The following is a 288358-nucleotide window of genomic DNA, read 5'->3' as shown; positions in this document are numbered from 1 at the left end:
TAGGATAATGACAGCCCACACGGCATACCCTGCACAGGACAATAGACTGCACTACACCAGACTGACTTCCTGGCTTCTCCGTACATCTTTACCAGGTATAGGGAGGTAGAACTGTCCCAATTGATCTGATAGATGGGACTCTCACTATCCTCTTGATGGCGTAGTAGTAACAGATAGGAGTGTAGAAAGAAAATAACATTACCATGGTTGAACTGTTCATATTTTTTACCATCTTCGTAATGTGTTTACCATGCTTTGTCTTGTTTGCCTAATAATCGCAGCTCATGTGTTTTATGCAAACATAAAATTGTTTTCAAAGACATTTCCGCATCTTTCTTGTGTCTTGTCTTTGGTACCCAGAGTGACGATGAGAGGGTAGATATGTTTCCATAATTTCCCTGGAAATCTGAGTAGTCATGTTTCAGTTTGCAAAAAACAACTAGTACTCTAATGTGTTCAGAGGTTCATATGGAGAACTGTGAGCTAACTAGGAACTGTGTCAACATGTCCTGATGCTATATGGGAACTGAGTCCTTATATGTTGACATTTATGTTGACCAGATACACAGTCCTACTTTATTCATTGGAACCATATAAAAGTAGTGTTGTTTCACTAATCTGCCACTAGGTAGACCAAAGATATTTTAGCAGTGTGAAACATAAGTGAACATCTTTGAGAATTTCAGAAAACTTCCATGTCACTTTTCACACATCTAAATTTGCTTGGTAGCCTGGATGATGATGCCTTACTAAAGAGTTGCAGTATACTCTAATCTACAATTTTCGTTTATATTGAGGAATTGTAAATATATTCACAGGGCTGAAATATCAGCTGAGGTACAAAATGTATTACAAATAAACATGACTTTTGTCATTTCAGCAGAGTGCAGCTGAAAACAAAATCCCTAAAAACCTTCTGAATGGCACACCCTGCTTTATCCATGTGCGTGTATTAGCATTTTCCTCTTAAGATTTGTAATAAATATATTTGTCAGTTTTGTTTTGGAATCATATGCTATTTGTGCATTTTTTATTTTTGAACTGTATATGTTTTTTCCTGCATCAACAAGACATTTTGCATGACCAGTCCTGCAAAATGTGGGCCACCATTATCATTGAGATACAATGGGATACGCCTCAATGGACAGTGTCATAAAACAAAATTATGTCTCCCCTGAAAAATATGATGGGGGGCACTTAGCCTCCCATGTGTCGCAGATATACACTGTCCTTTGAGTGAATGGGTGCCCCCCAAAGGGTTGGAGGCCCTTGCATGGTTGGAGGCCTCCTTTTGCTGCATGTAGCACTGAGGGCCTCTGTTACACCCCTGCACATGGGAAATCACTGTGCCTAGGTGTTTCGTAAATTCAGGTTAGTTTAAGTAAGACTTTGCTCTCTCATCCACCTCCTCCAGCTCAGTGAGTTCCTGTAGACCTGACAGCCTTAGGGTGGTCTTCTCCCAACTTTTTGCCTAATTTTTCATTTTTCTGACATTATATTTGCTAATATTAGGACTCTGAACATCTTACCATAGCTAACCAGTGCTGAAGGGTTTGTGCTCTCCCCTCTAAACAAAGTAATTTTGGCTTATCCCCAATCGGCATATTAAATTTACTTATAAGTCCTTTGTAAAGTGCAGTACATGTACCTGGGGCCTGTAAATTAAAAGGTACTTCTGGGCCTAGAGCACTGAGTGTGCCACTGTTAGAAATGGGGTTTCTGGTTGGCTAGAGAACACACCTAAGCCAGGCAGAACCCACCCATTCTAGTCAGGGCAAGGGAATTACACGTCCAAGATAACCCCTGCTCAGCCCCTTGGAAGCTTGGCACGAGTAGTCAGGCACATCCCAGAGGCAATGTGTAAAGCATTTGCACAACACACACAACGCACTGGACGCACTATCCCCATCACACAACACCAAGTTATATAAAAATAAACTGTATTGTACACAACGCAATAATGTGAGTGTCCCCTCTCTCCTTCAGCACAGGCTCTAAGCATCAGTTGGGGTAAACAACCTGTTTGTGTGAGGACAGGGCACAGCCTTTACTGATGCATGTGTGCCCGCATCGCCCTTATCTCAGTCCAGGAAGACTATTCAAAATGCAAATGCACCTCTGTGACACTTCCATCCTCCCTGTGTACAGGTTGCCTGCCTAGACGTGGATTAGAGTCAAGCTGCAAAATCCAGAGTCAACAGCACAGAGAAATGCTCACTTTCCAGAAGCGGCATTTCTGTAACAGTAAAAAAAAATCCACTCACACCAGTAAGCAGCATTTCGCACTACTATTACAACCATACCAAACATGCCTACGCTACCCCTCATAAATCTGACAATACCCCCTAGACATGAGGAAGGACATTTCCAATGCAATCTTATGAGAAGGCAGCACTCACAGCAGTGAGAAACCAAATAGGCTGTTTGTCACTACAAGGACAGGCCACGCTACTAGGCACATTTCCTGCCTTCGGCAGACATAGCATCCTGCACATAGGGCTACCTAGGGCCTATCTTAGGGGTGACTTACATGTAGTTCTGGGCCTGGCAAGTAAATTTAGATGCCAGGTCCTTGTGACAGAAACCTGAGCATTCAGGTCATGCGCTAGCAGGCCTGAGCCAGGTTTGAAAGGTCACTTAAGTGGTTGGTGTAAGCAGCGCTGCAGCCCACTAGTAGCATTTAATTTTAGTCACTCCTTTCCAGAGCCCGTAGGTCATCCCTCACCTCCTCAGGAATATAGATCCCTAGGCCAGTCCCACAATCCTTCAAAGGGATCCTGCGCTGTACTAGAGTCCTCTCATATTCCTTTAATGACTGATGTATGTCACCCCCTCTTGGAACCTAGGTATAAGAACTGTGTTATGTGAGGAACATCTTTGCTACAGCTTTCTACATTGCTGCCACCACTGGGCTTCGCATGCAGCGCTAGTGAGTCCTGAGCCTTCAGACTGCGCTCAACAGAGAGTCCCTCTCTGGCAAAGGCCCTCTCCACCTCAGCCCTTCTCTCCTCCACAGCTAGGCACGCTAACTGTAACTTAAGGTCCTTCTCTTTTTGCCTACCTCTGTGAGCATCAGGCATCAAGGAATGAGAGGTAGCCCTGCTTCTTAAACTGGACCCAGCAAGGGACTCCCTATCACTGGGTCCTTCCCTGTCAACTGGCGTCCCAGCCTGGTCATTCTCACCATCCTGATCAGTCTCTCCACGCTCTCTAGGGATGAGGTCTGGGAGCCCTCCCATTGGCAATCCTCACCACACTCAGGATCCTCTGAGTCCCCCCTAAGCACAATCCTCCCCTGGGCATATGTCAGAAACCTTTCAAAGAAACTCGGAGATCTCCTGAGGTCCTTGTCCACTGGCAGTCCTCTCTCTCTACAGAACCCCTCGAATTCCTCCTGCGTGTAAAATGGCAGGTCCTCTAAATTAAAGGTTGGCCCCAGGAAAAATGACCAATAAGAGAAACTTAGGAAAAGCAAATCATGTGATGGTCTAAACTAAATTTTTATGGTGCAGTAATGAGTCACAATGGTATTCTGCAAGCGCAAGTCCTATCCTCACCGCTGCCAACCAGTGTTAAAAATGGGATGTCTGGTTGGCTAGGGAATGCACCTAAGCCAGGCAGAACCCAACCACTCTAGTCAGGGCTTGGGAATTACATGTCCAAGATAACCCCTGCTCATCCCCTTGGTAGCTTGGCACGAGCAGTCAGGCCTATCCCAGAAGCAATGTGTAAAGCGTTTGCACAACACACTCAACACATGTGATGCACTTTCCCCACTACAAAAATGAACGGTATTGTACACAACTCAATTATTAGACCAAACACAACATGTCAGTAATATCCTGCAACCCAAGCAGTTGTCAGAAAGTTACACAATAGTTTATCTGCAGAACCAGCAGTAGTCACACATAACACACAGGTTACTTATTATTCTGCAACATAAGCAGTAGTCAGGAATCACATTACTAAATAAATGTGCTTGTCATAGAAATATCATAAATGCCCATATCAGGAACATTATAAAACATATGCTAAGCCATGAAAAGATATCAGCGTAGAATGCTCATAAAAGGAACATTAGTAAACATATACGGCACATCATTAGAAGACACAGGAAAATGTATTAATCTAAAATGTCCATATCAGGATCATTCAGAAATCAAGTATCTTCAAAAAGAGTACCCGTTTACTGATGTGAGGACACCTCTAGAGCCAAAAATAGAACAAAGGGGGCCCCCGGCGCTCCACTGTGCAAGTTAATTTGAGGGGAGGGTGGCGACACGAACCCCCTCCTGCTTTTACAACAGGCCCTTCCTGAGCCTGCGATCTCTGGGAGCCCCCCTGGACCACAACTGGCCCTCCAGAGGAGGGGGGGCAAAGCCAGCATGATGATATAGGGCCCAAATTGGGAGGGGCTCACCCAACTCTCATGGGGGCCTGACCGGTGAGCCCTTGCGGTGCAGGGGGCCTCCGGCGCGGCTTCCTCCCCACGCGCAGTCTCAAGAAATAAATCAGAGAGTACAGTGGGGTGGGGGATCCTCTGATGAAGCTTCCTTCCCCCCGCCCATCCGGCATCAGCAAAGGGGGCCAGGTGAGGTGGGGAACCTTCAATGAGACTTGCTTCCCCACCCGGCTTCAAACAACAGGCTGCGGCTCTCCCGGGCCGTAGCAGACATCAGGCACCAGAGTGGGTGCCTGCTTGTGCCCTGGGGATGATCCTCGAAGCTTACTCCACCCGAGGGCACGTTAGGAGCGCACTTGCTCCGTTCCTTACTTCCTGTGGTGCCCCGGAGAGCCCAGGGCCAGCGTGACTACAGCACACTTGTAAACAAACCTAGGTTGTGGCAGTGAGATCGGGAAGAACAACAGGCTTCTCAAAGGGCACAACGGTTTACCACCACATCGCTTCCAAGCTCTAAACCACAAGAAAGAAAGCGCTCTGAAGGCGCTTAAGTTAATTTCTGCAGAGTGTTCCCAGACGCTCAACATAAGCACTGCAAAGCACTCTCCAGGTGCTAGGTGATGAAATGAAGCACTCATTGTGCTTTAGGCAGTTGCAGGGGGTCAGGGGCCATGGCACACTGCACCTGGGGAACAAATTTCTGAGGAAACACAGGGTGCCAGGGCCCAGCAGCAGGCCAGCACACGGTAAATGCAGGCAGTTGGCAGTTCCTGCACATGACCAAGATGGTAACAGGTCGGTACAGCAGCAGAAGTCACAGGCAGTTCCTGGTGAGTCCCTCCAGAAGCATTCTGTGTCTATTTCCAAAATGCCACCACATTGTGGGGAAAAATCCCCTGTACTTATACTCAGTTTTGCAGTGTGTTAACAAAGAAGGGGTGAGGAGGGTCAAGACAGTTAGAGCTGATTCTGGGAGTGCCTCCTCTCTCCTACAGCACAGGCTGCAAACATCAGTTAGGGGTAAACAACCCTTTTGTGTGAGGCCAGGGCACAACCTTTACAGCCTCTCCCTTCTCTTAGCCCAGGAAGACTATTCAAAATGCAAATGCACCTCTGTGACACCTTCACCTTCTTTGTGTACAGGCTGTCTAAAAAGTATGCACAAAGCCCAACTGTCGCTCTGCCCAGACATGGATTGGAGTCAAGCTGTAAAACAGCAGAGTTGTGAGCACAGAGAAATGCTCACTTTCTAGAAGTGGCATTTCTGTAATAGTAATAAAAAATCCACTATCATCAGTAAGCAGCATTTCTTACTACCATTACAACCATACCAAACATGCCTACACTACCCCTCATAAGTCAGACAATACCCCCTAGACATAAGGCAGGGCACTTCCAATGCAATCCTATGAGAAGACAGCACTCACAGCAATGAGAAACCAAATAGGCTGTTTGTCACTACCAGGACAGGCCACGCTACCAGACACATGTCCTGCCTTCTAGACACATAGCATCCTCCTCATAGGGCTACCAAGGGCCTACCTTAGGGGTGACTTACATGTAGTAAAAGGGCAGTTCTGGGCCTGGCAAGTAATTTAGATGCCAGGTCCCTGTGGCAGAAAACTGCACATGTAGGCCCTGCGTTAGTAGGCCTTAGAGAGGTTTGAAAGGCTACTTTAGTGGTTAGTGCAAGCAGCACTGAAGGCCCACTAGTAGCATTAACTGGCCTTGGGTTCAGAGATACCACTGTACAAGGGACTTACTGGTAAATTAAATATGCCAATTAGGTATAGGTCAATCATACCAACTTTAGAAGGGAGAGAACCTGCACTTTAGCAATGATCAGCAGTGGTAAAGTGCTCAGAGTCCTAGAGCCACCATTGAGTGGTCAGAAACAATAGGAGGGAGGAGGCAAAAAGTCAGGGGTTGAACCTGTCAAAAGGGCCGGGTCCAACAGCCACCAATTAAGAAGCCATTTAACCATGTCTCAGGGATGTCACTGCAGACCCTGTGTGTGCAGTTTTGCACTGCCATGTAACCTGGCAAAAAATAACCTTTTTGTTGGACCGGACCCTTTTACAGGGTTATTCCCCAGACTTTTTGCTTTTTGCCTCCCCATTTTTCTGACCTTTGTTGGCTGACGTTTTTGACTCTGAGCAATTTTTCACTGCTAACCAGTGCTAAAGTGCATGTGCTCTCTCTTACAAATTTGGTATGATTGGATTATACCTGATTGGCATATTTAATTTACCTATAAGTCCCTTGTAAAGTGGTATCCCTATACCCAGGGCCTGTAAATTAAATGCTACTAGTGGGCCTGCAGTGCTCTTTGCGCCACCCACTGAAGTAACCTGTCAAACCTATCTAGGGCCTGCTAGCGCAGAGCCTGGGTGCGCAGTTTCCTGCCACAGGGACCTGGCATCTAAATTTACTTGCCAGGCCCAGAACTCCACTTTTACTACATGTAAGTCACCCCTAAGATACGCCCTAGCTAGCCTTTTGGGCAGGGTGCCATGTATGTAGAAGGAAGGACATGTGCCATGTAGCGTTGCCTGTCCTGGTAGTGACAAACAGCCTAACTTGGGGTCTCACTGCTGTGGGTGCTGCCTCCTCATAGGATTGCATTGGAGATGCCCTGCCCTATGTGTAAGGGGTATTGTCTGATTTATGAGGGGTAGCGTAGGCATGTTTGGTATGGTTGTGATAGTGGTGAGAAATGCTGTGTACTGGTGTAGGTGTATTTTTTATTACTATCACAGAAATGCCACTTCTAGAAAGTGCTCAGTTATCGGTGCTTATAACTTTGGTATTTTGCAGCTTGTCTCCAATCAACGTCTGGGCAGACTGACAGTTGGGGCTTTGTGCATACTTCTCAGACAGGCTGAACACAGGGAGGGTGGAGGTGTCACAGAGGTGCATCTACATATTATAAAGCCTTCCTGGGCTGAGAGAAGGGAGAGGCGGGGCACACCTGCATTTGTAAAGGCTGTGCCCTGGCCTCACACAATAGGGTCGTTAACCCCCCACAGATGTTAGGAGCCTGTGCTAAAAGGAGAGAGGGGGCACCCCCAGAACCAGTTGTAACTGTCTGGAACCTCCTCTCCCTACCATTGGAAAACACACTGTAAACCCAGTATAAGTACAGGGGAATTTTCCCCATATTTTGAACATTCTTGGACCTTGAACCTGGACACAGAACGCTGATGAATGGACTCACCAGGAAACCACCTACGACTGCTGCTGCTGTGCTGATCTGTGACCTGCCTGGTCACTAGAAGGAACTGCCACCATCTGCAACCCTTGTGCTGGCCTGTAGCTGGGCCCACCAGCCCTGGGCTTCCTTGTGTCCTGCTTGCTCTCAGGGGCAGGGTGCTGTGGCCCCTGACCCCTGCACCGATCTCTGCAGATTCTGGCAAAGCACTTGGGAACAATGCTCTTTCTTGACTTACTGCAGGAAGATCACCGCCGCAGCCCGGGCATTAGCTTTGCCCTAGCGCATTGAAAAGCGCTTTACTTTTGCCAAAAGGTCACTGCCGCAGCCCGGGTTTATGAACGAGCCCCTCTGCGCCTCTCCCTGGTTTTAATTACCACTGCAGCCCGGGCGCCGCATCTCGACTGCAGCGCGAGGGTCGCGCTGACTATAGTGCCCCCGGGGCACTTCACAAAGGTAAAGGAAGGAGCTTGCACACTCCTACCATGTCCCCGGGTGACGCGCCCCTTTTCAGAGCGCCTCCGGGGCACACCTCGGCTCCCATTCTTGACGCTGCTTCACTCGCGGACGAGGGAAGGCAGAAATGAGGCTCGCGCACCGGACCGGGTGCGGCCGCCTAGGGAAACAGGTGAAGAGCCTCATCGGAGGCCCCTGCTTCCCCCGCTTCCTCATTAGGCAGCCGCACCGCGGACAAGGGCGGCTGCCTCCCTGCTAGCAGGACGCATGGGAGAAAGGGATTTCCCTTTCCCCCGGTTACTGTGCTAGGGGCACGATCGCCCTGGTTACTCTAAATCTTTGGATCATGGGTCCCCAGATGGGCCCGGTCTTTTTATTGTAGAGGGGTTGCAGATCGCCCCTTTCTACCAGGAACCGTCAGAGGCCCCCGTTTTGCGCATAGGAGCGCCGGGGACTCAGTGCTTGTCTTTTAAGCACGAGGAGTGCCTCTTCCTCGGAAACAGGTACTCTCTTGGCCTACATGTGTTACCAGTGTTCTTGTTACCGGCATTAGGGATGTGTATTCACATGACCTTTCATATATGTGCTAATGTTCCTATATGGGCATGTCTAGCTGATATGTATTTTATGTGATTTGCTCTCTAATGTTCCTTCTATGAGTATCTAGGAAATATTCATGACAGGTGCATATGTCTTTTACTGTAATTCCTGACTACTGCTTATGTTGTAGAATCCTGAGTACTTACGTGTTCTAATGTGACAACTGCATATTCTTGCAGAGTATTAGTAACTTGTGTAACATTCTGACAACTGCTAAGGTAGCAGGGTATTACTTACGTGTAATGTTGGTCTAATTATGTTTTGTGCAACACAGATTATTTTTACATAGCTCAGTGTTGTGTTTACTTTGTGGTGTACGTTTTGCGTCACGTGTGTTGTGTGTGTTGTGCAAACGCTTTACACATTGCCTCTGGGATAGGCCTGACTGCTAGTTCCAAGCTACCAAGGGGGTGATTAGGGGTTATCTTGGATTTGTAACTGCCTTGCCCTAACGAGAGTGGGTAGGTTCTGCCTGGCTGAGGTGCATACCCTAGCCAACCAGAAACCCCATTTCTAACACGTTTGCCTGTCCCAAACCATCCCTTTTTACACATATGTCACTTGTGAGGTAGTCCCTGGACAGACAACCCAGAAGACAGGGTGCAGTGTATTTATTAGGCAGGATATGTACTTATACGTTTTACATGTCCTGGTGGTAAAAAACTCCCAAAGTTGTTTTTCAATACAGCAAAGGCTATCCCTTCCTTAGGATAGCATTGGGATTATGCTAATACATTTTAGAAGTGTAATTGACAATCGGGAAGAGATAAACATTTTGAGTTTGGTGTCCATGGAATCACAATTTAGCTGGGCTTTGTGTATTCCCTTTAGACAGACACACACAATGGGAGCTTAGGTGTGATTTGATGGGCCATCCTGGCAGGATGGGAGGGAGGAACTGGACCCAGCTTTACTTAAACCTTAATAGGCTGTGTCCTGTCCCCACTCTAAGAGCTGCACTCCACTCCACACTGTAGTGAGTCGGGAGCCAAAGCAGGAATGGCAGGACCTTTGTGCACTTCAATGGCCTGTCTCTGAAGACTCCCCCACTTCAAAGGCACAACTTAGTATAAGTACTGGAACTCGAATGCCACAACTTCAGTACACTTCTGGAACTGTGGATACTCTGCCAGGAAGAAGGACTGCTGTGCTGCTGAAGGGACTGCCACTCTGCTGGAATGTCTCTCTGAAGGAGTTGCTGCCTTGCTATGCTGACCTGCTGCCTGCTTCCCTCTTGACCGGGAAAGAACAGGACCAGAAACCCAATCTTGAACCCAGGACCCTAGAGTGACTCAAAGAGCTAATCTGCTGGCCTCCTGATCTGAGCTTCAGGGACATAACAGGCACCCCATTGCTTCCTGACCTGTTTTCAAGGAGCTCCTGACCCCCTCAAGTGTCTCTCAGGTCCTGGGACTTTGGAAGAGGTTTTTCTAATCTTTAAGTTAAGCTTTTGGGCTCTTTGGGAACACAACTTGCCCGTTCCCTCTGGAAACTCTACTCTCGCCCTGAAATCTAGCGCAAGCAGCCGCAACTTTGTCTCTTTGACACATCAAGTATCACCACTCGCAAATTCGCGGCCACAGCTTGTCCGTCCGTGACACCCAGTAGGTAGCTGCAGTTGGTGCTTTATGCTTTTAGGTGCTATATCACAGTTTATTCTTTCAAAATTCTTAACTCCGGTTCTACTTATTGGACTTTTATCATTTTAATCTTGTTTTATTGTATAAATGTTGCTCTATTTTTATAACTTGGTGTGACATTTTTTGTGTGTGGTGTTTTCACTGTTTTGCTGCTTCAAGTGTCGCACAAATACTTGACACACTGACTCTACATTAAGCCTGACTGCTCTGTGCCAAGCTACGAAAGTGTAAGCACAGGTTAATTTAGAGGTTGCCTGACACTTACCCTAACTACTGTATTGTGAAATGGTCATCGGTTTGTTTATACATAGGAGGCTATTTTTCTCGATGGGTTCTGTGGAGGCAGGAACTGAAATGCTAGCTACTAGGCCAACTGGCCTAACTGCTCTGTTGTTTAATTACTATTGTTGTAAAGTCTTCGTGTACAGACACTTCAGTTTGATTATTGAAGAATATGCTATTTTTATGTTTACATACTTCATGACGTCTAACTAATGAGTTAGAGACGTTTAACATGTGAAATTTCGGAATGCTTGAAATGGGCTGTGTATTCTGTTGCATATAGTTCATACAAGTCCGTTGAGCCTTAAATTAGAGGAAGAGGAGGGCTTGTTATCAAAATGTAACTTTAAATCATGCCCCGTTGTGATAATTCTACCCTGCAAATTACAAAGCAACACGCAAGTTGGAAATATGGCATTTCTTAACTATGTGATTTTGTTTTTCTTGTTCTAGCCTGGTTCCCAGCCAGGAGAAAATAATCCTTTTGGTGCTGAAAGCTGGCACATGAATGATTTTTTAGTCTAATGAAGGTATCAATGTGTTGTTTTTCTTCACATGAGTACTATATATCCTTTAAGCTTCTTCCCACGAGTAACGGCTTTAAGTGTTCTTTTACTCAACAAAAAATAGAAACCCAAAGGAACATACTCAATCAACAAGTTAAAGTTCCCCTTCCCAGACGCATTCGTGTCACACAAAAATACTGCAGTCTATTGATAACTGCAATACATAACACTCTAATGTTTATTCGTTAAACAACTTGCTGGCTGCTGCTTGATAAATGTCATTATATGACGTAAATACAGAATTATGAAATGAATGTGATTTGGAAACATTTGCACATCTTCAGAACTATAGCGCGATTAGTGCAACTCACACACACACACGCAAACGTACACACCCACGCACACATACGCACACCAGACTCTAAAGTACATAACATAGAGCTAAACTTTCACCAAGACATTTTTTTCTCCGCAAAGTATGCCGGGACTGTAACAATTATCTGTCTGCACTCATATACCTTCAGACACAGCTTCCCAGACTGGGTATTATTGATCCCAATCTATAATCGTTTTACAGTTCATAACAGCAGCCCTTGTTCCCTTTATGTCAGGGGAAGAATTGGCGAAAAGTACCAAAGTCACCAACAAATTCTTCTTTTTGTTAGTTTAATTGGGCAATATATCTTATATATCTTTCTATGTTCAACCTAAGCACCCATCACAGTGTCTGCTGTTTGCTAGCACCTTCATGTGAACTATTTTCGAAGTTCATGCTCCTCTATTCCTGATACAATCTGCCCTGTGGAACTGGATTAAGACAAATGATTGTATGGTCTTCTCTTTTTATTACTGCCTTCTTTAGTATCACATCCAGTTGTGTGGTTGTCTGTGCTGTGATGCATGAAAATGAATGCGTAAAACAACTTCTTGATTAAACATTATTGGGGTACATCTGAGAGGGAATTTGTACAATATGTCCTCACTTATTAGCATACTGCAAATAATTCCCTTTGTCATTGACTTGCAGCCAGTGTTGTTAATCCTGGTGTGCTAACCTTACCTGTGTAAGGTATCCTGAAATCACTGCCCCGGAGAAGTGGTTAAATATAAGATTGCAGTTCTTCTGAAAGGCATTGTGTGACCACTAATTTCCCCACGTTCAGGAGAACATTTTCAGGCCTGGTGGAAGACACATAGACTAATTCCATTTAGGAAAATACCCATACATGAGTACCAACAGTTGCTGGGCATTAGGCAAACAACAGAAATTGGCACAGCCCAACTGACATGATCTGTAACACCTGTTTGGATCCATGCGGGCTTGGACCTATATGTCGCCTTTGCTTCCTTACCTGGTAGACAGGTCATCACAACTGTTATTGTTCACTGTTCTACCTATCCTTGACAACCACAACGTCTCCTTCAGTTAAAACTATGGACCTGATTAAGACCTTGGAGGATGGGATACTCCATCACAAACGTGACGGATATCCTGCCCGCCATTTTACTAGTTCCACATTATAAAAAGGCCAAGGTTGTAATCAGGCCCTATATTCTGAATATCCCGTGAAGTCCCAAACCAACTATATACTAAGGCTGCCTCGTCTTGAATCCACATCACTCTTCGATTTTCCACTACATTGGACTTCCTGTCTTTTTATATTTTTCTTTCAGATTATTTTCATCCCTCGTTTCCCCCTATTTCAGTTTATCCCTATCTTTCTCTTCCTCCTCTTGTCTCCTTTATCCGCCTTTCTTGCTCTGAGTCAAAGTCTTATGATAACAAATAAGATCTTGTCCCTAAAACTCTGCACACATACCCACCACCTACAATTACCAGCACAAATTAAGCAATGGGCTAAGTGTACTCCACTCTGCCGGTAGTGACCTTTATTCTTTTGGCTGAAATAGCCGGACAATAAAAACAAACATTCTAAGTTTTAAAGTGCAAATAGTTATAAAAGTTGTCATGATGCAAATGTATAAATTCTATTCAATACATCTAGTAAATCAGTCCTAATTTAAAAATCCAAGTTTACATTGAGACCTCACTGCAGAAAAAACACATTAGTGTAAAATTAATTATTTATAATTTAGCTATAGCATTCATACTTTTTACCGGGAAGCCACATTATGGAAAAACTGTTTGTACCCTGCAGCAGCCAGGTAATCCTGGCTCATGTCAGATGCGATTTTGTTATTTTCCATGCTGAGTAAATGTATGCTGCTACTGAAAGGTGTATTCCCCTTGAGCCCATCCTTCATGGGCTTCCTTGCAGCTCCGTGCATTATATTTTAAAAACAAAGGCCCATATTTATACTAAATGACATGTTTTGTGTCATTTTGTTTATCGTGGGCTAGCACCATTCCATAGTGCCAGCCGTGCGCCATATTTAAGGTATGTAAGGAAGTCTCCTGAAGTGTGTGGCCCCATGTACGTCTACAACAGCACCACCATTGGCACACGAGGCACTACACACATCAATGGATGAAGATGTGGAAGAAATAAGTTTCAGTAGGAAAAGTATCCAGTTTGTGACACATGGACAATTTCTCCTTAGTTCTGGGCTTAAGATCATGCCAGTGTTGTGACAGTAGGAAATGTGCTCTCTTCACCCACCCACGTTGGCTTGTTTGTTATGTATTGTCATTGTCTCTGACATAAAAATTGGCAATTTGTGTTCCTCTTCACTGATGTGCATTACTCCTAAGCATGTCTCAAGACATGTCCCTCAACCCTGGACTCTGATTGTGTCACATATTTAGGACTTTCACTAATAGGTCTCAGACCTGGACATTGTAAATAATTCACATTAACACTTCCACCTGTAAATAAACACCTTGTACAAATTTAGCATGTCTACGTTGTCTGTGACCCATCTACTCAGCTAAATGATTGTATTGTGCAAATCCATGTCAATGATTACAGGATAGTATACATGAGTGCAGGACTGTGGAACACAAAGCTACACACAAGGATCATAACATGAGCAAGGTGTATGATGGTGTTGTCTGATATAACCAATTCACTGAGTATAAAAACAAGAATAGGTACATATATAATTTCCTTTTGATATACAGCAGCTATGGCTGAGAACCAAGTCAATGGCAAAATAACCAGCTGGGAGTACCAGAACAACTCATTTGTGTGGTACAGAGGTAGCTAACCTTATCGGTGATGGGCACCTGTCAGTGTTGCAGTTCCAATTGTGCCTGTTGTCAGCTGTGTCACAGTTTCCAACATTGTAACTACAGGACCCCACCAATGACAGCTGACGTACCAGGCTTACCTGTCTAAGACAAAGTGTACATCGACATTGCGAATGGCAGGTACACTGGAATGCAAATGCATGGACCAGTAGACGTGATGTTGCAGCCAATGTGACAGCTCTTTCCTCAAAAGGGGAAGCACATGGTAATTCAAGGATATCAAGACAGTAAGGATTCCATAACCCACTCCCCCAATCTGTCCAGTGCACTCAGGAGAAGACCCAGATTCTTAAGCAACTTGCACACAATGTATGCAATTATAAACAGCATTTAATATAAAACCGTTAGCCCATATATTAACTAAAACCTACCCTATCCTAAACTAACCTATACTTACTATACTTATCAAGCAACTACATCTATCTAACCTATTCTAAACTAATCTTACACAGGGAACACCGCACTCTAAACATTGCCCCCACCCCCTTTAAGAAACAAGATACAAGTAGCACAACAATTACTATAACTACACATGTACTAACTTATCCTATGACCTAAACAAATACTTATTTTTTTCATATATTGTTTATTATTTTACAATGTTTTAAAATATTTTTTATAAACACAAATACCCAAACATGACCCCCCCACCCAGCCCCCACCAATAACAACATAATAAGAAAAAACTACCCTCCCACTATACTTAACCTAACTTATGCCTGCCCTACAATAACCTAAAACTAACTATCTAAAACCCAACTTAAAACTTATCAAAACTTTAAAAAGCAGGGGAAGGAACTGGGACGTAGTCCACAAGTTTAATTGTTCATTTCTTCCCCTTCTTGAAATTTTTATATGTATTTCAACATCCTTCTGTTGTCTGCTTATTCCTCCTCCAATTTTGTCCAGTCTCTTGAGGATGTTTTTTAGGTCCCTTCTGAGGTCTAGCTCAAAATGTGTAGGACCTCTGGCAGCTGGTGGCAGTACCTGTGGCTGTGCAGAGACAGGTGAAGCTGATGTGGAGGGCATAGATTCAGCTGTGACCCCCTGCATCCCTGAGGAGCTTGCTCCTGTGTCTTTTGGTGCCTGCGTTCTTGTTCCCCATGTGCAAAGCACACCATTCCCCCGAATCTTTCTCATGACGGAATCGCAGGCCGATCTTGCGGTATCACGCTTCCACCTCAAGAATGTGGCAGCAACGTTCTGCCATCTCAAAAAAATTCCGTCATGTTGGCAAGCATCAATATCAACATTGGGTGGAGTTTGTACAGAAATGTAAAGTACACTGCAACAGCAAATAGCACATACAGATACTATACACATTCCTCAACAATGACTTCCTCCTCATCTATGACTATTTCCAACCAGACATCATGTACATGTTAGTGGGATGGCGGTAATCCATTGTTAATCAAAAGGGCCTAGAGCTGATAGAAACAAATATAAACCTGATCAACATTTGTCATCTGACTTGTGACGTTCACATGCCTATACAAGACTTTATTTCCTGTCTCCCTGGGCATAAGTGGGGCTGGGCAAGCAATCCATCACCTCAACACCCCTGGTGATACATCAAAGACTGACCACTCATTATGGAGTCAAGGTGTGGCCCATATGATAGTGGGGCTGCTACCTACCAACCTGCTATTCTGAGGTTGGTAAATCTACATTCATGTGTCCTGGTGTAAGACCTTGCCTGAGCATAGATTACAAGAGGCCACACCATGGCCCATGATGCGCCCACATGGACTACTAATGCAATGTTGGCAGAAGAAAGGTTGAGTAAAGCCTGAGCTGCACATCACAGTTGTCAACACATTACAGAACTGAAGCCCCCTACCCTGTGCTATGAAGTCCTACATGTGTTAAATGGCACACACATGGTGGTTGGATGGATGCCCTTAAGCCCACAGTGATTGTGGCTATATCCTGAAACGTGTTACATCATTAGCACATGCATGTCAAACGTCATCAAAGTACCAGGTACACAGACACAATTCACATCATATGCATATGTGATGTGACCTACATCAGTCACAATCATCATGGTGGTGGGACCATGTTGTGAAAACTGCAGACATCAGGTGTGGGAGAATTATAGACTTTTCCTACAACTATCTGGAGGGGAGTTGTCCACAAACTGTGTACATCACTGACTGTTGTGAAGCACATTATGGGCCTGATTCAGACCTTGGCGGATGGCGGAGGCCGTCCGCCAAGGTCCCGCCGACAAATGACCGCACCGCGGTCAAAAGACCGCGGCGGCCATTCAAACATTTCCGCTGGGCCGGCGGGCGCTCTCCAAAAGAGCACCCGCCGGCCCAGCGGAAATGCCCCTGCAACGTGGACGCCGGCTCAGAATTGAGCCGGCGTAGTTGCAGGGGTGCGACGGGTGCAGTTGCACCTGTCGCGTATTTCAGTGTCTGCAAAGCAGACACTGAAATACTTTGTGGGGCCCTCTTACGGGGGCCCGCGGCACCCCCTACCGCCATCCTGTTCATGGCGGGTTTCCCGCCATGAACAGGATGGCGGTAGGGGGTGTCTGAATCCCCATGGCGGCGGAGCGCGCTCCGCCGCCATGGAGGATTCAATTGGGCAGCGGTAAACCGGCGGGAGACCGCCGGTTTACCCTTTCTGACCGCGGCTGAACCGCTGCGGTCAGAATGCCCTTGGGAGCACCGCCAGCCTGTTGGCGGTGCTCCCGTGGTCGGTGACCCTGGTGGTCACCGGCCGCCAGGGTCAGAATGACCCCCTATGGCTCCTTGCAGTACTACAAACTCATTAGATATCAAGGTTACTGAGGCACCTGTGGTGAGTGTGTCTCCTACATAATCCCCCTAGAGACATCTGCAGATAGAACCCACATCTGCACCATCTTGTCAATAACTTTATGCTATGTGTGGCACACAGTGCTGAAAATGGTGCTATGACAAAGTGTTTTTAAACAGGCATGCTATGTATATATACAGCTCCCCTGTGACCTATATTGTAGACAGGAATGAATATGTGGTCAGCCATTACTATTCCCATTACACACAACTCCATGCCAGCACACATTGGCCCTTGAACTACATGCAAGCCATTCTCATTGCACAACATTCCAACATGCATGATGTCACAATCCATTTTCCTATGATATCAGATCATTGGTCCGGCAAAAACTTCTATCATTGCATTCCACACTTCTGACTCACACCAAACCCTGTATTTGCTCACAGTACGCACAATATGACACTTACTCGATGCATCAGGGTCTTGAAAACGTGCCACCTCTCCTATGAAGTAGGGCGCTGGTCCACCTGCAAGACATGAATGGAAAACATTGCTCAGTGTAATGCTTAGTTTCAATAAATGGACAACATTGTTTGGTGTAAACCTGTTAGGCTGAGTGAGAAAATCATCCTAGCAGTAGATCATAATAACTGACAAACATCTATGATCACTCAATCACACATACTCTCTGATAAGGTAGACCCACACACCTACAAACCATCACTGTCCCTGACACTCCTGTGGTGCTTCCCACTGCACCATTTAAACATGGAATTGTCATGCAGCTGTCTATTAGCGCGACACCTCCATTACCATATGGACTGCTTGATAATATATATTCCATCTGAAGGGCATGCGATGGTTGTTGCAGTGCCTGGCCCATTGTAACACCCACATGTTGCATACATCTACATTATTGTCACAACAAACTGACAAACTACTACCCTGGGTTTGTGTGGGTATTCCAAATTGTTGAGGAACGGCATTATACACCCTTCAATGAAGTAAGTAATCACAAGGCACACATACTTTCAAAATTGCTTTGGGAGTGTACTCATGTGAAGTTGGTGTACCTACCTGCACATTGACTGAATAAAGTCAGGGATGTAGTGCCAGTAGTGTGTGGCCTGCCATTATTGCCATGGTATACCATTGTTAGTCCAGTGAGGGATGAGAACATGGGCATAGAAATACGGCTCAACACAGAAACACTTTCTCAGTGGTCAAAAGAAGGCATCGGTGATGCAGGTTAGTGAGTGATGAGCTAGTGATGGAGCTGATGCAGGGCAGGCCCATACTGTCAGTGAGAAGCGGTAGGACTGTGGAACTGACTCTGCACATGTGTCTGGTTATAGACATCGTATAGGCTGCTGTGATGCATAATAAACTAGAACAGGGAACTGCCAGTAGTCTGGACCAGTGCATGATCAAGCACCCTTACACAGCCTGAGCTAATGACACAAAGGGGCTGATAGAACTACAGTGATGCAGCACCAATTGCATCTATATTGTCCTTGTGGCCCTCAGTGCACCCCTTACTCACAGCCATGTGTGTGCATAGTCAGAAATAAGTCACAGCATGTTGCAGGTGTGGTCTAACATCATCTAATCCTGTGAAGGTCAATAATGCACTCAGCAGTAGATGCAACAGAGCATCACAACTTCTGCTGAGTACATGGGGGCCCTTCTCATACATTTATATGCTCACATATCCCACCTTCTCTCAACAGCCATTCTGAGTGCTTGAAAATTATACATAGTGTTAGAAACGGGGTCTTTGGTTGTCAGTCAGGTTACCCCCTGTCCAAGCAAGGACCCTCACTCTAATCAGGGTAAGTCACACACAATCCAAATTATCCTGTACCCACCCTCTGGTAGCTTGGCACTGAGCAGTCAGGCTTAACTTAGAAGGCAATGTGTAAAGTATTTGTGCAATAATTCATACAATAACACAATATAGCACCACAAAAATACACCACACAGTGTTTAGAAAAATATATAATCTTTATCTGGGTATTTGCCGGTCAAAACGACAAAAGATGCAATATGAAATTGTAGCGATATCACTGAAAAGTGATATAAAGTGTCTTAAGTCTTTAAAAAGCAAACAAATTCTCTTTCAAGCACAAAGTACCTGGTTTGGAGTGGAAAATCTCCGCACAGGGCTGCAGAGTAGAAGATGCGTGGAAAAATGTTGTGTGCGTCGGTTTCGCCCCTTCACACACGGACTTGCGTCGTTATTTCCACGCGGGGAAGACGTTGCGTCGATTTCTGGCGCGCGGACAGTCTCCTCTGTGGGTCGCGGGATTACCAGATGTCCCGTGGTCTGTGCGTGGAATCCTGGGCTTGTTATCCGGCTGCCTGTCGTTCCGGTGGGCTGTGTGTGGAATTTTCTCCCTCACGGCAGGCGTTGCGTCGATTTCCTCTCTGGAAGTCGGGCGGCGTTGTCCAGGCGGGCCGTGCATCGAAGTTCCGGTCGCACTGCAGGCGTCGCGTCGATCTTTTCCTTGCTGGGTCGAGCGGCGTCTTTCCGGATCGGCGTGCGGTGAATTTTTCACCGCAGAGCAAACTGTGCGTCAAAGTTTTCGACGCACAAGGAGTCCAGTTGAAAGATGGAAGTCTTTTTTGTCCTGAGACTTCAGGGAACAGGAGGCAAGCTCTATCCAAGCCCGTGGAGAGCACTTCTGCAGCAAGGCAAGAGTTCAGCAAGGAAGCAGGCCAACAGCAAGGCAGCAGTCCTTTGTAGAAAGCAGTCAGGTGAGTCCTTTGAGCAGCCAGGCTGTTCTTCTTGGCAGGATGCAGGTTCTGGGTCAGGTTTCTTCTCCAGCAAGTGTCTCAGGTGGTAGGGCAGAGGCCCTGTTTTATACCCAAATGTGTCTTTGAAGTGGAGGAGACTTCAAAGAGTGGCTTAGAAGTGCACTAGGTCCCCTTTAAGTTCAATCCTGTCTGCTAGGATCAGAGTAGGGGGTGTGGCAGTCCTTTGTGTCAGAGCTGGCCCTCCACCCTCCCAGCCCATTGAGACCCATTCAAAATGCAGAAGTATGCAAGTGAGGCTGAGTACCCTGTGTTTGGGGTGTGTCTGAGTGAATGCACAAGGAGCTGTCAACTAAACCTAGCCAGACGTGGATTGTAAGGCACAGAAAGATTTAAGTGCAGAGAAATGCTCACTTTCTAAAAGTGGCATTTCTAAAATAGTAATATTAAATCCAACTTCACCAGTCAGCAGGATTTTGTATTACCATTCTGGCCATACTAAATATGACCTTCCTACTCCCTTCGGATCAGCAGCTACCACTTCAACAATGTAGGAGGGCAGCCCCAATGTTAGCCTATGAAGGGAGCAGGCCTCACAGTAGTGTAAAAACGAATTTAGGAGTTTTACACTATCAGGACATGTCAACTACACAGGTACATGTCCTGCCTTTTACCCACACCACACACTGCTCTAGGGGTAACCTAGGGCACACATTAGAGGTGACTTATGTGTAGAAAAAGGGGAGTTTTAGGCTTGGCAAGTACTTTTAAATGCCAAGTCGAATTGGCAGTGAAACTGCACACACAGGCCTTGTAATGGCAGGCCTGAGACAAGGTAAAGGGGCTACTGGAGTGGGTGGCACAATCAGTGCTGCAGGCCCACTAGTAGCATTTAATCTGCAGGCCCAAGGCACAGACAGTGCACATTACTAGGGACTTATAAGTAAATTAAATAGTCCAATTGGGTATGATCCAAAGTTACCATGTTTAAAGGGAGAGAGCATATGCACTTTAGCACTGGTTAACAGTGGTAAAGTCCGCAGAGTCTAAAAGCCAGCAAAAACAGTCCAAAAAGTGGAGGGAGGCAGGCAAAAAGTTAGGGGTGACCACCCTAAGGCATGTCAGGTCTAACACATAGGGAATATCCTTTTGAGTCAGAGGATAATACCTTGAGATCGCATTAATGTTTTAGGACCCCCTTTCATGCATGGTGCATGGCGCAAGACTTATTTGTAGCTGCTCATTACAGAGTTACACTATGCATGCATCACAAAACTTTGTGATGGTTGTGCAGGAGAAATGATGCATCTGTCCTGCATTTGCATCATTGTTGTACAGTTGAAATGCAGCCCTAACCTGGCGCAGGGACTCTGCATACAGGTCACATACGACATGCCACAACCATTGCATGCAGCACTCAAGCGTATCTGCAACTGTCATGCACATGCAAAAAAAGGAGATTGTATGGTAATGGGAGACTTACCAACTGTTCCACCAATCTGAATTCCCAAATGGTCAATCAGATCCTGCTCCATTGACACCATATCCACCCAACGATGCTTTATTTGGTGGCCGTACCTTCCAGTAACAAATATCCGGGTAAAGTGGTGGAGCACCTTGCCCCACTACAGCTGCCTTGCCTCCATGAGGTAGCCAAGTATCACTCAGCCATCCAGTTGCAGCATCATTGGGAGGTAGTGTCCCACAAGCCAGATGAAACCCTCCAGATCATCTGCAGACATCCAGCCCATCCTCCCTTTGCCAGACATTCCCTGTGGTGAATGGAGTAAACCAAAAAAACAAATAAAACTTAACTTTTACACCTAACCCAACAACTAAACTACTCCAGATGAACACCCCACAATACAGAGATAAAAACAGCACACTTACCATATGAAATACAAGTTATAAGACAATTTATATACAAAAAACACAGGGCACAGCACTATGAACACTACACACACAACAAACACTCCACAAGTCAACCAGCACCTAAACTACACAAACTCACACAGTCACAGAGAAACAGACTGTGAAGTCAAAATGAAACTACACTCACTGTAGCATGTTTGCAGGCAGGATGTCCTGGTACATCACCTCCTGGGTGTGTGTGTCACGTTTTTCAGTCATGCATCGTTTTTTGGGTGCATGACGGTAATGTGTCATAATTTCCCACCATTAGCGTGAAAAGGCCTGTGGACGTGCGTTAGACGCACAGGGGTTAAGTGACTATTAGCTTAGGGGTATTGAATGGCATATGCATGTGCATAAAAAAGAAATCACGCATGATGACATTGTGTGGATTGTTGCATTGTGTGCCTTGAGTGAACCCTGAGTGACTTCCATGTTACATGGGGTGTGCAACAATGGTGTATATGTGGTATGGCAATATGTGGGTAAATGTCCACTACTGTCATTATGGTGTCAATGGTATGTTGGGCTTGTTTGTGAATCTGCTGCATGCAATTACTCAATACGTCATCCACATGTGCATGTGTAGCTACACTGAGTCCACAGCCATGTTGGCACATGTGTGCTATGTGTGTATACATGTGTACATAAACTAATTTGGGGGTGGACTCCATTGTTATGTCTGAGATACATATGTACACATTCCTACAACACCAAACATGTTTGGTGGCCTATATCCAACACATGGTAATGCAGGTGACAACCATGAAAGTTTCTACACACAGTACTCAGTGGACTCAGACTGCATTGACATCACGTCAAACCTGCCAATTTGCCTGTGTATGTGTGTCCACTCTGTGGTGTGTAATTGGATTTCCCTTCATGTTGCTCTGCTACACGTGTGCCATTTGTGCCCCCATGCACCGTAGTTGCAGGAGATGTCATGTACAGATGTGTTGGGGAAGATTGGTATCTGATGTGTGTGTATGTGGACATGTGTTTTGTGATTTCTGCCACATATGACAACAGTGGTGTGTTCATGGGATGTGAAACCTCACATTACTATCTTACTGCATGGATACATGTTGCCATTTGACAAATGCATATGTTGTCACATCAGTGCCACTTGTGTTTCTGTATATCGGAACACATGTGAAGCTCATTTCTGATAGTCACTGATTTAGTGATACCTATGCCCTTACGTTTGTGCTAGGTTGCCTTTTGCTCTCAATCCTTACACATTTTCATGTCTGAGCCAATACAGTGGTCAGTGGTACATGTGTGCTGAAATATGTGGCATATGTGTGCATGCCATAAACTAGGAACCCATATTTGTCCACATCATGTTTGTATTGACTGTCACAGACAATGGCATACCACTGTGTTACAGTGTTGCAGTCTGGCATAGCTGCCAGCCTACTCATTATCACAACAGTGTGAGTTTCTATAGCAGCACAAACCCATGGTTGCATGTGAAGGGGAAAGTCAATAGAGCCCCAGATTAATCACCCCCCTTGCGCACATGCATCGGGCCCCTGACAATGTGATATGATCATGTAGCTGGAGCAGTGGTCTGTGGGTTCATTGAGCAGGGACCTAGCCTCTTCATGTTTGCTACTCAGCAGTACTATGCACACTTACCAGCAGACAGACACATGCACAAATGTGGTCATACAGTCCAGGATCCCACTTTTACCTCTGCTGTACTTGATGTCAGCTTTCCCCTCTCATGTACTACACTCAGGTCTTACAGATTTGGGACATGTGACATGGTTTGATGTCCTTAGCAGTTTTCTTGGGCATCTTTTTGGGCTTGTATCTCTGTTGTGACTTCAATATTGGAAACATGCCAGGGCACAGATGGTGTTGTCTGTCACAGCCTCCTGTCATGGTGGCACGCGACAGGCAAATACCATAGTATATTAGTAGCCAACATGACTGGGTTATGTACTGATCCCGCCAACCTCTCTGTACATATGTGAAATGTTGACTTGTAGACATTGATGTGTTTTACAGTCAGAAGTGGTCTATGTGTGTCCCTTCTCCATGTATTCCTGCACTACTGGTGAGGCATGTATTGTCACCTACATTGCTTCCATTCTTTAGTCTGTTTGCACTTTGTGCACATCTTCCACCACACCATTTTCTATTCATGCATGGACATCATGCAACATGTGACTTGTGCACATGGAAGATGTTTACATCTTCTTCTCCTACCTACTTGATAGCTATGGTTCCATTGACGGTATTCGTGAGTTGTCATGAGTTTCACACCCACATGACATCACTCCTGCCACACCACTTGTGTTGTCTCCATTTCACTTCCCATGTTGTATTGCAAGTATCTGTGGGTGTCTGGAAGCAGTCCATCCAGAATGTCCATAGTACATGTGTTTACATTTATTCCAGCATGGCACAATCTAGGTAACTTTTACTATGACTGACTGATATTGAGGTGCCACATCATCTCAGTGCTGGAGAGTTAATTTGCCAATTGCAACACATATGGGTAGGTCTACTCCCACTCAGTTTGGCATTGTGTCTCAGACATATTTCAACAATGCTGGACAGAGTAGCACATCCCACACCTGATTGCAATGTTGGAGGCCACAACATATATGGGACTATTTGTTAATGTTGGTATCATGCACTTGTTCTGTCATGTGGCTGACAATGGGTGGTGTGTATTGCTTTGTGCTTTGTGATGTAGTTGTACACAGCATACTAGATATACATGCTGACAAGTCAGTCATTGTTGATCCTAACAAACCCGTTGCTACCTAGAAGATACATGCATACATCAGTCTGCACATGTTTGCCTAGATCTACTATAGCCATGGGTCAAGACAGCAGATGTGTGTGACAAGTGTGCACCTTATGTACATAGTGATTATTTGCAACTCTGCCTACATTCAACCAAGTTGAATATGTGGTGGTGCATTGTCCCAAAAAATCCATGGACGGTGATTATGGGTCATGTGTTTAGAAAGTGATTCTGCACTCATAGCTGATTATGTAGTCAAGGCAACCCATCAAGCACTCCACAGCCAATGTGTGTGTGCCATACGTGTGGTACAATCTACCATCTGCCAGGGTTGTGCATATTGGGAGTGCCAGGACACAATGCCATGGATACACTGTGCAGGCTCAGCATCGGACATTGGTTACAATCCCTGGCCATTTACTGAGGGACCACAGTTCACAATGATGTTCCACCGTTGTCACACATGTACCATGCAGGCAATGTTACTGTCACCATGAGGTGTGACAGTGTTCTGTTTCTACATAACTTGATATCCATTTGTTGACTACCTCATGTTTACCCACCCTTGCATTCATCCTGTTATGTATGGTGTTGTTGTGCTGGTTGGGTTACCACACTTGACGGGACAATATGGGGCAGATTTATACTTTTCCCCGCAAAACTGCATTAGCGCAGCTTTGCGTGAAAAAGTATATCGCCGGCTAGCGCCATTCCAAGACGCCGGCCGGGCGCCGAATTTATGGAATGGCACTAGCCGGCGCCAATGCCCTGTCAGCGTCCTAGGAAAGGATGCTAACAGGGCTGGGGCGGCGTAGGGGGTGATAACGCATCCCAATCTAGATAATTTATGCACTCTGGGACTCGTTTTAGGCCGATGAATCTTTTGACCCTGATTGAAGACACCTTAAGACGAGATAACTGATCAACATGTCAATCAATAAGTCAATAACGTCATCAATGTTCACCATAACAAATCAATTCAATGGCATTAATGAGAATCAGGACACACCATGACCTTTCAGTCATGAATAACCACACCGAATTTGTAAGGATTTGATTTTTATTCCCTATTCATTACAATCTACTAGCAAGTTTATTAGTCTCAAAACCATAAAACACAGCAACACCGTTATAATATGGCAACTCGAATAAGATTTAACCGCTTCTATGCCTTGGATGAGATGATCTCGTCCAAGGCTACAGTTCCCCTGTGCCTTGGACGAGATCATCTCGTCCTAGGCACAGGGGAACTTGGGGGAGCGCTAGCGCGCCCCCGTGCATCCCCTTCCCGCCCCCAGGCGGGGATGGAAGGGGAAGACCTTCCCCTTCCACCCCCCATGGCAATCCGATGACGTCAGCGCGCACAGAGCGCGCTGACGTCATCTAGTGTTGCCGGGCGCGCTGGAAGCCATTTGCTTCCAGCGCGTCTTCGGAGAAGGACCCAAAAGGTGAGTCCTTTCCGTTTTTGAGGGGTGGGGGGTGGGGAAAACAGACACGGGGGGAAAGGAAAGGGTTTTTCCTTTCCCCCTGTGCCCTGTGCCGGAATTCACAAGATTCCTGCTCCACGATCGCGGGATAGTGGGATATCATTGGTGATTGCTGTGTCTGTGCAGAGTAGTTGCTTGGTGAGTAGCTATTTCAGGAAACTGAGTGGTATAGTTTTTTGTAGTACATAACTCTTTGTGATAAAGCTACAATTTGTTTACTACTTATTTTAGTGCTAGTTGTTGTTGGCAATCCATTTGTTGTTAGGATCATGGCTAGCCGCAAAGTGACCGCTCAGCAGGTTGTTCGCATGCTCTTTGAGTCGTCTTCAGACCATGATTACGACACTGACTCTGCATCTGAGGAGGAAGCAGGAGATTCTGGAAGTGAGTTTTCTGTCCGAGAGTATTCTTCTGATGAGGAAGCTACTCTCAGTGCAGATGAAGGGCCTGTGTTAGAGGAGGACATTGATGTGCCAAGAGTGCAGCAGCCTGGGGCTGAAGGGTTTCCCATTGGAAGACCTGACACCTGGATTGCCACAAACATGGAGCATCCACAGTTACCTGCATTTACTGGTCTCCCAGGGTGTAGAGTTAATACGGAAAACTTTTTGCCTGTCCATTTCTTTCACTTGTTTATGGACGATGTATTTTTGGAAGAGATTGTGGAGCAGACAAATGTGTATGCAGAGCAATATTTGCGGGACAACGCTGCCAGACTTAAGCCTCAGTCTAGAGCTACTCAGTGGGTTCCCACATATCTGGAAGAGATGAAAAGGTTTTTAGGTTTGTCTTTTTTGATGGGGTTGATCAGGAAGCCGTCACTGGCTTCTTATTGGTCTACTAGTCCCTTGATGGCAACTGCTATATTTCCTGCAACTATGACACGTAATCGGTATTTGCTTCTTCTTCGTATGCTGCATTTTGTAGACAATGCTTTAGCCTTGCCACGAGATCACCCTGATTGTGACCGCCTTTTTAAGATTAGGCCTGTCCTTGATCATTTTGTGGATCGGTTTTCAGAGGTCTATGTTCCAGGCAAAGAGATAAGTGTGGACGAGTCTTTGGTCCTTTTCAAGGGGCGTTTAGTTTTTAAGCAGTACATTCCTAGTAAGAGGGCACGGTATGGGATTAAATTGTATCTGCTGTCAGAAAGCAGTACAGGATATGTGTATAATTTCCGGGTCTACACTGGTAGGGATTCCAGTATTGACCCTCCTGGTTGTCCGGCCACTTTTGGAGTTAGCGAAAAAATTGTGTGGGAACTTGCTAGACGGCTGTTTAACAAAGGTCACCATTTGTACGTAGATAATTTCTACACTGGAGTGCAGTTGTTCAAGGAGTTGTTTAGGGTGGACACTGTTGCTTGTGGCACAATCCGTTCTAACCGGAAAGGCTATCCAAGGGAGCTTGTCTGTAAAAAACTTGAGAGGGGACAGTGCAGTGCCTTGCGGAATAATGAGCTGCTAGCTCTGAAATTTTCAGACAGGAGGGATGTGTACATGCTATCGACCATCCATGATGAGAGTACTTCCCCTGTGGCTGTTTGGGGTCAGGTTGCGGAAGTGCGCACACCTGCGTGCATTTTGGACTACAATAGGCACATGGGTGGTGTTGATAGAGTAGATCAGAGGTTAGAACCTTACACTGCTCTTCGTAAGTCCTATGTGTGGTATAAAAAGTTGGCCCTACATTTATTTCATTTGGCAACTTTTAATGCCTTTATTGTATACAAGGATTGTTCACCTGAGTCAAGGATGACCTTTGTTAAATTTCAGGAGTCGGTGATAGAAAGCCTTATTGTGGTGCCCTTCAAAGCCTGGGCTGTGTGTGCCCGGCTGTTACAGAAGTTACCATACCAAAAAAGAATTCTGGGAAATACCTTGAGCGTAAGCTGTCTGTTTTATATTTTCATATGTTTCACGGTTGGCATCTCTGTCATGTATTTAGTTAGAGCTTTTGTGTTTGTAGTTTTGTGCTTATTTTATAATTAGTGGTTTCTTTGTTGTTTATAAACAAAAAAAGTGATGGTGGTGTGCTTGGGGTGGCGCTTGGCTGGCTGTGTGCTTGGGGTGGCGATTGGCTGGCGGTGTGCGTGGGGTGGCGCTTGGCTGGCGGTGTGCTTGGGGTGGCGCTTGGCTGGCGGTGTGCGTGCGGTGGCGCTTGGCTGGCGGTGTGCTTGGGGTGGCGCTTGACTGGCGGTGTGCGTGGGGTGGCGCTTGGCTGCCAGTGTGCGTGGGGTGGCGCTAGCTGGCAGTGCCAGCCAAACGGCAGTCCACACTCCCATCAGCTGGTGTGATTCTTGTATCAGGCATGTGGGCGTATGTAAGTGATGGGCCCTTGAGTGGCACGGTCTGTTGATGTGAGTGTTGTAATGTGCTGGGCCCGTGGCTGGCGGTGTGAATGGTCTTGTGCGTGTCATGTATGAAAGGTGTGTGAATGGACTGTAAAGTGGTTGGTGCCTTGTAGCGGCTTTACAGCTCACGAGCTGTGAGTCATTGGTTCAGTTTTTTGCCTTTCAGTTATTAGCAGTGCATTTCATTTTTGTGAAATCTCTTGTTAATAAAATTTGATCTACTGAACCATCACTCACCCTCGTGCCAAATCCAACCAGTATGTGTGGTAAAAATGACAAAACCTGCTCCGCTGTAATCAGGCGTCGCAGCACACCTGTGACACGCTAGGTGCCTCTGGTGGGACCCCGATGATGAAGCATGCCACCAACTTGGTTGGTGGGTGAGGGGTCTTCTTCACATAACCTAAGTGTGTTTCTTTTCACAATTTTAGTGTTTGGCACATTATGGACGTATTTGCACACATCAATATGATATATTACAAAAATACCTGTTTTGGGGGGGGAGGGCCCACCTATGTTTTTGGTCCTGGGTGCGGCCTTCATCTAGGGAAACCTACAAAACCCAGACATTTTTTAAAACTAGACACCCAAAGGAGTCCAGGGAGGTGTGGCTTGCGTGGCTCCCCCAACATTTTCTTACACAGACTCCTCTGTAAACCTCAAAATTTGCATAAAAAGGTATATTTTCCTGACTTTTTTTAGTAGGATCACCGCTCCAGCACAAAATTCCTACTCCCCAGTTTTCCCCTCGGTCTCCCAAGTAAAATGACACCACACTTATGTGGGTCCCCAAAGCAGAGTCCGTCTAAAGATGTATAAAAGAATATGCCCTTATAAACTTGCTGTGCTATCCCTTCTATCTCTTCAAGTTTTGGGCCTTATTCTGTTGCAGGCACCTGGCCCACCCACACAAGTGAGGTATCATTTTTATCGGGAGACTTGGGGGAACGCAGGGTGGAAGGAGATTTGTGGCTCCTCTCAGATTCCAGAACTTTCTGTCACCGAAATGAGAGGAAAGGGTGTTTTTTTAGCCAAACTTTGAGGTTTGCAAAGGATTCTGGGTAACAGAACCTGGTCCGAGCCCCACAAGTCACCCCATCTTGGATTCCCCTAGGTCTCTAGTTTTCAAACATGCACAGGGTTGGTAGGTTTCCCTAGGTGCCGGCTGAGCTACAGGCCAAATTCCACAGGTAGGCACTGTTTTCTTTCAAAAAATGGGATGTGTCCACGTTGCGCTTTGGGGCGTTTCCTGTCACGGGCGCTAGGCCTACCCACACAAGTGAGGTATCATTTTTATCGAGAGACTTGGGGGAACGCTGGGTGGAAGGAAATTTGTGGCTCCTCTCAGATTCCAGAACTTTCTGCCACAGAAATATGAGGAACATGTGTTTTTTTTGCCAAATTTTGAGGTTTGCAAAGAATTCTGGGTAACAGAACCTGGTCCGAGCACCGCAAGTCACTCCTCCTTGGATTCCCCTAGGTCTCTAGTTTTCAGAAATGCACAGGTTTGGTAGGTTTCCCTAGGTGCCGGCTGAGCTAGAGGCCAAAATCAACAGGTAGGCACTTCGCAAAAAACACCTCTGTTTTCTTCCAAAAATTTGGATGTGTCCACGTTGCGCTTTGGGGCGTTTCCTGTCGCGGGCGCTAGGCCTACCCACACAAGTGAGGTATCATTTTTATCGGGAGACTTGGGGGAACGCTGGGTGGAAGGAAATTTGTGGCTCCTCTCAGATTCCAGAACTTTCTGCCACAGAAATGTGAGGAACATGTGTTTTTTTAGCCAAATTTTGAGGTTTGCAAAGGATTCTGGGTAACAGAACCTGGTCCGAGCCCCGCAAGTCACCCCTCCTTGGATTCCCCTAGGTCTGTAGTTTGCAGAAATGCACAGGTTTGGTAGGTTTCCCTAGGTGCAGGCTGAGCTAGAGGCCAAAATCTACAGGTAGGCACTTCGCAAAAAACACCTCTGTTTTCTTCTAAAAATTTGGATGTGTCCACGTTGCGCTTTGGGGCGTTTCCTGTCGCGGGCGCTAGGCCTACCCACACAAGTGAGGTATCATTTTTATCGGGAGACTTGGGGGAACGCTGGGTGGAAGGAAATTTGTGGCTCCTCTCAGATTCCAGAACTTTCTGCCACAGAAATGTGAGGAACATGTGTTTGTTTAGCCAAATTTTGAGGTTTGCAAAGGATTCTGGGTAACAGAACCTGGTCTGAGCTCCGCAAGTCACCCCTCCTTGGATTCCCCTACGTCTCTAGTTTTCAGAAATGCACAGGTTTGGTAGGTTTCCCTAGGTGCCGGCTGAGCTAGAGGCCAAAATCTACAGGTAGGCACTTCGCAAAAAAACACCTCTGTTTTCATCTAAAAATTTGGATGTGTCCACGTTGCGCTTTGGGGCGTTTCCTGTCGCGGGCGCTAGGCCTACCCACACAAGTGAGGTATCATTTTTATCGGGAGACTTGGGGGAATGCTGGGTGGAAGGAAATTTGTGGCTCCTCTCAGATTCCAGAACTTTCTGCCACAGAAATGTGAGGAACATGTGTTTGTTTAACCAAATTTTGAGGTTTGCAAAGGATTCTGGGTAACAGAACCTGGTCCGAGCCCCGCAAGACACCCCTCCTTGGATTCCCCTAGGTCTCTAGTTTTCAGAAATGCACAGGTTTGGTAGGTGTCCCTAGGTCCCGGCTGAGCTAGAGGCCAAAATCTACAGGTAGGCACTTTGCAAAAAACACCTCTGTTTTCTTCCAAAAATTTGGATGTGTCCACGTTGCGCTTTGGGGCGTTTCCTGTCGCGGGCGCTAGGCCTACCCACACAAGTGAGGTATCATTTTTATCGGGAGACTTGGGGGAACGCTGGGTGGAAGGAAATTTGTGGCTCCTCTCAGATTCCAGAACTTTCTGCCACAGAAATGTGAGGAACATGTGTTTTTTAGCCACATTTTGAGGTTTGCAGAGGATTCTGGGTAACAGAACCTGGTCCGAGCCCCGCAAGTCACCCCTCCTTGGATTCCCCTAGGTCTCTAGTTTTAAGAAATGCACAGGTTTGGTAGGTTTCCCTAGGTGCCGGCTGAGTTAGAGGCCAAAATCTACAGGTGGCCAGGGCCAGCAGGTGACGTCAGAGACTCCTTCTGATAGGCTCTTACCTTTCTTACTAGCCTATCCTCCTTCCTAGGTAGCTAAACCTCCTTTTCTGGCTATTTAGGGTCTCTGCTTTGGGGAATTCTTCAGATACCGAATGCAAGAGCTCACCAGAGTTCCTCTGCATCTCCCTCTTCACCTTCTGCCAAAGGATCGACCGCTGACTGCTCAGGACGCCTGCAAAACCGCAACAAAGTAGCAAAGACGACTACTGCAACCTTGTATCGCTTCATCCTGCCGGCTTTCTCGCCTGTTTCCTGGTGGTGCATGCTCTGGGGGTAGCCTGTCCCCTTCTTGCACCAGGAGCTCTGAAGAAATCTCCTGTGGGTCGACGGAATCTTCCCCCTGCAACTGCAGGCAACAAAAGACTGCATCACCATTCCTCTGGGTCCCCTTTCAGCACAGCGAGCGTGGTCCCTGGAACTCAGCAACTCTGTCCAAGTGACTCCCACAGTCCAGTGACTCTTCAGTCCAAGTTTGGTGGAGGTAAGTCCTTGCCTCCCCATGCTAGACTGCATTGCTGGGTACTGCATGATTTGCAGCTGCTCCGGCTCCTGTGCACTCTTCCAGGATTTCCTTCGTGCACAGCCAAGCCTGGGTCCCCAACACTCTAACCTGCAGTGCACAACCTTCTGAGTTTTCCTCCGGCATCGTGGGACTCCCTTTTGTGACTTTGGGTGGACTCCGGTTCACTCCTCTTCTAAGTGCCTGTTCCAGTACTTCTGCGGGTGCTGCCTGCTCCTGTGAGGGCTCCCTGACTTGCTGGGTGCCCCCTCTGTCTCCTCATCCAAATGGCAACATCCTGGTCCCTCCTGGGCCACAGCAGCATCCAAAAACCCTAACCACGACCCTTGCAGCTAGCAAGGCTTGTTTGCGGTCTTTCTGCGCGGGAACACCTCTGCAAGCTTCTTCACAACGTGGGACATCCATCCTCCAAAGGGGAAGTTCCTAGTCCTCTTCGTTCTTGCAGAACAGCATGCTTCTTCCAACAGGTTGCAGCTTCCTTGCGCCCTCAGCTGGCCTTTCTTGGGCATGTGCCCACTCTCGACACTGTCGCGACTCTTGGACTTGGTCCCCGTGTCTTACAGGTACTCAGGTCTGGAAATCCACTGTTGTTGCTTTGCTGGTGTTGGTTTTCCTTGCAGAATCCCCCTATCACGACTTCTGTGCTCTCTGGGGGTTGTAGGTGCACTTTACACCTACCTTACAGGGTCTTGGGGTGGGCTAGTTTTCTAACCCTCGCTGTTTTCTTACAGTCCCAGCGACCCTCAACAAGCTCACATAGGTTTGGGGTCCATTTGTGGCTCGCATTCCACTTTTGGAGTATATGGTTTGTGTTGCCCCTATACCTATGTGCTCCTATTGCAATCTATTGTAACTTTACACTGCTTGCATTACTTCCTTTTGCTATTACTGCATATTTTTGGTATTGTGTACATATATCTTGTGTATATTTGGCATCCTCATACTGAGGGTACTCACTGAGATACTTTTGACATATTGTCATAAAAATAAAGTACCTTTATTTTTAGTATATCTGTGTATTTTGTTTTCTTATGATATTGTGCATATCACACCAGTGGTATAGTAGGAGCTTTGCGTGTCTCTTAGTTCAGCCTAAGCTGCTCTGCTATAGCTACCTTCTATCAGCCTAAGCTGCTAGAAACACCTCTTCTACACCATTAAGGGATAACTGGACCTGGTACAGAGTGTAAGTACCCCTTGGTACCCACTACAAGCCAGGCCAGCCTCCTACATTGGTTGTGCAGCTGTGGGATAAGTACTTGTAACTACTTACCACTTTGTCATATTGTACTTTTCATAGGAGGAAAATATACAAAACAAGTTCAGTGTATGTACACCTAACCAAACAGTTTTGCTTTTCTTCTCTTACACTATCTGCTAAGTGCTGAAAAGTACACCTAAACTTTCAAAAAGTTTCAAAAGTTTGAAAAAGTTTTTATTTTTTGTTCTTTAAAAAGTCCTGAAACTTTTTCTTTCTTCTTACTGTCTCTAAACCTTCTTCTATCATGTCTGATGTAGGAACTTCTCTTAAAATGGTCAATACAACATATGACAATCTTAACTTTAAGAGCCTAAGGAGTCTCTGCATTGATAGAGGTTTAGTGGTAGGAAAGAACCCTTCTAGAGAATTTCTGTCTAACATGCTCATTGAGAATGATAAGTCCCAGGGTGGCACTTCAATTGAGAAGTTAGCAGATAGCTCACACTCTGACTCAGGGGAGCCCCTTGAGGGAGGTGTACATGGTTCTCTTCCTAATCTGCCCCTTAGCAGACCACCTAGCAATACTGGTAGTAATAGGAGCTCCCATCATAGTAGGGATGGTTTTGTTCCTGAAGGCCAGGTTGTTAGAGTGCAATCTGTTAGAGGCAGGTCTCCCTCTGTCGAATCCAATATTTCTTCTGTGTCCAAGCATTCCCAACCCAAAGACCTTCAAGACAAATTGTTAGAAAGGGAACTCAATAAGTTGAGAGTGGAAGAGACCAGGCTGAAGCTTAAACAGCAACAGCTGGCTGTAGACAAGGAATCCCTAGACCTTGAGAAGGAGAGACAGAGGTTGGGGTTTGGACCCCATGGTGGCAGCAGCAGTATTCCTGATAGCAATCCTGTGCGAGAGCATGATTTCAGGAATCTGCACAAGATAGTTCCCCCTTACAAGGAGGGGGATGACATTAACAAGTGGTTTGCTGCACTTGAGAGGGCCTGTATGGTACAAGGGGTCCCTCAAAGGCAGTGGGCTACTATCCTATGGCTATCTTTCAATGGAAAGGGTAGGGATAGGCTCCTTACTGTTAGAGAAAGTGATGCCAATACTTTTGCAGTTTTGAAGGATGCACTCTTGGATGGATTTGGCTTAACCACTGAACAATGCAGGATTAAGTTCAGAGAAACCAGAAAAGAGTCCTCACAAGACTGGGTAGACTTTGTTGACTATTCGGTGAAGGCCTTGGAGGGGTGGTTACATGGCAGTAAAGTTTCTGACTATGAAAGCCTGTACAATCTAATCCTGAGAGAGCATATTCTGAATAACTGTGTGTCTGATTTGTTACACCAATATCTAGTGGACTCAGATCTGACCTCTCCCCAAGAACTGGGAAAGAAGGCAGACAAATGGGTCAGAACAAGAGTGAACAGAAAAGTTCATACAGGGGGTGACAAGGATGGCAAGAAGAAGGATGGTAAGTCTCCAGACAAGGGTGGGGACAAATCTAAAAATGAGTCTTCATCAGGCCCACAAAAACACTTTGGTGGGGGTGGTGGGTCCAAATCCTCTTCTAATCAAGTAAAAAAAACCTTGGTGCTATTTATGTAAAGTAAAAGGCCATTGGACAACTGATGCCAGTTGTCCAAAGAAAAGCACCAAACCTCCCACTACCACAATCCCTACTACAACCTCTAGTGCCCCTAGTAATAGCAGTGGTGGTGGGAGCAAACCTACTAATAGCCAATCCAAGGGAGTAGCTGGGCTCATTTTTGGTAATTTAGTTGGGGTTGGTCTTGTTAGGGAGACCACAGAGGCTGTGCTAGTCTCTGAAGGTGCCATTGATTTGGCCACCTTGGTTGCTTGTCCCTTAATATGAATAAGTACAAGCAACTTCCCCTAATCAATGGTGTTGAGGTTCAGGCCTACAGGGACACAGGTGCCAGTGTTACCATGGTAATAGAGAAACTGGTACACCCTGAACAACACCTACTTGGTCACCAGTACCAAGTGACAGACGCTCATAACAACACTCTTAGCCACCCCATGGCTGTTGTGAATCTCAACTGGGGCGGGGGGTTACTAGTCCAAAGAAAGTTGTGGTTGCCTCAGATTTACCTGTAGACTGTCTACTAGGGAATGATTTAGAGACATCAGCTTGGGCAGAAGTGGAGTTGGAGGCTCATGCAACAATGCTGGGCATTCCTGGGCATATTTTTGCTTTGACAAGGGCTCAGGCCAAAAAGCAAAAAGGACAGGGTGACTTGGATCCTGGAACAATGGACCAAGTACTCCCTAAAGCTAGGGGTAGCAAGGGTAAATCCCTACCCACGATCCCTCCCTCTACAGATGATTCAACTTCTGAGGAAGAAGAATTTCGACCCTGTGCAGAACCTTCACCAGAGGAGCTGGCAGCAGACACTGCTGAGCTTTTGGGTGGAGGGGGGCCTGCCAGGGAGGAGCTGAGTGTGGCACAGCAATCCTGTACCACATTAGAGGGTCTCAGACAGCAAGCTGTCAAACAGCAAAATGGGGATGTCAGTGACTCACATAGAGTTTACTGGGAGGACAACCTCTTGTACACAGAGGCAAGGGACCCAAAACCTGGAGCAGCCAGGAGATTGGTCATTCCCCTGCAGTACAGAGAGTTCCTCCTAACTCTGGCACATGACATTCCTTTGGCTGGACATTTGGGTCAGATTAAAAGATGGGAAAGGCTTGTCCCCCTGTTTCACTGGCCTAGGATGTCAGAGGACACAAAAGATTTATGTAAGTCTTGCGTGACCTGCCAAGCCAGTGGCAAGACTGGTGGCACTCCAAAGGCTCCCCTTATTCCACTACCTGTGGTTGGGGTTCCCTTTGAAAGGGTAGGGGTTGACATAGTTGGCCCCCTTGACCCTCCTACTGCTTCAGGCAATAGGTTTATCTTGGTGGTAGTGGACAATGCCACAAGATATCCTGAAGCTATTCCTCTAAGGACCACTACAGCACCTGCAGTGGCAAAAGCCCTCCTGGGAATCTTTTCCATGGTGGGTTTTCCAAAAGAGGTGGTATCAGACAGGGGTAGCAACTTTATGTCTGCATACTTGAAGGCCATGTGGAAGGAATGTGGTGACATACAAATTCACCACACCTTATCATCCACAAACAAATGGACTGGTAGAGAGGTTTAATACAACTCTCAAAGGAATGATAATGGGACTCCCTGAAAAACTCAGGAGGAGATGGGATGTCCTGTTACCTTGCCTCCTTTTTGCTTACAGGGAGGTACCCCAGAAAGGAGTGGGCTTCAGCCCCTTTGAACTCCTATTTGGGCACCCTGTAAGAGGTCCTCTAACACTTGTAAAGGAGGGTTGGGAACAACCTTTAAAAGCTCCTAAGCAAGATATAGTGGACTATGTACTTGGCCTAAGATCCAGAATGGCGGAGTACATGAAAAAGGCCAGTAAAAACCTTCAGGCCAGCCAAGAGCTCCAAAAGCAATGGCATGACCAGAAGGCTGTTCTGATTCAGTACCAACCAGGACAGAAGGTGTGGGTATTGGAGCCTGTGGCCCCAAGAGCACTCCAAGACAAATGGAGTGGACCCCATCTCATTGTTGAAAAGAAGCGCGAGGTCACCTACTTGGTTGACCTGGGCACTGCCAGGAGTCCCCTTAGGGTGCTCCATGTCAATTGCCTAAAACCGTACTATGACAGGGCTGATCTCACCCTGCTCATGGCAACAGATGAAGGACAGGAAGAATAGAGTGACCCTCTCCCTGATCTCTTCTCTTCCACAGAAGATGATGCTCTAGTGGAAGGTGTAGTTTTGGCAGATTGTCTTACTGCTGAGCAGAAAGACAACTGCATAAGTCTCCTAGGTCAGTTTTCTGAACTCTTTTCAACTGTGCCAGGCACCACCTCTTGGTGTGAACACACAATTGATACTGGAGACAGCATGCCTGTCAAAAGTAAAATCTATAGGCAGCCTGACCATGTCGGGGACTGCATAAAGCAAGAAGTTCAGAAAATGCTTGACTTAGGAGTGGTTGAACATTCTGAAAGCCCATGGGCCTCTCCTGTGGTGCTGGTTCCAAAGCCTCACTCAAAAGATGGAAAAAGGGAGATGAGGTTTTGAGTAGATTACAGAGGTCTCAACCAGGTAACAAAAACTGATGCTCACCCTATACCCAGGGCAGATGAGCTCATAGTTACACTGGCATCTGCCAAGTATCTAAGCACCTTTGATTTGACTGCAGGGTATTGGCAGATCAAGTTATCAGAGGATGCTAAAGCAAAAACTGCATTTTCAACTATTGGAGGGCACTACCAATTCACAGTAATGCCCTTTGGTTTGAAAAATGCACCTGGCACTTTTCAGAGGTTGGTGAATACAGTCCTGCAAGGGTTGGAGGCATTTAGTGCAGCATATCTGGACGATATAGCTGTCTTTAGCTCCACCTGGGATGATCACCTGGTCCACCTGAGGAAAGTTTTGGAGGCCCCGCAGAAGGCAGGCCTCACTATCAAGGCTTCAAAGTGCCAGATAGGGCAGGGGAAAGTGGTTTATCTGGGACAGCTGGTAGGTGGAGAACAGATTGCACCACTTCAGGGGAAAATCCAAACAATCATAGATTGGGTTCCCCCCTACAACTCAGACCCAGGTGAGAGCCTTCTTAGGCCTCACTGGGTATTACAGGAGATTCATTAAAAACTATGGCTCCATTGCAGCCCCACTTAATGATCTAACTTCCAAGAAGATGCCTAAAAAGATATTGTGGACAGCTAGCTGTCAGAAAGCTTTTGAGGAGCTCAAACAGGCCATGTGCACTGCACCTGTCCTAAAAAGCCCATGTTACTCCAAGAAATTAATTGTTAAAACTGATGCATCTGAATTAGGGGTAGGGGCAGTCTTTTCACAACTCAATTCTGAGGGCCAGGATCAACCTGTTGCTTTTATCAGCAGGAGGTTGACCCCTGGAGAAAAGCGTTGGTCTGCCATAGAGAGGGAGGCCTTTGCTGTGGTCTGGGCACTGAAGAAGTTGAGGCCATACCTGTTTGGCACTCACTTCATTGTTCAGATAGACCACAAACCTCTACTTTGGCTAAAACAAATGAAAGGTGAAAACCCTACATTGTTGAGGTGGTCCATATCTCTACAGGGAATGGACTATACAGTGGAACATAGACCTGGGAGTACCCACTCCAATGCAGATGGACTTTCCAGATATTTCCACTTAGACAATGAAGACTCATCAGGTCATGGCTAGTCTTATTGTCCTTCGTTTGGGGGGGGGGTTGTGTAGGAAAGCACCATCTTGCCTGGCATGTTACCCCATATTTCACTGTATATATGTTGTTTTAGTGTATGTGTCACTGGGACCCTGCCAGCCAGGGCCCCAGTGCTCATAAGTGTGCCCTATACGTGTTCCCTGTGTGATGACTAACTGTCTCACTGAGGCTCTGCTAACCAGAACCTCAGTGGTTATGCTCTCTCTGCTTTCCAAATTGTCACTAACAGGCTAGTGACCAATTTCACCAATTCACATTGGCATACTGGAACACCCTTATAATTCCCTAGTATAGGGTACTGAGGTCCCCAGGGTATTGGGGTTCCAGGAGATCCCTATGGGCTGCAGCATTTCTTTTGCCACCAATAGGGAGCTCTGACAATTCTTACACAGGTCTGCCACTGCAGCCTGAGTGAAATAACGTCCACGTTATTTCACAGCCATTTACCACTGCACTTAATAAACTTATAAGTCACCTATATGTCTAACCTTCACCTGGTGAAGGTTGGGTGCAAAGTTACTTAGTGTGTGGGCACCCTGGCAACTGCCACGGTGCCCCCACATCGTTCAGGGCAAATTCCCCAGACTTTGTGAGTGCGGGGACACCATTTCACGCGTGCACTATACACAGGTCACTACCTATGTGTAGCGTCACAATGGTAACTCCGAACATGGCCATGTAACATGTGAAAGATCATGGAATTGTCATCCCAGTGCCATTGTGGCATTGGGGAGACAATTCCATGATCCCCCGGGTCTCTAGCACAGAACCCGGGTACTGCCAAACTGCCTTTCCCGGGGTTTCACTGGAGCTGCTGCTGCTGCCAACCCCTCAGACAGGTTTCTGCCCTCCTGGGGTCCATCCAGGCCTGGCCCAGGAAGGCAGAACAAAGGACTTCCTCAGAGAGAGGGTGTTACACCCTCTCCCTTTGGAAAAAGGTGTCAGGGATGGGGAGGAGTAGCCTCCCCCAGCCTCTGGAAATGCTTTGATGGGCACAGATGGTGCCCATCTCTGCATAAGCCAGTCTACACCGGTTCAGGGATCCCCCAGCCCTGCTCTGGTGCGAAACTGGACAAAGGAAAGGGGAGTGACCACTCCCCTGACCTGCACCTCCCAGGGGAGGTGCCCAGAGCTCCTCCAGCGTGCCCCAGACCTCTGCCATCTTGGATTCAGAGGTGTGCTGGCACACTGGACTGCTCTGAGTGGCCAGGGCCAGCAGGTGACATCAGAGACTCCTTCTGATAGGCTCTTACCTTTCTTACTAGCCTATCCTCCTTCCTAGGTAGCCAAACCTCCTTTTCTGGCTATTTAGGGTTTCTGCTTTGGGGAATTCTTCAGATACCGAATGCAAGAGCTCACCAGAGTTCCTCTGCATCTCCCTCTTCACCTTCTGCCAAAGGATCGACCGCTGACTGCTCAGGACGCCTGCAAAACTGCAACAAAGTAGCAAAGACGACTACTGCAACCTTGTATCGCTTCATCCTGCGGCTTTCTCGCCTGTTTCGTGGTTGTGCATGCTCTGGGGGTAGCCTGTCCCCTTCTTGCACCAGGAGCTCTGAAGAAATCTCCTGTGGGTCGACGGAATCTTCCCCCTGCAACCGCAGGCAACAAAAGACTGCATCACCGGTCCTCTGGGTCCCCTCTCAGCACGATGAGCGTGGTCCCTGGAACTCAGCAACTCTGTCCAAGTGACTCCCACAGTCCAGTGACTCTTCAGTCCAAGTTTGGTGGAGGTAAGTCCTTGCCTCCCCACGCTAGACTGCATTTCTGGGTACTGCATGATTTGCAGCTGCTCCGGCTCCTGTGCACTCTTCCAGGATTTCCTTCATGCACAGCCAAGCCTGGGTCCCTGACACTCTAACCTGCAGTGCACAACCTTCTGAGCTGTCCTCCGGCGTCGTGGGACTCCCTTTTGTGACTTCGGGTGGACTCTGGTTCACTCCTCTTCCAAGTGCCTGTTCCGGTACTTCTGTGGGTGCTGCCTGCTCCTGTGAGGGCTCCCAGACTTGCTGGGCACCCCCTCTGTCTCCTTATCCAAGTCGCGACATCCTGGTCCCTCCTGGGCCACAGCAGCATCCAAAAACCCTAACCACGACCCTTGCAGCTAGCAAGGCTTGTTTGCGGTCTTTCTGCATGGGAACACCCCTGCAAGCTTCTTCACGACGTGGGACATCCATCCTCCAAAGGGGAAGTTCCTAATCCTCTTCGTTCTTGCAGAACAGCAAGCTTCTTCCAACAGGTGGCAGCTTCCTTGCACCCTCAGCTGGCATTTCTTGGGCATGTGCCCACTCTCGACACTGTCGTGACTCTTGGACTTGGTCCCCTTGTCTTACAGGAAATCCACTGTTGTTGCTTTGCTGGTGTTGGTTTTCCTTGCAGAATCCCCCTATCACGACTTCTGTGCTCTCTGGGGGTTGTAGGTGCACTTTACAACTAGCTTACAGGGTCTTGGGGTGGGCTAGTTTTCTAACCCTCACAGTTTTCTTACAGTCCCAGCGACCCTCTACAAGCTCATATAGGTTTGGGGTCCATTCGTGGTTCGCATTCCACTTTTGGAGTATATGTTTTGTGTTGCCCCTATACCTATGTGCTCCTATTGCAATCTATTGTAACTTTACACTGCTTGCATTACTTCCTTTTGCTATTACTGCATATTTTTGGTATTGTGTACATATATCTTGTGTATATTTGGCATCCTCATACTGAGGGTACTCACTGAGATACTTTTGGCATATTGTCATAAAAATAAAGTACCTTTATTTTTAGTATATCTGTGTATTGTGTTCTCTTATGATATTGTGCATATGACACCAGTGGTATAGTAGGAGCTTTGCATGTCTCCTAGTTCAGTCTAAGCTGCTCTGCTATAGCTACCTTCTATCAGCCTAAGCTGCTAGAAACACCTCTTCTACACTAATAAGGGATAACTGGACCTGGTACAGAGTGTAAGTACCCCTTGGTACCCACTACAAGCCAGGCCAGCCTCCTACAGGCAGAAACAACAGTCACCACGGCGGTAGCTGCCTACAGCCAGGCGGAAGACAAACCATATTTTGACACACGATTCCACCACCTTTTCTGGGGCTGTACCAATGCCATCAAAAGCCTGGCGGAAACACATCATAGAAGAGAAAGGACTCACCATTGGAGCCACAGGGAAGAACCACGCCACCAAGGGAACCTGAACTGCAAGTCTCTCCGATGATCTTCTACGTTATGCTCCACTTGGAACACCAAAGCCGGCGAAGACAACGACAGTGAGTACAGATGCCTAGCTCACAAGGGAGGGTGGGAGGAAAAAGAGAGATAACACACACGCACCACACCCATCCGACATACACACGCCATACACACAACCATGCATTACAAAAACAATTTGACCACAAAAATCTGCAGAATAATGCAAAGGCAACAGGAGTTTACTAAAATGATTGTAATCAGTCCAACAATAAAATGAAAAATTCGATTTGGCCATGAAACAGATCTGTACACATGTATAAAAAAGGGACATTGCCCAGTTCATAGTTCAAAGGGCCCACAGGGCACAGTCCAAGGCCCCACTCAAATCCTTCACCAATCTGGATAGAACACTGCGGGGGCATCAGTTGTTAAAATAGCAAGGCACCTCAGCCCGATGCAGGAACAAGCCCACTGGTTCTGGAGGGGGCAACATGCCCATTGCTGTTTGTCCTGGGGAGCGCAAGGCCACAGTCTCTCAAGTGGGTGTCTTATCCACTGGTTCTGAAGGGGGCAACATGCCCTGTACTCTTTGCCCAAGGGAGTGCAAGGCCACAGTCTCTCAAGTGGGTGTCTTTCCCACTGGTTCTGGAAGGGGCAGGCCGCACAGCAGTCGTTGGAGGCTGGACTATATGGCATCCACTGGTGGTGATGGTTGCACTGTGGTGGTGGTTGTGGGAGGCTCCTGCTCAGCCCCTGCACCCTCCGATGGCTGCACTGTGTTGGTGGTTGTGGGAGGCTCCTTCTCAGCCCCTGCACACTCTGATGGCTACACAGTGGTGGTAGTTGTGGGAGGCTCCTCCTCAGCCCCTGCACCCTCTGATGGCTGCACTGTGGTGGTGGTTGTGGGAGCTTCCTGCTTAGCCCCTGCACTCTCTGATGACTGCACAACCATGGCTGGTGGTGGAGGCCCTGTGACAGCTGCTGGTGGTGGCGGTGTTTGGCTGTCAGCTTCTGCTGGTGTAGATTGCCTCCTCTCCTCTTGCTCATGGGTTGGGGATCCCTTACCCTTCCTGACACTGGTGGATGGGCTTTTCCCCCCTCTGCCTGCTGGTGCAGGCTCCTTCCCCTTCGTTGCAGCTGGTGCAGGCCTTCCCCTTCTTTGCAGCTGGTACAGGCTCCTTCCCCTTCTTTGCAGCTGGTGCAGGCGCCTTCCCCTTCTTAGCAGCTGGTGCAGACTCCTTCCCCTTCTTTGCAGCTGCTGCAGGTTCCTTACCCTTCTTAGCAGCTGGTGCAGGCTCCTTCGCCTTCTTTGCAGCTGCTGCAGACTCCTTCCCCATCAGTATTGTTGGCCTGAAACCCTTACCACCACGGGTAGGTGGTACTACCACTGGGCCCGTGGACTGTTTGGCTGAGGTGCTTGGCTGGGTCCTTGCTTCCCTGTCCATACCTGCAGGACGGGGGAGGGGTAGGGAAGAGATCAATCTGGGAAAGGAATAGCTTTTTAAGGACGCTGGGGCGGGAAGAAGGAGGAGTAATGGGAGTGGAGGATGAGGGAGTGGTTGTTGGAGGTGTTTGTCTGCTGGATTTGGGTGCAGGTGCATGAGCTGTATGCTATTGTGAGGTGGATGGCTGTTGGGTGTCTGAGTGCTTGCGTTTGTGTACTTTAGGAGGGGGGGACAGACACGGTGGGAGAGGACACAGGGGAAGTGTGCATGGATGTTGTGGAGGTGTCTGCCAGTTAGGTGTGTGTTCTGCTTGGTGTGGTGATGCTGATAGTGGATGTTGATGTAGTGCATGCAGGTGTGAGTGTAGGCCCAACTGGGTCGGAGGTGGTGGGGGAGGAGGAGGAGGGGGAGAAAGTGGAGATAGAGGATGTTGTCATGTCTGCAAATGAATGGTGTTTGTGTGAGTGCCTATGGGATGTAATGTGGTACTTGTGTTTGTCTGTGACACTCTTGGGTGTTGTCTTGTGTGCATGCTCATCTGCCTGTGTGCTTGGGATGGGCTGGGCTTGAGGAGAATGGGACTGGGAAGTTGGAGGGAGGACAATTGAAACAGGGACAATGGCAGTTAAGTTATCAGAGAGGAGGCCAGAGCCTCAATCAATCTCTGTTGGGCCACCAATCCAAAGTGAATGCCCTCAAGGAATGCATTGGATTGCTGCATCTGGGCTTCCAGCCCCTGGATGGCATTCACAATGGTTGTTTGCCCTACAGAGATGGATCTCAGATGGTCAATAGCCTCCTCACTCAGAGCAGCAGAGCTCACTGGGGCAGAGCCTGAGGTGCCTGGGCTGAAGGAGATGCCCACCCTCCTGGGTGAGTGGGCATGGGCAACTCGCTGAGGGGCTACTGGGAGGGCGGTGCTGGTACAGGGGATGGTGGCTGTACCTGTAGCTGGGGTGGTCACAGAGGTGTCCACCACCACCAGGGAACTCCCATCGGAGGAGGTATCAAAGTCTGTATTGTCCACTCCAGTCTCTGGCGTGGTGCTCCCCTTGCCCTCCATCCCACTGGTGCCCTCAGCGTCGGTGGACTCTGCCCCAGGGTCCTGGGCGATGCAGCTCCCTCTGTCGCCAGTGCCTCTGCTCCTCCGCCAGATAATGCTAATCCACATAAGGACAGGATGACAAAACAAGAAAGGGGGGTAGAGAGACAAAAGATACACAGGGTCAATGACTGCACCAACACTACCATTGGCGTACAGAGCACCCTCACACACAGGGAACAGGCCTACACACTATGCATGGCACTACCAGTGAAATGGCTAGTCACCTAGGAATGAGGAGGGGCACACACCGCCAACTGCAGCACACCTGGGACCCATGCAGCCCTGCCCAGGAGTGAATACTAACAAGATAGGAAAGTAGTATTACCCATTCAAACCCTTATCCACAAGAGGACCTACACTGCTATGTCGGGCCTGGCCTAGGGGCTCCCAAGGGCACAAAACCACCACCCGAATACCACCCCACCAGCCGTAAGTTGTAATGATAGCCACTTTACTCACCCCCTTGTGGCTGCTGTGATGCGCTCAAGTGCCCATCCAGCTCAGTGTAGGCCACTGCCAGTATGTAGGCCATCAGGGGATCAGGGTCCCACTGGCATCCCTTCCTCATTGGGAGGCCATCCTCAGCTGGGCTTCCGCAGCCTTTCGTGCCCAGCATCTCAGGTCCTCCCAACATTTGCGACAGTGGGCGCTCTGCCTGCCATAGACCCCCAGGGTCCGAAGTCCTTGGCGATGGCACGCCATATTCCCTTTTGATGGGCGCTGACCTGCAGAGGCAATACAGACAGGAGAACACCATTAGACAAACAGTCCAGCCTGTCACACAAATGGCCTACCATACACATTTGCATCACCATTGGCACACACATAGAACAGCCCACAACATGTACACCGCCAAGAGGACATCCACCCATCCCCTTACACGAGGCCTTCACACACAACTCCATGTATTCATGCCACATGCATCATACCCACAGTGTACTCACCTGTTGGTCTGGCGGCCCATATAGCAGTCCGTACTGGGGTAGGACCCCATCCTCCAGTCGTTCCAACTCCTCTGAAGTGAAGGCTGGGGTCATTTCTCCAGTCACATGGGCCATGGTAGGTTCCAGACACAGGTCACAGCAGCATATACAGTGTAGGTCCTATCCTATGGAAGGTCAGGAAACAAGTGAGGAATCAGATAGAAAATGGCAGTCATGTCCGCGGCGGTGCATACCATCACCGCCGGCGTAGATCACCATTCGCCACTGTAGCCCATTGGGCCCAATATTAACCAATGAGGAATTGCACCGCGGTTCACGACCGCCTACCGCCACGGCGCACAACGTCAGCGGCATTACCTCACTTCCACCTGTCCCTACACATAGGACAAGTGGTCGCTATTTCATACGGGGTGAACAGGCCTATCGACTATTGGTGCGTCACAGGATAAATCGGCACATACTTCACTATAGTGTCCCATAACATGTTTGCACATTGCCGACTGCTGTTGTGGCTCCGTTGTTCAGTTTGTGACAGCTTACTTACTCTTATGTCCCTTAGATTCCAACCGCTGCGGATGAATAGGAGATGGAGACATACACCTGTGTACAGACCCTTGGTGGTTTTGGCTATACTGGAGGACAGGCACATTATACTCACCTATAGACTGGACAGGGCCACAATCAAAGAGCTGTGTGCCCAATTGGAACCTGACCTGATATCTGCTATCCGTCACCCCACTGGGATCCCCCCTCTTGTGCAAGTGCTATAAGTGCTCCATTTCCTGGCCACTGGTTCTTTCCAAGTGAAAGTGTGCTTGACAGCAGGAATGTCACAGCCAATGTTCTCAAATGTGCTAACAAGAGTGTTGTCTGCCCTGATAAAACACATGTGCAGCTACATTGCTTTCCCCCAGGTTGAGGATTTGGCAACTGTGAAGGCCAGATTCTATGCAATGGGACATATCCCCAATATACTTGGTGCGATTGATGGAACACATATTGCATTTGTGCCCCCTGTCAGAATGAACAGGTGTTCAGGAATCGTAGGAGTTTACACTCCATGAATGTGTAGATGGTCTGTTTGGCGGGCCAGTTCATCTCCCATGTCAATGCTAAGTATCCTGGGTCAGTGCATGATGCCTTTGTCCTGAGAAATTGCATCATCCCATATGCGATGGCCCAACTACAGAGGCACTTGGTGAGGCAAATATGAGAGCCCTGGTTTCCACCCAGTATATGTTGGTGTATGCCTCTGGTGTTGGCCATATAGGATAGTTTGTGGCTAAATGTTGTCCCTCAATATTAGTGGGTGACTTTGGTTACCCAAACCTATAATGGTTGCTAACCCCTGTGAGGGATGCTAGGACAAGGGCAGAAGAGCGTTATAATGAGGCACATGGGTGAACCAGAGGGATTGTTGAAAGGACCTTTGGCCTCCTGAAGGCCAGATTCCGGTGCCTCCATCTAACAGGTGGATCCCTGTGCTACTTACTCAAGAAGGTCTGCCAGATAGTAGTGGCATGCTGCGTGTTGCACAACCTGGTCTTCAGACACCATGTACCTTTTCTGCAGGAGGAGGAGACTGGAGATGCCCCTGTGGCAGCAGTGGACCCTGAGGACAGTGAGGATGAGGAGGCAGAGGATGAAGATGTGGACAACATAACATCTGTGATACATAAGTACTTCCAATGGCACACAGGTGAGACAGTGAAACTTTACATTTCTATGACTATTGTTGTATTCTGTGGCATTGCCATGCTGGCATTTCCCACTTAATTGCCCTACTTACTGTTACCTCTGGATATTCATTTTGCAGATGTTGGTGATGACACATTCTCCTGGTGTGATCACAACAGCCAGCTACAGGTCATTAATTCTATGCTCATTCCATGTACAGTTCATTTGCAACAGTTGTAGTTGTTTAAATCATTACAAATATGCAATATGTGAAATACTAGTAGTCGAGTTTTGTCCAAGGGTGTTTATTATAGTGCTAAAATATAGAGGGGAAAGTGCAATGCAATGGGGTGATGATGGAGGAAAGTCCAGGGTATTGTTCCAGTCTGTAGCACAGGTGCATTGTCCATGGGGAGATAGGAAGGGGAGCAATGGCAGTTCAAGGTGGACAAAGTGACTGAATGGGACACAAGGGGGACAATAAGGAGAGTCTCATTTTGTGATGGTGATCTTGGCAAGTGTCTCTGGCTTCTGTCTGGTTCGCAGGGAATGTTTGCAGGGTGGTTCAGATGACCGGCTAGTGGTATGGTCCCGGTGGCGTGACCCTGCCTCCCTTATGATGTTGGCCATGTCTGCCAGCACCCCTGCTATGGAGACCAGGGTGGTGTTAATGGCCTGGAAGTCCTCCCTGATCCCCTGATACTGTACCTCCTGCAGCCGCCTGTTCTCCTGCACGTTGCCTAGGATCTGGCCCATCGTGTCCTGGGAATGTTGGTAGGCTCCCAGGATCTCGGAGAGTGCCTCTTTGAGAGTCGGTTCCCTGGTCCTGTCCTCCCCCGGCACACAGCAGTCCTCCCAGTGTCCCTGTTGGCCTGTGCCTTTGTCCCCTGAACGGTGCACCCACTGCCCCCAGGCCCCAGATTGTCTTTTGAGCGAGGTGTGGCATGGGTTCCCTGTACAGGTGGGCACACTGCTGATTGATGTGTCCTGGGGACAGAGGTGTGGGTATGCTGGGTGGGTGCTGTGATGTTGGTTCCTGATGGGGGAGGCTCTGTGATGGTCTGTGACTGGGCTTGGGAGACCGTCTGTCCAGTGGTCCCTGATGAGCCAGGTAGAGTGTCCAGATCCAGATGTCCACAGTTACTGTCATCACTGTGAGCCTCTTCTGTTGGGGGACTGGATAATGGTGGCACCTCCTCTCCTGTAGCATTGGCTGGGATACCTGTGGTAATGGAAATGATGTATTATGCTTCAGGTGTCTGACATTTGTACTTCTGTAGCTTCCTCTCTATGGTAGTTGTTCCCTTGCCAGCTTTTGCTTGTGTATGTTGGTGTATAGTGGTTCTGATAGTTTCCCTATGCTGTGCATGCTTTGGTGATGAGTGTCTATGCAGGGCTGGGAGGGGTGTCCATGCATTGGCACAGACTGCAGGGCTTGGCATTGGATTATTGTGATATGATGGTGGAGTATGTGGGATGGAGTGGAGTGATGGGAGTGAGGGTGTGGGTGTGTGATGACATGCAGGTATGGGGGTGATAATTGTTAAAAGTTGACTTACCAGTGTCCAGTCCTCCTCTAACTCCGGTGAGTCCCTCAGGATGCAGTATTGCCAAGACTTGCTCCTCCCATGCTGTGAGTTGTGGGGGAGGAGGTGGGGGTCCACCTCCAGTCCCCTGTATAACGAGCTGGCGTCTTGCTGCTATGGAACGTACCTTCCCCCGTAGGTTGTTCCACCTCTTTCTGGTGTCATCCCTTGTTCTTGCAGGCTGTCCCACGGTGTTGACCCTGTACACCATTCTCCGCCATAGCTCCATCTTCCTTGGTATTGATATCTGCTGCACCTGTGCTCCAAATAGCTGTGGCTCTACCCTGACGATTTCTTCGACCATGACCTTTAACTCCTCCACAGTGAAACAGGGGTGTCTTTGTAGGTCCATGGGTGTTATGTGATGTGTGTTGGTGAGGTTGGGTTGGGTAATGTGTTGGGGTGCGTGATGTGGAGTGTGTGTCTAGTTGTCGCAATGGTCTTGGTGTCATTCTTGTGGCAATTAATTGTATCTGTAAACGGTTGTGGGTACTGTGGGTGTGTGTTTTATAGTGGTGTGGGTGTGGTGTGTGAATGGGTGTCAGGCGTGTGTTGTTTGAATTGGCCAATGTGGTGTTGTTTTGTCTGTGGGTGTCCATTGTGAGCGCAGCAGTGTGTACCGCCAACGGTTTACCGCCGTAGAATGTCCACCATGATTATTCGCGGGTCATAATGTGATGGGCACTGTTCTGTTGGCGTAACAGTGTGGGTTTTGTGACTGCCACTTTTGCACTGACCTTTAGTCTGGTGGATTTGTGTATGTGGCTGTATTCTGTCAGATTGGTGTGTGTGTGATAATATGGTGAACAGATATTTGCCCCCCCCCCGGCAGTCAGTTGGCGGGCGTCAGCATGGCGGTAAGTGGCATTTACCGCCAATGTCATAGTGAGGGCCTGTGTATAGAAGTTCTCCACAAAGTGGAGTCCCCTACGAACTCCTGCAGCAGTGTTCATTTGTTCCCCCTCCACATTATCTAATCCTTTGTCATCCTCGTCCTCGCTGGGTACATCATCCTGTTCATCCCAGGGAATATTTGTCCGGACACAAACGTTGTGCAGGATTGCACATTCCAGGATGATCATGCAAGCAAGTGGTGAAGCATACAAGAGGCTTCCTCCTGTCAGGGCCAGGCACCTGAACCTGGATTTCAGGAATTCAAATGTCCTCTCCACCACATTATGAGTTTTCCTGTGTCCCTCATTGTAGGCCTGCTGTTCCACCATTGTGGGATTGACAAATGGGGTTATCACCCACGGCTGTGTGCCGTACACTTGGTCAGCTGGAAAGGATAGAGAGGAGATGTGTTGGTAAGTGTTGATAGGGGTTTAGAATATCCCATCGCAGTTGTACTTTTCAGTTGGAGTGGTGACACAGACTCTGTGTAGTGTATGTTCATGTTCTTGTGAAATGGTTTCTTTGGACTGTGTTGATGGACATGACAAACTTGGGTAGTGTCTCAAGGGCCCGGGAAGTTTTTATGTTGTTCCCAAAAGTGATGGTCATGATTTAGGTACATGTGTTTTGTAGTCCATATTTGAAGCAGTGTTCTCTTCTTACATGGCACATACCATTTCCTAACAGCACAATAGTGTCAGAAGTTGATAAAGCATAGTTGCCCTACAAAGCCAGACTGTGCCGTCCATATTCCAATGTGGCACTACACATGCAGTGTAACACTTAGTGACCCTTTGTGGCAGATGATGGCTGTGCCAGCCATTAAGTGTGCGGAGTGTGTGTCCCACATTGGTAGGGTGATGTAATTTGGTGAAGTAGTATCTCCTAGCTTCTACTACATGATTTCTAACAGACACTTTCTACACATGCACGGTGCAGGCTTTTGGGGGCAGGCACGGCTATTTTTCACATGGGACCCTTAGTACGGTGCATGTAAGGTCAGATATCTCCACCATACTCATACCACATTCTACTATGTCATCCATGAATGTTAGTGTTTTTTTAGAGCCTCAACACCTTGGACCATTTCTGGTAGTTGGAACAGGCATGGTGTTCTCAGGGGGCATTAGGGGTACCTGTGAGGTGGCACTTGAGTAGGTGCTGGCCCATTTCTCATGATTCAGCCCCACGGTCTTCAATGGCAGCTGTTTTTTTGTACACATGTGTGGAACACAATGCAGCAGACAGGTGTTTGTGCACACTATAGTTATGTCAGATATGTGTAGCTGATATATACTTGGTTATGGCACCACTTGGGAGGCATTAGATTTAGGTTCTGCCCGAGGCTTGCATACCATGGTTTACGTGAGACTGTGCCTACGTGTGACTTTCTCATCATGACCATAGCCTATGCTATTTACATGCCTGTGTGCTTCTTTGTTTGGTGTAATGTGTGTTTGTGTGATCTGTATCTAGTTGTCAACCTATGGAAACTTGTAGTGGTTGTGAGCAGCTTCTGTATGCAAAGGAGACTTTGTTCCACCTGTCCACACATGGTTTGCCAGTCAGGGTGTTGCTGTGTTATGTAGAATTGAGTGCATGTGTTTGTGACACGCAATGTGTTAATTGTAGTGTGACAAGTGGCTTATGTGTTGTTGTCCGTATATCTCTGTGGACCTGCCCATGTGCATTTATTGTGGTGTTTGTCCTCGATGGTTGGTGTGTTGTGTGGTATGATTGGTATGGTGGCTTACCTATGAGTACCCCATTGCCATATTCGCCATCCTGGGACTGCTGGTTGATGGTGCAGTGGCGAAAGATGTATGCATCATGGCTCTGCCTAGATATTATGGCAGGATGTTACTGAAGAACCCACTGTGGTCCACAATGGCCTGCACATTGATGGAATGTGTGTGCTTGCAGTTCCTTTACAGGTGTACTGTTACTGCAGGTGGCACCAGTGGGACATGGGTGCAATCTATTGCACCCAGCACATGCGGAGACCCAGCAATCTGATAAAAACCTTGCTTGGTCTCCTGCTGCAGCTGCTGGCTGTTTGAGAAGCAGATGTGTTGGGGCGTGAGGCGTAGGAATGCGTCCAGGACCATTGGTAGGCAGATGGAGAAGGATGACTGGGAGATACCAGCAGCTAGTGCACCTGTTGTCTGGAATGATCCAGACGCCATCACGTGGAGGACATCGAGGAGTTTTGTCATGCGCGGAATGTTATGGGGAGTTTGCAACCTTGCCATGATGTGTGGTGCAATCTGATGCAGCAGGCCTACGATGGACTCCCGGTTGAGTCTGTACATCCAGAACACATCTTGTTCCCTCATTCCAAAGATGGTTATGCCCTGTCTCAAGATCCTCCCCCTCCTTCTGCGCTGCCTCTGTGGCTGTTGTGGTGGGGTTTGAGCTTGCTGCGGCAATAGTGGTTGGACCTGCTGTCTTCACAGACATCTGCGGTGTGTGCCAAGCTGGAGCAGTAGAACTTCCATTTTGTCCAGGCAGTTTCCAAGGCTCCTTCTGTGTTTTTCCCTTGAGTGGTGGTGTGTGAGCCTCTTTTTAATGCCTGTTTCTGACGAGGCATTACAATTTGATGCTAATCGAACTGTGCACCATTTTTTTAGTCCGCTTCCTTGATTGTTTTTGCGTCTGGATAAATGTGGTGCTGGGGGTTAGCGTTGTGTTTAGGACTGAAATGCCTACCTTGCATCTCATTGATGCAAGGTGGTTTCATGCATCCTAAACATGGCCCTAACTCCAATATATTGACGCTAGACGAGTCTAACATCAAAATATAAATATGGATTTAGCTACACGCTGTCTTAACGTCAAAGTTTTTGATGCTAAAATGGTGCAAGCCAAGTATAAATATGCGCCCAATGGCATAAAAAATAACTTCTGTGCTGCACGCTATTGGTACAAAAAAAAGCATGAAATGAGCTCTTGTCTCCATACCTCCCAGGGCACAACTACAGGTGTCTGAAATGATGTTCACAGTCTGTTAGAAAATGTCCCTCTATTAAGGGTCACTTCAAACTTTTTTCCTTCCTCCTCCTCTTTTTCTGACCTCGTTTTTGTTGGCTTTAGGACTCTGGATATTTTATCACTGCTTTTCAGTGCTAAAGTGCATGTTCTCTCTCCCTAAGATATGGTGACATTTGTTCATACCCAATTGGCATATTTAATTTACTCTTAAATCCTTAGTGAAGTTCACTATATTTACCCTGGGCCTACATGCTACTAGTGGGAGTGCAGCACTGATTGTGCCACCCACATAAGGAGCCCTTAACCATATCTTAGGCCTGCCATTGCAAGTCCTGTGTGTGAAGTTTCACTGGCAATTCAACTTGGCATTTAAAACTAGTCGTCAATCCCTAATCTCCTGTTTTATTACATATAATGCACCCCTGAGGTAGGCCCTTGGTAGCCCATAGGGCAGGGTGTTATGTAATTAAAAGGCACTACATGTACTTGTAGGTTTGCATGTCCTGGTAGTGGAAAACTCCCAAAGTAATTTTTTACTACTGTGAAGCCTGCCTCTCTCATAGGCCAGCATTGGAATTTCCCTTTTATAATTTTAAGTGGTAATTTCTGATCTGAAAAGAGTGGCATTGTCATGTTTGGTATGTTGAAGTGATAGTAAAAAAAACCTGCTTACCAGTGAAGTTGGATTTAACATTACTATTTCAGAAACACCACTTTTAGAAAGTAGGTATTTCTCTGCACCTGTTGCTCTCTGTGCCTTACAGCCTGTCTCAAGTGCACATTTGGTCCGTGCTGGTTGACAGCTCCCCTTGTGGATTATACAAAGACAGCCATAAACACAGGACACTCAGCTGCATCTGGATTCATCTGCATACTGAAGAGTTTTCCTGGGAAGGAAGGGTGAAGGGACTCTCACTTACACTCCAAAGGCTAGTGGTCCGACTCCACACAAAGGACTGATAACCCCCCACAGATCTCCTGGCAGACAGGAATGGATTGAAAGGGTAACTGGTGCACTTCAAAACCACTCATTGAAGTCTCCTCACTTTAAAGGCACATTTGAGTAAATATACTGGGTCTGTGACCCTCTCAAATCAGACACATCTGATACTACAACTGGACTCTATCAGAAGGACTGCAGTGCTGCCCAAAGGACTTAATTGTACTGCTTTTCTGGATGGACTGCTCTCCATCTTGCTGCCCTGCTGCCTGCTGCTCTTTGACTCTGCTGGAAGGATTTTGCCTTTCCCCAAAAGTGTTCTCCAAGGGCTTGTCAGCTTGCCAACTGTTAAAAAGTCTTAGGGCCAACAGAGACTTCACCTGAGGGAGAAAATACACAGCGCTGGAAATATCTATGCAATGCCTGCTGAATGAACACAGCGGCTGTCTTGTGGCTGAAAAACTGATGCAGTGCCTGTCGAATGGGCACAGCACCTGTTTCATCATCACAGCACCTTCGGATTTTCCAGGCACCATCCCTGGACATCAATTTGTTACTGCAGTAAGGAACTGAGGTTGCATGACTGGGAATCAAAGCATGGCCCTTCCTACGAGGAACAAATCGATGCATCATCTCCGTCGTATTGTTAAAATCAACACATCGCTTTATTTTTTGATACCTCACCCCCTCTGTGCCTCTGCAGCATCGTTATTTTTGACACATACCACATACTTTGTGCTAGAGATACATCCATTGATTCCTGTGGATTAGGACTAATTAAACCTCTAAAAAGTGATATCTTGACTTGTGCATATTGGATTTTTGCTGTTTTGGTCTTATTTTATTCAGATAAATAATATATATTTTCCTAATTTGGTGTGGAGTGCTTTTTGTGGTGTTTTCACTGTGCTACTGTATGAGTTATTGCACAAACACTTTATCTTCCAAGTTAAGTCTACCTTCTCTGTGCCAAGCTGCCAGAGGGTGAGCACAGGATAATTTAGGTTATGTTATGACTTATCCTAAGTAGGATTGTGATCCTTACTTGGACAGGGTGCATAGCTCTGCCAATTAGAGACCCAGACCCACATTACGTGTTTGGCGGTCCGAGGCCCAAAGGAACACAGCCAATACACCGTCAGTACCGCCAGTGCGGATGGACCGCCATGGTCGGCAGCAGGCATATTCAGTCCAGTGTGGAACATGTTCCAGCTGAGCATATTACGAGGTTGCACACCGCAAGGATTTTCGGGGCGGTCGAACCGCCACAAAAAACCTGGCGGAAACAAACACTCACCTTCAAGAACACAGAAACGTCTGGGCCGCCATGGAACATGAACTTGAAGTCTTCCCACTGCTCCTGATGGCACAACGACTCCAGATCCAGTGACGGCGACCAGGAAAATGACCATAAATACACCCCCCTAGCATACACTGGAGGGAAATGCATAAGTACACACCCACACACAACACACACATCGGTACGTCTAGCGACACCCAAACACACACAAACAAACACCTGTACCAATACACATACACACCAGCATACACACACGCACACACAACAACCACACAATGCCACACAACACCATCACAACACATCTCACCAAGTATAATGCACAAGAAAACCACACAACACATGCTGCAACATAATCACATCACATACAAAAAATACAAAAAAACACACACAAACCAAATGGCACTAACACAACACATCCATCACGAAGGAAAGGCAGGACAAGTATTTCTCCATCGAGACCAACAGGCGGTTGGCCCATATATATTAGGCATGTATAAATATAAGTATTGAATAAGTATAGAATGGGCTAACTGGCCAGTCCAAATAGTTCAAGTGCCACCAGGCCCATATGGCACTTGTGAATGCCCCAACTTGACTCCTGACTGCAATGTGGCCTCCACATTGTAGGGGCATCAAGGGGGCAGGCAGGCACCTTAGGGGTGATGGGGTGGTGGTCGGGGGTTGGGTTTGGGAGGGGGTCCATGTGTTTACCCTTGGGTTTCCGTTGGGGGTTTGGGCTTGGCTTTCACCTTAGTTTCTGTTGTCTTCAGTTTGTCCTTGGAAGGGGGGAGCTTGGGATTGGGGGAGTTGATTTTTTGGCAGGGGGATTGGATTGAGCAACATCGTGGGGCAAGGGAGGACTGGGAAGTGGAAGGGCTGGGGTAGGGGAGGGATAGAGTGCGCTTTGTGGCATCACAGGGTTGGAAACAAGGGTGGTCATTGGTAAAGCGTTTGGGAGTGGAGGGAGAGGGAGTGGGTGTGAGGTGTGTTCATGTAGGTGTCTTGGGTGCAGGTGCGTGGGTCGAAGGCATGTGTGTGCTGGGAGTCTATTGGGTGTGTGACTGCGGGCATGTAGGTGTCTTGGGTGGAGGGGCGAGGAGGTGCAGGGAGATTCCATGGTGGACGGGTGACTGTCTGTTGGGGTGGTGCATTGAGGTAAGGTGGATGTGCTGCATGTGGGGATGTTGGTATTTGTGGTGAGTGTGCATAGGGTGAATGGTGTGGATGAATGCAGGTCTGAAAGTGTGGTGACTGTGGGTATGATGGAACTGTGCTGGATCAGGGAGTGTTGGTGTTGTGGCAGCTGGTGTGAGTGGTGTAGTGTCCATGAAGGAGGGGGTGGTATCGGGGTCAGTGTAGGGAGTGGATGCTGTTGTGTGTGCAGGTGGGTGTTGCTTGTGTGCATGCCGGTGGCGTGTCTTGTGGTGCTTGTGTTTGTCACTGCGAACCGTGTCTGTTGAGGTGGATGAATGGCAGTCTGACTGTGTGCTCTGGATGGGTGTGGGAGGAGGGGAATGGGATTGAGCAGAGTTTGCTGGAGGGGTAAAAAGGGACACTGGCTGCTGTCAGCGAGGAGGCCAGTGCCTGAAAGGGCAGGCAGAACACCGTACCTGAGCTGCCAGTCCCTGGATGGCATTCACCATTGTTGTCTGACCCACAGAGATGGACCTCAGGAGGTCATTAGCCTCCTCACTGACTGGGGCAGGGGCAAAGGTGCCTGCAGCGAAGGAGACATTCACCCCCCCTGGGCGAGCGGGCATGGGCAATTGGGTGGGGAGCAACAGGGAGGGTGGTGCTGGTAAGAGGATTGGGAGACGGGGATGGTGCTGGGCTAGTTCCAGATGGGTCCGCCTTCCAGGGAGCTTCCATTGGAGGAGGAATCCATAGATGGCGCTGATGATCCCGTCTCCCCCGTGGCTCTCCCCTAGCCCTCCGTCCCACCGGTCCCTTCGGCTTTGCTGGTGTCAGCCTCCTGGGTTCCGTTGGCTGCTGCTTCCCGACTCACCGGTGCCCCTTCTCCTTCACCTGATGATGCTGATGCACTCAAAGACAGAGCATGATAGGGAGGGAGAGATAGAAAAATAGAGTTGAATAGTATCAAGACCTACCAACCAACAACACAGATCAACATGTATATCTCATCAATTACCCAATGGAACACCACACCATTACAATGACAGTGCATTTCAGAAAATACACATTGTGAATTGAAAGATGCTATGCACATAATCCAGCTATTGTGGGAACATCTTGACATCGTGACTAGGCAAGGGTGAAACACTGCATAGCAGCATTGTGATTACCAGAGCGATGCCACACATGACATTTATACAATAGGGTTAGACTTCAGGGACCTCCCAGGGGACTTACCACATCTACTGCCATACCATAGTTGGTAAGGCTACACCACAGAATGTACACGTAGAGTCACATGTAGCAGAATGCAATGGTTGTTTTCCTACACATGTCCTACACTCTTTGAACAACATATGTCAGCATGGTAAGGTGTCATGTCCTGAATACTATCCCATTTAGGTCTTCCTTGATTAAGACCCTGATGCCACACCCACAATCAGTCCATGGCAGCTACTGTGCAAGATAGAAATATCCTCAGTCATTGTGGGAGACACATACTGATGTGATAGAATCTACACCTCAGGTACATTGATGCAGATGGAAGAAGCTGGTCTGACACAATGCGTACGGTGTCCATGCTCACCCAACCATAAGAATTGTCTATTGGATGTACACTGACAGCAGTGTATAGCCGCACATGACTGATTAAGACCCTGGCAGGGTGAGGGATACCTATTGCGGATGTCCATCAACCACTGATCACAATCACATGTGCCCACATGTAACCCACCCTATCCCAAACAAGGCCAATCATGTGGGAGGTGGGAGCCTGCACTCTTGTGGCTGCTGTGCTGCCCTCAAGTTCCCACCTACCTCAGGGTAGGCCACTGCCAAACTGTGGGACATTAGGGGGGTCAGGGTCTGACGGCACCCCTCTATTGTTGGGAGGACGTCCCTAGGTAGGCCTCAGCTGTATTCAGGGCCAGCGTCTCAAGTCCTCCAACTGCTTTCTGCAGTGGGTACTCTGACGGTTATGGACCCCCACGGTCCACACTTGCTTGGAGATGGCACACTATATCCCCTTCTTCTGATGGGCGCTAACCTGCGTAGGTGCCACAGACAGAAGGAAAACGTCATGTAGAGGGGCAACAAATCAGCAACAGTGGACTACTCACACCATACACATCACATGCACATACAAATGTGTCTACACAGCAGAAACGCATGTACTTTATGGCCCCTCTATGCATCCACTCCCTGTGTGGCATGGCTACGCCTTATAGCCTCATATACCCCTATCACACAGGCCAATAGAATTGGGCTCATCTGCTCCTCTGGTGCCCCATCCTGCTGTCCATAGAGGTGTAGGACCCCATTCACAGGCTTCTCCAGCTCCTCCTTGGTGAAGGCTAGGGACCTAGCACCTTCAGGACGTGGCATGGTTTCTCCCAGAGACAGCACACAGCAGCTCATGTAGTGTAGGTCTTACTTGCACAAGTGTTAGGAGTCAAGTGAGCTAGGCGACACAAAATGGCAGTCACTGCTGCTGCGTACATGACTGTCAACGCCGGCGGTGATTATCATTGGCCCCAGTCCCCCCATAGGCAGCAATGTGATCCAATGAGAAGTTGCACTGTGGCTGATACCCTACCACCATGATGACATACTCCGGCGGAATTAGATCACTTCTATTTATCCAGTGCTTGCAGGACAGGCGGCTGCCATTTTAGGCACATATGATAGTTTCTAAAGTAATAATAAGTGGGTCATGCTAGACATATGTACCAAATGCACTGTAGGCCTATGTTCAGCCATAAAGGCTGGGACAATGCATGTGATTATCATACCACAGTGGTGTAGGATATGCGGGTCTCAAATCCAGGGCATGACCAGTGGCTCGGTACCTCATAGGCGTGGTGTAACCATATGATGCAGTGGCATTTGTACATGCATAGGACATGCTGGACTAATATGCAGCCTTTACATGGACCATTGGACATGCGATGTGTGTCACATGTTGTTGTCCAGGCCTTGTAACGGATAGATAGATTGGTCTACATGGGCCCTGTACCTGACCATAATGGTATGTGGCGACTTTTGGGGCCTGTCACACGTATTTGTTGTGTGCAAAAAGGATATTGTCACCTAGCATATGTAGAGTGCTCAACAAATTGTACATTCTTTCCTCTATATCCTAGATACCCTGTCCTGAGGAGAATAAGACTTACAACAGTATACAATTCGCTAGAAGACCCTGCAACCCTGGAGGAGAGGCACATCATTCAGACCTATCATCTGAATTGTAACACCATAATGGAACTATGTACCCCGTTGTAGCCAGATCTATTGCCGGCAATACGTAAGCCCTATGCCACCCCTCTCACAGTACAGGGATCGTTTGTGCTACTTTTCCGTTCCTCTGGCCCTTTTCAGATTACAGGTAGGTTTAGCAGCAGGGATGTCACAGCCCATGTTCAGTCGTGTGTTGACAGGTGTACTGTCTGCTTTACTGAAACATGTGGACAGCTACATAAGCATAAGGTTCCCGCAATGTTTGTATTTGCCTACTGTTAAGGCGGACTACTATCATATTGGATGCATCCCTCATGTTTGGGGTCATAGATGGCAGCCACATTGCTTTGGTGCCTCCCAGGGCCAATGAACAGGTCTATAGAAACCGATAAAACTACTACTCCATCAATGTACAAGTTGTGTGTTTCGCGGACAAGTACATCTACCAAGTGATGGCCAAGCATCCAGGATCTGTGCATGACTCCTTCGTTCTGAGGAACAGCAATATCCCACACATGATGGCACAACTACAGAGAGAAAGAGCTTGGCTTATAGGTATGTTTTGCAATAGGATGTTGTTAGTGTAATTTCAACTTTCATCCATTCTGTCCTGTACCTTTAACGGTATTGTCACAGGTCCTACTTTTGTGCACACAGGTGACTCTGGCTATCCCAATCTTCCCTGGCTGCTGCCACCAGTGAGGTATCCTACAACGGATAGGGAAAACCATTACAATGAGGCCCACAGCACGACGAGGCGGGTTATTGAAAGAACATTTGGGCTCCTGATGGCCAGATTTAGGTGCCTCCACGTCTCGAGAGGTGCCCTCCTCTACAGTCTCCTCAAGGTCTACCAGATCATTGTTTCCTGCTGCGTGTTACACAATCCGGCTCTGAGATGACAGATTCCATTACTGGCTAATGAGGCGGCTGGACCAGTGGCTGATGCTGGGGACATTGACAGTGATGAGAAGGCTGATAAGGAAGGTGCATCTGAATGTAGGACTAAGCTGATCAACCATTACTTCCAGTAACATACAGGTATGTTGTGTGTGTATTGTCAGGTGTATTAATTACAAATTGCCTCATGACAGTGCTGCTCATGGTCTGGTCCATGATTGGAGATGTTTTGTGTACCTATTCCTCGGTGTGACATGTGCTGGGATACGACCTATCAGGAGCTGTGTTACTCATGAAAACTCACTGACTTGTGATGAATGCAGATTGGTAGGTTGACAATACCTATATATAGACATGTGATGTGTCATTTGTCCTGCAAGGTCCTGTGCAGATCTTTTCCCAAATGAAGAATGTATAGTGTGTCTCACTCCCCATCAAAACTGTCGGCAGTAGCATTCATGAACATTGTCCTTTCCTAACAGTAGTAAGTATTGTATTTCAACCATGTCAGCTTTGATCTACTGTGTATTAGTCTTGTGAACGTTTGATCTTGTGGGTCTGACATTGTCTTCTGTTGCCCCCTGTGTAGTTCCAAATCCACAATGTGCACTGCAGCAATGTATTAAATATGTGCTGTGGCTCTCACCATGCCTAATATCCCAATGTGAATCCCTGTCTTGATCTATTTGCAGGTTGGAATTGTGGATCTACTCCTGTATGTGTCTGGGCTAGTCACTTCCTTGCAACTGAAATTTGGACCCTATCTGGTGTAGGGTGTCACCTGCAGGGAACGGCTCCCACTCCTGTCCATGTGGCATACTTTTGTGAAGAGGAATTACCACACATTATAGTTAACTAAGGGGTATATTTGTACTCCATTTGCACTCCATTTGCATAATTTTTTTACACAAAGTCAGTGCAAACCTAACTCCATATTTATTTTTTGACGTTAGACAAGTCTAACGTCAAAATATTGGAGTTTGCACCATTTTTTGGATGCATTTACCTACCTTGTATTATTGAGATACAAGGTAGGCGTTCCCATCTTAAAAATGATGTTATCCCTTGCTAAAATGATGCACGGGTGGGAGGAAGGGCCGAATTTGCACCATTATTTAACACCTGGGTCAGAACAGGCATTAGGGAACACCATGGAATGGGTCCACAGGTGCCCTCCCCAGCAACCAGAAACACCCAACCCCCACCGGAGATTCTTCCTCAGTGCTCATTTGCTACTATACTCTCAGGTTTTGCTTGCTTTCGACCCTCCAACTCCTCTGCAACATTCTCATCCATTGTAGTGAGTTCAGTGTTTTTTTGGTACATGACAGAAAAGTGCTGGACCCATATCCCAGGACTTATATTTGCTTTGCTGCCCCATTTTTTCATTTCCCTATTTTTTTTTGGGCATTTTTCCCATCAACTGCTGTTTGTAGAGCATCATGCCCCATGGCAATGGTTCCTTTATTTATTTTGACAAGATGTGTTTGGGCTTTTCTGGTTTTCCACATGTAGGCTTCCCTGCTCACTCCTACATGTATGTTTATAAAGGCAGCAGCCAAGTCTCATTTAAGTTTGCTGCAAGCCTCATAATGCCAAACCATGCATGAGGGATGAGCTTTATTACCTGCACTCCCTTTCTGTTTTCTTGAGATAGAGCTGGTAACTGCAAGCAGATTTCCAAAGGCTGATGACATCATAGGTCTGGTCCCTTTATTAGAGGTTGCCAAAATCAATTGAAGAATTTTCCATTTTGGGTTCAATGGAAAGTCAAGTAAATTCCATTATACCTTTATTATATGTATGTTTTTCCTATTTATATCCAGACATATCTTACACCAGTACGGACTACTGTTGTCTAAATTAGGAGTCTGGGATTCCTTTGCTAGTAATAACTAGAGATCTTGATTGCCAATCTTTCCAACACCTTTATAATGATTATTTGATGCCAGGCTTCCAAGCTCAGTATTGCATAGTCAATAATGCTTTCCTGGTTCTTCACTCTAAATGTGGGTTTTGGGGGAACGTCTGATTTTATAAGTCCATTCAATTGTCTGAGTAGTGTGTTAACTAAAATGTTACATAAATACGTCAGCTTTGTCATTGGTTTGTAAGTTAGCTGCGCTGTTAGTGGTAGACCCCATCCATTACCTTAATCTAACACTGACTCTTCTAGCAAGAGCAGGTGCAGACTGGTATTCAAGTCTCTGCAAAGCATGATGGCTCTGTTGGAAAGGTTTAAAGGTTTCCTTCAGCTCTGAATCTTTTCTGTTTCTACTTTGATGTTCTTCTATGCTATTTCAAGATTCTTAAGAGACAGGAGAGTCTCTTTTTAGGTTCTCGGGGGTAAGTAGACAGCGAAAAGGTCCAGTTTCCAGTTTTGTTCTCTCAGCTTTAAGTGCTGGATATTGTTGCTTAAGTTTTTTATAGTAGATTCTGCTTGATCTGGAAAATTGCTTCTGACCTAACTTAATAGCCCACCCTTGGGCCTGCCTTTGGGCTGTCTCTCAGCAGGTGGTGTAAATGGTGTACAGCTATCCAGATTGATATTATTTAAAGGTCGTGCCTCCTGAAAACAGCAGATATCATATGTTTTTATATATGCTAGCCAGTCTTCGTCTTAATGCTTTTTCCCCAGGCCTGTTACATTATAACTTATTAATGTCAGTTGTTCCAGAGGAGAGCGATAGGTTAGGATCCTATCTTATGGATGGTTTGCGTGGACTTCACTGCAGTTTCTCCTCCATCTCCTAATTTGAGTTTTAGATCCATTTTCAACAATGTTTAGCAGACGCTGTTTGGCTATATGTAGGTTTGTGGAGTATTTGAAAAGTCCTGGTGCAACTATGCGCCTATAGTTGGCAAGAACTCCTTGAGCTGGGAGATGAGATTCAGGACGCACATTGTTTTTGAAAACAAGGCATCTGATTTTAGGCCATTGTTTGGAATTAGCAGAGTTACTCCCCATTGATCTTTCAAGGAAGATCACAGAGTATGGTTCTGGGCTGGTCGCTTCAACATTATTCCTCAAGATACTAGAATCTTTACATGATTAAGGTTTTGACATCACAGATTGCTGTTGCACAAAGATGTGATGTTTTTCTCTTTTCCCTGAGAGTACCTCAGTGGGACAACGTTTACAGTGCATCGGGCAATCGATGCTATGTAATGGAGGCCAGAGAGACAGTTAACCAATTTTAGAATGTTCCTCCTGTTTAGTATATCATAGGTCCTCTTAGATTAGTAAACTGGTGTAAAAGAAAATATGTTCTCCTTGCTTGAGGTTACTTTGGGTTTTTGAGGTTCATTGAATTTCATAAGGCCTTTCACTGCATATGCTTCACTTTCAGGTATATATTGAATATCCATTCCTGGGTTGGAATTTATTATTATGATTGGGTGATGTGCTTTTTCTAGGCTCAGTCTGGGTTCCGAATTGGCCCTGAAGTCAAGGGACCACCGATAGACCTGATTACCCTCTGGCCTTGCATGAGCGGTAATAAACCACACGTCAGAAAGGTAGTCACAATGGGCCAAATTCCCCCTCTCATCCTCCATCACATGCAGGATTTTAGGCTAGGCTCCAATTCAAGCATTAATTCTCCCATGGTCGCTAGAGCCAGCTAGCTCTGGCATCATTGGTATCATTGCTATAGCTAGAGTATAATCAGGTTTGATTCTTCCTTGCCATATGCCTCTGGGTTGGAAGTGCAGGTTTAATTTTATCTGGATCTTGTTCTGAATCTGAATGTAGATGCACCTTTGTCCCCTGGTTAATTACTTTAAGGTTTACTGTTGATTGGATTACATTGTCAGATATTTATTTCTCAATTTCTAAGCCCGTATGTTTCTCTCTCAGTTTTTCCATTGTAAATATTGTATGTTGCAGTCTGTGCTGTTCTTATGGAATACTTCTTAACTACTATTAGACCAAGTTCAGAAGCAGTATTATACACTAATTACTCAACTTCTCAATCAGATCCATCTTGCTTCCGAGATAAGCTATTGGTATACATATTTTTTCCTTTTAGGATTGAGTTTAATATTTCAAGTACATCCTTAAGTTTATTTAATATAGGTCAGCAGATGCAAGGGCAGGTGTACTTTTGTGTCATAGATTGACTTATTTTGTCTTTCACTACTTCTTCTACTATAGTCATTCTGCAATCAATATTGCTTATTGATACTTAAGATTACTGGGTGATCCCTGTTTGAACATCTAATTTTTGTGACTGGAGAGTTAAAGCTCCAACTATTGAATCTAAAGTTCTACACATTACTTCAATGATTCCTAAAACTGGTTGCAGTGGGGGGGTTTCAAGTTCTTCGGGCCATCTATTGGTTCCTTCTTAATCTGACCCTTCAGTGATAACTTCTAGTCCCAGAGAAATCATTACCAAACTATCTTTTGATGCATGTAAAGTGTTGAGGCATCAATGTCACCATATGTCCTCATATCTTTAAAGTCATCTTCGTCTAATGGGAAGCAATCGGAGAACAACCTTTACCTAGAGCTGTTTTGCTCATTCAATGTTACAGAGCGTTTGGACAAAATACTGAGTTTTAAATATCATGTTGCAGAAATATCGTCACACAGAGATATTGCTGCCAAGAATATTGATTTTTTGGTAAGTGATGTTATTTTTAAGAATATCTTTGTTGTTAGTATCATTTTCAATAATATAGTCATCAAAAATATATTTTTTAATTGTCTATTGTTAGTTCATATTTTAATGTTAAGTGTTAATATTGTGTATATAATTGTTAATACTATTTTTAAATATAGTTTGTAATTTTAAGTAATTTGTAATGTTTCATTTAATTGCTAATAGTAATTTATAGTGTTGTAGCAGGTTACTGGGGTTTTAGGGGCATGGGGTGGAAAGTTAATTAAGTAATCCTTAATTAACAATTAACTATTAATTTATTTTAATTAACTGATTTTTAATTATGTAAATTCCATACTAATTATATTTTAAGTTATATGTTAAGTGTGGGTTTTTGGATTTGTAGGGATATATAAGGTGGGAAGTTAATTAACACTTAATTACTTATTAATTATTATTTTTGAATAACTATTTAGTTGATTATTATTGTCGTAAATTGTATAATAATTATATTTTTAAGGTCTATCTTAGATGTGGGTTGTTGAGTTTGTAGGGGTATAGGGTGGGAAGTTAAATATTTAATAATTAATTAAAAATGAATTATTTTTGAAAATATTTAATGGATTATTAATTATGTAAGTTGTATAATAATTATATGTTTTAGTTATATATGATGTGCATGATGCAGGCTTTGTAGGGGTGTCGGGTGGTAAAGTATTTAGGTGATAATTATTACTTAATTGTTAATTTATCAATAATTATTGAATTCATTAGTACTGATGTAAATTGTGGAATAATTCGTTTTTAAGTTCTGTATTGGGTGCGCCCTGCTGGGTTTGTAGGGGCATAGGGCAGGAAATTATGAATTTGTAATTAATGTATTATTAATTATTTAATTGGTTATTAATTATGTTAGTTGTGTCATACTTGGGTTAAATTGTATTTTAAGTTTGGGTTGCTAGGTTTGTGGTGGTATGGTGTGAGAAGGTAATTTAGTAGAACATATTGTTTTATTGCTAATTATTAAATTGTTTACTAATCATGTACATTGCTTAATTATTTTTAATGTTTATATTATTTATTGGTTAGTTATTTGTTCTTACTAAGCTATATATTTTTGTTGTTAAGGAATAGGGTTATTTAGATATGTTTTTTGTTTAAAGTGAAGTGCTTTCCTTACTGTTGCATAAACTGGAGTGGGAATAGTACATTTGACCTCTCTGAAATCCAACACATTCTCTACAGTTGCACAAACTGGAGTCGGAATAAAACATTTTACCACTCTAAAGTTTAACTCTTTCCCTACTGTAGCACAGACTGGAGTGGGAATAGTAAATTTTATCCCTCAATGTCTAACACTTTCCCGAATGTTGCATAGACTGGAGTGGGAATAGTAAATTTCACCCCTCTGAAGTCCAATGGTTTCCCTAGTGTTGCATAGACTGTAGTAGGAATAGTAAATCTTGTCCCTCTCAAGTCCAACGCTTTTCTTACTGTTGCACATACAGGATTGGGAATAGTAAATTATACCCCTCCAAGGTCCAACGCTTTCCCTATGGTTGCACAGATTGGAGTGTGAATAGTAAATGTTGCCCCTCTATAGTCCAATGCTTTCCCTACTGTAGTACTGATAGGAGTGGGAATAGTAAAATTGTATCCCTCTAAAGTCCAATGCCTTTCTTACTGTTGCACAGACTGAAGTGGGAATAGTAAAAGTTGCCCCTCTAAAGTCTAACGCTTTTCCTACTGCTGCACCGACTCGAGTAGGAATAGTACATTTTACCCTTCCAAGGTCCAATGCTTTCCTTACCATTGCAGAGACTGGGGACGGAATAGTAAATCTTGCCCCCCACATGCAGTCCAATGCTTTTCCTGCTGTTGCACAGACTGGAGTGTGAGTAGTAAATTTAACCCCTCCAAAATCCAATCCTTTCCCTACTGTTGCATAGACAGGAGTGGTAATAGTGAATCTTACTCATCTGAAGTTCAATGCTTTCCCATATGTTGCACAGTGTAGAGTAAAAATAGTATATCCATCATTGTTAGACTTTTCCTAATATAATTTAAATACATTTATTATTTGTCTTTGTAAACTTTTTACTTTTGAATTCTATATATAGATATCTATATATATATAGATCTATATAGATATATATAGATATATATATCGATATGTTATTTTTATAATCTTTAAAGTAAATACTTTTTTCTAGATTGCAATTGATTCATTGTTTTTTATAGGTTTTAATGGGTACCCTGGACACCATTGAATATATGGCTGGGCCCCAGGGGACGGGGTCGTTGAGGTGGAAATTGACCTAGGAAGGGGAGCCACATGGCTCCCTCCCTTTTGAAACAAGTAACAAACAACAAGAGGCACTCTTTTATATCTACAATGTTAAACAAAAAGTACAAATTCATCTGTCACAGTCATTGAAATGTCCGAAATTGTAGAACAACATCCCATGTATCTCTGGAAACGTGTCACGAGAACGTACAAAGTAAGATGCAAAATAAACTTTAGTGTAATTTCAAGTTTCTGGTGCTTTAATGCCAACGTCCAAATTTAGTTCAGTTCATATTGATGAAAGTTGTCGTACGTAATATTCCAATCCATTCCATGGCCAAACATCAATGTCCCAAATCGTTCAAGCCATTGATCTGCGGTGCTTGCCAAACGTAATATTCCATTTAAACTCCACAACCACAGCAAACACGTGTTTCATCCGGGGCATACCCCATTGACTTCGTCAGGGCTGCAATATCTTTGGGATTAAACATATTAAGTGAGAATAAATAATCAGCATATTCCAAGATAATACGTAAACCCGTCACCAGTACTCCAAGGGTGAGATGGATAGTTGTGAGTTTCTAGAAAGAGCATGCTCAACAGGAAATGCAAACTTGATGTGACAAACCATAAGTAATATCCACATATTGAATCTATGAATGGAAATTAGTACTAGAATATTGTACAAATGTGCAAGCCCAATTGTGAATAATTCCAAGATTCTTCATCCATGGAAAGTAAAATTATTGCATCCAACCCAATTCGAAGAGTGAACTCACATGCAACATGCAGTCCACTGCTATAAGTGCGAGCTATTACAGAAACTAGTACTGAGGTTACCTGTAAATAAGTCTACCGTATGTAATGGAATCTGGAGTGCTGCAAATGCAAGCCGTCTTCTACTTAGCGCCAATACGTTCTGCTTCCTAGACGCCTCTATTTAAGATTACTGTCCATCTGCCAAGTAGTGTGTGAACATTAAAGGTTCAATGGCAATGCTACTTCAATACACCATGTTCCTATCATTAGTGTACGAATATACAAAACAACCTTAGTTGCCAGGTAACAACCTTTATAACCCAATCATACGTGTATGAGAGCAGACTCATTGGCAGTAACAAAATAAACTCACATTAGCTCAATCGATAGTAAATAAGATGCTACAAACATTTCCACATCAGGAATTAACTGATGGAAATGGCAAATCAAATGCCCCCGTTATGTTTTCTAGCGTATCTTACCTGAGTACGGAAATATATGTAGTAAACGTTCCATTATCTACGATCCGGACGCGAATACGCGTCGGAACCTTCCCGTCTTGATCGTGTCTCTGCGATCCATCATAAAAAAAAGAAGAGACTAAAAAACTCTGTCCTATCGGGTGCAGTTACCGCGCGAATACGGACTCATCTACCATTAACATAGAGAGAGGACTAATTCAAAGAAGTGCGGCCATCTTGGGTGGCAAAGAATACAACTATCTAACTCGAAATAAATCCTAACTGTGTTGATATCCGATTTGTTAGTCATACGAAGATAGAAATAAAACGCTCGCACCTACTAAAGGTAAAGACATTGCCAGAGATGCGCCGATTTCTGAGAGAGAAAATGAGAAAATAAGAATGAATTTCCCTCGTAACGATAGGTGTTAGATGATAATGTTATCATGCTTGGAAAGTTAGTGGTGATAGTGATGATTAAGAACCCACATAATAAAAATATATCATCAATGTGATTGCAAAACAAATTCTGATCTCATACATAAACATAATAATATATATATTATGACTCCAAAGCTTGACTGGAGCACCAGGATTGTCCTGTATAACATATATCAGTTACCATTGGTAGTTAGTAACAAATACCAAATATTTGCATATATCAAGCATTTGTTAACAAAGATTGTAATGTATCTCAGACTACAACTGTTCACATGGCATATATTGAAGTGTCGGAAACAAAAAAAGCACTTATATGCGCGTCCAGACCAATATATCTGTCTAATCAAACTATAACAATCACCAAGTATATCCACTGATCCCCATTGTTTATGCATTATATATATTAAATACCTACTATCATATTTAGCTCATCCTAGTCCCCTAAAAAATATTCCAGTTCTCTATCCATGTTAAGACCTGTTTCTACCGCTCTGAGGCGTAAAATCCATAAAGCCTCCTTTTGAAACAAGCATTCGTCCCCAAGGGTGTGGTGGTTCCCAGGGCCTTCCTATTAATATTTTTCAAATAGCCCCATGGAGGTTGTGGTCTCTGGGGCCCGGACAGTCTATGTGACCCCCTACATAGTATTGAAATGTAGCCTATGGCCGGTAAGCGGTGGGTGGGACAAATGCTGGGGACAACATGGCGGTCCTGGAGCTGCTCACACAGTCCCCTGGAGGGCCGGATGGAAAGATTCTCACCAGGAAGTCTTAGTGGCTTCCAGGAGGGGACGGGCAGAAAGAAGGATGATGGAGATGTGTGAGGGAGGCCGGGAGAGTGGAAAGAGCCAGAGAGAGGAGAGCACGGGAAGACTGAGGAGGCGGGGAGCAAGAGTAGTGAAACTGTTACTGAGAGGAGTCAGGACGATGAAGACGACGCAAAAGAAACTAGTGAGGGGAGCCTGGAAGGAGAAAGCAGAGGGAGGAAAGACAAGGAGGCAGCCTCAAGGGGACCACCGGCATATACACCCAGTCACGTTCCAGGAGGAACATGGATAAACAAGGTACAGTTCCTCTTAGGGAGTGGAAAGGGGGAGCAACAGAAACTAGAAAAAGGGGGACAGAGAGGGAAACAGGACCACAAAGGAGTGCATGTGCAGCCACCCACCAACACTCATTGGATAAAGTCTTAGGCATCGGGGAGCACATAAGAAGTTACAAACTCTATTAGGGCACTGTAATTGTTCCTGTCTGGTGGTCCCTCACTACCCAACCATCTTATATACAAGACAAACATAAAGAAACTCACCTGACACCTTGTATATTTTTTTCTGTTCCCTAGGTGAAGACCTCCGGCACAGCCCTGGATAGAAAAGATGGCGGAAAATCCCAGTTACCCCAAGGAAGCACTAAAGAAGAATCAAAAATAATAACCTAGCCACCTCTTCCGATATTACAAATCATAATTGTAAAATAAAAATGATTACAAAAGCGGAGAGAGCAAGAGTGTAATTTACTAAGTAATAATAAGAAAAAACACTGGGACCAGTTACATAGGCTTGGAAAGGTGGTGGTCCCAAGTGTCTGGGGGTCCATGCAGCCCCCCATATATTTTTTAAATGTTGTCCTGAGAAGGTGGTGGTTCCTGAGACCTGGGGGATCTGCATGGCCTCCCTAATTTTATTAGTATGAAGCACCAGAGAGGTGGTGGCTTCCGGGTCCCAGGGGGTACTTGCAGCCCCTCTATATATTTTTTTGTGACATCTGCGGGAGGTAGTGGTCCCTGGGACTAGAGGGGTATCTGTGAACCCCCTCTTTGTTTTTTTTTATTATGTAGCCCTGAGGAGGTGGTGGTCCCTGGGCCCCATGGGTCTGTGCGGCCCTCCATATATTTTTAATGTTTTCCCGGGGAGGTGGTGGTCCCCAGGTGGGGGTCTGCCTGGCCCGCATATGTTTTTTTATTATGTATCCCCTGAGAGGTAGTGGTCCCTGGGGCTCACAAGGGTCCGTTGCAGACCCCTAAATATATATATTTAGTGTTGCCGGCTTTAAGCTCCAAACCCCTCTGGCCGTGTGTGGCACAGTAATTTGTAACTTAAAAGGCTGACCCCTGCCACTCATGGCATGGGGTTGGGTGATGATAGGGGGTTGACCACAGGACCTGCAGCCAATCTCCACCATGCACATCTGAAGGCTATGTGTTGCGCGTGGTTGAGTGGTTATAGGGGGTTTGCCACAGGGCCTGGCCACAGGCCAGGTCTTGTGGCCACCACCCGCCAAGCAAAGAACTTTACTGCTGATAGGGGTGTTATAGTTAGGAAATAGAAAAAAAACAAATATATATACATATATATATATATACAATTCCATATATATATATATATATATATATATATATATATATATATATATATATATATATAAACATTTATGCACACATGTATGTATTTGCACACATTGTATGTATTTGTGTGTTTATATAACTATATTTATTTAAATTGTGTTTAATATTAGTTAGATTTATTTAATTTACATTATATTAATAGTATATATTAAGATTTACTATTTTAAGCTATATATATATATATATATATATATGTATATTTTATAAATTATATTTTTTATGTTTTCTAAATTATATTAGAGCAAACATTATATTTTTGTTTCAATATTCTGGTACTTACCATTCTAAGTATAGGAAAACAATATTTTCATAATCTTTTTCTCTCTCTCCACCTTTGTTAATTTCTCTAGGCTGCTTTTCGGAATGTGACTACCAGTGCCCTTGTGAATCTATATGGTTTGCTGGTTTCAGATGAACTTCAAAAGTATATATAATTTTGGCTCTACTCATTATGTGTGTAGTTGCCTTTACCTTTAAATCCTGCACAGGCAGCAGGCTTTGCAGTGTTTCAAGTTTTCTCGCTTTAGGCAAGGATTTCCCCGCAAGTTAAGGCACAAGCGTATGCATCGAAAATTTCCCTTTCGTTATCATCTCAGGGTTTATAGGACATGGAGGATCTCATGGCATCTGCTATAGGAGTAATCCTGTTCCTTTGCTTTATTAATGCCATGGTAGTTTATTATTATAATAACCTGTGATTGATATTTTTTAATTTAGCGGTGCTGAAAGTGGTTATACAGTTTGATTTGCCTGCTTACTTCCCCTAAACCGCAACTGGTCCTTTATATTACTGTCAACCATGCATTTTTTTTACCTATGGAGCAAGTTTTGGCAGAAGCTAGCATGGTATTAGCTGTGGGTTGATATGGAGATTCAGAACTGCAGGGTTTGCATGATTAGTTTAAACTGCCTTCCAGTGTTTCAAGCTTTTGGTAGATGTATCATTCATTGGTAATTTATTAGCTTTCTTCCCTATTATGAGTGGCACCTCAGTAAATTGGAGATTTACCTCTGTGTGAGAGCTCGTGCACAACAGTCTCTCTTAATCCCTTTCAATGGATGGAATCTCAAGAATGTCCTTCTCCATTGTCGATGGTTAGTAGTGATGGCAGTAATATGTGGAATATTGTGGAAATCCCACACCTGATCATATGCCTGTTACTGTTCACACATATCAAACTGCTCCCAGTACAGTGTAACAACAATTGTGAGTGAGGAAAACAGGCCACTAAGGTCTAGGTTAGACCCTGCTCTCAGTTAGGATGCCTGCCATAATTGAACTGTTAGTTGAAATAAATAGATAAAAAAACTGTGGGGACTTACTTGGTCCTTACTTGTTACTCTTGGAAGGGGTTAAAGTTTTGCCATGGACCAATGCACCATGGGGGTGGAGCAAAATTGCATACTTTTCCTTAAACTCCTCGTTAGGGGAGTGGTGAAGTGATGGGAGAGCATAAACGGCAAGCAAGTCGCACCGGCACCACAACTGGCCATCTCATCGCACCATAGTTCAATCCAGCGCCACAGCACCAAGCACACTGAGGCTCATCCTCTCTCCCATACTCTGCCTCTTCTTCTCCCCACTGCTGCTACAACTGCTGCACAGACTTTACAGTGGCTGTCAGTGCACTCCCCACCCTACTGCACCACGCCACTCACACAGCAGCAGCTGTGGTCACATGCAGGAGAGTCCAAGTCTCTTTGCCCTCCAGCCACCTCAGGGGGCATGAAAGCAAAAAGGAGTGACATGTAAATGAGATAGATTAAGGGTGCCTAACTGCCAACACTGGGTCAAGTTCCCCAAGACCAGTGTGGGCTGATTCAGGATCTGAACAGAGGAGCCAGAGAACCAGAACTCCAGCAGGGTTGGGAGCAATGCAGCACAAACAACAAGAACAAGGCTGCGAGGCAGAAACAACCGGAACAATTCTATGGAGTCTCAGAGCCTCCTGTTAATGCTGCCTCTCCCTATGGACATTTGTCAGCACTGACAGATACCCATCGGATTTATAGGCACTGGACCAGGCAAACCAACAGAACCAACAGAAAATGGGTATGTTACTTCTATATACATTGCTGGGGATTCCTTAATTGGAGAGTTCTACATGTATGTGCATATGTTAAAATATCCCGGTGTGTCACTATGTGCTTCTATCAGTTATTTTTAAATTCATATCATATAGCCCTGCAAACAGATTCTTTGATTCACTGAAAAACAGTTTTTCTTTTTAAGGATTGTGTGTATAAAACCTCCCCCGGGGACCACCTCCTCCTGGGGCAGAATGCTTTTCAAATATGGGAGAGGCCCGAAGGCCTCCACTACAGCCCTGGTGACCATCACCTCCCCAGGGCTATAATTAATTAGGAGGGGGTGGGGGCTACACTTTGGAGTCCTTAATCCCAAAGGCAAAAATGTTTTTCATATATGTGGGAGGCCGAATGGCCTCTCCTGCTGCCCTGGGGACCACCACCTCCCTGTGGCAAAGAGTAAATAATATAAAGGGGGTCTGTTTGGGGCCCCCATTAGCCTAGAGGACCACCACCTCCATGGGGCTATGACCACATTGGAGGGGGGCTGCACAGCTCCCTTGAGGGGCCACTGATGGTTGACTGCCATCCCCCAAGGTCCAGCTCCTGCTAGGTCCCGGGGTGCCCACCCCTGGGACATTCCTGTTTGCTGTGGCTTGGTTGCAGCTTCCCTTTTATTAAGTACAAATTATGTTAATTTAAAAAAATGACAGATACATTTTTTATTTTAAATTGTGCAGAAACATATCATTCTAAATATATCATACATCAAAGCCTAAAAACTCACTGTCACTCTCCCTCTCACTTTCTCTCTCTCTCTCTCGCTCTCTTCTTTCAATCAGTTTCTCCCACTCACATATGCACTGAGACTCTTACGCACTCACTCACAGACCCACTGAGACACTCACGCACTCCCTCACAGGCCAACCCAGACCCATGTACACCCACTCACTGCCCCAGTTAGACCCTCACACACCCACTCACAGACCAACTCAGATAGTTGTGCACCCACCCACAGTCCCACTCAGACTCTTACACACCCACTTATAGACCCGGTGACAGCCTCATGCACCCACTCACAGACCTGAACACACACACTGACGCACCCACTAAAACACTGATGTATGCCAGTCAGACACTCTCTCCTGCAAATACACCCTCTCACACCTGTTCTCACACCCAGAGAGGCTGCAGCTAACTCCCAATTGCATGCCCAAAAGACCGTGCACAGCATGGGGTTGGGTGGCTAGGGGGCTTGGGCACAGGGTCTGGCTGCAGGCCAGGTCTTGCGGGCAAACTTTGCTGTGCATGGGTGAAGGCCATGCACAGTGCAAGGTTGGGTGCTCACTACCAAGAGACTCTACGTCACCCAGAATGCAGTAGCAGGACTCACTCAAACCCCACCCTGCATCAACATATCCACATATGTCACAGAATTTGACTGGCTACCCATTCACAAGCACATCAGAATCCCTACCCCCACTTGACATTTTTTCTCTACTAGCCTACTGCTTGTCCATGGCCCTGCTTTAATGACCTCATCCCTCCCATCAAAGCCACCAGCTCAGTGCTAGACCTTTGAACAAAACTAAAAATATGGTTGTTTTAATAGACACTATTAGAGCAGCTTCCCCTTATCTATGTGCCAGGATATCCTGCCCGGTGATATGAATCCAGTACAATTGCATATAACATAGCGCAGCATATGGTGAAAAAACAGGCACAGAATCCTGCTGCACTGCAAGCCCAAATTCCTGCTCTTCTCCTACCACAGGAAAATCAGGGTTACCAAACTCATGTTCCTGTTTGGTTTGTTGAGACGATTATGTTCACTGAGACACTTCCACTTTGGACTCAGTGACCTAAGGGATGACTGGAGTCACTGCAATGGAGCAACATTTGCTTTGGTTTTGGTGGTGGGGATACAGTTGATTCAAGGTAATCCTGTCCCACAGAGGGTGGTGCAAGTGCATCATGTTGTGAACCTTGGTGGATAAAAGAAGAGGGTTTGATGAAAATGCTCTTTGCAGTAGTAGCAACAGGCTTTTCCTTACTGACCACTTTCTTGGCAACAACATATTTCTTCACTGATATATTATTGACTTCTCTTTGGTTAGAAACTTAACAACGAGGTCTCTAGACTCCAATGTGAGCTAATTCATAGGCTTACCTTCATCTCTGTTTCTTCCACCTGCTGGTAATAAACAAATTAGTAGAAATGTAATACAAATCATCATTACGTATAATAATAATACCCATGTTAAACTAATTTGTATACCAGTCAGAAGGTAGACAAAAATCAATTAAAAGCTGATACTGAAAAAATATTAAGAGAATTTTTTTTTCAAAACTAAACTCTGTCTTCATATTAACAAAATGATGAAGTGAGTCTCCCATAACACCATCACACCATCCAGAGAGGCATATGAGAGAAAGAGAGAATAGATATATGGTAACACTCCAGTGCCCAAGGATAAAAGTAGAAAAATTACTCAGGTATACTCATTAAGGTCCTCAAGACGAGAAGTCTGTCTGAAATTGCAGCACTCACACAAAGTAGTTCTCACAAGGCTTTGATACTCCATTAGTTCACTCTTCCATCCAAGAGAGATAAGAAATTCCTTGTATTTAAGAACTTCTATCTGAGAACTCTAATCATTGGAATTAACAAGTCCCACTTCATCCAGTCTCTTTAAAGTATATTTTAATGCAACATAATCATAAAAGCTATATTTACTATAAAGTTATCATACCTGTTTTAGACCACCAGGTTGTTTTTCATCAGTTACCATCACAGAGTATAACAGAAGATTTTCCAATGTATGTCACCTTTTTTTAAGGGGATTAAAATTTCAATAGACCTTTATGCACATGCCTAATTTTGTGGTGTTGCCCATTCCCCTATGAAAATGATTACTTCTTTGATGAAAGTTTTAAAATCAAATCAAAACGTATTCTTCTGTTATTTAAAGTAAACATTCTCTTTAGCTTTCTTGCAGGTTAGTTTCAATATTAGTTGGAATTAACTACTGCAACTAAGTCGAGAAAGAGAGTAAATGAGGAATATTATTTCTTAACATCGGAAAAGGTGAGTAGCAAAATGTGATCCTGGTGATAGGAACATAGGCCCTCATTATGACTTCAGTGGTCTATTTCGTAGACGGCCGAAGTCATGCCTGCCACATGACCACCAGTGTTGGCGGTCTTAAGATCGCCATATTATGGCTGCTGGCTGCTCTCCGCCACTATTTGGTGGGGAAGCCACCAGCAGCCATACTGGCGGTCAGCAGTCTAGTGGAACTTGCTCCGTCGCCACCGTCGTTTCACTACAACACCACCCACTGTATCACAACATTGTAAATGGCATGGCGGTGTTGTGTTGGTGCGGCGCTGGCAGCAGAGCAAGCGCCATGGACCCCGTTCCCTTCTGAACGACCACTAGGTAAGGTGATTGACCGACGGGGGGTGTTGAGTGCATGAATGGAGGTGTGTGAGTGTGAATGGAGGGGGTGGGAGGTATTAGGTGTGTTTGTGTGCATGTGTGTGCAAGTGCCTGTGTGCGTGTGTGAATGCGTGTATGCAGGGGGTGGGGGGAGTATGTGTGCATGTATGCAGAGTTTGGGAGGGTGTTATGGACATATGTGCATGTGTGTGTGAATGAGTGAGCGTGGATGTGTGCATGTATGAAGCAAGTGTGGTGTGTGTGTGTGCAGGGATGGGGTGAGGGGCTCAGAATGGGGACGGGGGAAGGTGGTTCAGAACAGGCATGGGGGTTCTGAAAGGGGACCGGGGAGGGATGTTCAGAACAGGGGGAGGTGGGGCATCACTGCTTGGGGGGTGGGGGGCTTCTGATGGGGTCGGTGGAGGGGGCTCCTATATGAGGGGGGTTGGGGAGCCCAGTTGTGACGAGAGGAATGAGTATTACTGTCACTCGTATCCTTACCGCCAGGGATTTTGGGGCGGGGATGCTGCCATGGAATCCCTGGCGGTGAGGATACTCAAAATACTGCGGGAGGTGTTAGGTGGACTCAGTTCACTAGCAATGTCATAATTTGGAGGTCCTCCACTGCCACGCTGTTTGAGGTATCACTGCGACCACAGGCATGGTGGGGAGCAGGACCTCCATGGTCCTGCATGACCACCATAGTCTTGTTAAATGTTAGCTTTGATACAACAGTCATATGAAAAGCTTCAGGTAAGACCATAATAATTATTCAGGACAACTATTGTTGAGTGAAATCAAGGAGGTGATAGACTTGACAAAACCTTTAAAGACACATTACATCAAAAAGTATAACTAAAGACGAAAGTTGCAGGCTTCAACAGTAAATGTACATTCTTACTCTCAACAAATTAAAGCAAAGGACGAGCTTTGATTATCTTTGATCTCAATTTTTTCAAAATGCATCTCACTTGCTCTGTCCCACTGACTTTCATAGTCTTTTCATAAGAACTTCCATGGAACAAGTTTGTATGGAAAACCCACCAACAAAATGAGATTAGTATTTAGAAAGACTCAAAAATGGAGCTAGTGCATCCCTATTTTCGGGTCTAAGAGCTCCTTTTATGGCTTTAATTAATGAATCCTTGGATTTATCCCAGTATCTGAAATACTGTGATACAAATAATCAGTTTCCTTGTACAGAAATGTCTATTTGTCCTTTGCAATGTTGTACCAATCACTTTTAATATTTCAAGTATTTTACTCATGCTGTGCTGTTGGATTGATGAAGTACAAATTAGTATACCATCCTGAAATACAGATACCACTTCCATGTTCCCAAACAGGTTATCCATCAATTTATGGAAAACAGAAGTGACATGGGCCATAACTAATGACATACATAGATCACAGAATGTCTCATTAGGTATTACAAATGTTGTCATGTGATTATAGTCTTCAGATTAATGTGATAGCATAGCATACAGCTCTCAGGTCAAGAGTACAAAATAGCATGTTTTCCTAACTAAACCCAGGGAGCCCCATTCTGAAGACTCAATGGCTGACTAATGCTTTCTGAGCACATATCTTTCAACATTCCTGACAATTCTTTTCTTATACTCAGTGGAATAGCTGTAAGCTTTCACTTTACACCATTATCGGCCCTTTAATTTTGATTTGGTGATTGAACCTTTTGACACATCCTACTTTTTTTTAAATGCAGTTGAATCATTCTAAAATTTCTCAAATATCTTCATCTTGGGTAGAATCTGAAATGCAATGCATTGGAAAAGTACTTCTGTACTACAAGGTCATACATAGATTACCTTGATGATGTCATCCCAAAAAATGTTGCCCTTATTTTACTACATAAACTGTGTCTAATGATTTTCTATAATTGAATTGAACAGAATAAATTCTATACTGTATCAAGGATGTTGACACCATATAAACAGTTTTGACATTAGCCTTCTCTATTGATTTGTTACACTAAGAATGAATTAGAAATGATAAAATGTGAATCAGAATCACCAAAGATCTTGGTGTCAATGACATTGATAACAAAGTCACCTTCAGCCAGTACTAATGGTTCTTCCTCAATGTCTCAATCTGCACACCACTGCGTGTCTGGTGTCCTACACTGAGAAACATATCAATCCTTATATCTGATTACATTTTTTCAACATATCAAACAACATTAATTCTCATGTTTCTGAATGTATTAGATTTGATGTACACCTTGGTACCGTTACCTATCTTTTTGCATTTAAAAGATCCTTTGGCACCAGCATGACAGTTCTTAAAACTGGCCAAAGTATTTCTGGCACCTTAACCATAGCATCTAGATCTATTGGAGTAATTACTCAAAATGTGTCCTTGGCCTTGAATCTTACATCACTCTTATTGAGTCACAATTTCCTCACTAGAGACCAAACATCAGCAAAAGTTTGCATCTATTTCTTTTGCAGATCACATGGAAACCGCAACACTCTTCATGATGGCAGTGGTTTCTTTGAGAGAAGGATAGCTATGCTTTAAAAATTATTCTTCACTTTTCTTGTTATGTAAATGGGCACCCACCTGGTCTTGAATGTTTAGATGTGATAGTGCCATCAAGTGTACACTGAGAGGCTCAAAGTTTGAAGGTTTCAACCAATTATTCAATTGTTTTTTAAGGAAGTTGAAATCTGGAATCAAATTACTCTTTGTTGAACATCTTTGAAATAAATGTTAAGGCAACTTCAATAAAAACATGATACTCTCCTGCTGAGGTGCCTAGAAAAGGAGAACATCACACATTGTACACCTATGCGCTAAGTACGTTCAGTAAAAAAATCTTTTTTACTTCCTATATTCTATGAATTGCTGTGTACTGCAATTAAGTAATAGTTGAATAGGTTAAATAAAATCTCAAGTGTCATATTTGATTCTCCTGGACTCTCAGGAAGAATTGTGGTTGATTAAAGAACTGCATAATGGGTCAGATGAAATTGGGAAGAAAGGAAGTATGAATAGGACAGTGGTAGAGAACTGATGAGTAAGCACTGAAGTGGAAGTACTTAAAAAGCTAGATTCTAAAAAGAAATATTATTTGATGACTAAAGTAAGTAAAACAATAAATATAATAACAGTATGGAATGGTACAGAGTGTATGCTTTATTCAGAAGGTGTTGTGAGGCCTTTATTGGTGTTTATTCAGGAGACTGCACAATTAAGTTTGTTTCAGCAACGTTAGGGCAGGTTGAAAGAAAACTTTGGCATGATTCAGAAGCTGAAGTCAGTCAGGTTAAATTTGAAGCAATGAAGTGGAGTTTTCTGTATCTCAATCGTCAGTGTTATCAAGAAATAATCCCTACCACTGTTTTATGAACCTTTGATGGTCAACAGAGAGAAATGAGGAGCAATCATCTACCTAATCAATACATCATTAAATTCTTTAAATTCAATCAATAAAGACAGATAATGAGAGTAAAAAGGGTTTATTTTTCAAATCTTTTAGTTGTTCATCTCTATCAAACTTTTACTTGTTCATCTATATATTCATTAGATATTAGTCTTAAAATGTCAGCATCAAAAGAAAATATAACCCATCAGTTGATATTTGCTTATAAAATAGAATAAAATATTCATTAAAATCACAGTGAATATAGTGATAATACAAAAGGTGTGTTATGTAAAGGAAAATTAGAGGAAAGATGTCAGCTCAGATACTCATAAAGGGAACCGATGAGAGAATCAGTGCACCAGCATAAAGCCTTTGTGCTATAAGCTGGAAAGTAGTCTCAGCTCAAACATAACAGTAGACAATTCAGGGAAAATCTAAGAAAGCAGCCTCTCACAAAGAAAGTCATCAGAAACTTAAAAGATGAGCCTCCGGTGAGGGAGTCAGGGAAGGAATCCATCACATCTGCCTATTGGGGGTCTGACCTCTGTCTAGGAACACACACTAATATAAACTCACAAATTCTATGTTGCACCATTAGTGTATTTTGTTTTCTTCATTCATCAATAGATTATCAGCAGACTCTGGGGTACAGGATCACTCCCAATGCTCACACCAGAGCATAGTAGACATTCAATCATTAGTCCTTGAAAGGTTACAAAGTTGTTTTCTTTGTGTTCGAAAATGTCTTCCCATGAAGTAGCCTTCCAGTCATTTTCATCTCCTCCCAGTGAGAATCTCACTATGAGTTGTCCAGTAAAAAACAAGGCCCATATTCATACTTATTTAGCGCCGCATTTGCACCGATTTCTGACGCAAAAAAGGGCACAAACTCACAAAATACAATTGTATTTTGCAAGTTTGCGCCGTTTTTGCGTCACAAAATGATGCAAATGCGGCGCTAAAAAAGTATAAATATGGACCCAAGTGTCTATTCACTAGCTAGTAGGAGGCTTTTGAGGTTGCAACTTCTGCAGCAGACAGAAGAAGAACATTTTCCATTCACAAATTATTCTATGTGAAAAACAGTTTATTTAAATTCAGATGTTTGCACAGTACTAATATGAGCATTTTCAAATAGCAGATAAAATTTGCTTCAGCAGTAGGGCACCTTGATCAAAGCATAGCAAATTGCTATAGTAAAGTAAATGTGCAATGGTATGACTCTTGTGCGATTAGATCTTCTGTGACAGTGAGTGACCCTTCAGAAGTGGTCCAGGATGTAAATGCAGTCCACAATCCTTGGCGTGTGTCCTTAAAGAATAATATCAATAGCCCACCAGTGCTGTGGTACAGGGCATTCCCTACTCACCACCATTTATTGAAACTTAACAAAACAACATATTACACCTTAATTAGGGTAATGTCAAACATGCAACAAAATAATATTTTGTGAACTGAAATCATCAAAGAGATTTGAATGTGCATCAAAATTGGCAGCGCCGCACTCTGTCATTTTCACAATGTTGGGATGTGCCGTATTTGATCGAATAAGGCGCGCCCCTATGTTGTCCCCTGCGCCGGCGCTAAATTTGCAGCTGAGTTTTAACGCAGCCATCCTTGTGCCATTGTGCAAGAATGACTGCATGGAGGGGGAGATTGTTCTTGAGCAGAAGGGACACCTTCCTACACAAAAACAATCTTAAATGGCGATTTGCTCTTCCTATGTGTGCTACAGAAGGCAGCACATATGGAAAGAGCAAAAAATAAGGAGAATCCTTGTTGCACCCTGCTAATGCCACCCCTGGGGTGGCGTTAGATTTTGGCCCTGCCTCAGGTTTACGAAAACCTATAAATATGGGGTAGCATCAAAAAGCATTGGGTGTTGCTGTGGCATACCCACAGCAACATCCATTGCATGCCCCTTCCAAAGTGCTGCGTGTGAATGGGCCGTATTTAGAAGGTGGCGTTAAGCCACAAAATGTGGCTTAACGCCACCTTGTAAATACGGTGCAGGGCATAGCACCACCGGAGCGTCACTAAAAGCGATGCTCTGGTGGCGCTAGGGGCTCCTAAATATCCCCCTTTGTTTCTAGGACAAATCTGCATTGAGCACGAGGTAAAAAACATTTTGCACTTTCTGTCTAGCATTCACAAAATCACAGGCTTTGCAACAGCAACAAATAGTTGCAGTCTCTGACCATTTGAAGGACATCAGCTGTATTATAGCAACAACAAAAAATTGCTATTCTTTGAATTTGAATGCAAGGGTGAAGGATTGCTTTCCTTGTGGCCTTAACCAAAGCATTCACCCCCCTATTCAGTGGAATTTGCCTAAGGTATCCTATATCATTAAGAATACTGCGTGGCCTGTTGCACTGCAACAAATTTGCATATCAGTCAGTGAACGGAAAAATAAGCAGCATTTCAGCAGATTATTCAAAGACAATTCTAGATATTTGTCAGTACTCAGCGGCGGCTCCTCCACCAGAAGCAGCAGCTGCAAATTGAAAAATAAAAACGATAATAAACAATGTTTAATTTACAAGGTGCAGGACTGTGAGGGATGAGAGGGATGGAGGGGAGTGGTGTGCACTCCCCTCAGTGCCCAAGTGGGTTTGGCTGCCCATCTCACAATGGCCAACACAAATGCGCACTGAGCTCTCTCCAACCTGACACTGTGTTGTCAGGTTGAAGACAGAAGGCCCAGACTCCCAGTCTGCTGGAAGTGCCAAGTCAGGAGTCTCGGGTTATCCTAATGCTGCTCCCATGCTGCCAGCAGCATGAGAGCAACATTAGAATTGGCCACAAGGCAGGCTGGGAGCCTGTGCCTGCAGTGCAGACGGAAGACGGGAGATGTGGTGGAAACTGAAGAGTCAGGCAAGTTTGTTTTTTAAATTTAATTTTATTGTTTATTTTGTTGGTCATCCTCTTCCGCTGCGCACCGCCCTGCCCCTTCACCGCACAGCCCCTGGCTCATGTTAAATGGTTCAAGAAACAATAATGCTTCTTTAGTGCTAATTTTATATCTAGCCTCATTCAAGGTCATCTGTTGGTACCCCTCGTTCCAACAGCACAGCCTGAGGGTTGTTCAAGAAAAATGTGTGGAGTTAAAACTAGGGCAGATGGAACTCCCTAGTACTGAGTACTTAACTGTTGTGCTTTTGGGCAGTAAAAAATTGCTGTTTTAGTTCTTCTGTAGACTTCAAATGTGAAAGAGTAAAGATAGTACTTTTATTTTGTTCAGCTTTTCTGGTGATTCTCTGAGGGCATTGAAAATTTTCGTGGCATCAAAAAGGTGACTTCTTGCATTTAATGAATATGTTATTTAAAAAAATAGTGTTAGTGTTTCAGATTTGTGATATACAATAAATCTTCATATTCATGAAGCATTGGAGAAGTTAATTCGAGAGAACAGTCAGATCTAATAATAGGCAGCAGATAATGATGTAGTTTAGCATGCATCTATGAATTTTAGATTTGTTTTACCTGCCACTGCAGAGAATTGACTCATTAAATAATCTCTCATTCAAGTAAATCATTCATGTGATCACTATACACATGCACTATATAACGTTATTCGGGTAATAACTTGCTTAATAATACGAATTCAGCATAAGTAGAACCAAGAACGTTTCTATTTATGATTTCAAAGTATATCTTTATGTAGCATTCTTCTTTCTGATTAAACCACAAACAAAAGATTGTGGATTTATCAAATAACAGAGGAAACTGACTTCTTAGTTATTCTAAGTAAATAGCAAATGCACCTCAATCCTGGCATTGATAAATGATGGCTTACCACTTCTATACTTAGCATTTCCATGAAAGATGCTGTGTCTTAGGGGATCATAGAAAAGGAAGTCAATGATTATGCTACTCAAGGTCACCAATGGGTTGTGATATCGATTTTAATATAACTCCACCGGATGCTATAGAATGGAATTATTTTGCACTCTTTCACACCCATTAGGGGTTTGATAAATTATAAATAGTAGTATTCAAAATGAAGTCTGTGAGTCATATACCATGCTCACTCGATGGTGCAAAATGGGCCATTCCAATGTCACTGGTGACATTTTGAACTTAAAATAAATTAAAAACACATCACTGTTCTGTGTTCAGAATTCTAAGTTGCCTCGGAAGTCCTGATGAGGGCTTATTTGAAGTTTCAATCCCAGTCAGAGCTTCAAGAGGTCAGATACATTCTTTTGAATGTCCCCCCTTTGTCTCTCGGTGTGCACAGACTATAAGAATGAGTAGTGGACTTCCTGCATATATTTTTAGAGGAAGGCTGTGGATGACCTGCTGTCCACATGGTTGATCTCTCTGGATTGTGGAAAGGTCCTGCAAGCACCAAAAGGTTACCAGATGGGCGGTCTATGCTGTAGGTGGGGTGTAAAACTCAGTCAGTGTCCAAGCAGGAGCTTGGATGAGTCTTGCCTGGTGTTCATGTGCTTTACCCCCATGTTGCAGTGTGGCTGGGAAGGACTCCTCCAATTTGCTAGACTGAAATGACTCGGTCAGAGTTCTGTCAGGTCTTGGGAGAGGATTCCCAGGACATTGGGTCCATGTGTTGATCTGCTGTGTTTCTTAGTGCCCAGGATGGTCTTCCACAGGACTGAGGAGGGCTCACCTTCTTTGCCAGGATAGGAAACTCTGACTAAGCCCTGGGTTAGAGCTCTGGCTGAACTGGGAGTACAATCCCTTGGTCCTAGGCTTCATTCTCTGACCTGCAATGTGGTCCTGCAAGCCCAAGAAGGGCTTATCCACTTCCCTGGCTTTACAAGTTATATCTGGTCCCAGGGTCAGAGCTCCAAATGGTCCAGATATGCAAGCCATTGCCCTGGTGTTCATTCTCCGGCTCACAGTGGCACAGCATGCCAGGGACGGGGTTCTAGGGGCCCGGGAAAAACTCCCCTGCTTCACCAGGATAAGAAATCCTGACTGGGTCCTGGGTCAGAAATCTGGTTGGCCTGAGCTGAAAGCCCCAGCTCAAGACTCCTTTTTTTCTGCCTGACATGTCACAACGTGCCGAGGATGGGGTTGTCAGGCCTGGAGAGGACTTCACTACATTGCCCGCTTATGAAGCTTAGATAGGTCCCCAGATCAGAGCTCTGGCTGACCTGGCATAAGTGTCCCAGGGAGGTGCATCCATGCATTGGTCTGCCATGTCTCAGAGTGCCAAAAACAGGTTTCCTCTTGGCCAGGAAGGGTTCATCTGCTTCTGTGGGATAACAAGCTCTGACTGCGTTGAATCTTTAAGATCCAACTGGTCTGGGGCTGTAAATCTCAAGCACTGGACTCTATTTTCCAGCCTGTCATGTTGAAAATGCTTTGGACATGATCCTATAGGCCTGAAGGGTTCTCTCCTGTTTCTCTGAAGTAAGAAGCTATCACTGGTCCAATGTCAGAGCTCAGGTTGGGCCCGGGGGTGCAAATCCTAGGCCCTGGGCTCCATTTACTAGCCACCATGTTGTGTAGTGCCAGGGACTGGTACCTCAGGCCAAGGGAGGGCTACAAACCATCATCAGCTTAAGAAGCTCTGACCAGGCCCCTAGTCAGAGTTCTGGTGATCACTAGATGAGGACCCCCAGGTCTTGGGTGCATTCAGCCTACTGCCCTGTTTCAAAGTGCCCAGGAATGGCTTCTGCAGGCCCAGGGCTGTGAATGCATTGAGAAGTAGGGGAAGCCATAGCTGCGCCTGGGAAGCATGTTTCCCACAAGACAGGGCTCCAGCCACCATGCAGAGAAACTTAGGGCCTGATTTGGATCTTGACGGTATTACAGCCAAGTTGTATGGCAGTCTTCTGCCCGACATATTCAGATGTATTGGGGCTAAGCCAAAGACAGCGCGACGGAGTGTCACCGTGGCACCAGCAACATCTCACAGCTGACATGGTGGACTCCAAGGCAGACGAGTAGATCCTCCATTGACATTGTGACGGTGGCATCCAGCCAAGCCTATTTATATCACACAGTTGTGCTGGCGGTGTTTCAGCAGTGGGCCCATGATGGCGGGAGTCCATTGCTGGACCCATGCAGCATAGTACTATGGCTTTGGCCATTGGTTGGATGCAAGTAACCCACACATGTTGTATATTGGCCAATTGTGAACACCTGCAAAACACACTATAAAACACTCCATTCCGGACCATGTTCCTTTGCCAATCCACTGTTGCAGGCCATTCAGGCACTGGACATTTCAAGCCAGGATACAGATTTTTGTTTTGTTATGTTTTCCTCTCCCTCTGTGTACGTTTTTGTTCAATTTGACTTAATTTCATTATTGTTATGATTTTTTTGGAGGAAAATCACAATAGCAGGGAGGAGAAGTCCCCTTTTCACAGAGAGAGAGCTGACTGTCATGGTGATTGAAATAATTGGAGCAGAGCCACAATTGTGTGAAGCATAAGTACAAAATACTATCATTTCCCAGAAAAGGCAAATGTGGTCCAAAATAGTGGACAGAGTGAATGCTGTATCTAATAATCTGCGCACGCAGGAGAAAATTAGGAACATTTAGAGCAGCCTATGAAGGAGTCCATTTTCTGGCCTCCAAATTTCACCTTGAGGCCCAGAGGACTGGTGGTGGTTGTCCCAGACCCCCTTGTAACTATTTTCCTGGGAGGAAAATGTCTTGCAGATCCTGCATTGTGAAGGCTTTACTGGAATCTCCTGTGAAGTGGAGTCTGGTAAGTTGTACTTAGCAACCCCAACAATGACAAATGGAGTTCTGTCCTTTAGCTAAACACTTAGGGCCAGATGTAAGAAACCACAATTTTGCAACTTGCAAATTGCGAGTCTGACCGACTCGCAATTTGCAACTCGCAAAATTATATGCAGAAAGGTGTCTCAGACACCTTCTGCGACTCGCTATGGGGTCGCAAAGACCCACCTCATCAATATTCATGAGGTGGGTCGCAGTTTGCGACCCCATAGCGAGTCCCTGCACTCACAGGGATGGTGGCCTGCTGTAGTCAGCAGACCTCCATGTCTGTGACTGCTTTGTAAATAAAGCAGTTTTTTTTTTCTTCATTTTGCAGCCCGTTTTCCTTAAAGAATTCAGGCAATTCAGGCATGTGTTCTGCACCCTGACCCCCCTAATGGCCGGCATCTTTACCCAGAAGTTGATGGGCAGTTGAGGGCTCAAAAGCAGAATCAAGGGGAGAAGTCATTATCTGTAGATATTTTTGTTGTCTAACCTTTTTCATTTCTAGCAATGTTGTATGCCATTAACAATAACTCTGACATACAGCCAAAGCCCTTAAGAATCTCTCTAGGTGTAAGTTAGTCAGACACAATCTGATGCATTGTGGGATGTATTTGTTTGTGCAGAATTTTGCCCACAGATTCCAAATCACAAGGCAAGGACTATTGTGAGCAGACACTTGGCTGCTCGCATTAGTACTTGCATGCAACCAAAGGGGTACCTGCATTTTCTCAATGTAATATGTGACAGTTGCACTGAACATGTGCCTTTTCATGAAAGGGTCAGGTGAAATGCTCCATCACAAGTGTGAGTAGGTGATGGAGACCCCATTACTGGTGTCTATGGCAAACTGTGCAATTATGATGCAGTTGATATATCAGACTTGACATTGGTATGTTTGTGGTGCTATGACAATATGAGAATGTGCATCTGCACCAAATGGACTGAAATTATCTGTACAGCGGCATAATTCATAGCATGAAACATGTTTGAAACCAGTTTGCCAGCAAACCTCTAGCCAGTTAATGTTGGCAGTGGCAGGATGAACTGAGACCTTCGTACTTTACAAATGTACATGTAAACCAGCATGTGTCAGATAACATGACATTGTATGTGAAACTCTATTGATTACAACAAAAAGGTATGGTTCCACGTTGGTGAGAGAGTCACATGTCCCCCACACAACAATTTGTTGTCCTTATTTCTGTTTAGAGGAGAAATAAATGATGGAGAGCAATGTGATACTTAAAGGGACATTTGCAGATGGAAGGTTCAATCATGTAGATGTTGTAATGTTCCATCTTGAGAAGTCAAATTCCAGCTCTACACCTGGCACTTAGGTAATGTAAATACATTTTAGCTCTGTACTGCAGTGGTTCAGATTTGCCTCAAGGCCTATGTGTTCATTCATGCTGTCAAAACCGTTTTCATGGAGGGACCTGAAAGTGGAAACAGGACACTGGGAATCAGCTGTGGACATCACCGACACTGATGGACCCAGTGGCATGGAGGATGAGGAGACTGGCACAGAGACCACAACTGACTCATCATCTTATTCGGAGGACTCCAACGAAGACCAATCCCTAGTGATGGTGGAGACTGGAGCGACTGTGGCAGTTTTGTTGTCGTCTGTCACCCACATTCCACGCTTCACCATCACTATTGCTCCCCCAAGTTGGCCATATCTGCCCGTCTAAAAGGGGCGGCATCACCTTCGTTGCAGGCATCTCTACCCCTTCCTTATGTCCCAGGCTTCACTCACTGAGGCAGCTATAGACCTATTATGGACGATCACTGTAGGCCAGACTGCACTTCTGAATGCCATCAATGGGCTGGCTGGCCAGAACACACGGATGCTGACTTACTTGGATGGCATTGACGGTGCCCTGTCTAGCCTACAGCAGTCATTCCCGGGTCTGACCTCCAATTTGGGGATAGGCTTCCACCCACCCTACCTTGCGCTCAGACTCCCACCTCTTCCCCATCTAAAATCCCTAAACTCAGCCCTGTACCCATCACACACAAACATTTGCATGTACCCACAAAAACCACAAGCAGAACATCCCAACATCGACACAGCAAAAAACACAGACACACACATGCAGACACCATACATTCTGCCACCACCACCACAAGCATACCCATCGGCATCACACCCACCACAACACAGACCCACACACCCACTACCAGCACACCTACAGACACATCACCCACGACTACACCAACACCTCCACACACCCCAAGCACATACACATTCAGTACCCCCAGCCAGCGCACCCACCACCACACAAGCATGCATCAGAACACCCACAGAACCCACACCAACATACACCACATCTACAGCAGACACCTCCACACACACACTGAACGGAAATGCCCACACTCAGCCACTGAACAGACAATCAGTGAGAAACACAAATCTAAACATACAGCACATACACCAGACCCTCAAGCATCCACACCTTCCACATACATGCACACAACATACACTCCATCTAACTCTAAAAACCCTAATCCCTTCTGAACACCCTATTTTCCCAAGGAAGACATCATGTTTGCCCTAGCCCTGACCCCTTCTGTATCCCAGGCCACCCCACCCAAACATTTTAGAATCCCCTTCACACCACAACACAGCCCTTTCACATCCCAAAACACTCCTTCCAAATACCAAACCACCCCTTCCAAATCTAAACTCACCCATGCCAAATCAGAACTCACCCCTCCCAAATATAAACCCAAACCCATCCTTCCCAAACCCAAGGACTGCAGGATCATTGAGGTGGCTGCTGTCTGCCCCAATGATGCCCCTTCCAGAGGAGGTTTATTTTGGCAGTGACATTAGGAGGCAAGTTGTGGGCAAACACCCATATGATGGACTGATGGCCTAGTCCCCTTGTTTGTTTATTTGTTATTTCCTTGATTTAACTCATGAGCAAGGTAGCTCATTTAGGTAAATCATTTTTATTTTGAAATCCCTTTGTTCTGGCCTTACTTTTTTGATTGTTACTAATTGTTAGCTGATTAGGTTCTTTCTGCTAATGTGCGTGCCATGCACTTACATCCATTTGTGAGAGTGACAAGCACAGGTTGTACATTTTAGATTATTTTTCAAGACATAAATGAATGTTGTACATTAGTGACAGACATATTAATGTTGGTGCAAGAATTCATGGTGTTACTGGACACTTACACCAAAATGATATGTGTTTCTGTTTTTGTGACGAGACAATGCATGTGTGTTCATTTTGACATGATGTGCCAATGATATGCACAATGGCATTATTCATTTATTTATGTAGTTATTTATTTATTTATTTATTTAAGGAGTTTTAAATAGTTTAAACTTGACCCAAGGAGGTATCGGAGCAATGTACATATAGAAATCATAACATGCATGTAGGGAAAAAAAAAGAGCAAATGACAATCAGACAAGGACTAAGCAGTGTTTCATTCAGCATGGCAGTTCCAAAATCCAAGGGAGTCCACCAGCTGCTAGATAAGCTGAGACTGTTGAGGCCTCTTAGAGAAGGTATCGATCGATCAGAAGCGTTTTTACTTCTTTTTCGAAGGAAGTAGTTGAGGGCCTAATCCTGGTTTCAGGTGGTAATGCATTCCGAATTCTTGGGGCAAGGCTGTAAAAGGAATGGTTGTATGTTTTCTTTTTGTTGAACTTCGTGGTTTCAACAGTATGGAATTAGCACTTCTTAGCACGACTACCCCCGGATTACTAGAGCTTTCTGGCCAGGTAGACAGGAGTGTTAAGGGGAAGGGCCTTGTACATCAAGCATGCAATCTTCAATTGGATATATAGCTTCAAACAGGAGCCTTTTTAGATGTTTTAGATCAGGAGTAAAGTGGTTGAGTCTTCTTGTTCCTGTTATGAGTTTGACAGCTGAGTTCAATGTAGCCTATAATGGAGCCAGCTTTACTTTGGGTAAGCCAGCAAGAGTAGCTCTCCTGTAATCTAATCAGGAGATGACTAGAGATAGTACTGGTAAAGGAAAGTCGTCAGAGGGCAGAAAGGGCTTGATTTTCCTTAAAATGTTCAATTGGTAATTGGCTTCCTTGATGGTCCTGATATGGGCTTGCATATTTATATGTTTGTCCAATGTTATGAGGGAAGCAGTTCAGATCTGTGAATTGTTTGAGCCATTCTACTATGGGGACATAGAGATTGTGAGGGGAAATCAAAAGGAATTCTGTTTTGATGGTGTTAAGCATGAGGTGATTACAGGTTATCCATTGTTGGGTCTTCAAAAGGTTGCAGTTGAGTGTGTTGATGTCTTCAGGTGATGACATTTTCAAATACAATTGAGTACCATTAGCATACTTGTGGTAATGAATGTTTGAGAGCTTCAAAATTTCAGTTAGAGGTTTCATTTACAAGTTGAATAACATAGGTGAGAAAGTGGAACCTTGGGGTACTCCAATTATTACAGGTGTGGTGTCAGATAGGGATTGATTGTCTTTGATTCTCTGAGTTCTATTATGAAGGAATGAAACAAACCAGTTTAGGACTGGATCTGATATCCCCGAGAAGGTGAATCATGCTGTGTTATGTGATCATATCAAATGAAGAAGGAAGATCAAGGAGTATAAGTATACTTGAGTCATTCTGATCAAGCGATCTCAGGAAATCGTCAACTATATATGTCTCAGAGCCATTTCAGTGCTATGTCTTGTTCTGAAACCAGATGGGCAATGGTCAAGAAGTTGGAATTGTTCAATGTGGTAGCAGAGTTGCAGGTGTACACATTTTTCAAATAGCTTTGTTAAAGTTCGGATGTTGGAAATTGGGCAGAAATTGTTGAGGTCTGACTGATTAGTTTTTTAAAATTGTTTGACCTGTCCAGTCTTTAGACAAACAGGAACCATGCCCTGCGAGAGAGAGGCATTAACAATCTTCATCCATAAAGGGAGTATGGAAGATCTAAGCTCTTTGAAAAACTTAGCAGGCAGACAATAATTAAAATGGTTAGAGGGTTTTCTTGATGTCATTATTGTGAATGTATTGACTTCATCAGGTATTTTGAAGGAAGACCAGGTAGCCCTATTTTTTTGTAGTATATCCATTATGAGGGGAACTGTCCAGGAGCTGCACTGGAAGTAGTCTGGGCTGATCATGGTTGAGCAGACACTAGGAAGCAAGTTGAAAATCCAATTCGATCCTTCTTGGCTTATCGATGAAGTAGGCGGAGCACTGATCGTCGTTTGGAAGTGTCTGAGTGTCTACTGAGTGGTGTTTCAAATGGAAGGTTGCTTGTTGTTTGTTGATTTTGAATAGTTGTTTTGGGTCTGTTTTTTGCATTATCTAGTTCCACCCTAAAGTATTTTGCTTTACACCTATGGGTGTGTTTGCTGTTGGAACTTCTTAACGACCTCAGTTGCTTGAGGTTGGAGCCCAAAGGAGAGATTCTCCATGATCTCTCAGTAAGCCTTAGCTTGCACCGTTCCTCATTTAGGATGCCATTGAACCAGGGTTTGGACCGTCTACTGGGTATTCTTTTAAATTGTTTCAGAGCGATCGTATTCACTATGTCTGACATGGATTGGATGTAATGTTCAGTAAGATCATTCACATTCATCATGTTAGTGGGAGGAGGTGGAATGTTATTGCTAATAACAGATAGAATTGTAGGATTAATATTTCTTAGGTCTCTAGACCATTGTTTAAGAGTTTGACCCTTTATAGACAACACCTTTTCCAGGATAAGGGAGGAGATTAGGTAGTGGTCAGACCAGTCACAGAGTGTTATGGATTCAAGTTGTATAACACTATCCTTAGCAATGATTAGTTCAAGGGTAGAGCTTTTTTTGTATGTTGGGCCATTGCATGTCTGGGTGAGGTTGAGGTCCAAAAGGAAGGCCTTGAAGGTGTTCAGAATGGGGTCATTTAAGTCATTCCAACGAATGTTGAAATCCCCACTGAAGAACTGGTTGGGGTGTTGGTCTGGGTTGGAGGTGATAATCTCCATCATCTGTTTGATGGAAGGTAGGTTATCACCCGGGGTGGTAAATTGTATAAGTTTGCACAGAAGCTTGTCATTGCTCCATATTTTGATACCTAGGTATTCACATCATGGCATTGGAATAATTTGTGATTGTTTTAGGGTGAGCATTGAGTGTTAAAAGCATGCTATGCCACCTCCCTCTCCACCGGATCTATCTAATCTGATGATGTCATAGTTGGGTGGTCCTAGAATGTCAAGAATGTGTGGGAAGGAACCATTGAGCCATGCTTCAGTTAAGATAAGGAGGTCGAGGTCTTAGGCAATAATACACAGGGAACATGGCACTTTACAGTTAAATGTGATCTTATGTTTGTGATATATTGCACACACCAAGGGGACATGTGACCTTCATATATCTCTGCCATGCTTGCAGTTTAGAGTTAAGCTTGGTACTACATTCTGTGTACACCCACCTGTAGCATGTTGTAGTGCAATTGCTAGATTATCATGGGATGGTTTGATTCAGATTGGGTATAGTTGATACTTTTGATATTTTGGGACATTGTTGCACACACCTGTGTGGACACATTTCTATTTGGGATTGCTAAGAATTTTTGTATAGGTGTCCATTGTCATGAAGGCAGTTGATATTAGATAGGTGGGTGCTATTTATATCTCGAGGTCTGTTCTGATACATTTTCTGATTACAGCAGTACACACTTAAGAATTATTCAGCATTATGCAGTTGTTTTCTAAAAGTATTGACCCATGCATGAGTACGGTACTACTGTGAAGCAACAACTCCAAGGATAAAAGGAATGACCGTTACTTACCTTCTGTTCCGGCAACAGCAGAGTAAATTTCCATCTTGGACCTGACCCAGGAGCATTGGTAGAACTGGTATGATTGGGTTCATGGCGGCAGGAAATGTGGAAAGCGCTATAAACTTGAGTTACCTGGTTACATAGCTCCCGATCCACCAACTCAGGTGTGGAGGTTTTGCCGCCACAGTTCCATCGGCAGGAATGCACATTGTGATTGGCTCAATAGTAAAAGGGGCAGTCTTCCCACCACCAGCCGCTTTTGCCTATGGTGCTGCCAATGAAGGTGAAGATTTCTGCTAATGATGGTGAACTATCGGGGGTTTTCCGCCTATACTCCAGACGACATCTAAATAGGATGGGCGACTGTCTTGGCGGTGGACGGGCTTTCAGGCAAAAGGTCAACAGCAGGACTATTACCACCAACATCTAATTCAGGCCCTATGTCTTCTGAGGCAAAGTAGCTCCTCACCCACATGGGTTTGCCAAGTTTCAAAACATCCATGCAACAGCTTTTTGGCTTCAAAATCACTTTTTGCTAACACATCCCCAATAATGTTTAATTCTGAAGGTTGATCAAGTCAATGAACAAGTATGAATGAGCAAACTTAGGTCCTCATTGCAACCCTGGCGGTTGGTGTTAAAGTGGCGGTAATACCGCCAACAGGCTGGCAGTAACTACCGCCAAATTATGACCATGGCGTTGTCATCTCCAATAGACAGCCAATGTACAACACCGACCGTCTGCGTGCAAACAACAGGCACCACAGCGGTAGCCGCCTACAGCCAGGCAGAAGTCAATGTTTCGCCCAGCATATTGAGATACATCAAACTGCCACCTTTTCCGGGGCGGTACCAACAACATCAAAAGCCTGGCAGAAACTGAGCTCAGAAGGGAATGGACTAACTATTGGAGTCACAGGGAACAACCACGCAGCCATGGGGCCCGAGCTGCATGTCTTCCCATGATATTCCACATGCTGCTCCACCACGAACACCAATGCCAGCGAAGACAACGATGGGGAGTACAACCGCCTAGCACACATGGGAGAGTGGTAGGAAAACAACAGTGACAAAGACACATCCACAACACACACCCCACACACACACCATACACACAACCAGATGCATTACTAAAACATTTGACCCCGCAACTCGAATGAATAATGCAATGACTAAATGCTTCTGAAAAAGTGAATGTAATGAGAGCAACCCATCAAGAAAAATTATTTAGGCACGAGAATAGATGTATACATATTGTAGGAAGTTTGCTCTGTATGTACTATTTCAAAGTAAGAAATAGCATGCACAGAGTCCAAGGGTTCCCCTTAGAGGTAAGATAGTGGCAAAAAGAGATAATTCTAATGCTCTATTTTGTGGTAGTGTGGTCGAGCAGTGGGCTTATCAGAGAGTAGTGTTAAGCATTTGTTGTACACACACAGGCAATAAATGAGGAACACACACTCAAAGACAATTCCAGGCCAATAGGTTTTTATATAGAAAAATATATTTTCTTAGTTTATTTTAAGAACCACAGGTTCAAGATTTACAAACAATACTTCAAATGAAAGGTATTTCACTTAGGAACTTTAGGAACTTTGAATTAGCAAAATAGCATATACAATTTTCACACAAAGGGCAATAAGCTATTTTAAAACTGGACACAGTGCAATTTTCAACAGTTCCTGGGGGAGGTAAGTGTTTGTTAGTTTTGCAGGTAAGTAAACCACCTACAGGGTTCAAAGTTGGGTCCAAGGTAGCCCACCATTGGGGGTTCAGAGCAACCCCAAAGTTAGCACACCAGCAGCTCAGGGCCGGTCAGGTGCAGAGGTCAAAGTGGTGCCCAAAACACATAGGCTTCAATGGAGAAGGGGGTGCCCCGGTTCCAGTCTGCCAGCAGGTAAGTACCCGCGTCTTCGGAGTGCAGACCAGGGGGGTTTTGTAGGGCACCGGGGGGGACACAAGTCAGCACAAAAAGTACACCCTCAGCGGCACGGAGGCGGGCGGGTGCAGTGTGCAAACAAACATCGGGTTTGCAATGTAGTTCAATGGGAGAGCCAGGGGTCTCTTCAGCGATTCAGGCAGGCAAGGGGGGGGGCTCCTCAGGGTAGCCACCACCTGGGCAAGGGAGAGGGCCACCTGGGGGTCGCTCCTGCACTGGAGGTCGGATCCTTCAGGTCCTGGGGCTGCAGGTGCAGTGTCCTTACCAGGCGTCGGGTTCTTAGAAGCAGGCAGTCGCGGTCAGGGGGAGCCTCTGGATTCCCTATGCAGGCGTCGCTGTGGGGGCTCAGGGGGGTTCAACTCTGGCTACTCACGGGCTCGCAGTCACCGGGGAGTCCTCCCTGTAGTGTTGGTTCCCCACAAGTCGAGCCGGGGGCATTTGGTGCAGAGTGCAAAATCTCACGCTTCCGGCGGGAAACGTGTATTCTTTCAAAGTTGCTTCTTTGTTGCAAAGATGCTTCTTCTTTGGAGCAGAGCCGCTGTCCTCGGGAGTTCTTGGTCCTTTTAGATGCAGGGTAGTCCTCTGAGGCTTCAGAGGTCGCTGGACCCTTTGGAACGTGTCGCTGTTGCAGTTCTCTTGAAGTGGGGAGACAGGCCGGTAGAGCTGGGGCCAAAGAAGTTGGTGTCTCCGTCTTCTCTGCAGGTTTTTCAGTTCAGCAGTCCTTCTTCGTCTTAGGTTGCAGGAATCTAGTTACCTAGGTTCTGGGAGCCGCTAAATACTCGATTTAGGGGTGTGTTTAGGTCTGGGGGTTAGTAGCCAATGGCTACTAGACCTGAGGGTGGCTACACCCTCTTTGTGCCTCCTCCCTGATGGGAGGGGGGCACATCCCTAATCCTATTGGGGGAATCCTCCATCTGCAAGATGGAGGATTTCTAAAAGTCAGAGTCACCTCAGCTCAGGACACCTTAGGGGCTGTCCTGACTGGCCAGTGACTCCTCCTTGTTTTTCTCATCATCTCTTCCGGCCTTGCCGCCAAATGTGGGGCCGTGGCCGGAGGGGGCGGGCAACTTCACTAGCTGGAGTGCCCTGGGGTGCAAAACAAAAGGGGTGAGCCTTTGAGGCTCACCGCCAGGTGTTACAGTTCCTGCAGGGGGAGGTGAGAAGCACCTCCACACAGTACAGGCTTTGTTACTAGCCACAGAGTGACAAAGGCACTCTCCCCATGTGGCCAGCAACATGTCTGTAAGTCGGGTATGGTTTCAGGGGGCATCTCTAAGATGCCCTCTGGGGTGTATTTTACAATAAAAATGTACACTGGCATCAGTGTGCATTTATTGTGCTGAGAAGTTTGATACCAAACTTCCCAGTTTTCAGTGTAGCCATTATGGTGCTGTGGAGTTCGTGTTTGACAGACTCCCAGACCATATACTCTTATGGCTACCCTGCACTTACAATGTCTAAGGTTTTGCTTAGACACTGTAGGGGCATAGTGCTCATGCACCTATGCCCTCACCTATGGTATAGTGCACCCGGCCTTAGGGCTGTAAGGCCTGCTAGAGGGGTGACTTATCTATGTCATAGGCAGTGTGAGGTTGGCATGGCACCCAGAGGGAAGTGCCATGCCGACTTAGTCATTTTCTCCCCACCAGCACACACAAGCTGGCAAGCAGTGTGTCTGTGCTGAGCGAGGGGTCCCCAGGGTGGCATAAGACATGCTGCAGCCCTTAGAGACCTTCCCTGGCATCAGGGCCCTTGGTACCAGGGGTACCAGTTACAAGGGACTTACCTGTATGCCAGGGTGTGCCAATTCTGTAAACAAAGGTACATGTTAGGGAAACAACACTGGTGCTGAGGCCTGGTTAGCTAACTTGGCATCAGCAAAGGCAAAAAGTCAGGGGGGTAACCATGCCAAGGAGGCATTTCCTTACACAACCCCCCCCCCCAAATGAAAGAGGATGAGACTAACCTTTCCCAAGAGAGTCTTCATTTTCTAAGTGGAAGAACCTGGAAAGGCCATCTGCATTGGCATGGGCAGTCCCGGGTCTGTGTTCCACTATAAAGTCCATTCCCTGTAGGGAGATGAACCACCTCAACAGTTTTGGATTTTCACCTTTTATTTGCATTAGCCATCTGAGAGGTCTGTGGTCAGTCTGAACTACAAAGTGAATACCAAAGAGGTATGGCCTCAGCTTCTTCAGGGACCAAACCACAGCAAAGGCCTCCCTCTCAATAGCACTCCAACGCTGCTCCCTGGGGAGTAACCTCCTGCTAATGAAAGCAACAGGCTGGTCAAGGCCATCATCATTTGTTTGGGACAAAACTGCCCCTTTACCATGTTCAGAGTCATCAGTCTCCACAATGAACTGCTTGGAGTAATCTGGAGCTTTGAGAACCGGTGCTGTGCACATTGCTTGTTTCAGGGTGTCAAAGGCCTGTTGGCATTCTACAGTCCAGTTTACCTTCTTGGGCATTTTCTTGGAGGTAAGTTCTGTGAGGGGTGTCTCTATAGATCCATATCCCTTCACAAACCTCCTGTAGTACCCAGTCAAGCAAAGAAATGCCCTGACTTGAGTCTGGGTTTTTGGAGCTGCCCAGTTCAGAATAGTCTGGATCTTGGGCTGGAGTGGCTGAACTTGGCCTCCACTTACAAAGTGTCCCAAGTAAACCACAGTTCCCTGCCCTATCTGACATTTGGATGCCTTGATAGAGAGGCCTGCTGCTTGCAGGGCCTTCAAAACCTTCTTCAAGTGGACCAGGTGATCCTGCCAGCTGGAGCTAAAGACAGCAATATCGTCAAGATAAGCTGCACTAAAGGACTCCAAGCCAGCAAGGACTTGATTCACCAACCTTTGGAAGGTGGCAGGGGCATTCTTTAAACCAAAGGGCATAACAGTGAACTGATAATGCCCATCAGGTGTGGAGAATGCTGTCTTTTCTTTTGCTCCTGGTGCCATTTTGATTTGCCAGTACCCTGCTGTCAAGTCAAAGGTACTTAAGTATCTGGCAGCACCTAGTTTATCAATCAATTCATCTGCCCTTGGAACGGGATGGGCATCTGTCTTGGTGACAGAATTAAGTCCTCTGTAGTCCACACAAAACTTCATCTCTCTCTTTCCATCTTTGGTGTGAGGTTTGGGGACTAAGACCACTGGGCTAGCCCAGAGGCTGTCAGAGTGCTCAATGACTCCCAATTCCAGCATCTTGTGGACTTCCACCTTGATGCTTTCCTTAACTTGGTCAGGCTGTCTGAAAATGTTGTTTTTGACAGGCATGCTGTCTCCTGTGTCCACATCATGGGTACACAGGTGTGTCTGACCAGGGGTTAGGGAAAAGAGCTCAGCAAACTGTTGCAGGACCTTCCTACAGTCAGATTGCTCCACTGGTTCTGGAGGGGACCTCGTGCCCTGTGCTCTTGATCCTGGGGAGTCTGGGTATGTGGGTGTCTTACCCACTAGTTCTGGAGGGGGCCTCGTGCCATGTGCTCTTGATCCTGGGGAGTGCAAGGTCACAGTCTCTCAGGTGGGTGTCATACCCACTGGATTTGCAGGGGCCAAGCCGCACAGCAACCCATGGAGGCAGGATTACATACTGTCCGCCGGTGGTGACGGCTGCTCACTGGAGGTGGTGGTGCTGCTGGTGAGGGGAGGCTCCTGCCCATCCCCAGCAGCCTCAGATGGTTGCCCACTGGAGGTGGTGGTGCTGCTGGCGGGGGGAGGCTCCTGCCCATCCCCTGCAGCCTCAGAAGGCTGCACAAACATGGTTGCCGGTAGGGGCTCTGTCACAGTTCCTCGCCAAGGGCCCTTGGTCATCCGGATTGCTCGTGCATGCTCCTTGCTCTTCCTGGCAGCTGGAGCAGGCTCCTTTACCTTCTTGTCTGCTGGGGCAGGCTCCTTGCTCTTTCTTGCAGCAGGGGAAGGCCCCTTTACCTTTTTGCCTGCTGGGGCAGGCTCCTTGCTCTTTCTTGCAGCAGGGGAAGGCTCCTTTTCCTTCTTGCCTGCTGGGGCAGGCTCCCTCGACTTTCTGGCAGATGGGGCAGGCTCCTTTCCCTTGAGGCTGCCTGGTGTAGGCTCCTTCACCTTCTTCCTTTTCCACCACACGTGGGTGTGGTGACAACTGGGCCCGTGGACTTTGTGGCTGAGGTGCTTGGCTGGGTTCTTCCCACCCTGGCCATACGTGCAGGATGGGGAGGGAGGGGTAGGGAAGAGGTCAATGGTGGATAGGAACAGTTTTTTAGGGACATTGGGGCGGGAAGAGGGAGGAGGAGAAATGGGAGTGGAGGAAGAGAGAGTGGTTGTAGGAGGTGTTCGTCTGCTGATTTTGGGTGCAGGTGCATGGGCTGGATGTTGTTGTGAGGTGGATGGCTGCTGGGTGTCTGAGTGCTTGTGTTTGTCTGCCTTAGAAGGGATGGAACAGACCCAGTGGGAGAGGACACAGGGGATGTGTGCATGGCTGTTGTGGAGGTGTCTGCCATTGAGGTGTGTGTTCTACTTGGTGTGGTGATGATGCTGATAGTGGATGATGATGATGCAGTGCATGCAGGTGTGAGTGTAGATGGAACTGGGAGGGAGGTGGAGGAGGAGGAGGAGGGGGAGACAGTGGAAATAGTGGATGTTGCTGTGTTTGCATCTGGGTGGTGTTTGTGTGAGTGCCTATGGGATGAAGTGTAGTACTTGTGTTTGCCTGTGCCACTCTTGTGTTTTGTCTTTGTGTGCATGCTCATCTGTCTGTCTGCTTGGGATGGGTTGGGGTTGAGGAGAATGGGACTGGGAAGAGAAAGTTGGGGGGGAGAGTAGAAACAGGGACAGTGGTTGCCATCAGAGAGGAGGCCAGAGCCTGGATCGATCTATGTTGGGCTGCCAATCCACTGTGGATGCCCTCCAGAAATGCATTAGTCTGTTGCATCTGGGCTGCTAGCCCCGGGATGGCATTCACAATAGTTGACTGCCCTACAGAGATGGATCTCAGGGGGTCAATAGCCTCCTCACTCAGGGCAGCAGGGCTCACTGGGGTAGGGGCTGAGGTGCCTGGGGTGAAGGAGATGCCCACCCTCCTGGGTGAGCAGGCACGGGCAACTCGCTGAGAGGCTGCTGGGAGGGCGGTGCTGGTACAGGCGGTGGCGCTGTACCTGTAGCTGGGTTGGTCACAGAGGTTTCCTCCACCACTAGGGATATTCCATCAGAGGAGGTATCTGTGTCAGAACTGTCCCCTCCAGCCTCCGCCGTGGTGCTCCCCTCGCCCTGCAGCCCACTGGTGCCCTCAGCATCGGTGGACTCCGCCTCCTGGGTCCTGTGGGATGCAGCTCCCTCCCTCTGCTTCTCTGTCAGATGATGCTAATGCACATAGAAACAGGATATCAAAACAAAAACGGGGGAGAGAGAAAGGATACACTTGGTCAATGGCTGCACCAACACCATCATTGGCGTACACAGCACCATCACACACAGGGAACAGCACCACACTATATGCCAGAGCACTACCAGAGAAACAGTTAGCAGCCAAGGCATGGGGAGGGGCACATACCGCCAAATGTGGCACACCTGGGACCCACCCAGCCCTGACCAGTAGTGGATGCCTACGAGCTAGATAGCAAGATTTTCCCTTCTGAACCCCAGCCACCAGGGGACCTATGCTGCAATGTCATGCCTGGCCTAGGGGCACCCACTGGCACACATCCCCCACCTGGGTACCACCCTACCATGTGTAAGTAATAATGATGGGCACTGTACTCACCCCCCTGTGGCTGCTGTGATGCCCTCAAGCGCCCATCCAGCTCAGGATAGGCCACCACCAGTATGCATGCCATTGGGATCAGGGTTCGATGGGCACCCCTTCCTCGTTGGGAGGCCATCCCTAGCTGGGCCTCCACCGTCTTCCGTGCCCAGCATCTCAGGTCCTCCCAACATTTCCGACAGTGGGTGCTCGACCTGCCGTAGACCCCCAGAGTCCGCACATCCTTGGCGATAACATGCCATATACCCTTCTCTTGATGGGCGCTGACCTGCAGAGGAAATACATACAGGAAAATGACATTAGTCAAAACAGTCCTGCCTGTTACAGTTATGGCCCGCCATGCCCCTTCACATCACCATTTACACACATGGCCCAGCACACAACCTGTACGCCACCCAGAGGACATCCTCCCACCCTCCTTACACGAGGCTTTCACACACACCACTCCATGCATTCATGCCACATGCATCATACCCAAGGTGTACTCACCTGTTGGTCTGGAGGCCCATACAGCAGAATGTACTGGGGTAGGACCCCATCCACCAGTCTCTTTAACTCCGACGAGGTGAAGGCAGGGGCCCTTTCCCCAGTTGCACGGACCATGGTAGGATCCAGACACAGGTCACAGCAGCACATGCAGTGTAGGTCCTCTCCTGTTGAAGATCAGCTAACAAGTGAGGAATCCGATAGAAAATGGCAGTCACGTCCGCGGCAGTGCATACCATCACCACTGGCATAGATCACCATTGGCCACCTAAACTCATACGGCCCAATGTTATCCAATGACGAGTTGCACAGCGGTTCCCAACCGCCTCCCGCAACAGCGCACAACGTCAGTGGGATTACCTCTTTTCCACCTGTCCCGCCACACAGGACAGGTAGACGCCATTTCGGGGGGGCAGGCCCTGGATATTTGCTGCGTCACTGGTGATTTGAGCACACTGTACAAATCACACTTACCCATTACAAGTTAACTGCATGCAATGTTCTGTTGTAGCCCCATTGTTCCATTTGTGACTGGGTCCTCACTCTTTTGCCTCATAGCTTGCTACCACTGCGGATGAATAGGAGATGGAGACATACCACTGTATACAGAACCCTAGTGGACTTTGCAACAACGGAGGACAGGCACATTATCCTCCCCTGCAGACTCAACAGGGCCACAATCACAGAGCTGTGTGCCCATCTGGAGCCTGACCTGATATCTGCTATCCGTCACCCCACCGGGATCCCCCCTCTTGTGCAAGTTCTATCAGTGCTCCATTTCCTGGCAACTGGTTCTTTCCAAGTGACAGTGGGATTGGTGGCAGGAATGTCACAGCCAATGTTCTCAATAGTGTTAACAAGAGTGTTGTCTGCCCTGATTAAACACATGTGCAGCTACATTGTATTTCGCCAGGTTGAAGATTTGGCCACAGTGAAGGCCAAGTTCTATGCAATGGGACATATCCCCAACATAATTGGGGGAATTGATGGAACACATATTGCATTTGTCCCCCCCGTCAGAATGAACCGGTGTTCAGAAATCGTAAGAGTTTCCACTCAATGAATGTTCAGATGGTGTGCTTGGCGGACCAGTACATCTTCCACATCAATGCAAAGTATCCTGGGTCAGTGCATGATGCCTTTGTCCTGAGGAATAGCAGCATCCCAAATGTGATGTGCCAACTACAAAGGCACAGGGTGTGGCTAATAGGTGTGCCTTGGTTCCCACCCAGTATATGTTGGTGTATGGGTATGGTGTGGGCCATATGGGATAGTGTGTGGCTAAATGTTGTCCCTCAATATTTGCAGGTGACTGGTTACCCTGAGCTATCATGGCTGCTGACCCCTGTGAGGAATGCCAGGACAAGGGCAGAGGAACATTATAATGAGGCTCATGGGTGAACCAGAAGGATAATAGAAAGGACCTTTGGCCTCCTGAAGGCTCGGTTCAGATGCCTCCATTCGTAGTCCCTGTGCTACTCACCTAAGAAGGTCTGCCAGATAGTAGTGGCATGCTGCATGTTGCACAACCTAGCCCTGAGACGCTATGTACCTTTTCTGCAGGAGGAGGAGGCTGGGGATGCCCGTGTGGCGGCAGTGGACCCTGTGGACAGTGAGGATGAGGAGGCAGAGGATGAGGATGAGGACAACAGAACATCAGTGATCGGACAATATTTCCAATGACACACAAGTAAGATAGTGTTACTTCACAATTCTATTGATTTTGTTGAAATGTCTGTGACACAGGCATGCTGCTATTTCCCACTTCCATGCCCACTTACTGTACCCTTTGGTAATTAATTTTACAGATGTTGCTGACCTCACTTATGCTCCTGGTGTGATCACTGCAACAAGCTACACGTCATTAATCTATGCTCATTTTCTGTACAGTTGAATTGCAATGTTTGTACTTGTTTAAATGAATACATACTTGAATATTTTACATACTCCAAAGTCTTTTTTGTGCAAGGGTGTTTATTGAAGTGCTAAGATTTTGAGGGGCAAGTGCAATGGGATGGGGTCATGCTGGAGGCAAGTCCAGGGTATTGTTCCAGTCTATTTGTCGCACAAATGCATTGTCCAAGGGGACATAGGAAGGGGATCAATGGCAGTTCAAGGTAGACAGGGTGACAGAGTGGGACACAAGGGTGACAATCAGGAGAGTCTTGTTTCCTGGCAGGGTTTTGGCAATAGTCTGCAGCTTTTGTCTGGATTACAGGGAATGTTTGCGGGGTGGTTCTCCTTCTGCAGGGGCGGGGCCTCCTGTCCACTACGGGCAATGGTGGTGGAAGGCTGTTTCACACAAAGGGCAATAAGCTATTTTAAAACTGGACACAGTGCAATTTTCAACAGTTCCTGGGGGAGGTAAGTGTTTGTTAGTTTTGCAGGTAAGTAAACCACCTACAGGGTTCAAAGTTGGGTCCAAGGTAGCCCACCATTGGGGGTTCAGAGCAACCCCAAAGTTAGCACACCAGCAGCTCAGGGCCGGTCAGGTGCAGAGGTCAAATTGGTGCCCAAAACACATAGGCTTCAATGGAGAAGGGGGTGCCCCGGTTCCAGTCTGCCAGCAGGTAAGTACCCGCGTCTTCGGAGTGCAGACCAGGGGGGTTTTGTAGGGCACCGGGGGGGACACAAGTCAGCACAAAAAGTACACCCTCAGCGGCACGGAGGCGGGCGGGTGCAGTGTGCAAACAAACATCGGGTTTGCAATGTAGTTCAATGGGAGAGCCAGGGGTCTCTTCAGCGATTCAGGCAGGCAAGGGGGGGGGCTCCTCAGGGTAGCCACCACCTGGGCAAGGGAGAGGGCCACCTGGGGGTCGCTCCTGCCCTGGAGGTCGGATCCTTCAGGTCCTGGGGCTGCAGGTGCAGTGTCCTTACCAGGCGTCGGGTTCTTAGAAGCAGGCAGTCGCGGTCAGGGGGAGCCTCTGGATTCCCTATGCAGGCGTCGCTGTGGGGGCTCAGGGGGGTTCAACTCTGGCTACTCACGGGCTCGCAGTCGCCGGGGAGTCCTCCCTGTAGTGTTGGTTCCCCACAAGTCGAGCCGGGGGCATTGGGTGCAGAGTGCAAAATCTCACGCTTCCGGCGGGAAACGTGTATTCTTTCAAAGTTGCTTCTTTGTTGCAAAGATGCTTCTTCTTTGGAGCAGAGCCGCTGTCCTCGGGAGTTCTTGGTCCTTTTAGATGCAGGGTAGTCCTCTGAGGCTTCAGAGGTCGCTGGACCCTTTGGAACGTGTCGCTGTTGCAGTTCTCTTGAAGTGGGGAGACAGGCCGGTAGAGCTGGGGCCAAAGAAGTTGGTGTCTCCGTCTTCTCTGCAGGTTTTTCAGTTCAGCAGTCCTTCTTCGTCTTAGGTTGCAGGAATCTAGTTACCTAGGTTCTGGGAGCCGCTAAATACTCGATTTAGGGGTGTGTTTAGGTCTGGGGGTTAGTAGCCAATGGCTACTAGACCTGAGGGTGGCTACACCCTCTTTGTGCCTCCTCCCTGATGGGAGGGGGGCACATCCCTAATCCTATTGGGGGAATCCTCCATCTGCAAGATGGAGGATTTCTAAAAGTCAGAGTCACCTCAGCTCAGGACACCTTAGGGGCTGTCCTGACTGGCCAGTGACTCCTCCTTGTTTTTCTCATCATCTCTTCCGGCCTTGCCGCCAAATGTGGGGCCGTGGCCGGAGGGGGCGGGCAACTTCACTAGCTGGAGTGCCCTGGGGTGCAAAACAAAAGGGGTGAGCCTTTGAGGCTCACCGCCAGGTGTTACAGTTCCTGCAGGGGGAGGTGAGAAGCACCTCCACACAGTACAGGCTTTGTTACTAGCCACAGAGTGACAAAGGCACTCTCCCCATGTGGCCAGCAACATGTCTGTAAGTCGGGTATGGTTTCAGGGGGCATCTCTAAGATGCCCTCTGGGGTGTATTTTACAATAAAAATGTACACTGGCATCAGTGTGCATTTATTGTGCTGAGAAGTTTGATACCAAACTTCCCAGTTTTCAGTGTAGCCATTATGGTGCTGTGGAGTTCGTGTTTGACAGACTCCCAGACCATATACTCTTATGGCTACCCTGCACTTACAATGTCTAAGGTTTTGCTTAGACACTGTAGGGGCATAGTGCTCATGCACCTATGCCCTCACCTATGGTATAGTGCACCCGGCCTTAGGGCTGTAAGGCCTGCTAGAGGGGTGACTTATCTATGTCATAGGCAGTGTGAGGTTGGCATGGCACCCAGAGGGAAGTGCCATGCCGACTTAGTCATTTTCTCCCCACCAGCACACACAAGCTGGCAAGCAGTGTGTCTGTGCTGAGCGAGGGGTCCCCAGGGTGGCATAAGACATGCTGCAGCCCTTAGAGACCTTCCCTGGCATCAGGGCCCTTGGTACCAGGGGTACCAGTTACAAGGGACTTACCTGTATGCCAGGGTGTGCCAATTCTGTAAACAAAGGTACATGTTAGGGAAACAACACTGGTGCTGAGGCCTGGTTAGCTAACTTGGCATCAGCAAAGGCAAAAAGTCAGGGGGGTAACCATGCCAAGGAGGCATTTCCTTACACAACCCCCCCCCCCAAATGAAAGAGGATGAGACTAACCTTTCCCAAGAGAGTCTTCATTTTCTAAGTGGAAGAACCTGGAAAGGCCATCTGCATTGGCATGGGCAGTCCCGGGTCTGTGTTCCACTATAAAGTCCATTCCCTGTAGGGAGATGAACCACCTCAACAGTTTTGGATTTTCACCTTTTATTTGCATTAGCCATCTGAGAGGTCTGTGGTCAGTCTGAACTACAAAGTGAATACCAAAGAGGTATGGCCTCAGCTTCTTCAGGGACCAAACCACAGCAAAGGCCTCCCTCTCAATAGCACTCCAACGCTGCTCCCTGGGGAGTAACCTCCTGCTAATGAAAGCAACAGGCTGGTCAAGGCCATCATCATTTGTTTGGGACAAAACTGCCCCTTTACCATGTTCAGAGTCATCAGTCTCCACAATGAACTACTTGGAGTAATCTGGAGCTTTGAGAACCGGTGCTGTGCACATTGCTTGTTTCAGGGTGTCAAAGGCCTGTTGGCATTCTACAGTCCAGTTTACCTTCTTGGGCATTTTCTTGGAGGTAAGTTCTGTGAGGGGTATCTCTATAGATCCATATCCCTTCACAAACCTCCTGTAGTACCCAGTCAAGCAAAGGAATGCCCTGACTTGAGTCTGGGTTTTTGGAGCTGCCCAGTTCAGAATAGTCTGGATCCTGGGCTGGAGTGGCTGAACTTGGCCTCCACTTACAAGGTGTCCCAAGTAAACCACAGTTCCCTGCCCTATCTGACATTTGGATGCCTTGATAGAGAGGCCTGCTGCTTGCAGGGCCTTCAAAACCTTCTTCAGGTGGACCAGGTGATCCTGCCAGCTGGAGCTAAAGACAGCAATATCGTCAAGATAAGCTGCACTAAAGGACTCCAAGCCAGCAAGGACTTGATTCACCAACCTTTGGAAGGTGGCAGGGGCATTCTTTAAACCAAAGGGCATAACAGTGAACTGATAATGCCCATCAGGTGTGGAGAATGCTGTCTTTTCTTTTGCTCCTGGTGCCATTTTGATTTGCCAGTACCCTGCTGTCAAGTCAAAGGTACTTAAGTATCTGGCAGCACCTAGTTTATCAATCAATTCATCTGCCCTTGGAACGGGATGGGCATCTGTCTTGGTGACAGAATTAAGTCCTCTGTAGTCCACACAAAACTTCATCTCTCTCTTTCCATCTTTGGTGTGAGGTTTGGGGACTAAGACCACTGGGCTAGCCCAGAGGCTGTCAGAGTGCTCAATGACTCCCAATTCCAGCATCTTGTGGACTTCCACCTTGATGCTTTCCTTAACTTGGTCAGACTGTCTGAAAATGTTGTTTTTGACAGGCATGCTGTCTCCTGTGTCCACATCATGGGTACACAGGTGTGTCTGACCAGGGGTTAGGGAAAAGAGCTCAGCAAACTGTTGCAGGACCTTCCTACAGTCAGATTGCTCCACTGGTTCTGGAGGGGACCTCGTGCCCTGTGCTCTTGATCCTGGGGAGTCTGGGTATGTGGGTGTCTTACCCACTAGTTCTGGAGGGGGCCTCGTGCCATGTGCTCTTGATCCTGGGGAGTGCAAGGTCACAGTCTCTCAGGTGGGTGTCATACCCACTGGATTTGCAGGGGCCAAGCCGCACAGCAACCCATGGAGGCAGGATTACATACTGTCCGCCGGTGGTGACGGCTGCTCACTGGAGGTGGTGGTGCTGCTGGTGAGGGGAGGCTCCTGCCCATCCCCAGCAGCCTCAGATGGTTGCCCACTGGAGGTGGTGGTGCTGCTGGCGGGGGGAGGCTCCTGCCCATCCCCTGCAGCCTCAGAAGGCTGCACAAACATGGTTGCCGGTAGGGGCTCTGTCACAGTTCCTCGCCAAGGGCCCTTGGTCATCCGGATTGCTCGTGCATGCTCCTTGCTCTTCCTGGCAGCTGGAGCAGGCTCCTTTACCTTCTTGTCTGCTGGGGCAGGCTCCTTGCTCTTTCTTGCAGCAGGGGAAGGCCCCTTTACCTTTTTGCCTGCTGGGGCAGGCTCCTTGCTCTTTCTTGCAGCAGGGGAAGGCTCCTTTTCCTTCTTGCCTGCTGGGGCAGGCTCCCTCGACTTTCTGGCAGATGGGGCAGGCTCCTTTCCCTTGAGGCTGCCTGGTGTAGGCTCCTTCACCTTCTTCCTTTTCCACCACACGTGGGTGTGGTGACAACTGGGCCCGTGGACTTTGTGGCTGAGGTGCTTGGCTGGGTTCTTCCCACCCTGGCCATACGTGCAGGATGGGGAGGGAGGGGTAGGGAAGAGGTCAATGGTGGATAGGAACAGTTTTTTAGGGACATTGGGGCGGGAAGAGGGAGGAGGAGAAATGGGAGTGGAGGAAGAGAGAGTGGTTGTAGGAGGTGTTCGTCTGCTGATTTTGGGTGCAGGTGCATGGGCTGGATGTTGTTGTGAGGTGGATGGCTGCTGGGTGTCTGAGTGCTTGTGTTTGTCTGCCTTAGAAGGGATGGAACAGACCCAGTGGGAGAGGACACAGGGGATGTGTGCATGGCTGTTGTGGAGGTGTCTGCCATTGAGGTGTGTGTTCTACTTGGTGTGGTGATGATGCTGATAGTGGATGATGATGATGCAGTGCATGCAGGTGTGAGTGTAGATGGAACTGGGAGGGAGGTGGAGGAGGAGGAGGAGGGGGAGACAGTGGAAATAGTGGATGTTGCTGTGTTTGCATCTGGGTGGTGTTTGTGTGAGTGCCTATGGGATGAAGTGTAGTACTTGTGTTTGCCTGTGCCACTCTTGTGTTTTGTCTTTGTGTGCATGCTCATCTGTCTGTCTGCTTGGGATGGGTTGGGGTTGAGGAGAATGGGACTGGGAAGAGAAAGTTGGGGGGGAGAGTAGAAACAGGGACAGTGGTTGCCATCAGAGAGGAGGCCAGAGCCTGGATCGATCTATGTTGGGCTGCCAATCCACTGTGGATGCCCTCCAGAAATGCATTAGTCTGTTGCATCTGGGCTGCTAGCCCCGGGATGGCATTCACAATAGTTGACTGCCCTACAGAGATGGATCTCAGGGGGTCAATAGCCTCCTCACTCAGGGCAGCAGGGCTCACTGGGGTAGGGGCTGAGGTGCCTGGGGTGAAGGAGATGCCCACCCTCCTGGGTGAGCAGGCACGGGCAACTCGCTGAGAGGCTGCTGGGAGGGCGGTGCTGGTACAGGCGGTGGCGCTGTACCTGTAGCTGGGTTGGTCACAGAGGTTTCCTCCACCACTAGGGATATTCCATCAGAGGAGGTATCTGTGTCAGAACTGTCCCCTCCAGCCTCCGCCGTGGTGCTCCCCTCGCCCTGCAGCCCACTGGTGCCCTCAGCATCGGTGGACTCCGCCTCCTGGGTCCTGTGGGATGCAGCTCCCTCCCTCTGCTTCTCTGTCAGATGATGCTAATGCACATAGAAACAGGATATCAAAACAAAAACGGGGGAGAGAGAAAGGATACACTTGGTCAATGGCTGCACCAACACCATCATTGGCGTACACAGCACCATCACACACAGGGAACAGCACCACACTATATGCCAGAGCACTACCAGAGAAACAGTTAGCAGCCAAGGCATGGGGAGGGGCACATACCGCCAAATGTGGCACACCTGGGACCCACCCAGCCCTGACCAGTAGTGGATGCCTACGAGCTAGATAGCAAGATTTTCCCTTCTGAACCCCAGCCACCAGGGGACCTATGCTGCAATGTCATGCCTGGCCTAGGGGCACCCACTGGCACACATCCCCCACCTGGGTACCACCCTACCATGTGTAAGTAATAATGATGGGCACTGTACTCACCCCCCTGTGGCTGCTGTGATGCCCTCAAGCGCCCATCCAGCTCAGGATAGGCCACCACCAGTATGCATGCCATTGGGATCAGGGTTCGATGGGCACCCCTTCCTCGTTGGGAGGCCATCCCTAGCTGGGCCTCCACCGTCTTCCGTGCCCAGCATCTCAGGTCCTCCCAACATTTCCGACAGTGGGTGCTCGACCTGCCGTAGACCCCCAGAGTCCGCACATCCTTGGCGATAACATGCCATATACCCTTCTCTTGATGGGCGCTGACCTGCAGAGGAAATACATACAGGAAAATGACATTAGTCAAAACAGTCCTGCCTGTTACAGTTATGGCCCGCCATGCCCCTTCACATCACCATTTACACACACATGGCCCAGCACACAACCTGTACGCCACCCAGAGGACATCCTCCCACCCTCCTTACACGAGGCTTTCACACACACCACTCCATGCATTCATGCCACATGCATCATACCCAAGGTGTACTCACCTGTTGGTCTGGAGGCCCATACAGCAGAATGTACTGGGGTAGGACCCCATCCACCAGTCTCTTTAACTCCGACGAGGTGAAGGCAGGGGCCCTTTCCCCAGTTGCACGGACCATGGTAGGATCCAGACACAGGTCACAGCAGCACATGCAGTGTAGGTCCTCTCCTGTTGAAGATCAGCTAACAAGTGAGGAATCCGATAGAAAATGGCAGTCACGTCCGCGGCAGTGCATACCATCACCACTGGCATAGATCACCATTGGCCACCTAAACTCATACGGCCCAATGTTATCCAATGACGAGTTGCACAGCGGTTCCCAACCGCCTCCCGCAACAGCGCACAACGTCAGTGGGATTACCTCTTTTCCACCTGTCCCGCCACACAGGACAGGTAGACGCCATTTCGGGGGGGCAGGCCCTGGATATTTGCTGCGTCACTGGTGATTTGAGCACACTGTACAAATCACACTTACCCATTACAAGTTAACTGCATGCAATGTTCTGTTGTAGCCCCATTGTTCCATTTGTGACTGGGTCCTCACTCTTTTGCCTCATAGCTTGCTACCACTGCGGATGAATAGGAGATGGAGACATACCACTGTATACAGAACCCTAGTGGACTTTGCAACAACGGAGGACAGGCACATTATCCTCCCCTGCAGACTCAACAGGGCCACAATCACAGAGCTGTGTGCCCATCTGGAGCCTGACCTGATATCTGCTATCCGTCACCCCACCGGGATCCCCCCTCTTGTGCAAGTTCTATCAGTGCTCCATTTCCTGGCAACTGGTTCTTTCCAAGTGACAGTGGGATTGGTGGCAGGAATGTCACAGCCAATGTTCTCAATAGTGTTAACAAGAGTGTTGTCTGCCCTGATTAAACACATGTGCAGCTACATTGTATTTCGCCAGGTTGAAGATTTGGCCACAGTGAAGGCCAAGTTCTATGCAATGGGACATATCCCCAACATAATTGGGGGAATTGATGGAACACATATTGCATTTGTCCCCCCCGTCAGAATGAACCGGTGTTCAGAAATCGTAAGAGTTTCCACTCAATGAATGTTCAGATGGTGTGCTTGGCGGACCAGTACATCTTCCACATCAATGCAAAGTATCCTGGGTCAGTGCATGATGCCTTTGTCCTGAGGAATAGCAGCATCCCAAATGTGATGTGCCAACTACAAAGGCACAGGGTGTGGCTAATAGGTGTGCCTTGGTTCCCACCCAGTATATGTTGGTGTATGGGTATGGTGTGGGCCATATGGGATAGTGTGTGGCTAAATGTTGTCCCTCAATATTTGCAGGTGACTGGGTACCCTGAGCTATCATGGCTGCTGACCCCTGTGAGGAATGCCAGGACAAGGGCAGAGGAACATTATAATGAGGCTCATGGGTGAACCAGAAGGATAATAGAAAGGACCTTTGGCCTCCTGAAGGCTCGGTTCAGATGCCTCCATTCGTAGTCCCTGTGCTACTCACCTAAGAAGGTCTGCCAGATAGTAGTGGCATGCTGCATGTTGCACAACCTAGCCCTGAGACGCTATGTACCTTTTCTGCAGGAGGAGGAGGCTGGGGATGCCCGTGTGGCGGCAGTGGACCCTGTGGACAGTGAGGATGAGGAGGCAGAGGATGAGGATGAGGACAACAGAACATCAGTGATCGGACAATATTTCCAATGACACACAAGTAAGATAGTGTTACTTCACAATTCTATTGATTTTGTTGAAATGTCTGTGACACAGGCATGCTGCTATTTCCCACTTCCATGCCCACTTACTGTACCCTTTGGTAATTAATTTTACAGATGTTGCTGACCTCACTTATGCTCCTGGTGTGATCACTGCAACAAGCTACACGTCATTAATCTATGCTCATTTTCTGTACAGTTGAATTGCAATGTTTGTACTTGTTTAAATGAATACATACTTGAATATTTTACATACTCCAAAGTCTTTTTTGTGCAAGGGTGTTTATTGAAGTGCTAAGATTTTGAGGGGCAAGTGCAATGGGATGGGGTCATGCTGGAGGAAAGTCCAGGGTATTGTTCCAGTCTATTTGTCGCACAAATGCATTGTCCAAGGGGACATAGGAAGGGGATCAATGGCAGTTCAAGGTAGACAGGGTGACAGAGTGGGACACAAGGGTGACAATCAGGAGAGTCTTGTTTCCTGGCAGGGTTTTGGCAATAGTCTGCAGCTTTTGTCTGGATTACAGGGAATGTTTGCGGGGTGGTTCTCCTTCTGCAGGGGCGGGGCCTCCTGTCCACTACGGGCAATGGTGGTGGAAGGCTGTTCAGATGTCTGGCTAGTGGCAGGGGCCCACTGGTGTTAGACTGCCTCCCTCATAATATTGGCCATGTCTACCAGCACCCCTGCTATGGAGATCAGGGTGTTGTTGATGGCCTGCAAGTCCTCCCTGATCCCCTGGTACTGTCCCTCCTGCAGCCACCTGTTCTCCTGCACATTGTCCAGGATCTGAGTCATCGTGTCCTGGGAATGTTGATATGCTCCCAGGATCTCTGCAAGTGCCTCCTGGAGTGTCGGTTCCCTTGGCCTGTCCTCCCCCTGGCACACAACAGTCCTCCCAGTGTCCCTGGTGGCCTCTGCCTCTGTCTCCTGAACGGTGTGCCCACTGCCACGGACCCCAGGTCCCTGTTTGTCATGGGTTTGAGGTGTGCCCTGGGGTCCCTGTAGAGGTGGACACACTACTGATTGAAGTGTCCTGGGGACAGAGGTGTGGGGATGCTGGGTGGGTGCTGTGGTGGTGTTTCCTGATGGGGGAAGCTCTGTGGTGACGTGTGACTGGGCCTGGGTAACTGACTGTCCGGAGGTCCCTGATGGGCCAGGTTGGTCATCCAGATCCTGAAGACCAGGATTGCTGTCATCATTGTGGGCCTCTTCTGTTGGGGGACTGGATATTGCTGGTACCTCCTCTCCGGTGACATTGGCTGGGGTACCTGTGGAGATGCAAATGATGTGTTATTGTTTCTGTGTCCGACATATTGTGCATCCGTAACTTGCCCTCTTTAGTTGTATTAGTCCTGGCAGCTTTCACTTGTGTACGTTGGTGTATGGTGGGGTGATTAGTCCTCTATAGTGTGCACGCTTTAGTGATGAGTGTCTATGGAGGGCTGTGAGGGGTGTCCATGCATTGGTGAAGCATGCAGGGCTTGGTATTGGGGTGAGTGAGATGTGATGGTGGGATGTGTGGGTAGTGGTGGAGTAATGGGAGTGAGGGTGAGGGTGAGGGAGGGGGTCTGTGATGGCATGCAGGTAGGGGGGTAGCAGTAGTAGAGAGTTGACATACCAGAGTCAAGTCCTCCTCCTACTCTGGCCAGGCCCTCAGGATGCATGATTGCCAAAACTTGCTCCTACCATGCTGTGAGTTGTGGGGGAGTAGGTGGGGGTCCACTGCTAGTCCTCTGTAGAGCGAGCTGGTGTCTTGCTGCATTGGAAAGTTCCTTCCCTTGCAGGTCATTCCACCTCTTCCTGATGTCATCCCTTGTTCTTGGGTGCTGTACCACGGTGTTGACCCTGTCCACGATTCTCTGCCATAGCTCTAACTTCCTAGCTATTGATATCTGCTGCACCTGTGCTCCAAATATTTGAGGCTTTACCCTGATGATCTCCTTTACCATGACCCTTAGCTCCTCCTCTGTGAATCGGGGGTGTCTTTGTGGTGCCATGGGTGTTGTTTGAAGTGTGTTGGTGAGGGTGTGTTGTGTAATGTGTTGGGGTGTGTGATGTGGGATGCGTGAGTGGTGTATAGGTGTGAGTGGTGTGTGGCTCTGGTTGTATCTGTGGTCTTGCTGCCTCTCTCTTGTGGCAATTGTTTGTAATGGTAAACGGTTGTGGGTAATGTGGATGTGTGTTTTATAGTGGTGTGGGTGTGTGGGTGTGGTGTGTGTATTGGTGCCAGGTATGTGTTGTTTGAATTGTCCAATGTGGTGGTGTTTTGTTTGTGTGTGTGTATTTTGAGTGCAGCGGTATGTACTGCCAATGGTTTACCGCCGTTGAATGTCCGCCGTGGTGATTCGTGGGTCATACTGTGGTGGGCGTTGTTCTGTTGGCGTAATGGTTTGATTTTTCATACCACCAGTTTATCACTGACCTTTGGTGTGGCAGATTTGTGTATGTGGCTGAATACTGTCGGATTACTGTGTGTGTCATAATATGGTGAACAGAAATCCACTGTGGCTGCGGTAAGTTGGCGGCAGACAGCATGGCGGTAAGTGGGATTTACCGGCAATGTCAAAATGAGGGCCTAAGTGTCTCACCCAGCCCTAATATTCAGTAGGAATGTGCTCTTCGGCTATTGGTAATGTTGCCAAAATTCTCTGACATTAAAAAAGTGCTTTTCTGATAGTCCAGAAGCAGCACATTACTCCATTTACAAATTGCATTGGAATGGTGCTCGCCAACTGGATTTTAACAAGTGCTAACTGCTGTCATTTTTATCCAAATAACCTGTACTATAATATGATGATCTAAGCATTGAAATGGAACTAAACTCTGAGACTTTAAAACATATTTAAATGTATAGTTCCAAGAAAAATATAAAATGTTGAAAAGAAAATTGAAAGTATGATATATATATAATAAACATGATCTCAGGCATCAGAGCACTTTACACTTCCAAAAACACACATACCACATATAGAAAACACCTATAACACATAAAACATTATAAAGCATTATGACATCAATTAAAAATTATAATTAATATAATTAATGACAAGTTAATTGCAACATGCTTTTAATAAGTAGACGAAAATAAGATGCTAGGTTCCAAGAGAACTCAAAACATAGAGGATTTATACATTTACAATGGATCTTTTTAGAACAAAATACCTGGTCATTGCCTTATTTCAGGCAGTTGTTTTAGTCAAGATGTAAGCAAAATTAAGGGTGAATGCTGATCAATCGCTCCTATTCTGGGATGAAACGTCTGACACCATGCAAATATCTCAAATAATGGAATTTGAGCATTTGGGCCTGACCTAGAGTTTAACAGACAGGTTATTCCATCACTAATGTGACGTATAAACCATCTGCAGTATTACGATGTCCGTAGGCTATAATGGAATCATAATACGGCAGACGGTATCTCTGTCGCATTTCTGACAGAGTAACCCCATCTGCCAATCTCTAAATTAGGCCCTTAGTCTTCTGTGGAGAGTGGTGAAAGTGATTGTATGCAGCACTAATTACAGATTTACAGCCAAGAATATTGCATGAGGCAATCCAGGATGGTCTCTAATGTTTAGTTCTGATGTAAAAGTCTTTTCACTGCTGTAGGTGTGTCACGTAGGCTCTCATTATTCTAATGAGACTACTGGATTTTGAGCAGCAAGATCGTCCACAGTGTGGGAGACTGAGTCTGACCTACAGTGGGTGACACCTGTTGCTCTAAATCAGGGTTTTGCTCCAGCTAACTAGCAGTGCCTCGTCTCTCCCAAAAGGTAGAGATAATTGGGCAGCCGAGCGCATGACATATCATACTTCTCAAGGAAGTCGTGGTCACTCAGGTCACATCCGGTTCTCTCATCCACAATTCGGTCTCATATATAAATGACAATAAAAGCAGAATGAGATTTAAAGACTGGTTTAATAAAACAACTGCATTTTAGATAGCAAAGCGTGAGCTGCAATAACCAGAACTACACATGATAATATTAAAATGGTGACGATGAGAGTGAAGCATACGAATAACACTATCATATTGCCACTAGAATCTATGGACTATTTTCTATCTGAGTCTTAATTTGAGCACAGCATGTTAAGCTCTAATTCTGCCTTTCAGGTTCCCCCAGGAGGACATCGACCCTCATGCCTGAGCAAAGGCCTGTAGTCTGCTTTAGCATCTGCAGCAAAGCATTCAGCATACAGTCGTGGTTCCATGGCTGGAAACTCCCTCTTGACGTGTAATGGGACTAGGAAGTGTTTTCATAATAACACAGCTAATGTTCTAAGAAAATGTCCCTATGTAAGGATGTCTATTTTCTATGAATGTTGGAGACTAAACTTAAACTTCTACCACGTTCACTGGCAATGTACCAAACTGTAGCCTTGACTGAAGCACAAAGTGATCAAGAATGTCTTCTTTGAGAACACAGTGTTGGGCTAAGCAAAACAGTTGGATAGAAGAAATTAAAACAAGACCGTAAAACTGGTTATTGTAAAAATAACAATGCAAAGCCGAATAAAATATATCCAGGTCATAGTGCACAGCGGCCTAGTGTATTAAACTAACGTGCATGGAGCTATAACTAAAATGGCTACACAACAGGTGGGAGGGATAAATAAAGGCAGGTAAAAAAGTAAAGGTGGGGAAGTTAGGATGCATACAAGTAAAGGTAGCATAAGTAAATACATACAACCTCTAGGATTGAACAGGGATGTTGAAATTCATTCGGGATTAAGAGTCATTCCGTTTACTTTAAAGAGTTTACTTTCAAGTAGTGGAGAGACATTCAATCTTGCATGGTCTCAAGGAGCCATTGTGCTTCTAAACTTCTCTAATTCCCCTAAATTATATCTTGGCAGGTTTATTTTGTGGCCTCCAGGTTGAACAAAGTTGGAAACCTTCAACTGCCTTCTCCTTGCTGTAGTACAAAGGATAAGAGTTTGAATACTTCTTAAGTGAGTATATGGAAGATCACTCAAGGAAAGGCATTGTGTTTGATACTAGAGCATCAATCTATTTTTAGGGGTTTAACAACAAAGTTATTTGCCATATAGTGGTCAAGTGTGAGAATGCAGGTGTTGTTGCTTGTGGATGTGGTGATTCTTGAAGACTTGAAGAATTAGGTTGTGGTGTCTTATGTAAAGTTTTGCAACATATTACATTTTTTAAATCAAGTTATATTTGATTGCAATATTATACCAGACAGCCTTAGGGTGGTCCTTCCCCAAACTTTTTGCCTACCTTGTCTAATTTTTTATGATCTGTTTCTGTTTGCCTTCGGACTCTGGACACTTCACCACTGCAGACTAGAAGCCAGATGTATCAAGGTTTTTTGCATTCTCAAATGGTGCAAATGCATGTTTGCGAATGCAAAAAGCCAGTTCAGAACGTATGAAAGACATTCTGAACGCAATTTTAAGGAATCGCAAAAATAGCGATTCCTTAAAATTGCGACCCTGTTTAGAGAGTCGCAAATTGCGACTCTCTAAATAAGAAATCGCAAATAAGGATTCCTTATTTGCGATTTCTTAGCACATGTATGAAGCCATTCCTAAATGCGATTTGGGCATTTAGGAATCGCTATTTACCACCAAGTTGAACCAGGTGGTAACCATGTGCAAAATTTAAAAATGCATTTAAAATGCATTTTTTAAAAGTACATGTAAAGCACACATGCTCTTTTGGCATGTGTGCACTTACATGACCCAAAAATAATTTTTGGGGTGCAGCAGAGGGGGCTTTAGGCACCCAGCACCCTGGGGTTTTGCATTTCCAAAATTGCGATTTCTGGTTAACAAATCGCAATTTTGGAAATGCAAAAAATTTGCAGATATGGGCCAACAGGCCCATAGGTGCGAATGGGGTCATATTCTCTATTTGCGATTCGGTGATAGCATTTGCGATTTTTAAGAAATCCCTACTACTGAATCGCAAAAATCATACATACCTTTTTTGCATTTCTGAAATAGCGATTTCTTAAAAATCGCTATTTGAGAATCGCAAAACGGTTGTATGATACATCTGGCCCTAGATCCAAAGTACATGTGCTTGCAACCTTAAAACATGGTAACATTGGTGTCTCCACAATTGCCACATTTAATTTACCTGTAAATCCCTAGTGAAGTGCACTATTCTTGCCCAGGGCCTATAAATTAAATGCTACTACTAGGCCTGCAGCACTGATTCTACCTCCCACTTTAGTAATCCTCTCAACATGTCTGAGGCCTATCACTACAGAGCCTGTATGTGCAGCTTCACTGCCATGTTGACTTGCCATTTAAAATCTCTTGCCAAGCCTTAAACTCCCCTGTTATTACACAGAAGACGCCCTTAAGGTGGGCTCTAGGTAACCCATAGGTCAGGGTGCGGTGTAAGTAAAAGCCAGGAGATATGAGTCTTCGTTTTTCCCGTCATGGTACTGAAAAACTCCCAAATTTGTTTTTCACTACTGTGAGGCCTACCCCTCACATACAATAGCATTGTGGATTCCTTAATATCTTTATTATATATAATTCTGGATTGAGAAGGAGTGGGAGTGTCATTTTTGGTACCTATAGACTTGTAATAATAAATCCTTTTTCATTGTAAAATTGGATATGTAATTACATCTGTAAAAATGTCTCTTTTAGAAAGTTGGCATTTGTCTGCTTCTAAGTTCTGTGTGACTGCCTCCAATACACATCTGGATTGGGTTTCAGCTGGACTTTGTGCATTCTCTCTAAACAGTCACACTCAAAGGGAGCTGAGGTGTCCCATTTACATCCTGATGGCTCATAACCAGGATGATGGGCCTTCCTGAGCTAGATGGGAGAGAGGAGCTGACACTTGCACCTGCATTGGGCTGTGCCTATCCCTACACAAAGAGCTGCATAACCTCCTGTAGTGTGTCTGGAGACAGGAAAGACAGTAACTGTGTGCACCTAAAAGCCATTCTTTGAACTGGACTTCTGACTCTGCCGAATTAGTACACTTCTGAATCTGAGGATATTCTAACAGGAAGACAGATTACTGTGCTGCTGAAAGAATACGAATAAATCTGAATTCTGCTGGACATTGCAGAACTCTAGCTTTGCTGTGCCTTCCCGGCTGTCAGTCACCCTCCTATCCTGGCAGCAAGAGAAACTGGACCTGCATCTCTTCATCCCCAGAACCATGTGGCTCCAAGGGCTTGCTGGCTTGCCTCCTGTTCTGAAGTCTCAGGGCCATCAAAGAATTCCTTTAACTCTGCTTTAGCTGCTGGACTCTGTCAACTGTGAGTCATGTCCTGCCCAGAGGTGCCAATCCAGTCCTGGGCCTTGTAAGAGAACACTGCAGCTATTCTTCTGTAAAAGCTGACACATCAGTGCTGTTGCACCAATCAGAACCACTGCATTCTCCCTCAATGCCAATGCATCGCCGCTGCCTCTGAGGTCAAGGACTTTGTATTGCTGACTGCGCAACTCAGGATCGATGGATCACCACTAACTCCAGCACATCACTTTTGGTGTGTGACTCAATAACAATGCATCGAAAGGGGTCTGACACTGCACTTCGAGGACAATGTTTCAACAATGCCACAGCTCGACAACAACGTATCCACTGGACTGCATGGATCAGAAATGACACATCACTTTTGCGTTGCCTCCTTGATGTCTGCACAACCCTCCATCCATGGTACTTTTTAGCGTACCCAGTGTGGGTCCTAAGCCAGCCTGCCATCCATTGCAGTTGGCCTGAAGGTTGGATTTACCCCAGTCTAGTGCGACCTCAACTAATATTTTAGCGCTATTGATTTCTAAGCTCTGTATTGAGTCGTATTCTTCACAAATTCATATTTTAAGTTGTATTTATTGTTTTTTGTTGTTGTTTGGGTCTTGTTATACACAGATAAATATCCTCTATTTTTCTAAACTGGTGTGGAGTCTTTCTGTGGTTTTGGTACTGTAATTTAAGTGTTACACAAATATTCTACACATTTCCTCTTAGGTTAATCCTGATTGCTTGGTTCCCGGCTACTACAGTGTGAGCACAGGTAAACGTTGGGAGTGTAACTATCTTGCCCTGACTAAGATTGTGCTCCCTACTTGACACCAACTGCCAGGCCCACTAACATCCCTCTGCAGGTGGGATCTGGTTCCTTCCAGGTCACAGTAGCCAGAGTGACAGGAATATCACAGCCATCATTTTCTGCATTCCTACACTCTGTCCTGGATGTCATCATCCACCTCCCACCCCAGTACCTCATCTTCCCCAAGATACAACAACAGCAGCCGGAGACCAGGCAAGGTTTTCATACCATTGAGGGATTTCCCAATGTGCTAGGTGCCATGGATTGCACACATGTGCAACTGGTTCCTCCTACATCAGTATCACATTTGTACAGGAACCAGAAGCACAAATACTCCATCAACTTCCAGGCCATCGTGGACCACCTGGGGATGTTCACCAATGTGCTGTCCTACTGTCGCATAGGCTCTCATTATTCTAATCAGAACCTGCGGTGTGGGTGACTGAGTCTAACCCACTACAGGTGACACCTGTCGCCCCAATCCGGGTTTTGCTCCGGCTAAGTAGCAGTGCCTCATCGCTACCCAAGAGCAGGGATGATTGGGCATCCAAGTGCATGACACAATTGACTCATCAAGGAAATCATGGTCACTCAGATCTCATCCGTTTCTCTCAGTTACATTAGTCTCACAAAAACAATGACAAGCAGAGGCAGTATATATTTCAATAAGGATTTAAAGGAGCAACTGCATCTTAGATAATAAAGCATGCACTGCAATAACCAGGATGATAAAGAATGACAGTATTAAAATTGTGACAAGGAGAGTAAAGCATAGAAAGAATGCTACCATATTGTCACTAGAGTCAATAGACTAATTCCTACATTCCTACGTAGGCTATATTAGAGCGCAGTGTGTGAAGCTCTAGTTCTGCCCTTCAGGTTACCTGGGGAAGACATCATCCCCCATACCTGAGCAAGAGCCTGAAGTCTGCATAAGCAGCTGTAGCGAAGCGTTCAGCAATCAGCATGCAGTCGTGGTCTTCTGACTGGAATCTCCCTCTAACATGTATGGGGCATGGCAGTGTTTTTATAATAAAACAGCTGATGTTCTGGGAAAATGTCCCTTCGAAAAGATGTGTATGTTTCTAGGAATACCAGACACAATACGTTACCACGTTCACCGGCAACCTATCTTACTGTAGCCTTGAGAGAAGCACAGAGTGCTTGTTTAAGAACACATTGCTGGCCTAAGCAAAGAAAAGCTAGATAGAAATAAATAAATCAAGACCGCAAATGTGGCTATTGTTAAAACAATAAACAAAGCTGAATAAAATATATCTAGGTTAAAGTGTACAGCGGCAGGCCTAGTGAGCAAAAACAACGTGCATTGAGCTATAACTAAAATGGCTACACAACACTATTACCCTGGAAGTGCTCATGATGCCTACATCTTCCTCCACAGACTCATCAATAAGCGCTTCCAGAATGACTGATATGAGAATAGCCTACTTTTTGGTAACTAAATCTGAAGTACATAAGAGATATGAACAAATTAGAAATATCTGCCATAATAGCCATCACATTGTCGATAAAGCTAGGGCCATATGTATGAGGGGTATGCCTCATACTTGAACCATGCATCATAGTACATGTGTAATGCAAATCCCAAATGATAAGACACACAAAGCCACCTTGTTTGCCTTTGAACGATGTAAAAAACTGGAGTAATTCAATGCTGCACAAAATGCAGTGTTGCTTCACTGTGTGCAAGGGAGGGCCTCTAAGAGCATTGTGTGGATGTCTCCATGCAATCCAAAAGTCCATGAGGAATGTCATGTATAGCACGCAGCTAAACCTGGAAATGCATTCAATCAATACGTCTCCCAGGTGATTTGTAACAAGGATAAATAACTTAAGTCATCCAAGTCACTCCTGCTTTCTATGTGTGCTGCATAGTGTGTCACACATACCTAGACAATCATGCTTTTAAGGATTCATTATGTGCAAGATGGTGCCCCCTCCCGCACAAAGACAATCCTGCATGCAATGCAGGCACCATAGCACCATTGTGCAAGTGTGCCTGTGTATGTGCTAGGCAGCCCATTGTGTGCTGGTGCAGGGTGAAAGGACAGGAATGCACTGTATTGCCTAAATACTGGGCACAATTGACCATTCTCAATTACGCAGTGCAGCACAGAAAGATGACATTCTGCACTCCACAGTGCTGCTTTCCCAAATCTCTTGGCCCTTGTGTCATATGCACATAGTGGGAACAGCATAATCCAATATGTAGCCAATGATTTACCACATTGACATGCTTTCACTAATCTGTCGATGGCAGCAGCCACAGAACATCAGAGAGTATTAACATGTCATTTCATTCTGTGTGAATGGATGGAACCACATCATCTGCACTGGTTAATGAATAACACTAAAAATCATGTGGCATGCCAGACAAGCTAATATGAGTACAATGGCAACACAAGAGATAATTGTGAGATGAGTGTCTCCTCAATGCCATATCTCCTATCTGTATCAGTAAAAGGTCAACATTTTCAATGATGTGATAACTAGTACCATAGAAATAAATAAGTGTGTTCCACATGGCAGTAGACTTTTATGTGGACCTAACTTTCAGAATTAACACAGGAAGAAGTATTTGGAAAGGTAATTTATGGCATGCTATGTCAGTGCAGGCACCTGATGTGTGTAAATGTTAATACTGTATAAAAGTGTAACACCAAAAGTACAAAACAGACATATGTCTCAGCGGGACTGACAGTCAACGTACACACATAGACTGATATACATAAGCTGCATTGGCATATGTATCCAATGTGAAGCCTCACCTTTTCTGTGGTGTAAGTTGCTGGAAAGAAACGCATATGAATCCTGCAATGTGAAACTCACAAAGTCTAACACAATGCTGTTGAACATGTCATACATCAGTCATGAACATAGATTTAATTGTAACCTGGACATGGCAACACAGTGTACTGTAGATACCAATATCAACATACAGTCACCACAGCAGTGCTGAAAGAATGAAGGCATAGAAGTATACAATTACCTACAAGTTACAGTCATACACATATATGTGAAAACCAAAGTATTGTGTCTAAGTCTGTGGCAGACAGATACCTGTAACAACATCATTGTGTCCTACAGAGAGATGCTTCACATACCAATATCTATGTGTCAATCCATGTGCACCATGACAAACTGTCTGTAAAGCAACATCTGAAGGCTGACAATACATTTTACAACTATCCATGTAACATGTCAGAAACACACCACATGTAAGCACAAAATTCAAATGCTAATGAAAGTGACAATTAAAAGGGTGTGTCACTGTCATATAGGGAAGCAACAATATCATTAGTTCCACAAGGACATATGTATCTATGAGTGTCAAACATCACTGTCACAGCCTACCTAGGAATGACCAAAAGGACAAAAATAAGATCAATATGCTGTCACTTTGCACATGTGGTGAATGCACATAACATAAGGTGGTCATGACCCTCTCAAAAGATCTAGCACAGTAAGATACTGGTCAAACATGAATGTCTGCGTGTAGAAGTGTCCAAAGTCTCAGGGCATGCTCATCTTTTTCTATGACACAGACAACTGGAACAGACATGTGTAAAACAAAGGCCAAATTTGCTTGTAACAAATATTGTCAAATACTGTGAGAAATGTGTATGAGTCATTCAGTACACATAACACACATGGACAAAAATCTGGCTGTAAAAATCAGCATTATCATTCACTGTATTATTTTCTGTTTCAGCTGACCAAGGATACGGTCAGTAGCCATAGGTCATGACCCTATTTGCACATCCCCATATGGAGACAGGACAGCAGTACAATCAGGCACTGTTCAAGACCAGGAACATTATGGAAAAGACATTTGGGGTGCTGAAGTCCTGATTCCACTGCTTGGACATATCCGGTGGGAGAATACTGCGCCAGATGTAGAACGCGTTTTGCATGGCATCGCGATGCACAATCCCATTTTGCGAGTCGGTACCGACTCGCAAAATGGGAATGCGACTCGCAAATAGGAAGGGGTGTTCCCTTCCTATTTGCGACTCGCATCACGATGCAGAATTGCTTTGTGACCGCGAACGTGGTCGCAAAGCAATTCGCAGTTACCACCAGTGTCACACTGGTGGTAACCCATTCACAAAAGGGAAGGGCTCCCCATGGGACCCCTTTCCCTTTGTGAATGTCGCTATTAATGTTTTTTCAGAGCAGGAAGTGGTCCAAAGGAATTTGATGCCGCCTTCAAAAGCATGCACCTTCCACCATGTTGCAAGTTAGCATGCTTTTTGGCTACTCAGCACTCTATGCACCAGTGACATTAATATCAGATATTGTCCTAACTATGTAACATGGCATATATCTGTCTTCTTCTAGTCCAGCTCTACTTTGCCATGCTTAGTGCCAATGGTTTTCACCCTTGTGTCATGGGTGCAACCTGGCATATGATGAAGCTGCCCTGCAGTACACAAATCATCACATGCCTGATGCATGCTTCAGGCATATGATGTGAGATATCACTGAATGTCAACATCCGGCCACCTCTGCCATGTATGGTGTCTATCTACATCATATGTATTCAGAAAATGTATACAGATGTGTGTACAGAGTGTTGATTATACCAATTAATTGGGATGTCATAGTACTGTGCATGCTATGTACACGGAGTGTCTTTGTAATATTCACAAAGTAATGTTCAAAATATTGTCTTTTAGGTGGACAAGCACCATAAACCTGGGGCAAAGTGGCAGCCATCATGGATTCAAATCCTACCAGTAAGTGTAAATACTACATGGTTGTAGCTCTGCAAGGATTGTGTGTGATGATTTGATAGTTGTAACATTATGATGTGTATGGGGTTGTATCATTCATCTGTAACCAATTTACAGTAAGTGTACGAACACAGTACAATGTTAAATGGTCAAGGACGGATGGCAATGTGCATGTAGGGGCAATGTATTCAGGCCCAAATGAATCATGCTTCTTTACCTGTGGTGGTGTTGTTTGCCTACTGTTTGTATACTTATGACACATGTACTATCATCTGGCACTGAATCTACATATGACCAAACTTATATTGTCTTACACCCATAACATGGCACAAATAACAACAAATGGTTCACCACATGTTGCAGCAAAGTGTAATGAGCTAGGCTGAACTTGTCTGGACACATTATGGTTGCCATATTTGAGCATGAGACAGGTGCCGGTGATGAAGAACACACAACCCTGACAGATTTACTGGTAGTCACCATTACAGTCTCATGTAATCAGAATTACAGTAAATGTATTTTCCAAATGTAACTTATACTATTGTTGTTTAGCACCACACTGTGCTCATACATGCTGCATATTTTTATCCTCACTAGTAAAATGAGTTCAGTATGAAAGACTGTAGGCGTTTTCAGATAATTATGCAAATCAACAACTAAAATGTTTTGTGACCCCTACCTGTACCAGTAGTTTTGTGTGAAAACAAATTTGCTAATTTTACAAACTTGTGTGACAGTGTTAGCAGACTAGTCATCACCAACCAACAATTCTTCCTATGATAGACACTGCAAATGTTGTTGTGTGGCAAAGTTTATTCCTTATCATTGATTAGTGTCATCACAGCGCACATATGGTATCTCAACATGTGTTGCTGTAAGGATGTTAGTACATTGCCAGAAAGAATCATTTACTTTGTTGCAACATTTTTCCAACTAATAATCTGAGTTGTGGAAGAATTAATCCAGTATCAGGGGTACCTGGGCATCTCTCAGAGTAGTCCATATCATACATATGTGAGATAGGGGTGACAGAGGAATGATTATGCTGATGACATGGAGGATGTAAGATTGTAGTGCACCAAATCTATTTTACCATGGTGTTGGACAGTTCCTCATTAGATTGCCTGATTGATGCACATTGCAAGTGTAGATGTCCAAATGGCAGGGTATGGACATATGGCTTGGCAGGTCACAACAGGATACAAGGAATCCTAGTTTAGTGCAGACACAATTTGTTGGAGTACATTTTGCACATCACCAGTCTGCACATGGAAATGCTGTTAAATGCATTATTCATGGCCTCATACTCCCGATATCCCATTTCTGGGAGACATTCATACCTTGGCAAGGAATTGTTGATATTGATGACATAAGCTATACGTTAAGGTTCATGTTATTTTCCAGACTCTATATTGGTGAAGTGCTCAGCAACTCTGTTTTATGGGCGGTAGCTACCCATCCTCCATCTATGTTCTGACTACCTAGCACAGAGTCAGTCAGTACAGCAATGTGTGTTGCCTTGTGTATTTCCAAATGAGTAAACCAATGCAGAGGCACACTACCTGTACTTGCTTGACGTAACTAATTTCACCAATTAATGACCTAAAACAAACCCAGTTGCATGCTGCAATCTAAACACCAAAGTATCCAAATATGGAGCCATGGGTCCAAATCCATGTGGAGAAAACATCATGCTTGAAACTCAGTCTCAAAAATGATATGGCTACAAGTAAATTTGTTTTGACACTGCCATATCGTATACCTACACTGTTAGCACTTGAGTATGTTTGCCTTGTTTGATTAGGAATAGTGTATGCTTAGAAGGTATCTTGTCCATATCTCTTTCCCAATCTGTGGTTTTGGGCTGGCCTGCTACATGTAATGGTCTGAAAATGTGAGCCTATTTTTGCAGACATCATGTACATTGTCAACGTTAGCTGATACATATTTCCTTTACCTTCCCAGAAAAAAAGATAGCAGAGGAGGCAAAGCAGCACTACATCAGATTAGAGCGCTACCACCACATTCGCCACATAGGTAAGGCATACAAGGAAACAGTCACCTTGTACAAACAACAGGGACATTGAAAGGCCAAGCCACAACAGGAGGGTTACCAACAGCTGGAGGTTACGACTCAGGCCATTCGTGGAACATCAACTGACCAACAGGTGCAAGCCACACAGACCCTTCACACAACCCTGGCTGGAGGATCCTCGTTTGAGGCACACATCCTGAAAGACCTCCAGGAACTCAAAATGTGGATGACAGCCTTTCAGGGTGAGGTGTCAAGCCTGTAGCACATCATGTTGACATTACAGAAACCAATGGAGAGCATCAGTGCGCAGATTTGACTCTCCTGCAGGCTTTTCCCTTTCCCTATTCGTTGAAATGTTGTTTATTAGTGTTAGTTATTTTATGCGTAATATAGAATAGTATTTAGGATAGGTGTAGTGTAGGTTAGTGTAAGTGTGTTAATATTTTCTTAGGTATTCATTTTGAGGTGTGTTTTTAGATAGGTATATTGTTGTGGGAGGGGGTTGGTGGTTAGTGTGTGTTTTAGCTCAAAAAATAAAATAGTTTTTTAAAAATGCAAAAATATATATGATTAGGTTAAAATATATGTTTAGGATATGGTTGTCGTCTGCATTGTGCTGATGTATGTGTATTAAGGGGGTGGGGGTAGATGTTTAAGCTGTCATTTGTGTTTAATGGGTATAATAGTTTTGGATAATTTAGGATGGTGTAGGGTAGACCTAAGGTTGGCTAGGATACACTATGTAGATGTGGGTATTTTTTAAATACTTAGTATAGTGTAATGTATTGTTAAACTAGATTAGTTTAGCCTAAATAGGTGTAGTTAGACTAGATTTGTGGGATATATAAAAGAAAATCTACTTTAAGTACTTCATCATCATTTCTCATTTATGATTTTCTGGCATGGACTAAGTTGATTTAAATAGATGATGTAGCTATTCTCTGCAGTGTTTGTAGAAATGTATTACTTTGTCAGGGTCCTATGGACAAGCGTCAGTCTACCTCACAATTGAGTCAATTAAGAACTCTTCATCATTATTTGGGCACTATAAGTGGTCGTCTTCATGTGAATTGATGCACAGCCCAACATAGATTGTCAACTACTCTAGCACTGTGTATAAGAGATGCTACAAGTAGAGTAGGGATGGTTGTGTCACTGTGTACCCATTCCTGGCTGTGCTGGGACACACAGTGGTGCCTGTCACTTACTCACTCACCCTTCCACCATTATACTAGTGGGTCTTTGTACTTAGCTGGTTCGTAATCATGAATGTGGACCCCAACTGCCTGGAGAACTACAAATATCCTTGACATTGAGTATTTGCTAAGTGTGACACTTCATGCATATAACTTTGTGAAACTAATTTCTAAGTTAGGAACACATAAGTCTCACGTTTCCTCTTACCCTAGGGATGTGTAGCTTTGTTCCTGGATCTGTGTTCTGGCTCCTAATCAGTGATGTGTGTATATTGTAAAATTTATGTCACATGTGGTTACACTCACACTCAATGCAGGTGAGGTCTCTCAGGGGCAGAGGACCAAATAGACCACACATATCTAAGTGTGCCTTCCAACCCAATTTCTCTGTTGATACAGGATCACACATGCTTATTAATTGCATTACATTAATACTGACATCCACGGCATTGCACACAGCTTATACATCTTTTAGTGGCATAGGTATGATGCTAAATCATAGGGAGCCTGGCATGAGTATCTGCATATTGTCAGTGCAAAACTGTAGTGCTTATAGGACATCCTACATATAAGTATTGAGTGTATCATATGTGCTTGCTTACATGCTCATAATCACTGAGCAAGATATATGTGGCTGTGCAAAACTGCGTTAGTGGCTCACAGGACACATTTGGTGCAGGTGGCCATTAGTGTGATTATTGGGGGTTTTCACTGTGTGCCACTGAAATCACTGATGCTTAATGTCACACCATGTCATTCAATAGATAGATGAGGCTTTATACATAATGCCATGGTAGTGGATGTACATGGTACTTGGGCATGTCCAAAAATATCAGGTGATAGTGACTGTAGTGCTATTTCCTTGAGATTTTAGGAAGTGGCTACTGTAGGAACACATCCACCATCGTCTAGTTAGTCCTATCTGCAGCAGATATACCACACGCTGGTTAACGGGAGTACCTTTATTTACAGGTTCGCACATAGGTATTCAAAAATGTGCAGTTCTTGCGGCAACAACACCAAAAAAAAATTAAATCAAAGGATGTCCAGACAGAGGCATACGGGATACGTGTCATGTGACATGTTGAAGTGGTGATAAATCCAGTGAGGAGGAGGCCCAAATTGGCATTAGGGAAGGTAGGCCTCATCAACAGTCCACAAATGTATCAGATGAGAAACTGGCCTAGAGGTACAGACAAATGTTAATGGGCAGTTCACTACTGGAAATTGGTGAAGTCCATATCTCCTCTTCTGCGTGCCTTCGATGCTTCCTGCAGACCTGTGGGGAGGCACAACACACATCAGGGGCAGAAGATGTGGCTACTCTGTCCATGACCTCATTTGCCTTTGTCAGCAAGAAAGACAGCACACAGCAGATAACAGCCTGATGGCTTGTCAACAAGGCAACAATGTTGCAGTGGAAGGCACTCATAGTGGCAATATAGGAGTACTGCTTGCACTCCCTAGTTTGGGGGATAGTGTGGATGGCCCCCAGCAGGGTGGCTACCTCACTGATGCCACATTGGCAGGGCTGTTGTTGTTGCCTCTGCTCATGACACCAGCAATGCCAGCGAGGAACTGTTCAATTCTATGGAGCGAAGGGTAGGTGCTTTTGATTGCCTCAGAGGTGTCCTTATTTGGACTGGGGCACCTACGGACTCCCTCTTGGGTGTCTGAAATAGTCTCTATCTTCCCTGCCCCTTATCCGTCAGGTACCGCTGGGCTTCTACTTCTTGCTATTGGAAGACAACTTGGAGGTCCTCAGAGTCCAGAGCTGGGCTTGGGTTGGCCGATGTGGCATGTTCTGTGGCAGGCAGATCCTCTGGAGACCCAGCAATACTGTTACCCACTTTCCATGATTGGAGAAGGTGTTCGAATGGAGTCCAGGAGTTGCTGGAAGGTGTCATCGTCCCAGAGGGGCCAACAGGTTAGTCATCCAGGTTAGGCTGCTGGTCAGGAGGTGTTATTTCTCCCTTAATAATAGCAATATTCTACTGGTAATCTATGCTAGATGTTGACATGAGTAATTTTGCTGACATACAGACTATAATATTGCTACTTTCATTTCATTTCAAAATTGAGGTGTAGCACATGTTACTTGTAGGAAACAAGGCAAAGTTGCACTGTAGTTACCTTTCAAAAAGCAATACCATTACATTGTTAACACAACCACTGTGTGACAAGGGTGACTTTTCGTACAATACTACCCATTGTAACACAATTACACAGCTTGTTGGTCTGCCCTGACTCTGAGGGTACATTGAGGTAAGTTCCCCCACTGCCTTGTTGATTATCTTTATTTTCCATGATGGCTAAACTCATTAGTGATTAACATATTGCCATCACTACTGTGCACATTGCACAGGAGAGTACCTGGATTCCCTCTAGCCACTACTCAGCCCACAGCTCCTGGGAAAGTGATGTAGGTTTGGTCTTGTATTAGATTTGATCCTGCAGTCTGCCGTCCACACTGTACACTGTAATGGTCAGCCATGTTGTGCTGTCTTGCATGCACAGTGTGAACTCATGTGGACAAGAGCTCATATTTAACACACATCCGTATAACTCTACACAGTTAGCAACCTTGTGCAGGAATTTGTTAGGGCATGTACTTACCATGGATTTATCTATTGTGTGTACCCATGTAAATTCATTAAACACACAGTTGTCTCCACACTTCAGAAAAGTAAGCACTGTGTCACAACTATAAGGGGTTAGGCCCAGTCAAACTAGGAAAATTCCAAACACTAACGCTCACACCATTTCATCATTGCCAGAGTTGGTTATTGGCAGAGTATCACACATCTCTAAACTCAGCCCTGCTCACTTGCACTTGTACATGAGTCCTCTGGCAATCCTCATTTAGATGCAGGGACTCAACTTACTGTCACACACTGATAGCACCTTAATCATACATTGACTTTCTTGTGACCCCAACACCTTCAATATAACTTACCTTATGCAAAAGACCGACATGGCTGAATGTATTTGAGAACTATGGCTTAATCTGTACCCCACATGCTAGTAGTCATGATATTCTGTGACACCTATCTACCCAGTTGGCCACAAAACTAAGCCTATGCACCTCACCCTCCACTCATCCCCAAAACTTGCCCATCCTGAGGGAAAGTTGTCTCATCCTGTCAGTTCACTATTCCCTGTTTAGCGTCCTCCCACTTTGACATATGTGGCATAGTCATATGTTTTTTCCTGGATTCCACACTTGCTACTTCTTCACCCGGGTCCACATTCCATGTAGGATGTAGTACATCAGTGCTCTTTTCTATGGCATCCCTTCACAGCTGCAACACAAGTATGACACCATCAGACCCAGCAGTGCGTGAGTATCACTTAGGTTACCTTGCGCTACACACCTCACAACTCACTTCATTGTTATGCAATGTCTCCCTACTCAGTACACGTTCAAGGTGCTCAGCGACACCTACATTGCACTACAGTACCAGGGGCACACCAGGCTCATGCACCATCTATTCTTCCAAAGAAATGCTCATAGTCCTCTGGGGTGCAACACTTGCATTCATTTGTACATAACAGGAGGTACTGCAGTCTCTACCATGGCAGTCGACATCTATGTGCTCTCATCCTGCACATCATGACAACTGTGTTCTATGTAGGTTCATGCTAGTGGCTGTACATGTGGCTGTTCATATGATCCTACATGCTGATCAGTGGTGGGATGAATTGGAGAAATTGTTTAATACCACATTACTTCTGTGATGCAGAACTACTAAATAAATTCTGCCGCTCTGCCTGAGAAATCAATTAATAAGCACAATTTTGTACTCTGATCATCATGGCTGTTCGTAAATCCAATCTGTCTCTGTGTGACTACTAGAGCTCACAAACAAGACCTTATATCCACAATACACTATAGTCCTTCTTTAGTTTTTGTAAGGACACTGCTGCATTCTGGGAGCACTCCATCCTGGAAGGACTTGAAGTCTGTGCTGGCTGCACATATGCACTATGTAACCAGCGCTTTGAGGCAGGTAGCTAGTGTTTCAGGAAGGCAGCTAAGTGCAGGGGACCCTGGAGGGAACCAGCGGCCTGGAAACACTACAGACAAAGTGTAGAGCCTTTTCAGTGAAACATCCTGAAAGAATTTCCTGAGAAGAGCAAGCATGCATTTGTTCCTCTCCCCAAGGAATGGTGCATTCTGCTTTTCGTGAAATACTTGGAGGGCAGCATGGCTAACAGACAGGGCAGTTTTCCTCCTTAGCCAAGCACTTGGGGCGAGGGTGGGGTGGGTTGCGGTAGTGTCTGGTAGAATGTGTCTGTAACAAGCATGGCTGGAGATCAGTCAATGGCTGTCTAGCTTGTTGACAATTCATGACGAGCAATATATAAAGGGGTGTGCATGTCAAATGTACTGTTGTAAATTACACTGCATTACAGTACTCTAAATAAGGATCACTAGTTTCCTGCTGCTGCCTATTTCTGACATAGTGTACTCATGCCGTACATGTCCTGAAAGATTAAGTTTTGTGCCACCACAGATAAACTTCTCAAAAGAATGGACACGTACTTGTGATCCTCGTTGCACACGTCTGTTTGCGTACCTTATTCTGAGCCTATGTGAGTATCCTACTGTGCCCCTGCTCACATCTCTTTGCACCTCTGTGTGCCTTACTGCAGTCTTGTATGCTCGCCCACTGCAACTCACTGGTGCATATCATAACTTTTTGATGCTAATCCTGCAAAGCTCCGAACTAGTGCCAAAAATCTTGAAGCTAGTTCCCTTAACTACCGCCATGGTGAGCCATATCTTAGGTACAGCGCACACATGGTGGCGTTAGATGGTGCTAAGGGGCGCAAAAAAAAGTGGCACTGCACTGGGTGCAGCACCACTTTTCTTAAATCAGGCCCTTATGTTTTTTTAATGTGTCTTGCTCTTCCTCAGCTTTTGCAAAGAATTAAGGCAGCAACTCCTCACAGGGCTCTCAGTGCTCAGGGGTGCCTCAGCTAAATGGCTTATAAGGAAGTCAGGTTACAACTAACATCTCTTACCTTCCTGTGAGTAATGAGCGAGGGCTGCGCATCCTTGGGTCTGTGATCACCCACCTGATAACAAATTACATTGTTGCCAATGACAGTTAGTCTTTGTAGCTATGTGGCAGGATTTCTGGAAGCTTGTAGCCAAGAGAAGTGATTACTTCTGAAATTATGTACCCTGGCCCGATCCTGCAGTGAGAAATGGCCCCAGTATGCCTGTGGAAGTTGCCATTAAAACAAAACGCTTTAATTAGGACATGAATATCGATCGCTTCTCCATTCCTCACAATTGTCTTCAGTTTTGTCCATGACAGAGCCGGGTCTTTAATGAGAGTTCACGACCTGCTGGCAATAGCAGCGATAAGTGAAATTCATACTAAGCAGCGGCCAATGAATGGGAGGGAGATGAATGATTAACCAATAGTATTTTTAAAATGTCTTATTTCTCTAACTACATCACCACATTTCATTTGTTCTAAACACACTAGCAAGCACACACTTTCAGAAGGGCGTAGGTTTCCTGTTAGAAGAGGCATTTTCCTAAAGTGGTGGGTGGAACTCTACTGAATCTCTTCGAATTTTTACATAACTCTTCAGAATTCTGATGTGTGAAGTTCTGTGAGTTCCGTCCACGCCTAGTGCTGATACATCATATACACCACAGCAGAGCCCCCTCTCTGGTGAGGAGTTAGTCCTCTGGCAAACCCATTTCATTCTATTGTTTTACATTCCAGATTCAGCTGCATGGGCCCAAGAAAGGAACACCAGCCTCATGGTGCAAGGGGGCCTGCATTATCAAAAGTAGGTTGGGCAGGGTTCAGGTGTACATGCATGATGTGCTGTTCCAGTCCAGGAACTTTTGCTTAGTACTGTAGCACTTGTAGTCCTGGTCACTCATGTTATACGTTCCACTACAAGTCCCAGTATTCAAAGTTGAACCTGGACTTGTGCTGCACATCACACATGTAATGGACAAACTTGACGGAGCTGGACTGTGCTATGCAACATGTTACTGGGCAGTATGACTATAATTTCTGGGATGTATGACTGAACAAGTGAGTGGTTCCTATCCTTCCCTTTCCGCGCAGCCCAGTGCAAATCAGGAACGTAGCTTGCTGTGCTGCACAGCATGACATTTTTATACATATTGTCCCTTGTTGCCACCTACCCTGTTGGTCTTGTTGGTCTCCAAAGCCAACAGTGCCTTGTCCTTCCACTCCTGCCACCAACTCTGCTGGGACGACTGATTCCACCTGCTCCTCCAATGGATCTAGCTCCTCCTGTTCGTCTGGCCTCCTCCGGTCCCCATGGCTCCCCTCAGGTTATTGATCAGTTTATCCTTAGTCCTATGCTTATGATCATGCCAGAGCTTCTTAGACTCTGGAACTGTCCTTTTAGTTTACCCTGCACTTTTGATCTTCCCCCCAATTGACTGCAAATTGTCTTTTTTCCCAAATGGCAATTTGGAGGTTGCAAAGATTGTTACCTCTGTTATTAGTATTTCATTCTTCTTCTTCCTGTAATTATTCTTCCTTTTCCCCTGGAGATCTGTCTGGACATCCTGGCTGGAGTTGGGGTTGCTGGCATTGTTGGCCTGACCGCTGCTGCCCCCTGAGGCCCGCTTCATCTCTCCCCTTTTGGGTTTGAGTAATGTTTTTTTTTCCGATGCATAATTTTTTTAGGGCTTTTTTGATGCACGACATACTCCATTGTGACACAACGGTGATTTGTGGCACGTAAGCTCTGCTTTACGATCCTCAGATCAGCTTAGAGTCACTTTGGCTGCACATGCATCACTTTTCTCTGCTGCATCTGTCTGACGGATGCATAATTTTTTTTATACACCTTGGAACCTTTCGTCATTGTGTACCATACTGTAAATAGGGTGCATCTATGGCGTTTGAAAATGTTGCACAGCACTTCAACTTTTTCTGATGGATTGCTGCCTTGCCACATCGATGGGTCAGTTCTCATTAAAAATCCCCTCAATTTCTAACAATTATTCTTTACATTATTTTGTAGACCCTTCCTTGTGTAGAATTACAGGTTTTAAGCATGAATATGGATTATCCCTACCTAGCCCTTCTAGTCTAGATGCTAAATAATCGACAAAAGCAAACTGAATGAAATTAAATAGAGACATAGAAGACAAACATTGTTTCTGATGAACAAAATGGAATTAATACACACTCACTCTAAATGTATAGATCTGTAATAATAAATTGCTGAACTTAGTGTAGTATCATTCATTAAAACATCTCTGGGGTTTTCAAAGCAACTTACCTAAATAGATGAGTGGTTCTGACTGCTGCCAAACCCTTGAACTATCTGAGATGAACACATAGCAGTTTTCTCATACTTTCATATGTGGCACAAAGAAAATGTTATAACATCACGGGCTTATTTTTCTTGAGATGACATTATCAGTGAATCCCCAACATGTTGACAGAATAAGAGGTAAAATGTCAGTGACATTTAAATAACATAACAAGAATACTAGACTTTAAGGAGGCTTAGATAGTGCCGCGCTTGCACAGATGCAGAGCATGCAGCATACATTCTTGGTGTCGCACAGAAATGGCTGCATACTTTCACAGAGGAATTTTTCTCTGTTTGCTGGTGCGTGTTATGCTCTTTTAAATAAATATGTACAAGGAAGGCTTATGTAACATCACGTGACACCCTAGCAGGTAAACTGTAAATAATTCGTTTGCATTGTGACATTTTCACTTCATTGACAGCTTTGTTTCTGGAGTAATTCTCTCTATAAACAGTAACCAAAATGAATTACCCGAGTCAATTTAATTGAAAAACTAAAATGCTAATGAATTCAATGTTTACATTCCAACTACTGTGATAGATTAGTACCATCTTCAATGAAAAATCTGTCATACTCACCATCCTTTCACATTAAAGCAAGATGCTTGCACACTTTCTGTAACACATTGGGAAGTCGCACATCTCAATTCATTAGATCGACTGGTTATTGCATTAATACTTTGGACAGAAGGGGTACTCTTGACTGTCCCTGGTAGATATGAAAGAGTAGCAGGCATCATACCATAATATTACAGAAGGCCTCGGCTGTCCCCTGACCTCTAAGAGCCCGCCTTCATACTCAGTACATGCTTTTAATGGTTGCCTGTTGTACACTGCTCCCTGGTAGTTGCGAGGACCATTTCAAGGTTGTGTGCACCATTCACAAAGCCTACAGGGACTTAGAACACAAGCAGCAAGGGGCCCCATAGTTAGACCCAATTAAGAACGTATGATTCATAGCTGAAACAAGGAGACAGTCCCTGGGAAGAAATGGCTCCAGTCTGTTGAGTGCCTTAAGCACAAATCGGAGAGCTAAAAGACAAACATCAACCAGGCCACAAAGTATCCAAAAAGTAAGCTTGTAAGCAACTGAACTCTGCACACCCCTAAAGGTGCAGATCCTGAAGATCACGTTCCCAATATTGATGGTTCATTATATCGATGTCAGACTATTGTGTTTTTTAGAATATTGAGGATGGGACTGCAGAGAGAAAGTATATATATTTGTACATTAATTATTATCTACATTTTAAATATTGTTTTCTTAAATGTTACGCCACTTAACTTTTATGTATATTTCTTCTTAATGTGGTTTTAACATTATATTCATATTTTTAATAATAATATGTATATTATTACGATCCTATTTTGGAATGTTTAGTTTTTGTCGTTGGGTTTTGTAGGGTTATGTGATGGGCTCATGAAATGTTTTAAAGATATGTTTTATGTTATTTTAGATACATAATTTCATCATTACATGTTAAAACTGTATACTTATATGTTATTTATTGTGTTAAAGAAATAATATTGAAAACATTTATGGGTTTGTGAGTTTTGTAGTGCATAGGGTGGGTAATAATTAGATGTGTTATTACATTTCCAAATTTATAATTTTATTTTACAATTTTTTACTTAATAAATTATGTTTCTCTTTTGTATGAGGTTTTGGTTTATATTAGGGAAAAGCTGAATATTGTTTTTTCATCATATTTGTTTTTATTATTTTAGATATATGATTTAATTTTCAAACTTTGTCATCACAATTTTAGGTATAATATTAAGTAATTAATATTTTGATAGTAGTGGTGGGTCATTTTTTAAGAAATACATTAAACATTTTATAACTTTTTTTTAGTGATAGTTCCTATTGTTTTTTAAGCAAATCTATTTGACTTATTTTTCATATTTGAAGTCAAGAATTATTAAACAGAGTATTATTTGAGAACATGAAGGAGGGAAAGGAGGAAAGTTAGATTGTGAATTTGTCGAGGTATCAATTAACAAATATTGAGAAAAGTGTGTTACAGAAAGGTCTCAGTTTCTGCCCGGAAAAACATCATGATCTTGTACAAACGAGGATTGATCTATATAAATTTGTGTGCAAATTGAAATTGGCTAAACACTTCACAAAAATGAATAATACTAATATAAGAGGACAGATGGAAGAGAATAGTGAATTGAATTTGATAATGGAATCAATGGAAGAGAGTTGTAAATCAAATATGATAATTGAGCAAAAATCTGATGTGTAAACTGCTCATGATCTACTGCATAACTTGGAGGATGAAACGATGACGGAAACACAAGTTCTATCTGTACTGGGGATTGACTGTGAACAACGGGAGAATACAAACTTTAAACCCAGATCCAAATTTTGTCCAGTCCTAACACCAGGAAATAAAATTGATATGTTTCATGACCTAGTTGTAATGGATTTGGAGAAAATACAATATGATGGAGATAAAAAAGTACAAGAAAATTTAACAAAAGAACAACGAGACGCTCTGAAGGATTTGATAGCAAGTCAGGACATAGTCATAAAACCAGCAGATAAAGGAGGTAACATTGTGATTTGGGACAGAAATGATTAGTTAGAGGAGGCCTATAAACAACTTGGGGTAAGAACGAATTATCGTAAATTGAACAAAAATCCTACGAACTCCTTAGTTTTGGACTTAAATAAAAAATTGGACAAGTGGTGTGCAGAGGGCCTGATTAGTAGAGATGAACTCAATTTCACGAGGAATGATAATCCAACTCTGCCAACTTTATACTTCCTACCAAAAATTCACAAGACCTTGAACAAACTCCCAGGGAAACCGATTATCTCTAGTTGTGGTTCACTATGTGAGAAAGCATCTGAATATGTAGATTATTTTTTGGCCCCGATGGTAAGGGACCTTAATTCATACGTTAAAGACTCAGGAGATTTCTTAAGATGTTTGGAAAGGATAACATGGCAGGAGGATTATATATTAATTACCATTGATGTAGTGTCTCTGTACACTTCAATATCTCATGATGTGGGTATGAAAGCGGTGAAGTATTTTTTACAACAGAGAAATATCCACTTTCTAAAACATTCAGAAATGTTAGCAGAAATGATAGAAATATGTTTGTACAATAATGTTTTTATCTTTAATCATGACATCTACCAGCAAACTTGTGGGACAGCTATAGGAGTTTCATTTTCAGTTATGCACATCTAACCATGGGATGGTGGGAGAAGTCCATAGCTTGGGGAGAAGAAAACAAACATTATATGGAGACTGTCCCAGTCTAGATAAGGTATATAGATGACCTGTTCATAATCTGGAGTAGTACTGAAGATTTGTTTGTGGAGTTCTTCAACAAACTGAATAGTAACAACATAGTACTCCAATTTACATACAAAATGAGTAAGGTCTCTATAGAGTTTCTGGATGTTAAGGTGTATATTGAAGAAATTCACTGCAAGCAACTTTGTATTGTGAAACAACAGCCACAAACAGTATCCTACATGGATCAAGTTTCCATCCTAGGTCACTCCTCAAAAGTATTCCATATGGGGAGTTCATTAGGATAAAGAGAAATTGTTCCAAAACAGATGATATGGAGTTGAAGTGTGAGGCAATAGAACTAAGGTTCTTAGCAAGAGGATATAAGACTAGAGATGTAAAACAAGGAAAACAAAAAGCAAGACAAAAACCCAGAAAATAAACTTTGGTGCAAGTGTGTGATCAGACGAAAATGGAGCAAGATGATAAGATATGTTTGATCTTGGATTATAGTAAGGAAAATGCACACATTCTGAATGTTCTAAATAGACACTGACATCTGATCAAAAATTATATGGATATTGGTCAGAAAGTAGGTGAAAGTAGGTAACGCATAGGAAAGAACCATTCTTGACAGACAAGTTAGTGGAAAGTCATTTTGAATTGGCTGTCAGCTTCACAAAAGGGTTTTTTCTGTTGTAATAAATGCAAAGCATGTAGAATTGGTTGCAACAGAAAGAAAATAGAAGATCCTCATGGCAGAGACTTCATATTTGATGAAAGAATCGCATGTGACACTACATTTGTAGTATATGTGATATTATGTCTCTGTGGCATGAGGTAGGTGGACTGCACTATTTGCCCCTTGAGAAAATGAATTTTAGAACATATAAGGGCAGTCCATAATGGTGATAGCAACTATGCAATGACTAAACACTTGAAACATCATGTGGGAGCGGATTGGCTACACATGAGATTCTTTGGCATAGCAGTGGTGAAAAAACATGAGAGAGGAGAAGATAGAGTATTAAAGTTGAGATGCCTAGAATCAAGGCTTATAATTAGATTAAAAACTAAGACCCCATATAGAATCAATGGGGATGAAGAATTATGTTCCCATCTTTAATCTGCTCCAGAAATTTGAATGTTTAAACAAACATGTTTGGCTGCTGCCTTTCCGTGAGGGGGTGTAACATGTATATGAGTTTGTGCAAAATCAGGATTATGATATACATAGATATGTAGATATTGATGTACACAGAGAAATATGTTTAACATCATAGTAAATATAAAAAGCTGTCTAGATAAACAAGTAAGGCAGGGTCAGGCTAAAGAATAGAAACTTCTTGAATATTAGTCGGTTAGATGATTATCGGACCTGCCGCTTTGAGATATAACTTAGGAATTTCAAATAAGTAAATTGTAAAAATCTAAAAGTGTAAAAAAAAACTAAATGACAACAAGGTTAACAGCTCTTTCTATTTGATATTTTCCTGGTACATAATTTGCTTTTCTTGTGATGTTGTACCCCATTTGTAAAAGCTGGATGCTTAAAAATTAAAAAATTAAATTTGATGTGTGTAAATAAGAAAAACAAGTATTTGGTTTTAATATTTATAATACTTACACTTATTTTTGTATTGTTTTATTAATGTGATATGTGGGGTTTGAAATAATATTTTTTATTTTGTGTGTCACTGGGTGGAGGTACATAATGGTAAAATGTGTATAACTACATATCCCAGAATCCCCCATAATGGCAGACAATAGTAGAATATATAAATGAAGCTGTAAATGGATCACTTACCCACCGTGATCAAGACCTTGGTGGTTGAAACGCGTTGGTGGTGGTTGGATTACTCATCTCTGTTGGAAGATTAAATTTCAAATACAAGGATTCCTGTGTGTGCCGTGTTTGACTCTGTGTCATTTGGTGGAGAAGTGTTTACAGGGCTGGCCCGTCCCTGACACGAGCACCGACTCAATGGAGCGTGCCCTGATTGGGGCCATTTGGAGAAAAAAGTATTATTTGTTTATATAAAAAGTTTTACTTTAATTATAAAAGAGAATTAATATATACAAATTATTGTGTTATATTATTTATAATACTAAATTATTTTTTACATATTTTTACTACTTTTTATATTTTTTAATTTTAGATTTTATTTGATTTTTTACAAATGTTTAAGATTGTCCTTTAGAATGTTTAAATAAAATTAGTTAATGTTTTGCATGTAGTGATTTTGTTTTATTCTTTGTGATTTTATCCCAGTGGGTGGGAGCTCCCAAGTTTCTAGGAGTGCTGATCCTCAGGATATGGTACATAGACCAAGAGAAAAGTAAAAGGCAATAAGCAGTCCCCACCTGTAATGGGAATACCTGAGACCCATAGGTCTCCTCTGACAGGAGAGGGCTCCAGGATTAGGACTGATGAGGCCCGTTCTTGCCAGGAGGGGCTACCTGTGCTATCTCAGAGACAGGAGAACTATTCCAGGCAGACTCCTGACTGGTGCAGAGTCTGCCTGGAATAGTGGGTGCCAGACTAAAAGGCAAGTGTGTAGCCTCATGATATTACCCCTGAAGTGGTAAAAGTTGGAGTGGAAGGAGGGTGTCTGTAGCCTGAGAAATCTAGAAGGCTAGTAAAGGTCTAAGAGCAGGTTGGTGACTCCTTGCCAGTCTACTGGCTGAAAGCAAGGACTAAAATCCATCCTGGCAGCACCATCTGCCCTTGTAGGTTTCTGGTGTCCCATACAGTGGTGTGTTTAGGGTAGTGAGCAGTCCACTCCTTCACAGACCCACCAAACCTGTTCTGGGATCACATCCTCAGTTCACTGGGCTTGTGCCTATCTGACTACAGTTGTCCCAGGGAACAAAGAATTATCTCCCCTTGGTATCTATTTACACTTAACTATGAATGGGCAGGCCTCACTCTCATCCCTTTCAAGTGAATGAAATTCTGGAATCCTCCCAGCTGCCCTTTCTGAGCTGAAGTGATCACATATCTAACACCCATCTGGTCCTGCCTAAAGGTCAGCACTTTCTCATGGATCCTAACCTAGTGCAAGCATGCACAGAACTGACACACACCAAAGTGGCCACACTTGATTCCATAAATTCCAAGGTATCGGTTTTGCACATCAAATCCATGACCCCTTTAGAACATTTGGACCATCGCCAGGTCACATTCAAACTCACAGCTCTAACACAGAAAGATGGACATCAAGGGGTAATACCCAAACACTGGGTAGACAATATCAGAAACCTAAAAGAGGATGATCCATCCTAGGTGTGCAAGAGGAACCTCACTCCCTCAAGTGAAGTGTGGGACATACATAAACTAACTGATCACTTCAACCTGTCAATTGAAGACATAATGGAGGTAGTAGTCCCCCTCCACCTAAAAAAACACAAAAGCAAATTTCCTCACCACTGGTACAACCAAAACCTAAATAAAGAAAATTTTAGACTCAGACTAGCAGAGGGACATTGGTGGCAAGAACTTACCATAATGCATTTAAGACAGCTACGGCAGAGAAGAACTGATTACAAGATGATAGTGTGAAGTATAAAAGCCTCATACTTTGAAAGAAACCAACCAGGTAAAATCTTTGAAATTGTCAAACAACAGACCAGCTCCCATAGCACCACAATGATAAGTAACTTCTACACTTTACCCGACGGGAACTGGCAATAACCAACAGGGCTCAAACTTCCAGTCATCCCAAAATGACTAAAAATGAGACCCCCCTGGTGCACATGTAAAACCCTCAACAAACATGATGTCCGAAAGGTTATAGTAATGATGAAACCAACCTCACTTTTCAATGACCAAATGAAATCAACATTTATAAAATATCACAGATATCTTTTCACCCCCCTTTTGACAATGATCATAAACTCATCCCTAACCCAAGCACAATCCATGCCTATTTGAAGATCAGATCCTATTGAAAACAATAGGTGCGGACTAGTTTCAAACACCTTCTTCCTGACAAAACTACTGGAGAAATTTGTCTACAACCAAATCGGCAGACACAATATAATTTCATCTTGTTCTACAAGTTCAAATCCGGTTTCAGACTAGGACACAACACAGAGATAGCTGTCCTACACATGATAGATGATGCGCCCAACCTGTATCAGAACAAATCTTGCTTACTCATACTTCTTGATCTATCCCTTGTTGTTTAACACAGTCAACCACAGCAGTTTTCTAGAAGCACATGAATGAAAAATTAGGCTGTCAAAATGAACACCACACATCAAATTGGGTAACTTGCTTTCTAACCTATTGATGGTACAATTGAGACTCCCTCAAAGAACTCTCATATCCCCAATGTTATTCAGTCTCTATGTGAAAACCACTTTTGTTTCAGTTCAGGGAGGACCCTGCCTGGCAGTTCAGGCAAGGCGGTTCCCATTGGGACAGGGTCAAGATTGAGCTGCAAATGGCTGGATTCAAACTGAGGTGGCAGGGTGTACAAAATACCAATGGACTGGGATGCAGCCCCCATTGCATACCAGTGGCTGAGGTTAATTCAAGCATTCCATCCATCCCTTTAAACAGAACAGTATTCATTAAGAGTGATTGTGAACAATGTGTAATGTGTGCAATATGAGTTCCCAGTGTTGCAACTGCAATCGATAATGTTATTTTGTTTATTTAATTTGTGTGAATTACATTGTTTGGGTTAGTAGTCTTACTGCATATTTATACATTTTAGGTAATAATAAAATAGCAACTTTGGATGGACATCACATTGCTATTGTCACTGGAATAACTGTGTTGTAATGTTTTTAGCCTCAGTGCTCAATCTCCACACTTCCCACTCTGGGCTAGGCCTTAACTGCTCAATCAAGCTTCCATAGAGAATAGAAGAGGTTTGGCATGCCAACTTTCAGTCGCACACTGGGTACCCAGTGTTCTGACTAGTGTGGAATAACTGTAATTGCACCTTTGATTTTTTTTTGTTTAGTTTGGTCTTGTGACTAAAGGATCAGGGCTCACTCCTGACACTGTGTTCAGCAGAGACCAAAGAAAATTGTGTTCAACACAAGGCCCACTCAAAGATCAGGCCTTCAGCCCTCTGGACTGAGAACAATTACATTTTGAGCTGAAATGACTCTGTAATGACCTCAGTGATGTCAGTGATGATGATGCCGATAGTTGCAGTTTATGTAATGCTACTACTAATATCATCAATGTAGTCATTTGCAATGAGATCAGTGAGGTAAGGACCAAGGCACTGCGGAACTGTGGTTGCTAACTCCCCATAACTAACCAGTATTGCTGTTTTTTTAGGTTTCTGTATTGTGTGCCTATTGACCACTGAAACGTTTTCTAATAAACTTTTAAATTGTCTTTTATGAATCTTTATTTTGCAGTGCGAATTAGGATCCATTGATTTTTTCATTAACAAAAGCAATAGATATAGTTAAATATTACCTATTGGTGGTCACCGATAGGTAGTTATAGTTAGGACCATGTTTCCATGGGAAAATCATTTTTTGACTGTCCTATATCTTAATGTCGCTTCACGAATTTTCACAAAATTTTCAAAAAATAGTATGCAGGTGATTCTTGTTCCACATGGAAAGTTTTGGGGTGATCTGTCAAGTGGGGGCCGAGAAAAAAGGAGGTTAGAAAACAGTGCATGTTAATTCTCTTAGGAGTTTTGAGCATGACTACAGCCTGAACCGCTGGACGGAATTACGCCAAATTTGGCAAACAACTAAATTTTGTTTAATAGATTGTGCTTTTTATTTGGTGTGAATTCCGTCAGTAGTTTTTGGGATAGTAAAGGGGAAAAAATATATATCTAGGGCTGCAGATCTTTCGTGAGCAGAGAGTTGCAGCTGCCATTTTAGCTAACAGGACACCAGTGCCAGGGGGAGGAAATGAAAATCAATAGTGGTGTAAGGGGTCCGGGTAGAGGTACCCTGACACTATGTTTGGCACACAGGTGTCTTTGAGTGACCAAATATTTTCAGAAACATGTATTTTTTCCTAAGCATGATATTCACAAATTCCTCACACCCGTCAGCATGACACCAAGTGTAACGTTGTGACGAATTTGCAAATATCTGCCAAAAAAAACACCCACAGACACATTCAGACACTAATGCATTCACTCATAGACACACTCAAAGACTCATGCACCCTCTCATCCGTGCAGGACGCAGGGTTTTGTGAGTATAGAATTGGCACCAGGGACTTGCCACAGACGATGGGACCAAAAGCAGCGTACGGCTGACGGCCATGTGCAACGTGGGGTTGGTGGTTATTGGGGGTTGGCGGCATGGACTGGCTGCAGGCCATGCGCATCTGTGGTTGGATTAAAGTGCAGTAATGTTACATTTAAAAAAATAGCAATTCACTGAAAAAACAATGATTACAGGGGCTTTATAGTTAGGATCTTAAATTACTCACAAAAAACATAGAAATTCAGCAGTTATAGTTGTGGTTGGTTCAAGTAACTTGTTCCCTAGGTAAATATAACTCGCGTCCCCACCATGCACAGTTCCCTGCTAAATAATTTTACTGCAAATGTTACATTGATATTATCAATGATGTTATCAAAGATGTCATGAGTGATGTAATTTGTGTGGTAATTAGCAGTGCATGTGAGGGCGCTAGTTATAGTTACCATAGAGCATGAGTTATGTTTAATTGAGCTAACCATAACTATAACAGCTACATTTCTATTATTTTGTGCGAGTGAATTCAGATCCTGACCATAATGTCCCAGTAACCTTTGTTTTTTTTTAAATGAGTACATAAATATATATATATATATATACATATATATACATAGATAGATAGATAGATAGATAGATAGATAGATAGATAGATAGATAGATAGATAGATAGACCTTTAAATATACGTATAGATATGAATAGATATAATTCGTATAACACTCTCTCTCGTTCTCTCTCTATATATATATATAAATATCAGACAACTCGTGACAGAAGTATTTGGATTTATGTGGTTCCTGTGAGAGATGATGTCATTCAGTGTTGGGAGTGGTCTTTGAAGTTTGATACTATGAAGTATTTCCACTACAGATTGGCATCAATCTAGCATTATCTCTCTCTCTTCATTGCAGCTATTTTATTTTCTCAAATATCAGCCCTGTGTGTGGATGAGCACTAATGCAAGAATACATCGTTTAAATCACAAACTCGATCCTCCTGTATTTTCTACTTATCCATTCCTTAATTTTGTAAGGTCAAACAAGGAAATATGTTGGACCAAATCATCATATTTTCATATCAGGCCTTCATGCCGAAGATTATGCATGGCACAAACAGTATCGTTATTCACAGATGTGGTCTTCAAACAAACTAATCTACTATGCATTGCTAAATATTCTCTGTGAAAAAAACAATGACACCTAATAAAAAACACAACTTCATTATCATTCTTCACACTTTCTAATTAACTTCATAAGCTTCCCGGCACAAAAATATGTTATTTCGAAGAAGGATAATCCTTTCTGCATACACTGACACGAACAGCCGTAAAGAGGAATATGTTTCTGTTAAGTAGCTGTAGGTGACTTTCGTACAGTTTAAATGATCTTTTTGTTGCACCCAAGATGCATCTTCCAAGCCTTATAATGTGACACATACAGGATGAGTTAATCAGCTTTGCCTTGCGATTTGCTTAAAAAGATTATCAATTTGCTTTAAAAGGTTTGGTTTCACAATAACATGGCACGGGTTAACATTACTATGTAATCTTTGAAAATAATGAAGTCACCTATTTAAATTATTGCACAGAAATCTTTCCTGCGATCTTGCAGCTAGGCAATTGCAAGGCATGCATTGAGAGTGTTTGTGTAATGTCCACTCCGAAGATAGTCTACCACAAAGTCAGGGGGCGAGAGACTGGTAATAAATAAGCCAATATAGATATTATTATTATATTATTATTATAGAATAGATGTATTACTTTTTAGTGTTGCAGGCTTCCAGCGCGGTCAGCAGTCGATTCCTTGGCAGAAGGTGAAGAGAGAGATGCAGAGGAACTCGGCTGAGCTCTTGCATTCGTTATCTAAAGTTTCCCCAGAGACAGAGACCCTAAATAGCCAGAAAAGAGGGTTTGGCTACCTTGGAGAGAGGATAGGCTAGCAACACCTGAAGGAGCCTATCACAAGGAGTCTCTGACGTCACCTGGTGGCACTGGCCACTCAGAGCAGTCCAGTGTGCCAGCAGCACCTCTGTTTCCAAGATGGCAGAGGTCTGGAGCACACTGGAGGAGCTCTGGACACGTCCCAGGGGAGGTGCAGGTCAGGGGAGTGGTCACTCCCCTTTCCTTTGTCCAGTTTCGCGCCAGAGCAGGGCTAAGGGGTCCCCTGAACCGGTGTAGACTGGCTTATGCAGAATTGGGCACATCTGTGCCCAACAAAGCATTTCCAGAGGCTGGGGGAGGCTACTCCTCCCCTGCCTTCACACCATTTTCCAAAGGGAGAGGGTGTCACACCCTCTCTCAGAGGAAGTTCTTTGTTCTGCCATCCTGGGCCAGGCCTGGCTGGACCCCAGGAGGGCAGATGCCTGTCTGAGGGGTTGGCAGCAGCAGCAGCTGCAGTGAAACCCCAGGAAGGGCAGTTTGGCAGTACCAGGGTCTGTGCTACAGACCACTGGGATCATGGGATTGTGCCGACTATGCCAGGATGGCATAGAGGGGGCAATTCCATGATCATAGACATGTTACATGGCCATATTCGGAGTTAGCATTGTGAAGCTACATATAGGTAGTGACCTATATGTAGTGCACGGGTGTAATGGTGTCCCCGCACTCACAAAGTTCAGGGAATTGGCTCTGAACCATGTGGGGGCACCTTGGCTAGTGCCAGGGTGCCCTCACACTAAGTAACTTTGCACCTAACCTTTACCAGGTAAAGGTTAGACATATAGGTGACTTATAAGTTACTTAAGTGCAGTGTAAAATGGCTGTGAAATAACGTGGACGTTATTTCACTCAGGCTGCAGTGGCAGGCCTGTGTAAGAATTGTCAGAGCTCCCTATGGGTGGCAAAAGAAATGCTGCAGCCCATAGGGATCTCCTGGAACCCCAATACCCTGGGTACCTCAGTACCATATACTAGGGAATTATAAGGGTGTTCCAGTAAGCCAATGTAAATTGGCAAAATGGTCACTAGCCTGTCAGTGACAATTTGGAAAGAAATGAGAGAGCATAACCACTGAGGTTCTGATTAGCAGAGCCTCAGTGAGACAGTTAGTCACTACACAGGTAACACATTCAGGCACACTTTTGAGCACTGGGGCCCTGGGTTACCAGGGTCCCAGTGACACATACAACTAAAACAACATATATACAGTGAAAAATGGGGGTAACATGCCAGGCAAGATGGTACTTTCCTACAGTGTTGCATGATGATGTATTTTGCTAAAAAAAAGTCAGATAAATTATGCTAAAAAGCCTATTGCAACAATGCAACATCATATTCTTTTACCATAAAGTAGTTTAAAAACTACTGTCAGTGGTAATCCCCCATTTCTCGGTGTGCAAGATTGAATATGTCTGTATTCCCACACTTTGTAATTACCGGTCCCCACTTTATGAGTGGGTGTGAGGCCCTGCACAGTCCAGCTCTCCAACCCATCCTGCTGTAGATAGGTCAAAGTTTGCAATTTCTAACAAACTTGTGGTCTCACACTTGAATTGGGCTACACATCTAGGGGTATATTTATAATGCCCTAGCGCCACCTTGCACCACATTAATGTCATTATTTTTTACGTTAATGTGGCCCAATGAGGCCGAAATCCCCACACCGTATTTACAGAGTGGTGCGGTGCATGCATTGCGCTAATCTGCAACCCTTTGGGCTACATTATGCCTGTGCCAGGCATAATGTATTCAAAGGGGTTGTTCCCCTGTTAGGGGAGCCGGAAACATGGTGTAAGGAAATCTATGCGATTTCCTTGCGCCATTTTATGGCACTTTTAACGCCTACTCAAGAGCAGGCATTAAAAGGGGGCTTCCATTCTTTAGAATGGGGCCCTATATACTCTGCAGGAATAGCACCAATATTTTGGCACTACTCCTGCAGACTACATCAATAGCGTCATGAGAAATGATGCTAGTGCCCCCTACCCTGCGCCATGGTGCGCGGAATATTAAATATGGCGCACACATGGTGGCGGGAGGGGGGGTGCTAAGGGGCGAATGGAAAGTGGTGCTGCACTCGGTGCAGTGCCACTTTCCATAAATCTGCTCCCTAGGTCCCAAACCCCACATGTTACAGAGTTTTGCGTAAATTATGAAATGTGAAATCCACTCTTAACATCCTGACACACCATCATCTGATGTACACTGATGCATCTTATGAACATATCATTGTAATTTTTAGTAAGAAAGCATAGGAATAAGGCAAGCTTGAGTCTATAATGTGGATCCTAGTCAATGGTTGGTCCGATATAAATATTTTCCACCATCTTGCAATTCGGAATATTCGACTTACTCCAGACACCTTTGCAACTAAACTCCGTAACATCCATAGCACTTTAAACATTAGTGATAAGCTGTTTCAATGGCTTGAAAGGGAGCACATGCCCAAAACGTACATAGGGCCCAGGAGTTTGTTCAGTGTACTTTCCACTCCTTGTTGCCACTCGTCCTGCTTCTCAAAATCTACATCACACATTTCTGCAGCTTACAGTATAATAGTACATTAACCATGCATGCCGATAATTTCACAATGCAGAAGTGCCCAGTGGGATATTACGGAGCGATTTAGTCCACAAAGAAGTCTCAATCTCCAGCTTGCAGCTCTGTTTCCTCAAATGATCCTCAATTTGGAAGGATACAGACGGCCCACAACTCCCTGTAGAAGGAATTTGAGATTGGTTTACTGGGAGTACTCAAACTGCATACTTTTCTATGTAGAGGGGCCAACATGCAGCTGAACGTGATGGTTAGCATAGGTATATATAAGATGTAAGGAAATACATTGAAATGAGGGCTGTCCTCAGGAAGAGCCAGCAAGTAAGAAAACGTGTGCTGGACCCTTACATTTGTCCTGCCTCAAGATCCTTAACATCTTCCGAAGGTTCGTCCCATTTAACAGGAAGGTAAGATCCTGACTCATTAAACTGCAGTGAATAGCCCTGGAGATGACTTGGCCGGTTCTCCACAATCAACTGAAGGAAAAGCAGCATGACAGTGAGAACCTGCACTTACCGATTTTTGAATTTTGGAATTTTGTAAGTGTGTTCCGCTTTCGCGTAAAAAAATGATGGTAATGCAGTGCAAAAAAAGTATAAATCAGGGCCTAAATACACACACAATTTGGGAATTGACACTACATACACAATGGAAGCTGGTCTCAGACCTAAAAAGATATGTATACCAGCACTCTCTCCAGCAAACACATTTGACGTATTCTGTATTGCAATAATTGAGCACCTTAAATCTGTTAGTAAACATCTGCAAAAGGATTTATCTATCATTCAGCATCTGCTATGCAAAAAAAGGCTTTAGAACACCAGGCCGCAATCCAGAGATAATCATAAAAGAGGTAGACAAAGCAGGTAATATGATGATTCATCATCCTAATTATTAGATAAAAAGGCACAGAGCCACTCATCAGAAAGCACTTATATTTGGACCATAACAAAATCATCAAAATACAATTGCAATAATCCTCAGATGGCCTACTGAGCATCGAAAGTATGACCTTTAAAACGAGCACCAAAAATGCCCATCCTCTAAACACCCTTTCATATTCACATTGAAGGTTTCCTGCTTCCTGGATGTCATATAATTTCTGGTATAGATTCTGTTTGGTAACATGCTGCTGATAACAGCGACCCCCACCCTTTATAGTGGAGTCATTTCATATTGATATTTTTCTCACTTTTCAAGAGAACTCGAAAGTTAATCCCAGTGCATATTGCCCCGATAGATCAGAATTAGAGAAATATTCACCCGACCTCACACATATTCAAAACAACTCAAAATCCCATGTTGGATTTATGGACGTACCCACTTACATTGATAAGAACAATCTGGAAAAAACATTACATAGGCCGTAGGTTATTTTTACATTGCTCTTGGGTTATTTTTTATAAACTATCCAAACTATCGAGAGGATGTCCTAAAATGTGCCATGGCCAGCTGATAGAGGCTTCATCTGCCAAAACAGGAACCATTAATGGATTTGGATGGGGTAGAAAGACTGCCATATCTGCATGTGGATATTTTCCCACCATCAAGCATAAAGGTTAATCCCCTATTTTGGGCATCTAGTCAGGAGGCTTTGATAGAAGGAACTGAGGCCACATTGGAAGCAACTGATGTGTATACATTGGTGGTTGTATCGAACGTGATATGACAGGTGATATTACTTGTTCAGTGGACTCCCCTGACAACGCGCTGCCCGGCTTTAGTGGGAAATTGCCTGGGCGCGGCCAATATACTTTTGTGGTTGTTACTGATGAAGCAGAAAATGAAGGTTTTGACTTACTAACGCATAAACGTAGTGTGAAATAATCATGTGTGACATTAACCGAATTAATAAAGATTGTACGGGGACAAAATGTGCCCTCAGAGTAGTTTGCCAACATTTATACGCGTGCTTTATATAACATGGTGTATTAGAATTGCACTAATCCGACATAATCATAAACGTGTGCTACGATTTGCTTGTTTGAAATGCTTTAGCTTAGCATAACTTTAGCGGAGGCTTTGGCCTAGTTGCCTGGTCTCACGGTTTAGATGTTCGTATTTTTCCATTGTGCTAATAAACGTGTATTTCTGCTTGAAGCTGTACTTTTCCACAGAAACTGTTCACACGCTTATCTTAAAGTTAGTGCCAGCCTGGCATATTTTCTCTTTAATTCAAGGTCGACTTGCAGGTGCGGACAATGGAGGCTCTGAAAGTGAGCTAATTGGGAGACAATGTTGCAACTTGCGTACCCATCTCCAAGGATAATGTATGCTTAAGTAAAAGCTTGAGGACTGTCGTTTTTGATTGGACAGTTTGAAGCTAACCTATGAACCCTCCAATGGAAGACCCTACTGGACTTGAACTGTTGTCTATAAAACCCAGGTGCACGAGAAGAAGGTAGCCATTATGCGCTATGATTGCCATTGCGCGATTATCAGCCATTACCAGCTCGATACCCGCCATTTTGACTTCGAAGCTATTATGGCCCACTTTGCTGCGACGCCATTTTGAGAGACTTTGATGCTTTCTCTAATCGAGAGAAAGAGACTTTGATGATTCTTGCCCTAGAGACTTTAACTTTGATCTGATCCCTTTGCATGAAGTAGTAGTTTTACCTTGCCGCCGTGAGGCAATTGCCCCGTCCACCCCTGCCCCTTTGTCCCGTCCCATGCTGATCAAGAAACGGTACCCATGATGACCGAAGAACGGTACCTGTGAGACGAAGACTTCCTTGTATGCTGATCGTAATTGGTAAATATGAAAGGAAATTGTAAAATTGCATTGTGTTTCTTTTAGGTAACCAACTGCTGATTTTGATAAGGGCCCGAGCTAGGAGTTTTCTAAATTAATGTTACTAAATTGTTTTTGCATGAAGTCCCACATGCCGATGCTAATTTGAGGTTAGATGAGGATTCCATATGTCGCACGATGCAATTTGAGATCTTGTTATGCTGACTAAATGTATGCCATTAGTTCATTACAGATTATCGTATTAGTGATTTGCATTGCCATTATCGAATGCCTCGTGATTCAAATGCTTCATAGATTACACTTGTTTCGACGTTATGGACAGCTATTAATGTTCATTTATGTTTATCATTTGGTGTTGAGACACATTTATATTGTGCTAGCTTTGTTAATATAGGGAAATAAATTCACTAACTTCGCAATAAACTGGTGTGGTTATTCCTGACTGAAAGGTCAGGGTTCGTCGAAATGTATTCTGGATTAATTGTTAAGTGCTATGTCTATCAAGGTATTGCCTATGTTCGTTATTGATTATTGAATTTTGATGAGATTGATCGATTAAGAGTACAAAGAGCTCCCACTAAGTCAAAAGATTCATCGGCCTAAAGAGCGTCCGAACACAGGTAAATTATTACTACGGACCGCTCTATCAGTAGATGGTAGCAGAGGACGGTTTCGTCTTTTGGGACCTTGTACTCTTAAAGTACATGGTGTTGAATTAACGGTTACGCATTTTGAGACCCCATTCGAGAGGTTGAATTAGATTTTTCTTGGATAAAACGGATTGACAAGATGATGATGGGCTAGGTCCACCGCGACTTTCCCGGGATCTCGGAGCTTGCGAATGGAGAGAACGGAGGTGTGGAAACAGCGTTGGCGGTACTAGTGATGGTATGAGTGAAGCTAGGGTTTTGCGCTTGCACAGCTTATTGCCGCAGGGTGTGTGAAAGGGTTGCGAGGATTTTTTTAAGGATAGCGGAGGTGCGACTCCGAGTGTAGAAGTAGAGAAGTCGTCGAACTTCATAGAGATAGCGGAGGTGCGGCTCCGAGTGTGAGAGGAGGGAAGTCGTCGAACTTCATGTGCGTGTGGCGCTTTGTGCATAAAAAGGTCCACGTGGTTGTTGTTGTTGAGACGGGCCCTGCGAGGTCAAGAGACTCCGGAGTATGTTGATCCATGTTGTGGTCTGGGCGGTTTAGTAGGTTGATCGGGCGTGGTCAACAAGTCGGTACGTGTGTTAGGGAGAGAAAGAAACTTCGACTTCGGGCTTTGACAAGATTCTAAGTGCACTAGAACAGATCATTGACAAGTTGAGAGTAGGTCTGCGGGTCAGATTTGCTTGCGAATGTGGGGACTGAGAAAGACGGAATAGCGGCCGGAGGCTAGTGAAAGGTCCCGAGGCTAGTGAAAGGTCCCTAAGGTCCTGAAGCGATTGTGTTACCCTTCCTGTAGTAAACCGACAGATCTGTTTTATTTTTGGTAGCTCGCAATATATGCAAGAAGTTGTTACGAGAGGAGGTGAGTGAAGGAAGACTAGCCGCGAGGCTTTGTCAGCCGCAGTGTGTGTGAGTGTGACGTCACTAAGAGCCGCGCTGGGATAGGTTGGTTGCAGAGAAGGGTCGCGCACGGATTGGACGCAGTCCGTGGGACTCGATTGGAAGGGGAAAGGCAGGTGAAGTGTATTCCGGGAATCAAAGTCACCTATTGATTACAATTTTTGTGGAATTAAAGTCACCTATTGATTACAAACTTTGTGAAATAAAAGACGAGAAAATGAAATTCTTTAAAGCATTCAGGAGTGCGATGAAGGGGGAGTCTTACATTAAAGCGAGCGTAGGAGAGGAGACGCCGCCCGAGGGTACACCAGCTTACATTGTAATGGAAGAGAAGGGGGTAGCTCCGTGTCTTTGGCTAAAGCAATGGCACAAGTTGACAGAGAAACATGGGAGCGTAGCGTTCCCGATACATGGGACATTCAATATAAGGATTCTAGAGAATTTGAGATTCACGATGTACGACATGAAGGTGCCTCCAAGGCCAGCGCAGTTTGAGGCTCTAGCAATATGGGAACTCATGGCCAGACAGCAACAGCAGAAGAAGTTTGAGACCAGAATGAGGAAGGTAGAAAAGACACTAGCGGATGCTAGGTGGGATAATGCACAGAAGGTGTGGAGATCAGATGTATTGCAGGGGATAAAATTGTTCCCCGCAATTACTAAGGAAGGAGAGGAGACAGGTAAGAAAGCCACCTGTAAGACAGACAGGAAGTGTTCCAAGGATAGAGAGGACGAGGAAAAGTTGAGAAGAGAAGAGGAGTTAGAGGATGAGGAGTTAATAATGCAATTGCTGAACGACCGTCCACCGCCTTATGCAGAGAATGGACAAGGTCCAAGTACCAGTTCTGCCCCTTCGGCTTCGGTACAGAACATTGAAACCCAGAGTTCAGGAGCATCATCGGGATCAAAGGACCCGAGTCTGCTGTTCACCCCGCAGATACCGCAGGTTAGGAGAATATATCCAGATGTGCCCGTGTTGAAACCAGCAGAAAATTATCAGCCACAGATGCCAGGGTACTACAACAGTGATAACAGTGCAGGAATGATTCTAGATCCAACCGTAAGGGGAGTACACAATGGTTACAACCCAACAATGGCACAAGCTGAATCAACTCAGTTTCTGATGCCTCAAAAGCAGATGCAGGGAGGAAACGCACATGTTCAAATGACGGGGAGCCAGATGGGCATGCCGGCAATGATGACTCATGGTGTGGGAATGAACATGCCTCAGAACATGGGAAATGGACAGAACCCAGACGCGATATCACTACCCATTACTGTAGGTCCACCGGTACCTCTGTACAGTCAGCCTAATTTGGGTATGAGCAGTCAGGGATCAATGCTGCAGAATGAGACAGAGAGGAGGTGCATAGAAAACACTCCAGGGATAACTCCTATAGCGGCTCAGCCAAATGGATCTGGATCCTTGATGGAGTTTAGTCCCATATGTGCTCAGTCAACACTGGTGAGGTCGAGTCCTCCACTGATAATACCCCTAACATCGAACGCTGAAAAGTTGCCGCAGCCATCAATGGCAGTCGATGTGAACGCTACCCTGATGGGGGTGAATGCGCAACAGCTGACACAGTGGTTCAACAGTCTGAATTCCACACAAAATTCAGCTAGTGGGAAAGGAGAAGACTATATGAATAGGGTCAGGTTGAACATGGAAGCACAAGAATTGGTGGAAGGGACTATGGGTGTGAACAGGTTAGAGTCCTACACGGAAGAAGAGCTGAGGTATCTATGGCCCAGGATTACGAAGGAAGTGAACAAGGTACATAAGAGCTTGCAGGAAGCAGCTGACAGAAACGGGGTTGACATAGACAAGATGAAACACTTGAGCAGGAGCTACTGGTTAGATTTTGGGACCACAGATTTTGAACACATGAGGTCAGCAGGCATGAAGACCCACCTTAAAGAATTGCTGCAGAGTGCACAAGTGTGGAGGTGCTTAGACAAATGGGAAAGCAGGTGGGTAAGGAGGAAGGAAAAGAGGAGGGACAGTGCTACAGAGCAAAATGAGAAAAGACCGCAGAGTAGTGATACAGTAACAATGTTACCAATGAGGGAGACAGCAGGGGGAAAATTAGTACATGTACCATGGCACAGAAGCGACATTCAGTCCTTTACGGATGATTTTCCCAAACTAAGAGAGAAGCCGATCGAATGGTATCAACAGACTGACAGGTTTGTGAAGCTTGCAAAATGTCTCTGGGAAGATCTGAACACTCTCTTTGAGATTGTGGTTCCGGCAGATTTGTGGGAGGATTGCAAAAGAGCTGTAGGTTGGCCGACGAGTGAACCAGAGAGAGACAGGGAGACGGGCGCACCATCACCTATGGTGATGAGCTTGTACTATAAGGTGATTGAACATTTGAAAACGAAGGTACCAGCAAAAAACGTGGATTGGCAGAAGATTGATCGAACTGCCCAAGAGGCTAAAGAATCGATTCATAGTTACTATGAGAGGTTGTTGAAGGCGTTCAAGAATTACAGTGGCACGGAAACAATTGAGGCGAAGGACATGCTCCATTTCGTGTTCAGATTTGTGGAAGGGCTGAGACCAGAAATAAGTCAAATGATAAAGTCGCATTTGATTTGTTGGCAGTCTAAACCGATTGACGAAGTCTTGACTTATGCGAAATACTGTAGCGACGAAATTGAAGTGAAACAGAAAAGGCTGAAAGAGAAGGTGATGATGATGCAGCTTAAGGCAGCTCAGACAGGTTTGCAAGGTCTGCAAGGTTTGCAAGGGATGCAAGGGTTCCAACAGCAGGTACCACAACCGCAGTTGCAGTTGCAGGGAAACATGGCGTTTCAGCCACAGGCCAGAGGCAGAGGCAGAGGAGGTTTTGTGAATAATGGTCCGGATTTGAACACTGTTGTGACGGGTGTGCAGGCAATGAAGAAAGTGATGCCGTGTCACGTGTGCGGAATTGTAGGTCATTGGAAATGCGAGTGCCCGATGGTAGTGCAGGAAGGTGCAGGTGCAGGTGCAGGTGTAGGTGTTGGTCAGCAAAACAATGATGTCAATGCATTTCAGACAATGAGGGGACCGAAATTGAGAGGTCCAAGCCCAAATTTTCAGACCGTAAATCAATTGCAGGGATTACAACCTATGCAGCCGCAGCAGATGCAGATGCCTTGTATGCAGATGACGCAAATGCAGCCAATGCAACAGCAGTTACCTATGGTACCTAATCAGCAAATGCAAATACCCTTGGCACCAATGAGTCAGCAGCAAGTGATGGTTCCTCCACAGGTATCGGGTCAGGTAATGAGTACAAATGGAACCGTACAACAGTTCCCATTACACAGTGAGAGTGGAATAAACAACGTATGGGAGAGTGAAAGTTCAGGAGAAGAAGGAGATTGTGTGCTTGCAGCATCCTTAGAAGTTGATCAAAAGGGTCCGTACGTAGAGGGAAGAGTAATGGGTCATCGTGTTTCATTCTTGGTTGACACGGGAGCCACACGTTCAACTGTTAAGAGTAGTGAAGTACCAAATTTGCCACTCTCAGGGAGGACAGTTCAAGTGGTGGGAGTAGCAAACAGACATCTGACGAACCCAATTACAGATCCGGTACCAGTCAGCATCGGTAACTATCAAGGGGTACATCAGTTTGTGGTATGTGACTCAAGCCCGATAGCACTGTTAGGGAGAGACCTATTGTGCAAATTGGGTTGCTCGATAATGTGTTCGAACGAAGGGATAACAATACAGACGAGCAGTGATGGGGAAGAAGAGGACAGTGTAGAGGGGGATGAGATGGAAACTGTAGATGAAGAGTATCCTCTGATTTGTCTTTTCCCGATGATAACTGAAGAGGACATCCCAGCTGAATTACGGGAAACAGTCGGAAGGGAAGTGTGGGATATGACAGGGAAAGAGGTGGGATTGATGAAAGGAGTGGAACCAGTGAAAGTGGCTGTAAAGCCCAATGCAATCTTTCCCCAGACCCCACAATACCACATGCCACAAGATACCCTCATGAAAGTTGCCCAACTCATTGACGAATTTGTGAAACAGGGGGTACTGAAAGAAGTGTTAAGCAGTCCATGTAATTCACCAATAATGGGACTGATAAAGCCGAGTGGAAAGGTCCGACTCGTGCAGGATTTGAGGAAAATAAATGACATCATAGTCAAGTGCTGCCCAGTAGTACCGAATCCAGCTGTGATAATGTTTCAAATTCCTTGCGATGCCGAATGGTTCTCAGTCATCGATTTGTCACAAGCATTCTTTTCTGTGCCTCTTCATGAGGACAGCCAATTCCTCTTTTGTTTCAAATTCTTAGACAGAGTATACAGTTGGTGTCGAATTCCTCAAGGGTTTTCTGAGTCACCGTCAATATTCAATCAGATCTTAAAGAAAGATTTGGAAGAGTTAGAATTGCCATTCGAGTCAACCCTAGTACAGTACATTGATGATTTACTGGTTGCATCAAAGACAGAAAGTGGCTGCACAGCCGATACCATTGCTCTGTTGAACCATTTAGGGAGGAATGGACATAAGGTGTCTCCTACAAAATTGCAGTACTGCCAGAAGAAAGTGAAGTATTTGGGTCACCAAATAGAGAAAGGGTCACGGAGAATAATGAAGGAAAGAATTACAAGCGTACTTCAAATGAGTCCACCAAAGACAAGGAAGGAGGTGAGGAAGTTTTGGGGAATGGTGGGTTATTGTCGCCAGTGGATTCCCAACTTCTCGACTCTAGCGAAGCCTCTACTGAAATTGACCCAGAAGGATGCTTTGGATGAAATTGAGCTGAAAGGAGATGAGATGGATGCTTTTGTTGAACTAAAAGAATGCATGTGCAGGGCTCCAGCATTAGGTATGCCTGATTACACGAAGCCTTTCACATTGTTTTGTCATGAACGTGATGCATGTTCTTTGTCTGTCTTGACTCAAGCCCATGGTGGCGTAAACAGACCAGTAGCGTATTTTTCGGCTACTTTGGATCCGGTCGCAGCAGCACTCCCAGGGTGTTTGCGCGCTGTGGCAGCAGTTGGTATCAGCCTCACTCAGAGTGAAGGAATAGTGATGGGACACCCAGTAACAGTCATGGTCCCTCACTCAGTTGAGATACTTTTGACCCGCTCCCGAACGCAACACATGACTGGAGCAAGACTCACAAGGTATGAAACGATAATTCTGGGCTCACCGAATGTGCAGCTGAAAAGGTGCACTACGTTGAATCCAGCAACCTTGCTTCCTGGAGAAAATGCTGAAATTGAGAACGCTGAAGACGTCGAGCATGACTGCCTTCAGGTGACTGAATTTTGCACAAAACCTCGACCGGACATCAAGGATACTAAACTTGATGAAAATGACCAAATTCTTTTTGTTGATGGTTCATGTCTAAGAGACGGGATGGGGATTTTGAAAGCAGGATATGCTGTATGTACTGTAACAGGGGTCTTGGAAGCGGGATGGCTTCAAGGAGTCTATTCTGCACAAGTAGCAGAACTTGTAGCCCTTACCAGAGCATGTCAACTGTCTGCATTGATGAAAGTCACCATTTATACAGATAGTCAATACGGGTTTGGGATTGTGCATGACTTTGGACAACTATGGTCACAGAGAGGTTTTCTGACTTCTTCAGGATCCCCAGTGAAGAACGGGGAAAGGATAAGGGAATTGTTACATGCCATTCAAGTGCCAGCTGAAGTTGCAGTGGTAAAGTGTAGTGCTCACACGAAAGGACAGGACTATGGTGGTCATTCTGACCCTGGCGGTCTTTGACCGCCAGGGCGGAGGACCGCGGGAGCACCGCCGACAGGCCGGCGGTGCTCCAATGGGGATTCCGACCGCGGCGGTAAAGCCGCGGTCGGACCGGCACCATTGGCGGGGTCCCGCCAGTGTACCGCCGCCCCATTGAATCCTCCGCGGCGGCGCAGCTTGCTGCACCGCCACGGGGATTCCGACCCCCCCTACCGCCATCCAGATCCCGGCGGTCGGACCGCCGGGATCCGGATGGCAGTAGGGGGGGTCGCGGGGCCCCTGGGGGCCCCTGCAGTGCCCATGCCACTGGCATGGGCATTGCAGGGGCCCCCGTAAGAGGGCCCCTACGTGTATTTCACTGTCTGCTGCGCAGACAGTGAAATACGCGACGGGTGCAACTGCACCCGTCGCACAGCTTCCACTCCGCCGGCTCGATTCCGAGCCGGCTTCACCGTGGAAGCCTCTTTCCCGCTGGGCTGGCGGGCGGTCTGAAGGCGACCGCCCACCAGCCCAGCGGGAAAGTCAGAATTACCGCCGCGGTCTTTCGACCGCGGAACGGTAATCTGACGGCGGGACTTTGGCGGGCGGCCTCCGCCGCCCGCCAAGGTCAGAATGAGGGCCTATGTGTCTCTGGGAAATGCATATGCGGATCAAGTCGCAAGATTTTGTGCCTTGAACTGTATATTACTCAGGGATGATTGGAATACGATAAATGAGCCAGAACTCGAACCAGCTGAAGCATTTGCCTTGAAGGTCGTAGATACAATAGATGAACTAAAAGCATTACAAAATAATGTCAGGGAGGATGAAAGAGATTCCTGGATTAAATCACAATGCATAAAGAGACAAGACGAGTTATGGGTTTCACATGAGGGAAAATTTGTTTTGCCAAATAGTCTCTTATCACAGCTTGCGCGGTTTTATCATGGGCAATCTCACCTAGGGAGAGATGCCATGATAAGATTGTTCAAAACTGATTGGTTTAACCCCAGATTTCGTCAAGCTGCAGAAGCAGTTTGCCATCGATGTGTCACTTGCCAGCAGATGAACCCAGGAAAGGGAACAGTTGTGAACGCGAGCCACATTGGTAGGGCAAGCGGGCCTTTTAGTCGAATGCAGATGGATTTCATTGAGATGCCTGTGCATGGGGGTCTGAAATATGTGTTGGTGATTGTGTGCATTTTTAGTCATTGGATTGAGGCATACCCCACACGTAGAAATGACAGCCTTACAGTTGCCAAGCTATTGTTGAGGGAGTTGATACCACGTTTCGGATTCCCGATCTCTTTAGAATCAGATAGGGGAAGTCACTTCAATAACGAGGTGATAAAGTTACTTTGCGAAGCGCTGAACATTGAGCAAAAGCTGCACTGTAGCTATCGCCCTGAAGCCTCAGGACTGGTGGAGCAGATGAATGGTACACTGAAATCGAGAATGGCAAAAATATGTGCATCGACAAATTTGAAATGGCCTGACGCATTGCCCTTAGTGCTAATGTCAATGAGAAACACTCCTGATAGAAAGACTGGATTGTCTCCGCATGAAATTCTCATGGGCAGGGCTATGAGACTTCCTGCAGTTCCCGCAAACATGCTTTTGAATATTACAGATGATATGGTGTTAGACTACTGCAAAGGACTGGCTGACGTGGTTCGCTCTTTCTCTCACCAGGTGGAAGCGACCACCTTGCCACCGATCCAAGGTCCAGGACACGCACTGAAAGCAGGTGACTGGGTCGTGGTAAAGAAGCATGTGAGAAAATCGTGTCTGGAACCCCGTTGGAAAGGCCCTTTCCAAGTGATCCTGACGACAACTACCGCTGTGAAGTGTGCGGGGGTTCCCAACTGGATTCACGCCAGTCACACAAAGAAGGTGTTGTGTCCCACAGATGAGGAAGTTGAAGCGCTGAAACTACCAGTGCCTGACAAAACAGTGCTGAGTGCTGAGACAGAACAAAACCGAACTGAAGGCGAGCAGGCAGAAACGGGAGAGAAGGAGATATTCTCTGACGACGAAGACACCAACTCGCTTGGGGGAAACCAAGGAGAAAGTTCAGACAGCGACGAAGCAGCTGAAGGTGACAAATAACCTGAAGCAGCTGAGGGCAGCAAAAAGCCTGAAGCAGCTGAAGGTGACAAGGAGCCTGAAGCAGCTGAAAGTGATAAAGAGCCTGAAGAAAGTAACGGTGACGAAGGGCTCGAAAAGGGTGAAAAAGCAGGAGAGCCTGATCAGGGGAGTGCTTTCCCAGAAGCAGACGATACAGAAAAAGAAAAAGAGAACGTGATCGATTTCCCAGAAGGAGGGAACGAGGCAGAACAGAACGAAAAGGTTCAAGCTTCCACAGAAAAGACAGCGGGTCCATCAAATGGACATAGTGCAAAGAGAAGACTAAGTATCTCACCAATAAAAGAAAGGGGTAAAGAAAGTTTGAACGAAGGAGGAAGGCCGAAAGTGAAAGAGAAAAGAAAGGAAGTGACTGTTGTGGAACAATCCTCAAGTGAGGAAAAAGACTTGACAAAAGAGGAAAGTACCAGCGAAGCAGAATCGAAAAGAGAAGCAAAATTGAAAAGGAAAAGGATACCAAACAGGAGGTATTCCGGTCCTGAATGGGCATATGCAGTCAATGATGATTGGACTGACGAGTTTGTATCTCTAAGCATCGAGAACGAAGAAGAAGAAGAGATACCAATAGAAAAGAAAAGTTTCATAGACTCTGTCGATTGAAAGGGTAATAAATGATATTGCTTGCTACGATCTAACGTGAAAGAAACAACCAGCTGAGACATTTGCTAAACTGATAAAGACTGAGTTATTGCCGAATTGAGACAAATGCTGCTAACCGATAAGTGACTGGCCTTTTGAAGAAGACGGTGTGAACATTGCGCTCGTTCAGCTTTGTAACTGAATCGCTAAATAGTTTCATTTATAAGTGCTTCTAGCTCTCTGATTCTATATAGATCATGACTAGGTACGCTACGCAAAATAATAGAAAGAGATATTGTAAATATGTGTGTATAGGCTTGGTAATTACATGTGTGATAATAATAATGGCGATTGTGTTTGGAATGCATGGAAAGGGTGAAAGTGAGAATATCGAGGCTTCTACTATTGCTCCTGTTACTGTCACTGAACTAACCCCATTGAAAAGACTAGCATTGGATGAGAGGCTCTTGCACGAAGAGCTTTCGTATAACGTTTTCTATCGCTTACTAACAGAGTATGTTGAGACTATGGATGCGAAGGATTGTTATGTGTGTACACAGATACCGACATCAGTAAAGGAAGGGGTGACTTATCACCACATGCCTCTTACATATGGGATTACATGTAGTATAGTAATGTCTAGGTTTTATGGTCAAACTAACATACAGTATTTTTACTCGAATTATGATGTTACCTTTGCTTATGTTCCTATAATAGCACAGCTAAGCCAGATTGCTAAAGATTGGGATGCTAAAATAATGAGGGAATTTTTCGAGCCAATGCAACCTTTTGAAACGGCTCATGCTCATAGGGAGAATCTTACTTGCTCAGTCTCTGCTGTAGAAATAAGCTTTTTAGATCGCACAGATGATAGAAGGGCCCAAATGAAGGCGAAATTAGAAAAAGAACTGCATAAGAGGACTTCAGTAGATAATTATGATTTTGCTGCTATAAAGACACAAGGGAAAATAGCTTTAGATGCTTGGCATGTAGGGAAATTTTGTATATATCGAGGAGAATCTTATTATGACAATATTTTTGTAGGAGCGAGTGAATGCAAACATACGTTTATTTTTAAGGCCAAATGGACATTCATGATGAACGGACTTGACCCTGTTATTCCAGGGGTATATTACATTTGTGGGCATAATGCCTATTATCGTCTTCCAAAGGGATGGTGGGGGAGATGTTATTTAGGTATAGTGTTCCCAAAGGTTTATCAACTGGATGACGTATCGATGATTCAAAAGACATCTGGATCCCATCGTATCCAGAAGAGAGAGACCGCAGCTGCTGTGGTAGGTGATATATTTGGAGCCATGATTCCTTCATTGGGAGTTGTGTTGAATTCTATCAAAATAAGAAAGTTGTCTACTATAGTGGATAACATGCTGACAAAGTTTTCAGGTGCTATAATCCTGATAGATGCCGAACTTGCAGCGGAAAGAGCCATGACTCTTCAAAATAGGCTTGCTTTAGACATTCTTTTAGCAAAGGATGGAGGCGTTTGCAAAATGATTGGTGCCCGACACTGTTGTACCTATATACCTGATAATAGTGTGAAAATTAAAACTATGCTTGCTAATCTAACAAAAGAAAGTGCAGATTTGAAGGAATTGAAAGAACCAGGAGTGTGGGAGAAGGTTGGAAAAGGACTTGCTTCAGTGGGACATTGGATTGGGGGAATTTGGAATGGAATATTATTGAAAATAATAGAAGGAATATTAATAGTAATAATTTGTGTGTTTGGAATTTGGGGAATAAAAAGGGGAATAATAATGATTATGGAAAGAATTAAAAGGAGAAAGGAGGAGAAAATTATGAAAAGAATGGCAGAAGAATACAAAGCGCAAACTAGGGGGACTAAAAGGAAAAGGGAGCTGACAGAATTTTAATGGAATAAAATTTGTGGGCTAAATTTGTGTGATGACAAGTAGTCATCAGAGGAGGGATTGATGAAGCAGAAAATGAAGGTTTTGACTTATTAACGCATAAACGTAGTGTGAAATAATCATGTGTGACATTAACCGAATTAATAAAGATTGTACGGGGACAAAATGTGCCCTCAGAGTAGTTTGCCAACATTTATACGCGTGCTTTATATAACATGGTGTATTAGAATTGCACTAATCCGACATAATCATAAACGTGTGCTACGATTTGCTTGTTTGAAATGCTTTAGCTTAGCATAACTTTAGCGGAGGCTTTGGCCTAGTTGCCTGGTCTCACGGTTTAGATGTTCGTATTTTTCCATTGTGCTAATAAACGTGTATTTCTGCTTGAAGCTGTACTTTTCCACAGAAACTGTTCACATGCTTATCTTAAAGTTAGTGCCAGCCTGGCATATTTTCTCTTTAATTCAAGGTCGACTTGCAGGTGCGGACAATGGAGGCTCTGAAAGTGAGCTAATTGGGAGACAATGTTGCAACTTGCGTACCCATCTCCAAGGATAATGTATGCTTAAGTAAAAGCTTGAGGACTGTCGTTTTTGATTGGACAGTTTGAAGCTAACCTATGAACCCTCCAATGGAAGACCCTACTGGACTTGAACTGTTGTCTATAAAACCCAGGTGCACGAGAAGAAGGTAGCCATTATGCGCTATGATTGCCATTGCGCGATTATCAGCCATTACCAGCTCGATACCCGCCATTTTGACTTCGTAGCTATTATGGCCCACTTTGCTGCGACGCCATTTTGAGAGACTTTGATGCTTTCTCTAATCGAGAGAAAGAGACTTTGATGATTCTTGCCCTAGAGACTTTAACTTTGATCCGATCCCTTTGCATGAAGTAGTAGTTTTACCTTGCCGCCGTGAGGCAATTGCCCCGTCCACCCCTGCCCCTTTGTCCCGTCCCATGCTGATCAAGAAACGGTACCAATGATGACCGAAGAACGGTACCTGTGAGACGATGACTTCCTTGTATGCTGATCGTAATTGGTAAATATGAAAGGAAATTGTAAAATTGCATTGTGTTTCTTTTAGGTAACCAACTGCTGATTTTGATAAGGGCCCGAGCTAGGAGTTTTCTAAATTAATGTTACTAAATTGTTTTTGCATGAAGTCCCACATGCCGATGCTAATTTGAGGTTAGATGAGGATTCCATATGTCGCACGATGCAATTTGAGATCTTGTTATGCTGACTAAATGTATGCCATTAGTTCATTACAGATTATCGTATTAGTGATTTGCATTGCCATTATCGAATGCCTCGTGATTCAAATGCTTCATAGATTACACTTGTTTCGACGTTATGGACAGCTATTAATGTTCATTTATGTTTATCATTTGGTGTTGAGACACATTTATATTGTGCTAGCTTTGTTAATATAGGGAAATAAATTCACTAACTTCGCAATAAACTGGTGTGGTTATTCCTGACTGAAAGGTCAGGGTTCGTCGAAATGTATTCTGGATTAATTGTTAAGTGCTATGTCTATCAAGGTATTGCCTATGTTCGTTATTGATTATTGAATTTTGATGAAATTGATCGATTAAGAGTACAAAGAGCTCCCACTAAGTCAAAAGATTCATCGGCCTAAAGAGCGTCCGAACACAGGTAAATTATTACTACGGACCGCTCTATCATTACTTTGACCTTCAAAAACAATGGTTTAAAGATATATAAGTATAATTAACTGGGACATTTTTGGATTACCCGTCACGGTTACATTACCAGACTGACAAAGGCTTATTAGGATGTGTGATATCGTTATGCTCCAGGAAACATGGGAAGTTAATGCAATTGGGTTTGATGGGTATAGGTGCGTTAGTGTCCCAGCTACACCCCCTCGTTCGGGCAGGGCTGCTAGCGGCCTGTCAATTTGGGTTAACCTTTTATAAGGGGGTCGGGTGGACGAAGTAAAAGTATGCATTTCGGACTTCCTGGCTGTTATATTAAAGGGGTAATGATGCTAACTTTTAATAATTTTTATAATCCTGGTCTTTTTCTTATATTGCCTCTTTAGTGGAAGACAGAGCCCAGCATGGTCAACAGCTGTACTATGTCTTCGGGGGGACTTTAATGCCAGGCTTAATTATCCAGGCGGAGAGGGGGTAATAAAGGTGCATTGACCCTGGTAAGGAGATGGAGGCTTTTGTTGCATAGGCAGATTTATTTAATGTTATGTAGGGGGGTGGTATAGGCACGCAGGATTTACCAACCTATAGAGGCAGAAATAGCTCCTCGACTGCCGATTATGGCCCTCATTCTGACCTTGGCGGGCGGCGGAGGCCGCCCGCCAAAGTCCCGCCGTCAGGTTACCGTTCCGCGGTCGAAAGACCGCGGCGGTAATTCTGACATTCCCGCTGGGCTGGCGGGCGGCCGCCTTCAGGCCGCCCGCCAGCCCAGCGGGAAAGAGGCTTCCACGATGAAGCCGGCTCGGAATCGAGCCGGCGGAGTGGAAGCTGTGCGACGGGTGCAGTTGCACCCGTCGCGTATTTCACTGTCTGCGCAGCAGACAGTGAAATACATTTAGGGGCCCTCTTACGGGGGCCCCTGCAGTGCCCATGCCAGTGGCATGGGCACTGCAGGGGCCCGCGACCCCCCCTACCGCCATCCGGTTCCCGGTAGGCGGACCGCCGGGAACTGGATGGCGGTAGGGGGGTCGGAATCCCCTCGGCGGCGCAGCTAGCTGCGCCGCCTTGGAGGATTCCAATGGGCGGCGGTACACTGGCGGGAGACCGCCAGTGTTGCCGGTCCGACCGCGGCTTTACCGCCGCGGTCGGAATACCCATTGGAGCACCGCCGGCCTGTCGGCGGTGCTCCCGCGGTCCTCCAACCCGGCGGTCATGGACCGCCAGGGTTGGAATGACCACCTATGTGTTTATCTCACATAACTGAGGAGTCTGTTATTGTATGGAGTGACTTTTGCAACTGATTATGGAGATAGTAACCCAAACATAATAACTTTGGGAGTCCCGCATAAGGAGTCATATCAGGAAGTAACAAGTCTTGTTAATTTATACCCAGCAAGCGATAAGCTTAGGTTATGTTGGAAATTCAATGATCCAGTAAAGTTTTTAAACAAGATAACTGCTAAAACTCTGCATACGGTCTTGGAGTGTTCACAATGGCATGCAGGTAAATTTAATACTGTTAAAGCCTTTGTTGACTATTGTGAGCAGATTCGATATTCCCTTTCTAGGAATATTAAAGCTGACTCTGGGTTTCTACGGTTGTTTGACCAGGATAGTTCTCGGCATAATAGAGCCTTACGTAGGGCTCTAACCACCAGACCTAGGGATTGTATTTTAGTGGTCGCCCAGTGTAAAATGTATAAAGCTTTTACATGTAGGAGAAGGAAAAAGGTTATTTCTGAACGGTGGGAAGCTCTAACTAATGCGGTCTGTGTGAAGGATAGTATATCATTCTGGAGGACTGTCTCTCATTTGCGTCAATTGGATTCTAAAACAGTATTGACTAGTTCCCATCTAAAGGGGGAGGACTGGGTGGCTAATTTTAAGCAAATATATATTCAGCAGACACTGTGAGCACTTTTCAAATTTGTCCAGGGAAGGTCCCATTGTCTCCATTGTTTACCTTGCTTGTTTAAGTGACACTGACTATCAAGGAGAGTGCGGGTGGGAAAGCACCTGGGCCTGACGTTGCCCCGATTGATGTTATTAAATGTAATATAGATCTCTGGGCCCACTGTTGACAAGTGTGTAGAATTGTTTGGAGGAGTCATTGACCCCATGTTCCTGGCTGAGCTCGATTTTTGTGCCGATTTTTAAAAAGGGAAAAAGTTAGAGCCCAAAAACTATCGACCTGTCTCTCTGATAGATATACCGGCTAAAATTTTGGGCATAGTATTATATAATAGGATAGTCACTTATTACAAGATGATAGGTAGGTGTCAGTATGGTTTTCGAAGTGGTCTCCGGACGACTGAGCAATGTCTTATTTTAAATTTGATTATTGACAAGCTTACAGTGGCTAAGAAGTCCGATTTATACCTGGCCCTTATGGACCTGTCCATTGTATTTGCATGTGTGGACCAGGGTAAGTTGTGGCAGATTCTTAACCTACAAATGGATTCTTCCCTTGCACATATGTTGGTTTCCTTGTCTACTGGCACTAAAGCCAAAGTAAGGTTAGGAAGAAGTGGGGAGATGATGCAAGAACTTGGAACTGAGCAGGGGCTGCGACATGGATGTGTTCTCTCGACATTTTCCTTTCATCTTATACATCAATAAGTTGAGTACAGAGTTGAGTAGGTATACCCCTACATGCCTAGTGTGAAGGGGTGTCCCAAACCCTGTATTACTTTATGCAGATGATGTGGTTTTAATAGCCCGCACCCCTAATGCACTGCGCCTTTCAGTCCATACTTTGTTGATTTTATGGGGAAATTAAATTTGCAAACACATTTTACTAAGTCATTTTTAATGGTGTGTGGGCCAAAGAGGAAAAGGCTTATATCTATCAGGGTGGGCAACAATGTATTATTAAGCACCCGCACTTTTTCTTATCTGAGGGTCATCTTTATCTACTCTTGCTCATGGGCTCACCATACTGCGCAATGTAGGAATACGTTTTTGAGAGCTGTTGGCTCTTTATTGAGTCTCCCATGGCCCACCGGGGAAAGACTTCTTAAGTCTATCACACAAATATATTCTACCCAATGTGTCCCGATTGCCATTTATGGGGTAGGAATTTGGGACGTGGGAAATTCTTTAAATCTTCAAAAGGAGGAAAATAGTTTTTGTTGGAGAATATTATCCATGGCACTGACAACTTCTAGTTATATATGTCACAGTGAGCTGGGTCTAGGATATTTGAGTGACTTCGTTCACAGTAGACCAGCATTACTGGGGCTATCTGTATGGAGTTGCGAAGATGCAGCATTAACTAAAGAGATAATCTAGATTGTTTGGCGTTTAACCAGGGTCTTGCCATGCCATGGTTATCTTATGTTAAAAAAGCCCTGGATGCAGCTGGACTATCCAACGTCTTTTTACACGATACACAGGGGGCTCCCATCAGTAAACGGCTTGTGCGTGATTTATTGCTGGAGTGTGCCAGGGAGGAGAGGAGGCGGGCAGCATAGTTTAAAACAAGCATGAGGGAATAGTTGTATCTTAATCTGGGAAATCCGTCTACAGTTTATCTGTAGAACAATAATGAAAGCTCCCCCCATTCTTTATTGTTCAGGTTTCAGGCGGGTACCATGAAATATTCTCTCTGTTTTCCTATTGGTTTTCAATCTACACTTGATTTTATGGTATGCCCCTGTTGTAATTTTCACAAGCAAACTCTGATGCATTTTCTCTTTTCTGTGATTTTTATCAAATGTATACTAAAAGTACCTGTTTTAAGGCATAGGAATGCTCAGCTTTGTCTACCTGCCTATCATTATTTATTGAGTCTGGCGGATGATGACATTTGTAGATATGTATCCTAATTTTTACAAGCTGCAGTTCGTGCAAGGAAGTCAATGTTTCCAGATTAAGTCCATGTTCTGTAGATCATTAGTTGGATTACTTTTTTGTGATCTGTGGATCTTATTTTTATAGGATTCATAATTGCATAGTTTTAATTATGGAATTATTATATTTCAGTGCACTGTATTTACTTGTGTTTTATCTGCTTCTATGGTTATTTATAGCCAAATAAAGATGTTTTGACTTGCCTTGACACATAGGAAACCAACAACAGCAAACTCCATATATAAATTCTAACAGATGTCACCCTAAACCGCTGATTATCATTTTTCCAAAGGGATAATTCCTGAGAACTAGAGAAAACTACGGTAAAAATAATATTTATTATGCCAAACATATGGGATTCATAGACTACTTGACATATAGGGGATCATTATGAGTTTGGTGGTTTTAGGACTGCCCTGTTGGCAGTGGCGGTTGGACCACCACCAGGCTGGCAGAGAAGACAACCAAATTATGACCATGGTGGTACTTCCAACATAATGCAGCCAATGCACGTCTGGCACTGCCAGTGCAGTCAGGCCGCCACGGACGATGGTAGCCACCTGCAGGCTGGCAGAGACCATGTTCCTATTGGACAGATTACGAAGCTGCACAAAGCCAGGTATTCTGCCGTGGTGGCACCACCACAGAAACCTCAGCGGAAGCCAACTGTATAAAAGGAGGCAATCACCTTCAGGAAGCCATGCACATCCTAAGCTGCCATGGAACTAGAACTACACCTGCTGCTTCTGCTCGCCCAGTGACTTTGGAACCAACGACAACAACAGCAACTGTGAGTACACACACTTACCTGTCACTGTAGTATAATGTCAAACTATCTACTCACACACAACATACAAATCGGGAGCGGGTGGCGATGGCAACACACACATGTAACCCCACACCGACATGCACACTCACACGCAGCCACATACACACCCGCACATACATAGTACACACTATGGCCATCACACACATGTCTAAAACACACATCAACCCCCAGATACACAGCACCGGCACAGTCACACACAACAACACACAACACCATCAAATGACACAACTACACCACAATCGTAACATCATCAAAGCATTGTCAAGGACCCACAATAGATACTACTGTAGTGAATCCTAGTTTGTGTTAATGGGATAACAGGAGTTAGCTTAGCCTTTGGCTTGCAGACTCGTGCCCAAGTCACCTAGTGACTTTTAACCTACTTAGCTTGCTCTGTCTTAGCCCATTTATTTAATTAATTCTTCTAAGATGGCTGCCTTGTTTGTAGTTAGGCCATTTGTTTATTTTATGTTATCAGTGCCACCGTGCTAAGGTGTCAAATCAAGCGACAAAGACAGACAAACTGTAGGTGTTCACATTAGGTTCTTTCTCTCTTCACGCTTTCGAGGGAATTGTTTATATTACTTATCGTCCCAAGCATGGGGTGTTATCTATTGTTTTGGAACAACCTACATCAGGAGTCTAAGTAGATCTGTATAACTACATCACACTTGAGACAGATAATCAGAGGGATCCCAACCAGATACCATTGCTGCTATCGATGCTGCACATCGCCTTGATGCTGACCTGGAATTTGTGTCCCTACGAAGTCTGAGTTAGAGATCTCATTCCAAGGTAACAAGGGTTGGGGGCTCCTTTCAGAGACATGGCATTGGCAGATTAGGTTTAACATACCAGCTCTCCTTTAGGTAGAAGGTTAGGCCTATCTTGATAGGGTATTAGGACATATTACACACTTCATTTCTTTTTGTATCATTGCAAGATGGTGGGGGTCTTTATAATAATTACTCTTGTTTTTACCATTCTGTTCCTTGCACTGTTCATTATCTTAATCATTGCAGCCCATGCAACTTATCACAGATTTCTGTTGTGTTAAATCAAAACTATTGAAACTTTACTGCATCTTCGTTCTTGCCTATGTTTGATTGAGACAATGTATGTGTGAGTAAGGGGTAATCTCCGTTCAACCACGACACTCCCTGAGATGTCATACTCTTGAGTCAATGCGTAAAGGCTGGGACAAATCACCGTTAACTGTTTGGGTTTTGGTGAGGTGCTGCTAGTGAGCAGGAAGGGTTGGGACTACAGTTGAGACTTGTTGTAGGATAGACATAGTCACCTACAAACATAAGTACTGTCATCCTTAAACCAGCAGTCTTGCCGAGAGCAAGAGTCCAACTATGACACTACCCTCTGACAATTCATATATACAACACAACATACCAACACCAGGGAACAAACACATATAATCACACATAAAAAAACGCAGCATACGTCATACCTTACAAACACATTTCACAACGTATCTGACATACTAGTCTCCACAAACACTCACGCGCACAGTCCAACACACAAAGGCACACAACACTGTAACACATGTGAACACAAACACCACACAATACCAACACAACAACATGTCCACAACATACACATGCCCATCACACAACACACCCATCACTGGAGGACAAATGCTATGCACACAACCACACATGCTGCTGAGACAAAACATGTAGCACAACCACCACTGACATACAGATGTTCACACACAAAAAATGTCAGCCAAGACCAAAACTGCCCTAAGTAAAGAAATGCAGGACAAAGATATAACATTGAAACCATCAACAGGTTGGTCCTAACATATATTAAATGTAAATAAATATAATCAATGTCCAAGGCCAGAGGCCAGCCCAACATTTTTGAGTGCAACATGCACACAAAGCATATGTGTGTGCCCCCAACTTGATTCCTAACTGCCATGTAACCTCCACAGGTAGGGGCATCAAGAGGGCAGGCAGGCACCTTAGGGAATAGGGGAAGCTAGAGGGGCGTTTGGCTTTGGATTGGAAGGTGGACCTTTGGGTTTTTGTTTGAGAGGGGGTACTAAGGTCGAGGCTTTGGGGAGGGTTGGGTACTCTTGGGAGGGGTTGACATTTTGGTGGGGGAGGATATGGGTACTAGTTGGGGGCAGCAGAGTTCTTGGAAGTGGAAGGGCTGGACTTGCGGAAGGACACAGAATGTTTAGGGGTTTCATGGAGTGGGAGAGGAGTATGGAAAAAGGATAACTCCAAGAGGAAAGCTTTCTTTGACACACAGGAATGGTCATGGCAAAAGGGTTTGGGTGTGGAGGGTGACAGAGTGGTTGTCTGAGGTGTAGTTGTAGATGTCTTGGGTGCATGTGTGTGTGAGAGGTATGCTTGTGGGTGGTGGGTGTCCGTTGTGTGGGGGGTGTAAGGGTTTATGTGTCTTGGGAGGAGGGAGCGGAGATGCTGTGAGATGACGCCAGTCTTCAGTACTGCAAGCTGTTGCCAGGATGCCATGGAACAGACCTTCCCCCAGAGGTCATTCCACCTTTTCCTGATCTCCCCCCTTGTGCATGGATAACTGCCTACAGAATTCACACTGTTGACTATCCTTTGCCACAACACCATTTTCCTGGCAATAGATATTTGTTGGACCTGTGATTCAAACAGGTGTGGCTCTACCCTTACAATTTCATCCACCATGACCCTCAACTCGTCATCAGTGAAACATGGGTGTTTTTGTGGGGACATGGTGGCGGTTGTGTAGACGGTGTGTGGGGGTATTGTGAGTGTAAGGGTGCAGTGTTGGGTAATTGGAGAGGTGTGGGTGCTGCGATGTGAGCTGGAAACGGTCTTGGTGGATTGTGTGTGCTAGTGATGAGTGTGTTGTGATAGTTGTGTTGATGTGGGGTGTGTGCAGAGTGAAATGTGTATGAGTGCCTATAGTGTACATGTACAACTTCTATTCTTTTTTGGCATCTCAGTGTTTGTGTATGGTGTTCTGGAAGCAAAGGATTGTGGGTTATGTAGGGGGGTGTTAGTGAGTAGGTGTGTCTAGTGTGTGGATGTGTGTCAGGTGTGGGCATTCAAACTATCCAGTGTGGTGTTGTGTTCTGACAGAACTGTTCTGATAGAAGTGAGTTGTGACCGTAGTGCTTCGGCCCGCCAATGGTCTTCCGTCATGGAAAACCTGCTGTGCTGATTTGTGGATCATAATTTGATGGGTGGAAATATGTTGGGCTGGCGGTGCTGTTGGTGAGGCAGTGAAAAAATATAATTCCCCCACAGGAAAACCAAACCAATCACTCCACACTCACACAATCAATGAATCTCTCTATTGATCAGTCTAAAAACGAAGGAATCAAAGGTATATATTTAATATGAATAAAAACCCCAAATCACACAATACAAGACAAACACATCAATCCAAAACCATTAAAAAAACAAAATAAAATTCATAAGACGCGAGACAATAAAAGACATGTAAAATAGTCTATTGAAATGAAACTGTTGGAAAGACTGCCTCTTTTAAGTCCTGGCGGTGTCGGAATTTTGGCTTTTCTTTGGCATACTTTACAGTGTGACTCTTGATACGGCGTCAGATTACCATCAACATGGCAGTCTTTTAGCAGCTGCCACAGTGGCGGTCTTCCCATAAGACCGCCAAATTAGTAATGAGGCCCATAGAGACCTTGGAACCGATTTAGAGCTGGGGGGGCGATTTAGAGGGTTGCACTTGCAATAGAGTACCCCGCCCCCCAAACTCTTGGTCCACCCACCCCATTAGATGGGCGGACGGGCCCCCATGAATTCCTTTGACTTAATACATCCTCCAGCAGCTTGACAGAGTAGGGGCTGTCAGTGGAAGATCATTAGACCATCTGCTGTATTTAGGGTAGAGGGAGCAGTGCCTCTTTCCCTGCCCATCACTGCCATGAAAAAAACTAACAGTGAGGCATAGCAAAAATCCAAAATCAATCCTGTATCCTAGATGAAAACTCCTAGGGTATGTAGCAGAGGATTAATGTTTTGTCATTCAAAAACAAACTCCCATAATAGGAGTATCTATTGTTGAGAAACATAAACCTTTTGAAAAGATCGATGGTTGGCCAACATAGCTGATGGTACCATCAGTCAAACCTGTCGTACATTGACAGGAAGCACCATGACAGTTATTCCTGCCAATATAGAGACATACCCTTGAGGCCTGTGGACATATTTTGGTAGGTGTAGGTCCCTCGAGATGGTGAAGGAAATCTTCTCTGCCATCCTGATGGAGTAACTGAATCATCCTAACTTTAAATTGGCCTCTAAGATAGGGGAAAAAATAAAATTGAATTGCTCAGGAGATTAAACTACTAACTAGGGAGTTACTACTAGAAATTAAAAAAACTATGGGCCTGATTTACAGTTTGACAGTCAAGAGTCTCTGGTGCTAACATGATGGAGTACTCTGTCTACAAAATCTTTGGTCAGCCCGCCTTATACTAAGTCTGGCAAACCATAAGTATTCTTTCACCAGAGCCTCTGTTGGCTCTGCTGATGAATTACTTCATCCAACAGTATGATCGATTAAAATCCATTTGAGGAAGGACACTGCCCTCCCTGTTTACGTTGATGGTAAAGACAAAAAATTCCTGCTGTGCCAAGAAACAATCTAGTGAATAAAGAGAGGCATAAGAACAATAGCAACACCCCCATACACACACACCGTGGGAGAAAACTCCCTGGCAGTGGGGGACAGTAATGTATTGTTTTTTCCAAATCAACTTCCCACTTTGTGTGTTTGCTTTTGAAAAAAATACCTTTAAAAAAGTTTGACGGCCAGCCATCATGGCTGAAAAAACCTTTCCTGGATTGATTGGAACCACCATGACAGTGTATCCCGTCAAAGTAGAAAGTTGCCTGCAGGATCTGTGGACAATTCTAAATTTGGTGATGATGCAGCAGCTCCCTCGGGATGTGGAGGTATTATCCTCCAGCATAGAGACACAGTAAACTCCATCTGTCTGACTCTACCTCAGGCCCTCTGTTCCCACACTAAATAGATTTATCACACATTTTTCATGAAGATCGCCAATACATACACAAATCCTTAACTAGGAATGTTTGCACCTTATGAGAAATAGCCCTACACTATTGGAAGTTATAACAACTAAAACTTAAAATTAAAAATTCATATACCTTAGAAAAATACTTTCTTTTCCCAAATAGCACTGGGTTATTATATTCACTAAATGTGCTCCATATATAAGATTGAAGATAACAAACTACCTCAAATACATGGGTGTACCAACTGTACAATCCACTCTTGATTTAGCAGTAGCAGTAACTTTATGATGTTTCTCTATCTATTGGATCACATGCTAATGCAATCAGGCTTATGTTGGCTACCAAAATCCCTCCCTTGAAAACCGGGGTCCAGGAAGAGTTCAGAAAAATAAACATATGTGTGACCACCACTGACAGAGCATTGTAAATAGTATCTTCAACATAAATGCACTTTCACCTTCTTAAGTGTTGACCATATTGGGAAAATAGCATGTAAAAGCTATATAGAGCCTATCTAAAATAGGAGAGAAAGTAAATGTATCTTACAGTAAAGCACAGCCTCACCAAACAGGCCAAAATGCAATGCTGGTTACAGTAATTCACATAATACCCATAACGACTCGCACTTGTGCCACTCAAGTTTGTAGGTCAGACACATTACATGATGTTTCACTTTAGACTAGGCCCTTCCTGATATATTTCAATAGGAATCTACTTTGTACCTCCATGAACATTGATAACAACACAAGTTTTAAAAAAAAGAAAACTTTACTGAACATATTTATATTCATTATTCTGGAGACCCATTCAAAGATCTATGAAAACGGATTTGCCTTAATATCCTCTCTGATTAACTGAGTTATGCCTGTTATGATACTTTAATGGAAGATGTATGCATTCAGATCTCTGTCACTCATGCATCTACTTGAAGAACTTGTAATCACCAATACTATATGTGTAATTTCTCTTTAAAAAACAAACAATCTAGTGTCTTTGAAGAGCTATTTGATGATTGATTATCTAACCATTTAGTCATTAAAGTAAAACCCTGTGAATATTGAACCTTGTGATCTGGGAGAGGTATACACAATTACTATACTTTTGCTCAAAGACATATGATAATAGATTCACCTTACTATCCTCTCTGATTAACTGAGTTATGCCATTTGGGATACTCTAATGGTAAATGTCTGCATTTTGATATCTGTCACTCATGCATCAGCTTGAAGAATTTGTAATCACCAATTTTATATACATAATTTCTCTTAACGAAAACAATCTAGCGTCTTCATAGGGTTATATGTTGATTGATTGCCTCACCATCTAGTTATTCATTTAAAACCCCGTGACTATTGAACTGTATATATTATTGTGATCTGAGAGAGGTAGGTACAGTTTCTGTATTTTTGTAACTGCATATGTTCAAAGATATTCCATCATTGTCATCTATTTATTCTCTATATAATGATACATTATTGAACCAACATATTAGGTATCACCAACAAATGCTATATATTCAAGGTCACTACTAGACATCAATAAAATATATACTTAGCCCATATGATAACACAATATGAACAATCAGAATGTAAAATGAGCCCCTTAGCCTAATTTGTATAATCATATAATAATGGATCTTATGACCTTATTTGTTATAAAACAAACATTTCTGATTTTTTTTTTAAAACACAGTTTCTATTTTCAGTGATGTACTCCAGTTGGACCACTTGTCTTTTTCTTAAAATAGAAACACTTGTTCTCAATTTTCAGTACGATTAACTGAGATCTCTAAAATGGTGAACTCCTTGACTAACAATCCGTCTGCGAGGACATACTAATGAATGAGACTAGGGATGAAATCCTGCATGTTCTGATGCATTGTTGCACTCAACCCCTACAAAAACTAAAAAGTCACATATTAGTGATATGCCTACATACACAAAGCAAACAAAGGCAATTAGATTGCTGATCCTCAATATGATTGCCCCTCAAAAACTGATTTGTATTATGACCTAAGCTCCACCCTATGTTGAACGGCATCTTGCAAGTTGCTATAATATGCTTCAACTGCTTGCTGACTGTAAATCACCAGTGATTTTACCAACTGCATGAGAAGCCACATTATTTTGCCTCTGTATGTAATAACATGGCTATTCCTCCTCCAATCAATGTTTTGTATTGTTTTTGGACACACATTACCCTATAACTCAGGCCCAAATACAACAGGTACTCACATCTACACCAGCTGCTCTTCTCTACTTGCTTGCCTCTCCATACTGTAACAGTATGAACTACAAACCTAAGAGCATGGAAGGACTCTATAGACCTTGATTAAGTTCTAGTACTTGCTATTTTGTACAGTCCTTGACTAAACAACAGAGGCTACTAGTATATCTAAATCTCCTTCATTGGTTCTGTTCAAATGGAAATGTAATAATTTTGGCACTGCTTGTTGGCTATAACTGTATTTTTTAAGAGTAGTGCTATCACATAAGAGCCTCTACCATGTTTTCAACTGAAACGTAAATGTATTTATTTTTAGCTCACAGTTTCACATATATCAAACATAGTTTGAGCAGCAATGTGGTATTTAACTTGATAGCTCAAAACTGACCTGGGTAAAGAGACACAAAAGTGAAACCTTTCCTACACATGTGCAGATCCTATGTTCCCTGCATCTATTGGCTTCTGGCAGTTCCTGGTGTATAGCAGCCACAGCAGCTGCAGTCTCACAGAATATACTATTAAGATGTTTTCCTTTAGTTCCTTGCGGTGATGTTGTTACACATTCACATTCACACAACCTTTCCAAAGACAACTCAGGAATTCAGCAACACCAAGGTAAATTTGTATAGGATTGCACAATTTCTTTAGGTGATTGGCCGCTTAGCTTGGACACGTTTTGATCTGCCCCTTGTCAGGGACTGAATTCCTGCACCAACACTCATTAAACATATAGATTGTGTACAATGCAGATCACATTATTGCATTATTAGGACAGTGGTTTTATTGGCCAATATACATACTGACCTTTCATGGCCGTGTATCACATTCAACATGTGCTGATTATGTGCGTTTGAGCCTGACACTCATTATGGATAGAAACACACAATGCAGTCACAGTTTCAGTTAGTTATTCAAAACTATAGGACAACGATTGGAAACCCTGCTGAATGTTGATGGGCAACACTTCTATTATACCTTCCTCCAGTGTCTGCATTGCTGCAGCGTGCTGTCGATGCAGAGAGTCATTGCTCCACCTACGGTCAGAAATAATCATGAGGTAGGTACACCCCTCACCAAATGCTTATTAAGTGGTCTTGGTCTCACACCATGTCTGTGGCCCTTTATTAGTTTCTGTTGCAGTAGTTGAGACTTTGCTCTATGGTGGGTTACAGTTTGTGATCTTGCAGCAGCAGGTTGCTACTGTATAGTTTTGAAATGAAGTATGTTGAGTTCTGTGACAGCTGGCCCTCTTGTGGTGGTGATGGTAGAGACTGTGCTATTTCATCCTACAGTATCGTCAACCCTATTGTCTTCTCCAGGCACATCTGTGATTTCTCTTTACACACATATGAGGTAATTGTATGTGACATTGCTATGTGTATGTGGCACATTAAAGGAGACAGTGTACATGGTTGTGTTACATAGCAATCATGGTAGAGTTCTACAATGTTACATGTGAATGGATGCATAAGTGTGGATCCTGAGAAGTTTAACAGACACACCCAAAGTTCATAGGGATTGTGCCCCTGTCTGATGTACAACAAATCTCAGAGTATGTTGCATACAGTGGAATGTAGTATAGATGTATATGCTCAAGTGCTGGTGATTTTTATATGCCTGTAGCATGTTGCTCTTGTTAACATCTGACGCTGTATGAATATATTTTGTCACTGACGCGGTGATGGCTTTGTCATATAAGTACTTATGTTGCTCTGTCCTGCGACTGCTTCAGGTGACATGGTGAGTTCTTGGATTTCCTTCTTCTGGGTGGACGGTGGCATAGCCACTCATCACTCTCTTATCCCACATGCTTAATTATTCTGCTAACTACTTTTTCTTTTGATCCATGTGCAGGTTGTATCATTTTTTCAACTTTCCTAAATGCCCCTTGAGGTGACACCCAAACATTGATTTGATTCTACATTCTAAATCACATTGGCCACTTAGCTGCCTCAGGCCCTTTGAGAGAAGACCTACCAAAAATATAGTTGTAGTGTACAGCACACTCCTCCAATAATATAGCCAGCTTCTGCTCACTGAATTTATGCTTTTGCGTTATAGACCTCTCTTTAAGGGTTGCTTTTTGGTTTGCCATTTCTAGTACTCTTTAAACTTCAGTGGCAATCAGCTCCCCTCCTGTGTTTCACTATGGCTTCAGAAGAGTTTGTTTCACTCCCTGCTTCATGTGTCTTCAGATGCGTCTAGGACAATGGTTGAAATTATCAATTCATAATTTGAAATATGAAATGCCTATTTGCAATTTTTATCGAATTAGCAATTATTATCACCTGATTGTTATTACATGTGAAATGCTATTTTGACCTGTTGCTTCTTGGTACATTGTCATTTGCGATTTGTTAATTGCAGTTTGTTAACAGTCACAATTTTTTGAATCTCAAGTTCAAAGTGTTAGTATAATAGGACACTTGCTATTACAGTTAAATAAATTAAATTATGGTTATGATATAAGGTACACATCTTAAACTTGAAGCTCGTTGGTTATATTTTCCTTTGTTTTATCATAATTATTATAATGACTGCCCCCAGAACAGAAAGAATGGGTATATTTGTTTATTTTTGTTACTAAATGTGTACTATTTTGCCAATGTAGAATTTATTAAGGTATTTTTCAATCAATTAAACCATATCTACGTGTGAATTATAGTATCAATGAAAATAACAATGATAATAAAATGGATATACAACATGTATTCGACAAAAAGATGCAATACCTGGGGCATTTTAGCATTATTACACACATACATGCATACACATATGCATACATATGTCCATCATACACACATAATTGGATATTTGAGTAGCAGTTCAGAATACTGTATAGGAAAATGGTATACATGTGAAATCAATAAAAGTAAATAAAAATATATCATCAAAACAGACAGAAACATTTTTAAAAAGCATCAGAATCTTCCTGGTTTTTATCGTCATCAAAGAGTTCACCAACCCCAACTCCAACTCCACCGACATCTCCCCATCGCAAGAACTCTGCAAAAACCTTGCCAACTACTTCCACCGCAAGATCGCAGACAATTACAACAGCTTCACCACCCAGGGCCCCTCCACTACTCTCACTACCAGCCCATCGACCGAAGCGTAACCACGCCCCCTGCCTTCCTCCACTGGAGCAACATCACCGACAACGGGACCCGCAACACCATGGCAATCATCCTCTCAGGAGCGCCTTCCTACCCCTGCCCTCACCACATCTTCAACAAAGCCAGCGACATCATCGCACCCAAACTCCAGCATACCATCAACCTCTCCTTCGAAACTGCCACTTTCCCAGAGAGTTAGAAACACGTTGAGATCAAACTTTTTCTGAAGAAACCCACCACCAACCCGACAGACCTCAAGAACTACCGGCCTATCTCCCTGCTCCCCTTACCGGCCAAAGTCATTGAGAAAGCAGTCAACAAGCAACTCATCAGCTTCCTGGAATCCAACAACATCCTGGACCCCTCTCAGTCAGGGTTCAGAAGCAACCATAGAACCAATACAACCCTCATTGCCACCACAGACGACATCTGCACCCTCCTCAACCGAGGCAAGACCGTCGCCCTCATCCTCCTGGACCTTTCTGCTGCCTTCGACACAGTTTCATACGACACGCTATGCACCTGTTTCCACAACGCTGGCATCCGAGACTCAGCTCTGCAATGGCTCTCCTCGTTCCTCACCGGCAGAACACAGAAGTTCGGACTCCCCCGCTTTCTCTTGGAAACCACCAAGATCATCCGTGGTGTCCCCCAAGGATCCTCGGTGAGTCCCACCCTCTTCAACCTCTACATGACCCCACTGGCCACCACCGTCAGAAACCATGCACTCAACATCGGCTCCTAGGCCGACGAAGCCCAACTGATAGTCTCCCTCACCAACAACCTAACCACCGCCAGGAACAATCTCCACAGTTGCCTCAAACTGAACTCGGACATAACAGAAGTCCTCATCCTCGGCTCCAATACCCTCTGCCTGGAACAATTCCTGGTGGCCCACTGCCCTCACAAACGCCCCCACCCCCACCGACTATGGCCGCAACCTCGCCGTCATCTTAGACTCATCGCTATCAATGGACCGACAGGAGATCGGCGTCTCATCAGGATGCTTTAACACCATGCGCATGCTTTGTAAAATCTACAAGTGGGCCCCAACCGAAGCAAGAAAAACAGTCACCCACGCCCACGCCCTCGTCAACAGCCACCTAAACTATGCAATGCACTCTACGCTGGAACCTTCTCCAAGACCCGAAAAAGACTACAACGCATCCAGAATGCCTCGCCCCATCTCATCAAGAACACCCCTCAACACAGCCACACATCCGCCCTTCAGAGAGACCAACACTGGCTGCCTATCGACAAGAGAATCACCTTCAACCTGCTGACACACGCCTACAAGGCCCTACACGACGTCGGACCAGCCTACCTCAACCAGCCTACCTCAACCACAGACTCTCCTTCTACACTCCCGACAGACAACTCCGCTCCACCAACCAGGCCCTCGCCAACGTCCCCCACATCCGGAAAACCACAGCCAGAGGAAGATCCTTCTCCCACATCGCCACCAAGACCTGGAATACACTCCCCATCCACCTCAGGCAATCCCCCACCCTGTCACAGTTCAGAACGGACCTCAAGACTTGGCTCTTGAACTGATCCTCAGCATCCCCATTCCCCCCAGTGCCTTGAGACCCTCAAAGGTGAGTTGCTGCACTTTACAAATCCCTGATTGATTGTTTCTATCATGGAATCCAATCTGAGCAAAATCATTAAGGATATCAAAGTTTTCCTCCCTGCCTCTGCCAAGCCTGGGACTACAGCTGATCAGAAAAGCTTGATTAATACTAGTGCAGATTGGCTGGTGAAGAAGAAGATACCTTTTAGGTGTATTGGCACTACCTTGACCAGTCTAAAGGACTTTTTCCCCTTAGAATCATACCTAACCAGCATACATTAGCAGCACCTGTGGAAAGTTTAGGCAGAAAAGCAGTTTGTACACTTCCATGCAGGGCCGGCTTTAATGTAAGTTACACCCTATGGGACAGACTTTTTTGGCACCCCATGACCACCTCCTCAGATTCCCTCACTAACACCTGCCAAATGTGCCCTCATCTCTCCATAGCGCCCTGTCACATACATTCATTTATTTTAAAGCAATTGTAAAGGCTGGCTTTACAAATCCACTCAGCTATCCGCATAAAATATAGTTATGTTATTTGCAGCAGGTATATTAACCCTCTGTGCTACTTTATGGCTAATCAAAACTGACACTAGACAAAACTCCAATCTCTCTCTCAATCAGAAACATGAATCAAATGCAGTATCTTGACATTTCAATTGTTTCCTGAAGGCTGGACAGACAAGGAACCTTTCAACAGCTGCTTTAAAATCGCAAGTTTCATTGCTAAACACAGCACCCCCCTGAGGTCAGAGCCTCCCAATCCAGGTCAGTACCTGATGCAGTTGCACTGCTCACACCGCCCTAAAGCCGGCCCAGCTTCCATGGGATGAAAGGGGTAATACTTAGCCTTTAAGCAACACAGATGGAATAGCTTGTTGCAGGATTCAGCTCTGAGTATTTTGAATTTAATTGACCACGTGGAGGCATACTTTGGGGACTTCTTAACGATGAACATAAGACAGTCAGCTCTTTAATGGAATCAAATGGACAATTTACTAGCTAGATGATGAGAAAAAGTAGTAGCTTCTTCAATCACTACTGCCTCCATGTTTTCATTGATTGAAAATAGACATGAGACAGCTCATGTTGGATAGTATATGCCTATTATTGCGGGAGAATCTGGTGAAGAGAAGCAACAGAATTCATGGTTTTGATAGGCACAGCTGAGGCACAAGAGAGAGATGCCCTTGTATTTCAGTTAAGTGACCAGGACCTGTAGTACTTCCAACATGCTCTGCAGAGATGCAGCAGCAACCCTCATCTTGGTGCCCCTTCGTAATGAGCTTTTTAACAGTAGATGTTGTTAATGATCAATTTTCGGAGTCCATTCTTAAGAATGAGATTATTTAAACTCACTCAGGAAGATCCAATAAAGACCCCAGCCCATAGACTATATTGAAATAGTAATTGGGCCTGGTACAAGGTAGGCTATGAGGCCCAATAGAAAAATTCAAAGTTATGGGCATTTCAAGGCCTGAGTTGTAACAAAATCTACAATTTCAGTAAATATCCCATTACCTAACTTGGTTAGAAGCTAAGCTGATTCCTCACTTGAGAAAAATTCACAGTTGAAGTTAAATGTATGTACTTGGTTTTTGCAGGCAATTAGTCACTCTGGTATCAAATAAGAGAGAAAGGAATGGGGTTAATGGAGGAATGACAACAATGGACATTTATTCTGCTTGCAGTGTAAAAGTTGAAGAAATGATGGCATCTTTTCCAAGACTCATATTAAAAATGCTACTATTTGTAGGAAATGTGACATTTCTATTGGGGTCTCCCAGATTGTTTGCATTTTTTGAATCTTATATTGTTTCTGGCTGTATTAATGCGTGAACTTTGACCCTGTTAACCAGTTATTAAGTGCCTGCACCTACTCTTTCAACATGGTGAAATTGGCATACACCTAATTGGTATATTTAATTTACCTAGTAGTCTCTAGTAAATGGTACAGGGTGCAACTAGGACCCAAAAGTTAAATGTCACCAGTGGACTGCAACAACCATTATACTACCAACATTGACAGTTCAAATATGACTACAGGCCTACAATTTGTAGTCTGGCTATTGCTGTTTTACATTTCAAATTCAATCTCACAAAACAAAACCCTTTTGTGAGTACAAAACTGTCTGTTTAACTATTATAAGCCACCCTGAAGTAGGCCTAATTGTCCATGATGTTATTTTCACTGTAGTTAGGCTGTCAGTTAACCAGGAAAGCACCCGGTTACTTTATTACATTGAAGAATTTTTATTTTGTTTAAGAAACAGCTAGACAAATAATGAACAATGAACAACTATGTTTAATAGTTATTAAAATCAAATTCAATGGTAAAGTCAGATCTATGATAAATATTAAGGAAAAAGTACTTTTGAAAGTTACATTTTCTCTGACTATAACATATGGAGACCCATTTACATTTGCTTTCACACTTCTTCCAGCCAATAATTAGCATTTGAATAGTTGTGAATGGGTGTGAAATGCCTCCCAGGGGCAAACAATAGGCTGACCTGAATTGGCAGAGATGGCCACTCCTAACCCGATAGAATATGTAGGGTGGGGCTGTGAGCATCATTTTTGACATTGCAATGTCAAATCGTGCTTGAATATCAAATTCTTCTTGACAAGTCTGCTGAAGTTTTACATATAACACTTGACTCGCACTTCAAAGAGGCCTTCTCTATCATGGGCAAATATTAGTTGACATTTGTTTAGGGCCCCTCCTTTGTCCACCAACCAGACGGGCTTTAGTCACAATGGGCCTCTTTGTGACATTACAAATCCTTCTGGAGTGTCAACTCCTTCTGACACGTCTGCTGGAGTTTTACACTAACTTCTTGAGGCACACTTCAAGTGTCTGGATGTGGGAGAGCCCTAATTTATTCTACTAGACATCTGTCATTCGGTTCATGGAGGTACATTGACTGTCCCAAATTGGATATTAGTGTAAGGTGTTGAAGAGCAATAGTACACTCCCCAGCCACACCCTAGTCCAAAGAGACCAGATTTGGGGCCTGATTTAGATCTCAGCAGAGGGGTTACTCTGCAGGGGTGTGCGGGGAGCTCCGCTGGCAGAGCTAACAGAGTTTTTGGAACTCCGTGCTCCACTTGGAGTGCAGAGTAAGTGCAAAAACTCAACTAGCCCCATCAGTGGAGTGGAGCTCACCTAGTGCGCGCTGTAGCCCAGTATGGGCTGCACAGAGAAAGCACAGACAATCTGGGCTTGCACTGTGCAGCCCATAACGGGACTGCAGGGTGCCTGGGAGCACAGAGGAAGGCAGCCACTGCAGGGTGAGACTTGTCGCCGTTGGACAAGGAGGGGAGCCGAACCCCCGGGAAGACCCAGGTAAGTCCTCACCTCTTTTATCATTGTTTGAGCACACTGGTGCACAAACAAGGGCTGAAACTTCGGATTTCTTATGCTGCCTACGGTCCTGGCCTGAATAGACAGTGAAAGCTGTAGTTTCAGGCCTCTTGTGCACAGGTATGTCCCATGTGAACTGCACACAGGGCAAGCCAGTGCACAACAGGCTTGGCAGCTTTCACTGCCTACGGCCCTGGCCTGAATTCAGGGCTGAAGGCAGCGAAAGAAAGATGCCATTTCAAGCCTGTTGTGCACAAGATGCCTGAAACAGCCCTCTCCTGGATGCGCCCGATCTCTGAAGCGCTAAGCAGAGTCAGGCCTGGCTGACCAGGCCCAACCCTGTTTAGCACTTCCGAGATTGGGTGCATTCAGGACTCTGCAGGTCACGGAACTCCACCTCTGCGGAATTCCAGAGTTTTTTTCAATTCTGCAGTGTCGGACTCCGTGAACTCTGCCCAGGCCTATTACACTTTCACAACAATAATGGATATCTCATCTATTGAAATTTAAATACCATTGTTTTCTATGGTATTTAGATTTCGGTGGATGGGATATCTGTTACCGGTACGACAGAGTAACCCCTCCGCTGAGATCTAAATCAGGGCCTTAGTGTATCCAGAACACTTCTGTAATCTTTAAATTTCTGAAGTGGATAGGGTTGGCCCTGAGAACCTTTATCCCATTTGTTGGATCGTGCCCAGGAGCCATTCCCACCCACTAGCTCATGCCAGGCCTACATGTGACATACCAGGGACTGACTTCAGAACACTACTAAACCTTTGAGATATCAGAAGAGGACCTAACAAGCTATCTGACACCTGAGAAGATGCTTAAATGACTGGACAAGCTCTCGCTCTTATTCAGAGGACAAAATAGTGGATTCCAAGTGTCATAAATCTGACCTCCTGTTAAAGCTACAGGGACATAGCAAGCTACAGGACGCCTTTTCAGGTAACTGCCCATTTACCAGTGGCAACTGGATCTGGACTGAACCCATCTGGTCAGCCTCTGTCTGACACCCTGTGAGTCTCTGAGAACCTCCCCTGTGGGCCTTTAGAAAAATGCTCCTGTGGTGGAAAGGGACTTGAAAGACTAAAGTCAGAAAGTAACATCTTTGACCAGGATGAACCTGGTTGTTGCATCCAACTAAAATACCATCACATTCAAAGTCTCAGTTCCACTCTACCGTCACCTTTCAGTGATAGTGTGCTTTACAAAGACACATATCATAACATGTCATTGACATTTCATTCTCTTAGCACTATTTTTACTTAAAATAAAAAAAAATCAAATCTCCAGTTCCTGTTGTTGGAGTTTTGTCATGTTGGTTATTTTATTCTATTTTCTAATGTGAGTTGGGATTTTTATTGTTTTGCATTTCAGTTTTATTACTGTTTCGGTACTGTAAAAATACTTTACACTAAATACCTGGGGGCTGCCTTTCAATCACTTCAAAGTGTAGATTCCCTTTGAGAGCAGATAGAGATTGAAGTTTGCTGTCTGTGTGCTCACAATTTAAAAATACATCTTTTAGTGAAGATAGTTTTTAGATTGTTAGTTTGAATGTGCCACTTTTAGAAAGTGGGCATTTTCTTGCTTAAACAATTCTGTGCCTCTGTCGGCTTGTGTATTCCACGTCTGGGACAGACTGACAGTTGAGCTGTTGTGAATTCCCTCTAGACAGAGACACAAAGGGAGCTGGGGTGTAGCCTTGGTGTAGTTCTTGAAGGATCAAACTATAACCAATGCTAAGGAAACTCCAAAAAAGTTAGAAGTTACCACTTCTGATTTTGAACAAACTAATATCCTGAAGAAAACAGTAAGGAGTGCACATATCCATATTTAAGCAAAGAGTTTTACCAACATGGAACAGTAATTTTCTGGTGGTACTTGGAAACATATTGTTACTGTAGGAAAATGCCACTGTTGGCATGGTCACCCTCTAACTTTTTGCCTTTTGTTGATGCCAGCTTTTGATTGAAAATATGCTGGGGCCCTACTAACCAGGCCCCAGCACCAGTATTCTTTCCCTAAAATTGTACTTTTGTCTCCACAATTGGCACAGCCCTGGCACACAGATAAGTCCCTTTTAAAAGGTACCCCTATTACCAAGGGCCCTGCGGCCAGGGAAGGTCTCTAAGGGCTGCAGCATGTATTATGCAACCCTGGGGTCCCCTCACTCAGCACATGCACACTGTCCCACAGCTTGTGTGTGCTGGTGTGGGGAAAAGACTAAGTCGACATAGCACTCCCCTCAGAGTGCCATGCCCACAAACACTGCCTATGGCATAGGTAAGTCACCCCTCTAGCAGGCCTTACAGCCCTAAGGCAGGGTGCACTATACCACAGGTGAGGACATAGCTGCATGAGCACTATGCCCCTACAGTGTCAAAGCCAATTTTTAGACATTGTAAGTGCAGGGTAGCCATAAGGAGTATATGGTCTGGGAGTGTGTCAAACACAAACTCCACAGTTCCATAATGGCTACACTGAATACTGGGAAGTTTGGTATCAAATGTCTCAGCACAATAAATAAACACTGATGACAGTGTGGGATTTATTGAGAAATGAATACAGAGGGCATCTTAGAGATGCCTCCTTAATGCCAACCCAACTGCTAGTGCTAGGCTGACCGGTCTCTGCCAGCCTGCCACTTACAGACTAGTTTCTGGCCACATGGTGTGAGTGCCTTTGTGCACTCTCTGACCAGGAACAAAGCCTGTCCTGGGTGGAGGTGCTTCACACCTCCCCCTGCAGGAACTGTAACACCTAGCGGTGAGCCTCGAAGGCTCAAGTCTGGTGTTACAACACCCCAGGGCACTCCATCTAGTGGAGATGCCCACCCTCCGGACACAGCCCCCACTTTTGGCGGCAAGTCTAGGGAGATAATGAGAAAAACAGGGAGGAGTCACCCCCTCAGCCAGGTCCACCCCTAAGGAGACCAGAGCTGAAGTGAGCCTCTCCTTAGAAAATCCTTTATCTTGGTTTGGAGGGTTTAGCCCAACAGGAATAGGGATGTGCCCCCCTCCCCAAGGGGTGGAGGCACAAGGAGGGTGTAGCCACCCTCAGGGACAGAAGCCATTGGCTACTGCCCTCAGCTCTAACACACCCCTAAGTTTAGTATTTAGGGGCAACCCTGAACCCAGGAAAGCAGATTCCTGACGACCGACAAAGAAGAAAGACTGCTGATCTGAAAACCCCCCAGAGAAGAAGGAAGACACCAACTGCTTTGGCCCCAGCTCTACCGGTCTGTCTCCTGATTCAAAGAGACTGCACCAGCAACGCACCCCGCGGGTCCAGCGACCTCTACTGACTCCAAGGACTGCGCTAAAATTACAAAGGACCAAGAAACTCCAGTGGACAGCGGCCCTGTTTAAAGCAACAAGAAAAAAACATCTTTAAAGAGACTCTCACCTCACTCCAGAAGCGAGAGTCCCCATCACTCTGCACCCGACACCCCTGGCCCATGTCCAGAGAAACTAATGCCACAGAGAGGACCCTCAGGAGACTCCGACAACGTGTCCACCCTGAGCCAACCTCTCTGCACCCCCACAATGACGCCTGCAGAGAGAATACTAACTACGCATGCACCAGTGACCAGCAGACGGCCCTCACCCTTGCCCAGTCAGTGGCTGCCCCGAGAAGCCCCCCTGTGTCCTGCCTGCATTGTCTGAGTGACCCCCGGGTCCCTCCATTGATTCCTATTACACACCACTGCACCTGGCCGCCCCTGTGCCACTGAGAGTGTACTTTGTGTGCCTACTTGCCCCCCCCCCTAGTGCTCTACAAAACCCCCCTGGTCCTGCTCCACGAGGACGCAGGTGCTTACCTGCTAGCAGGCTGGAACCGGAGAACCCCTAGTCTCCATGGGCGCCCATGTGTTTTGGTCCCCTCTTTGACCTCTGCACCTGATCGGCCCTGTGTTGGTGGTGCTGGGTGTTTGGGGTTGACTTGAACCCCCAACGGTGGGCTGCCTATGCCCTGGAGACTGAACTTGTAAGTGTTTTACTTACCTCAGAAACTAACCTGTACTTACCTCCCCAGGAACTGTTGAATTTTGCTGTGTCCACTTTTAAACCAAACTGTGTACATTACTGTTTTGATTCAAAGTTGTTGTATCTATACCTATGCAAAATACTTTGCACTTAATGTACTTACCTAAATTTGACTCTTGTGGTTCTAAAATAAATTAGGAAAATAATATTTTTCTATATAAAAACCTATTGGCCTGGAGTTAAGTCATTGAGTGTGTGTCCTCATTTATTGCCTGTGTGTGTACACCAAATGCTTAACACTACCCTCTGATAAGCCTAACTGCTTGACCACACTACCACAAATGGAGCATTAGTATTATCTATTATTGCCTCTGTCAAGCCTCTTGGGCAACCCCTGGACTCTGTGCACTCTATCTCTCATTTTGATATAGTATATACATAGCCAGCTTCCTACATTTACTTTCTCATATACTACTAGAGATTTTGACAGTGACAACAATCAGGAAACAATATTACGAGTGTTAGACAATATGGCACATAATCCTGGTTTGGAGGAGGTACCGATCTTCAACTTGTCTTCACACGAGTTAAGTGCTAAAGAAATTGAAGTTCTGAGTACCGGTCTATTCTTTTTGCCAACTCATAGGAATTACCCATTCTTTTCCTCAAATAGAGTTATAAAAAAATTGAGGACTTTGAGACTTACATTTTGGTTTGCCAAGAATCCACATGTGAATCCAGAGAGTCTCACAGGCTTGAGATGTGACTCTACATTTTTTCTTCCGACTAACTTGATGCCAAAGGAAATCATAATGTTTGAGAATGCAGTTCTGTTTGAGGTAGAGAAAGAATTCAAGGAACAGAAATATGTGCAGTCCAACTTTACTAGAGCTCAAAATTAGCTTTATCCTCCCTAGCCAGCAATAAAAATATAGTTATTAAACCTGCTGAAAATGGAGGAATAAAAATACAGTTATCAAACCTGCTGATAATGGAGGAAGCATCAGTATTCAAGATTATGAACAGGAAGATTTAAGACAACTACATAATCCTTCACAACGAATTAAAGAAAGATCCAACACCATTAATCGGAAATGAAATTTGTGAAGTGACCAATAAGGGTCTGCATGGTGGTTGGTTAAGCAAAATTGAATATGACTACTTCAATAGGGATTATTTGTCCATAGCAGCCTTTTATTTTACCCAAAATCTACAAAGATACAAAGTAGTCACCAGGAAGACCCATGGTGGCTGGCTGCCAGTCGGTTTTACAACTACTTGCAGAGTATGTTGATTTTTTTCATCCAACCGTTTGTACCTCTAACCAAGTCATACACAAGAGATAGTCTATCTGTGATCATTTAAATAGAAGGAGCTCCTTTTAATCCTGTGGTGGACATTTTTGTTACAATGTTTATAGAAAACGTGTACACCAATATTCCACAAGGCAAGGCACTTGAGGTAAATACCACCATTCTTGACTGTAGACCAAGGCATTATAGGGTCCCCACTGATTTTATCACAAGTTGTGCTCAGATTGCACTGAAACGCAATTACTTCCTGTTCAATGATGAGTTATTTGCACAAATAAAGTGAGTAGCGATGGGAGCTATTTTTGCTCCTGATATTGCAAATCTATATGTGGCCACTTTTGAAGAGTATACCATCTATAAGGAGGGCAATCTTTATGGCAGTTACATCATAAAATGCCTCCGGTATATAGATGACATCTTCTTTATTTGGCATGGTCCAATAAATGACTTACTACAATTTCACAAATGGATTAATAATCAAAATACAAACTTAAAATTTACCCCGGAGTATGATACCAATTCCATTCATTTTTTTAGATTTAAAAATTTCAGTTGATGAGGCTGATCTATATGTAGGCCTATGTACTAAACCCACTGCCAGAAATACTCTACTGAGATATAGGCCCTAATTATGACAATGGCGGTAAATGCTGCCTACCGCTGCGGCGACAGCCGACAAAAGACTGCTGCCGCGGCTAACACCCATCCGCCTTAATATGACCACAGCTGGATTTCCGCCACAAGAAGAGCTGAAATCGGCCTGTGGCCATGCTGGCGGGCGGTGTTAAGGTTGCCCTGCTACCACCAGCAGCGCCACACCAGTAGACCACCCCCAGCCATACTTTGTCAAATAATACGGCCTGACGGTGTTCTGCGGGTGGGCACTGCTGGCAGTAGCAGTGTCCTGTCCCATTCCCTGCCAGAAGACCCCCTGGTTGCAGGTAAGTCAGGTTTACAACAGGGGAGAGGATGAGGTGTGTTGTGTGTGTATGTGGGGGGTGTGCATGAATTTGTGAGTGTGTGTGTAAATGCGAATGAGTGTGTAGTGTTGTTAGCGGGTGTGTGTGCGTGTATGAGAATGCGCGTATGAATGGAAATGTGAATGCGTTTCTGCGTGTCAGTATGAATGTGTGTACAGATGTGTGTGTGAATGAAAGGATGCATGCGTGTATGAATGCTTGCATACCTGTGTGAGTGAGTGTTTGAATGCATGGTGTGTGCTTGCAAGTGTGTGTGTATGGGTGCGATTGGAAGGGGGAAGCATGGATGGAGGGGGGGTTGGAGTTGTCTGGGGAGTGTTGTTGGGGTGGGTGTTGCTCCTACCAGTGACAGAGAAGGAATTCCCTGTCACTGGTATGGCCTACAGCCATGGTTTTTGTGGTGTTACGAACGCCACAAAAACCATGGTGGTAGGCATGGTTATAATGCCGCTGGTGGTACAGTAGTGGCCACCGGGTTGGAGATTGTTATCCATGTGGTCGGTATGGTATATTGGCGGATTGGCTTCAGCCAACCCGCCAATGTCATAATGTGGTGGGATGCACCGCCATCCTGTTGGGGGTACTACCGCCACATTTACACCGACCGCCGAGGTCATAATGACCCCCATAATAACCATCATCCCAGAAATGTAAGGGTCAATTTACTGTTTGGGAAATTCTTTAGGATTAAACATAATTGCACCAAGAAAGGCAACTATTTTTTGGAAGCCAAGACTCTAATGTCAAAATTGATTAAAAGAGGCTATCCATATAGACTGGTTAAAAGTGCCCTGAAATGTGGCTGGTATTATGATTGACAAGCCTTCCTTCAGGTCTAAGAGAAAGCTGTTCACTCTTGTATGACTTGTGTTACGACTTTTGGTTCAGAGTCAAATGGAATTAAAAGATTATTTAAAAAAATTGGCATTTATTAGCCTCTCTTGCCATTCCACTTGAGAAACCATTATTTGCCTTCAAAAGGGGAAAAAACTTGAGAGACAGTCTAGTGAGGGCCTACATTGAGCCAGACCCACGTACACTGCGCAACATTTGGGGGCTAACACCAAGGGTTGGACATTACCCGTGTGTGAACTGCAGTGCATGTACTTCCACCAGAGTTGTAGAAAAATGTTGTCTAAATCTGAGAAGTTGGCAGCTGAAACATTCGACTAATTGTGGTTCTAAGAATGTTATTTATTGTATTCAATACCCATGTTCTTTGTTTTGCATTGGTAAAACAACTCAGGAGGTCAGAAAACGGATTATTCAACATCAATCACGAATACAGTGTAACATTGTGAATGCTCCTATGGTTGAACATTCCAGTCTTATGAAACATGCCCCCAACGACATGCACTGGTTTGTACTTGATGCTATAAAACCCTCGAAAAGACATGCAAATGTGGACTGCCTGTTGACCATTAAAGAGAACAAATGGATTTGGCTCGCAGATATAGTTAAAAAGGGTATGAATCAACAGGTGGAATGGCAAATACTGACACCGTCGTAGATGGACAATCTTGAACGGACCAGTTAATGTGATGTATTCCACATAGAGGGATATGGATCTTAACCTCCTTTTATGGTTCGGTGCCTGCAATTGCTGACACTGAATCAATATCTAGCTGTTCTACTAGAGAGATTATGGCCTCTTTCAGGGTTTCCTAGTATGCCCTTTACTTTCTTATGATTGGTATAAGGGCTGTGAGTCCCTTTATCTGTGCTTTCATTTCTGATATTTAGTTGTATTGGTTGTTGTGGTTGCTGGCTAATAATGCCCTGAGAATAATTGTTGATTCAATCTTTTTTTTCTGTTCTATGGATAAGGTAGACTCAGGGGCTACCTACAGCAGGGTTGTGAAAGTAGATTTAGTATCGGAGAACATTTAGATGGGCCATTATTACATTTAAAGATGGCCTCCACAGTTATTGCAATGGTCATGTGACATGTTACTACCTGAATGTTCTGCAATAGGGAGACAGAGAGCGTGTGTACTTTACTAATATGGACTGAGCTGATGGGCTAGATGGATATTTTATTTATTAAGATACTGAGGTCCACAACAGTATACTTACCATAATTACACCTGTCTCTAAACTCTGGGTATTAGTTAGGCATTTCTACTAGTTTAAGATGGCCACCATAGTCAGTGGAATGGTCACATGAGCGATCGCTTCCTTATTTAAACTCGCCAGGAAGGCCAGCAATGTTTGATGCTGACTCACTTGTATTGAGCAGATGCGGATGGAGACAGACGCTAGCAGTCCCATATTTAAAAGGTATGAGTATGCTGCAATGGAGGCAGTGTTTTTCTAGAGTTTATGTTGTAAAACAGTTAAGCACTTCAAAAGTTTTAATCTTTGTGTATTTGTTTACTTGGGCTAGTAGGTTGAAGTCTCCTTGTGTGTTGCTACAAAGTCTATTTTTGCAACCTGTTGTAAGCAGCAGAATATAGCTATTCTGATTCACAGTGTAGTTTATAGTGCAGGTTTGCCTTGTTTTAAAAATATTTTTTGAACTCTCTTTGTCATGTACGTGGTATCCACACATGTGTTTGTGTGATATGATAGATTGCACATACTGTTTTATAATTAATTATCCTTATGTGTAGGTATTATTTAACAACACTGAGGCCCTCATTACGACCCTGGTGGTGTGTGATAAAGTGGCGGTAATACCGACAACAGGCTGGCAGTAAGTACCACCAAATTATGACCATGGTGGTGATATCTCTGAAAGACAGCCAATGTACCACATCAACCGCCAGGGCAGAAACAACAGCCACCACGGCAGTAGCCGCCTAGAGCCAGGCTGAAGTCCACCCACCATATTAAGACCCGGCAAACCACCACATTTTCCGGGGCGGTACCAACGCCATCAAAAGTCAGGTGGAAACAGAGCACAAAAGCCAAAGGACTCACCATTGGAAACACAGGGAAGAGCCATGCCGTCATGGAACCCGAACTGCAAGTATTCCTGATGATCTTCTACGTTATGCTCCACCTGGAAAACCAATGCCGACGAAGATGATGATGGTGAGTACAGCCACCTAGCACACAAGTGAGGGTGGGAGAGAAAAGAGAGTGACACACACACGCACAACACACACCCGACACACACACACACAACCAGCTGCATTCAAAAACAATTTGACCCCGAAAATAGGCAGAATAATGCATGGATAACAGGAATTGACAAAAGTAATTGTAATCAGCTCAACATCAAAATTAATAATCCGATTTGGCCATGAAACAGATATGTACACTTGTATACAAAAGGGACACTGTCCAGCCCAAAGTTCAAAGGGCCCACATGGACACAGGGCACAATCCAAAGTCCAACTCAAAACCAAAGCACATCCGGATAGAACACTGCAGGGGCACCAGTTTGCAAATAGACAGGTACCTCGGGGGGGCACCTCAGCCGGAAGCGGGAACAAGCCCACTGGTTCTGGAGGGGGCAACATGCCCATTGCTTTGTCCTGGGGAGTGCAAGACCACAGTCTCTCAAGTGGGTGACTTGCCCACTGGATTTGGAAGGGGCAACATGCCCATTGCTTTGTCCTGGGGAGTGCAAGGCCACAGTCTCTCAAACGGGTGACTTGCCCACTGGGCCTGGAGGGGGCAACATGCCCATTGCTTTGTCCTGGGGAGTGCAAGGCCACAGTCTCTCAAGCGGGTGACTTGCCCACTGGTTTTGGAGGGGAAAACAGGCCCATTGCTTTGTCCTGGGGAGTGCAAGGCCACAGTCTCTCAAGTGGGTGACTTGCCCACTGGTTTTGGAGGGGGCAACATGCCCATTGCTTTGTCCAGGGGAGTGCAAGGCCACAGTCTCTCAAGTGGGTGACTTGTCCACTAGTTTTGAGGGGGCAACATGCCCATTGCTTTGTCCTGGGGAGTGCAAGGCCACAGTCTCTCAAGTGGGTGACTTGCCCACTGGTTCTGGAGGGTGCAACATGCCCATTACGTTGTCCGGGGGAGTGCAGGGCCACAGTCTCACCGGTGGGTGACTTGCCCACTGGTTCTGGAGGGGGCAGCCTGCACAGTAGCCCCGGGAGGGTGGACTACATGGTGTCCCCCAGTGGTGATGGCTGCATGCTGGTGGTGGTTGAGGGAGGCTCCTGGGCAGCCCATGCACTCTGTGATGTCTTCATGCTGGTGGTGGTTGGGGGAGGCTCCTGGGCAGCACATCCACAGCTGGTGGTGGGGGTCCTGTGACAGCTGGTGTTTGTGGCGCTGTTTGCCTCACAGCTTTTGATGGTGTAGAGTGCCTCTTCTCCTCCTGGTCGTGGGTTGGGGATCCCTTGCCCTTCCTGGCAGGGGTTGATGGGCTCTTTCCCTCTCTGCCTGGTGGTGCAGGTTCCTTCCCCTTCTTCCCAGCTGGTGCAGGCTCCTTCCTCTTCTTAACAGCTGGTGCAGGCTGGCTCGTTCCCCTTCCTCACAGCTGGTGCCAGACTCTTCCCTTTCATCCCAGGTTGTGCTGCCTCCTTCCCCTTCAGTGCTGTTGTTCTGGTATCCCCACCACCATGAGTAGGTGGTGCTACCACTGTCCCCGTGGACTGTTTTACTGAGGTGCTGGGCTGTGTCCTTGCTCCCCTGCCCATGCATGCAGGACGAGGGGGAGGGGTAGGAAAGAGGTAAATCTGGGAACAGAAAAGCTTTTTAGAGACTTTGGGGTGGGAGGAGGGAGGAGTAATGGGAGTAGAGGATGTGGGAGTGGTTGTTGGAGGTGTATGTCTGCTGGTTTTGGATACAGGTGCATGGGCTGTCTGCTGTTGTGAAGTGGATGGCTGTTGGGTGTCTGAGTGCTTGCATTTGTGTCCTTTAGGAGGGGGGCAGACACGGTGGAAGAGGACACAGGAGACGCGTGCATGGATGTTGTGGAGGTGTCTGCCAGTGAGGTGTATGTTCTGCTTGGTGTGGTGATGATGCTGGTAGTGGATATTGATGTACTGCATGCAGTAATGAGTGTGGACGTCACTGGGTGGGAGGTGGAGGAGGAGGAGGGGGAGACAGTGGAGGTAGTGGATGTTGTCATGTCTGCAACTGAATGGTGTTTGTGAGTGCCTGTGTGACGAAGTGTGGTGCTTGTGTTTGCCTGTGCCACTCTTGTGTGTTGTCTTGTGTGCATGTTCGTCTGTATGTGTGCTTGGGATGGGTTGGGTTTGGGGAGAATGGGCCTGCGAAGTGTAAGTTAGAAGGGGGACAGTAGAAACAGGGACAATGGCTGCATCAGAGAGGAGGCCAGAGCCTGAATCGATCTCTGTTGGGCCACCAATCCACCGTGAATGCCCTCCAGGAATGCATTGCATTGCTGCATCTGGGATGCCAGCCCCTGGATGGCATTTACAATGGTTGATTGCCCTACAGATATGGATCTCTAGAGGTCAATAGCCTCCTCACTCAGGGCAGCAGGGCTCACTGGGGCAGGGCCTGAGGTACCTGGGGTGAAGGCGATGTCCACCCTCCTGGGTGAGCGGGAACAGGCAACTTGCTGAGGGGCCAATGGGAGGGCGGTGCTGGTACGGGGTGGCAGCTGTACCTGCAGCCGGGGTGGTCACAGAGGTGTCTACCACCACCAGGGAGCTCCCATCAGAGGAGGTGTCTGAGTCTGTGTTGTCCCCTCCAGTCTCTGCAGTGGTGCTCCCCTCACCCTCCATTCCACTTATTCCCTCAGCGGATTCTTCTTCCTGGGTCCTGTGGGATGCAGCTCCCTCTGCAACCAGTGCCTCTGCTCCTCTGCCAGATGATGCTAATGCACATAATGACAGGATGACAAAACACTAAAGGGGGGGAGAGAGAGACAAAGGATACACTGGGCCAATGACTGCACCAACACCACCGTTGACGTACACAGCACCCTCACACACAGGGAACAGGCCTACACGCTATGCATTGCACTACCAGTGAAATGGCTAGTCACCAAGGCATGAGGAGAGGCACACACCGCCAACTGCAGCATACCTGGGACCCACACAGCCCTGCCCAGGAGTGAATACTAACAAGCTAGGTACCCAGTTTTTTCCATTCAAACCCTTAGCCTCCAGAGGACCTATACTGCAATGTCTGGCCTGGCCTAGGGGCACCCACTGACACACAACCACCACCCGGATACCACCCCACCAGCAGTAAGTTGTAATGATAGCCACTGTACTCACCTCCTTGTGGCTGCTGTGATGCCCTCAAGCGCTCATCCAGCTCTGCGTAGGCCATCAGCGGGATCAGGGTCCGACGGGCACCCCCTCCTTGTTGGGAGGCCATCCCCAGCTGGGCCTCTGCAGTTTTTCATGCCCAGCATCTCAGGTCTTCCCACCATTTCCGACAGTGGGTGCTCTGCCTTCCATAGATCCCTAGGGTCCGCACGTCCCTGGCGATGGCACACCATAATCCCTTCTTTTGATGAGCGCTGACCTGAAGAGATAATACAGACAGGAGAACTCCATTAAACAAACAGTCCAGCCTGTCACACACATGGCCCACCATACCTGATCCCATCACCATTGGCACACACATAGGCCAGCTCGCAACATGTACATTGCCAACAGACAATCCCCCACCCACCGTTGCATGATGCCTTCACACACATCTCCATGCCTTCATGCCACATGCATCGTGCCCATAGTGTACTCACCTGTTAGTCTGGAGGCCCATACAGCAGTTCTTACTGGGGTAGGACCCCATCCACCAGTTGCTCCAACTCCTCCGAAGTAAAGGCTGGGGCCCCTTCCCCGGTCATACAGGCCATGGTAAGTTCCAGATACAGGTCACAGCAGCACATGAAGTGCAGGTTCTCTCCTGTGGAAGGTCAGGAAACAAGTGAGGAATGTCCCAAAACATGATTGCACAATGTGGACTTCTGTTGTGGTGTAGTTGTTCAAATTATGACAGCCTACCCACTCTTGTGTCCCTAAGATATCTACCGCTGTGGATGAATAGGAGATGGAAACATACCCCTGTATACAGACCCCCTGTTGTGGACTTGGCTACACTGGAGGACAGGCACATTATCCTCACCTATAGACTGGAAAGGGCCACAATCACAGAGCTGTGTGCCTAGTTGGAACCTGACCTGATCTCATCTATCCGTCATCCGACTGGGATCTCCCCTCTTGTTCAGATTCTATCACTGCTCCTTTTCCTGGCAACTGGTTCTTTCCAAGTGACAGTGGGCTTGGTAGCATGAATGTCACAGCCAATGTTCTCAATCATGTTGGCAAAAGTCTTGTCTGCCCTGATAAAACACATGTGCAGCTACATTGCTTTCCCCCAGGTGGAGGCTTTGGCCACTGTGAAAGCCGGGTTTTATGCAATGAGACATATCCCCAATATAATCGGGGCTATTGATGGAACACATATTGCGTTTGTCCACCCCCAGCAAAATGAACATGTGTTCAGGAATCCTAAGAGTTTCCACTCCATTATTGTGCAGATGGTGTGCCTGGCAGACCAGTACATCTCTCATGTCGATGCTAAGTATCCTGGGTTGGTGCATGATGCCTTTGTCCTAAGGAATAGCAGCATCCCAAATGTGATGTCCCAACTACAGAGGCACAGGGTGTGGCTAATAGGTGAGCCTTGGTTCCCTCCCAGTATATATTGGTGTATGCCTATGCTGTTGGCCATATAGGATAGTGTGTGGCTAATGTTGTCCCTCAATATTTGCAGGTGACTCTGGTTACCCAAACCTATCATGGCTGCTGACCCCTGTGAGGAATGCCAGGACAAGGGCAGAAGAACATTATAATGAGGCACACGGGCAAACCAGAAGAATCATTGAGAGGACCTTTGGCTTCCTGAAGTGGATCCCTGTGCTACTCACCCTAGAATGTCTGCCAGATAGTCGTGGCATGCTGCATGTTGCACAACCTGGCCCTCAGACACCATGTACATTTCCTGCAGGAGGAGGAGACTGGAGATGCCCCTGTGGCAGCAATGGACTCTGAGGACAGTGAGGATGAGGAGGCAGAGGATGAGGATGTGGACAACAAAACATTGGTGACACTCAATACTTTTAATGACACATATGTGAGGCAGTGCAACTTCACATTTTTATGACTATTTGTGTATTCTGTGTGGCATTGGCATGCTGCCATGACACACTTCTTCCCCCTACTTACTGGATACTTACAATGGATATTCATTTTACAGATGTTGGTGATATGAAAACATTGTCCTGATATGATCACAACAGACAGCAACAGGTCATTAATTCTATGCTCATACTATTTCCAGTTCATTTGAAATGGTTGTAGCTGTTTCAAACAATACAAATTTCCAGAACATGAAATTATCCAAGGGTGTTTATTGTTGTGCTAAAATATAGAGGGGAAAGTGCTATGGAATGGGGTGATGATGGAGGAATGTCCAGGGTATTGTTCCAATCTGTTTGTAGCACAGGTGCTTTGTCCATGGGGACATAGGAAGGGGAGCGATGGCAGTTCAAGATGGACAAGGTGACTGAGTGGGGCACAAGGGGGACAGTCAGGAGCGTCTCATTTCCTGGTGGTAGTGTTGGCAATTGTCTCTGGCTTCTGTCTGGTTCACAGGGAACGTTTGTGGGGTGGTTCACCTTCTGCAGGGGGAGGGGTGCTGGTGGCCAGTTGGTCCTGTGGCAGGGCCTCCTGGCCCCTAGAGGCAGCGGAAGTGGAGGGCTGTTCAGATGACTGGCTAGTGGCAGGGGCCAGCTGGTGTGCTGTTGCTTCCCTCATGATGTTGGCCATGTCTGCCATCATGCCTGCTATGGAGATCAGGGTGGTGTTGATGGCCTGAAAGTCCTCCCTGGTCCTCTGATACTGTCCCTCCTGCAGCCGCCTGTTCTCCTGCACGTTGTCTAGGATCTGGCCCATCATGTCCTGGGAATGTTGGTAGGCTCCCAGGATCTCAAAGAGTGCCTCCTGGAGAGTTGGTTTCCATCTCCTGTCCTCCCCCTGGTGCACAGCAGTCCTCCCAGTTTCCCTGTTGGCCTGTGCCTTTGTCCCCTAATCGGTGTGCCCACTGCCACTGACCCCAGGTCCCTGATTGTCTTGTGGGTGAGGTGTGGCCTGGGGTCCCTGTACAGGTGGGAACACTGCTGATTGATGTGCTGAGGGGACAGAGGCGTGGGTGCGCTGGGTGGGTGCAGTGGTGTTGGTTCCTGATGGGGGAGGCTCTGTGGTGGTCTGTGAGTGGGCTTGGGTGACCAGTTGTCCAGTGGTCCCTGATGGGCCAGGTAGGTCGTTCAGTCCAGAGTTACTGTCATCACTGTGGGCCTCTTCTGTTGGGGGACTGGATAGTGGTGGCACCTCCTCTCCAGTGACATTGGCTGGGATACCTGTGGGGATGTAATTGATGTATTATTGTCGCGCCGCGCGGTGCGGCGCGAGCCGAGAGCTCGACTTCGACCGGGTGTTCGGCTCGGGCCGCGCACCGCGTTATTAAGACGCGGCGCGCCCCCAGCCTCTCCTGCGCGTTTCGAGGCCCCAGATTTGCTTGGGGCCTCGTTCTTCCTTCTGCCTTTCACTGTCCCAGGGGTCTCTGAACCCTCTTACCTGTTTTTCTTCGTTTCTTTGTCCTTTCTTCTGTTTGCAGTCTGTTGTGTGCCTTTCTTTATGTCTTTTCCTCCTTCCCAGATTCCTGTGCTTTCCCAGCATTCCTTGTTCCCTATTCTCTATGGTTCCTCTACTATTCTGTTCTATATATTGTTTCCCTATCTAAGATGGTGTCCTTTTACTTCCTGTGGGTCACTTCCTGTTTGTTGGTATATAAGGGCTGTGTTTTTTCTCTTTCCTTGCGCTGCAACACTTTCTGCTCAGTTGGTGTCTTCGCTCCTGATTTCCTTGCCTTTTGGTTTTGGACTCAGCATTCTGTATTTTCTGATTTTTGCTCCTTTTGGATTCCTGTTTGTTGTTCTTGTTTTTCTCCAGGACTTTTCCTGTTTGGAGGTTTTTCCCCTTGGAAGGGGTTTTTCCCTCTGGCACTACTTTCTGAAGGGCACGGTCTGTTCTTGGTGTCTCCATTGCCTACAGCACCGTGGCTACCAGAAAGAGTCGCCCCTTTTTGGGCCAAAGCCGAACATTGAAGATTCACGCCACCAGATCTGCAAATTCCAGGCGCAAGCAGCACGTGAGTCGTGACAGATTGCAGCGCCTAACCATTCCGACGTCCTCAAACACCATGGATAATACAGTGGCGGCTGCTGCAGATCCGGAGCAATCTTTGTTAACCACGATTCAGCAACAAGCCCAGGAGTTGCAACAACTACGTAATGAAAATGCTGCGTTACGACAGGCTTTGGCCCTCCGCACCAGTGATGTTCCGACAATCTCCGCTTCTACCCCTTGTTTCTCTGGTGAACCAACCAAGCTTCGCGAGTTCTTGGATGCTTTAACGGTGTATTTCGCCTTCCGACCTACTCAATTCTCCCACGACAGGACCAAGGTGGGTTATCTTATCAGTGCCTTATCCGGCCCAGCCTTGGCCTGGGCAACCCCGATGGTGTCCTCCGACGACCCTGTATTGTCAGACTATTCCGCCTTTGTGAGTCGCTTCAAACAAATGTTTAGCCGTCCTGGATTGGAAGCCTCCGCTGAAGAAGCCTTGTGCGACATCCAACAAGGCTCCCAAGACGTCCTGCAATATATAACCCGTTTTCGTCAGCTGGCGGCAGAGACCACTTGGGTGGAACGTACTCTGGTAACATTATTTCGTAGAGGACTCAAAGAAGAAATAAAGGATGAACTAGTGCATTCTACCAGAGCGGAAGATCTTCGTGGCCTGATGGATCAAGCACTGTCCATCGAATATCGTCTTCAGGAACGGAGATCGGAAAAGAAAAGGAGTAGAGGGTTTACCCAACCAAGTAGCTCCCGTGCATACCTACAGCGTTCCGAGGAACCTCGCACTCCTGCTAGAGACATCGAAGGGGAACCCATGCAGGTGGATACTACCCGAGGTCCGCTCTCTGCTAGTGAACGAGAAGACAGACGCAAGAGAGGGTTGTGCCTGTATTGTGGTTCTGCTGGTCACATACTCCGTACCTGTCCAGTACGTCCGTCCAGACCTTCGGGAAACGCCACCTCCCGTCCTCTGTAAGAAGGGAGGGGACGGGATCTACAGCTATACCTTCCATCAGCTCCTTTAATGACAATACAACTGCCTTGTTCATCTTTCCTGTCCTGTTACAACTTCCTGACGGACGTCAAGAAAAGACTATGGCATTACTAGACTGTGGTGCTAGTGGTATATACATGGACAAGACATGGGCTGCTGCTAACCTAGTTCCTACTCAAGCAAAAGAAGTACCCGAACAGGTACACACTGTGGATGGATCTTTGATATCCTCTGGTCCTGTAGACACCACTACCCTGATGTTAAGTCTACAGGTGGGAAACCATCAAGAACACATCTCCTTCGATCTTATTACGTCCCCTAACCATACCATCATTCTTGGAATTCCGTGGCTCATTAGACATAACCCATATATAAATTGGGTTACCCGGACAGTCTCTTTGTCTTCGCAATTTTGTCACGAGAACTGTTTTACTTCCGACAAGTATTGGTCTCCGAAAAGATCCTTAGCTACTGAAGGTGCCACTGGTATGTCCATTAATACGGTCCAAGGGGTCCCAGACCACTATTTGGAGTTTCAGGATATTTTCCAAAAACCGTCAAAACCTGTGCTACCTCCACATCGAGAATATGATTGTGCAATTCCATTAGAACCCGGCACAATTGTTCCTTTTGGGAGGATGTACTCCCTCACGGAACCCGAAAGGGAAGTTCTAAAGGAGTATCTGGACGAAAATATACAGAGTGGTCTTATTGTTCCATCGTCGTCTCCGGCTGGGGCCCCTCTCTTTTTTGTGCCCAAGAAGACTAAGGATCTTCGTCCGTGCCTGGATTTTCGAGGTCTGAATAAAATCACCATTAAAGATCGTTATCCTTTGCCTCTCATCAGGGACATACTGGAAGCAATCAGAGGGGCCCAACGTTTTACTAAATTGGATTTACGAGGAGCCTACCACCTTTTACGCATAAGAGAAGGCGACGAATGGAAGACAGCATTCAGGACCCCATTTGGCCATTTTGAATATAGGGTTATGCCGTTTGGTCTTACTAACGCCCCGGCAATCTTCCAGAGATTTATGGACTCAGTGTTTTCAGACCTACTTAATCAGACAGTCGTGATCTACCTAGATGACATTCTTATTTATTCTAGAAATCCTGAACTCCATACTTCCCATGTGAAACAAGTTCTTCAAAGACTTCGTGATCATCAACTATTTTGCAAACCAGAGAAATGTGAGTTCGACATAACGGAAGTCAAATATCTGGGCTATCATTTAAGTCCCACCGGCATAGCTATGGACCAAGAAAAGGTACAAGCTATCCTAGAGTGGCCTTCTCCTTCTACCATAAAAGAAACACAATGTTTCCTAGGTTTAGCAAACTTCTATCGACAATTCATTCTAGACTTTGCCAGTCAGACTAGCCACATAACTCACACCTTAAAGAAGGACAATTTAAAGAAGGGTTTTGTCTGGACTGAGGCTGCTGAAGCAGCCTTTCAAAGCTTAAAGAGAGCCTTCACCCAAGCCCCCATCTTAAGACATCCAGATACCACCAAGCAATTTATAGTAGTAACTGATGCTTCTGAGAGAGCCATCGGAGCTGTCTTACTCCAACGACAAGAGGATGATGGCCTTGAACATCCTGTTTTCTATTTGTCTCATATCCTTTCCACAGCTGAACAACATTATTCCGTACTTGAAAGGGAATTATTGGCTCTGAAAACAGCCTGCCTTGAGTGGAGGCAGTTTCTGATGGGTTCCAAGGAACCATTTGAGGTGAGGACAGACCACCGTAATTTACAATGTTTAAGAAATTTTGTATGCCAGAATAGTCGTCAGGCCCGCTGGGCCTTTTTCTTCAGTCAGTACGATTTTTATATTACATATATTCCAGGATCCCAAAACATTCTGGCTGATGCTCTGTCTCGCCGATATCCAGAGTGTTCTCCTTCCTCATCCCAGTATCTTCTAGAACCCAGTAAGATCATTGGAGTGGCTCAGTCTTTCTTGGAAGAAGTACAACAAGAATACGCCAACCAATCGGACCATGACATAGAAGAACTAAGACCATTATTGTACAAGAAACAAGGATATTTTTATTACCAAGACCTGATATTCCTCCCTACAAACAAGGTGCAAAAGAAAGCATTACAAATGTGCCATGATTCCCCTGTAGCTGGTCACAGAGGCATCAAAGCCACACAAGAATTACTTTCACGATTTTTTTGGTGGCCTACCTGGAGACTGGATGTGGAAAGATACGTTCAGGCCTGTCCCATATGTGCCCAAGTCAAAATACCTCACACCAGACCGGCAGGATTACTACAACCTTTGCCTGTTCCATCGGCCCCATGGCATACTATCTCTACTGATTTTATGTGTTCGCTCCCACCATCAGCAGGAAACCGGGTTATCATGGTCACAGTGGATTCTTTCACAAAGATGGCTCATTTCACTGGCCTAAAAAAGTTGCCTACTTCCCAAGAACTAGGTCAAATATTCATAGATCATGTCTTCCGTCTCCATGGACTTCCACATACCATAATCTCTGATAGAGGACCTCAGTACATCTCCCGATTTTGGAAGCATTTTTGTAAAACACTGAATATGAATAGAGCCCTGTCTTCAGGGTTCCATCCTCAGACCAACGGACAGACTGAGCGTCTGAACCAAGGACTAGAGCAATATCTTCGATGCTTTTGCAATTCTACCCAAAGTAACTGGAGCACTTACCTCTCTTTAGCTGAATTTTCCTACAATAACTCAGTCCATGGTGCCTCCAAGGTCACTCCCTTTTTCTGTTCCTATGGTTTTCATCCTACCTCTTTCCCTACTTCTCCACAATCCAACTCTCCTCTACCTGCTATTAACTATTTCTCCAAACGCCTTCTCCAACTCCATAAACTAATTCGATCTAATTTGTTACATACCAAGAGGTATATGAAGAAGGCTGCAGACAAGAGACGTACAACCAATCCAAATTATCATCTGCAAGATAAGGTCTGGCTCTCCTCCAAATTCTTGCCCTCACGTCTCTCTCAAAACAAGTTCACACCTCGTTACTATGGGCCTTTCCGTATTCTCCAGTTGGTCAATCCTGTCACTGTCCGTCTTCACTTACCCCATACATGGAAGATCCATCCGGTTTTTCATGTTTCTCAGCTTAAACCTTATGTGCCTGATCCTTACTCACGTCAGTTTCCTTGTCCACCTCCTGTCCTTGTGAATGATGCTCCTGAATATGAAGTGCAGGAAATCTGTGACTCTCGTCTTTTTCATAAACGACTTCAGTATCTGATTCATTGGAAGGGTTATCCTCTCAGTGAATGTTCATGGGAAGATGCCTCTTCCGTTCACGCTCCTCTCCTGACTCAACGCTTTCACTGTTTATTCCCTCTTAAACCTGGGCCTTCGGGAGGGGGACCTACTGTCGCGCCGCGCGGTGCGGCGCGAGCCGAGAGCTCGACTTCGACCGGGCGTTCGGCTCGGGCCGCGCACCGCGTTATTAAGACGCGGCGCGCCCCCAGCCTCTCCTGCGCGTTTCGAGGCCCCAGATTTGCTTGGGGCCTCGTTCTTCCTTCTGCCTTTCACTGTCCCAGGGGTCTCTGAACCCTCTTACCTGTTTTTCTTCGTTTCTTTGTCCTTTCTTCTGTTTGCAGTCTGTTGTGTGCCTTTCTTTATGTCTTTTCCTCCTTCCCAGATTCCTGTGCTTTCCCAGCATTCCTTGTTCCCTATTCTCTATGGTTCCTCTACTATTCTGTTCTATATATTGTTTCCCTATCTAAGATGGTGTCCTTTTACTTCCTGTGGGTCACTTCCTGTTTGTTGGTATATAAGGGCTGTGTTTTTTCTCTTTCCTTGCGCTGCAACACTTTCTGCTCAGTTGGTGTCTTCGCTCCTGATTTCCTTGCCTTTTGGTTTTGGACTCAGCATTCTGTATTTTCTGATTTTTGCTCCTTTTGGATTCCTGTTTGTTGTTCTTGTTTTTCTCCAGGACTTTTCCTGTTTGGAGGTTTTTCCCCTTGGAAGGGGTTTTTCCCTCTGGCACTACTTTCTGAAGGGCACGGTCTGTTCTTGGTGTCTCCATTGCCTACAGCACCGTGGCTACCAGAAAGAGTCGCCCCTTTTTGGGCCAAAGCCGAACATTGAAGATTCACGCCACCAGATCTGCAAATTCCAGGCGCAAGCAGCACGTGAGTCGTGACAATTATGCTTCAAGTGTATGACATTTGTACTTCTGTAGATTCCCCTCTATGGGTGTTGTTAACCTGTCGCTTTTGCTTGTGTGTGTTGGTGTATTGTGGGATTGTTAGTTTCCCTATGCCTTGCATGCTTTAGTGATGAGTGTCCATGCAGGGCTGGGAGGGGTGTCCATGGATTGGTACAGCATGCACGGCCTGGCATTGGGATTAGGGAGATGTGTTGGTGGAGTGTACGGGATGTGGTGGAGTGATGGGAGTGCGGGTGAAGGTGTGTGGTGGCATGCAGGTCTGGGGGTGATTATTGTTAAAAGTTGATGTACCAGTGTCCAGGCCACCACCAACTCCAGAGAGGCCCTCGGGATGCAGTATTGCCAGTACCTGCTCCTCCAATGCTGTGAGCTGTGGGGGAGTAGATAGGGGTCCACCGCCAGTCCTCTGTATGGCGAGCTGGTGTCTTACTGCAATGGAACATACCTTCTCCTGTAGGTCGTTCCACCTCTTCCTGATGTCATCTCTTGTGCTTGGGTGCTGTTCCACAGTGTTGACCCTGTCCACGATTCTCTGCCATAGCTCCATCTTCCTTGCTATTGAGATCTGCTGCATCTGTGCTCCAAAGAGCTGTGGCTCTACCCTGACGATTTCCTCCACCTTGAACTTTGATGTGTGTTGGTGAGGGTGTGTTGGGTAATGTGGTGGGGTGTGTGATGTGGAGTGCGTGAGGGGTGTATGGGTGCATGTGGTGTGTGTGTCTAGTTGTCTCTGTGCTCTTCTTCTCAGTCTACTCGTGGCAATAGCTGTTGGTAAAGGGTTGTGGGTAATCTGGGTGTGTGTTTTATAAGGGTGTGGGTGCGGTGTGTGTATAGTTGTCAGGTGTGTGTTTTTGGTATAGGCTAATGTGGTGTTGTTTTGTATGTGTGTGTCCATTCTGACTACAGAGGTATGTACCGTCAATGGTTTACAGCTGTTGAATGTCCGCTGTGGTTATTCGTGTGTCATAATGTGATGGGCGTTGTTCTGTTGGAGTAACCGTGTGGGTTTTGGGACCGCCACTTTATCCCTGACCTTTGGGCTGGCGGATTTGTGTATGTGGCTGTATTCTGTCGAATTGGTGTGTCATAATATGGTGAACCAATATTCGCCAGCGTGGCAGTAAGTTGGCATCCGTCAGCGCGGCAGTTAGCGGGATTTACCACCAATGTCATAATGAGGGCCTGAGTCCTGATGATGTTCTGACGGATCTCTGACTGCCACCACAGGCCAAAACATCGACATTACCTTCTCATTTGACAAGCTGAATAGAAAGTCCATGATATGGCTTGAACAGGGAATGAAAACCAGGCAATTACTGTGTAGGACTTTATCATGAGAAGGGTTCTAACCCCTTACTGGATCTTCTGTTGGGATTCAATCTTGTGATCTAGGGGGTTATATACAGTGTTGTTGTTTATGAGATGGACTTTCGTTGGATTTGTTGTACATTTTTTTGAAGCATTCTGAATCCTATTGAGTAATATATTGGATTTTAACAGTACGGAGAATTTTTAAGTGTGACTTTTAGAAAGTGGTCATTTTCTTGCTTAAACCATTCTGTGACTCTGCCTGTTTGTGGATTCCCTGTCTGTGTCAGACTGACAGTTGGGCTGTTTGTGAATCCCCACTAGACAGTGAGACAAAGGGAGCTGGTATGTAGCCTGCATATCCTGATGGGCCATCTGAGCTAGAGTGAAGGGAGAAGTGGTCACTTACACCTGAATGGGCTGTGCCTACCCTCACAAAATGCAGTCTCTATCCCCCTGGTGTGTGTCTGGGGCCAGGCCTGGGCAAGACAGGATCATGTGAACAGCAGAGACTTTCCTTTGAAGTTTGTCAACTTCAAAGGCAGAAAAGGGTATAAGTGGTGGACCCAAAACCCCAGATTTTTAGATTACTTCTAGGAACAAGAGGAACCTCTGCCAAGGAGAGGAGCTGAGGAGAAGTGCTGCCCCTTTCTGTGACTGTGCTTTGTTGGGCTATCCTTCAATTGCTGCTTCTGCCTGTGAAAGGGGACAAAGACTGGACTATGTTGTGCATTTCTGCTTTAGAAGAATCTCCAAGGGCTTGAACTGAGCAGGCCTCCTGTTTTGAAGTCTCAGGGGAATCAAAGACTTCCTCTGCCAGCACCTGGACTTTCTGCTGAGACTCCTGCCCTGTCCTATCCAGACCCTGGGCTCTTGAGAAATGGAGTTGGCAGAACAAGGACTGAAATCCATGCAGAGAACACCATGTGACAAAGTTTTCAATGCACCACCTGCAACATGGCTGAAAAACGGGGCACCACACGCTTCGCGGCAAAAATCGACACTCCACTTGCATCATGGCTCAGAGATTGACGTATTGTGGCTGAAGAAACGATGCAACACCCGCTTGTGGCTGCTTGTAATGACGCAAACCCCACGCAGCATGGTTTTCTAACACCGTGCGACCGAACTTCTCCCACATCGTCACTGGGCATCAAAGTCATCGTGAACCTGCACAGATCCGAGGTGGCCCATCCGGAGAACAACGCATTGCCGACCCGACCAGAGAAGTAAATGATGCACAGCCTTACTTGTGAGTAAGGAATTGACACATCGCTGAATTTTGTGATACACGCTCGCCAGTGCTTCATTATTTTTGACACAAACTTTGTGTATAATCAATGTTTCCATTGTTTTCTATGGAATAATACTCTTATTATTTTAGAAAATTCATATCTTGACTGAGTATGTTAGATTTTTGTCATTTTGGTCTTGTTTGATTTAGATAAATATTGCCTGTTTTTCTAAACTGGTGTGGTGTCCATATGGTAGTGCTTTCACTGTATTACTGTGTGTGTTGGCACTTTACACATTGCTTTTGAGTTGAGCCTGCCTGCTCATGTCAAGCTACCAAGGGGATGAGTGGGGGTTAACCAGGTGTGTTTCTCCTTTCCCCTGACGAAAGTGAGGTTCCTTGCTTGGACAGTGGGTAACCTGCCTGCCAACCAAAGACCCCATTTCTAACAGTAGTGCAATAGATATGCAGTTCATAAGAAAGGGAAAGGAAAAAAGAAGAGAACGAACTTCTAGGTCTGGGAAACTGAAGCAACAGATCAGAAGATCTGATTACAGAGAAGCACAGACCCTCACACACAGGTGCCTCAAGAGGGTTGTATTTGAGCATGTCCAACTTCCCCAGGCCCTCTGCCTGCAAAGTGTGCCGCAACTGCATGTATTTCAAATATTGGTTCAAAAGCATGTGATATTCCCTTTGGTGGGATGAGAAAGGCATCCCACCACCGTCCTCCAGAAGATCCCCTAGTTGTAAGAGCCCCATCAAATCCCAGGAGCCAAACTCTTTCAGTTTCCCCATCTCACACAACCATAACCCTTTGCAGAGTGGAGTTACTTGCGTACACCTCCTCGCCCAACCCATATATCTAGTGGCTTTTCTCCAGGCCTCAATATCTACCTGTGTTCCTGGTAGTATCTTCTGAATACCCTTACCACCATAGAGGTAGTGGAGGCAGGACCAGGTGGTAAACTGTGTTCACTCCGGCTTGTAGGTAGAGTGGTCCTGCGGCACAAAAGACCAATTGGTAAATGCCATCATATCGGACACCCAGTAGTAGACTCTTACATGTCAGAGAGCAATCCCTCCATCGTATGGGATGCATTGAAGGGGCTATCCTGGCATGACCGCTATCCCACAGAAGAGCCCACAGGTGTCCCACAATGTTAGCAAACTTCTCCTTAGAAATCAGGTAATATGCATTTTGTGAGGCATAAAACTCTTTGGGGAGCGTTATCATTTTTAAGACAGTGGCCCTTCCCTTTAGAGTAAGTGACAGTACACGTCACCTCTTCGCCTCCTTTTAGAAGTTGGATATCAAATGGCTCAGGTTCCTGGACAGACATACCTCTATGTGGGGAGTCACAAATATACCCAAATACTGAAATCCAGCAGTCTCCACCCTGAGCGTTCGGGAAAGAGGGCCAGGTCTAGGCGGCCAAGAGAGTGACAGAGCACCAATTTACTCCATTAACATGATAACAGGAATATGTTCCATATGACTCAAACACTTGAATGATAACCGGAATTGTGGTTGCCAGTTCAGTAACGTGGAGAAGTATGTCCACATACAATGAGACTTTCTCCTCATCCCTCTCCACTTTAGAAATGCAGAGTCCTCTAATTTCAGGACAGGAGTGAATAAGGGCAGCCAATGGATCCATCATAAGAGAAAGCGCAATGGAGACAAGGGGCAACCGTTATCAGGGGCGAAAAATATAGTTCTGCACCATCTGATGAAACTAGGGCCAATTAATTGCATCAAATACTTTTTCCAAGGGTAGAAAACATGGATCCTGCCCTGCGACTCATGCCTGGCATTCAGTTATGGAGACCGCAAAGATTAAGGGCCCGATTTAGATCTTGGCAGGATTGCAGCCAAGCTGCGTCGGTGGCAGGAGTGAAAAGACCATCACATCGGTGGTCTCCCTCCTGCCATGTTTAGATGTACTGCAGCAAAGCCTAAGACTGTCACCACGGAGTGTACTCGGTCCCACCAGCTGCATTACACAGCCGACACAGCAGACTGCATTGCTGATGATTAGCACCCAGTCACCTTCTTAACGGCGGCATCTCCACAAGTCTATTTAAATCACAGTTCTACTGGTGGTGTGTCAGCCCCATGACGGGAGTGAGTCGCAGACCTGGTCAGTATAGTACTATGGCTGTGGTCATTGGTTGGATGCTAGTAGCTCGTATCCTAGCACCTTCAAGATCCTCATCCACACCCACAAAGCCCTCCATGACACCAGACCAGCCTACCTGAACAGCCGACTAAACTTCCACATACCCCACAGGACCCTCCGATCAGCCCAGCTTTCCCTCACCAAAGTACCCCCCTTCAGGAAATCAAGAACAGGGGGAAGCTATTTCTCCCACATCACAGCCGCGGCCTAGAACACCCTCCTGCTTCACCTCAGGCAAACTACCGCCCTCCTCAACTTCACGAAGGACCTGAAGACATGGCTTTTTGGCGAACCACATCACTGATGGCTATGCAAACCACCCTCCCCCAGCACCTTGAGACACGTACGGGTGAGTAGCTGTGCTAAATAAGCAATGCCTGATTGATTGATAGTAGCTCACACCTGTTATAAATTGGACAATTACAAACACCTGTGTTACTCTCCCTCTGTTTTTAACCATATTTAGTTGATACTCCCTCATCTTTTTGGGCACTAGTTTAGTTTTTCCCAGTAATTCACTATGGCAAGGAGGAGAAATCCCCGTTTTTCAGAGGGAGACTTGTCTGTCATGGTAGATTAAATCATTAGAGTAGAGCCACAATTGTTTGAACCACAAGTCCAAAATACTACAATTTCTCAGAAAAGGCAAATGTATAGTTGAGAGAGTGAATGCTGTAGCTAACAACCAGTGCACAAAGGAGGAGATTAGGAAGAGGTGGAATGACCTGTGGGAGAAAGTTCATTCACTGGCCTCCAAGCTTCACCTGGAGGCCCAGATGACTGATGATGGTTCTCCTCTACCCCATTACATCTCTTTCCCTGGGAGGAGAAAGTCTTGCAAATCCTCCATCATGAATCATGACTGGAATCCCTACTGGAGTGCAGACTGGTAAGTCAGAACTATCTATGTCTCCCTAATCACTAATAGAGTCCTGCCCTTAGGTTAGAGGTATACAATGCTGCAACAAACTTAGCAACACAGATATAGCTATTTTTCACCAAACAAAATATGTTGTGTCATACAAATTACGAGTGGCATGATTTTAGTTCTCCTTCTAACATGATGCAATATGTAATGTCAGAGTGTGTGTAGTTCCCCATGGATCATCCCTTGCATGGGCTCTGTCCATTACTGTCTATCAATGTGTGTTGTTTTGCTTGTACAAAAAAGGCCCAAAACTACATCCATTTTCACAGGAAAGTAGGGTTTTTCTTAGCGGTATTTTCTCCTAGTTGCATCATATCCATATGTGTGTACAATTTGCAAACATGTATTTATCTCCAATGTAGTCATTGAAAGTGAAATGTGTAACTTACTTTTCAAACAAGTATTAGCTATGTTGTCAACAAATGACTACAACTACCATGATGCTCAGTTTCTGGATCTGAAAAACAATAACTCCATATGTACACACATTTAAAAAACTAGTGCATTTGACAGTCACCATGTCATGCTATGGACTGAAATATCACTTATTGTGTATCTCAACCATGTTGAAACCTGCTCATAGCTGCATTGAATTTATGAAAATGCTTGCATTATTCATTGTCATTTGAATACAAGATATCCAAAATGTGTTGTGGCATGCTGATTATAATTAGTAACCACACACAAGTGACATGTCACTGTCCATATGATGACCAATTACAGTTTCAGAAGCATTATGAACCATTTGTATCCAATGTATTGCAACCTGAAAGGTCATTGGAATGGTCCAGTACTCCAATCTAATGATTACTGGGTTGGGTTTAATGTCTATCACATGTAACCTACAAATCTGAAATAACACTTTTGCATTTCAGGACATATCTACAAGGTCAGCACTGGAATTGTCACTTGTGTAAATCAGGCTTCATAGGTAAAACAACACAAAGGACTAATCAGTCTATCCCTCTCTTTCTAGTTTTAGGTTGGCCCTTTTGTAGACAAAGACACATGAGATGCACAAACTATATTTTAATTACATATCCTCTGTAACCTTCACAGGTCCAAACACTCAGCCCAGTGCACCACCATCTGCCAGCCAAAACACCTCCATTCCAGCCCAGGAGCAAGCCTTAAGAGACGACTCCAATGCTGCAAGTCAGGATGACCACGAACCAGCTGGTCCATCTGGTCTGTCTGGCCAGACAGCTCCAGTGAGTTAATCCTTCCCCACACACACACACCTCCAACCACTTTTGCACCAACATCTCAGCATGAGGACACCACAACTTCTTGTGCATTGAGGACCTACACACCAATCCTGTGCCCCTCAGTCCTGCTTCCTGTTAAGACACCAACAACACAGCCTCCAGTTCTGCCAGGACCTAGTGGTTTGGGGCACACTTCATCAACAGCACAGGCTAGTGGAGTAGGACTCCCGGGAGGGAACCTGTGAGCCAGACAAGGGGGGCTACTAGGGTTTTTGTTAGCCAGACTATCATTGACCAAGTCTTGGGGTCAGTCCAACAGTCCCAAGCCTTGATGGGCCAGGTTATAACTGAGCTCCAGGAAATAAAGGAGGTGCAGAGGGAACACATTTTGGAACTACAGACACACAATGAAAAAATGAGCTTCCTGACTGGGGTGCTATTTGAGATTTATCACCATATGTCCAGGGCCCTTCCTGTACCATCTTCCCCTGTATGTGATCCCTTCACATGTGGGCAAAGTACACCACTGCCAGTCACAGACCGGGAGGCCCTGACACATAAGGAGCCTGCTCTTACCATCCAGGTCCCTATACCTCTGCACCCCTCATCCCCAGAATAGACAGTTATCCAGACCACCATGAGAGGATGGCAAGACCAATAACACCACCCCCTAGTGACTCAGAACCTAATTTCCTCCTTGTGTGTCTACCATTCACTCTGTAGACTATTTCATGGACACATTTACCTTTTCTGAGGACAGCTGAATTTTGGATATTGGACCTCAAACTGTTTTTGGTTCTACTATCATGTTTCCATCCACCATAATAAACTCTTTTTTTATTTAATCTTTTTTGTAAAACACCTCACTCTTGTTTTTGTGTTATGCTAATAAATGTATTGGACACAGAGTACAAGACTCTTTTTGGATTATTTGTGGCATTTCTTTTGCCACGTCCATTTTTCTGAATCATGTTGACAAATCTTTAGAACATTTAGTTGGGAAAATTTTTTGCAATTACAAAGACGTGAAGTGTTAACCAATTTAGTCAATGAAAACAAACTCAGAATGTATTTGGAACATAGAAATGTTGGCAACAGGTCCTCGTAGAAATTGAATCTGGGTTATAAAAACCAGTACTAACATCATTAGTCTGTACCATTTGAGATTATATACTCCACAACCTTGAAACCAAGGAGGAAAGGGAATATACAATGGGAAAAAATGAAATAGGCAAACTATCACTGATTCATGGCCTCAGTTGGAGCCATACATCCTGCCCTCACAATGGGAATCCTAGATCAATAACATCAATAGTCTACATCATGACAGTAACAGCATTTGAGGCCACATGAGCAATACAGGACACTGTGGTTGTACCTGGTGCTATGACAAATTCACCATTCAGAGGTGTGCTAATAAAAAGTTCAATCACCTGTAAAGAAACACATTAATTGCTACCTCCACTGTAATTTAAGAATTAGTCATTGTAAAGGAAGAACAGTGCTAGGGCTTCACATGCACATGTGGTTTGAGCAACTCAAATTGCACAAATTGCCTTGATAACAGCATCACACAGAAAACAGGTTGGATACAATCTTCTGAACTTCTATACTATCAGAGTGCAAGTTGTCTCTGGAAAATAATTGTCTATCCTAAGTGGGTGTCTGTCCCAGGATCAACACATGCTCACTTTGTACTTCTAAATAACAGCATATCACAGCAAATGTCACCATGTTTAAATGTACAAATAAAGATGACATGGTGAATGACCCTGAAAAATAATAATAAGGGAAAATTGATTTGACCACACATTAAATTGAACTCACTTGACAAGTCATGAGGAGACACATACTTAGCACAAGCAATTTTCATCTATGTCAATGACCACATTACCCAATGTGGGGAAACTCTGATCCTCTAACATCTTTGCCTTGAACTTTCCTGCACTGACCATTCCTAACAAATTACCCTAGCAGACAGATATGTTTCCTAGGTCACAAGTTGTACTGCCACAGGAGCTTAAAATTTGTGAAGGTAAACTTACACTCAGGTGCAGAAGTAGGCAATTTCATCTTGATGTAAATCAACTACTTCTTCTTCACCACTGCCATCTTCATTGGGCATTACAACATCCTCACTCAGGTGTTCAATACAGTCTCCCTTGTCTGCAATTATAGAGATGTCTCTCCTCAGAGGGATATTATAGAGAATGCAGTAGGCAGCTATGATTTGGCACACCTGGTGAGTAGAGGAAGGCTCCATCAGTCTTGTCCAGGTACCCAAAACTAGCCTTCAGGACTCCAAAAGCCTGCTCCACTTCCCTCTGTGTTCTTCCATGGGCCTCATTGAAGCAGACTTCCCCTGGCATTGTTGGATTCCTCAGCGGTGCCAAAACCACAGTAAGTTAGAATACACTGAGTCTCCTACACAGGAGCAATATATCAAGAGGTTGCTCAGATATCAAACCATTGTCTCTTCCCTTCTTAAACTAGGATTCAGGCAAAAGATTAATATGTCATATTGTACTTACAAACAAGCCAAGCCCTCTCTTGTCAACGTTGTGGCATCTGCATTGGTATACTGCTGTTCCATAGTATAAATGAATAATGTGTGGACCCAGAGAAGAGGGCACACACCCTTGAGATGTATAAGTCTGGTAAGCAGATAACCTGCACATTGATGGAGTGGAAGTTCTTTCAATTGCGGTAGACCTGTTCTCTGGGTGTGGTGGCACCAAGGCAATATGTGTGCCATCCATTGCTCCAACCACATGTGGTAGTCCATCCAAAATATAAAATTCTTCTGTCACGGTGGCCAACTCCTGTGGACAAGGGAATTGGATGTAGCTGTTGATTTTTTTCATCAAGTAAACAAGGACTTCTTGTAGCACACCACTAAAAGTTGTCTAGAACATGCCCCAGATAATGCCACAGAGTATTGAAAGGTTCAAATGGCTACAAAAAGCAGTACTGCCATGAGTTTTTACTATTGGTGTTATGACTGTTGGATTCATAGTGTGAGGCAGGAGATCAGGCTTCAACTGCTGACCCAAATCCAGAATAGCTTGCCTATTTAGATGATATTGCTTGATGACGTCTCTTTCCTCCATGGAGCAAGGTCTGGAAAGGGATGGAACATCTGAGGCGTTTGCCTCCTACCCATGGCTGGGTTCAGACGATTGTGCGTCTGGAAAAGAAAAGATTACATGAAATGGTCACACTATACTTTTAATGTAAAAACACATCTGACTTCTTGGTAACAGTATATATGTCTTTGGGTATCACATGTACACATATTGACATCAAATATTTGGACTGCAAAAATGTAAAACAAAATAAAATATATATTTTGTCATTATGTGCAATTAATACATTTACTTTTTTTTTTTTTTAAATACCATTAACAAAGGTAGTACTTTCCGAGTGGAACATTCGTTATCAAACACAGTCAAAGTCCACATTTTATTGTGTCATATCTGTCCAAAAAAAGTGTTGTTTGTATATGAGATTTAGAAATGCACTAACCTTCATTTAAAGTTCTGGTGATGCACTAACAATTGAAAAATGCACAGCTTTGCACCCTAAAATGGGTTTTGCCTGACCTTGCCGTCAGGGCATTGGTTACCTGACGGCCATCAGCTTAAGTTGACCATGTAGCAGTTGGTAGACTCCACGACGGGCCCTACCACAGGCTAACGTTTGTGATGGATGCATACGAAAGCCAATGGCTGTATCTGTTTCCGTCACAGATCGTGTCTGCCGTGTTCTTGTACACCGCGTTGTGAAGAAACACTTACTTGCCTCCTAACACTGCAGCCATCAAGACCTCCTTGTTTTTTGCTTCTGTTAACAACCTCTGGAAGCCAGTTTGCCGGACAAAGAAGGTGTCAGGGGCACTGTCTTCTGCCCTGAGGAGCTGGAGCTCCTTGCCATGGAGGTTCTGCCCTGTACAACCAACTCTATGGGACCTTAGAGGAACAGGTACATTTCTGATTGGGGAATGTCTGACTAAGTAACCTCTTCCTTTTTGATTCACATGCTGTTTGCTTCCTCTTTGGTAATGTGGGTAGTGTTGTGCTTGGAGTTGACAGAAAGAGGTAGCTGAGACAGATGTTTGTGATCAATATCTGAACTGTTTGTGCATGGCAATGTTAAGTCACCTGAAAGTAGAAGCTGCAATCTGTGTCCATGTAACACACAAATCTTATTTCATCAAACAAACTGCAGGCCACTGACTATCAGTGGCCAGCAGACGGTGTACTAGTATTATGTCTGACAACATACAGTCAATGTTTAAATGAAAGTGATGTTGATGGAAAAATGTAGAGCAGAGTTTTCTGATGCTGTACTGTAGCATGGGATTCTAGCACATATTGTGTATTAGGTCGCTGTGTATGATTTAAATCTGTCATGGAGTCACATATAGGTAAACCTATTTTAGGTGCAGCAAGTTCAGATGACACTGGCTCACCATCATCCATCCCAGTCTGTCCCATTGCAAAACATTCTTGTTCAAACAACCCACAAATCTTTGCTCTCATTGACACATAGCAGCCCTTCTATCTTGCCCTCAGTCACTGTATGTGATGCAGACCATCAGTTTTGAATCTTGGAAGTTTAGGCAGGATGACAATGTAGCTTTGAGTATGATTATGTACCAGAATTGTGCAGGTAGGTTGGCCTTTAGTAGGTCAGAATGATTGTGAGTAGCCAGGGATGGCTCTCACAGCAGGATTGGTTACATAGCTGTGGCCAAGATGATGTTCTAGGCCTAATTTAGGTAACATGAGAAGCTAGCAAGTATTGATGGTGCACATGAGATCACTGAAAATCAGTATTTTCGGTCTACCTGTAACAATTTGCTGGTTAAAAATTCTAGTAACTCTTTGATGAATGTTCATGTGAATTTCCAAAACATAATGTCACAACAGTGCTGCCCAAAAGTAACACTGAATTTTCTTTTCTTGTTCTTTCATGTCATCTATACAGTGTGATGTGATGGTATGTCACAAATGTGTGTAGTGAATGTAGGCTTCATTATCGTAAACTGTGGAAAACTGCACAATTATGATATATCAGGCTTAACATTGCTAAATTGATGCTATGGCAATGCGTGAATGTGCATCTGCACCAAAAGTAGCATCATTCCTTACCTGACACACGTTTGAAGGCAGTTTGTCCAGTAAACTTCTAATAAGGTAATGTGGACAGTGGCAGGTGGACCTGAGTCCTTGGTCCTTCACAAATGTGCATGCAAGCCAGTCAGTGATTGCCAGCGTGAATTTCTATGCCAAACTGTATTGTTAGCAACAGAACGGAATGTGCCCACATTGGTGAGAGAGTTGTGCATCTGTCAAACAACTTTTCTGTGTCCTTAATCCTGCCCAGAGAAGAAACTGATGATGGAGAGCATTGTAATACTGAAAGGGACATTTGCACATAGAATGTAACATCACATAGTTGTTGTGTTTCGCATTTTGAGCAGAGAATTCCCATCCAAGCATCTTACCCTTTGGGAGAAGTGAACCAATTCCAGCTATGTACTGCAGTGGTTAAGAGATGAAGCCTGGCCTATGTGTTAACTCATGCCGTTGAAACCCTTTGTTATGGAGTGAACCACAAGTGTTAAAGTGACAAAGACAGGCATGCTATGTGAGCTGAGATGAGGAATTACTGAACTTGTTGCAAATGTTGTGTGATGTACATTGATGTCCAATTGTATTCTCACAGATACACTATAACTGTTGTATCTGTGTTGCCAGCTTCAACTGGGCAAGGTGAAAGTGACGGCGAACACATGAAGCAGGCCACTAGGGATTGTGTGTGGACCCCACAGACACTGAGGGACCCAGTGGCATGGAGGGTGAAGGGACTTGTACGGAGGCCACCAGTGACTCCACATCTTCCTCGGAGGCCTCCAATGAAGAGCAGTCCCTAGTGGGGGCGGACCCTGAATAGACTGTGACACCTGCGTCTTCATCCACCCCATTCCAGTCTCACCCCCCCTCTTGCTCTCCCCCAGTTGGCCGTAGCCACCGCCTAAAAGGGGCAACATCATCTTTGCTTTAAGCATCATCCTTTTGAGTTGCTGAAGTTGCCCTAAGTGGGAAGGGTATGCCCAGGCATGGGCCCCGTGCTCACTGTACCACTGGATTCAAGCTAGCCTGGCGGATGAAGGGTGATACCATGAAACCAGTCTCAGGATGCTTGTTTCCGGTCCAAGGAGGACCTGGCTTGGCAGCTCAGGCTGCACTGTTCCTATGAGGAACATGGTCAAGACTGATTTGCATATGGCTGGGTCCAAACTGGGGTGGCATGGTGAGCAAAAAAACAATGGATTGAACCCAGACTTGTGACTGAGGGTGAGTGTTTGCATTGTTCAGCACTCCGTCCATCATCCTTTTGTGTTACCACAGGTACACACCCAGTCAGCACATCCAACACCACACATCCATGCAGCAGCACACCCACTGACACCACATCAACACATACCACATCCCTTACACGCACATCCAAACACATATATGCTCAACACAAATGCCCACATTCACCCACTCAACAATCAGTAAAACACACAAATCTAAGGTTACAGCATATACACCGGACCCTCAAGCAACCACACCTTCAACACATACTCTTACATCAGAGCAGCCACCCCCTCTACCTCCCAAACCCAACTCCCTCCCAAACACCCTACCTATTTTTCTAATGATGGCCAACTTTTTTCCCTGTCTCTGACCCTTTCCAAATCCCATCCAGCCCCTATGAAATATAAATCCACTCTTCCAAGTCCCATACCACCCCTACCAAACCCACCCCTCCAATACACAAACTCACCCCTCCCAAACCCAAACCCACCACTCCCGAACCCACCACCCTCAAACCCAAATCCTCCCCTCCGAAACCCAACTCCTCTCCTCCCAAACCCAAGGACACCCCCCACTAAGATCATTGAGGTACCTGCTCTCTGCCCCATAGATGCCCCTTCCAGATGAGGTTTATTTTGGCAGTGTAAATAAAAGGCAAGTTATGAGCATGCTAACCTGACTTCAAGCTTTCTGGCTTAGAGTCTTTGATGTTATTTTTTGGAGTGACTCTTGCAGAGTGACTCTTACAGAAAATATGAGAGAGTTATCTCATACTTATAAAAAATGTGATTTGAGAATACCTTTGTCCGGGCCTTATTTTGGATTCCTACTAATTGTTTGCTGATGATGTTCTTTCTGCTAATGTGTGTATCATTCACTTACTCTAATTTCTAACAGTGACAAACACAGGTTGTATATTGTGGTTCTTTTTTAAAGGCATACATTATTGTTGTGCATTAGTGATGAACATCTTAATTATGATGCAAACATTCATGTTGTTACTGGGCACTTTTACCAAATTATGGCCCTCATTACAACCTTGGCGGTAAATACTGCCTACTGCTGTGCTGACGGCCGCCAACAAACTGTGACCGCGGCGGTATACCCACACAGAGAAATCTGCCACTATACAGACACCCACACAAGTCCGCCTGACCAAAGGTCAGTGATAAACAGTATCAGGACCCACGAATCACTGCAGCGGTCTTCCAACCGCGATAAACCATTGGCGGTACACACCGCCGCGCTCAAAATACACACACACTAACAAAACTACACCACATTGGACAATTCAAATTACACACACCTGACACACATACACACACCACACCTACACACCCACACCACTATAAAACACCCACCCACATTACCCACAACCCTTTCAACGAAAAAAATGATTGCCAACAGAGAGAGAGACAAGCCAGGAGCACCCACTCAATCTCAGCCACAGAACACCATCACCCATACACCATCCACGCATCTCACAGCACACACCACAACACATCAACCCATACATCCACACATTTTTACACATACCACTCACACCACATCCATGGCACCCCAAAGACACCCCAGGCTTTCAGAAGAGGAGCTAAGGGTCATGGTGGAGGAAATCATCTGGGTAGAGCCACAGCTATTCGGATCACAGGTGCAGCAGACGTCCATTGCAAGGAAGATGGAGCTATGGTGGAGAGTCGTGGGCAGGGTCAATGTCGTGGGACAGTACCCCAGAACAAGGGATGACATCAGGAAGAGGTGGAACGACCTACTGGGGAATGTGCGTTTCGTGGTTGCAAGACACCAGATAGCAGTACAGAGGACTGGCGGTGGACCCCCACCTCCTCCCCAACAACTAACAACATGGGAGGAACAAGTCTTGGTGATCAGGCATCCTGAAGGCCTCACAGGAGTAGTTGCAGGACTGGACTCTGGTAAGTCAAAACTTTACTACTATATCCCCAACCCTACCTGTATGCCATCACAAACTCCTACCCCTACCCTCGCCACATCACTCCACTACCTCAAATATACCCCACTATTACAACCCACCCATCCCAATACCAATCCCTGCATGCCACACCAATGCATGAACCCCCATCACAGAAGCATGCCCATTAGAGAGAATCACCTAGCCCACAGAATCACTATGCCCCATTGGACAATGTACCTGTGATACAAAGAGACTGGATTCTAAATGGACATTCCTCCACATCACCCCAGCCCATTGCACATCCCCCTCTACTTATTAGCACTTAAATAAACACCCTTGGAACAAATACAATTCTGGAGTCTGTCAATTGATTAAAAATATGTATTAGTACAACATTCTGAAAACATTGCACATTTTATGTACAGTAATTTATATATTGGTATGACCTGTAGTGGTCAGCTGTAAACATACGAGGAGCCAGAGTGAGGCACAGAGATCTGAAAATAGAGATGCCACAGGGTACAGTAAGTGTCCATAGACATAGGGAAATCATGCTGCCATGTACAATGTCCAACAGAAAACTGAAAAGAAAAATGAAGTTACAGTGTCTTACCTGTGTGTCACTGAAAGTACTGCTGTATGATATTACTTCTGTTGTCCACCTCTTCTTCCTCTGCCTCCTCTTCCTCACTGACATCAGGCTCCACTGCTGCCACAAGACCATCTCCAGGCTCATCCTCCTGCAGAAAAGGCACCTGGTGTCTCAAGGCCAGGTTGTGCAACATGCAACGATGATGTGGCACACCTTCTTGGGTGAGTAGTATAGGGATCCACTTGTCAGATGGAGGCACCGGAACCTGCCCTTCAGGAGGCCGAAGTTTCACTCAATAATCCTCCTTGTTCGCCCATGTGCCTCATTGTAACATTCCTCTGCCCTTGTCCAGGGATTCTTCACTGGGTCAGTAGCCATGAGAGGTTGGGGTAACCAGAGTCACCTGCAAATATCGAGGGACAACTGTTAGACACACACTAACCCTTAGAGACAATCCCATACCCAGACACCAGCATATACTGGGTGGGGACCTTGGGCTCACCTATTAGCCACAGACAGTGCCTCTGGAGTTGAGCCATCACATACGGGATGCTGCTATTCCTCAAGATAAAGGTGCCATGCACAGAGCCAGGATACTTCGCATTCACATGGGAGATGTACTGGTCAGCCAAACACACCATCTGCACATTCATAGAGTGGTAGCTTTTTCTATTCCTGTAGACCTGTTCATTTCTTCAGGGGGCAAATGCCACATGTGTACCGCCAATGGCACCAATGATGTTGGGGATATGTCCCAGGGCATAAAAGCCAGCCTTCACTGTGGCCAAATCCTCCACCTGGGGGAACACGATGTAGCTGCGCATGTGTTTCAGAAGGGCAGACAACACTCTGGTCAACATGTTGGAGAACATTGGCTAAGACATCCCTGATGCTATGGCCACTGTTGTTTGGAAGGAACCACTTGCCAGGAAATGGAGCACTGACAGGACCTGCACTAGAGGGAGGATACCTGTGGGCTGGCGGAGAGCTGACATCAGGTCTGGCTCCAATTGGGCACACAGTTCTTGGATTGTGGCACAATCAAGTCTGTATGTTAGGATAATGTGTCTGTCCTCCATTGTCGCAAGGTCCACCAGGGGTCTGTACACTGGAGGATGTCTCCATCTCATGTTCATCTTCAGCGGTTGAGGCCTAGAGAGGATAACAGTTAGCAGAGGGTCATATTTGCACATCAATTGCTATAATGATGCATCTCTTCATTTACAGAACCAGCATGTCAATCTGAGAGTCAGTTGATGTGCCAATGTCTGCTTTGGTGCAGTTAGGTGCCATTTCCTGTGCCCCCCTGAAATGGCGGCTGCCTGACCTGTGAGGAGGGACAAGTGGAAATGAGGTCATTCCGCTGGCGTTGTGGTAGGTGGTCGACAACCGTTGCATTGGTTATCATTGGGCCCTATGGGTTCCAAGTGGCAGTGGCGATGTACACCGGTGTTGACGGTACGCATCTCCGCGGACGTGACCGCCATTTTCTATCTCTTCACTCAATTGCTACCTGACCTTCAGCAGTAGAGGACCTACACTGCAAGTGCTGCTGTGACTTGTGTCTGGAAGCGACAATGGCTCATGTGTCTGGGGAAAAGGCCCCTGCCTTCACAGCGGAAGAGTTGGAGAGACTGGTGGATGGGGTCCTACCCCAGTACACTTTACTCTGTGGTCCTCCAGACAAACAGGGTCGTACACTGTGAGCATGATGCGTGGGCCATGATTGTATGCGGTGCTGTGTGTGTAAGCCACATGTAGGGCGGGGCTGAGGTGTCCGGGGCAGAGTGCTGCATGTATGGTGGTGAATGTGTGTGCCTTAGTGGATGGGAGGGATATGGTGGGCCATGAGTGTGACGGTCCGGACGGTATTACTAATCCCTTTTCTCCTGTATTTTTCCTGGAGGTCAGCGCCCATCAGAAAAAGGGTATTTAGCGTGCAATCACCAAGGAGGTGTGGACCCTGGGGGTCTTTGACAGTCGGAGCACCCACAGCCGCAAATGATGTGAAGGACCGGCGCCGCTGGGCAAGGAAGACGGTCTAGGCCCAGCTGGGGCTGGCATCCCAACGAGGAAGGGGTGCCTGTCGTACCCTGACCCCCCTGATGTTCCGCATCCTGGCGGTGTCCTATCCGGAGTTGGATGGGCACTTGAGGGCATCACAGCAGCGTCAAGGGGGTGAGTACAAATTCAGATTCATGAGTTGGCATGCGTTAAGGTTTTACCTGGGTGGGGCATGTGGACTGTGGGTGCCCCTAGGCCAGGGCTTACATGGCAGGGTAGGTCCCTTGTTGGGCAGGCTCTGAAGCCCTCCAAACCCAATGGTGTTAGTGTGCATTTACTACTGGGAAGGTTCCTGTGGGTTTCAGGTGTGCAGCTGATGGCGTTATGCCATGTCCCCCATGGGCTGGTGACTAGCATTGTAACTGGTAGTGCATGGTCGAGTGCATAGGACAGCTCCCTGTCTGTTGTGTACGCTAACGGTATTGTTGTTGCTGGCATTGACCAAGTGTAGACTATGTTTGTGTGGACATTGGCCCTCATCTTGTATATATTGTATATATTGTACATACTGTTTATTTATTTATGAACGTATTTCTCTAGAATTCTAATATTACACTAATTTGACTCAATTCCTTTTGTCCTTGCATTTTTCCAGAGGGTTACAGGGTGTATATGTAATGTTGTTGAATGTGTTTGTGTGTATGGCGTTGGGGGGGAGGGTGGGGGTGGGTATGTTGCGTGTTGCGTGTGTGTGTCACTTTCTTTTCCTCCACCCCTGTCTATTAGGTGCTGTACTCACTGTGTTTGTCATCGCAGCCGTTGGTGCTCCTGATATATGAGAAGATACACTAGCATGGGCAGGACGTGCAGCTTGGGCTCCATGGCATCCTGGTTCTTCCTTGAGTGTCGAGAGGTGAGTGGTTTCCTTTCCAAGTACTGTTTACGCCGTGCTTTTGATGGCGTTGGTACCGCTCCGGAAAAGCTGGCGGATGGGCGTGTTGTAATGGAGTGGGCGGTACATTGTCTTCCACCTGGCTGTTGGCGGTTACCGCTGCAGTATTTGTTGCTACCACCGTGGCAGTCGGAGTGTTAAAGTGGCTGTATGTGTTGGCGGTTTCTGCCATGGTCATGATCCCATTTTTTTTACTGCCAGCCTGTAGGCTGTATTACCACCGCTTTAACACCGACCGCCAGGGTTGTAATGAGGGCCTATGTGTTTCTGTTGCTGTGAGTGGAGAATGCATTTGTGTTTATTTTTAAATGATGTGTCATTAATATACATGCATGTGTGTTTATTTTTAAATGATGTGTCATCAATATACATGTATGCATTACACAGATGACCTGGCACTTTACAGTTAAATGGGATCTTACGTTTGTGATATATTCAACACACCAAGAGGACACGTGACCTTCATACATCTCCGCCATGTTTGCAATTCACCAGTAAAAATTGTTTTATATTCTGTGTACACCCATCTGTAGCATGTTGTAGTGTATTTGCTACATTATCTTGGGATTGTTTAGTTAAAATTGGGGATACTGTTTAAGCTGATATTTAAGATATTTTGGGGACATTATTGCACACACCTTCACGGACACATTTCTATTTGTGATTGTTGAGACTTTTTACGTAGGTGTCCATTGCCATGATAGCAGTCTGCCCCAGATTGGTGGGTGCTACTTATATCTTGAGGTTTGTTCTGACACATTTTCAACATTACACATTTCAGTGTTGCGCAACAATATGGTTGTGCTTACACAAATTAATGAGCCATGCACAAGTCCAGTAAAACTGTGAAGCTACAACTCCAAGACTAACAGGAATGCCTGTGACTTACCTTCTGTTCTGGTGATGACTGGATTAATGTCCATCTTGGACATGGACCAGGAGCAAAGGGAGGACTGGTAGCATCAAGCTCATGGTGTCAGAATATGTGGCAAGTGTTAAAAAGGCAAGTTTTGTGTTTATATAACTCCCAAACAGCCAACTCAGGTGTGGCGGTTGACCCGCCACAATTGCGTCGGCGGGCCTGCACATCATGATTGGCTCCGCTGTAAAAGAGGCCGTGGTCCCGCTGCCAGCCACTTTTACCTATGGCACCGTCGACACGGGTGAAGATTCTTGGCAGTGATGGCGGACCATCGGAGATCTTTCGCCTATGCTCAGAGGGTGGACTTTCATGGCAGCAGGAGAGTTTCCCATCAAAAAGTTGATGGTGGGACCATTACAACCAACATCTAAATCAGGCCCTTAGTCTAGTGGACCTATCAGTAATAAAGCCAGACTGATCTCTATGAATAAGTGTGACTATCACTGTCAGATGCCTCTTAGCCAAAATTGTGGCAAGGACCTTCATCTCAATATTTACCAGAGAGATTGGGCAGAAGGAGCCACAACTCGCCACTGGTTTGCCCTTTTTATGTATTACGGCAATGGTGGCACGCTGCAGGTCCGATGGGAGTTCACCCTGTCTCGGGCCTCCCTGAAGAGGTCTAACAGCTCTGGACTCAAAAGCTTGGAATAGCCCTGACAGAATTCAGCCGGAAGGCCATTCTGCCCTGGAGTACTCCCTGTTTTTAGTTTCTCAATTGACGCCTGAAGCTCCTTGAGTTTAATGTCCTCTTCTAGGGACTGTCTGTCTTCAGCTGGGACCCCTGGCAAATATACAGCGTGCAAGTAGGCAGCTATAGAAGCCGTGTCTGCCAGTGGTCTGGCACCATAGAACGAGGCATATAACATCACACTTGCCTCTGTAATGTCCTTATCCATTGAGTACTGAGCTCCGGTGTCGTCAATGATGCATTTAACCTATCATGACTCAGCCTCCTTCCTACTCAGCTTAGCATGCGGCTTACCCACTTTATTCCCGGAGTCATATAGACGATGCTGCATAGCCAACAAATGTTTTTGCACCTCTCCCTTTGCCAGGTCCGGTGCTCCTTCCACATCACCTCTAGAGTGGAAAGGACATGTAGGTTCGTCTGGGCCCCACAGACTCCTCAAGGTGTTTAAGCTGGCATTCAAGGTCCTCTATCTCTGCTGTTACTTTGCATTTTTTGTGTGCCTGTATGTTTTGAGCTCTGTCATGCAAGACTGTGTTATAGGGCTCCAAAGGACCACTGCTAATTCCACCAATCCTCCCTCAAGTAGAGTCCTGAGTCAATTTGCAACTCTCAGGTGACTTCTGGGTTCCACATGTCACATGCAAGAAATTTCCATCTGCAGGTCGCTGAGAGTCCCTCCCTCTGATTATTACCCAGACTAGGCCAGGGAGGACATGTGCCAGATATTCTGCTCTTGCTCCATTGGCCACCTCACCAGCTGGGGCAAAGATATAGGCCCTCATTATGTACATGGTGGTTGAGACCGCCACGCCGGCGGTAATTACTGCCACCGGCATGGCGGTCTCGACTGCCATATAAATAACAAGGGAAGACCGCCACAGGCGGTCCTCCCCCACCGCCAGGCTGCCGCCAACAGGCAGCCTGCCGATGGCAGAATACATTATCCCACGGGGGATAATGTACCCTGATTCCCCCAGCCTTTCCCTGGCGGGTTCCCCTGCCAGGAAAAGGCTGGCGGAAGGGGTGCTCTGGGCCCACCTGGGGGCCCCTGCACTGCCCATGCACTTGCAGTGGCCCCCATGCAGTGCCCCGTTGCCAGGTCACTGCCCGATTTACGGGCAGTGATCTGCGCGATGGGTGCTTCTGCACCTGCTGCACACCAACATTGGCGGTGGCTCCATGTGGAGCCGGCGTCAATGTTAAGGCCCTTTTCCCTGCTGGGCCGGAGGGCGGAAACACTGGTGGGGAGGTCGTTTTACCACTGAGATCATAATGAGGGCCATAGTCTAGTCTGGAGAGGGATTGGTGCCTCCCAGAAAAGAAGGAGTAGTCTGCTGGATGTCACTGCCACCACAGATCAGAGAGTTTTAACAAGTATGAAAATCATGCCAGGGGGGTAACTGCTGGGGCATTCACTGCCGCTCCTGAGCCGTTTGCTTCTGGGGCCATAACATCATTGAAATCACTGCCTATGATATGCAGGGCTGAATTAGCCTCCAGAGAATGACCACCACCTCCTTCAGCACTGGTGCCTGAAGGTGAGGAGGTGCCTACACACTAACTAAGGTAACCAACATCCGTCCCCATAGTCCCTGAACTCTGACATATATCCCATATTGACCCATCCATGACTAACCACAAACAGAGACATTTTTTTATCCATATGGTCACCCCTCATGATCCAGTGCTCAGCCCTGAGTGTGGCGATGTAGTCTAGGCCCCAGTACCCGAAAAACTGCACTGGGTCCCCAACATATGGGTCTCCTGAAGGAAGACCATGTCTGGTTTGAGATGACAAATTTATTGTGCCACCAGGCCCTGCTTCATCTTGCTGCCCAGTCTGCTAACATTCCAGAACATAATTGAATACTGCGCCCCATCCATAGATCTGTCATGTGTCATTGAGTGGTATCAAAGGCACGGTATGTGCATGTCTCTTGGGCCATGCAGAGGTCACCTGGGGCCAAAGAAATCACCTTCCTGCGACAACAGGGGCAGGCTCATTCACAGGGGCTCATCCTCTTAGCCACGAGGAGCCACATCACCATCCTGGGGACCCCAGACAACTCAGGTGTGGCAATTGTGTAATCCGGTGGTCTCACTCACCCGTTGGATGCACTGTATATTTCAGGCTCAAGTGGACGATCGGGGTGCTGGGCTGAGAAGTAGGACCTCCTTCCATGCCAGTGCACTCCTGCTTCGCCACCCCTCCCAACTCACAGCCTCCTCATCAGTGAGGCTAGCAGCTCCACAGGCCAGACCAGTAGATACGAGGTGCAGAGGGACACTCTCACCCACAGCTGTGCAACCAGGCCGCAGCTCAAAGATGCCTCCTCCGGGCCCTAAGGAATCAGCATCAAGCTCAGAGGGCTCTATTCAGGCTAGTGTGCAGCAGTCTTTGTCCCTGGGAGGACCTGGCAGCCGCAGTCCATACCTCTCTGCATGGGTCCACCCCAAGGCAAGCCTGCCCAAAAAATAGGGTCTCAGTGGTGCCTCAGTCCGCTAAACAGGCTCAGGAGGACCCCATTGGCCATTGTGTATAACGGCAGTGCACAGCAGCTGGGAAGCTCTCGTAGATCGTGAGGATGTTGGAGGATTAAAATTCAAGACAGGGAGGTCTCCTCCAGAGCTGCCTGCCAGCCGTCTTACTTGGTCACTCCCCTGTGCCAGGGTCAGTGTTCAACATTAGTTGTACATGTATGTTTGGCTGGCCATCTTGGTTGGCTTTCTCCAGCCCAGCAACACAGTTGCCGGATTGGAGAGAGAACGCACAGGCTCCCAGTCTGCCTGGGAGTGCCCTGGCTGGTTGCTCCAAGCCAATCCTGATACTGCTTTGAGCAGCATCAGGATTGGCTGCAGACCAGGCTGGAAGCCTGTGCCTGCATTGCAGCAGAAGAGCAGCTGGGCGGCAGAGAAGCAGGTAAGTGATTTAAAATATTTTTTATTAATTCGCCCCCGCACCTCTGTACTGCCCGCGCCGCTCCACCCCAACAAAGCCCTGCAGCTCCTCCTGCTGCAACCAGAAATCTATAAAATGGTTTAAATCATTTTTGACTTATCGCTCCCAAACAGTAATGTTCTTTCTTTCCACTCCAAGGCTAAATCAATCAAATATGGAGTGCCACAGGGCTCCATTCTATCTCCTCTTCTGCTTGCTTTTTGCATAGCGGCATTAGCAAGATTGCTTGAGGACAGTGGAGGTAATTTTTACATGTCTGCTGACGATACACCGATCATTTTTATCTTTATCAGACAATGATTATGGCATTCCACAGCCGAATACTGACTCTCCATCACAGCCTGGGCCTTTGTCTTGTCTGATACTCACCAGTGGATGGCTGAACATTTTCTAAAGTCAAATGCTTTCAAAATTAAATATTTAGGGCCTGATGTAGTGTTTGATGGATGGGTTAATCTGTCACAAATGTGACAGATATCCAATCCACCATATTACGATGTCCATTGGATATAATGACATTGTAATATTGTGGATGGCGTATCCGTCACATTTGTGACGTAGTAATCCCATCTGCCAAGCTCTGAGTCAGGTCCTTAATCATCCAAGGTACAGAGGGAACATTTCCCCATACTATTTAACCCGATTTATAGGTCCCTGTCTCCCGCCATCACAACAAGCTTGTAATCTGGATATATGGATAAATGCAGTTCTCAAATTGGATTCATAAGTGGCTAAATTACCCATCAATTTTTTTTTGGTACCTCAAATGCCTCAAAAATATTTTGCCTTTCATTGTTACTGCCGTCCATATACCAGTGGTAAATGCTTTCATTCTCCCACTGATGGACTATGGGAATGCCTGTTATGTGGGTCTTCCCAACAGATGGCTCATTCACATACAGAAAGTCCAAGTTGCAGCTCCCCGTTTACTCACTGCTGCTGCATGAGGAACATATATCCATCAATCAATCAGTCAATCAATCAGGATTTGTCAAGCATGGCTAATTCTGCAGCACACATCGAAGGAGGAAATTGTCTCCATTGATTGTTTTTGTGCAGAAAGGTGCCCCTTCATGCACAAAAACAATCATCACTACAATGTAGGAACCCTTGCACCATAATGCTAGGGTACCTGCATTTTATCATAGCAGAAATGTGTGTACCAGCACAGGGGGAGAGGACAGAAATGCATTGTATCTTGTAGATACAACCCATTTCTGACCATTCTTGTTGGAGCAGGGCGGAGCAGCAAGGCACTGCTGCGCCACCCTCTGCCATGGGCCTTGTAAATCTGACCTTGTGTCTTTCCAGTTACCACAGTGAAGGAATGGAATAAATTACCTGCCCATCTCCATGCCTGTCCTAATCTACTGAGCTTTCAAACACATTTGAACTCTCACCTGCTTGTGTACATTCATTCACTGTTTTATCCATTTAATGTGACTCTGGCCTTACCACAATATGATACAACATATGGTTCACAGGGGAAGTGGACATTGTCCTTGATTCAAACTAAATTATGAATGTATAGCCAGTCACTGTAGCAAATATGTTCCACCCATTCAGTACCCTGTGATGTTTCCCATTTGACCACTCAGTTATTGGATTTCTACAGCTAGAGAATCTCACTACCTGAGTCTCCTTTTGGTAAATTTGTAGTAATTGGCCCACGTGTGATAACTGCCAGTGTCTCCCTTTGAAGATAAAACAATTCCTGCTGGCAAATGGCACTGGGCTTCTTACATGTCAATAAGTGTGCAAGGGTGCTGGCTGCATGTGTGAGGCTACTGTGATATGCAGTCTGTTTTTGGCGATTAAGTAGCCTGACACAGAAAGAGCTTTTCAGAGAATGACACTGGCCTTGAGTAGGCTTTGCATTGTGAGTCGACATTCATAGCATTGGTCTATAATGGTTACTGTAAAGGTGAAATATCCCCTAAGTTAATGTTTTGAGTCACTTAGGCCAACAGGGCCAGCAAGCTATCAATCTGTGGAAAAACAAGCACCTACGTTTGAATTTATAGCCTGCTACACCTTATGGCACTATGGGGGTTATTCTAACTTTGGAGGAGTGTTAATCCGTCGCAAAAGTGACGGTAAAGTGACGGATATACCACCAGCCGTATTACGAGTTCCATAGGATATAATGGACTCGTAATACGGCTGGTGGTAAATCCGTCACTTTTCCGTCACTTTTGGGACGGATTAACACCTCCTCCAAAGTTAGAATAACCCCCTATATGGTTTGTCATATGTCCCTGGCTCAGGTCTGAATCAGATTCCAGACCTTTGCTTCCCTACTAGGCTACGTTAATTACTCCGCTCCCAGCAGAAAGATCATAAGCCTCCCCACATAATGGAGCAGTTAGCTGTGATTGTTTCAGTTCCTGGGAATTTTTTAATTAAGTTGTCACACTGCATCTGGGCTGCAACAGCCCAGGTCTACTGGAGGTCCAAAGCCAATACAGTAGGTGCTCATCTTTGAAACTTTGGTGGGAAGGATTAAGCATCTGTGTTATCAAGCAGTGGAGCTGAGGATTTCCAGGGAGCTCTTTCCACAAACAACGTGAAGTTGCAATATTGGTTGGTCTCAGAATGTTGTTTATGAGGGTTGGGTCATGAGGGATCGGACAGGGATGATTGATGATTGAGTGATGATGTAGCATCCTAGGATTGTACAGATGTGCCTGGCACCTAGAACCTTCCACCGCACTTAAAAGCCCCAGCACCAGGGAAGACACAGTTGAGAAGACCCTGGACTTAAGAGCGTCAACGGTGAAAAGAAAGCCCAGCTCCAAGGAGAAGTCACCTGATGCCCTGCAAATATGGACTGAGGGACTAATCCCCAGCCTATTCATGACCTGTGGGATGCAAAGAATCTTTAGACAGCTCCTATGACATTCTGTAAGATGAGTGGTAGTCAACTGAGGCCATTGGTTCCCTGGGGGCTAGGGGCTGCAGCAGCAATAAAGAGTGGGCAAAGTTGCTAATTCTATATTTACAAACTTGGGCATCTATCACCCCATTACACCCCATGAGGGGGGCGATTTCAATACCTACATGCTTATTGTGCCCCCAGAAAGGGCCATAGTACCAACAACATTTGCCTAATGTGTGGTAGGAGGTTGCAGGAGGTGCAGCAGCCCCCAGGAATGTTTTAGGAAAGCCTTAAGCCTGAAAACGATTATTCCAGGGGAGCTTTTCTTTGATTTTCATAGGTGGAGCTTTTGCTCTAAGGCTCTTGAGTGTGGGGACCCTTTGTAGTTGGTTTAATGACTGCAGTGGCAGTTTGGCAGTTATGAATGAAAGACAGTGACATGTTTCTTTGAATTTTAAAATGGCTTATTTTCAATAGAATATTGTCAACAGAAACACCAACTGACATAAACATTATGGTGGTCATTACAACCCTGGCGGTCTGTGTTAAAGCGGCGGTAAAACCGCCAACAGGCCGGCGGTAAAAAAAACGGAATTACGACCGTGGCGGAAACCGCCAACAAAGACAGCCACTTTAACACTCCGACCGCCAAGGCAGTACAAACAAACACTGTGGCGGTAACCGCCAACAGACAGGCGGAGGACAATGTACTGCCCACAGAATTACAACAGGCCAATCCGCCACCTTTTCTGGGGTGGATTCACCGCAAACAAAAACACGACGGAAACAGGACTTGGAAGGGGAAACGCTCACCTCTACACATCCCACGAGGAACCAGGACGCCATGGAACCAGAACGTCAGATTATTCCAGCCTTTATGTTCCTGCTCCTCTACCAGGAGCATGAACGCCGGCAGCGAAGACCATGGTGAGTACTGCACCTACGACACAGGGGAGGGGGGAGGGAAAAAACAGTGACACACACACGTAAAACGCAACACTCCCACCCCCACCCTCACCCACGACAACACACACACTAATACATCATGATACATTACAGTTACACCCCCCAACACCCCCATGGAAGAATGCAAGAACAAAAGGAAATGAGTCGAATGATTATAATATATCCAAAGGCAGAAATCAAAAATATATACATATATAAAGATATTCACACTATAAACAAATATATACACCAAGAATACAAGTCCAAGGTATTCCACTATCATAGTCTGTGGACCACTGGGCCCAAAAGGAATGGGCAAGGCCCACACTCAATACCCGAACAAGACAGAGAGAACACTGCTGGGGCATCAGATAGAAATAAAACAGGCACCTCAGGGGTAAGGGAAGGGGGGGCACCTCAGCCGGATGAGTGCACGATGCCAGATCCACAAGGGGGATCCATGCCCATTGATGTATCCTGGGGAGTGCAAAGCCACAGTCTCTCAAGTCTCTCCAGTGGGTGGTTTGCCCACTGTTCAATCCTGGGGAGTATAAAGCCACAGTCTCTCAAGTCTCTCCAGTGGGTGGTTTGCCCATTGCTTTATCCTGGGGAGTGCAAATCCACAGTTTCTCAAGTCTCTACAGTGGGTGGTTTGCCCACTGTTCAATCCTGGGGAGTGCAAAGCCACAGTCTCTCAAGTCTCTCCAGTGGGTGGTTTGCCCACTGCTGCATCCTGGGGAGTGCAAAGCCACAGTCTCTCAAGTCTCTACAGTGGTTGGGTTGCCCACTGCTGCATCATGAGGAGTGCAAAGCCACAGTCTCTCAAGTGGATAACATTCTCCACTGGTTTCTGGAGGGGGATTTGTGCCCAGAGTGCTTCATCATGCCAATGACTGAGGTAGTGGATGTCTTTCTCCACTGATTCTGGAGGGGGCTTTGTGCCCAGAGTGCTTCATCCTGCCAAGGACTGAGGTAGTGGATGTCTTTCCCCACTGGTTGTGGAGGGGGCTTTGTGCCCAGAGTGCTTCATCCTGCCAAGAACTGAGGTAGTGGATGTCTTTCTCCACTGGTTCTGGAGGGGGGTCTGTGCCCAGAGTGCTTTATCCTGCCAAGGACTGAGGTAATGGATGTCTTTCTCCATTGGTTATGGAGGGGGCTCTGTGCCCAGAGTGCTTCATCCTGCCAAGGACTGAGGTAGCGGATGTCTTTCTCCACTGGTTCTGGAGGGGGCTCTGTGCCCGGAGTGCTTCATCCTGCCAAGGACTGAGGTAGTGGATGTCTTTCATCTCCACTGGTTCTGGAGGGGGCTCTGTGCCCAGAGTGCTTCATCTTGCCCGTGGCGGCCTCAGTAGTGTCGGAATCATTGGTGCTCACTGGCCTGCGGTGCTGCTGGCAGCGGTTTCCTGGGCAGCGGTGCTGCTGGCAGTGGTGTCCTGGGCAGCGGTTCTGCTGGCGGTGGTGTTCTGGGCAGCGGTTCTGCTGACGGCGGTGTCAAGGGCAGCAGTGCTGCTGGAGGCGGTGTCCTGGGCAGCGGTTCTGCTGGCGGCGGTGTCCTGGGCAGCGGGGCTGATGGCGGCGGTGTCCTGGGCAGCGGTTCTGCTGGCGGCGGTGTCCTGGGCAGCGGGGCTGGTGGCGGCGGTGTCCTGGGCAGCGGGGCTGGTGACGGTGGTGTCCTGGGCAGCGGGGCTGGTGGCGGTCTTGTCCGCCGTGCTGATCTTCCCAGACTTGCCGGTTTTACTGTGCCCCTTCCCCACCTTGGATGGTGCGCAGCTGTCTCCACACTCCCAAATGTACCCCTGGGAGCGGCTTTGGTGGCTGATTTCTTTCCCCTCTCCCGCTGGGCACTGGCCAACTTTTTATGCTTTACAGGTGGGGGACTGTCCGTGCTCTGGCTCCTTGCTACACTGGTTGCCCTGCTGCCTGGCTCACACCAGAAGCCGTTTACTACCGGCACCACTGGTCCCGCCGATGTTGTGGCTGAAGTGCTGGGTTGGGACCTGGAGAGTCAGGCCCTAGGAGACTGAAGGGGTGGGGGAGGTGAGGGAAAGAGGTCAAGGTTGGACAGGAAAAGTTTCTTACGAACACTGGGATGGGTAGCTGGAGGGGGTTTGGGAGTGGAGGAAGAGGTAGTGGTTGTAGGAGGTGTACGTTTGGTGACTTTGGGTGAAGGTGCATGGGCTGGAGGCTGTCGTGAGGTGGATGGCTGTTGGGTGGGTGTGTGGCTGCGTTTGTGTACCTTGGGGGGTGGCCTCACAGACACACTGGGAGAGGACACAGGGGACGTGTGAATGGTAGTGGGGGTGGTGACTGCACGTGAGCGGGGTGTGGTGGTGGGTGTGCTTGTGATGGACGTAGTGGCTGAGGATGTAGTGCATGCAGGTGTGAGTAGAGACGAGACCGGGAGGGAGGAGGGAGACGAGGAGGAGGGGGACACAGTGGAGGCAGTGGATGTTAGTGTGTCTCCATGCATCTGATGCTTGCGTGAGTGCCTGTGGGATGTGTGGTGCTTATGTTTGCCAGAGCTTCCCTTGTGTGTTGAGGTGTGTGCATGCTGGTCTGATGGTGTGATTGGGATAGGCTGAGGTACAGGGGTTTGGGTGAAGGAAGTTGGAGGGGGAGGCTAGAGACAGGGACAATGGCTGCCATCAGTGCTGAGGCCAGAGTCTGAAAAGCTCGCTGATGGGCTGCCTGACCAGAATGAATGCCCTCCAGGTATGCATTGGTTTGTTGCAACTGCCTCTGTACACCCTGGATGGCATTCAAAATGTTAGACTGCCCAACAGTGAGGGACCTGAGGAGGTCAATGGCCTCCTCACTGAGGACAGCAGGGCTGACAGGGGCAGGGGCTGAGGTGCCTGGGGCAAAGGAGATGCCCACCCTCCTGAAACACATGCAGAGCTACATCGTTTTCTCTCAGGTGGAGGATTTGCCTACAGTGAAAGGTGATTTCTATGCCCTTGGACATATCCCCAACATCATAGGTGCCATTGATGGGATACATGTGGCCTTGGTCCCCCCCGCAGGAGAGAACAGGTGTACAGAAACCAGAAGAGTTACCATTCGATGAATGTGCAGATGGTGTGTTTGCCAGACCAGTACATCTCCCATGTGAATGCCAAATTCCCTGGCTCAGTGCATGACGCTTACATTCTGAGGAGTAGCAGCATCCCTTATGTGATGGGGTAACTCCAGAGGCACCGTGTGTGGCTATTAGGTGAGGACATGGACCCAATTCAGTGTGAATAGTTGTCTGGGTCTGGGGATGTCCCTATGAGTTAGTGTGTGTCTAACAGTTGTCCCTCGACATTTGCAGGTGACTCTGGTTACCCCAACCTGTCATGGCTACTGACACCAGTGAGGAATCCCACGACAAGGGCAGAGGAACGCTACAATGAGGCCCATGGGCAAACTAGGAGGATTATAGAGTGGACCTTCGGCCTCCTGAAGGCCAGGTTCAGGTGCCTCCATATGACAGGTGGTTCCCTGTTCTACTCACCAAAGAAGGTGTGCCAGATCATCGTGGCCTGCTGTATGCTTCACAACTTGGCTTTGCGACAACAGGTGCCTTTTCTGCAGGAGGATGGTCCAGATGGAGATGTTGTGGCAGCTGTGGAGCCTGTGGACAGTGAAGACGAGGAAGACGAGGAAGCAGAAGAAGAGGACATAGACAACAGGAACACGGTGATCCTGCAATACTTCCAGTGAGACACAGGTAAGAAGACAACACTGCCTTCATCTGGTTTAATTCTATTATCTCTCATCTGTCTGTCATTTTCACCCAGTGTATGGTCACTGAGTTGTCACTTTCCCTTACAATTTTACAGATGTGGGTCCCACTGTGTGACATCTGCTTTGTTTCCGCATGGACTAGAGCTGTGTGATATAGGTATGTTGACATTACATTTGATATAGCATTTTGCCACTGTAATTGCTAATACACAATTTCGAAATCACAGACAGACTCCTGATTATTTTGTGATTTAAGGGTGTTTATTTACGTGCTCAATATTGGAGGGTATTGTAAAATGGTCAGGGGTGATGGTGGAGGAATGTCCCTGGCAGAGTCCAGTCTATCAGTCTCACAGGTGCATTGTCCAAATGGGCATAGGAAGTGGAGATGGGGCAGTTTAAGGATGGACAGGGTGACAAAGTGGGACAGAAGGATGACAATCAGAGTGGTCTCATTTGTTGGTGGGGGTCTTGGCATTGTTTTCTGTCTTTGTCCTGGATCTCAGGGACCGCTTGTGGGGTGGTTCTCCATCTGCTGGGGGTGGGGTGCTGGTGTGGTGGTCCTGTGGCGGTGCCTCCTGTCCACTAGTGCCGGCGGAGGTGGTGGGCAGTTCATCGTCCAGGCTAGTGTCAGGGGCCCCTTGTTGTGCCACAGTGTCCCTCCTGGTGTCCACGAGTTTCATCAGCACCCCTACAAAGGTGCCCAGGGTGGAATTGATGGATTTGAGTTCCTCCCTGAAGCCCAAATACTGTTCCTCCTGCAGCCGCTGGGTCTCCTGAAACTTGGTCAGTACCGTTGCCATCGTCTCCTAGTGAATGGTGGTAGGCTCCCATGATGTTGGAGAGGGCCTCGTGGAGAGTGGGTTTCCTGGGCCTGTCCTCTGCCTTTCGCACAGCAGCCCTCCCAGTTCCCCTGTGTTCCTGGGTCTCTGTCCCCTGAACCGTGTGCCCACTACCACTGCCCCCAGGTCCCAGGTGTTGTTGGGGTGGTGGGTTAGCCTGGGTTCCCTGTAGTGGTGGACACACTGCTGATTGACGTGTCCTGGGGACAGAGGTATGGGCCCGCCGGTGGGTGCTGTGCTGGCGTTTCCAGAGGGGGGGAGCTCTGTAGTGGCCTGTGCCAGTGTGAGGGGAACCGACTGTCCCGAGGTCCCAGATGGGCCGGGCTGGTCATCTTGATCCAGTTGGAAAGAGCTGCTGTTATCACTGTGGGCCTCTTCTGTGGGTGGAGTGGACATATCTGGACCCTCCTGTCCGGTGATGTTGGGTAGGGGTCCTGCAGGGGTGTAAAGGCATGATTATTGCATCTGTGTGTGCCATTGTGTGCAATGGGTGGGTGACCGTGTACCCCAGTGCTTGCATTCCTGTGTAGGACCTTGTGTGATCATGGTTTAGGGGGGTGTATGGATATGTGCAGTAGCCATGCTTTGGTGATGGGTGTTGTTGCATGCAGGGCTTGGGATGTGTGGTTTGTGATATTGGGACATCTGTGAGGAGTTGGAGTGATGGGGGTGAGGGCGAGGGTGGGGGTATGTGATGGCATGCAGGTAGGAGGGGTGAAAGTAGTGAAGAGTGACTTATCAGAGTCCATTCCTCCAGCTACTCCTGCGAGGCCCTCAGGATGTAGTATAGCCAAGACCTGCTCCTCCAATGTTGTTAGTTGTGGGGGAGGAGGTGGGGGTTTGCCGCCAGTCCTCTGAACCGCGATGTGTTGTCTTGAGACCACGGAATGCACCTTCCCCCATAGGTCGTTCCATATCTTCCTGATGTCATCCCTAGTTCTTAGGTGCTGTCCCACTGCGTTGACCCTGTCCACAATTCCTCGCCATAGCTCCATCTTTCTAGCTATGGTGGTGTGCTGCACCTGTGATCCGAATAGCTGTGGCTCTACCCGGATGAGTTCCTCCACCATGACCCTGAGATCCTCCTCAGAGAACCTGGGGTGTCTTTGCGGGCCATGGGGTGGTGTGGGTGATGTGTGGGGTGGTGTGTGTTGTGATGTGTGGGGTGATATTTAGAGGTATGTTGTTTGAGGTGCTTGGATGTTGTGTGCGTGATGGTGTTGAGTGCCTGTGAATGCTAGTGTTGTTTCTGGTGGTGTCTCTCTCTGGCCTTCAGTCACAATTGTGGTTGTAAGGGTTTGTGGGTGATGTGGGTGTGTGTTTTATATTGTATTGGATGTGTGGGAGTGGTGTGTGTATGTGTGTCAGGTGTGTGTATTTGGAATTGTCCAATGTGGAGGTGTTTTGTAAATGTGTGTGGATTTTGAGCGTGGCGGTGTGTACCGCCAATGGAATACCGCAGTTGAAAGACCGCCGTGCGGATTCGTGGGTCATGATAGTGTGGGCGCATTCCTGTTGGCATGGCGGTGGAGGTTTTGTTATCGCCAGTTTATCACTGACCTTTGGTGTTGCGGACTTGTGTGGGTGTCTGGATTTTGGCTGATTCGGGGTTGTGGGTCATAATTACAGTGGCGGAATTCTGCGGCGGTGTGTTGGCGGTCTTCTGCACGGCGGTAAGTGGCTTTTACCGCCAATGTTGTAATGACCCCCTACATCCTAAAAATCATTAACCACCCACTGTCCAATTATTTGTAGATTTTCCATTAGTAACTCTAATTGGGCAATATTTTATAAGCTATATTTAGGACACAGTGTTAAGATATTTTGACTACAACAGTCTGGTACCACATCAGTCTCGTAATCAAACAATAGTTTGTGCAGGATTTGGAAAGAGGTGGATGATCAGACACTAAATATGGTGAACTTACTGGATTAAGAAAAGCAAGAGGCACAACAAATTGTGGGGAAATCACTTAGGCGGTCATTATGAACACGGCGGGAAACGCCGCCAACCGCTGTGGCAGCGGTGAACAGAAGACCGCCGTTGGCGGTGAATGGAAACCCGCCATACAATTAACGAAAATCCCAACCCCACCAAAAATCATCAGACCACCACTCCCCGCCATGACCCTGTCAGCAGGAATCCTGGACCTCCCCACCCTGCCCCGCCCTCCAAATTATGATGCACAAATCACCTTGGCGGACAGTGGAGGCCGGGCGACCATTGGGGGTTCCGACCGCCACGAGCGGCAAGTGGACTCAACAGCAAGAAGTGCACACATTGGATAAGCATGCAACCCTCACACCTGACACTCATCCATAAGCCCATAAAACACCCCTAGACATACCCCACAATCCTTTACAACTAAACCAGGTCAAGAAGACGGGGAGCACCAGAGGCAGACACCGAACGCCACCATACACAAGATGCACACTGACCCGCAGAAGAGCACCCTCACCGCGTTCCCAGCCCCTACACCATACGTCACACACACCATGTCACCCCCCCAAACATCCACGCTTCACAGAAAGGGAGTTAAGGACCATGGTGGACGAGATCCTGAAGGTTGAGCTACAAATATTCGGGCTGAGGTGCAGCACACATCCATCGCAAGGAAAATTGAGCTATGGCAGACCATTGTGAACAGGGTCAATGCAGTGGACACCATCCATGCACCAAAGACAACATCCGGAAGAGATGGAACGACCTGCGGGGGAAGGTCAGGGGCATGGCATCAAGGTACCACATTGCAGTCCAGAAGACTGGGGGAGGACCGCCACCAACATCACCAGAATACACAGACTGGGGGGAAAAGGTACTGGCCATCCTGCACCCTGAGGGACTCACTGGACACACTGGAGGAATGGACTCGGGTAAGTCATCAACATATACCCCATGTACACCATACCTGTAATGCATGCACCACCCCATCCCACCCACAACCACCAGCACCAACACCCCACCCAGGCAACAGGCACTAAATCCATCCCCCTGCATGACCACAAGCCCACTAACAGGCCCACATCCCTCCCCCTGTGGACAGCCACCTACCCCTGCAAGTACCCACAATGGAATGACACCCCCCATCACAATGCAACCCCACAGTCGAAGCTAAATACAGTGTCAACCTCACAAAGGCACCCTGTAAGGCCACTGAAAGTAACCCCAGCACAAAAAAGCCCAGTCCTGTTCACCCCAAACGTTCATGCAGCTGTAACAGACATGTCTATGTCCCCCAATAGGCACCACCACCCATGCTACCCTAACAGATGGGACAAAGAGTGCCAGTGCCCCCCAGGGAGACAGAGGCACCTCACAGGACACTGGTGAAGGATCCCTGGACACTGATGAGCAGGTATGCCTCTCACACAGTCCTTGACTGTCACAATGCAGCATCCCCACCCAGGAGACCACCGTCACCCCTACCACCCAGTCAAGACCAGCAGCCCAGGGCAAGCGTCCCCACACCAGTGTATCCAGGCCACAGACTGGTGGAACACAGGTACAGAGGCCACAGTCTCCCACTCCCAACATGCAAGAGGGCGAGGGCCCCAGTATAAGTAGTACTGCCAGATTTGTACAGGGGACACAGGCACAGGGTGCTAGGGCAAGTGTAAGGGTGTCAGTGGGCCAGTGGGGAGGCCACAGGATGGGTGCAGCAGCCCAGGACATAAAATCAGAGGTATTGGGGGCCTACCAGCATACCCATGACAGGTTGGCACAGATAGAGTCCACCTTGGAGCACAGTCAGAGGATGCTGCAGGAACACCACCAACGGGCCATGGAGCAGTGGAAACAGCACAACGCCACAATGGCCACCATGGCAGGAGCTCTGCTGCAGCTGGTACAAACCCAGTCAGAGACCCACACAGGACAGGAGGCCCCCACTACCGCACCAGACACCCACCATGAGATTACACCATCAGCAGAAACATCCCAGGAACTTCCCTCACAGGAAACCTACTATGTCATCCCCTGAAGCTCAACAGCAGGCACCCAAACGGACCCTCAGGCCAATATATGGCACTGGAACCCCAGCAAAGAACAAGGCCCCCTTCAAGAAGTAACTCTGCAACACTCTGCACAGCAACCATTCCACTCAATCAGCCACCAAACATTTCTAAGAGGCTATATGAACTAATGTAAGAAAAGATGGACCCATCAATACTACCAACAAGGCTGCCACCATGTTGGCTTTGAGTACACCCACCCCTACTGACTTGCCATCACTGTAAATAGCACTATTCACTCCCTGCCACCAATAAACACATATCACACCTGTAACACTGCCCCCTGTGTTAAAATGTGAACAAAGTGAAGTATAGATGCAACTAGCTGATAACTACTTTATTGTTAAATCTTTGCATGTAGGGAGCCCTGTGTGCCTAAATGTGGGCCCTAAGTAAATGCAGAAAATATCAATCTATAGCATGCAGAACTGGACCACTGTTTCCCCTATCATTATCAACCCCCCCATATGACTGAGCACACTGACAGTATGTGTCACAAACCCCAATGTCAGCTCAAAGTCCCACACAATTACTGGAAGTAGAGTTGTATCAGTTGGGTCCTGGAATTGACATCTTTCCCTTCCTCATCATTACCATCACTTTCCTCCCCTCTCTGAGTTAGCTGGTCAGGACCTACAGCACCCTCCACTTCCAAGAGGGGGATAGAATGTGTCACTACCACATTGTGAAGCATGCAGGAGGCCACCACTATTCTACACACCATTTCAGGCCCATAGGCCAGGGAACCCCCAGAGATACGTAGAAAACGAAATCTAGCCTTCAGTAGACCTATTGTACGCTCTATCACCCTCCTAGTACGTCCATGGGCATCATTGTAATTCCTCTCTGTATCCGTCCTAGGATTCCTCACTGGTGTCAGGAGCCAACGCAAGTTTGGATAGCCAGAATCACCTAGAAAAAGGTGCAATACAGAGTAGTCATTGTTAAGCCCCTTAGTCAGACTGTCTGCTATGTGTCAGTTAGTGACAGACACACTTACCTATGATCCACCCTCTGTCCTATTGGAGTTGTTCCATCCTTTGTGGCACACTACTGTTCCTCAACACAAAGGAATCATGGACTGAACCTGGGAACATGGCATTCACATGTGAGATGAACTGGTCTGCAGTACCTACCAATTGGATGTTCATGGAGTGAAAGTTATTTCTGTTTCTGTACACCTGTTCACTTACTATTGGGGGGATGATCGGTATGTGGGTGCCATCGATGGCACCTATCACATGGGTATGTTGGCAAAGGCATAGAATTCAGACTTGATGGCAGGGAGGTCAGTACTTTGGGGAAACCTCACATAGGACTGCAGGTGTTGTACAAATGCATTTAGAAATCTTGTCAGTACCATGCTGAACATTGGCTGTGAAAATCCAGCACCCATGCCCACTGTCACTTGAAATGAGCCCGTGGCCAGGAAATAGAGAGCGGAGAGCACCTGCACTTCAGTAGGGATGGCATGCTGATTACGATTTCCCGGACTTAGTGCAGGATCCAGTAAAGCACAAAGTTCCTGAATTGTTGTACGTGTGAGTCTGTAAATGATTATGATCTGACGCTCCACCATGGTCCTCATACCCACAAGTGGTCTGTACACCGATGGTGCCCTTCCTCACCACAAGGGTCGGTACCTACGAGGGGTATCAAAAAGGTGTGATGAACACACATACATAAGCACACATTGTCATCAATTGTGCACTGCATATTACATTGTAGTGACTCAACATAAACGGCTTCTTGACAGATTCACATCTACACCTCAATGAGGGAACAGTGTTTTTCATGTGTGGAATATTACAGATTGCTCAGATGCAAAGGTGCTTCATGTGGCTAGTAGGTCCTGCATTGTGCACAATTGTATTTATAGATGTGTAGTTACTGCCAAAATGTCTGCCCACTGTAATCCAGGCCTTTCATTGTGGAAGTGACCTCATACCGCTAGCGGTTGACGTCTCAGCGTAAGGCGGTATTTACCGCCGTTCGCACCATCATTGGTTAACATGGATGCCAATGGGGAATCCTGGCGCATCATGATCGCTGCCGGCAATGACGGTGCACACCGTAGTGGTACATATGCAAGTTCATCATCTATTATTCACTTGACTCCCTGATCTCGTGCGGACAGGTACTCTACTGTGTGTACTGCTGTGGCCTGCCTGTGGCAATGGATGTGGCTCATGTTGCAGGGGAAAGGGCCCCGGCCTTCACCCAAGAGGAGCTGTAGAGGCTAGTGGATGGGGTCCTGCCCCTGTACGCAAAACTGTACGGACGGCCAGAGGTACCACCCCCTGCCCCCGTTCCGTGAGGTGCCTGGATGCCCCTTTGTTGCCCCATTTGGTGGAGTACCATGCACTTTTGGGAGTCAGTTTGGGTCCGTTGTGGCCCATGGCACTTGTAGCCGTACGTACTGGCCATTGGCCCTGTTTGAGGATTTGGCTCTGTGAGCTTGAATAAAATATTTCTGTGTGGCCTGTGTTTTGGCGGCACACTGTTGAACCCTGGACTTGCGTTTCATTGTTTATGGATGTGGGGCTTTTGTATGTACTATGGTCAAGTTGGATTTGCCTTGTGTCAAGTAAGTACCTCTTGCTGTGGAGTATATGGATTGTGCTCCTGTGAAGGGCTGGGGGGCGTTGCTGGGTGGGTGGAGTGGGTGGGTATGTAACTGTGCCCTTTCCTCCCTTGTTTCACAGGTTGCGGTACTTACCGTCGTCGTCTTCGTCGGAGGTCTCGGTCGTGGAGGTATATGACAAGGAGCAGGGCTGGCATGATCTGCAGCTCTCTATCCATGTCTACTTCGGCGGGTTGTGAGTGCCTCTGGTGAGTGTTTCATTGGATTTGGTTCATTTCCACCTGGCTTTGCGTGGCGGTGGTTCCCGCCCCAGAACTGGCGGCAGACTGGTGGTTCATAATTTGATGGGTGGGTTGGGCCTTTCCGTCGGCCTGTGGGCGGACTCTGCCATCGTCGTCAGCACTCCTCTACTGGTGGTGGGTAGTTTTCCGAATGCCTGTGCTTCGTTTGGTTCATTATTTGGCGGTCCAGACCGCTCCTCTGTTGGTGGTTTCTACCGCCGGTGGCGCGGTATGGACCGCCGTGTTCATAATGAGGGCTTTAATCTCCCAGTGCCCACCAAAAATGAATATCTCCATGTGTAATATAACTGGTGCTCATGTAAAGCACTCCAATACCTTTGAGTCGGGTTCGTGCCACATAAAACTGCGAAATAATATTAGTAGTTAACACTGACAATCATAAATACAGTAATTTGTTGTTTCAGCAAAATCATAAGTTAGTATGAAGGTGCAAGCCAACATAAGAGGGCAAATTATGATTGTCAGCTGTACAAACATGATGAAGACTGGAACGGAATTAGCTCTGTGGACATAGGAGGCAATAAGGAAGACAATTTAAACTATCAATGATGAAAAAGAAAAGGTTGACTAGGCACCAGTAGAAAGTTTGGAGAGTTAGGACCATATCTCTTAGGCAAAGGGAATGTGTAAAGAACAAAATACTGAGTAAGGAACTGCAAGACATAACAGTGACATTTCCAATGAAGCACAAATGGTTCCACAAGACCATTTTGGCAAATGTTACAAACTCTTTGTAAAATCATCCTCCCTGAAAACTCGACCACCGCCAAAACCAACTTCTACCAATGCGCGACCACTGTTGCCAATTAAATGAGTAATAACTGACTCAAGTTCAACACAAACAAGATGGAAGTCTTGATCTTCGGCAGCGGCAACTCCCCCTGGGATGCCTCCTGGTAGCCTATAGAACTGGGGCCCACTCCAACCCCAGGTGAGCATGCCAGGAACCTTGGTCTCATCCTGGACAGCAAACTCACCATGAGGTCCCAAGTCAACACATTGTCTTCCTCCTGTTTCTTCATCCTGCACATTTTCTGTAAACTTTTCAAGTGGCTTCCCCAAAATGGTTGTCATCAGTCGACTGCACTATGGAAACACTATGTGGAAATCAAGGCCCACCTAGTTTAAAGACTACAGATCATCCACAATGCCTCAGCAAGACTCATCATGGATCCCCCCAGTTGCACCCATATCACCCCCCAGCTTAAAAAACTCTACTGGCTCCTGGTTCAGAAAATATGCCAGTTCAAGCTCCTCACCCAAAGGTTCAAGGCCTTGCATGACTCTATATCCGCCTACATCAACCACTGCGTCAAATTCCATAAACCCTCCAGACACCTCCGCTCTTCCTCCCTCAAACTGGTCCATACCCCCTGCATACAATGCAAAATGATTGATTGATTGAGTGGCATTCTGCCCTTACTGTTAGCTAAGTAGCGAAGGTATGCCTCATGTGTCTAGAAACATGCCTGCAATTGGATATCAGTACATTTTTGAAAAAGGCTAAATATATTATGTATGTGTATGTAACAGCAAGCTATTATTTCAAAGATGGGCAATAGCCGTTGAAGAAATATGTTTTCATTTTCTTCTTGAATTTCGGTAGCATTGAAGTATTTTTGATGTGAATGGGTATGCTGTTTCAAATTCTGGATATGCAGAAGGAGACCAAATTAGTGCATTTCAGTGGCAGGAAGTACCAGAAGTTGTAGGGCATAGCAAAAGTCCTACCTCAGTGTTCCAACACTTACTCCAATAAAAACAATGTCTAATCAATCATAATCAGTGACCTAATTATTATTAATTTGTGGGGTGAGGGGGTGGCCCCCCTCTCCAGGCCAATCTCAGCCCCGGTAACCCCCATCCCCTAAGTCCCAGTCTAAATGATTTATCTATTTTGATGGGAGGCTTGTGGCCCTCCTCCCAAGGCCGATCTCGGCCCCTGGGACACCATTCCCAGGGGCCCCAGATATTTTTTTTTTCGGAGGGGGCTCCTGGGAATGGCCCCCCTCCGAACAGCTGATCTCGACCCCGGGGACCCCAACCCCAGGGCCCAGTGGCCCAGTCATGTGACCTGGGTGTCCCGCAGGGCACCCAGTCACAATGTTGGGGACTGTGGGGGGAGCCTGAAATCTCCATGGCCCCAGCTGACTCACCATCTTCTGTGGGAGCCAGCATTTCTGAAGCAGCTCCCTCTCTGTGAAAGCAACTCTTTTCTCTGACTCCCTGCTTGCATCTCCACGAGCAGGGAGATAGAGGAAACCTCTGCTCGCACAGAGGGAGAGCTGTCAAATAGCTCTCCCTCATTGAGAACAGAATGTTTGCTGTGGCTTGGCAGCAGCTGTCAAAGCTGCAGCCAAGCCACAGCAAACAGCTATGTCCAGGGGGTGGGCATTAAGGACATAGCAGGAGCGGGCCATCTGTAGCTCCTCCTAAATTGTCCCAGGGAGGTGGTGGTCCCTGGGGATGCAGGGAGCTGCATGTCCTCCTCGCACACAATCTGAAGAATGCCCTGGGAAGGTGGTGGTCCCGAGGGCTGTGGGGGGGGTGCCCCCCATTCCTGATATGGCCCGGGGAGGTGGTGTCCCTCGGGCTGCGGGGAGTGGCCCCCGCATTATTTTTTTTATTCTGTCCTCCTCTATATATATATACACACACATTTGCTGTGTATATTGCAGTGGAGAATCATTTGTACATGTTTTTATTTCATCAATGTGACCATTTTTAAACGTGTGCTTTCAGCATGCTAATCTTCCTCTACAAATCTTGTAGAGTGATTTAATAAATGTCTTCTTTAGACAAAGAAGCACATTCCAGAGATTTTTTGCCAGTGCATGAGGGTTTCATTTTGGTCATTTCGGTCATTGGTGAAACAAAACACTGGGCACTAATGACAGTCAACTATTTGGTGGCTCAGTCTGCCTAATGAGCTGAGCACAAAAGTGTTTAATTTTTCAATGTAAATTCAAATGAATAATATCTGCCAACCATGTCATTTTTAAAGCTTTGGGTGGCATGGAATAGTCTGAATTGTCACATTTGTATGAGTGCAATAGTTAGTAGTGATGTTAGCACTGTCATGGTAAGGGTAATGAATGGAGCAAACTGCAGTGGCTCCTGGGAAGGGCTCCAGCATTTTGTTCACAAATTCGCTTTTGGATCATAAGGACAAGGGGATCCCCTTTAGCAGAGAAACAGAAGCTATTTTTAATTTGTTTCTGAATTTTACCCCTCTTGCTACCTCACTGATCACTAGACTTTACCTTTTTTGTGGTTTGTTCCGTTTGGTGTGAGCAGGGGCAAGTTCATACTTGGTTCCTGTTTTGTTACACAGGATGGTGAAAGCTGCTTCTTGTTAAGAATATAGTGGAACATGAAGACTAACTGCAACTCTTCTTCCTTCTGTCTCCAAAATAGAACTCACAAAATCATCTTTCCTTGTAGCCACATTCCAACTGCTGTGCTTATGAAAAAGAGCAACAGAGAATGAAAATAGGTTAGCATGTATCTCAGAAAAAGATGGCAATCAAACATTGTAAGAAATTGGATTATCATGTGGGGCGGATGACTACCCACTTCAAGGAATATTCACAACCCTTGCAGGGTGAACCCATCAACTCACTAAATTCATCTGAAATCAAATCCTTGGTAGATATTGCATGGCCATATAGGCTTAATTTATGGCAATATTTAAAGTATTTATCCAGAACTAAAAACAGTATGTGAACGGGCGAGCCCGAACACAATCTCCACGCCGGCCGGGATAGACGTGTCGGATAGGTCCGACACGTCATTTCCGCATTCCCACGTTGCCGTGGGAACGCCCTCGGAGGATGGCTGGCGTCCTAGTGTTGCCACAGCAACCCAGGAGGGTTTCCGGGCCACGGCAACAACGCGGCAGGAAGTTCCCGATTTAAAGGGACGGAGGGACGGGAACGAGGAGGAGAAGGAGAAGGAACACGACCGGATGAAGACGGGAGACGAGAGAGAGACCAGGCCTTCGCGGAGTGAGAAGAAGTCGGAAAGGATTATCCAGGACTCTACCCCGAGGGAACACCCCAGCTCCAGCCACGACCCAGGAGGGTCTTGGCTTGCTAAGACAGGGAGAACACCCACCTGAAAGAAGAAGAGAGGAGAAAAATCAAGAAGAAGAATAGAAGACGACGCCATAAGAACTGAAACTGTAGGAGAGGAAAAAGGAACAATTAGAGACAATCCCTTAAAACTTAAATAAATCACTTACCTGACCACCCCAATTACTCTCCGTGGGTTTTTATACCGTTCGTCCTGCCACAGTGGTGTCAGAAGTGGGATTTATAGGAAAGGAACCATCCCACGGATAACCGAACGGTATAAATAATGAGTGACAATCCGTCTCTAGAAGATATGATTAAACAACTGGCGGAAGGCCAACGCCATCTGCAGTTAGTATGGGAAGCTCACCAACGAGAGGCAAAAGAGGACAGGGAGGCCTTACAGTCAGCCTTGAAGAGCCAAGCGACGATATTAGCAAATAACCAATTGGTTCACGAAACGGCAATGAAGAAATTAACGGAAAAAAATTGCCGCCAGCAAAGTACACCCCAATGTACCCAGTTCAGTGTTGCAAAAATATCAGGAGGGAGAAGACTCGGAGTCTTTCTTCACTAACTTTGAAAGAGTTGCTTCTTCGGCTCAATGGCCGGAAGACAGGTGGGGGCAATATGTGGCACTGTTGCTTACAGGTCTCCTGCAAGCGGCTTATCAAGCAGCGAATCCCGGGGGAACAACCCCATATAAAGAGATAAAGACCAGCATCTTAGAACGAGTAGGCCACGACACCGAGTATTATCGAGTTAAATTCCGGAAAGTAAAATGGGGACCAAATGAGGACCCCCGAACCTTCTACTTCCGCGTGAAAGATTTGGCCTTGAAATGGCTGGGTCCAATCGGGAATAGCAGAGAGGAGGTTATACAGACTATTATCCTCGAACAGTATCTAGACTCTTTACCTACTTCGACAAAAAATTGGATACGACAACATCCAAAGGTGGATACCGACATGGCCATTGATCTAGCCTGCGCATACCATCGATCCACAGATGTGAGAGGTATGCCACCCAGACCCAACATAAAACCTGTTGTACCCAATCCAAAACCTTCGCCGAGATTTCCCGTAGAAGACCCGGGGCCTTGCAGATTTACAGAAGGTCCTCCTTTACAGGGACCACAGTGGTACAACTGTGGAGAGTGGGGGCACATAGCTCGTATGTGCCCACGGAAACTAGAGGGAAGCGAACCTATGGAGATAGGAGTAACACGGAGACGCGTACTCTGTACAGGAAAAGGAGACCTTAAGTTTAAACAAACCCTGAGACTTAATGGTCGGTCTGTATGTGCTCTAATTGATTCGGGTTGCAGCCAATCCGTGGTACGCGAGTCTTAATAAGCCCAATCGATAGGGAATCAAGTAGGTGGGTCACGATTTGTTGTATTCACGGCGATAAGGAACAGTACCCAGTGACAGGAGTTGACATAGAGTGGGAAAACTATAGGGACTTACTTCCGATGGGAGTAATGTCACTATGAACACTTCACAGAACTTCTGGGCCATGTTCAAAAACCAAAAATTCACCAGGATTGGTGGGTTGAGGCTCCTTTTTCCGAAAGTAATATTGACTGTCCTCTACCTCGTAGGAAACTTTCACGTAGAGAGAAGCGAGATAGAAAAGTACAGTACAGGTCTCATAACGAGCAGGAGCAAAACCAAAAACTTATAGCAGAAACACATGATGCACCCCTAAGTTTCCACCATCAACAGAGAGAAGATCCCTCCCTCGCTCAGGCTTGGAAATCGGCAAAAACAGAAGAGACAGAGGAGGTGGGTCCTTACTTCCTGGTTAAACGAAATCTCCTATATAGGGTGACCACTACCCGGGATGGGGATCATAAACATCAGCTAATAGTACCAGAAAATTTTAGGAATCAAGGGGGTCATTCTGACCTTGGCGGACGGCGGAGGCCGTCCGCCAAGGTACCGCCGTCAGAACACCGCACCGCGGTCAAAAGACCGCAGCAGTGATTCTGAGATTTGCCCTGGGCTGGCGGGCGGCCGCCAAAAGACCGCCCGCCAGCCCAGGGCAAATCAACCTTCCCACTAGGATGCCGGCTCAGAATTGAGCCGGCGGAGTGGGAAGGTGCGACGGGTGCAGTTGCACCCGTCGCGTATTTCAGTGTCTGCTAGGCAGACACTGAAATACTTTGTGGGGCCCTCTTACGGGGGCCCCTGCCGTGCCCATGCCATTGGCATGGGCATGGCAGGGGCCCCCAGGGGCCCCGCGGCACCCCCTACCGCCATCCTGTTCCTGGCGGGAGAACCGCCATGAACAGGATGGCGGTAGGGGGTGTCAGAATCCCCATGGCGGCGGAGCGCGCTCCGCCGCCATGGAGGATTCTGACAGGCGGCGGAAAGTCGGCGGTACACCGCCGGCTTTCCGCTTCTGGCCGCGGCTGTACCGCCGCGGTCAGAATGCCTGGCGGAGCACCGCCGGCCTGTTGGCGGTGCTACCGCCAACCTCCGCCATGGCGGTAATTACCGCCGGGGTCAGAATGACCCCCCAAGTCTTGACCCTAGCTCACAATCAACCAGGGGGAGGACATTTTGGGAGGGAAAAAAACGGAAGAGTATCTCCTCAGACGATTTTATTGGCCAGGTGTTTTTGCCCACATCCGGAGGTATTGTTCCCAGTGTCCCCGGTGTCAGCTGACAGAACCTGGTAGGCCTAGGAAAGCACCACTTTTGCCCCTTCCCATCATAGATATACCACTTAGCAGGGTGGGGATGGATTTAATTGGACCCTTAGTGCCTTCTTCTAAAGGACACACCTACATATTGGTGCTCGTGGACTATGCCACCCGATACCCAGAGGCCATTCCCCTGACCAGTATGACCACAAAATCTGTCGCACAAGCAATGATTACAGTCTTCACTCGAATAGGGTTTCCCCGCGAAATACTCACAGACCAAGGGACCCCATTCATGTCTAATCTCATGAAACAAGTTTGTAAGACCTTAGGGATTTCCCAAATAAGAACATCTGTTTATCATCCACAGACAGATGGATTGGTGGAACGCTACAATCGGACCATCAAAACCCTACTAAAGAAAATAGTCACCGATTCAGGGAGAGATTGGGATCAAAAATTACCATTAGTTTTGTACGCTATCAGAACTCATGAACAGGCGTCCACATGGCATAGCCCATTCGAATTAGTGTTCGGACGGCAACCACGCTCCCTTTTAGACATGGCCATAGAAACATGGGAGGAAGAAGCTGCGGAAGGGGGAAGACCTTTGCTGGAATACACCCACAACTTGAAGTCTCATTTACAAGGGCTATGGGAGGAGGTACGAGAAAATATGGAACAGGCCCAAATAACGCAAAAACACTATTATGACAAAGGGAGTAAGTTGAGAGTTTTCCAGCCAGGAGATCAAGTTCTCATAATGCGTCCCACGTCTGAACAAAAACTTCTCGCCAGATGGCAAGGTCCTTATCGAGTGATCCGAGCAGTATCTCCCGTTACTTACCTGATTGAGCTAACGGCCAACCCTAAAAAGACACAAATTTATCATGTGAACCTATTAAAGAAATGGGAAGTATCCGAGAACGCAGACAATGTAGTAGAAATGGGACAGTTTCTATATCCATGTAAGGAATCAAACATTGAGTTTTACCCTAAATACCAGCAAGAGAATGATAATTTACCCTCTATCAATGAGTCATTGACAAGGTCTGAGAAAGGGCAGTTATTTCTCCTATTGAGTCACTTCCAAAAGTTTTTTTCAGAAAACCCCGGAAAAACCTCTTTAATTTACCATCAAATACGAACTACTCCGGGTAAAGTAGTCCGTTTGTGACCTTATCGTATTCCGGAGGCGAGAAAGCACATCATAGAGGATGAAATCCAGAAAATGTTAGCTCTTGGAGTGGTGGAACCCTCTAATAGTCCCTGGTGCTCTCCGGTAGTCCTAGTACCAAAACCTGATGGGACTGTAAGATTCTGCATAGATTTTCGGAAACTTAATGAAATTTCTATGTTTGACACCTATCCCATTCCTAGAGTAGATGACGTCCTTAAAAAATTAGGAACAGCTAAATATATGTCCACAATAGACCTAACTAAAGGGTACTGGCAGATTCCTCTGGCCCCAGATCATAAAGAAAAAACAGCCTTCTCTACCCAATCTGGGCTGTATCATTTCACAGTGTTACCTTTTGGCCTACATGGAGCTCCAGCGACCTTCCAAAGGTTAATGGATAGGTTACTAAAACCCTTCCAAACATTCTCGGCAGCTTATTTGGACGATGTAGTCATTTTTAGCGAGACATGGGGGGATCATCTAAACCATCTGGAATTTTTTTTCCATACCCTGACAAAGGCAGGATTAACGGCCAACCCCAAGAAATGTGTATCAGGGAAACCGACATCTCGTACCTCGGGTATAATATTAGTCAGGGCACTCTCCAGCCCCAAATAAAAAAAGTAGAAGCCATTAAACATGCCCCTACCCCTAAAACAAAGAAGGACCTATGCTCTTTCCTAGGTCTAGTAGGATATTATCGCAGGTTCATACCTGGATATTCCACCCTTGCTGCGCCCCTCACAGATCTCTTGTCCAAATCCAATCCTAACCAGTTGTTACCCTTTTCTGACCTTCAGACAAATAGCTTTGAGAGATTAAAATCCTATCTGACCAGGGACCCGATATTACAATGCCCAGACTTCACCAAACCATTTCATCTGTATACAGATGCCTCCGATGTGGGACTAGGGGCAGTTTTGAGTCAGCCTGACAGAGAGGGCCGAGATCTCCCTATCCTATTTCTTAGCAGAAAACTATTTCCTCGGGAACGACATTATCCTATCATCGAAAGAGAGTGCTTAGCCATTAAATGGGCGGTGGACAGTTTACAGTATTATCTCTTAGGCCGACCTTTTATTCTGTATACGGATCACGCTCCCCTCACCTGGATGGCCGCTCATGAAGATTCCAATTCACGGATTTTACGATGGTTCCTTGAACTACAGCCTTTTTCCTTTCAGGTTCGACATGTCCCAGGGTCGCAACAAGGACCTGCTGACTATTTGTCTCGCTACCTTTGCTCCTCTTCGGTCCTCGAACAGGACCGTTCTTGGGAAGGGGTGTGTGAACGGGCGAGCCCGAACACAATCTCCACGCCGGCCGGGATAGACGTGTCGGATAGGTCCGACACGTCATTTCCGCGTTCCCACGTTGCCGTGGGAACGCCCTCGGAGGACGGCTGGCGTCCTAGTGTTGCCGCGGCAACCCAGGAGGGTTTCCGGGCCGCGGCAACAACGCGGCAGGAAGTTCCCGATTTAAAGGGACGGAGGGACGGGAACGAGGATGAGAAGGAGAAGGAACACGACCGGATGAAGACGGGAGACGAGAGAGAGACCAGGCCATCGCGGAGTGAGAAGAAGTCGGAAAGGATTATCCAGGACTCTACCCCGAGGGAACACCCCAGCTCCAGCCACGACCCAGGAGGGTCGTGGCTTGCTAAGACAGGGAGAACACCCACCTGAAAGAAGAAGAGAGGAGAAAAATCAAGAAGAAGAATAGAAGACGACGCCATAAGAACTGAAACTATAGGAGAGGAAAACGGAACAATTAGAGACAATCCCTTAAAACTTAAATAAATCACTTACCTGACCACCCCAATTACTCTCCGTGGGTTTTTATACCGTTCGTCCTGCCACACAGTATTAAAGTCAAAAGACAAAACAATACAAATCTCAAATCAAATGAGAACAATAAACAACATCTAATAAACATAATGACACCAAGATGACACAGGTCTAATAGGGGTAACCAGAGATATGAATTTCTTAAAGATGTAAATGAAAATAAAAAGATCAGCACTACCGACAATCAATGGTCACGGTCGATTGCGTCCCAGATAGGATTTGGGGACAACTGTGATGGAGAGCAGGTCAGATACATCAATAAGGTTTGTCCCACTCAAAGATTTTACCTTCTGACTTAGGGCCTGATTTAGACCTTCGCGGTATTACCACCAGTCCAACATGATGGCAGACCTGAGTACGCCATGAAGTAGACAGTGTTTCAATCACCGTGTTTAGATGTATTGTGGCTGAGCTGGAGATTGCCATGATGCAGTGATCTTCTGAGCCATCAGGCTGGCCGGTTCCCACCAACCATATTTAGATGTTACAGTCCTAGAGATGGCATACTGGCAGCAGATCGCTGACGGAGGGTGGCCGTCGCGGGACCCTATGGACATCATACAATGGTAGTGGCTATGGAAGAGAGGTAAATCACATATACACACTGATAGACCTGGCATCCTTTGTGTGGTCCCCCTTGTCTTTTTTGCCTTTACTTCCTATGTTTTGACTGTGTGCTCAACTTTGTTTTTTCTGGTTTTGGTACTCTGGGCACTTTACTACTGCTGACCAGTGCTAAAGTGGAAGTTCTCTCTGTATACATTGTATGTGGAATTGGCTTTTCCGTGATGGGCAAATTTAATTTACTAGTATGTCCATAGTAAAGTGCACTAGAGGTGTCCATGGTCTGCAGCACTGATTGTGCCACTGTTCTGCTTTCCCTCTTATCTCATAACCGAGCTTACAGAACCTCTCTGGAATGCACTTCTGAGTTTAAAGAAGACATTTATTGTTATTAATTCCCCACCCACAAGTTCCTGAGAGACGAAATTAGTAGATTGGAAGCACACGTTTAAAAGTAGTCACAGCAATAAAAGCAAAATATATCAAAGTACTTCTCAGTTGCAATGTACACAGCAAATAGATGTGATTATATTATAGCATAACTTCAAAGCAAAGCATAAAAGTCTAAATTCATCACCGTATGGGCAAGGCAGTAGGGCCTATATTCAGCTTCATCTTTCTGGGGTCTGCAAGTTGATGACTCCGGTCAACTGCAAGAAAGAGATTCTCTACCCAAACGGGAGGCAGGCAACTGACGTCTAGTTCCTGTCTGAAGTCAAGCAGATTTAATCTATCTCACTGTAGCCCAGAGTCATCTTCAAAAGCAAACTCAGTGTGAGAGCCGAAGAACCTTGGAGAGAGGCCAATTCTCCTGAGCTCCCTGTTCTCAGACTGGATTGCGAGGTAAACACAAAATATACGTGCTCTTATCAGCTAAGGTCTGGTGTGAAGAAAACAGCTTCGTCCATCTTGTGGAAAAACACAGCTCATCTGCAATGTCTCAACTGAAATGTCTAACCCCACGTTAAAGCCAATAGGCAGCTAACCTAAATATCAAATGTAATGTCTAATGCCATGTTAAAGCCAATAGGCAGCTAAACTGAATACAGGATGTAATGGCTAATGCCATGTCAAAGCCAATAGACAGCCACACTGAAAAAAACATATAATGTGCTACTGGTGAACATTGAGCAACTAATATGCACAGTGGGGAAACACAAAGTCATTGGTCAAACACAATTAATAGCATTACATTCCACCCTATGACCAATAAAGTTTTGTTTCACATACCTCTTATTTCAAACAAAAACAAAAACATCTAATATCAACACAAAAAAAAACCTTATCAGCAAAACAGATTTGAATGATAAAAGCAATCACTGTAAAGCAATGGAAGTGGATTAACATATTGATCTCATAACCTTTCACATCAGATACATCTACACAGAAAAGACTGAAGCTTATATACTATGATTGAACAGTGTCTCTAAAATAGCAATTTGTTGTAGCATGAGTTCTACTCATGTAAAGGTGCACGGTCCACCTGAAAGGTTTGCTGGCGAAAGTCAGAATTCCACGCGAAAAAACACAGACAGTTAACTGTTAAGGTTGCTTAGTTCCAGTGGAAGAATCAATCAAGTTGAACTTGAACTGAAGGTGCCAGTTGCGCAAAATGGATCAGTGGGGTCTGTACTTTAATCAATCAGGATCAGGTTGGGGGTTCGGTCCCTTCCCCACCCCACACACCCGAAGGGAGACCACACAGCACACTCATGGTCAGTGGCGAAACATGGTAGGATCTGCAAAAGAAAAAAGTATGACTTTTCTTGCAAATAATATTTGTCATTTTCCTTGTTTTATAATCAGCAGGACGTTTTTGGGGCCCTTTGTTATGATTTCTGCAGGTTCTGGAGGGTCATTTGGAGATTCAACCCACACCTCAGCACTGAGGTTTTTATCTGCTGCACCACAGCTTCCCTTTCCTTGCACTGTCAAAAGGAATGGGGCAGACTCCATCTTTACCAAACCTCCATTCACTGCACTTTTGACAAGTTGGGCCATTCGGTCTCCAATTTGTATGAATAAATCAGATTATTTTCTAGTTATAAGCATAATTTTAATTTCCCCTTGGCAATCTGCAGCAACATTCCCCCTAAGACCTGATCAATTTGCCATATCTGTCCTGGTAACTTTCGTCTCTCCAATTGATCTTTGACTGTTTGCGGGACAGATTTCTCTTGTGCGTGCTGACAAATAGGCACAATCACAGTTTTTATCAAATCTAGGGGAATGTACATCTCTCTCATCTCTGCCCACCTGTAGGTGGCTTTTTCTCCCAGCTGTCCACATTTCTGGTGCACCCACTTAGCCATCCCCACTAAGTCAGAATTCTGGGTGGACACTTCAGACTCTGAATTTTTCTCATTAACACCTGCAAGGGAATTGAACCAGTTATGTACAAGCCATGTGGAAAACCAAACGGCTAAACCATTGGCAGTGAACCAAGAATCAGTGTAAAAATGACTCATCTCAAGCAGCTCTTGCTTTAAAGTCTGACACACATTGTACAACGCTGTTCCTTCTCCTGTGCTAGAAAACAACTTTTCAGTCAATGAATCATTAGTTAAACAAACATGCTTTTTATCCTCAGGGGACACAAATTCAAATGTTGCACACAATTTCACTGGTGACTCTTTTACCTGTGGTACTCCCTGCACCCTCTCCACATCCTGAAAAGGGGCTTGTGACACCTGTTCATGTAGGGCTGCAGTGACTCTAGCCCTGTCTTGCATGTACCAGATCCAGTGTATGATACTAGCTTCCTGTGCCTGTCCTAAACTGTGAGATTTAGGTGAATTCATCACCCACTGCATGCTTGACATTTCAGTTTCCATACTCCAAAGTTCCAGGGGCACTCTTTTCTTCCCCTGTTCCTGATTTACATGTAAATCAGTGTTTCCCTCTTGCACTGTGCAGAAACCTAAAGTCTGAATTATTTCATTTGCCAAATTAAAAGCGCGCAGCTGCTTATATTTTTTCCTAGATACTTTATACCAAAGTGTTAAGATTTCACTCAGATGAGGGCTATACTGTTTCCAAAAAGCTAATGAAACTCGGTGTAGTGCAAACAGTAAGCAACTCTAAAATCTTTTGTTTTACTTGTGCCAGTAACTACACATTTTGCGACGGTACCTCTGCCATGTTATTCATTTTTCTTTTCAGAAGTGGTCTGTAAATAACATTCTGAGCTCTGTTCTCAGTGTTATCAGTTAAGGAATGCACTTCAACTGCCAAAAACTGAGGGGTATTTTGTTCCATGCCCGGCTCACACGGAGGCTCAGACTGGCTCACAGCTGTCTTAACCCCCTCATTACTGGAATGGGAAAAGCCAGATTCTTCTAAAACAGTAGTTTTATAGCTTTCAGCATTATCTTGCATTAATGTGTTCTGGCTAATTTGCTCACGTAAATTCTTATTTTCATGTTCTAACTGCCTAAATCTCTCCTGCATTTTTCTGTAAGCAGATAAAAGAATCCAAACCCTTCTGTCAAAAACAAAAGGAACATCCTTTCTTTCAAAAGGCACATTTTCTAAATATGCTTTATCACAGCAAGAAAACATGTTTCTCACTGCACCATCAGGCAGTTTAACTTCACATGCATTTTCAAACATGGTCTGCCGTGCTTCTGTAATTCTCTAAACACCAAAAAACAATTACACTTTTAAATAGTGCACTTAGAAATCTCCAATTTCCTGACTCTGAAAACTGACGACTAAGCCAAAATGTTCTGATTTCCCTCTTATCTCATAACCGAGCTTACAGAACCTCTCTGGAATGCACTTCTGAGTTTAAAGAAGACATTTATTGTTATTAATTGCCCACCCACAAGTTCCTGAGAGACGAAATTAGTAGATTGGAAGCACACGTTCAAAGGTAGTCGCAGCAATGAAAGCAAAATATATCAAAGTACTTCTCAGTTGCAATGTACACAGCAAATAGATGTGATTATATTATAGCATAACTTCAAAGCAAAGCATAAAAGTCAAAATTCATCACCCTATGGGCAAGGCGGTAGGGCCTACATTCAGCCTCATCTTTCTGGGGTCTGCAAGTTGATGACTCCGGTCAACTGCAAGAAAGAGATTCTCTACCCAAATGGGAGGCAGGCAACTGACGTCTAGTTCCTGTCTGAAGTCAAGCAGATTTAATCTATCTCACCGTAGCCCAGAGTCATCCTTAAAAGCAAACTCAGTGTGAGAGCCAAAGAACCTTGGAGAGAGGCCAATTCTCCTGAGCTCCCCGTTCTCAGACTGGATTGCGAGGTAAACACAAAATCTACGTGCTCTTATCAGCTAAGTTCTGGTGTGAAGAAAACAGCTTGGTCCATCTTGTGGAAAAACACAGCTTGGAAAAACACAGCTCATCTGCAATGTCTCAACTGCAATGTCTAACCCCACGTTAAAGCCAATAGGCAGCTAACCTAAATATCAAATGTAATGTCTAATGCCATGTTAAAGCCACTAGGCAGCTAAACTGAATGCAGAATGTAATGGCTAATACCATGCCAAAGCCAAGAGGCAGCTAAACTGATCAAAACATATAGGCGGTCATTCCTACCCTGGCGGTAAAAACCGCCAGGGCCGTGACCGACGGAAAGCACGCCAACAGGCTGGTGGTGCTTTCCTGCCCATTCTGACCGCGGCGGTAAAGCCGCGGTCAGAAAAGGGGATCCGGCGGTTTCCCGCCGGATTACCCCTGGCTGGGCTGAATCTCCATGGTGGCGCTGCTTGCAGCGCTGCCATGGAGATTCTGACCCCCTTCCCGCCATCCTGTTTCTGGCGCTTTTTACCGCAGGAACAGGATGGCGGGAACGGGTGTCGTGGGGCCCCTGGGGGGCCCTGCACTGCCCATGCCACTGGCAGGGCCTCAGCATGATTTTCACTGTCTGCATAGCAGACAGTGAAAATCGCGACGGGTGCTACTGCACCTGTCGCACCCCTGCAACACCGCCGGCTCCATTCGGAGCCGGCTCCTGTGTTGCAGGGCCTTTCCCGCTGGGCCGGCGGGCGCTCCCTTGGCGGGCGCCTGCCGGCCCAGCTGAAAAGTCGAAATGGCCCCGCGGTCTTCTGACCGCGGAGCGGTCTTTTGACGGGGGAAGTTTGGCGGGCGGCAACCGCCGCCCGCCAAACTTGGAATGACCCCCATAATGTGCTACTGGGGAACATTGAGCAACTAATATGCGCAGTGGTGAAACACAAAGTCATTGGTCAAACACAATTAATAGCATCACAGCCACCCACGTGAGTAGCCCTTTCTACATGGCTCAGACCAGCCACTGCAGTGTCTGTTTGTGCAGTTTTAAACTGCCAATTTCACCTGGCAAGTGTACCTACTTGCCAGGCCCAAGCCTTCCCTTTTTACACATAAAGGTCACCCCTAAGGCAGGCCCTAGGTAGCCCCATGGGTAGGACACAGTGTATGTTAAAGGTATGACATGTATTGGTGTGCTTTTACTTGTACGAACAGTGAAATACTGCCAAATCTGTTTTTTACTGTTGCAAGGCCTGTCTCTCTCATAGGTTAACATTGAGGCTGCCTTTCAATAACTTTTAAGCATAGTTTACCTTTGGGAGCAGATAGAAAAATGGAGTTTGGTGTCTCTGAACTCACAATTTAAAAATACAACTTTTGGTAAAGTTGGTTTTTAGATTGTCATTTTGAAAATGCTACTTTTAGAAAGTGGACATTTTCTTTCTTAAACCATTTTGTGACTGTGCCTGCTTGTATATTCCCTGTCTGGGTCAAACTGACAGTTGAGCTATTTTTGAATCACCACTAGACAGAGACACAAAGGGAGCTGGGGTACAGCTTGCATATCCTGATTGGTCATCTGGGCTAGAGTGGAGGGAGGACCTGACACTTATACCTGATTGGGCTGTGCCCACCCTTACACAATGCAGTCACCAATCCCCTGGTGTGTGCCTGGGGCCAGGCCTGGGCAAGGCAGGATCTTGTGAACAACAGAGACTTTCCATTGAAGTTTGCCTAATTGAAAGGTGAAGCTGGCAGAACCAAGAGGAAAATCCATGCACAGAAGCCATGTGGGGAATGTTTTGACGCAGCACCTGCAACGTGGCTATAAAAATTATGCACCACCTGGATCGTGGCTGAATAATCGACATACCACCTGCATCGCAGCTGGGAATTGACACATCACCTGCATCGCAGCTGGAGAAATTACGCAAACTCCACGCATCGCAGATCCTCGTCCCCATGCAACCGGATTTCATAAGCAACATCGCTGGGCATCAAAATTGATGTGAACCTCCCTGGACCCGAGGTGCCCCTCTGGAAATTGCTGCATTGCTCTCTTGCGGGGAGAAAAACAACACATTGCCTACCCAACCGGAGAAGTAACAATGCACAGTCTCACTTGCAAGTAAGGAATTGGCTCATCTCTGACTTTTCCGATACAAGCTGGCCCCTTTGGTTTTATTTTTTATGCAATCCAGTTACTTTGCATAACAATGCTTCCCTTGTTTTCTATGGACTAAGACTCTTTTAAAAAAAAAATCATAACTTTACTTGTGTATGTTGGATTTTTGTCGTTTTGGTCTTGTTTGATTTTGATAAACATTGGCTATTTTTCTAAACTTGTGTGGTGTCCATTTTGGAGTGTTTTCACTGTATTGCTCTGTGTGTTGGTACAAATACTTTACACATTACCTCTGAGATAAGCCTAACTGCTTGTGCCACGCTACCAAGGGGGTGAGCAGTGGTTATCCTAGGTGTGCATGTCCATGACTAGAGTGAGGGTCCCTGCTTGGACAGAGGGCAAACTGACTGTCAACCAGAGACCCCATTTCCAACACATACTATACCTTAGCAATATGTTTTGCCTGCACCTCACACTACATAACACACCACATACACACTATTAACCAGTGACATTCCATCACAACATGTATATGCCAAAAAAAAACATTGCCATACATCCATGACACACTACTGATACTACACCCGCACACGACACAACCAGGATAACCAACACGACTCCACACTCATCTACACACACACACACTCACACAAAGCCACAACTACAGACACCACGAGAATAACCACCACACAACCACAACACTCACTTGGATGTTACAAACAGCAACACAACACACAACCAAGCATACACAACATCAGAACCATATTGAAGTGGCCCACAATCTGACATACCCACATCACCCACTCCCGCTCCCTCCACCTCAACCAGCCAATCCAATCACACACACAGATACACGTACAGATTCACATACACAACTGGAGGTACAGGTCCCCTTGCCATGTGCATGCATGGACATAGTTGACAAGTGTGATTTTTACATCATAGTGGAGCCAGCATTAATTTGTCCATGAATACTGACATCAAAATTGCATCCTTTTATGTGTGCGATAGATGCCTTGTACCAGTGTGTCCCCAGACATGTCTGACACAATTGTGTTCCCAACATATGCATGTCACAGTCATTTTAACAAATTACAGTGCAGTGGTCCTGAGCTCATGTGCAGTGACCACACAATGTAAACTGGCAAGGCAGATTCCCTACCTTCAAGTCCAACGAAGTTCATTCTCTGTGGTTTAGTGCCAGCAGCGGCAGAGGGTCTTGTCAAGTCATGTCCTGTGGAAGACATTAGAGGAAGCAGGAAAAAAGGTAGGTTTGCCTCATTACTCCTCCAATCCAGCAACTCAGGTTTGGAGGTAGCACCACCACAGTTGGCTCGGTGGGAAGGCACATCCAAATATGCTTGGCGGAAAGTATGGCTGGAGTCCCGCCATCAGCCTTCTTCTTCTATGGTCAATGCAGTTAGGAAGTTCTGGCGGAGTAGACGAGACTCACGTGGGTTATCAGTTATGGGACCGCCAACATCTAAATGGGAGGCTGACCGCCAAGGAAGTGGACCGGTTTTCAGCCAAAAAGCCAAAAAGCCAATGGTGGGATTGTTACCCTTAAAATTTAAGACAGGCCCATAGGACCTGATTTAGATCTCGGCTGTATTACTGCCAGTCTGAAGCGGTGACGGACCCGAGTACACCATCAAGTAGACGGTGTTTTGACTGCCGTATTTAGATTTATTGTGGCTGAGCTGCCAACCGCCTCGATGGAGTGGTCTTCTGAGCATTTAGATTTTACAATCCTGCAGGCGGTGTACTGGCGGTGGATTGCTGATGGAGGGAGGCCGTTGCAGGACCCAATGGACATTGTACAATGGCAGTGGCTATGGAAGAGAGGTAAGTCTCACACACACACACACACAGTACCTTATCCATATGGGTAACCCTGCAATACACACTACATAGCACACAACATGCACACTATTAACCAGTACTTCCATAACACAACATACACACACTATTGACATTACACCCACATGCAATAAATCCACAACAACCAACACAACTACACACTCATCTACACATACACACTCACACAAAGGCACAGCCACACACATCACAATATGAAACTTACCTGAATGTTACACACAGCAACATAACACATAGCCAGACATACACAACAATATCAGACCCATATGCAAGTGGCCCACAATCTAACACAACTACATCACCCACTGAAGCTCCCTCCACCTCAACCAGCCAATCCAGCCACACACACACATACATGTACTGACTCAAATGCACAACATCACAGGCACAGGTCACCTTCCCATTTGCATGCATGGACATAGTTGACAAGTGTGAATGTTCTGTCATTGGCAATAAATACTGACACCAAAATGACATCTGTGCATGTGTGAGATATGTGCCTTGTACCAGTGTGTTCCCAGCCATGTCTGACACAATTGTGTTCCCAACATATTCATGTCACAGTAAATTTAACAAATTGTATGTACATGTATATGACTGAAGTAGTCCCGAGCTCATGTGCAGTGCACACACAATGTAGACTGGCAATGCGGATTCCCTACGAAGTGGGGGGTCGTCCATTCCCTGCGATCCAGTGGCAGCAGCGACAGAAGGTCTTGTCAAGTCATGTCCAGTCAAAGACGGAAGTGGAATCGGAAAAAAAGGAAGGTTTGTGCTTCATTTCCCCTCACTAATCTGCTAACTCAGGTGTGGAGATATTACCTCCGCAGTTGGCTTGGCAGGAAGGCACATTTAGATCTGCTTGGTGGGAAGCGTAGCTGGAGTCCCGCTGTCAGCTGCTTTCTCCTATGCCACTGTCAATGTGATTGGGATGTTCTGGCAGAGTTGGTGGGACTCGGCGGGTTATTGGCTATGGGACCACCGACATCAAAGTTGGGCAGGTGGACTGTCAAGGCGGCGGACGGGTTTTCAGTCAGCAAACTGACAGCATGACTGTTACTGCTAAGATCTAAATCAAGCCCTTGATCTTTTCAGTCCCAATATAACACAGGAGCATACTTTCAAAGTGCCCTAGGACCTCAAAGGAAGGTACTTATATACTCACAGGATGCCAGGTAAAAACCATCAGCAGGGTCCAATCCAGGTCTAGTCACCAATAATCAACTTAGTACTTCCAAGAAAAGAAATTTTGCACATGATTGTCTCTACGTAACCAACTAACTATTGGAGTCCACATTTTTGTCCTGCACAAAAAAGGAGCAGTTATGGACCTTTCCTTCAGAGCTCCTATCAGGTCACAGACAGCAGGTCCAGTCCTCTTCTGATCTTCTACATGTCCTGAAAGTGTTCTGAAATGGGCTTCTGAAGGTGCATCATTTATTCCTAGTATCAGCTAGTGGATGTGGATGACTCTTGGGCACACCCTAACCAATGTGATAAACGTTTCCAGATTCAACCCTACACACATTTTTCAGTAGTTCTTGTTTGCCTTACCGCAAACATGTCCAAAATGTCATGTGTTTGGGCATTTTCATGATCATAAAAGCCTTCAGCTAAATATGGGCTCCTTGGATTGCTTGAGGCGGTGTCATGGGGAAATCACAAGTGTCCTCCCACATCTAACACTAAAATCCAGTTTGATGTAGGCACTGTACCAAGAACACACCCAGACTCATACGTCTGGTAGGACTAAAGCAGGGTCCATCAGCAACCATATGGGATTACACAAGAATTGTCTTTGCATCCTCATCTCTCCTTTAAAATGTGCCGAAGTATTGCAAGTGGCTCAAAAGAGCAATCTAGCAGGGTTTGATGGTATGCTGTCAGAGAATGCTGAAACCCCAACTCTGAATATTCTGTGGAGATCAGAAGAGTCATTTTGGCCTATTCAGGTCATCCTATTGTTTGCTCCCGGGAAGGATTTCACACCTTGTTCACACCTGTTTAAGACTGAGCACAGGCAAGAGTAGGCTGGAGAGGTAATGCAAATTAGCCTCCCAGAACTTCAGACAGGTAAAGAATAACTTTCTAAAAGTTACTTTCCCTTAATATTTATTAAAGATCTTACTTCACAATTCAATAGGATGTTGAATATCTATTACAAATAGTGGATTAATGAACGTTTTAGCTGGTGTCATTCCTTAGATGCCGTATCAGTATTCTAATCTGTGCTCTGGTTTTCTAGATAATAAAACTAAGCCTGCCTTTTGTGAAAATTACTTTTAGGTCATCATCACCATAGGGATGTGTTGATTTTAATTTTTCACTTTTAAATACCATGCACTCTACATTGTGGGCTAAAAGGCCTAAGTAGGGATAGCCTACTAATAATTAAAGGAGCTGTTTTTCCTTGTCAAAAAGGGTTATTTTAACAGGTCCCACTGCAGGGTTTATACTACAGAAGTCAGGATACACATGGAGGTCTTTAGCAATGTTTTCACTGCCACTACAGTGGATGGCACAATAGGAGCTGCAGTTCACAAGTGGCATTTAACTTCCAGGCCTTGTGTGCACTTGTTATCCCATATAACAGGGATTTATAGGCACATTAAATTTGCCAAATAAGAATTAGACAATTTAACATGATTAAAGCTAGGCATGGGCACTCCTGATTAGTATGGGTAAAGTGCACAGAGTTATAAAGCCAGCGAAGCAAAAAGGGCAAAAATGAGAGTAAACATGCAGAAAAAGGCAGATTGCTTACAATCATACATTAGCTGCATCATTTAAATGAGCAAGCGTTCTTCCTACTTGCACAACACATTCCACTACATTAACAGGAACAAACAGTGATTTGATAGTATACATCTCTTTTCACAAAAAGGCAACCTGGGTCAACTATGAAAGCACCCTAGGAAAGCTCTTCCCAGGCCTATTTTACAGTATCTACCTATTAGCTTCTTACAGTCTGTCTAACCACTTTTCGGCACATGCAAAAAAATTGAATTCATACATAATATTCATACCTGTCTACCACACAGATTTTTAACCTGTTTATTGGATCCATAGCTTCATTTGAGCTTAAAAAAGTGCTTCCTTAACTTCAGGGCATAGGCCAGCTCTCCATCAAACTGGAGTTTTGGGAGTTTTTGGAGAGGATGGGGCTGTCCAATGCCAAAGCATGACAACTGGTTGCTGTGTGAGGACATCTCCTCAAGTTTTTTGTGTAAGTCAGTCTGTGAGGAGCTAGTACATGGATAATGTGAGGCAGCCCTGGACAGAACTTTCCAGGGACACTTACACAGTTGACTCAGGTGGCCTTTTTATGAAAACAATTATGTTGGTGTCTAGCTCACCCTCGAGAGCCCACATCTCTAGTTCCCTAACTCAAATAGACTTTTTGGGTTTTGGGTTACCGTGTGTTAGCATACAGCCAGGCCTGTATTATAAGTAACATATGAAATACATATAAAAATATCACCACACACATCAAACAAACCTGGGAGTTGCTCTTTTCTAAGCCTTGCCTCCCCAACAGCTGCAGGCCAAGTGCCCATTCAGCTCACCACTGTGCTCACCCCAGAATGTCTAGATGCAACTATGCTCCAGTTCTGCAACATGACTGCCCAAAAACACCCCCCATTCTATACAATTTGCAAACTGTGACTGTACCACCAGGAACATTCCAAGACGACTGACACTCCCCAATCCATGCCCTGTTTCTAAAAGTGCGTGACCAGTGAGTCCTTGCTTATCCTTCCACTGCTTTAGGACTAAACCAAGCAGAATCATCTTCCAACATTGGAATGCTGATTTGCTGGTAAGCTGGCTTCTAAAGGCTACAGTGCAAACATGATGCATTATTTCACTAAAAGTGAGAGCTCATTTGAAGATATGTTGAGATCAGCTACTGACTGATCTCTGCATCACTTCTGCTAAAAACTAAAATGTGCGCTAACAGATGTGGGTACTTTGAGGAGTAAATAATATGATAAATAATAGAAGATTGTGGTAGGTAACATGCACCACCCAACTGCAGAGTAAGCCCCTATGTGAAGGGGGAAGCTGCAGCACATGACTCATTCAATGGTGCTTGATGTATAACTCACCAGTAAGACAACTGAAGATGACTAGGCTAGTCACCAGCAAGCTCCTCACTGCTGACTTGTGTCCAGCCAACAAAATGCTGCTGGATTTAAAGTTGTTTACTACACATCTCACCTTCACTAATGTGGGTACCTCAAACCTTGCTAGGCAGTGCAAAGCTGACACTGCCAGTAGACCGTACTCAGGGGCATATTTATACATGATTTGCACCAAATTTGCATCATTTTTTTGATGCAAATTCAGTGCAAAACGAACTCCATATTTATACTTTGGTGCTAGACCCGTCTTGTGCCAAAGTTATGGAGTTAAAGTCATTTTTTTGCACGTGGAAACCTACCTTGCGTCAATGAGATGCAAGGTAGGCGTTCCCATGCAAAAAATGAATCAATGGCCTTAGTGTCATATTTATCCCCGTGCTAAAATCACACACAGGGGAGGAGGGGTCAAATAATGGAGCAAAGCTGGCTTTGCACCATTATTTAATGTCTGGGTCAGGGCAAGCAATAGGGCACCTGTGGTCCTATTTCCATGGTGGAACACCATGGAATAAGCCCACAGGTGCCCTCCCCAGGCTCCAGGGACACACACAACAAAGGGACAGCAAAGGATGGGGGACCCCATCCCAGGTAAGTATAGGTAAGTACATGGCCTTTTTTTTTAAGTGCAATTGGGGGCCCTGAAATGGGTCACCCTACATGGCACTGGGTGTAATGGCCATGCCCAGGGGACCCTGGTGCCCTGTGCATGTCATTCGGGTGGTGGGCATGACGCCTGTCTTTTTTAAGGCAGGGGTCATGTGGTATGGATGGTTTTGCATCAGAAGATGACGCTAGGCTGGTTAGAGTTATTTGCTTTTCCTCTAACCTACCCAATGTCAGTTTTTGGTGCAAAACCCCCTTCTCCCATACCGACACCCCCACCCGGCTAACGTTTTTTTTTTTTAGGCTAGCCCACACTTTGCGCGGGCTTGCAGCATTGCATAAAAAGTATAAATGTGCCACTCAGTTACTAACATCAATTACCTCCATTATACACCAAAACAAACTCATCTGATTGCATGTGACAGTTATCAAAAAGACCTATTACCTTGACACTGTCGTGGTGGCACCCTATCACACATTTATGGATATACGCATGCCCCACATTGTATACTACAGCAGAGACCTTTCTTTTGCACTCCACTGATCACTATGATTTATTCTGATTTAAATCTGGACACTGCGTATGTAAAGCCCCCACCCCCTTTAAGTATCATACAGATCCTGAAGAACTGAATAACCCCAAAGTGGTATTGCAGAGATTCTATCCTTTACATTTCCAAACTTCTTCATGTGCCCTGCATGGGACACAGGAGCGTTGATATGTGCCCCAGGCTATTGACATCCATTCCATGCAGAAAACTGCCCAGGGGCACACTCATCAAGTATTGGTGCGTTCCGACCCGTAAGATACTCTAGTAGTAACACCCCTTTAAGTATATATACTAGTCAAAATGATGGTCATTTTCTCTCGCAGTGAATCCTGCACATTAACAAGCCCTTTGAATTCATGTGAGAGAATGCCTCGCAGACTAAGGGGAGAGAGTAAATATAAGAACAAAACAGAAAATGGTGGTCAATGCCTAGTGTTCGCACATCTGCATTTAGATGTATGACAAATGGATTCAAGTTGCAGTAGAATTGTTGCGGGTGCCAACGTCGGCAATTTCAGTACATTCTGTTTCATTTTTTTCATATGTGCCCGGCCTTTGGGGTGATTGAGTTCACGACAATGCAGCTATTTACATACACTCCCCTTAAGTAAAAAAATATTTTGGGAGTATTTTCAATCTTTTTTCTACTATTTACCTGATTGTTTTTTCCTTTCTGTCTACATTTATAGACATTTTACGACTCTACTTCCATGACTGGTTTCGCGTCCCATTTTGTTCAGTTTTTTCTGCGTCCCATTCAGCATTTTGGGGGTCATTACAACATTGGCGGTAAATGCCGCTTACCGCTGTGCAGAAGACCACCAACACACCGCCCCGGCCGTGGAATTCCGCTACAGCTATTACGACCCACAGCTCGGAATCCGCCAAAATTTTGACACCCACACAAGTCCGCCACACCAAAGGTCAGTGATGAACTGGTGATAACAAATCCTCCACCGTCACGCCAACAGTAATACGCCCATACTATCACTACCCACAAATCCACGCGGCGGTCTTTCAACTGCGGTATTCCATTGGTGGTACACACCGCCGCGCTCAAAATACACACACATCTACAAGACACATCCACATTGGACAAATCGAAATACACACACCTGATACACATACACACACCACTCCCACACACCCAATAGAATACAAAACACACACCCACATCACCCACAAACCCTTATGACCACAATTGCGACTGAAGGCCAGAGAGAGACACCACCATCTACAAACTAGTATCCACAGGCACTCAACACCATCACTCACACAACATCCAAGCACAAAACACCACACACCCCTAAACTTCACCCCACACATCACAACACACATCACCCCACACATCACCCACACCACCCCATGGCACCACAAAGACACCCCAGGTTCTCTGAGGAGGAGCTCAGGGTCATGGTGGAGGAAATCATCCGGGTAGAGCCACAGCTATTCGGATCACAGGTGCTGCGCACCACCATAGCTAGGAAGATGGAGCTATGGCGCAGAATCGTGGACAGGGTCAACGCAGTGGGACAGCACCCAAGAACACGGGATGACACCAGGAAGAGGTGGAACGACCTACGGGGGAAGGTGTGTTCCGTGGTCTCAAGACACCACATCGCGATTCAGAGGACTGGTCGCGGGCCCCCACAACTAACAACATGAGAGGAGCAGGTCTTGGCTATACTGCATCCTGAGGGCCTCGCAGGAGTAGCTGGAGGAATGGACTCTGGTAAGGCAAATCTTTCATTACTTCATCCCCCATCCTACCTGCGTGCTATCACATACCCCCACCCTCACCCCATCACTCCAACTCCTCACATATGTCCCTCTATCACAACCCACCCATCCCAACACCAAGCCCTGCATGCAGCACCAAAGCATGGACACCCATCACCAATGCATGGCCACTGCACATACACACACCCCTAAACATTTGACACACAAGGTCTTACACAAGAATGCAAGCACTGGGGTACAGGGTCACCCACCCATTGCACACCATGGCACACATAGATGCAATAATCATGCCTTTACACTCCTCCAGGACCCCTACCGAACTTCACCGGACAGGAGGTGCCAGACATGTCCACCCCCCCCACAGACGAGGCCCACAGTGATGACAGCATCTCTGTCCAACTGGATCTAGATGACCAGCCTGGCCCATCTGAGACCCGGGACAGTCGGTTCCCCTCACACTGGCACAAGCTACAACAGAGCCTCCCCCCTCTGGAAACACCAGAACAGCACCCACCCAGCGGGCCCATACCTCTGTCCCCAGGACACATCAAGCAGCAGTGTGTCCACCACTACAGGGAACCCAGGCTAACCCACTACCCCAACAACACCAGGGCCCTGGGGGCAGTGGCAGTGGGCACACCGTTCAGGGGACAGAGGCCTAGGAACACAGGGGAACTGGGAGGGCTGCTGTGCGACAGGGGGAGGACAGGCCCAGGGAACCCACTCTCCACGAGGCCCTCTCTAACATCATGGGAGCCTACCACCATTCCCAGGAGACGATGTCAATGGTACTGGCCAAGATTCAGGAGACCCAGCGGCTGCAGGAGGAACACTATTTGGGGTTCAGGGAGGAACTCAAATCCATCAATACCACCCTGGGCACCATTGTAGGGGTGCTGAAGGAACTCGTCAACACCAGGAGGGACACTGTGGCACAACAAGGGGCCCCTGACACTAGCCTGGACGATGAACTGCCCACCACCTCTGCCGGCGCTAGTGGACAGGAGGCACCGCCACAGGACCACAACACCAGCACCCCACCCCCTGCAGATGGAGAACCACCCCGCAAAAGGTCCCTGAGATCCAGGACAAAGACAGAGAACAATGCCAAGACCCCCTTCAAAAAATGAGACCACCTTGATTGTTATCCTTGTGTCCCACTTTGTTACCCTGTCCATCCATCAACTGCCCCAGCTCCACTTCCTATGCCCTTTCGGACAATGCACCTGTGAGACTAATAGACTGGACTTTGCCATGGACATTCCTCCACCATCACTCCTGACCATTTTACACCCCCCTCCAATATTTGGCACTTAAATAAACACCCTTAAGGCACAAAACAAACTGGAGTCAGTCTGTGCTTTCGAAAATGTGTGTTTGCAATACCTGTGGAAAACTGCTATATCCATTGTATTGTCAACATACCCATGTCACACAGCTCTAGCCCATGAGGAAACAAAGCAGATGTCACACAGTGTGACCCACATCTGTGAAATTGAAAGGGAAAGTGACAACTCAGGGTCCATGACTGGGTGAAAGTGACAGAGAGATGAGAGGTAGAACAAGGGTATCAGATGTAGCAGGCAGTGATGTCTTCTTACCTGTGTCTTACTGGAAGTATTGAAGAATCACTGTGTTTCTGTTGTTGATATCTTCTTCTTCTGCTTCCTCATCTTCACTGTCCACAGGCTCTACAGCTGCCACAACACCTCTATCTGGATCATCCTCCTGGAGAAAAGGAACCTGTTGTCGCAAAGCCAAGTTGTGAAGCATACAGCAGGCCACGATGATCTGGCATACCTTCTTTGGTGAGTAGAATAGGGAACCACCTGTCATATGGAGGCACCTGAACCTGGCCTTCAGGAGGCCGAAGGTCCGCTCTATAATCCTCCTAGTTCACCCATGGGCCTCATTGTAGCGTTCCTCTGCCCTTGTCCTGGGATTCCTCACTGGGGTCAGTAGCCATGACAGGTTGGGGTAACCAGAGTCACCTGCTAATGTCGAGGGACAACTGTTAGATACACACTAACTCATAGGGACATCCCCAGACCCAGACAACTATTCACACTGTATTGGGACCATGTCCTCACCTAATAGCCACACACGGTGTCTCTGGAGTTGCCCCATCACATAAGGGATGCTGCTATTCCTCAGAATGTATGCGTCATGCACTGAGCCAGGAAACTTGGCATTCACTTGGGAGATGTACTGGTTAGCCAAACACACCATCTTCACATTCATGGAATGGTAACTCTTCCGGTTTCTGTACACCTGTTCACTCCTGCGGGAGGGATCAAGGCCACATGTGTCCCATCAATGGCACCTATGATGTTGGGGATGTGTCCTAGGGCATAGATGTCACCTTTCACTGTAGGAAAATCCTCCACCTGAGGGAAATCGATGTAGCTGCGCATGTGTTTCAGTAGGGCAGACAACACTCTGGACAACACGTTTGAGAACATAGGCTGGGACATCCCTGATGCAATGGCCACTGTTGTTTGAAAAGACCCACTGGCCAGGAAATGGAGTACTGACAGCACCTGCACTAGAGGGGGGATTCCTGTGGGATGGCGGATAGCTGACATCAGGTCTGGCTCCAACTGGGCACACAGTTCCTGAATTGTGGTACGGTCCAGTCTGTAGGTGACAATTACATGTCGCTCCTCCATTGTCCACAGGTCCACCAGCGGTCTGTACACCGGAAGATGCCGCCATCTCCTCACCTGCCTGAGCAGACGTTCTCTATGGAGGAGAACAGCGAGCAGAGAGTCAGCCAACAATGAGGTACAAAAACACAACTTTTTTTAATCCGCTATGTGCCTGTATTAGTGTGTATGCAAGGCCTAGATATGTGTGACACATTTAAAATTAATGCCATGTGGCCCTCTGAAATGGCGGCTGCCTGACCTGTAATGTGGGATAAGGGGATATGAGGTAACTGTGCTGGCGTTGTACACCTTCGCGGTAGGCGGTCGAAGACCATGGCGCAATACTGCATTGGTTAACATTGGACCCTATGGGTCCCAGGAGCCAATGACGATGTACGCCAGCGGTGACGGTACGCACCGCCGCGGATGTCACCGCCATTTTCTCTCTGTTCTCCCACTTGATACCTGATCTTCGACAGGAGAGGATCTACACTGCAAGTTGGCCACTGGCCAGCGGTAGAAAGGCAAAACATCTTCCACCAAAGGCTCTCCCAGGAGTGCAGTTGGGAATGGGAAGACAGCTGCGCCACCATCCATGGTGGGGAAGGGGCACAGAAAGACAGGCAAGTCACCGAAAACCTGCACGGTGGACAAGACCACCACCAGCACCGCTGCCAAGGACACCGCCGCCACAAGCACCGCTTCACAGGGCACCGCCGCCACCAGCACCGCTGGCAAGTACACCGCCGCCACCAGCACCGCTTCACAGGACACTGCCGCCACCAGCACCGCTTCACAGGACACCGCCGCCACAAGCACCGCTTCACAGGACACCGCTGCCACCAGCACCGCTGCCAAGGACACCGCCGCCACCAGCACCGCTGACAAGGACACCGCCGCCACCAGCACTGCTTCACAGGACACCGCCGCCACCAGCACCACTGCTAAGGACACCGCCGCCACAAGCACCGTTTCACAGGACACGCCGCCACCAGCACCGCTTCACAGGACACAGCCGCCACAAGCACCGCTGCCAAGGACACCGCCGCCACCTGCACCGCAGGCCAATAAGATCCGAAAGCTCCGACGCTACTGAGGCCGCCACGAGCAGGATGAAGTACTATGGGCACAAAGCCCCCTCCAGAACCAGTGGAGAAAGGCATCCACTACCTCAGTCCTTGGCAGGATGAAGCACTCTGGGCACCAAGCCCCCTCCAGAACCAGTTGAGAAAGGCATCCACTACCTCAGTCCTTGGGCAGGATGAAGCACTCTGGGCACAAAGCCCCCTCCAGAACCAGTGGAGAAAGGCATCCACTACCTCTGTCCTTGGCAGGATGAAGCACCCCGGGCACAAAGCCCCCTCCAGAACCAGTGTAGATTCACATCCACTACCTCAGTCCTTGGCAGGATGAAGCACTCCGGGCACAAATCCCCCTCCATAACCAGTGGAGAAAGGCATCCACTACCTCTGTCCTTGGCAGGATGAAGCACTCCGGGCACAAAGCCCCCTCCAGAACCAGTGGAGATTCACACCCACTACCTCTGTCCTTGGCAGGATGAAGCACTCTGGGCACAAAGCCCCCTCCATAACCAGTGGAGAAAGGCATCCACTACCTCTGTCCTTGGCAGGATGAAGCACTCCGGGTACAAAGCCCCCTCCAGAACCAGTGGAGATTCACATCCACTACCTCTGTCCTTGGCAGGATGAAGCACTCTGGGCACAAAGCCCTCTCCAGAACCAGTGGAAACTGTTATCCACTAGAGAGACTGTGGTTTTGCACTCCCCAGGATAAATCAGTGGGCAACCCACCCACTGGAGAGACTTGTGAGACTGTGGCTTTGCACTCCCCAGGATAAAGCAGTGGGCAAACCACCCACTGGAGAGACTTGTGAGACTGTGGCTTTGCACTCCCCAGGATAAAGCAGTGGGCAAACCCCCCTCTGGAGAGACTTGTGAGACTGTGGCTTTGCACTCCCCAGGATACAGCAGTGGGCATGGAGCCCCCTCGTGGATCTGGTGTTGTACACTCATCCGGCTGAGGTGCCCCCCCTTACCTTCCCCCTGAGGTGCCTGTTGTATTTCTATCTGATGCCCCTGCAGTGTTCTCTCCGTTTTGATCGGGTATCTTGTGTGGGCCTCGCCCATGCATTTTGGGCCCAGTGGTCCACTGACTTTTATGGTGCAATACCTTGGACTTGTATTCTTGGTGTATATATTTGTTTATAGTGTATATATATTTTTTGAGTACTGGATTTTAATCGATTACAATTCCTTTTGTCTTTGCATTCTTCCGGAGGGTTTGGGGGTGTAACTGTAATGTATCATGAAGAATTAGTGTGTGTGTTGTAGTGGGTGAGGGTGGGGGTGTCGTAGGTGCAGTACTCACCGTGGTCTTCGCCGCTGGCATTCGTGCTCCTGGTAGAGGAGCAGGAAGACAAAGGCTGGGAGAATCTGGAGTTCCTGTTCCATGGCGTCCTGGTTCCTCGTGGGGTGTGTACAGGTGAGCATTTTCCCTTCCAAGTCCTGTTTCCGCCGTGTTTTTTGTTTGCGTGAATCCTCCCCGGAAAAGGTGGCGGATTGGACTATTGTAATACTGTGGGCGGTACATTGTGTTCTGCCTGTCTGTTGGCGGTTACCGCCGCGGTGTTTGTTTGTACTGCCGTGGCAGTCGGAGTGTTAAAGTGGCTGTTTATGTTGGCGGTTTGCTCCACTGTCGTGATTCCATTTTTTTTACCGCCGGCCTGTTGGCGGTTTTACCGCCGCTTTAACACTCACCGCCAGGGTTGTAATGACCATCTTTGTTTTTTCTAAACGCATACCCCTTTTTTGCAGTTTTATTGAATCATTTTCTACAGACAGACTCTGTTCCATTTAATAATGTTTTCTAATGCAAATATTTTTTTTACTTTCCAGCTTACCTTTTGGCTTATCATTTCCTTTTTCGTCATCTGACCTCATATCCATGACTTCCGAGACTATCTACTCAGAATGTAATTAGCACCATTATATGAGTACATGGTACATCTTTTACCAGACCTGTTACATACCCATTTTTGGACTCTTGAAAACTATCCAGCTTTTCAAAGTAGAACTACCTACATCCATAATCTCGGTATGTCCCTTGTTTCCACTCAAATGTCATGACTCACATGATTTTTTCACTAAGGTTATTTGGCCTGTTGTCACTTTCTGGCATGTTATATATATTAATTAACAGACTAGCTGTTTAGTTCTATTGCGGTTTTTTTCATGTTTTCCGTCCTCATAATTAGGATCCCATTCTCCTTAACTCACTTCTCTATTACGATTCACTTTATGTATTCTATTCTCCACCCTGGTTTCCACGCATCACGCGTTTGTCTTATTTGTTACTTTTACTTTTATTTTTTCTTTCTCATATTATTTCTTTCTATTTCTCCTATTGCTCACTTATTCTTCTTTTCTTTCCTATTTACTTCTCTCTTCTAAACTTTGGCTTGAGTTTTTTTAACTTGTAATACCACATTTTGATTGTACTATTCTGCGTCCATGTTTCTTGATCTACAGCCTTGAAAAAGTCCTTGTGGCGAAACACGTGTCGGCTGTTCGCAGAATATATTTGTTCCACAAAGAATAAAATCTCTTCAACCTCCTCATTGTGTTTGGATTTTGGACTTCTCTTTCCACTTTGGAATTGATTTTCGGACTACCTTTGGTGTGCCCTGGTATTCTTAGTTATTTTCTCTAACTCAGGGGAGAGAGTAACCTGTGCAAGTGAAGATTCTCATCATGTGTCTGCTATTGTAGGAGCATCTCTATCCCTTTCACCGCAAACCAGGTTGGAGAAGTCAATGTCAGGCCAGGGTTTAGAAGACAGGGTCGGGCAAGGTCAAACCTATTTGATCTGTAAATATATGATTTTTACCATTATTTCTTTCTCTGAATACATTTTCTCTTACTTACCTTAATGTTCGCTTTCCTCCTTCTTTCTTCCAGAGACACTGATTAACAAATTACGCAGAGTTGATTCCTAGCTGGAGGATTCTGCTTGAACGTTAAGTAAAAATGCAGTAACTCTTTTAATATTTATGCCATTCCCAAATGTCTTGTAATAGCTGATTTGAGGCCCACTCATATGGTAAATTACTGGAGAGTCATTGTTGTGTAAGAGATGGGGCCTAACAAAGGCCAGTCGAATACATGAGTACAATATGACATGGATTGAGCCAGCGTTGAAGTATATAGTTGCTTTACCTTTATGTATCTTAGCAATGACCACAAGCAGACTGCAGTAACACACATCCCAATCCTTTGTTGACCAAAGTTGTAAAGCAACATTCAATTGTGAGACGTCAACGTGGAATGCGTTGCTATTCTGCTTTGCTCCTGACACAATAATAGATATGTTTGTATTGATCGTATTTGCTAAATGATTCTAAGTTTCAGGTTTGTACTAATCATGAATGGTATGCTTTCGCCAGTTGTGTTTTGATCCCTGCTCTAACACTAACATTTTTGCATATCAGTGATGTTTCACTAAGATTGTAACTGTCCCACATAGGGAAGGCCCTCAGATTGTTTTCATTCAGTTTTTACATACATTTCTGGGGGATGCAAGGCTCTGAAAACTGAAATGTTCAATGTCTATTAAGGTGATTCCTAATAAATTGGAAAGCTAGATGAGTGATGTGGACCCAATAACAATCTCACAATACAGGCTGCCCTATTGAAACGCAGCCTGCCCATTCTAACAATTGTCCTTTCCTTCTTAATAACTTTAAAAAATGGCATTATAGTACAGGTCCTACATTTCATTGTGCCCTGTCGTCAGCTCCCAAAGGGTGAGCAGTGAATGCGTCCAGCCAGGCAGGAATTATAAAATGCAAAAACTGACAGTCCCCTTTGATTGCGCCCAGAGAAGCATAGAAGAACAGATTTCCTGCCAATGGCCGATTGTACAGACGAATGGCGGGGACTTTCTTGCAAAAAGAAGCAGTATTTTCACAAAGGGAAAGGAATCTGGTAATTTCCACACTTCCACTCATGCCTGAAATTAAAGAATGCTAGAGTTTCTTTTGTTCTGCAGTACCATATTTCTTTTATGATTTGACTACATGTTAAATTTAAAACCCAGCTGGGTAACATAAATATTTCAGGCTGTCCCGCAGGAATGTATTATGCGAAGTAACTTTGAAAGTGGACATTTGAAATGATTATGTGATGGTAGAAAAGCTGATATCAAGGTAGGCCGCAAGCTTTCTTTCTTTTGATACTTTGGCCCTCGATAGGAGAATCTTGTAACTTCAAATACAGTAATAATGCTGCTCGAATTTCCAACACCAAGGGCTGCAGAAATTACCAGATGCATTAGTGTTGGAAATGGCCCTTTTTGCAGGGTCATCCCCAGTCTTTTTGCCTCCTGCCTCCTATTTTTTCTGACCTGCTGATGTTGACTTTTGAACTCTGAGCACTTTACCACTGCTAACCAGTGATAAAGTGCATATGCTCTCTGTGTAAAATTGTATGTAATTGGTTTATCCATAATTGGCATATTTGATTTACCAGTAAGTCCCTAGTAAAGTGCACTAGAGGTTTACCAGTAAGTCCCTAGTAAAGTGCACTAGAGGTACCAGGGCCTGTAAATCAAATGCTACTAGTGGGCCTGCAGTACCGGTTGTGCCACCCACATGAGTAACTCTGTAATCATGTCTCTGACCTGCCAATGCCGTGTCTGTGTGGGCAGTTTTAACTGTAAATTCGACTTGGCAAGTGTACCCACTTGCCAGGCCTAAACCTTCCCTTTTCTTACATGTAAGGCACCCCTAAGGTAGGCCCTAGGTAGCCCCAAGGGCAGGGTGCAGTGTATGGTTAAGGTAGGATATATAGTAATGCGTTTTATATGTCCTGACAGTAAAATATTGCTAAATTATTTTTTCACTGTTTCAAGGCCTGTCCCTCTCATAGGTTAACATGGGAGCTACCTTTAAATCTTATTAAAGCGTAGATTCCCTTTGGGAGCCGATGGACATGTGGAGTTTGGGGTCTCTGAGCTCACAATTTAAAAATACATCTCTTAGTAAAGTTGATTTTAAGATTGTGTGTTTGAAAATGCCACTTTTAGAAAGTGAGCATTTTCTTGCTTATACCATTTCTGTTACTCTGCCTGTTTGTAGATTCCCTGTCTGGGTCAGTTTGACAGTTGGGTTGGTTGCACCTCACACTAGACAGTGACACAAAAGGAGCTGAGGTGTAGTCTGCATTTCCTGATGAGCCATCTGTGCTAGGAGGGAGGGGAGCAGTGGTAGCTTACACCTGGAAGGGCTGTGCCTGTCCTCACACAATGCTGTCTCCAACCCCCTGGTGGGTGTCTGGGGCCTGGCCTGGCAAGGCAGGATTTCACATTCAAAAGAGACTTTACTTTGAAGTAGGCCTACTTCAAAGGAGAAATTGGGTATAAGAAGGGCGCCCAAAACCACAGACTTTAGAACACTTCTGGAAACAACAGGAACCTCTGCCTGGAGACGAGCTGAAGAGCTGAGAAGAAGTGCTACCCTGCCTGTAACTGTGCTTTGTGGAGCTATCCTGCAGTTGCTGCTTCTGCCAGAGTAAGAGGGCAAAGACTGGACTTTGTGTGCCTTCCATCTTGTGAAGAAATCTCCAAGGGCTTGATTTAGAGCTTGCCTCCTGTTGTTTGAAGTCTCAGGGAAAGCAAAGACTTCTCTCTGCCAGCACTTGGAGTCTCTGGAGAGACTCCTGCTCTGACAAGTGGTGCCCTATCCAGCCCCTGGGCCCTTGAAAGGAAAGCTGGTGGAAATCCAAGGAAATCAACTTCGGACGACTTCAGACCGACACCGCTGCTGAATCCGGTGACGCCGCCTGCACCTGACGCCGTGACCTTCGCTGGAACGCGACAATATTCGCAGGCCCAATACTGCTGAAGTCCGCGACTCCGTGGAAGTCGCAGCACCAAGTCGTGACCGACGCCGCTCGAAGTGCGTGGATTCAACATTTCACAAAGACGCCGCAAACCCCGACTTCGCGCACCGGCTTGTTTTCACTCTTCACCAAAGGTACTGTACTTGGGGGTCTACGCGACTCCGTGTCCGGCGCTGCTGGTGTCGGCTTGTTGGGAACGACTCCGTCACGATGCCGTGTTAACACCTCATCGAAGCATTTTGTGTTTCTAAGCACTATTTTTTAGTTTAATCTTTAAAAATTCATAACTTTACTTGTGTATGTCGGATTTTTGTCGTTTTGGTCTTGTTTTGTTTCGATAAATATTTCTTATTTTTCTAAACTGGTGTTGTGTCATTTTGTATTGTTTTCATTAAGTTACTGTGTGTGTTGGTACAAATACTTTACACGTAGCACTCTGAAGTTAAGCCTACTGCTCTGCCAATCTACCAAGGGGGTAAGCAGGGGTTAGCTGAGGGTGATTCTCTTTAACCCTGACTAGAGTGAGGGTCCTTGCTTCAAAAGGGGGTAACTTGACTGTCAACCAAAGACCCCATTTCTAACAATTAGCAATGCAATAATACGAGTGTTGGGCCTGGAATGGGGAATAATCTAAGGAATTGATTGTGTATTCACTGGTTTTGACATGTTTTCACGCATTATGGACACTTTTCCAAGAATAAATTCCACCTGCTTTTGAGCAGATAAACACATTATGGACAGTTTTCGTAGGATACATTTCACCTGATTTTGAGTATTTCATTCTTGAAAAAAACCAAAATGTGCCTCATGACCACAAACCTCGCAATTCCAATTCGGTTTGAACCCCCATTTCCGCCATAATCAGGATTTTCTTCTAACCCATAATGAGCATTTTTGAATTACAGTCATCTATGGGTTATGAAAATGATCTGGTCAGGATTTTCACGAAATACCAGAGGGCTTTTGACAAAACTTAGGTGGGGACAACTGCTTGTGTGAACATGTGTGTATGATTTTGGAAGGAATGGCCCTCATGTTACTTGTTTGTTTGCAGTGGCACATATTTTAAATTGACTCTGCCTGTTGACGTTCTGTGTAAAACCTGAAGGGCTATAGTCCGAACATTTGGGGGCCTATATAAAAAAAAGGCAAATGTTACATTTTTACTCAATTTTTATCCCATTTATTGACGAGTATTTTGTACAGTTAAATTCGCTTTTCGGGTCTGATTCACAATGATATAAACACACTTTTGTGTACGTTTTCTTTTGCTCTAGTGACTTTACTACGTTTTGGTATTCACAAATTACGAGTATAATTTCACTACTAGCAAAATGACTAATGGTAAAATTACACTTGTAGTTTGTGAATGCCAAAACAGTAGTAAAGTCACTATAGCAAATGCTGTAAGTTTACTTTAACAAATGTAATTTAAAAATGTAAGTTTACTTTCATGAATCAGATCGGGACCTGATTCACAAAGGTACACTTTGTAATACTTTTATTACTGGTTTGTATTCACAAACTACAAGCGTAATTTTACTACTAATAATTTTTCTAGTAGTAAAATTACACTTGTAGTTTGTGAATGCCAAAAAGTAGTAGTTTCGACAGCAAGTGTAAACTTACAGAAAAGTGTAAGTTTACCTTTGTGAGTCAGATTCGTTATATGCACATGATTATTTCTTTCACATGTAACTTCCTTTATGGATTAACTTTTCCTTGTACAAGTTGTTTTATTCTGCGTATCCCTGGGTTTGGGTGGTTTTCAATTTGAACAGAGGAAACCTTGTGGCAAAGATAGATGTGTGGCTGCTATGAAATAACCACCTCTCTTTTCAACTGCATGTGTATCTCCACAACACTCCTCTACTTTATATGTAAAGCACACAATACAATTTTGACTGGGCGAACAAATTAGAGGATAATATCATTTTTATATTCAGTCCAGTAAATATAGTACTAATGTTTTTTCATCAGCCGTGGCTTCTCAAAGATTTGACCCTCTTGCTGATGGGTCATGCATGGAGTTATTGCAATAAATGTGTGAACATATTGACCTGCAGTGTTTTATTAGACGGATTAAATCAGTGGAGGAGAAGGTTCAAGAGAACACAATAATAAATAGATGTAAAAGTAGAAAAGAGAGTTGGAAGGCTGGTCTTCATTTGACAATAAATTATACCACAGATGAGTGATTGATTTAACAGCATAGAAGATGCCAGGTCTCACTTGACTCCTAATTACTGCTGTAGTCAAACTCAGTACTTCATTTTTTAATGTTTGTTTGTTTGGGCTGGTATGGAGATGGATGGAAGAAATAGAAAGGTATACTCACTGTTAACTCTCTGCCACCATATCTGCATCACGTTTATGAGACGGTAATACCGGTCTGTGACCCTACCCAAGGAGTACAGGCTCAGGGACAATTTTAAGAGCCCCTCGGCAGCATTCGCATTTTTTTTAACACTAAGGCGGTGCTAAGGTGGCCTTTTCCATGCGCCACATTTACAAAGTGAGGCAATGCATGCATTGCACCAGTTTGTAACCCCTTCCTCACAATATGCCTGTGCCAGGCATAATGTATGCAAGGGGGGGGTGTTCCCGTGCTAGGAGGCCCGCAAAAATGGAACAGTGAAATTTTCATTGCACCATTTTTTACATCATTTTTAACGCCTGCTCAGAGCAGATGTTAAAATGACGCATCCATAGAAACCTATGGGACTCCGTGCACTTTGCCACACTGGGGACAACATTTTTGACGCTAGTGTAGCAAAGTGCCACAACAGCATCAAAAATGTTGACGCTATTGTGCTAACGACCGCCTTGTGTGCCGTATTATAAATACAGTGCAACCATGGTGTTGTTAGGTGCCAGTAAGGGGGGGCGCCAAAAAAGTGGCACATCCAGTCTGATGTGCCACTTTTTCCTACATTTGAGCCTCAATGTTTTCTAACTGTGGCAATGCATACGAGCCCAGGTATCTGTAGCAGAGGTTTGACAAAAAATAGAACTCATGCTTTTATTATAAAATATGCAGACTTGAGGCGCCATCAGTCAAGTATCTGTCCCTTTTCTCTGCACACCACCTTCTACAGGATTTCTAAAACAACTGTCCTCCTGCATGAGTGCAATGCAAAATACAAAATTGCAATTAAGTGGATAATTGACTACTGGGAGAGGCGCTGTGTAAGCAGATAAACATTTGAACGAGTCTTTTCCACCTGCCTAGCAAGGATTTAGCTTTGATTTAGATTTATTTGTATAGTGCCAGCATGAGAACGCGTTGCAGAGACACTGTTTCATTAGGGCGCCTCGTGTTCTATTTAATTGCTAACCCACCATGAACTATGTTAAAAAAAAATCTACTTTTCTATTGTTTTGCTGTGAAATCGACATATGAGCTGAAGAAACTATTGTTCTATACAACCCATTGGTCCTCCTTCCACCAGCACTCCTTAAAGAACATCTTCTCTCATCTGAAGCTACATGCGTGCTGAGCTTTAATACGGTGTGGTGCCTGATACAACAGCCTGTTCTCCATCTAACAGCATGTCCGATCTTTTCAAGAAGGGACGACGGTATGCTGCTGTTTGTTCATGTTCAGGGAACTGACTGATCGTAGGTGTTTCTGAGCAGTTAGCACTCCGTAGCAGCAACTCCAGGGTTTGTGCTGTTTGTTCAGTTTCAGTTTATGCGTATATTTATTTAACCATTTTAATAAACTAAACCAATTTAAAAATTCTGTACTTAATCCAAAACATCAAAATATTTTATTCTTCTTAAAAAACCCTGCACTCGTTTTCAACTTTTCAATAATAAATAAAGTAATATTACCATTTATCTTCATGGTCTAAATACCCTTTCACGGAAAGATCTCTATTCAGAATTTGAGTAGATTTTCTCAGGTAAATGAACCAGTAGTTACCCATTTGTATTTCAAACAAAGCTAAGGATCAGTGAGGTCGGTGCCCTCATTCTTTGTGGGAAGCCCTTTAACGTGTCACAAATGATGTGGCCCTTACCTACACACCTTATATGGTGACTATGGGGGTCATTCCAACCCTGGCGGTCATCGACCACCAGGATGGATGACCACGGAAGCACCGCCAACAGGCTGGCGGTGCTTCATTTGGGATTCCGACCGCGGCTGTAAAGCCACGGTCGCCCAGCCGGGTCCGGCGGTTTCCCGCCAGATTTCCCCCGGCTGGGAGAATCCTCCATGGCGGGGATTCCTACCCCCTTCCCGCCAGCCTGTTTCTGGCGGTTTTTACCGCCAGGAACAGGATGGCGGGAACGGGTGTCGTGGGGCCCCTGGGGGCCCCTGCACTGCCCATGCCACTGGCATGGGCAGTGCAGGGGCCCCCAAACAGGGCCCCAGCATGATTTCCACTGTCTGCATAGCAGACAGTGAAAATCGTGACGGGTGCAACTGCACCCGTCGCACCCCTGCAACACCGCCTGCTCCATTCGGAGCCGGCTTCTGTGTTGCAGGGCCTTTCCCGCTGGGCCGGCGGGCGCTCCCTTGGCGGGTGCCCGCCGGCCCAGCGGGAAAGTCTGAATGGCCCCCGCGGTCTTCTGACCGCGGAGCGGTCATTTGACGGGGTAAGGAATGACCCCCTATATTTTAAAAACGAAAAATCAAGACGTTTCACAAACAAACAGATAGGACTACAAGTTTGCACCCAGTAAGGGTCACAAAATGGCGTATTTAGCAGTGCTTTGTCAACATACATAAAATACACCTATAACAATCCACTAAGAGTAATTAAATGAAACATTTCTGCATAATATCATTAATGACAATTAAATGACTTTCTACTGAGAGCTGCTATTTAAGTTTGCAATGGAGCACATGAAGATTTTCCTCACATTTCTGTGATAAAAAGCTCTGGCATCTGAGGGGAGCCACTAATTTCCCACCACCCGGCTTTCCCCTTCGTCTCCGAATAAAAATGATATACCACCTATGTAGGTGGACCAACTTCCTGCAACACAGAAAGGCCCAAAAATGTGTAGAAATTGACGGGGAACCAAAGTGGGTCCAAAATGGCAGGTTTATTCCATATGTTTTTAGGCTGGCTTTGCTTTGAGCACCCTCACAAGTGGGGCAGAGTTTTCATCAGTACAGATGGCGAAATGCTGGGTAAAAGGAATTTTGTGGATTACTTGGGATTCCCGAAGTTTCCATCACAGAAATGTAGGGAGAATGCATGATTTCAAGCAAAGATGGAGGTTCGCAGGGCATTGTAGGTAAGGCATGTGAAGCAACCCACCCTGTACTCCCCCAGAAGTTTTGTTTTCAGAAGTGTCTGAATCTGGTAGCTTTTTCCAGGTGGCAGCATACCCTTATCCAAAAAGTGTTGCTGCTCACCATTGAAAGTGGGACAATATTTGGAGTTAGCCAAGCTCTCCTGGCCCTTATGTAAAATCAGCGCCCAAAAGAGTCAAATGTCCTCTTGCCTGTTATCGGGATGAGACTATTCAGTCTGTATTGGGGGCAGAAAGGCTGCTGCCCCATTCAGTTCAGGTGGGGGCATAACCATGCCCATGGTGGTGGGCAGTCCCTACCTCTCTAATGTATTAATTTCCTGGCATCTGGTGGGCTGTCTGGGGGGCTGATTGAGGGCTATTGCCTCGATCTGCCCCCCGGGGGCAGAAAAACTGTATTCCCATTTATTTTGGATGGGGGAATGTCTATGCCCATGGCTGGCAGCTCCATCCCTATTTAAAAAATAGTGTTCCTTGGTATCTAGTGGACTTTCTCCCCCACCCTCTCTGGGGGCAGATTAGGGTAATAACAACCAATCTGCCCCCCAGGGTGGACAAAAAGGCTGTGCCTATTTTTTGGGGGGGTGGGGGTCATTGCCATGCCAATTCTTGGCAGTCCCTACCACTAGACTTAAAAAAAAAACTCTGGTACCTGTTGGTCTTTCTGCCCCCCGGGGCAGATTAGGGATAATAGCCCTCATCTATCCCCCAGGTGGGCAGAAAGACTGTGCCTATTTTCTGGAGTGGGGGCATTGCCTTGCCCATTCTTAGCAGGTCCCACCCATCATAGGTGTCTAGTGGGTTTTCTGCTCCCCTGGAATTAATAACCCACATATGCCCCTCAACAGGGAGCAGAAAGACTGTCTATTTTTGGGGGGTGGGAGCATTGCCTTATCCATTCTGGGCAGCCCCTACCCCTTCCTAAGCAAAATAAATAGTCCCTACTGGCTAGTGGGCTTTCTGCCTCTCTAAGGAGGTGGATTAGGGGCTATTGTTGCTATTGTTTAACCCCTTCGCTGCCGGGCCTTTTCCCCCTCCTGTGCCAAGCCTTTTTTTGGCTATTTGGGGTAGTTTGCGCTGAGACCCTCATAACTTTTTGTTCACATAAGCTACCCACGACAAATTTGCGTCCTTTTTTCCAACATCCTAGGGATTCTAGAGGTACCCAGACTTTGGTACAAGCGACCCTTGACCCGAGGGTAGGTCGCTCCCCCTGCCCAGGCTCCTGACACCTCCCAGAAAGACCTGCTAAAACCGTAAGTACTTCCCCTGCCCAGCCCCTCGCCCAGCCCCTCGCTACTCACCTCTCTTTCCCTGTACTTCTGTCTTCTGCCTTCCGCTCTCTCCTCCAACCTTTCTCCGCACCTCTGCTGTCCATTTCCCTTCGCTTTCTGCTCCTCCATCTGGTAGCCATCTTCCTCCGCTCTCTGCTCCTCTTCTGCAGCCCACTTGCTGCGTGCTCTGCTCTTCCTCTGTGCCCCGCTCCTCTTCCTCACCGCGTTCTCTTCCTGCTTTGCTCTTCATCTGTGTTCTTCTTTTCTCCTCTGCACCCCGTCCTGCGTGTTCTCTCTTCATCTGTGTTCTTCTTCTTTTCTCCTCTTCCTCACCGCGCTCTCTTCCTGCTTTGCTCTTCATCTGTGTTCTTCCTTTCTCCTCTGCACCCCGACCTGCGTTTTCTTTCTTCATTTGTGTTCTTCTTCTCTTCTCCTCTTCCTCACCGCGCTCTCTTCCTGCTTTGCTCTTCATCTGTGTTCTTCCTTTCTCCTCTGCACCTCGACCTGCTTGTTCTTCTCTTCTTCTGTACTTTTCTCTGCGTGTTCCTTTTCTTCCTCTGTGGCCTTCTCCTCATCTTCTAGACGCTTCCCTCCTCTGCTTCTCTGGTCTCTCCTCTTCTGCCTGACTTTTCTTCTTGACTCCTCTCTCCTCTTCTTCTTGACTCTTCTTCTTGACTCTTCTTCTTGACTCTTCTTCCTGTCTCTTCTCTCTTGACTCTTCTCTCCCCTTCCTCTTGACTCTTCTTCTTGTCTCTTCTCTCTTCTCTCTTCACTCTTCTCTCTCCTCCTCTTCTGTTCTTCCTGACTCCTCTCCTCCCCTGTAATGCCCCCTCCCCTCTCTTTTCTCCCCTCCCCTCTACCTGACCCCCGCACCCTCCGCTTTCCCGCCGCCACCTCCTACTCGGCCCTGCTCCCATTCGTCGCCCCGCCTCCCGCCCCCAGCTGCCCCCTCCTCCCCCCCTCCTCCCTCTTATGGCGGCCGCTTCGCGGCAGAGTCAGCGACCCTTGACCCGAGGGTAGATCGCTCCCCCTGCCGCTGCAGCTCCACCAGCCCAGGCTCCTGACACCTGCCAGCAAGACCT

The sequence above is a fragment of the Pleurodeles waltl genome, chromosome 8, assembly GCF_031143425.1.
Source record: "Pleurodeles waltl isolate 20211129_DDA chromosome 8, aPleWal1.hap1.20221129, whole genome shotgun sequence".
Lineage (NCBI taxonomy): Eukaryota > Metazoa > Chordata > Amphibia > Caudata > Salamandridae > Pleurodeles > Pleurodeles waltl.
The sequence above is the reverse complement of the archived record's forward strand: the minus strand, read 5'-3'. Positions refer to the sequence as shown.